Source organism: Canis lupus, chromosome X, assembly GCF_011100685.1.
Source record: "Canis lupus familiaris isolate Mischka breed German Shepherd chromosome X, alternate assembly UU_Cfam_GSD_1.0, whole genome shotgun sequence".
Lineage (NCBI taxonomy): Eukaryota > Metazoa > Chordata > Mammalia > Carnivora > Canidae > Canis > Canis lupus.
In genome coordinates, this window is record NC_049260.1 from 32,100,940 (window position 1) to 32,389,297 (window position 288,358).

Sequence of the window (288,358 nt, forward strand, 5' to 3'; positions counted from 1 at the left end):
CTTACTTCACTCAGCATAATACCCTCCAGTTCCATCCATGTCGAAGCAAATGGTGGGTATTTGTCGTTTCTAATGGCTGAGGAGTATCCCATTGTATACATAGACCACATCTTCTTTATCCATTCATCTTTCGATGGACACCGAGGCTCCTTTCACAGTGTGGCTATTGTGGACATTGCTGCTAGAAACATCGGGGTGCAGGTGTCCCGGTGTTTCATTGCATCTGTATCTTTGGGGTAAATCCCCAACAGTGCAATTGCTGGGTCGTAGGGCCCGTCTATTTTTAACTCTTTGAGGAACCTCCACACAGTTTTCCGGAGTGGCTGCACCATTTCACATTCCCACCAACAGTGTAAAAGGGTTCCCTTTTCTCTGCATCCTCTCCAACATTTGTGGTTTCCTGCCTTGTTAATTTTCCCCATTCTCACTGGTGTGAGGTGGTATCTCATTGTGATTTTGATTTGTATTTCCCTGATGGCAAGTGATGCAGAGCATTTTCTCATGTGCGTGTTGGCCATGTCTATGTCTTCCTCTGTGAAATTTCTCTTCATGTCTTTTGCTCATTTCATGATTGGATTGTTTGTTTCTTTGCTGTTGAGTTTAATAAGTTCTTTATAGATCTTGGAAACTAGGGCTCCACCCTCTTGACTTAATCACCTCCCAAAGGTCTTCTGCCCAAATACCATTATATTGAGGATTAGGTTTCAACATATAAATTTGGAGGTGACATAGCCTGTAGCATGAGGACATTCATTAACTTTTATATATTTTATAACCTCCACACTACTTTTAATTACTTTGGCTTAAAAGCTATATATATCACTCTTAAATATATTTTAACATCTAAAAATATTTACTCATTTAATAATCAATTTCATTATTGAAACTTCCTTTGTGTAGATCAATATATCTATTATATCATTTTCCTTCAGGAAGAAGAAAAGTATACTGTACTCTATGTCTGCTGGTGATGAAATTGTTCTTCTATGTTTGAATTTTTTCTTATTTTGCCTTGTTTTTTTTAAGATTTTTTTAAAGATTTGTATTTATTTATTCATGAGAGACACACACAGAGAAAGAGAGAGAGAGAGACAGAGACAGAGACACAGGCAGAGGGAGAAGCAGGCTCCATGCAGGAGCCTGACGTGGGACTCGATCCCGGGTCTCCAGGATCACACCCTGGGCTGCAGGTGGCGCTAAACCGCTGCACCACCAGGGCTGCCCTTTTTAAGATATTTTTAAAGATGTTTTCTCTGTGCATAGAACTCTAGGATGATAGGTTTTGTCTTTCATTACTTTAAAAAAGATGGCTCCAGGTGCCTGGGTGGCTCAGTTAGTTAAGCATCCAACTCTTGGATTTTCAGCTCAGGTCATAGTCTCGGGGTTGGGAGGTTGAACCCTGTATTGGGCTCTATTCTGGGTAGGAAATCTCATTAAGATTCTCTCTCTTCCTCTGCCCCTCCACCCCCAAAATAAATAAATAAATCTTTTTTAAAAAATGATGGCTCTGGGGTGCATAGGCTGCTCAGTTGTTTAAGCATCTGACTTCGGCTCAGGTCATGATCTCAGGGTCCTGGGATTGAGCCCCACATCAGGCTCCCTGCTCAGCAGGGAGTCTGCTTGTCCTTCTCCCTCTGCCCCTTCCACAGCTCATTCTCTCTCTCTCTCAAATAAATGAATAAAATCTTTATTAAAAAAAGGATGGTTCCATTGTTTTCTCATTTGCATTGTTTTGGAGGAGAGGTATAAAATCACTCTGGTTTTTTTTTTTAACATAATGTGTCCTTTTTTTCCCCTTTGACTGCATTTAAGATGTTCTCTTTATAATTGTTTTGGAGCAAATTGAGTATGATGTGCCATGTTTGTCATTTTTTGTTTCTTGTGGTTGAGGCTTGTTAAACATCCTGAATTTGTGTGTTTATAGTTTCCATCAAGTTTGGGGGGAAATTGCCATAATTTCTTCAGATGTCTTTTCTGCTCTGCATTTTTCTTCTCTTCTTCATAGACTCCAGTTATCCACATATTAGGTCACTTTGAAGTTTAATACAGCTGACTGATGCTATTCTCATTTTAAGTGTTTTTTTCCCCTTTTGTGATGTATTTCATGTCATTTCTCTTGCTAAATCTTAAAGTACAATAATCTTTTTTTCTGCAATATCTGATCTGTCATGAATGCCTTAAAATATAATTTTCACCTCACACTTTGAAATTCTCATCTCTAGAAGTTTGGTTTAGTTTATCTTCCCATATCTCTACTTAATTTTTTGAACATTTGGAATATAGACATTAAAACTGTTCTAATGTCTTCCCCTAATAATTTTAACATCTGTGTCAATTATGGATTAGTTTTGATTGATTGGTTCATCTCTTAATTATGAGAAGCATGTTACTTCCTCTTGCACCCTAGTAATTTATTTTTGGATGTCAGAAATAGTGAATTTTACCCAGGTGGGTACTGGGTAGTTTTGTAAGTATATAAATTTTTTTAAATCAATTTATTTATTTATTTATTTATTTATTTATTTATGAGAGAGAGAGAGCGCAAATGGAGGGGAAGTAGAGGCAGAGGGACAAGCAGACTCCATGCCAAGCACAGAGCCTGATTTGGGGCTCAATCCCATGACCCTGAGATTACAACCTGAACCAAAATCAAGAGTCAGATGCTTAACCAAATGAGCCACCCAGGCACCCCAATAATTATATAAATATTTTTGACACTTGTTTCTACATGCTGTTAAATTGCTTGGAAATGCTCTGATCCTTTTGGGTCCTTTTTAGGTTTGATAGACAGAAACAGAGCAGTGCTCAATCTATGGCAAATGATCCCTTACTATTGAGACAAGACTCTTCCATGTACACTAGCTAATGCCTGTGAATCTTGAGATTTTAAGTCTGGCTAGCGGGAACAATCACTTTTCTAGGCCTGGGATAAGTGCCAGGCACTGTTACTTATAATTTTTTTTAGGTAATTCATTTCTTGGGTAACTTCCTCACCAACACGAGCAGATCAATAATCAGTTGAACAATTGAGATGGGGGTAGGGTCTTAAAGTTTCTGAAGTTCTCTCTCTGCATAAAATTCTACTTTCTGGTCTTGAGAAGTCTACCTACCCATTTTATTCTCCAATGTATCTTACCTTCATCTCCTAAATTTAGAGTGAACATTGGTCTCTGCCTGGGTTCCCCCTCCCTGAGCCATGTCCTAGAAACTCATTAAGTAAGCTGGGGTGACCATAGGGCTCACCTCATTTGTTTTCTATCTCTCAGAGATCAATCTCTACTGCCTGATGTCCAGTGTCTTACAAACTATTGTTTTACATTGCTCCCCACCTCTTTTTTGTGTTGTTTTTGTTTTGAAGGATAAATCTGGACCCTTTCTCTCTATGTTGGCCAGAAGAGAAAATATAATTTACTTTTTGTTTCTTTGCTTTGTCTCTCATGAATTTGGGAAGCTGCTCTTCAAAAATTACCAAAGAATTCTTAACCATCAAATACCTTATGACATTCTTATCCCTGATCTTAATCATTAAAAACTGTGTATCGGGGCGCCTGGGTGGCCCAGTGGTTGAGTGGGTGCTCAGTAGTTGAGTATCTGCTTTTGGCTGGGATCATGATCCTGAGGTCCTGGAATTGAGTCCTACATCAGGCTCCCTACATGGAGACTGCTTCTCCCTCTACCTATGTCTCTGTCTCTCTCTTTGTGTCTCTCATGAATAAATAAATAAAATCTTTTTTAAAAATTGTGTATCATACCTACATTTTTGAAACTTACATTCTTCCTGAAATTTCATACTGTTCTATTTAAATTTTTCTGATGCTTATGATATACATCCCCTTTAAAATATACAATATGAAAAAATAAATATAAATAAATAAATAAAATATACAATATGAATACCAAACACCTCACCCTACTACAGTTATTTTATAATTCTGATCTAGCATAGCTTTTCTTTTGTCATCACCAAAATTCTCCAATACATAAATTACAGATTAGATATCATTCCTCAATTATGGCCTGATAATATGTCTGTTTAAATCTATTTGGTTTTTTATACTTATATTTATCATACATCTGTTAAGTTCTCATTTTATGCCAGACATTGTGCTGGATTCTCAAACTGTTGCAATTAAAAATATAACTACTGGGGCACCTGACTCGCAACTCTTAATCTCAGGGTGTGAGATTGGGTGTGGAGCCTACTTAAAATAAAATAAAATAAATATTTTTTAAAAAACAGAGGCAAATAGGGCAGCCCTGGTGGCGTAGCGGTTTAGCGCCGCCTGCACCCCAGGGCATGATCCTGGAGACCCTGGATGGAGTCCCACGTCAGGCTCCCTGCATGGAGCCTGCTTCTCCCTCTGCCTGTGTCTCTGCCTCTCTCTCTCTCTCTTCTTCTCTCTCTCTCTCTCTGTGTCTCTATGAATAAATAAATAAAATCTTTAAAAAAAGAGGTAAATAAATAAAAGTATAATTACCATGTTTTCCCAGTGATGAAATTCCCATTATTTCTTTGCCAATGAAATCAGCTTTTTTGGGCAGCCCAGGTGGCTCAGCGGTTTAGCGCCGCCTTCAGTCCAGGGCCTGATCCTGGAGACCTGAGATAAAGTCCCACATCAGGCTCCCTGCGTGGAGCCTGCTTCTCCCTCTGCCCGTGTCTCTGCCTCTCTCTGTGTGTGTCTCTCATAAATAAATAAATAAAATCTTAAAAAAAAAAGAAATCAGCTTTTTCATATTAATTATTTTAAAAGTTGTGTCCAACTTTCATCTTTGAGGAAAATCTTTTCTGAGTAAGTATGGAGTGTGGTGTAGGTTAAGATTGCCAGTTGTTGAAATGGAATTAAATGGATCAATACAACTAGGATGAACTAAGATTGGTGGCAGGAGCTAAAGTATGAAGCCAGGAAGTAAAAATGTAAATGAGCAAGAAAATAGGAATGTGGTCTAAGTCTAGAGATCATTGCTTGTTCTGTTTTGTTTGTTTGCTGCATTATGAATCACTGGCAGACAATCTCCACTTAAATACAAGGACAAAGTGATATTTTCAGATGAGGCAAGTAAGACGATTAGTAAGCTCACTAAAGATTATAGCCAGTAATAGGACAAATTCTGATATTCAGATATCTTCAAAAGTTTTATATGTTCCCACTTTGTCAGATGACATACAATTGACCCTTGAACAACTCCAGCCATCCCAGCCCTAAACAACCACTGAGCTACTTTCTGTCTCTTAGATTGCCTAATCTGGACATTTGATATGAATGAAATTGTAGAAGTGTGGTCATTTTTGATTGGCTTCTTTCATTTAGCATACTGTTTTCAATTTTCATCCATATTATAGCATATATTGGTACTTTGTTTCTTTCTATTGTCAAATAATCAATTGTGTGGATATACTAATTCATCAGTTGAACATTTGGGTTATTTCCTTTTTTTTATTATGAATAATGTTGCTTTAAAGATTTATGTACAGGCTTTTACTTTTCTATTTAGTCTTTTGAAATGTATTACTCTTATTTCTCCAGGTTTATTGAAGTATTCTTGATAATTTAAAGTTTTATATATTTAAGGTATACAACTTGATAATTTGCTATACATGTATATTGTAAAACAATCAGCATAGTCAAGCTAATTCACGTATCCAGCTCCTCACATAGTTACCATCTTCTTTTCTTGTGTGTGTTGAGAACACTTAAGATCTACCCTCCTAGCAAATTTCAAATATACTATATGGTGTTGTTGTTGTTGTTGTTGTTGTTTAAAGATTTTATTTATTTATTCATGAGAAACAGAGAGAGAGAGGCAGAGACGTAGGTAGAGGGAGAAGCAGGCTCCCTGCAGAGAGCCTGATGCGGGACTGGACTCAATCCCAGGACCCGGGGATCACGTCCGGAGCCAAAGGCAAATGCTCAACCACTGGGCCACCCAGGTGCCCTACAATATGGCATTGTTAACTGTATTCACAGTGTTGTACATTAGATCTCCTGAATTTATCTTAAATAACTGAAACTTTGTACTCCTTGACAAACAAGCTTCCCATTTCTCCCTTCCCCCCAGGCTCTGACAACCAGAACCACTAGTACTCTCTACTTCTAGGAGTTTGATTATTTTAGATTCTGAATGTAAGTGAAAACATGCAGTATTTGTTTTTCTGCCTCTATTTCACATAGCATAATGTTCTCCAGGTTCATCCATATTGTTGCAAAAGCCAAGATACTCTTTTTTAACTGAATAATATTCCTGTGTGTGTATGCATGTCTGTCTCACATTTTCTTTATCTATTCATCTGTGAGTGGACATTTAATTTGTTTCCATATCTCGGCTATTGTGAATAATGCTGCAGTAAGCCTGGGAGTAAATATATTTCAATATCCCTGTGATTTCATTTCTATTGGATATACATCCCAAAGTAAGATTGCTGGATCATAAGGTGGTTCTATTTCTAATATTTTGAGGAACTTCTGTACTGTTTTCCATAGTGACTATACCAATTTACATTCCTACCAACAGTGCATAAGGGTTTCCTTTTCTCCACATCCTTGCCAACACTTGTTAACTTTTATCTTTCTGATGATAGTGATTCTAGCAGGTATGAGCTCATAACTCATTGTGGTTTTCTGATCTGCATGTCCCTGATGATTAGTGAAGTTGAGCACCCTTTCATATCTGTTGGCCATTTGTATGTCTTCTTTGCAGAAATTCAAGTCTTTTGCCCATTTTTTAATTGAGAGGGGTTTTTTTGTTTTGTTTTGGTATTGAGTTGTATGAATTATATATTTTCGATATTAATCTTTATCAGATATATGGTTTGAAAATATTTTCTCTCATTCTGAAGGTTGCCTTTTCACTATGTTGTTTCTTTCACTTTGCAGAAGCTTTTTTGTTTGATACAACCTCACTTGTCTATTTTTGCTTTTGTTGCCTGTGCTTTGCTGACATACCCAGACTAATGTCAATAACCTCTCCTCTGTGCTTTCTTCTAGTAGTTTTATAGTCTCAGGTCTTACGTTTAAGTCTTAATCCATTTTTAGTTGATTCTTTTTAATATGGTATGAGATAATTTCATTCTTCTGCATGTATGTATCTAATTTTCTCAGCACCATTTATTGAAGAGACTCTCTTTTCCCCCTTGTGAATTCTTGGCACCCTTGTCGAAGATCAGTTGATAATAGATGTATTGATTTATTTCTACGCTCGCTATTCTGTTCCTTTGGTCTATATGTCTGTTTTTATGCTAGTACCATACTACTTTGATTACTATAGTTTTGTAGTATATTTTGAAATTGGGAATTGTGATGGTTCCAGCTTTGTTCTTTCTCAAGATTACTTTGGCTATTTGGGGTCTTAAATTCATTACCACTTGTTTTGTGATCTAATATGTAATCTATACTGGAGAATGTTTTGTGTGCACTTAAGAAGAATGTGTATTCTTCTACTCTTGGATGGTAACTATTCTATATGTCTGTTATGTCTATTTGGTCTATAGTGTTATCAAATCAGCTGTTTATTGGTTTTCTGTTTGGATGTTCTATCCAGTATTATAAGTGGGGCATCAAAGTCCCCTACTATTATTTTATTGCTATCAATTTCTGCCTTTATACCTATCAATATTTGCTTTATGTATTTAAGTTCTCTGAAGTTGATTGCCTATATATTTATAATTATTATATTGTCCTGTTGAATTGACCCTTTTATCATCATGCAATGATTTTCTTTGTATCCAGGGAGTTTTAGACTTAAAGTCTATTTTTTCTGATATGAGTATAGTCACTCCAGAGAGTTTTAGACTTAAAGTATTTTGCCTGATATGAGTATAGTCTCCATAGAGTTTTAGACTTAAAGTATTTTGTCTGATATGAATATAGTCACCCTTGCCACCCTTGATATGAAGAGGGGCAAGCCAGACTGGACAAAGTGAGCAGGACAGCATCCTTTTGAGGTCTACCCTGCAGCCCTGCCTTTTAAAATTATGGTGCTACTCTCCAAGGTCAAGGACAGGAGACTAATGCTCTCCATACTCCCACCACATTCCACCTGGCACCAGCATGCCATTAAAAAAAAAAAAAAATCCATTACATAGAATTAACTACCTTTTTTTCTCCTGTAGCAACATAAATATATGTCCAGTAAATATATATCCATATCAACTAACTCTTAGGAGAGCAGTAAGTTGAAATGACCAAAACATATTACATGAGTTTCATGCTAACAAGGTTTGAGAAGCTGATAGGCTTTTCTGTTTTTTTCATTTTGTTAGTTTAATCACACATTGACTTGCATTTATTAGTTGATGCAGCTCATGTATGTCACAAAATCTAATGGTAAAAAGAACATGCAATGCAAAAATAAATAAATGAACAGAGAAAGGGGAACAGGGACCATCAGAGGAAATATGAGCATGTATTTATCACAGCAATTTGAGATATTCACTTATATCTTCCTGTGGCTGTCATTAGATCAGCACAGAATTCAGTTCAAGATTTGATACCTGGGCATTGTCCTATGTAGTCCTTGCTTCCTCAAATATCAGAAGCTTCTAGTACTCTCAAACTAGAAGTTTTGGAGATCCAAAAGATTTCTCAGATCAGCTTGTATTTACTGATGGGAAATGACCTTTGTCTTCCCTTTTTAAGCATACACATTTTTAAAATAATAGACAATCTAGAGCTATTTCCTTTACCTTTTTGTACCTTTTCTCATATGTAAAATGAAGTGGTTGAAGCAGATTATCTGGCTTTGTAGACCAAAATAATTTAAATCAGGAAGATTGTTTCATAAATGTCTGAAAAATCTCTGTTTAGGGAGAATTTTAAAGCATCTGGTATCTAAGCAGAAACAAAGACCTTTATCCTTCCTTTAAGAACAGAATGAAGATCTTTTATTTTGGAAGTAAACAGACTTTTTAGGAGCTTGGATCAATGCGTTTAGAAAATAATTTCCTCCTCTGTATTAAAGAATTCTTAGTTTCCAGGAAAAGTTGCAGCTGCCTTCCAAAATATAACCCTTTTGCCCCATTATCTCCCAAGAATAGTGCTCTGAGGAATGAGTTATTTGGTCTCCTTTTAAATAGTCACATGAATGTTTCTGATGTGAAAAACAAAGGCAAAAAAATAAAAAACCTTCCTTATACCTTGCAGCCCATTGAGAAGTAATTGAGACAGAGTGATCTTCCTCTGGGAACTCAACTTCCTCAATGTTATTTTTTTTAAGATTTTATTTATTTATTCATAGGCACAGAGAAAGAGAGGCAGAGACACAGACAGAGGGAGAAGCAGGCTCCATGCAGGGAGCCCGACGTGGGACTCAGTCCTGGGTCCCCAGGTTCACACCCCAGGCTGCAGGCTGCGCCGAACTGCTGCGCCACCAGGGCTGCCTAACTTCCTCAATGTTAATACTTAGCTAGAGGCAAAAGGCAACCTTAGCTTGACATTAGCCCAATCTCCATGCACTGTAAGCCTTTTTTTTTTTTTTAATTTTTATGTATTTATGATAGTCACACAGAGAAAGGGGGTGGGGCAGAGACACAGGCAGAGGGAGAAGCAGGCTCCATGCACCGGGAGCCCGACGTGGGATTCGATCCCGGGTCTCCAGGATCGCGCCCTGGGCCAAAGGCAGGCGCCAAACCGCTGCGCTACCCAGGGATCCCCCTGTAAGCCTTTAATATATAAAAATGCCTTTGAAAATTTTCTTTACCTGTACCCTCCCCCCACCAAGATACATGTTAGCAGTCATCCTCCAAGCACATGGCCCGCTGATATACATCTGAAGGGTCTCATGACTAAAGTTTTACTAGACAGTAGTAAATGACCTTATCCTAATAGCAGCTAGCCTAAGGTGCTGGGATCCTTGCTTCCAAATTCCTTAGATACTTCTCCCCTCCCAACTTGAAAGTTTATAATTAGTCACTCCTCACAACCCCAGTGCAGCTCTTTCTGCCCACAGGTACTGTCCCCAGGCTTTAATAAAACCACCTTTTTTTGCACTGAAGACGCCTCAAGAATTCTTTCTTGACCATGTCCTTGCAGACCCCAACATTTCACATCAGTTTCTTTTCAATTTTTGTTTTGTTTTTCTAGCCAAACAGTAATTGAATGAGGTAGTCATTTATCTGCAGTTCAGTATCTCCCCCACCCCCTGTCCAGCCTTGTACTCCTGCCCAGATCTTGATTTCCTTAGAGAGTGAGGGAAGAGGGGAGCTAAAGAGAATCCTAATATGCACTGAAGAAGAAAACAAGTGAATCTTCTTTTTGATTTTGTCATTGATATACAGAGTGCATGCATTAACATGCATATGTAGATATATATGTAGATATATATAGCACGTCTTCTTTATCCATTTATCTGTCAATGGACATTTAGGTTGCTTCTATATCTTGGCTTTTGTAAATAATGCTGCAGTAATGCCCCAGTACATGGGGATGCATGTATATCTTTAAATTAGTGTTTTTGTGTTCTTTGGGTAAATATTCAGTAGTAGATTACTGGATCATATGGTATTTCTATTTTTAATTTTTTGAGGAACCTCCATACTGTTTTCCACAGTGGCTACACCAAATGACATTTCCACCAAAAGTGCAAGAGGGTTCCTTTTTCTCCACATCCTCACCAACACTTGTTATTTCTTATCTTTTTCATATTAGCCATTCTAACACTGGTCAGAATAAGTAAGTAAGGTGATACCTTATTGTGGTTTTGATTTGCATTTCCCTGATGATTGAGTGATTTTGAGCATCTTTTCATGTGTCTGTTGGCCATGTGTATGTCATCTTTGGAAAATGTCTATTCAGGTCCTCTGCCCACTTTTTTAAGTGGAGTATTTGTTTTTTGATGTTGAGTTGGAAAGGTGTTTTGTATGTTTTGGATATTAACCCCTTATCAGGTCTATCATTTGCAAATATTTTCTCCCATTCAGTAGGTTGCCATTTTGTTTTGTTGATAATTTCCTTTGCTGTACAAAAGCTTTTGTTTTGGTGTAGTCTCAGTTTATTTTTGCTTTTGTTAACCTTTGCCTGAGACATAGATCTTGAAGAATATTGCTATGGCTGATGTCCAAGAAATTACTGCTTATGTTCTCTTGTAGGAATTTTCTAGTTTCGGGTCTCACATTTAGTTCTTCAATCCATTTTGAGTTTATTTTTGTGTTTAGTATAAGAAAGTAGTCCAGTTTCATTATTTTGCATTTAGCTATCCAGTTTTCCCAACAACATTTATTTTAAAAACTCTTTTCCCATTATATATGCTTGCCTCCTTTGCCATAGATTAATTGACCATATAAGTATGGGTTTGTTTCTGGGCTTTGTGTTTTGTTCTTTTGATCTAGGTGTCTAGTTTTGTGCCAGTACCATACTGTTCTGATTACTATAGCTTAGTAGTATATCTTGAAGTCCGGAATTATGATAACCTCCAGCTTTGATCTTCTTTCTTAAGATTCTTTGCTATTTGGAGTCTTCTGTGGTTCCATACAAATTTTAGAATCATTTGTTCTAGTATTGTGAAAAATACTGTTGTTATTTTGATAAAGATCACAATTGAATCTGTAAATTGCTTTGTTTAGTATGGACATTTTAACAATATTAATTCAGACTCTTATTTCTGAGAATGGAGTTTAAATAAACAGAACAAGTCATTTCATTTTATGGTTATGTGATTTTTACTTGAGTTTGGACATTTAAGTATCTCAAGGCATTTTTTTTAAAAAGATTTATTTATTTATTTATTTATTTATTTATTTATTTATTTAGAGAGAGGCAGAGACACAGGCAGAGGGAGAAGCAGGCTCCACACAGGAAGCCTGACATGGGACTTGATCCCAGGGCTCCAGGATCACACCCCAAGCTGCAGGCAACACTAAACCACTGTGCCACCAGGGCTGCCCATCTCAAGGCATTTTAAAAAGTAGGTACGTTGGCTTAAACGTATTTGGGGAACAAATTAGTGCCAATTCTAATTGTCAACCATCATGTGCAAAAGATATTCATGCAAAAATAGCAGAAAGTCTAGAAATTAAAAGGCTAAAGAAAATTCACAATGACTGCAGAGAGTTCCCAGATGTCAAAATCTGGGCTTCTGTGTAGTCAGGATAATGCAAATCATTGAAGTTTCACTTTTGTATTACATCTATTATATCACGGGTCCCTTGGTTAAGAAAACGTTTGCACATGATCACTTCTAACTCAGTGTGCCTTCTGTAGATGTTTACCACCAGGCAAGTCTTTATGGGAGCAACTGCACAAATTTGTTACACTTAAGCACTCTCATCTCTTCAGTCTAGCCCAAGGCCCTTAACCTAAGCAACACAGTGTACCTGAAACCAGTGCTGTCAAGGAATATGTCAAGATAAAGAAGCAAACTGCTGTTAATCTGTTGCTTTCTGGGGCAGCCCAGGTGGCTCCGCAGTTTAGCTCCGCCTTCTGCCCAGGGCCTGATCCTAGAGACCCAGGTGGAGTCCCGCATCGGGCTCCCTGCATGGAGCCTGCTTCTCTCTCTGCCTGTATCTCTGCCTCTTTGTCTCTGTGTGTCTCTCATGAATAAATAAAATCTTAAAAAAAAAAAAAATCTGTTGTTTTCTGATTCCACTGCCCTCCTAGTTCTTAAAATCCCTGACCTATGGCCATGCTTCTTATCTGGTTTACTTCCCTTTAGTCTCTTTCTTACCCCTCCAATAAATCCTTCATACTGACTTGAGTGGTAGTACATCTTTCCAGAACCAAGACTCATGACATTCTTTCTTCTTTGGATTTCTGCATCTAGAAAAAAATCTAGCTTCTGAGCTGGGCATTCAAAATCTTCCACATCTTCTCTTGACCTGCATTTCAACTTCATCTTTTTCATTCCCTGTGTTCTGGCCTTGCTGTTATAGTAACTATCTCTGAAAATGTCCTGTTTTCACCTTCTTTCTGGGTCGAGTTCAATTTGCTTCTCAGCCTAACTGCTAACCTGCATCCCTTCATTGCCATATCTGATGAAAGAGTCCTACCCATCCTTCATGACCTTGCTGAAAATAATTTTTCTCACAAAAGCCTCCTAGATCCCTGAAGTTGGAAATAAACTATTTTTGACTATATTTTCAGAAACTTTGTACCTTTTTTGGTGAACTCCTTAAGAGCTGACGTTTTGATGTTATTACTAGCACCTCCCTCTCACTAGATGATGAATGTCTTAGAGTTTTAAACTGTGCCTTAATTATCATTGTGTCCCCCAAAGTACTTAGTACAGTGGCAGATATTCAGGAAACATTTGGTGAAAGCATAATGTAAGATTACAGCAAGAATATTACACAAGTAACATCCAGGACATAATATTGAACATTTTGTTAGTTTTAACAATGACATTATATCTGGCCATATTTGTGAGACTATTTGGCACTAAAGACCATGGTAGATAAAACATCTATATCCACTTTACTGAAAATAGCCATTATTTATAATAAATATTTAATGAGATGGTCAAATGGTGGGGGGGAGGGAGCCAACATTGGCATCGAATGTAGAATTTGACATTACCCAGATATAAAATTAATTTGTTGTACATGATTATTGAAAGTCAGTATTTCTACCATTGTGTAACATATTTTTAGCTCATTGGTCAAGAGTTCTGCCTTGTTCATTTTTGGAATACTCTCCCTCCATACCATAGCAAATAAGCCAGAAAGAGTTAGTAAAGTGCACTGATAACTATGCCCTGGTGGCTCAGCGGTTTAGCGCCGCCTTCAGCCCTGGGCATGATCCTGGAGACCCCAGATCGAGTCCCATGTTGGGCTCCCTGCGTGGAGCTTGCTTCTCCCTCTACCTGTGTCTCTGCCTCTCTCTCTCTCTCTCTCTCTGTGTGTCTCTCATGAATAAATAAAATATTTTTTAAAAACTGTAATTTATTTATCATTTTATCATATTCAGAGCACCTTAACATATTTTAGGTCATTTAATATTTCTAAAATCTCTGCAAAGAAGAACTTGTCTCCTTTCTATAAATGAGGAATCTCAAGCTGAGACAGTTTAAAATGTCTCAGATCTAAAAGTCAGCAAGTGGTAGAATCAGGTTCAATCCAGATTTTCTGGCTCAAAATAGCTAAGCCTACCTTGGATAAGAGAATGTAGGTGAGTCATTCTATAGATATATCATTTGTGGTCCATCCCTAGACCCAATCAAAATCTTGGCATATTCCTGAAATATGTCTAACTTTGAAAAAGTAGTTGCAATGACTAGATTTTTCTGTATAAACCAATTTATTTATTTGTGTTTTAAAACACATATATTACCCTGAAAAATATCTATGAACATTTTCCAAGATTAGTGTAGTCTATTCTCTGAAAGAAAAAAAAATTATATCAGAGCTTGTTGGAAGTCCAAAATGAGGGATTTGAAGTCAATGTAAGTCTTTTTATTAATTAACTTGACCTTCAAGAAAAGTTCAGGAGGGATCCCTGGGTGGCGCAGCGGTTTGGCGCCTGCCTTTGGCCCAGGGCGTGATCCTGGAGACCCGGGATCGAATCCCACATCAGGCTCCCGGTGCATGGAGCCTGCTTCTCCCTCTGCCTGTGTCTCTGCCTCTCTCTCTCTCTCTCTGTGACTATCATAAAAAATAAATAAATAAATATTAAAAAAAAAAAAAAAGAAAAGTTCAGGAAGAACTTTCTTTATTCTCCTCCCCTCCTCCCCACCCTTTTAAAAACATTTTCTCCTCTCTCTAAATACCAAAGAAAGGTTTCTTTTCTTTTCTTTTCTTTTCTTTTTTTAAGATTTTATTTATTTATTCATGAGAGACACAGAGAGAGAGAGGCAGAGACACAGGCAGAGGGAGAAGCAGGCTCCATGCAGGGAGCCCGATGCGGGACTTGATCCCAGGACTCAAGGATCACGCCCTGGGCTGAAGGCAGGCGCCAAACCGCTGAGCCACCCAGGGATCCCCAAAGAAATGTTTCTAAGGAGTTCCACCTTTGAAAACAGCCTGCCTGGGTCCTTTTGCTCTGTCTTGTCCCTTATGCAGAACCATCCATGTCTTTGTCTTCATGATCCTTTTTTTTTTAGTTTGTTTACTTAAGTAGTCTCTACTTAGGACTCAAGCTCACAACCCCTAGATCAAGAGTCAGCTGACTGAGCCAGCTAGGCTCCTGCCTTCATGATCCTTGTAGTCACTGTTTCTCAGGGAGTTTTCCATTTGCTGTCTTTTTGTCCTCCTGAAGGGACCTAGTGAGTCATTAAATGCCCTCTGTCTGTTTCTGCAAAGTTACCTGTATTTCCCAAGTCAAAATCTGTATATGTGGTTTGACAAATACAGACATACTCTTCAAAACAAGGGAAAGGATATTTAAATTGGGATTGTCCCAAATCCTTTGAATGTACAGACACCGTATCTATCTATATATATTTTGTGTTCTTTTATTCTGTAGCTCTGACTTACCTTCAGATGACAAGAGAGAAACACGGACAGCCTCATTCCTAACTAGATATGTTATTTAATTCTATTATTTATTCTTATTCATAATGCCTCTCTGAAAATCCTCTTGACAAATATAGATTGGCTAATTTCGAAGTGTCTCAGAAGTATGTTATCATTTTCTGTAGAATAATCTTTATCCCAAGTGTTGCACATAGCATTCAACAAATATTTGTTGACTGAATTAATAAACGACTTGAAACAAAGCTGAGTTTATTTTAACTGTGGCACAAACATACTCTTAGTGGCACACTCCAAAGCCCAGAGAATCGCCAACAGAGAATTGCTAATATTCTTCTGTTGACCATCGTCTGATACTTGATGTGTGCCATAAAGGTGAAGTAAAAGCTAAACCTGACTGAATTTTCCTGATACTGCCTCTGTTTCCATTCTGCATATCTTTTTCTAATTACCACAGATAATTCAGCCCCACTCTTATTTGGTAGAGACCACTTGGATATTGGGAATTTCCTACTATGTGCCTTTTAAAAAAAATTAAGTTATTTTTATTAAGTTATGAAAGCCTCTCAGTATCTGTATTTTCTCTTCAGAATGACTGGTTCTTTTTTTTTTTTTTAAGATTTTATTTATTTATTCATGAGAGACACAGAGAGAGAGACAGAGACAGGCAAAGGGAGAAGCAGGCTCCATGCAGGGAGCCTGATGTGGGACTCGGTCCCAGAACTCCAGGATCACACCTGGAGCGGAGGCAGACGCTCAACTGCTGAGCCACCCAGGCATCCCCTTGCTATGTATCTTTATCATTGTAAACATACAAAGACTCAAGGTGCTTTTGTTTTATAACTTAAATCTGTAATGTCCAAATGCTGACATATTTTTCTATGCACTGAGTGAACTAAAAGTTTACCTGAAATTCAAGATATGACCCTAGGAATGAAAAGATAGCCTTTATAAGAGACAGAAGCACATTCTCATCCTGTTACCTGCATAGAAGGTTGATCAGATTGTTTCCAAGCCTAAAAAGAGGGTAAATACTAACCTGGTTCACTGTGAAGTATAAAGTAAATTAAAACTGTCAGTAGATATTTTATGACAGCAGGGAACTCTGTGGATTCTTAGTACCTACTCTGTGGATTCCTAGTACTTTGTTGTTGGGCAACCAGACACTGTGCAGTCTAAATTTGAGTTTTTCCTTGCTCCTTTCATTCCTCTAGTAAGTATGCCAGATTATAAATGTTATAGTCACAGAAATTCTAGATTGGCTACCTACATTACAGGGTTGAGCTAGCTGGAAATCATGATCCTGTTGCTTTACCTTGTGAATGATGGGATGATGTTGGGCCTGGGACTGGCCATTTTCTGCATAATCTCCACGGTCTTGATTCCATGCTCCTTCCTTAGGCTTTTGCACGAGTCTTTAGTGATGGCAAGAAGGTAACCAAGATGAAGGGACACCAAAGGAGGTCAGGAGTGGGCCTTCCAAGCAGAGGGAGGAGCAGAAAATTTCAGGGGGAGGAACAGCAGAGAATGTTGGGGAAATTGTAAACAGTTATGTTACTTTTGTGACAAGACATGAAATGGGAGCAGATGAGGCCTGACACGTGGGCCAGGCAGGGCCTAGAAGGGCGTGGTGCCACCTCACCTAGGACAGGGAGCCACTCAGGCAGAAGCCCCGGATGGTACTATTAGATTTACACTTACCTGCATGGCTGGGGCAGCTGTGTGGAGGGTGACCTTGAAAAGAACTATACTAGAAGAAGGAATTGAAATTTGGAGGTGGCATGGAAACCCACAAAAAGAGATCACTGGAGCCTAAAGGAAGGTAACAGAAATGGGGAGGACAGGCTGAATTTGAGCGGTATTTCTGGGCAGGGGCAGAGCTGCTTGATGTGGAAGTTCCACAGATCTGAGGAGGAAAGAAACAGTTCCTTCCACAGGTTCCACAGTTGTGGAGGGCATGTGTGGCAAAATGATGGTTGTTTGCATCTTGGACTGACAATTCAGGAAGAGGAGAAGTAGGTCCCTTCTTTATCTGTATTTTTAAAACAAACATAAATTTACAGTATTTATAGACATCCTTCCTCAAGGGTCGAGTAGCTGGAAGCCGGTGAATGGGGTGTGGGAGAAGTTGGGTCCAAGGCCTGGTGAAACACCCACTGGTAAATATCTGACAGTCAGAAGTAGAACTGTGGAGCTTCCAGAAATACTAGACCTAGGAGCTACCAGCTCCCAAGTAGTAGTCGAAACTGTGAGAGTGAATTTACCTACCCAGGCAGTGTGTGACAACAGGAGAGCATGGGGCTTGGTAGAAGTTTAATAAGTTTAATAATGTCTATGTCTCTATCCAGGGTCTCCAGGATCACGCCCTAGGCTGCAGGCGGCGCTAAACTAGCGCCTGCCTTTGACCCAGGGCATGATCCTGGAGTCCCGGGGTCAAGTCCCACATCAGGCTCCCTGCATGGAGCCTGGTTCACCCTCTGCCTGTGTCTGTGCCTCTCTCTCTCTCTCTCTCTTTCTGTCTTTCATGAGTAAATAAATAAAATCTTTAAAAAAAAAGTGCAGCAGAGAGAAGAGAGGAGTGAGCAATAGAAAGAAATACAGGGACACAAAGGTTGTATAAACCCCAAGAGAAGAGAAAGGGCATGACATTATTATGTTCAAGAAATCAAATTATTGGGAGAAAAAAGAAAACACTTAAAGTTGTTTTTTATTTCGAACAGGGATGGGGAGGAAGGAAGACGCTATGCTATAAAGGAACACACAGGCTTTTAGAAGACATAGACAGGCATTCCAAAGACATACGTTCTCTACTTGTTTAATTTGCTCAGTGCTGGGGCACCTGGGCAGCTCAGTGGTTGAGCATCTGCCTTTGGCTCAGGGTGTGGTCCCGGGGTCCTGGGATCGAGTCCCACAGGGAGCCTGCTTCTCCCTCTGCCTATATCTCTGCCTCCCTCCCTATGTCTCTCATGAATAAATAAATTAAATCTTTAAAAAATAATAATTTGCTCAGGGTTGCCTTTTGGGGAAGTCTTGGGAGGACTTAAACACCACAGGCATGTCAGTGGTACACATTGAAATGACATATCTTTTCTCCTAAAAACATTCTAGCATCATTTTCCTCACTTGGAATGATCATTTCCTCCTCGTTCTCTGTCAAGTGCGAAGCAGCACGCTCCAGCTGGGAAGGTTGTTGACAGCGGCTTGCTGGCCTCTAGTGGCCAGGAAAGAACCTCCCAGCTCCTGATTCTGTGCAGCTTCACTGTGACTCCAGGGAGCAGGAGGGAGACAGCAGTAGATGCTAGGTGTTCTTGCAGCCAACCATGTGAAGGGTTTCTTGGGAATATTAGATAAATCTGTTTCTTTACCCAAACCCGTTTACCTGGATAAGAAACTTTTGTTGGCCCAGAACAAATCATGGAGGCCTCATTTAGACCCAAACTCAAGTCCCTTGTTTCTGGGATGTGGATAACATTCTATGGATAAGGCTTTCCAGTTTCTCTGATGAAAGGTGCAAAAATAGATGGTGGGCAAGATATGTTTAGAGCAGACTCTCACAAGCCTGTGAGGAGGAAGATCAAGTGGAAATAACTTATGGCAAAGAAGTTTGTAAACTCTAAAGAAGTACATACATATCCAACATTATTTTTGGAAAAAAATTAGCAATTATGTAGTCTCCATAATAGTCCCTTGGACATTTACAATTTCTCCAAACTTCAGTTTGCTCATCTGGGAATAATAGTACATCCCACAGGCATGTACTGCTAAAATTACATGAGTCACTAGATAAAAGTTTACCTTTGGCTGTGCGGGACTGACAGTTATTAAAGATTAATAACTTCAGCTGTTGTTAGTATTTTTAAGTAGTAGTATTCTCTAGAAGATACAGTCACATGCTCAGATGAATGACAGGATGTACTCGAAAGCCATCTCAGGCCTACAGTTCCACATCACATGGCTCTATGACCCACATTATTGCCTGCAATTTTATGAGCACAGGAAAACAGCAAAAGACACCAGAGACACATCGTAGTACTAGCCCTGGGTCAGCCCTGTGCCACACTCTGGAGGGGAACTCCATCCTTTCATCCCCAAAGACAGGCACTCTGATTGCTCCCAGCCACACAGGGATGCTCTCAGAATGACACACAGGCTGCCAATGATGGCAATTTCCCTCCCAGTGCCATGCACCAAGAATGCTTTCCAAGTGGCATCAAGCTCAAGTAGATCAAAATAGTAAGACGTTGCAGGATGGCTAGAAAAATGAAACAGACCTAAATAAAACACTGATCGTAAACACTGGCAAGGATGATTTAGATGTCAGTCTTATTTTTACTTGTTATAAATACTATCAATCTTTAGAATTTTAGCAGAAAGTAATACAAGTAATATCACATAATTTGTCCATTCTATCTGGCAGCAATAGAGTTAATAGAACCCTGTGATTGGTGTGCATAGGAAGAAACATATATGCTTTTATTGGGACATAGAACCTACATATACTTAATTCTTCTTTATGGAGGGGTAGAATAACAAGTTGGTGAATTAACTGCAGTAAATAATAATAATAGACTATAAATTCCTTAGAAGAATCCATCACTATAAATCAGCAAACATTTCAACAGAGCAGACATTAAGTTTGGAATTACAAGGCAAAAAGTTAATATCAAAATGGCTCATATTATTGACCATTTACTGAACCCCAGATGCTGTGCAAAGTGCCTTTCATGCATTATTGCATTTAATCCTTGAAACATACAGCATATTATCACCTTTTACAGTTGTTGACACTGAGGTTCTTTATAGAATTTTTTCCTTTCTCTTCATATAACTTACTACAAATCATAAATATATATTAGTTTGGGTATTTGATATCAAAAATTAAAATTGCAGTGTAAATGAAGCCTTTTCTTATGAGAAAGGTAGCTGGGTCCATTTTCCTGGTTGGTGAGGTAGGAGAGGCAGCACACGGTCTGCACCAAGTTTGATCCCAGCTCAGAACAACTGTAGCCTGTCTCTGCCTTCTGCCGACTGAGGACTGTCTACCCCTCTTGGCTCCCTGAGTGCTGGCTCTGAATCCTGACTGCACTGGAGTCTAATGGCCTTTCCCTGGGGAGGGAAAAAGATGAGTTTCCTCTTCAGCAGCCATTACTCTAATACATTTAAGTGAAAGAAGAACCTCCCTGAAGGAGTTCATTAGTACGAACACTTAAAACATGCAGAAGCGCTCTGGGAAGAGAGACTACTAGAGGAGCAATCATGTTGTCAGAGGAGAAAGACCTCATCCAACGGATGACAGTTAGCACTGTAGATTTCTTCAACCAGGTCAGAACTCTGCACTGAAGCAAGCTGTCTAGTCACAACTGCAGGTCCCAGATCCGAATATCGTTGGGAAGATGCTATTAATTTTAAGGCCCAGTCAAAGGTTCTACTCCAAAATACATCAACTGTTTGATGACTTGAGTTCAGGATTAATTGGTCATGAAACCCTTTTTCCTTCTTAAGATTGGTGTCCCATTTTCCCAAAACTTTTTATCTGTGGTAAGGACTATTCTAAAGCATTCGTTTAAGGTTTATGCCCATATTTCTTGACAGCACTTTGATTCTGTGATGCAAGAACAAGAAAAGGCCTGCCACAACACATCCTTTAAGTATTTTATTTGTTCTAAAGTTCGATTTCATTGATAGATGAGGGTTAGCCCCACTACAGGAATTCATTGAGAAGCTTAGGTTGAAAGATTTCTGTAACACAGTTGCCCTCTTGTTTCATCTACTGCTAGAGTTATCTCGTTGCCAGTCTGTTACAGACTGAGTTTTAAGTTGAATTATGTCTTCTCCAAAAAGTATATGTTGAAAAGTCCTAACTCCCAATACCTCAGAATGTGATTTGGAGATAGTGTCCTTGCAAATGTAATTAAGATGAGGTTAATCTTCATTACATCCAGTATGTCTAGTGTCATAAAAGGAAAATTTGGACACAGAGACATGCACACAGGGAGAGTGCCATGTGAACATGAAGGCAAGGATCAGAGTGAGTTTCAAAAAGGCCTAGAATGGATCCTCCGCCCCCCCCCCCCCCCAGTTCTTAGAAGGAGCCAACCCTGCCAATGCCTCATTTTGAACTTCTAGCCTCTAGAATTGTGAGATAATGTATTTCTTGTTTTTTTTTTTTTTAAAGATTTTATTTATTTATTCATGAGAGACACACAGAGAGAGGCAGAGACAGTCAGAGGGAGAAGCAGGCTTCCCGCAGGGAGCCCAATGCAGGACTCAATCCCAGGACTGCAGGACCACACCCTGAGCCAAAGGTAGATGTTCAAACACTGAGCCACCCAGGCGTCCCTATTTCTGTTTTTCTAAGCCACCTAGTTTGTGGTACTTTGTTATACTGGCAGCCCTAGCAAACTAATGTAACTGCTGATACAAACTGAGAAAATAGGATGCAAAAACACCCATTATCTGTGTCTAGTGATAAAATTGTTCCAATGGTAGACTGGCTTTAAAGCAAGATCTTACGAGCATACCTAACTTTGACATACTCTAAGATCTGTTGTTTTCACAAAGTCACACTTAATTGTAATATATGGTGACTAAGCTGCACTTTATTAGTTTAGCCATTGTTTCTTTTTTTAATATTTAATTTATTCATGAGAGACAGAGAGAGAGAGAGAGAGAGGCAGAGACACAGGCAGAGGGAGAAGCAGGCTCCATGCAGGGAGCCCGACGTGGAACTCGATCCCGGGACTCCGGGATCAAGCCCTGGGCTGAAGGTGGCGCTAAACCGCTCAGCCACCTGGGCTGCCCTAGCCATTGTTTCTTTGCTGAAGAAATTGACTGAGTCTATTTCAGGTGACAACCTAATAGATAATGAGAATATCTGTCAATAATTTATTAGCAAGCTTCTAAACCAAATTTCATAGCAACACAATCACATAATCAGAGAAGTTTCATTCCATTTGAATTTAGAAATTTAAGAAAAGACATTTTTAGGTGTTCTTAATATTTAGAACATTTGTATCATTTTATATTCTATTTTTTTAAGGTCCCATTTATTTATTCATGAGAGACACAGAGACAGAGACACAGGCAGAGGGAGAAGCAGGCTCCATACAGGGAGCCCAATGCGGGCCTCGATACTGGGACTCCAGGATCACACCCTGGGCCGAAGGCAAGCGCTAAACCGCTAAGCCACCCAGGGATCCCCTTGTATTCTATTTTATAGTCTATATGGCAGTGCTTTTATAGATTAAAATCTTGGGACGCCTGGGTGGCTCAATGGTTGAGCATCTGCCTTTGGCTCAGGACGTGATCCAGGAGTTCCGGGATCGAGGCAGGCATCAGCCTCCCTGCTTCTCCTCGCTCTGCCTATGTTTCTGCCCCTCTGTGTCTCTAATGAATAAATTAATAAAATATTTTTAAAAAATCTTTCTGTTTATGTGTCAATATTTTAAAAAACATGATTTTTATTTTAATCAATAATGGCATATGTGGTATAGGAGCAACCAAATTTTCTTTTCTAAAATTCCTTTTCATCTTTTAATCTTTGTTTGACATTTTGTCAGCATATAAATCTATCTAAATTGTTAGGAGAGTGTATGTGTATATATCAGAAATAATATCTTTTAAGGCTTCTACAGATAATCTTACAGATTTTTTTTAAGTTTATTTTTTTTAATCATCTCTACACCCAACATGGGGCTTGAACTCAGACCTGGAAGTCAAGAGTCACATGCTCTTCTGACTGTGCCAGTCAGGTGCCCATATAGATTTTTATTGTGAAATGCATTACTCAAATTAATTTTAACATGTGAAGATTTTGGTTAAAAAAAATATATTCGAAAATATTATCACAAACATAGCTCTCAAAGCCACTATTTTTATTCATGTTGTAGCATGGGAGTCCACCAACTTTATCCCAATAAAAGTAAGTTAAGGGAAACCACAGTGAAAACCATGAAGGTATACAAAATTTATAGAACAGCTAAACGTACAATGGGCTACCTATTCTTTAATATATGTATTTATAAAATGCGAATGAGTAAAATATCTTCCTTCATGTTGCTGATATTAAAGAACTAGATTGAGCCCTCAGAGAAGTGTTCTTCAGTTTGACAATTCTTGTATCAATGCTCAAACTTATTTTATTTCTGTTGGTATGAAAAGGATCTTCCCCATTAATAAGAAAAAAACATTTTTCATTTGGGTCCTAGGACTTAGTAAACTCCAGCTGACTGTTTTGACTGTAGTAAGGCACAAGGGCAGCCCCGGTGGCGCAGCGGTTTAGCGCCACCTGCAGCCGAGAACGTGATCCTGGAGACCCGGGATCGAGTCCCACATCGAGTCCCACATCGGGCTCCCTGCATGGTGCCTGCTTCTCCCTCTGCCTGTGTCTCAGCCTCTCTCTCTAGCTGTATCTCTATGAATAAATAAATTTTAAAAAAACTTTAAAAAAAAAAAGTAAGGCACAACAAATATACTGGAAGATTTGCCAGACAGAAAAAGCTTTACATTCACCTACGTTCTATATTTTAGAGCTATGATTTTTATAGTCACTTGCTGACTTCCTTGATAAAGGGTGATTTTGATAAAGATGAGATTTGATAGTATTTTTTCATTTATTTTTATTACCCACTACACTATAAAAATATTCAATTTTAATAAATTCTTTTAAAATTTTAAATAAATTCTTAAATACATATGGGCTTTAAAAAAATCATCTAACTGAGGCTGAAAACATCTATCATTATTTGTAAATTTAAAGAGCGGGATATGGGAGCACTGGGTAGCTCAGTGATTGAGTGCCTTCTTCTCAGGTCGTGATCCCAGGGTCCTGGGATCAAGTCCTGCAAAGGGCTCCCCATAGGGAGTATGCTTCTCCCTCTGCCTGTGTCTCTGCTTCTCTCTGTGTCTCTCATGAATAAATAAATAAAATCTTTAAAAAAATAAAAATAAAAAATATAGAGTGGGATATGTACTTGTGAAAAAAGAGAAAAGCCCAACATGAAACATTCCACAATTAATGTTTAAGCTAATCCAAAATTCTATGTCAGCCAGTCTGTGGAGTTACAATGAGCATTTGTAAACAAGAAAGCTGGTTTTTAAATACTGCCTAGAAGGTTACCACCTCTCAGCTTTATCTGTTTCTTTTTTTAAAAATTAGTAAAGTTTGGTATAATTTTTCTTTTTTTATTAAGTTCCAATTTTTATTATAAATTTTATTATTTGTTAATTATTTTTAAGTTTTTACTTATTTTTTTAAAGAGTTTACTTTTAAGTAATCTCTACATCTAACATGGAGCTCGAACTCACAACCCTGATATTAAGAGTCATAGTCTCCACTCACTGAGCCCGCGAGGTGCCCCTAAGTTTTTATTCAAATTCTAGTTAGTTGGGGTGCCTGGGTGACACAGTTGATTAAGGATCTGACTCTTGGTTTTGGCTCAGGTTGTGATCTCAGGGTTATGAGATTGAGCCCAGCAACGAGCCTCATGTCAAGCCCTGCGTTGGGCTCTGGGCTGAGTGTGGAGTCTGCTTGGGATTTGCTCTTCTCCCTCTGCTCGTCCCACTCATGCTTGCTCTCCATCTCTCTCTTTCAAACAAACAACAAATAAATAAATCTTTTTTTTTTTTTAAATAAATCTTTTTAAAAAAAATTCCATGGGCAGCCCAGGTGGCTCAGCGGTTTAGCATCACCTTCAGCCCAGGGTGTGATCCTGGAGACACAGGATCAAGTCCCACGTTGGGCTCCCTGCATGGAGCCTGCTTCTCCCTCTGCCTGCGTCTGTGCCTCTCATGAATAAATAAAATCTATAAATAAATAAATAAATAAATATTTTAAAAAATTCCAGTTAGTGTTATAGTAGTGCCTCTCAACTTTAAATTAAATTTAAATTAAGTTAAATTAAACCTTGTTAGATTTTTTTTAATTTCAGAAGGAATTAACTTCCATTATTCAACTATGTTTCATTTTCATCTTCATTTCTAATATTTCTAGTATCCTCAAACAAAAGGGTCTTCACTTTTCTCTATTCATTTTCAGCAGTAGAAATCCTCCCTTTCCTCATGACTAGGCTTTAAATCAAATATCATCATACCCCAAAGACAGATTACTAATTAGACACAAATCACAAGTTTGTTGGTAACTTGAAACACATAATGTGGCCTTTAATTTTTAAAAAGTACTTTATCACTAGGTGCACCTAAACATTAATGTTAACATTACTTATTGACATTCAAGGCCCGGGAGAATGGGAGGGGATGAGAATGGAAGAGGATGGCATCTTGACATAGCCAAAGAGCCAATCTTGATGAGTCAGAAGAAATCAGTCTGTCATGGGCAACTTGTTCCAAAAGCCACCCTCCCCTTCTGCCTCCAAATCAGAAATCCTAAGTTCTCAATGTCTGTGATCTTTCCTCCTTATACCTGATCACAGTCAAGGGGTGTGCTTGCTTTTTTGTGCAGTTAAACATGGTACCTTCATCTTCAGTCCTTTAAAAAAAAAAAAAAAGGAAACAACTTTTGGACAATGACTCTATTATAAATGTTTATCTAAATATTACCAAAAAAATGTTTATCCAAATATTTAAAATTTTGTGTGCTACAGAGTTTATATTGGTAGCCAGATGTAACTTCTTCTTCAGATTGTGAATAAATCTGATGATTTTACAGGGCTGCTAGTTAACAGAGTGTTTCCTCTTAGGCTTGTAGAGTCCTAGCTCCAGTAGTTGCTTGTTACTTTACAAATGTTCATCTATGCTCACCATGACTTTGGTGACAACAAAAGGAAAGTTTTTCTAGTATTGCAGAGGCCACAAGAACAATTCTAGTGGTGATTTTTCAGTTTGCCATACTTTGTCAAGTTTTCCTTATTATTCTGTTGGCCTGAGTGGTGAGGTTAAAGCAGAAGTGGACCTTCTTTAAACATAACATCACTACCTCATGAGCAGAAAAAAATCAGGCCCAAAGAGTAGTAAGTCCTAGAAATTTGTTTCTAAGTAGATTCAGTCATGGTACTGGTGCCCCTGCCTAGAACCCTAGCCACCTGAGAAGCACTGGTCTTGACACTGCTAAATTAATTAAATGAGGTGGCTTTCATGTTGTAGCGGCCTATATAAGCAAATTAATCTAAGCATGCAAATGCCTCAAGATTATGAAATCAAAACCTAAGGACAGCCAAGCACAAATAGCCAACACAGCCTTAAGCCAGTCAAATAATTTCTTTGCTTCTGCACTTTTCTCTATGCAGTCTTTCTCCTGGCGCCTATTGCAGAATACTCCTAGCCACTTTTCATTTGGCACTGCTAGATGCAAATTGATTTTTTGCTCAAATAAACTCTGATAATTTGTAATGTGCATCATCTTCTCTTTTAACAACACCAAACACTGAGCGCCTTCAGACAGTGGCATTATTTCCACCCTGAACATTCAATTCAATGAGTGGGTGTGATTTTTGCTACTGTAGAATTCTGGCAAAAGGGAAAATAATAATCTTACATTCTCAATCTTACTGTGTTTTGCATTAGATTTTGTATTTTGTTCTTTTTTAAAAAAGATTTTATTTGTTTATTCATGGGAGACACAGAGAGAGGTAGAGACACAGGCAGAGGGGAGAAGCTGGCTCCCTGTGGGGAGGCCAATGTGGGACTTGATCCCAGGACCCTGGGATCACGACCTGAGCCAAAGGCAGATGCTCAACCACTGAGCCACCCAGGTGCCCCTGCGTTCGATTTTGATGTAACAGGCTGTGGTAGTGATAATTTTATTGAAACACCTGCACTGAAATTCACTTAGATTTATTTCTCATCAGATTCTATTCCAAATAAGAATTCTGCAAATCCAAGTGGATTACCAGTGTGTTACACAATTGTTATAGAATAACATTACACTGGGGATCTCTGGGTGGCTCAGAGGTTTGGCACCTGCCTTCAGCCCAGGGTGTGATCCTGGAGTCCCAGGATTGAGTCCCACATCGGGCTCCTTGCATGGGGCCTGCTTCTCCCTCTGCCTGTGTCTCTGCCTCTCTTTTTCTCTGGGTCTCTCATGAATAAATAAATAAAATATTTTTAAAAATAGAATAACATTACATATTTGGTCTACATCAAAAATAGTAAGCCTTGTTTGCCATCTAAAATATTTTAAAATGTTCTTTACATTAAAAATTTATGTTTTATTTGTAAACCTTTAGAAGCTTTGTCTATTTTTCTAAGTTAAGTGCACTTTAAAAAGTGGTATGTACTTGTGTAACTTCATCAGAATAAAATACATTATAAGAAAAAAATTTAAAAAAAAAAGAAAAGAAAAAGATTTGCAATATAGGATTGTTGAGAACAGGGCTATTACTGTTTTGCTAATGTGTGTGCTCCCCACATAATAATAAACATTTGCTGAAAAAAAGGAGTGAGTCTCTCTCAGATAATTTAGTGACTTGCAAAAAAAAAAAAATTAGTAACTTACTGTTGGCCACTGAAGGGAAACAGAATTTACCACCTCAAAAATATGCTTCTTTGGCATAAGGATTATTTGGGGCTGATTAATTTTGAAAAACTTCGGACACAAGAAAAACTGAAAACAGTAGAAGTTACCTTTTTGTGAGGGAAACTTCCTTTTATAAGGAGAATCTCCATTTTTTTTTAATAGTTTAATGTATTTTTTTTTAATTTTTTTTTTTTATTCATGATAGTCACACATAGAGATCGAGAGAGAGAGAGGCAGAGACACAGGCGGAGGGAGAAGCAGGCTCCATGCACCGGGAGCCCAACGTGGGATTCGATCCCAGGTCTCCAGGATCACGCCCTGGGCCAAAGGCAGGCGCCAAACCGCTGTGCCACCCAGGGATCCCTAGTTTAATGTATTTTAATAGCAAACTTACAGGAACAGCACAGAAGACAGACAACATTAAAAACATGTACTTGCATGTAGGACAACTCAGAAAAGTATAGTGAATGGATGAAATCTACTATATGATAAAAATGCTACAAACACCATTTAGTTGCCATCAATAAGAAATTTACATCTTGGGCAGCCCCAGTGGCGCAGCGGTTTGGCGCCGCCTGCAGCCCGGGGTGTGATCCTGGCGGCCCCGGGATCGAGTCCCACATCGGGCTCCCTGCATGGAGCCTGCTTCTCCCTCTGCCTGTGTCTCTGCCTCTCAGTCTCTCTCACTTTCTCTGAATTAAATCTTAAAAAGAAAAGAAAAGAAAAGAAGAAAAAGAAAGAAAGAAATTTACTTGTTTTAAAAAAATCCAAATGCTGGCATTGTCCAGAAAAATTTAACAGGTTTATTTATAATTGTTATGAAGTTGAACTGCTGAAACGGGTTCACTGAAACATTTTGACTTGCATTAATGCTTTATGTCCCCGCATTTATATTAAAAATTCACGCACAAATGAAAATGGAAAAACTGCCAATACCTGATGTCTGTCCCCTATTTTTCCACTTGCAATCATATACTTAGGTACCTTTTGATCCCATGGGGGGAAAAAAATCTAACGTTCGGAGAACTACCAATAACAGGAAGAAGAGAAAAAAAATTTTTTTTTTTTTTTAAGAATGAAATATTTTCCATCATAGTGAATTCTTAAGCATGTTCTCCACCTATGCGGCGTGATGGCTGGATGTCTTTTGGCATAATTGTGACACGTTTGGCATGGATAGCACATAGGCTGTTTTCTTCAAAGAGGCCCACCGGATAGGCCTCACTTGCCTCCATTTTACCTGCAAAGCATCGATAGCTGCACTCTGGAAGCGCAGATCTGTTTTGAAGTCCTGAGCAATTTCTCGCACCAGACGCTGGAAAGGAAGCTTGCAGATCAGTTCAGTGGACTTCTGATAACGTCTAATTTCACGGAGTGCCACAGTACCAGGCCTGTAACGATGAGGTTTCTTCACCCCTCCAGTAGAGGGCGCACTCTTGCGAGCGGCTTTTGTAGCCAGTTGCTTCCTCTGTGCTTTACCACCTGTCGATTTGCGGGCACTTTGCTTTGTAGGAGCCATGGTACAGAGACCCCCTTACTTACCCCCCTTCTCCTTCGGCTGGAGCTTGGCGAGCGACGGCGCTGTTGGCAAGTGACTGCGAACACAATTCGAATCTCCATTTGTTAAGGGTGTTCTCTTCTCTGTATTGCTAGAAGAGGATGACTCTGAATCTAGGAATCTGTCAGTGGAGAAGGCTAAGACCTATATCTGCATAACAATGTTACCTGTGTTTACTGTGCTTTTCCTGGTGACCTCCCTTAACTGGCTCCCCCATTCCCCAACATCTTTTGTCTTTAGCTGGAGATAGTATTTAAGGTGGTGGCTCTGGCCATTTCAGGGAGTTACTCAGTTTTCCTGGGTCTCTTCCAAGTATACAGGAGGTATACGTGTTACTAAACTTCTGTTTTTCTTCTATTGATCTTTTATTATGGGGGATCTCAGGCAAGAACAGAGGGAAAATTATTTTCCTTGACTGTATCACTCAGCTTTGGGAAATCTTGCTTTAAGAACCATTAACTTTTGGATACTCTTTTTTTTTAAGATTTTATTTAAGAGAGAGAGAGAGAGAGTGAGCACTTGAGCATGAGGGGGAAGTTAGAAGGGCAGAAGGGGAGGAGGTGGGAGAGGGACAAGCAGACTTAGCCCTGAGCACAGAGCCCGACTTGGGGCTTGATCTCACCACCCTGAAATCAAGACCTCAGCCAAAATCAAGAGTTGGATGTTGAATGGAGTGAGCCACCCAGGTGTCACTTGGATCCCCTGTTTATATATCACACTGGGTCTGCTAAATATATAGAGCTGGGTCAGCCATCTTATAAGGATTCAAAAAGGAGAAAAAAGGTCAAATCAGCACATACCAGTTCTGATATTGTCAAGTTTCTGAATCAAAGTCAGCAGGCACATATATATTCAGACTTTATGTTATGAGAGAAAAATAAACATCTTTAAGTCATTGTAAGATGGTTCACAGCACTCCCGATGGACTCTTTCCCACGTAAGAGCCACAGCCTTTGTTCAGCTGCTCAAAAGGATAGTAGGAGTCTAGAAAACTAGTTTTGAACAACCATACATACCAGAGGTTTTAGGTGGCCAGGAATATATTCTGTTTCACATGGCGGTTGAGGAACTCGAGGGCTTTTTGCTCTGTGCTTCTACGATCAGGAGGCAGAGAGGGGGAAGGCAGACACAGGGATATTTTAGAGCAGTGCAGTCATTGGGAAAATCATTTAATTTCACTTGCTGCCAACCTCAGATAAAAGGCATATATGCACAATCACCTAAGCCAGGAGTACTACTTAATATTTTTTTCTAACTTTAAATATTACCACTTATTATTATTGGTGGTGACCTCTGCATATTTGTATGAAAACACACAATGAAATATATTACTGGGATATTAAGTAACATTTTCTTATAAGGGACTTTAAATAAATTTAACATTTTAGTTTATCAATTATGTTATTTCTCTTCAGTTTTCAAGTATGATTAATCAAAACAATAATTTGTGATTTGTGATCATTATTTTTATTAATAGCAAAATTCTTAAAGTATTGAGAAAAATGATTTCCCACAAAATAAATTTATTTAACTAATTTAAATGATTTCCCATGTTATATTAGGAAAAATAAAAAGAGGTAGAAAATAACTGAGGTTTTTAACATGAGCAACTCAGAGGATGAGTTCATATAATTAGAACTACCATAATAATTATGGAATATTATTGACAAAAAGGACTGCAATGATTTCCTCCCACTGTCCATGCCTTTGAGCATTTCCCTCTCACAGTATTTTTGTGCTTGCCTATGTGACTTGCCTTGGTTAATAGGACTATAGCAAATATGACATAAACAGAGACTTGAAAATTGCTTGTTCTCTTTTGCTGCTCTTGGGAACCCTATAATCACCACCATTGAACAAGCCCAAGTGTTCCTGGGGCTAGCTGGATGATGAGAGGCACATGGCCAACTCATCCCCTGCCTCACCTGATGTAAAGCCAACAACCAGACAAATGAATGAGACCTTCTAGTACTAACCAGAGAAAGTAAAGTTTAAGCTAAATCTGAGGAATGATAGCAGTAGCCTGCAGTTTCTTTGTGTCATGCAGTACCCAGTATCAAGCCAGGGCCTGTCAAAATGTGTATGCTGTGTCAGGCAACTAGTAGAGACCTTTCCTCAGGAAGATAATAGTTATAATTCCTGTACTACAAGGTTCTGGATCAGTCAGTTGAGCATCTGACCCTTGATTTCTGCAAGTCATGGTCTCGGGGCCCTGAGATTGAGCCCCACATCCAGCTTCTCACTCTGTGTTTGGCTGGGAGTTAGCTTGGAATTCTCTCTTTGCTCCTCCCCCCCCCCCCCCCCCGTAAAATAAATAAATAAATCGTTTAAAAATAAATAAATAAAAGGTTCTGGGTAGATAACCTTTGGTCAAGTGGTCAGCTGGCACACAAAGTAATGTGTGCCATACTCCTGTGATAAACTGTATTTGGGTTTTGAATCTGTAGTAAGATGATAGTCCAAAATTAACTTAAAATTGAGGTATTATATTTATTCTTTAATAATAACATGGGCCCATGCTATAAAGAGTTAAACTTTAATTATGTGTGAATCTGAACAATTCTTTTTTCACAAACAATGAGCATGCAAAGGTCTATAAGTCAGGAGCACTCTTAAAATTAATAGCTTCAGATAATAGCTCCAGATAATAGCTTCAGTGTTGTCAATTAGGTGGTTCCAAGTTTCTCTTAACTTTTAAAATCTTGGGAAAAAAAGCCCCAAGTGAAGGAGTCCTATAATTGGCAATATCTTAACACCTTTATTTATATCTCAAGATACCGAGTTGATACTGCAGATGTGAATAATTCCAAACAATACATGATTAACCTAACTTCCATACCTGTAAACTGGGAAAGGGAAGAGAAACTGATGTGGGATCATCATAACGTCATCAACTATTGAGTCTTTTAATAAACGTTACAAATGGCAGGCAGCCCCTGTGGCGCAGCGGTTTAGTGCCACCTGCAGTCTGGGGTGTGATCCTGGAGGCCCCGGATCGAGTCCCACGTCAGGGTTCCCTGCATGGAGCCTGCTTCTCCCTCTGCCTGGGTCTCTGCCTCTCTCTCTCTCTCTCTCTCTCTGTGTGTGTCTCTATGAATAAATAAATAAAAATCTTAAAAAAAAAAGAAGTTACAAATGGCTTGAAATATATGTGTGATACAAGAACACTAAGAAAAATACTGTCATCTCACTCCACTTCATCATCACATGCTTAACAAATCCCCTTTTTGTTTTTACATGGCCTTATTTATTCTAAATAGCCTCTTCTATGTTATCAAAAGTTTTTTTGTTGGTTTGTTTTTACTTTTGTCCTTTTTGCAAACCTTTCTGCTATTTCCCGCCATATGTGACTAGTTGGACTATAATTTCTAGGAGGTCATCAGTAATAACTCCTTGGTATAATTTTCACATTCATCTGTGAATTCAACCATAACAAGTATTTTTAACTTTTATTTAATAAAATCACCACTTGACTTTCCTATCTTGTACCTCCTTTTTATTTTATTTTTCCCCTACTCCCTCACCCCCTTTTTAATCTTCACTCCATTTTAAATCCTTGCTGTTAGCTCCATGGTTGAGACATGCCAGATTAATAACTTTATAATCTTATTGGAAGGGATTGTGATTAATTTTGGTAGTTTGTATAATGGAGTTCCACCATTTTTATTTCCTCTTCTCTACATTTAATTTAGTTAGAGCATAAAGCTGTTGAAGGATTTTTCTTTCTTTCTCTCTTCCTTTGCCTCTGCAGCACTTAATACAATAATATGACTCCAGTAGGGGCTTAATAAATAGCTGTTGAGTAGTCAGATTTACTTCTTAATCCTAGTGATGTGTCTGGGCGCCTGAGTGACTCTATTGGTTAAGCATCTGACTTCAGCTCAGATCGATCTCCAGATCCTGGGATGGAGACCATGTCGGGGCTCTGCACTCAACAGGGACTCTGTTTCTACCTCTCCTTCTGCCCCCCATCCCCTGCTCATGTTCTCTTTCTTTCTCAAATAAATAAATAAAATCTTTTCAAAAATCTTACTGATGTGTCCACATCCCTTCTTTTCCCTGACTTCTCAGTTCTCAATAAGTGTGGGTGACGAATATGACTGTATATATATATTCATAATCTGCAAGGAGATTTGTATAGGGGTGCTTTAGTTTCTATGTATTTTGTATCTATATATTACTGGCTGTAATTCCACAACTAGCAGATACTCCCTTAGAGATCCAGGCAGTATACCTTCCTCTTGCCATTTCTCATGCTCTTTCTGTGAATCCCCATCCCCTCCAGGGATGACTAACTGACTAACATGTGTAGTCTTATCTGAGTCCATTTTACAAATGGTAAGAGATTTGTTGCTTTAGTGATGTGTGTAAATCAGTTCAGAACACATTCAAAACTGTGCCCAGGGGGTCCCTGGGTGGCTCAGTCAGTTAAGTGTTCAACTCTTGATTTTGACTCAGGTCATAATCTCAGGGTCCTGACATTGAGCCCCACATCAGGCTCTGTGCTGAGCTTGGAGCCTGCTTGAGATTCTCTCTCTCTCTCTCTCTTTCTCTCTTTCTCTCTCCCTCTCTGCCCCTACCCCTGCTTATACTCTGTCTTTCTCTCTCTTTCTCTCAAACAAACAAAAAACAAAAAACCCAAAACTGTGCCCAAATAATCAATGGAAAGGGTTAGCAAGGAAGAAAGCAAGCCTAGAAGGCATGAAATGCTTTTTTTTATTTTCTTCATTCCTTTTATAAATATATTTTTAAAATTTCACTTGAGACTTCTGTTTCCCTGATTTATTTGGAAGTGTGGTATTTAAATTTCCAAATGTAGGGCACCCCAGGTGGCTCAGCGGTTTAGCGCCTGCCTGCCTTCAGCCCCAGGGCGTGATCCTGGAGGCCCAGGATCGGTCCTGCATCAGGCTCCCTGCGTGAAGCCTGCTTCGCCCTCTGCCTGTGTCTCTGCCTCTCTCTTTCTCTCTCTCTCTCTCTCTCTCTCTCTGTGTGTCTCTCATGAATAAATAAAATCTTTAAAAAATTTTTTTTAATTCCAAATGTAATAAATAAATAAATAAATAAATAAATAAATAAATTTCCAAATGTTTGGAGATTTTCCTGTTAACTTCCTCTTAATAATTTCTTCTTTTAAAAGATTTTATTTATTTATTCATGAGACACACACACACACACACACACACACACACACACAGAGAGGCTGAGACACAGGCAGAGGGAGAAGCAGGCTCCATGCAGGAGCCCGATGCAGGACTCAATCCTGGGTCTCCAGGATCGTGCTCTGGGCTGAAGGCAGGTGCTAAACCACTGAGCCACCCAGGGATCCCCTCTCTTAATAATTTCTAGTTTAATTCCATTACAGAGATTTCAGGTGTTTTAAATGTGCTAATGTCTTATTTATGACCCAAGATATGATCTATCTTAGTGAATATTCCTTGTGTACCTGAAGAGAATGTATATTCTGTTGCTGTTGGATAGAATGTTTTATAGATGTCAGGTGGATCTCACTGGTTGTTGATGATATTCAATCTTTCATATACTTGCTGATTCTTTATCTAGTGGTTTATCAATTACTGAAAGAGAGGTGTTGAAATCCTCAACTATAATTGTGATTTTTCTCGGGATCCCTGGGTGGCACAGCGGTTTGGTGCCTGCCTTTGGCCCAGGGCACGATCCTGGAGACCCGGGATCGAATCCCACGTTGGGCTCCCTGGTGCATGGAGCCTGCTTCTCCCTCTGCCTGTGTCTCTGCCTCTCTCTCTCTCTGTGACCATCGTAAATAAATAAAAATTTAAAAAAAAATTTATAATTGTGATTTTTCTCTATTTCTCTTGCAGTTATATCAGTTTTTATGTATTTTATAGCCCTGGTGTTTGGTGTATACATATATGTAGGATTGCTACATTTGTGGTAGACTGATCCTTTTATCATTATATGATATCCTACTTCATCCCTGGTGATTTTCTTTCCTCTGAAGTCTACTTTATCTGGCATTAGTATAGTCAGTCCTGCTTTCTTTTGATTAGTGTTTGTATGATATATCATTTTCCACCTTTCTAGTTTAACTGATTTATATGATTATATTTGAAGTGAATTTCTTGTAGACAGTGTATATTTAGGTTTCTGAGAGTTTTAATTATTGTTCTTTATTCTATTCATATTTCCTGTTCATAATCTCTCACACTCCTATTTTTGCATTATACGTTTTGTCCAATGATATAGCAGTTATCATACATTGTCTTATGTGTTTGAATTTGATTAGAGAGACAGACTCTTACATCTTTGAATCCCCTGTATACAAGAGAGGTAAATTTTGGTGATTTGAATTCAGTTTAGTACATTTTTCAATGAGCTACTGTCTATTACCTTTTAATGGTAAACTTCAAGTTTAAACTCCATTAAGGAAATGAGATTTTACATTTTAAATAGTCTCATCCTTAGTTTACTTGAAGAAGGCATATTGATATTTGGTTGCTATATGTAAAAATGTTTATGTAATAGATTTATTTATTTATTTTTAATGTAATAGATTTAGAATTTAATTCTGTCAAAAGATATCTTCTATCAGAGGCATATTCTGGAAATCTAGAACCTGGGGATTTAAATTTAAAAAAATACAACTAGAATATATCTGACATGAGAACTACTTGGGTGGATTAATGTAAGATATTAGATGACAAAGAAGTGTGGTTGGAGGGGTGCACCTGGGTGGCTCAGTCAATTAAGTGCCTGCCTTCAGCTCAGGTCATGATCTGGGGTCCTGGGATCAAGCCTTGTGTTGGGCTCCCTGCTCAGCAGGGAATCTACTTGTCCCTCTGTCTCTTGCCCTGCCTGCCCTCAACACTCTTGCTTGCTCACTCTCTCTTGTACTCTTTCTCTCAAATAAATAAATAAAATCTTAAAAAAGAAAAAGAAAAAAGAAGTGTGGTTGGAGAGATGGGAAGAAAGCAAGCGAAAACTACTTTCATGCCCATCCTCTGTAACATCGAATATTGTTATTCCCTAGTTTAATGTTAATGGTAACATTGCCCCTCACATATAAGTAGCAAAATATAGGGATTTCTGGTGTCATGCAAACAAAACAATATAATAGCCTCACTGATCAGAATTAATAATAATAATTTTCATGAATTATTATGTGGTAAAGTAGCAAGTGCCTGCCTCATATAACGGCATTCTATTTAAAACATTTAAAAAATATTATGAAGGACATTCAAAACAAGCTAAGCCTTGTAGGACCTCCAGTTTAGTTACTTAACCTGGGAAAGAACATTAGTGTGTCTTTATCATGTTCAAGTTTCCTTTTAGCTCACATTTAACTTTCACATTTTGAAGTCATATGGAATCCCTGTATATCAAGTCATCACACAGGAGGATCCTCTAATAAACAGTGACTATAAAACATGATGGTCTGCCTCAGGGATTTTTGACCACTGGAATATTTAAATCTATAGGCAGATTAAAAAGGAGAGGGCAGCCCAGGTGGCTCAGGGGTTTAGTGCTGCCTTTGGCCCAGGGCGTGATCCTGGGGACCTGGGATCGAGTCCCACATCGGGGTCCCTGCATGGAGCCTGCTTCTCCCTCTGCCTGTGTCTCTGCCCCGCCCCACCCCCTGTGTCTCTCATGAATAAATAAATAAAATCTTAAAAAAAAAGAAAAGATGCTTGAAGTGGCATGAAGAGAGAGAGTTGCATGAGAAAAATATGAAAGATGAGACTTGAAATGAGAGAACATTTCACAGGTTTTCCCATGGCTGCTTTTGTTCCCCAATGTGTCCTTTCTCATTATCTTTCAAAGTTGATTTATTGGCAAAAAAAAATAATAATAATGCAGAGTGCATCTATTCTGCTACTCTCATAGTAGGCGGGGTTTTGTGTCTACTGACCTAAGGAACCTGTACTTAGCCAGTTTGTAAGTTAAACTATAAAGAATTGAACCAAAAAAAAAAAAAATAAAGAATTGAACCATGAGACCAAAGGGATAAAGGATTGTCATATGAAATTGCTCAGAAAGAAAGCTTACTACACATACCTTTATGAAGAATCTTAAATAATTATTCAAGCCTTCTTTATAGCACTTTGACACAATATTTAAAAACACTCCAGGGGCACCTGGGTAGCTCAGTCACTTGGGTGTCAACTCTTGGTTTCCACTCAGGTCATGATCTTAGGGTCATGAGATTGAACCCCATGATGGGCTCTGCGCTCAGCAGTGAGTCTGCTTGGAGATTCTCTCCCTCTGCCCCTCATCCCACATGCATGTACTCGTTCTCTCTCGTGCGCTCTCTCTAAAATAAATAAATAAATAAATAAATAAATAAATAAATAAATAAATCTTTAAAAAAAAAACACACTAGAACAACATTCACAAATACCACCACATTGGGCAGTAATTACTTACCATAATTTGATTGTTAAAGAAGATTACCTTTTCTTTTCTTTTTTTTTAAGATTATTTATTTATTTATTCCTGAGAGACATAGAGAGAAGCAGAGACACAGGCAGAGGGAGAAACAGGCTCCATGCTGGGAGCCTGAATGTGGGACTCGATCCCAGGACTCCAGGATCACACCCTGGGCCAAAGGCAGGCGCCAAACCACTGAGCCACCCAGGGATCCCCAAGATTACCTTTTCTAAGCTCTAAAACATATTTAACACTGTTTGAGAAGTTAGATAATTCCTCAAGATGTCAAAGTAGTTTCGTCTCAGAAAGATTTCAGTGTTTAACAGACCCAGGAGCCTATATATTTCCTAGTTCAAAAGAGGTCTAAGCATACCCAGATGTTTTCTCCTCTTCCTAAGACTATAAATGTTTTAGGCATGGTCAGAGACTTCAACTAAGGTGAATATTGAAAACCCCTCTAGTAAGAATAAAAGAAGAACAGAAAAAAATAAAATGAAAAGCATGTTACATCTGGTAAAAAGGAAAGGGAGAGTCAGGGAAGATATCATATTCACTAAACTTGGGAGTAAATGTCAAACTGATAGGAAGTTTTTTTTTTTTTTTTAAGATTTTATTCATTTAATCATGGGAAACACAGAGAGAGAGGCAGTGACGTAGGCAGAGGGAAAAGCGGGCTCCCTGTGGGGAGCCCAATGTGGGACTCAATCTCAGGACCCTGGGCTCATGATCTGAGCTGAAGGCAGATACTCAACCACTGAGCCACCCAGGCACCCCTGATAGGAAGTTTTAAAGTGAAGAAACTAAAAGAGGTTCTCCAATTTTTCTCTGCACCTCTGTCACCTGGAGGGATTTTTGAAGCACAAATTACTAGACCTAACCCCCAGTGTCTCTGATTCAGAAGGTCTGAGGTGAGGCCTGGAATCTGCATTTTAGCACGTTTCCAGGTAATGCTGATGCTACAGCTCTGGGGACCACACTGCAAGAACTACTGGACTAGAGCAGTGCTACTTGACTGCTTTTCAGAGCAACTCTTCCCAACAGCAAAGGAGAAGAGACAACCACTGCCTGCATGTGAATCCTGTCTTGACTACTTTGCCAACTGTGAGAACTTAGCCAAGGTACTTGACTGTTCCCTGAAATTTTCATTTGACTCTATAATCTATCCCTGTTTGTTTTCATATAAAAGTGATGCCCCTTTTTGCCCCAGACAAAAAGCAAACTGTACTCCCAAAGTAATCATTACCTCTTAAGAGGAAGAGGCTTGGAGTATTTCAATAAAGAGGCATACAGAAGGGCAGCCCGGGTGGCTTAGCAGCTTGGTGCTGCCTTCAGCCCAGGGCATGATCCTGGAGACCTGGGATCGAGTCCCATATTGGCCTCCCTGCATGGAGCCTGCTTCTCCTTCTGCCTGTGTCTCTGCCTCTCTTTCTGTGTGTCTCATGAATAAAAAAAAAAAAAAAAAAAAGTTAAAAAAAAAAAAGAGGCAAACAGAAAAAAGCTTCTGCCACACAAATATTTCATTTCCTTTAAAAAAGGGAAGTGGAGGGACGCCTGGGTGGCTCAGTGGTTGATTATCTGCCTTCAACTCAGGGACTGATCCCAGGATCCTGGGATTGAGTACTGCATCTGGCTCCCCATGGGGAGCCTGCTTCTCCCTCTGCCTATATCTCTACCTTTCTGTGTGTCTCCCATGAATAAATAAATAAAATCTTTAAAAAATAAAATAAAGGAACTGGAGTGAAACATCTAGGTGGGAGTTAGATGGGTCATTTTTCTATTAGCTACATTTCTTTTTTTTTTTTTTTCCTTTTTTAAAAGTAAGCTTTATGCACAAGATTGGGCTTGAACTCACAACCTCTAGATGAAGAGTCCCATGCTCTACCCACTGAGCCAACCAGGCATCCCTTTATTTCTTTTGTGTATTTGAGAGTCATAAAAAGGAAAGACAAGAGGCCCCTGGGTGGCTCAGTGGTTGCTTGGTGGTTGAGCATCTGCCTTTGGCTCAGGTCGTGGTCTTGGGGTCCTGGGATCAAGTCCTGTGTCGGGCTCCCCACAGGGAGTCTGCTTCTCCCTCTGCCTGTGTCTCTGTCTCTCTCTCTGTCTCTCATGATTAAATAAATAAAATCTTAAGAAAAAAGAAAGAAAGAAAAGAGAAACTATATCTTCTTTGCTTAAGAAGTGTGTCAGAACAACATGAAAGACTCGTAACTCTGGGAAATGAACAAGGGGTAGGGGTAGTGGAAGGGGAGGTGGGTGGGGGGATGGGGTGACTAGGTGATGGGCACTGAGGGGGGCACTTGACAGGATGAGCACATACTATATGTTGGCAAATCGAACTCCAATAAAAAAATATACAAAAAAAAAAAGAAGTGTGTCAGTGATGCACCCTGCTATGGAATGCTGAGAAGCTCTAGGGAGAGACTATTGTATTGAAAATTCCCCAAAATACTTGACATTGGGGCTCAAGAAAAGAAATACTGCTTTATTGAATGGTAGACACCATTATCAAACATTCAGTGTCATTACTTGTCACCCCAAACAAGTGAAGACACAGTCTTAAGCTTATAAAAGTTGTTCTGTCAAAAAAAAAAAAAAAAAAAGTTGTTCTGTCATAGTCATCCTTAAGCTCCTGCCCATGTTTGTTAGATCAAATCAGGCAACTTGGATCTGCAGGTAGTTCAAAGTCAGGTGGTGTATCAGGGATCCTCAATACCACACCTGCTTTCAGAGATTCACTGCAAGGACTCATGGAAAAAGACTCTTAGTTATCAGCATATGGTTATACTCAAGACTAAGATTTATCACAGCAGTGCAGTCAGGATACAGGGCCAGAACTGAAAAGGAAAAGACACAGGTAGAGGAATCCATTTGCAGGCCTTGTTATGCTCTCTGCCTCCCAGGAGGGCTTACACAGAGCATCCTCTTCCCCCAGTAATGAACATGTGGCAACATGTGTGCAATGTGTCTGCCCACGGAAGCCCTTTGAGACTCATTTTAAAGTTTTTACTGGAGGCTGGTAATAAAGGCACCCTCTGCCTATCAAGTAGCAAAAGTCCAGACTTTCAAAAACAGGGCAGGTCCCCTGGATAAAACACACTGTACAAATAATCTAAGCATGATAGACACCCTTATAATGAGGGAGTGTTAAGAACCTTCCAAGTTCCCAGACACCAGCCAAGGGCCAAGTTTGCAAGAAGGCCTTTCTAAGGCTACCACTCTTAGACCTGTTAACTCTTTTCTGCAGAGGACAGTTGGCAGAGACCTCAGATCATGCAATCAGAAGTATTATAGAACCCTATGGGATAGGACGATGAGGTGAAACCAACAAGGCAAAGCCTATTAAGGGAACACAAGAGCTTTGCATTAAAGTCCAAAAGATCGATTACTGGTACTAGGTAGGGGAGACCCAGTCTGACAGCAATTAATGTGAAAAACACTCAGGGGGGTTTGTTGCTCAATATCAATTAACAGTGTTAACTGAGCCATTGGAAAAACTTAATGGAATCTTATTCTAAATTAATGGGAGTGTCATGTCCAGATTAATGGACAGAGAACTCCCATGGTATTCTGAAAGGATCAGAGATCACTTGTAAAATGTGTGCATTTCTAGGGCTCTTATTCTAACATAGGTGTGAATAAGTAAGAGAAGTACAGTAGGTAGTGTGGGTCACTAGGGTGACATTGATATGTGAGAAGTCTGAACTTTTTTTAAAGATTTATTTAGGGATGTCTGAGTAGCTCAATGGTTGAGCATCTAACTTCGGCCCAGGGCGTGATCCTGGAGTCCCAGGATCGAGTCCCACATTGGGCTCCCTGCATGGAGCCTGCTTCTCTCTCTGCCTATGTCTCTGCCTCTGTGTCTTTCACGAATAAATAAAATAAAATAAAATAAAATAAAATAAAATAAAATAAAATAAAAAAGAGATTTTATTTATTTATTTATTTATTTATTTATTTGAGAGAGAGACTATGTGTATGCATGTGAGAGTAGGGGTGGGGGCAGAGGGAAAGAGTCTCAGGCAGACTCCCCACTGAACATGGAGCCCAACAAGGGACTCTATCTCACAACCCATGAGATCATGACCTGAGCTGAAACCAAGAGCCAGACGCTCAGCCAACTGAGCCACCCAGGTGCCCCAGTCTTAACATTTTTGAAATGAGGTTTTGAAAATTTTTAAATGACTTGTAGTTATTTTCTCTTTTGCCATTTGGCATAATTAAGACCAATGGTGGCAGCCTTAGGGAGACAGATGCAGAAGTAATATAAAAAGGAATTAGCCCAACTCTGGAATTAACTGACTTGGACCAGAATGTGTTTCCCAATAATGGAAGTATTTGCACAGCTGGATGAAATTGATCTCTAGACTAGATAAGACATTAAACTGCAAGACCTATAGGGTCTCATTCTACTCTAAAATTCTATGGTTTTATTAATTTAGACATTTTCCATTGTGCTCATGGCCTAGATGCTGCTGCATTGAAAACCCAAGAAAAAGCAAAAGTGATCTTTGCCCAGTGTTTCTGAGTTTGCCTCTATTACAGCAGGAACCATGGGTACACTCGCAAGCACTGAGGACTCATTTCATGACGTTTCCTCATACAGGCAGGTGTTTGATTTGGAGACAAAATACTTTCATCAAAAATATTCTTGTTTGAAATTTCCACCTATAGAATTAATCTTTAGGGATTCTGTGACAAAACTCAAGACACCACCTTGGTGGGAGATTCTCTTCAATTTTATTTATTTATTTATTTATTTATTTATTTATTTATTTATTTATAAATGTTTTATATATTTATTCATGAGAGAGAGAGAGAGAGAGGCAGAGGCACAGGCAGAGGGAGAAGCAGGCTCCATGCAGGGAGCCTGACGTGGGACTCGATCCCAGGTCTCCAAGATCCCGCGCTGGGCTGAAGGCAACACTAAACTGCTAAGCCACCCAGGCTGCCCTTTCTTCAATTTTAGATGTGATTTCAGTGAATACTAGTAGGTTTCTTAGTCCCCACCGACCAGAACTCCTAAGATAATACTACTAAAAAGTCATTTTTTTAAGATTTATTTATTTATTCATGAGAGACACAGAGGGAGAGACAGAAAGAGAGAGAGAGAGAGAGAGAGGCAGAAACATAGGCAGAGGGAGAAGCAGGCTCCCTGCAGGGAACCCTGTGTGGGACTTGATCCAGATTCCTGGATCACACCCTAAGCCCAAGGCAGACCCTCAACTGCTGAGCCACCCAGGCATCCCTAAAAAGTCATTTTTGGATGACTTGGAAATATGCTGACTTTCACAAAACCCCTATTAAAAACAAATATCCCTGGGGGAAGTAATACCTTAGGTAATATCACGTAAACCAGGGGTCTCTAAACTTTTTGTGTCATGTACCCAATCAGTTAAAAAAAATTGAGTTGTGAATTTGTGAATGGGTGACGGGCACTGAGGGGGCCACTTGACGGTATGAGCACTGGGTGTTATTCTGTATGATGGCAAATTGAACACCAATAAAAAATAAATTTATTATTTAAAAAAATTGAGTTGTATCCCCATCTTGTATATATGCATATATTTACTTATATCCTTGACTAGTTTGTCTCATTCAAACTTAGAAACTTAAAACAACTATAATTTTAGTCACATCCAGTTCTGTGCCTGTTCTGCAGCTGTGCCCTACTAGTGCATTTGGCTGAAGTCAAACCCATAACCATGCAGATGGGTCTCTCTTTAAATTGATGCCCCATACCTCATGTGGGCCCTTAATGCAGCTGGGCCATCAGACTGTTCTTCCTTTATCTAGTCACTCTCCCTAAAGTGTACCTCAAGCTTTAGTGTACTGTAAATCACCTGGGGATCTTGATAAACAGTTTCTGACGTCACCATGGAATATGAGAATCTGTATTTTGAACTAGCTTCCAGGTGATGCTGACACTTCTGGCCCTTGAGTAGCAAGGCCCTAGATGACTCTTTTACACATTCATATCTCTCTTCAAACCTTTAACTCCTCCTCTCCAACCCCTACTCCCAGCTAGTAACCTGCTTCCTACTGCACTGAGAAAGTCATAGCGATCAGAAGAGGACTTCACAGATTCTACTACCTCATCTACCCACCTGCCAGTGATGGACCCATACATTTTGCCTTCACGGGCTAGTAGACATATCAAATGTAACTTTCCTGTAAGTGAACTCTGATGTCCCACAGTCTTTTCTACCAAGTTCCATGCACTCTCTTCTGATGGCATTGTTATTTCTCCATATGCTCAAATCAAAAGCCTTGAATTATTCCTTCTTATGTTTCTTTCTTTTTGTCTTTTTTTAAAGATTTTATTTATTTATTCATGAGAGACACAGAGAGAGAGAGAGGCAGAGACACAGGCAGAGGGAGAGGCAGGCTCCATGCATGGAGCCTGACATAGGACTCGATCCCCGGTCTCCAGGATCACGCCCTGGGCTAAAGGCAGCACTAAACTGCTGAGCCACCCAGGCTGCCCTCATGTTTCTTTCCTTCCCAACCTATATCCAATTCTATTTGCTTTACCTTCAAAATATACCCATTATCCAGCCATTTCTTACCACCTGTACTGTTACCATCCTCTCCAAGATCACCATAATTATCTGGTAAATGACCTCCCTGCTTCAATCCTTGCCCTCTTAGGGTCTTTTTAGAACCAAGTAGTTACAATGATCTTATTAAACTTACCATATTACTGAATCTAAAATACCATTAATTGTCATAAGCAGTCTTTATTTATAAATGACATTGCCTTGAACTAAGAACTATGAGGCATTGCCTTAATAATAATCTTGTGCAGGGGCAGCCTGGGTGGCTCAGTGGTTTAGCATCGCCTTCAGCCCAGTGCCTGATCCTGGAGACCTGGGATCGAGTCCCACATTGGGCTCCCTACATGGAGCCTGCTTCTCCCTCTGCCTGTGTCTCTGCCTCTCTCTCTCTCTCTCTCTCTCTCTCTCTGTCTTTCATGAATAAATAAATAAAAAATCTTAAAAAAATAATAATCTTGTGCAAAACATCACAGTCTTGGGGCACCTGGGTGGCTCAGTTGGTTAGGCATCTGACTCTTGGTTGCAGCTTGGGTCATGATCTCAGGGTCGTTGGTTTGAGCCCCATGTCAGGCTCTGTGCTCAGCAGGGAGTCTGCTTGAGATTTTTTTCTCTCCTTCTCCCTCTCCCAACTCTCTTTCTCTCTCTCAATACCTACCTCTAAAATAAAGAAGTCTAAAACAAAACAAAGCAAAAATCACATAGTCTCACCAAAATCTGTCTGGCTTGAAGATGCTTTCACAATTCCAGGATATGTGGCACTTTTTACTGCATCCAGATGCATTGTCTAATGTAACAATAGGCAATCCTTTCGGAAGCATGTCATGAACAAAGGAAAACCCAAGTCCATCTACTCATTGATGTATTTTCATTGGTCCTTTAAAGTACTTACTCGGTCATTGTAAGAAATTCCAGACTTTCAGTCATTGCTCCAATGATGAATGCTCATTTCACTAGTATCAAAGTTTTACCTTGCTGCTGTGTTTCCCTAACTTTATCTTGCACTTCAACTTTTTGTTTCAATACTAAATCATACGATCATTTGGAAGGCTTTTTAAGAACCAATTAAACCCAACATGTATAGCACTGATAATGCACAGGATTTGACTGATAAGAAAATAAGAATTTTCCTGAACAAGTTTTATGCAAGCAGCAATGACTATGTCTCAACTGCTACATGACACATGACTATGGTAACACAATTTCTATGAAGGTTATCCCAATAAACCCAATTTAAGACATGACAAAATATAGGGATGCCTGGGTGGCTCAGTGGCTGAGCATCTGCCTTTGGCTCAGAGTGTGATCCCAGTCCGGGGATTGAGTCCCACTCCCTACGAGGAGCCTGCTTCTCCCTCTGCCTGTGTCTCTGCCCTCTCTGTGTGTCTCTCATGAATAAATAAATAAAATCTTTAAAAAAATACATGACAAAATATAGAGAAAATTGTGTCTTGGAATAAATAAAATTCAGTAAGTCAGATTATGTAGTTCATTTACTATGAATCACTTACTTAGGTAATGTTGTGCCCAAGATTGCGAATCCGAGAAACCACCAAGGAGCCGACACCGATGCAAACACACGAGGGTTGATTTACAAGCTCGAGCTTGGGTCCAAGTGTACCCGACACAGCGGAGCAGGGACTTGGACCCCGAGGTGGGGGTCAGCTTAGTTTTTTATAGGCTGGTCTAGGGGACCTCCAGAAGGGGAGGAGGAATTTCTCAAGTTCTGTTCTCATTCTGATATGGGGCTTCCTGCCACTGGCTTGGGCTCTGTTCTCATTCTAATATAGGGCTTTCTAGGGCATTAAGCTGCAAGCTGTTTTCTTCCTGTAACTGAAGTAAGGTAAAGTTCAGCTCTTATTCACAGGGACCTGGGATGGTTGTACTGGTGCTAACGCTGAACTTAAAGTGGAATGGCCTTAATTTTCTCGGCCTCCACAATTTTGGCTCAAGTCATGATCTCACTTTGTGAGATGGGGCCCTGCATCAGGTTCACACTGAGTGTGGAACCTGTTTGAGATTTTCTTCTCTCTTTGCCCTTCCCCCCCCTTAAAAAAAAGCAGGGAAATACAGGTTTTAGTTGTAGTCAGGGGTTGCAGATTCTTTAGTTTTGCTTTCGATTGTGTGAAGATTTTTTTTAAGATTTTATTTTTAGAGCAGTTTTAGGTTCATAGAAAAATTGAGGGGAAGGTACAGAAGTTTCCCATAAACCCCTGTCCACTGGTTGCAGGTTCTTACTACAGAAAAATGACAGGACACTTTTTATAGTTGAATGACTACATGACAAAAGACAGAAGCTGCCTTTGAAATAAAGCTTCTCGTAGGCATAGTTTTCAGTTCAGGAAACCAGAGTGTTCTATTGTAGTCATTATTTAGAACAATGAGGAAAATGAGTACAGCAGAAAATGTTGAATGCTGTGAGCATTTGACACAGGCCAAACATTTGAAGTGATTGTTTATTAACTTCTTTCCTGCCTGAATTTGTTTAGGCTTGTTTTTTGAGTTTTGTTTTTTTTCCTCCTGATCAAGACGTGAGGATCATTTTCTATATCTACATGATACAATAGCATCAAGGACTACATTTCCTTTTTTTTTTTTTAAAGATTTATTTATTTATTCGGGGGGGGGGGTGGTGGTGGCAGAGACACAGGCAGAGGGAGAAGCAGGCTCCATGCAGGGAGCCCGAAGTGGAACTCGATCCCGGGTCCCCAGGATCACGCCCTAGGCTGCAGGCAGCGCTAAACTGCCGCACCACCAGGGCTGCCCAAGATTTTATTTATTTATTCATGAGAGACAGAGAAACACAGAGACATAGGCAGAGGGAAAAACAGGCTCCATACAGGGAGCCCGATGTGGGACTCAATACCAGGACCCCAGGATCACGCCCTGGGCAGAAGACAGAAGCTCAACCACTGAGCCACCTAGTCGTCCCAAGGGCTACATTTCCATCTTAGTGCAGGAGGGGATAGTAGCTGGATCCTCACAGATGTTAATTTGTTAATGTTTCAGAACTTCACACTCTAGGGAAAATCTTCCTTGTTTTCTTGAGCAAAGTAAATTACAGTTAATATCTATCTCTCTTGTGTTTTTACCTGGCTGTGGGCTGCCTCAAGCAACTTCTGCTATGGTGCAAAAGACTAGATAGAAGTCATGTTTCTCCTTTTTGCTGAAGCAAAAGAGAGATTGAGGCATAGCGCTTTCTATTTGGCCTAGCAAGTATACTGGAAACACATATTTTGTATAGATGTTCTGTGAAAATATTAATTTCAAGAGCAGTATCCACTGTAAGGATCAGTTGTGGTACAAAATGTTGTCAGAGTGGTAAATTATTTTTGCTCTTTCTTATATTATTAACAGGTATTTATAGCTTTAATTCATGTCTCATCCTGACCCTTGACCCCTTAGTGACTTGTAGCTGTCTTCATAGCATGGTGGACTGGCAGGAGGAGCCTCCAAAGGTGCATGTTTGTGAGGCTTCCTGGCCTGTGGGCAGAGAAAAGGGCTACATGTACCAGAGCCCGTGAGGCTAGTCCGATGAGATTTGTTCCTTTGATGATCCAAGTGAACAGAACTCTAGTTTCACTGCCTCTGGTCTGGCCCCATAGTCTACCTTCAACACAGGATTGAAACTGGAATCAGATCATGTCACTTCACTGCTTCATACATTTTCCTTAGGTTCTCATTTCATTCAGAGTAAAGGCGAAGTCTTCACAATGTCCTGAAATGCCCTCCTTGATCAGACTTCATTTTACCTCTCCAACCTCTTCCCTTCCTTTTTTTTTTTTTTTTTTTTTTTGGTCTTTTCTTCTTCTTCATTTTTTCATTAACCTTTTCTCTTCTTACCCTCCACTTCCCTCACTGCAATTGGACTACACTGGCCTTCTTGCTGGTCCTAGAATGCATCAAGCGCATGCCCTTCTCCAGTCCTTTCCATCTGATGTTCCCTTTGCCTGGAATTCCCTTCCCTTAGATTTCCCTATGGTGGGGTAGCCCCAGTGGCTCAGCGGTTTAGCGCCGCCTTCAGCATGGGGTGTGATCCTGGAGACCTGGGATCAACCTGGGATCGAGTCCCACGCCGGGCTCCCTGCATGGAGCCTGCTTCTCCCTCTGCCTGTGTCTCTGCCTCTTTCTCTCTCTCTCTGTCTTGAATAAATAAATAAAATCTTAAAAAAAATAAGATTTCCCTATGGTGCTCTCCTTTATCCTCTATAAGTGTCTGCTCAGAAGTCACATTCTCTCTCTTTTTTTTTTTTTTTAAGATTTTATTTGTTCATAGAGACAGAGAGAGAGAGACAGGCAGAGGGAGAATCAGGCTCCACACAGGGAGCCCGACGTGGGACTGGATTCGGGGTCTCCAGGATCACACCCCGGGCTGCAGGCGGCACCAAACCACTGTGCCACTGGGGCTACCCAGAAGTCACATTCTCACTGAAGCTTATCCTGACCACCACATTTTATGATTCAATCTGAGAGTCTACATTTCTTTCTGTTTTTTTAAAGTAATCTCTATGCCCAATGTGGGGCTTGAACTCACAACCCTGGGTTTAAGAGTCACATGCTCTCCTGACTAAGCCAGCTAGGCTCCTCCTGACCACCACATTTTAATTAATATTCCTTTGTGTGCTCACACACACACACACACACACGCATTCTCTCTTCCCTGTTTTATTTTTCCCATAGCCCTTTATCATTATTTAACATTCTAGATCATTTTCCTTAATTATTATATTGTTTCACTTCCCTACGAGAATAGGCACTGATTTTTACCTTCTCTACATGTTAGCTGCTGTAATCCAAGCCCCTGGAATAGCACTTAGAATACAGCCAGGTTGAGCATCTAACTGGTTTGCTAGGACAATCCCAGTTATGCCTTTTGTCCTGGCATGCGTATTAACTGTACTGCCTTCATTGTGCAGTGCTGGATGATTAGATTTCTGTTTACTGTATACAGGAGAGATGCTCAGTAAATATATTTTAATCAAGAAAGTGGTCTCTCAGGGGCAGAGTTTCTACAGTTGGCAGTTCAGGCAAATAGTACAAAGAAAAAAAAAAGCAGAACACCAACCAATATGAAGCACCTGAGGCTCAGAAATGGTGGTAGACAACAGCAGTTGGCATCTGGAATGTGAGTCTTTGGACTGTGGTCCATTGGTCTTTGATATTCATGAGCAGAGTTCCAGTTTTCAACAAAATGCAGTGGAGTTGCTGTTCCTGCACCAAGACTTAGGGACTAGAAAGTTGACCAGAGCTGAAATGCAGATCAGCATTGTCAGAGCAGAGGAATTTCCTCTGCCTTTCAAGCCACACTAAGAATCAAATTGACATGAGACAGATTAACAGGAGAAATCAAATGTAATTTTGAAAACGCATACAAGGAGTCCACACAGACATGGAAATTCCAAAGACAGTAGGCAAAATGAGGTATATATGTCCTCCTGAACTAAAAAGAAGCAGGTAGGGGTCTGGGACTTCAAAGAGAAAGAATACAATTCTCAGGAAGATGAAAAAGAGCAAATGTTTGGTAAACAAATGTTTGCTGGGCCACTCTGAAACAATGGGACACAGAGAGCTTTGACCAAACAGGCCTTGCAAGCTTCTTCCCTGTCCACCATATCTAGTTCATATCATCTGTGGTGATAGCTCTCTTCCTGGAGCAGGTCCTCTGTCTGAATACTTTTGAGGCAGTTGGCCAGGTGGTAAAGAGTTTTTCCTGAGTCTGCTCGGTTGTAATTGCTTTTTTTTTAATATTTTATTCATTTATTCATGAGAGACAGAGAGAGAGAGAGAGAGAGAGGCAGAGGCACAGGCAGAGGGAGAAGCAGGCTCCATGCAGGGAGCCTAACGTGGGACTTGATCCTGGGTCTCCAGGATCAGGCCCTGGGCTGAAGGTGGCGCTAAACCACTGAGCCACCCGGGCTGCCCTGTGATTGCTTTTTAACTCAAAATCATCTTCATGCCAGAGTGGTCCATCTTGGGGCGGCTTGCCCTTGGCCCCTACAGCGTCTGAAACAGAAATCTAGCATAATTTTTAAAAATATATTTTTTTAAGATTTTTAAATTTATTTATTCATGAGACACACACACACACACACACACACACACACACACACACAGAGGCAGAGACACAGGCAGAGGGAGAAGCCGGCTCCATGCAGGGAGTCCGATGTGGGACTTGATCCCAGGTCTCCAGGATCACGCCCTGGGCTGAAGGCAGATGCTCAACCGCTGAGCCACCCAGGCTGCCCAAGATTTTATTTATTTATTTCAGACACAGAAAGAGAGAGACAGAGAGAGAGTGAGCACGAGTGGTGGGGGAGGGACAGAGGGAGAAGTAGGCTCCTTGATGTGCAGGGAACCCACCACAAAGCTCCATCCCAGGACCCTGGGATCATGACCTGAGACAAAGGCAGACACTTAACCAGCCACCGAGGTGCCTTGAAATCTAGCTTTATAAACTGGGGCTGAAGAGGGTGGCAGCCAAGTCATCACAAGTACAGTTACAAAGTCAACTAACCAAAAGAATCCTGGATGCTTTACTCTTGAACAAGCACTTTGAATCCTTTTTTAAAAAAACTTTTTTGTTGTTTTTACTATGTACTATATTAACATAGTGTATAACCTTCTAGAAGGTATAGATGAGCATAACTGAGTTATTTTTCATCCATCAGGAAAAGGCTTCCTTTCTTTGACACATAGTAATGATTAACTCCAGAGATGGGCCTATCTCTTTCCATCAAATTCCACTGATAAGGATAATAGGCAACCCTTTCTCCCTTGCCCCTGTTACTGAACCTGTGGATGTGTGCAGTGGCTATGCCAGGGATGACCAAGCACATGGCCATGATGCCAATCCTGGGTAGAATCTCAAACCACATCATATTGCCATTGCTAGGGCCAAACCCTTCCCTTCCCTCCTGGCCCCTTAAAGGTGACCCAGCCCTCACCTGAACTCTTTTCATATATTCAAAGTCATTATTTTTTTAATGAAGACTGTGGCTCCTCTTCTATTTACCTTGTTATCTGTGACTTTCCCTTTTTTCCAAATATATACTTGGATATCTTTTTAAATGTGTATTTCACTGACTTTTGTTGTTCTCTTTATTAGTTTTCTATTGCTGACAGAGGAGACTGCCACAAATTTAGCAGCTTAAAACAATACAAATTTACTATTTCACAGTTCTGTAAGGTCAAAAGTATGGGTTGAATCAGCAGATTTCTCCACTCTAGGCCCACAAGGTTGAAATCAAGGTATTGGCTGACTTAGGCATTTATCTAGAGGCTCTGAGAGATATTCCCCTTCTAGGCATATTTAGGTTTTTAGCAGAATTCATCTCCATTCTGTTTTGGTACTGAAGTCTTGTTGTCTTTATGGCTGTTATCTAGAAGTTGTTCTCAGCTTCTGGAGGGTGCCCACATTCCCCATGTAGGGGCCAAGGGCAGGCTGCCTCAAAATGGGCCACTTTGGCATAAAGATGATTTTGAGTTAAAAAGCAATCACAACCGGGCAGCCTGGGTGACTCAGCAGTTTAGTGCCGCCTTCAGCCCAGGGTGTGATCCCCGAGACCTGGGATCCAGTCCCACATCAGGCTCCCTGCATGGAGCCTGCTTCTCCTTCTGCCTGTGTCTCTGCCTCTCTCTCTCTCTCTCATGAATAAATAAATAAATAAAATCTTAAAAAAAAAAAAAAGAAGGTGGCATTAAAAAAAAAATCACAACTCAACAGACTCAGGAAAAACTCTTTACCACCTGGCCAACTGCCTCAAAAGTATTCAGACAGAGGACCTGCTCCAGGAAGAGAGCTATCACCACAGATAACTACATTATGATATGAACTAGATATGGTGGACAGGGAAGAAGCTTGCAAGGCCTGTTTGGTCAAAGCTCTCTGTGTCCCATTGTTTCAGAGTGGCCCAGCAAACATTTGTTTACCAAACATTTGCTCTTTTTCATCTTCCTGAGAATTGTATTCTTTCTCTTTGAAGTCCCAGACCCCTACCTGCTTCTTTTTAGTTCAGGAGGATATATATACCTCATTTTTGCCTACTGTCTTTGGAATTTCCATGTCTGTGTGGACTCCTTATATGCATTTTCAAAATTACATTTGATTTCTCCTATTAATCTGTCTCATGTCAATTTGATTCTTTTTTTTTTTTAAGATTTTTATTTATTTATTCATGAGAGACAGAGAGAAAGAGAGGCAGAGACATAGGCAGAGGGAGAGGGAGAAGCAGGCTCCATGCAGGGAGCCTGACATGGGACTTGATCCTGGGACTCTAGGATCACACCCTGGGCCCAAGGCGTTAAACCGCTGAGCCACCCAGGCTGCCCTGTCAATTTGATTCTTAGTGTGGCTAGAAGGACTTGGAAGGGCAGAGGAACTTCTTCCTCCCTGACACCTGGGTTGTGGTACCCTTTATCTTCAAAACCAGCTACACTTGTGTACTCAAGTTGAGTACTTTTCACACATTGAATATCTCTGTCCTGCCCTTCTATAGCATCTCTCCTCTAGAGCTCCCCTTTTGCTTCATCTCTCTGACTTTTCTGCCTTCCTCTTTTGCTCTCTGGATTCATTTGATTGTAGTAGGCCTACATAGACAATCCAGAATATTCTCTGTATTTTAGTGCTGATTAATAACTGCTAACCAGTTATTAATATGCTAATAATTATAACATACTATAATAACTCTAATAAACTAATTAATCACATCTGCAAAGTCCCTTGACAGCAGTACCTACATTAGTCTTTGAATAACCAGGAAAAGGGAACCTTGGGGGAATCATCTTTAGAATTCTGCTTAACCCATTCCCTCAGTTTTTAGAAAATGTAAACTGGAATTCTTTTACAAAGTGTTTATTACCAGTTCACTTGACATTTCTTTACTTGTGAGTATGAGAAACCCCCTGCTTTGCAGCTCCCATAATTTTGCCTTGCAAAGGTGGTGAAATGAGTAGCAGAATCTTGGGCTGTGCTTAAAGAAGAAACTCATCTGATGAGAACTGCTGTGTGAGAGTCTCCAGCTTCTGGCTGATATTCAATCCTTTCATTTTTTCCTACTAGCACAGTGTTTAATAAGTAGTAAAATCATACAGCAAAAATAAATCTCCAGGTCTCTTATTTCCAAGGCAGGGTAAATGGATAGGAGGATGTGTGTAGTGGTCAGAAAGCTCCAGCACAGAAGCATAGTTATCAAAATAGTGCACTTGGGAAATGGAGGTGGTAGGATTCCACAAAACCAAGCCCCACTAGATGTGAATTGTGACGAGGTGGGAAGGGTGATGGTTCTGAAACTTCTGCAGTAACACCTGCCTGGAGCTGGGAGATGTCCAGGTAATGGTTCTCCAAGTGTGGTCCTGGATGGCAGCATCAGCATTACCTGAGAAGGCGTGTTAGAATTGTAAATTTAGGGCCGCACCTTAGACCTATTGAATCAGAAACCTTGGGGATGGGGCCCAGCTATGGATATTTTAATATACTCTCCAGGTGATTCTGAAGCAGGCTAACAGGATATCAAAAGTGATTTCAAAGGGATACCAATGTGGTTCCCTTTCTAAAGAAGGTTGTTCTCAAGATAATGGCAGGAAAGGAAATACAAGTTTGCTGTCTGGTGGCACGCCCTTTTATTAGGCTACCGCATTACAGAATAAACTGGAAGAGACACATAAACTGAAGCAGGTAAGGATATAATGTAAAAACATTCTCAATAATCTTGAGATTCTCAAGATTCTTCTATGCATAACACTGTGTTAGTGATTTTCCAAGGAAATGTGGGCACAGATTTATTAACTCTAGAAGTTTATAAATAAGACACAGTTTCCTAACATCAAATTTGAACATTTCCTCTAGAACAGGAGTTTTCATTGCCTGGAATTTCTGGGGACATTTTCAAACTATGACAATCTAGGGTTATGAGTACTTAGTGCTCTGGGGCAGTAATATTTTAAATTTTGAAAAATACTAAGAAATTCTGATGGATTTCATCATTTCTTTCTTCCTGGTGAAAGGCACTAAGGAAAGAGTGTTAACATTAGCATTCCACCCAAATTTCCAACCTGAGTCGAATATATTCCTTAATGCTTCCACTGAAGCCGTTCAGTTCTATCCTTGTTTTACTAGTGACCCAAGGTGTGGAGGGCAGTGTTACTAATATGGCTGCTAATTGGCTAGTGCTAGATAAAAATAAGGGCCTAAATAGCAACATTGAGCCCTGTCTCTCTACACAGTGAGCTCTTCCTTTGGTTGAACTTGGATGTGAGGTTGCCAAGCTGCCCAGCCCATCAGGGAATGAACAAATTTACTGTGAGTGAATGTGAGAGGCAAAGGGAGTGGAAAAGGTTGAGGGCATGGCTGAACTCATCAATCTGCCTGGCTTCTAAAAAAGAGAAGTGGACTGTTCTTTAAAGAAATTGAGACTTTGTCCTCTTTATCTTCCCTTGCTAAATATGAGACTATATGCTTTTCACTGAGACTATATATGCTTTGTTTTCACCACCACCCCCCTTTTTTTGGTTTATCTGGAAGCTCTAAGACCAAAAGTAATGGCTTTTTTTTAAATGTCTTTACCTGCAGATTTTGACATACCCAATTAGCAGCTCCTGATACATGTTCCTTGAGAGCTGCTTGTACCCCAGCTCTCCCATTTCCAAAAACTCTGTAAGCTTGGACAAATCACTTAGCATCTCAGTGCCTCATCTGTAAAATGCAAATTTAATAATTCTTACCTCATTGGGTAATTTTCAAGATTAAATGAGTTCATAAATGTCACACACTTACAGTGTGTGCCCTGCATAGGATAGGCACACAACAAATGGAATTTATTATTGCTATTGTGGTGATTGTTTTCCTTGCTCTGGATCTTTGACCTCTCACACTTTCCTTTCCACATCTGATATATACCACATGCCTGGTGAGCATAAATAGGGAAGAATACAGAGGCTTTTGATTGGAGGTGAAATAAACATTGAGATTCACCAAAATGCCACACCCCATCTGCACATACACTACCCCCAGTCTTTTCTCACTGACCATGGGTTCATTAATGAAATGGCAGGAAAGTGAAAGAATAACAAAGAATTACTTTAATGACCTGGAAATATATAACCTTTTAGCATTTAAATATGCAAAAAAATAGAAACTATTTTATTTAGTTATTTTTAAAAGATTTTATTTATTTATTCATGAGAGACACAGAGAGAGAGGCAGAGACACAGGCAGAGGGATAAGTAGGCTCCCCATGGGGAGCCTGATGCAGGACTCTATCCCAGGATCCGGGGATCACAGCGGAAGCTCAACCACTGAGCCACCAAGGTGCCCCTAGAAGCTATTGTAAAAACAAGTTTTAAATCATGCCAACATAGGGCAGCCCCGGTGGCACAGCGGTTTAGAGCTGCCTGGAGCCCGGGGTGTGATCCTGGAGACCCGGGATCAAGTCCCACGTTGGGCTCCCTGCATGGATCCTGCTTCTCCCTCTGCCTGTGACACTGTCTCTCTCTCTCTCTATGAATAAATAAATAAAATCTTTAAAAATAAATAAATAAATAAATAAATAAATAAATAAATAAATAAATAAATAAATCATGCCAACATAACATACAGACTGTATCCATCAGGATAGATTAAATGTTGGGCAGTAACAAAGGTGCCCGGCATTGTAACAATGTATAACAGCAAGAGTATTTCTTGTTCAGGTAACCTGTCTGTCATGGGGACGCTGGGTCTCTATTCCATAGCTCTCTTCTCTGGCTGAGTTAGACTGATGCTCTACTATCACTATCACCATGGCACATAAAAGGGGAGGAGGCAAATAGTGTACTGGCTATTAAAGTTGTAGCCCAGAAATGAGTCACTTCTGCTCACATTCTTTTGGCTAAAACAAGTTGGATATCTATGCTTACTTTCAACAGGGTGCATGAAATCTTTGAAGACATAGTCTAAAAACCATAAACATTATAAACTGTTGCTTCAAAAGAAATGACTAAAATATTTAATATCTCAAAGTATAAAAATACAAATCAACCTGAAATAATCTCAACCTTTTAACTCCAATTATACAAATTCTATTTTTTTCAGTCTTTAAAATCTCATAATTAGCATACTTTTCTAAAACCATAATCACAAACACAATCCCCATTCTATGTAATTTTCAAACATTTCAGTTGTCTGAGAAAAAACTGCATAAAAAGATCAGTCTCATTCCCACTTTAGGATAATGGAGAGAAGTGGAGTTTTCCCCTGAGTGGTTTGTATTATCTTAAATTCATAGATATTTAATTCCTAAGGTACATTTTTCTGTAATGTCTTTTGTTCCTGGTGTTCAGTGTGTGCATATCATTATTCAAATTGCTTTAATCCAGAGTAATACCTTTGAAATGTACTTTGACTAGGAAGTATATTCTCTATATAATTTATCTATATATAACATATCTATATATAACCTGTCAAGTTTACCAGATTGTAAGCATGGACTATATGTGTTTTTTAAGTTAACATTGGTAATACCAGCTATACAATTCAGTGTTTGCCTTTTTTTTTTTTTAAGATTTTATTTATTTATTCATGAGAGAGAGAGAGGCAGAGACACAGGCAGAGGGAGAAGCAGGCCCCATGCAAGGAGCCCGATGCGGGACTCGATCCCTGGTCCCCAGGATCAGGCCCGGGGCTGAAGGCAGCGCTAAACCACTGAGCCACCCAGGCTGCCCTAGTGTTTGCATTTTTTTAAAAATATTTTATTTATTTATTTGACAGAGGGAGTGAACGCACAAGTAGGCAAAGTGGCAGGCAGATGTAAAGGGAGAAGAAGACTCCCTGCTGTCAGGGCTCCGTCCCAGGACCCCAGGATCATGACCTGAGTTGAAGGCAGACACTTAACTGACTGAGCCACCCATGTGCTCCTCAGTGTTTGCATTAAAGCCAAATATGAATTATCCATAGTCATGGAATCATTATCACCATCATAATCATCAAAACAATATCTTAACTGGATAGAATGAGTACTGGGTGTTATATGCAACTGATGAATCACTAAATTCTACTTCTGAAACTAATAATATACTATATGTTAACTAAATTGAATTAAAATAGAAATTAAAACATTTTTTAAAAGACAAAAAAAAACTCCAACAAAAAAAAGTATCTTAATTCACTAAGTTTTATGTACTGATCTAATCCTTTCAATGCTCAGAAGGAGGAGCTACTATTTCCCCTCCATTTTACAAATTTGGGGATTAAGGAGAGATTAGGGGATTTAACAGGGGTCACACAGTAAGTAGCAGAGAAAGCGCTAGTCCCAGTCTCCCTGGCACCAGAGTGGATGCTCCTAAATACTACTTATGCTCAGTCTGACCAAACCCCAGAAAGTGAAATAGGACAGTTTTCATTATTCAACTGAACTTACCTACTTGGCATCCTGAATAAATAAATTTTTAAAGAAAGGTTACTGAAGGCCAGACAAAATATCCCAATGAGCTAAGAGTAGGAATAACAGGACGCCTGGGTGGCTCAGCGGTTGAGTGTCTGATTTGGCTCAGGGCATGATCCTGGGGTCCCGGGGATCGAGTCCCACATCGGGCTCCCTGCATGGAGCCTGCTTCTCCCTCTACCTATGTCTCTGCTTTTCTCTGTGTCTCTCATGAATAAATAAATAAAATCTTAAAAAAAAAAGAAAAAAACAGTTGTGCTTAATGATAAACAGCTGAATTCTAATGTTAAAGAAAAAAACTATAAAAAATAATTGAGTTAAACTGAAAGGTATGTCAAAAGCTTCTTTATTAAATATAGAGATAAGCAATGAATGTGCAGTAGTTTCAACTCACCTATTAAAAAGTGAAACTCAAAAACAAAATATATATATATATAAAATAAAAAGTGAACCTCCAGGCATGCCACGGGACTTACAGTATAGCCAGAGTATCATATTAGGTTTTTAGTTTTCAATAGGATCAGAGATGAATTACATTTTAACCCATATTAATGCCAACATCCTGTTAACTGAATACCTTGACAAGCCGGTTAATGAGACCATTGACAGAAGACTGTAAGATCAATTGTTTTTTAATGTGGCTTTTCAGTTTACATTCCCTTCATAAAGAAAAGCTGATAAATTACATTGGAAAATCAATTTGCAATCAGAAAAAAGATTGCTATTTCAATAACATTGCTGAGGTGGGTAGCCTACAGTATAAAGGGCATTTATTTATAGGTGAATTGCTAGTGTTCAAGAATTTTCTATTTGCAAAGCTAGCTTGGCTAGCCACTGTGCAAAACAAAGTTGAGATACCACGCTTGAGACTGCTATCCTAAGAACAGTCTGCTTGTGAGGTTGGATCCTGGCTGGCATTTGGGAACTTGGATTTCAGAAGAGCTCCCACCATTCCCAGAACTGATAAGAGTGGCTTACTGTGTCTAAATTATTCATGCAAATGATGTGGTTTATGCTGAACTCCCGCTTCCCTTCTGGGAATCTGGAAATTTGATATATGATTGGCAGAGGGTACCTACGTGAACAGCCCCCAATAAAAACCCCAGATACTGGGTCTCTAATGGGCTTCCCAGGGCAGAAACATCATGCACACGTTGCTCCATTTTCGTTGCTGGGGGAAGGTGTGCTCTGAGTGACTCCTCATGGGAGAAAGGGAGCAAAAGGAAGCCTGCACATGGATTCTTCCAGATTCTCCCTGTGTCTTTTCCCTCATGATCTGGCTGTGTATCCTACTACATCACTGGAATAAATCTTAGTCATGTGTACAACTATATGCCGAGTCCCATGAATCCTCTTAGTGAATCTCTGGCTATTGGGGTGGTCTTGGAGATGTTTGGCATAGCCACTTTCTGCAGGCATTTTACCTCCACAGGCTTTAATTTCAAGAGCAGTGCTGCATTAATATGTTTTATCAGAAAGTTGTGGAATCACTTGGCATTTCACTCCTGTTCTTACAAGATAAACAAAACTCCAAATATATTTGCAATCTGTGATTTCAGTACATCAGCTTGTAACAAACATTTTACACAGTAAGAAATTCTGGAAGGGAATCAGGAAGGCAGGGGAATGTACACAGCAGAAACAATAGTGCACTTCTAAAGAAAAATAAGCAGAAGTGTCATTGTTCCTTTAGCCTTGAAGCACAATTATTCTTTGTTCTGAAAATTGTGAGGGGAAAAAAAATCTAAGAAGCCACAGGAAGATCTCCTGTGGACTTCCAAAAACAGCAGCCATGGGAGAAAGTGAGCAGAGAGCAAGGGATCATGTTATTAATGAATGTCATCTTTTAAAATTATAGTAACATTACCTTTACTACAACATCAGTCTGTGTTTTGTCTAGGCTTCTTTTTAGGTGCTGGAGTGCTGTTAAATATTTGTGAACAAAGGAAGGAAAAATATTCACCCAGTATGTTCTGAAATTGAATTGAAAACAAAAGAACAAAGCAGTGTTCATTGAGATCATCACATTAAAAGAAAAGATGCCTGACATCAGATAGAATTAAAATGCCAATGCCTGACATCAGATAGAATGAAAATGCCAATTCCATAATAAATATGTCATGAAGAGCTACTGTAATACAATATAAAATGTTGGAAAACAATAATGCAATGTATATCTTCTCAACATCACTGTTAACTTTTTCTCATTCTTTAAAGCAATGTGATTTTTCGGAATGTATAAAATGCAATGTTATGACAGTGTGTAACACATTTTATATAGCTTCACAGGGCATACTTAGAGAATGAGTAATAACTTAAGGAAGAGATTTCACCTATTGAGAGTATGGCTCGAGACTTTTCCTCGAAGAGTCCTGTGACATTTATACATCTTTAGCATCTGCCCCCACCCCCCCCCATCTTTCCCCTTGCCACTCACTACTAGATGATTTATTTTTTTCATTTGAACTAAATGGTTTCTTAATGGAAGGGAAATCAAAAGACTGGCCTTAAGGGGAAATGGGGTTTGAGAGAATGTTGTGTTGGGAACCAAGAATTTCCTGTTCCCTTCAAGGTCCTTCTAGACAAAGAATGAGATAGATTACCGGAAGAAAATCAAATTTAACAGTGTATGTACAGGAATCCACACAGACATGGAAATTCCAAAGACAGTAGGCAAAAATGAGATATATATGTCCTCCTGAACTAAGGAGAAGCAGGTAGGGGTCTGGGCCTTCAAAGAGAAAGAATACAATTCCCAGGAAGATGAAAAAGAACAAATGTTTGGTAAACAAATGTTTGCTGGGCCACTCTGAAACAATGGGACACAGAGAGCTTTGACCAAACAGGCCTTGCAAGGTTCCTCCCTCTCCAGCATACCTAGTTCATATCATAATGTAGTTGTCTTGTGGTGATAGCTCTCTTCCTGGAGCAGGTCCTTTGTCTGAGTTTTTTTGAGGCAGTTGGGGGTGGGAGCAGAGTTTTTCCTGAGTCTGCTGGGTTGTGATTGCTTTTTAACTCAAAATAATCTTCATGCCAAAGTGGACCATCTTGGGGTGGCCTGCCCTTGGTCTCTCCAGTTGGGAGAGGATAGGATTAAAAGAAGAAAGGCAGTGAGAGTGATGAATAGTTTGAGGACTGTGTATAGGTTTTTATCACTAGCAAAGAGTTACTCTAATTGTAATGTTGTAAACCTATTGAATGACCTGTCATCGAAATGGAAATGACATTACAAATAACTATGTCTATCAGAGAATTTCAATATTGTCACAAAAAAGATTATTTTCCCATTCTCTCAATCCATGTAAATCATTTATAACAAAGACATTTTTATTTTTGTCATATTTCTCACGATAAAGGTGAGTGGATTTACCTTCACAATTTTTTTCCCCCAAGACTTTAAACTCCATTAAGGAAGGGAAGTAAATCCATTATATTTTACTTACCTTTTTTCTCCCCACACACTCAGACTCTTCTCAGTGCTTACTCCAGAATAGGGATTTGGAGGAAAGGGTAGGGGGTGACGGAGAGTACCTTCCTCCTTCTGTTGCTATGTTATGAAAATTTAATTTTACTTTGTAATTCATAATTGAGAGTTAGACTACAACTCCATATGATTTCAGTTCTAGAATTTCCACTGTTTTTTTTTTTTTTTTTTTTTAATAGTTCCTATTTCTTTGCTGAGATTCCTTGTCTTCATGTTCATTGTCAGGGTATTTTTATTCACTTCCTTGAGTACAGTTAAAATAGCTCAGGGGCACCCGAGTGGCTCAGTGGTTGAGTGTCTGCCTTTGGCTCAGGTAGTGATCCTGGGTCCTGGGATCAAGTCCTGCATCTGGCTCCCCATAGGGAGCCTGCTTCTCCCTCTGCCTATGTCTCTGCCTCTCTGTGTGTCTCTCATAAATAAATAAATAAAATCTTTAAAAAATAAAATAGCTCATTTAATACCCTTCCCTAATAATTTAGACTATTATGGCATCTTAGTATTGATCTTTGTTGATTGTCTTTCTCTTAAAAATTGGGCCACGTTTTTTCTGCTTTGTCTTCTGCTTTGTTCTAATCTTGAATTTTACCCTGGATATTGTGAATGTTTTGTCATGGAGACTCTAGATACTGTTATAGTCTCCTGAAGAGTTGATTTTGATATTTTTATTGTTTTTATTTTATTTTTTATTTTTATTTATTTATTTTTTAAAAGATTTTATTTATTTATTCATGAGAGATACAGAGAAAGGCAGAGACATAGGCAGAGGGAGAAGCAGGCTCCATGCAGGGAGCCCGATGTGGGACTCGATCTGGGGACTCCAGGGCACACCCTGGGCCCAAGGCAGGTGCTAAACCCCTGAGCCACCAAAGGATCCCCGATTTTGATTGTTTTTTTTTTAATTTTTATTTATTTATGAGAGTCACAGAAAGAGAGAGAGAGAGGCAGAGACACAGGCAGAGGGAGAAGCAGGCTCCATGCACCGGGAGCCCAATGTGGGATTCGATCCCGGGTCTCCGGGATCGCGCCCTGGGCCAAAGGCAGGCGCCAAACCGCTGTGCCACCCAGGGATCCCTTGATTGTTTTTAAATCAGGTACATCATTTGGTTGGTTTTAGGCTGCATGGTTTGAATCTCCTGAAGTGGCAACATGACAAATTTCAGGGATTTTTTTCTTTGTTTGTTTTTTATTTTTTTAGATTTAGCTTTGTTAATTGGAGCCTACCCCAGCACATGTATGGTTCAGGGGTCAGCCACAGAATTGAGCAAAAATTTATAGGGAGAAATTGGTGCACTCCCCCTCTGTCTCCTTTTCAGTGTCACCCCCTTGCTACCCAGGAGCTGTGATTGCTCTGGACTCTGTCCTCTGGTTCTTCAGGCCAGAAATACTGCAGATTTTCTTTCTTTCTTTTTCTTTTTTTTTTTTTTATAAGATTTTATTTATTTATTCATCAGAGAGAGAGAGAGGCAGGGACACAGGCAGAGGGAGAAACAGGCTCCATGCAGGGAGCCCGATGTGGGACTCGATCCCGGATCTCCAGGATCACACCCTGGACTGAAGGCGGCGCCAAACCACTGAGCCACCAGGGCTGCCTACTGCAGATTTTTTTTTTCTACTGCAGATTTTCTTTTTTTTTTTTTTTTTAATTTTTTATTTATTTATTTATGATAGTCACAGAGAGAGAGAGAGAGAGAGAGGCAGAGACACAGGCAGAGGGAGAAGCAGGCTCCATGCACCGGGAGCCCGACGTGGGATTCGATCCCAGGTCTCCAGGATCGCGCCCTGGGCCAAAGGCAGGCGCTAAACCGCTGCGCCACCCAGGGATCCCCCTACTGCAGATTTTCTATCAGAGTTTTAGCCACTTCATGTAGAGATATCATTGTTCCATCCTTAGGCTAAAGGATGGGAAACTGGCACTGTGCCCTATTTCTTCTTCCAAGTTTCAAATCTGCTTCAGGATCTACCTATTTTGGTTTATTCTCTTATGCCTCTCAGTCACTGTTCTATATTATTATTATTATTTTTAAAGATTTTATTTATTCATGATAGACACAGAGAGAGAGAGAGAGAAGCAGAGACAGAGGCAGAGGGAGAAGCAGGCTCCATGCAGGGAGCCTGATGTGGGACTCGATCCCAGGACTCCAGCATCATGCCCTGGGCAGAAGGCAGGCGCTAAACTGCTGAGCCACCCAGAGATCCTCCTGTATTATTTTTTAATATCTTTCTGGAGTTTTTCCTTGTTTCCTGTAGTAGGGTTGGATCTAGTAGAGCTACTAAGCTATACTAATAGCAAAACCTTATAGTTCTATGTGATTTCAGATAGTAAAAATGTCAAATAAATTTTATGACTGTAAAAGTTTCTATGGTGTTTTTGCTAATGGGATATTATAATAAAAATAATCTTATTTTAAAGATTCATTTATTTATTCATGAGAGACACACACAGAGAGAGAGGCAGAGACACAGGCAGAGGGAGAAGCAGGCTCCCCGCAGGGAGCCTGATGTGGGACCCCATCCCAGATTCCATGATCATGCCCTGAACTGAAGGCAGATGCTCAACCGCTGAGCCACCCAGGTGTCCCTATAATAAAAAAAATCTAGCTGATAAGGTGAGCCTACCAAAGATAATTGTTCTATATGCTATTTAAATATAGAAAAAAAATAGAATTTCTCAGAAGGCTGTAAAATAAAACTCATAAGTAAATAGAAAGATAATTACTTGGGAATTCCTATTATACTTTAAGAACATTTGGAGGAAGAATAAGTGGCATTACAGAAGACATAAGGTAAGAAGTAAATACAAACACTGTGACCTTGATTCTGAGTCATTATATATAAAAATATTGGACCTTGGTATGCCTTTTCTCCCTCAAAGTCTGATGTGTGTTGGCAGGGGCTCTCTTCCATCTAGTGGACTCAGAGATCTAGTTGCCCACCATATTGTGATGTTGCCAGGTAAACGTACAGCTTGCATATCTGCTACAGGTTAAGAAAGTCAGAGAGTTGCTTACACACAGGCTTTTTATACTCAGACCTGGAAATGACATGCACTTCTACCTATAGCCCATTGGCTAGAACTAAGTGAAATGGTTTCTTTCTTTCCTTTTTTTTTTTTTTAATTTTTATTTATTTATGATAGTCACACAGAGAGAGAGAGAGAGAAAGGCAGAGACACAGGCAGAGGGAGAAGCAGGCTCCATGCACCGGGAGCCTGACGTGGGATTCGATCCCGGGTCTCCAGGATCGCGCCCTGGGCCAAAGGCAGGCGCTAAACCGCTGCGCCACCCAGGGATCCCTTTTTTTTTTTTTTTTTTTTTTTTTAGTGAAATGGTTTCAATCCATCTGCAAGGGAGGTTGGAAATGTTCTTTCTATATATCCAGGAAAAGAAGAATGTATGGTGAACATTGCATTGCCACATTATCCTTTTAATCAAAGCTATTTAGGGATCCCTAGAGGCAGAGGCAGAGAGAGAGGAAGAGGGAGAGGGAGAAGCAGGCTCCCCGCTGAGCAGAGCCTGATGCAGGGCTCCCTCACAGGACTCTGGGATCATGACCTGAGCAAAGACAGACACTCAACCAACCGAGCCACTCAGGTGCCCCAGGAAATACTTTTAAACGGAGAATCATAAATGAGTGGAGAACCTTTTAGGCTTTGGGATTTTTGAAGGGACTACATGTAGGCCTCTCCCACAAATTAGGGCAGATAGCCCCCCAGAGAGAAAGGTCAAAGCCCAGCTTTCTAGACTCCCTGAGGATAAAGGGCAATCGGCATGAAGGCAGCGCCAGCTGCACTAACCCGCAGTGGCAGGTTCCCAGGGCTCCTATACTCCATCTAGGCTGTGGAGTACCCTCCTGTATATAAAAACTACATATAATATATCTCTTATTGTACACCAACCACACAGTCTATATTGTCCTTGTCTATAAAGGAGGCTGCTAAGAAAGCAGAAATAACATCTAAAATACCAGAAATCCCCCAAATATCACTCTGTCTGTAAATAAAGATATTATTCCTCATGGTAAGTCAGCCCTTTTGCTCGTTTTATTTATTTTTTATTTTTTTTATTTTTATTTTATTTTATTTTTTGCTCGTTTTAGATCAACTACATAAATACTTTTCCGAGGTGATCTTGGTCCTTTCAGTATTATTGTAGTAAGTGATAAATAACAATGTGGAAAGTAGTATCTCTCTCTTATTAAGAAGAGAAATGTTGGGCAGCCCTGGTGGCTCAGCGGTTTAGTGCCTCCTTCAGCCCAGGGCATGATCCTGGAGACCTAGGATCGAGTCCCATGTCAGGCTCCCTGCATGGAGCCTGCTTCTCCCTCTGCCTCTCTTTCTCTCTCTCTCTTTCTGTCTCTCATGAATAAATAAATAAAATCTTTTAAAAAAAGAGAGAGAAATGTGGAGTAAAAATCAAATCTCTCAAAAAATCATATCTCTCTTTTTAAATAGCTTTTTTTTTTATAAACATAGTACACAGTTTTTAATTGAGGGATCAGGGCTATTTATTTATTTATAATTTTTATTTATTCATGATAGTCACACAGAGAGAGAGAGAGAGAGAGGGGCAGAGACACAGGCAGAGGGAGAAGCAGGCTCCATGCACCGGGAGCCTGACGTGGGACTTGATCCTGCTCCACTGCCTGTGCTCTCTCTGTCAAATAAATAACTAAATAACTAGCTAACTAAATAAATCTTAAAACCAACCAACAAACAAATGCATAAGGTATTTCCTACCTTGGATACTGGACTTATGCACAGATTGTTTCATTGTTATAGTTGGGTTTTAATTTTTTTTAACTTAGAATATCTTAGTTAATCTTTCATAGTTTATCGGTGGATTTCTTTATATTTTTGCTAACTATCTAACTTTAACTACTTCTAACTTCTAACTAACTTTATCTACTTCTTTTTTCAAGTTTACTAAATGTTTAGCATACTTAGTTTTATATTTTTTTTAGCTCCTTTCATACATATGTACGGAGAGGGAGAAGAGAGAGACTAAAAGATACAAGAATAGACTGGACTTTGGTATACGATACAGAATGTTTTTGTGCAGAAATCATCAAAAACTATTGTCTGAAAGAACCAATATCTCTATCACCAGAGATAATTTTAGCAAAAAAACTATTATTTTAATATGATATATAGTATTTTATAGAATGACATACATTATATATAAAATTATAATATGAATTGACTTATCAAATAATTCATTTATACTATATTAATGTGTATTATTATATTAATATATTATATTACATATGGTATTTCTAGAGTATATACAATATAAAGTACATGAAAAATAACCCAAAGAGTCAAAAAAAATTCACTCAGTCCTGTTATTCAACGACTGTTTACAATTTTAAAGACTTTTACACTGAAAACTTAATGATGTTTATTTTATCTTTATATATCTATTTATTCATGAGAGACACAAAGAGAGAAAGAGGCAGAGAGACACAGGCAGAGGGAGAAGCAGGCCCTATGCAGGGAGCCCGACGTGGGACTCGATCCCAGGCCTCCAGTATCATGCCCTGGGTAGAAGGTGGTGCTAAACCGCTGAGCCACCCGAGCTACTCTAATGATGTTTATAAGTACATAGAGAGCAATCCACTACAAAATCATGAACAGCTGGTTAGCTGAGGAGGCTGTCTGTAGAAATGGATGATTTGAGACATTGACATTAGAAGAGCATAAAGTAACTAAATGGAATAAAAATATTAAAAAGGTATAGTTTTAAGTTTTAAGGGGAAAGAAAGGAGGTGATAAGCCACAAACAAAATCTCTTAGATCAAGAAAAATCCCTAATGCTATTTTCTTGATATGAAAAACCTAGAGATAGCTCATAAGCCCCCGGCATAGAAAAACTGATGTCACCCCAAAGGCTAATAACATTAGCCCTAAGAGTCCTGTGGGACTTCACAGTAGCCAAAGTGCTTCAGAGTGTTCTTCCTGAGGGAAATAAACAGCATGAGGTAAAACTAATTAATCTAATTTTATAGTTCAAGTTGGGAAAGAGCAATCTGGCAATATCCTCACTAGACACAAAAACAAACAAACAAACAAATAAATAATTCTGTTTATATTTATTTTGGCTATATATTTTATATGTAACCTTAGCACTTTTTTTTTTTCCAAATAAGCACTGCGCTTCCATTTAGGGTTTATAACAAAAAATGCATATTAAAGCTGGAGGTTTATTTATTATTGAGTTCCAAATTGAATAAGAAATGACTATAAAAGCTCAAGAACTTACATAGAACCATTAAATAATTTATGCAAGAGCATAAGTGAGAGAAGGAAGGCCAGAAGACTGGAAAGAGGCTAAGAGCTAAGGAGAGGAAGAGGGACGGCAGGTGGGAGGGAGGATTTTTCCTTAAGTCTTCAATAGCTTTTGTTTTTGAAAGAAATGAGCCATGTATGCTACAAATTCCCAAATTCAATCTAAAAATCTCCATTACCAAAGTTCTTAAATTGCTTTGAAAAGTTAAATTGCTGTTTAATTTCTCATAGTTTAGGCATTCTAGACATTCCTGTTTGAAACATTGACCTGATTAGTTTTTCAGTTTACTTTTGGAAATTAGTTCATTAGTCTCTAATTAAACCAAGTATGGTAGGCTGAATAATGACCCCCAAAGATATCCATATCCAAATCTCTGGAACCTGTGAATATATTATCTAATAGGGTAAGAGGTTCTTTGCAAATGGGATTAAGGATCTTGGATGGGGAGCTTAGACTGCATTATAGAAGTGGTTCTTAAATGTAACCATAAGTGTTAATGTAAAAGGGAGGCAGGGGGAGACTTGGCAACACAAGAGGAACTGTGACAATGGAAGCAGAGGTTGGAGAGAAGCAAGAGATTGGAGCAATATAAGGAAGATGAAAGGAGCCACTAGCCAGACAATACAGGTGACCTCCAAAAGACTGAAAGGCAATAACAAATCCTCCCCTCCAGTCTCCAGAAAACACAATTCTGACAACACTTTGATTTTAGACTTTTAAAAATTTTTTGACGGTTCTGAAATCTAGAACTGCAGGAAAATATATATTGTGTCAAGTCAAGTCAGTAAATTTGTGGTTGTTACACCAACAATAGGAAACCTGTATAGTGAGCCAGTTTATTTTTTTTAAGATTTTATTTATTTATTCATGAGAGACACACAGAGAGAGGCAGAGACCTAAGCAGAGAGAGAAACAGGCTCCCCATAGGGAGCCCAATGTGGGACTCAGTCCCAGGACCCTGGGATCACGACCTGAGCCAGAGGTAGTTGCTCAACCACTGAGCTACCCAAGTGTCCCTAGTGAGCCAGTTTAAATAGATCTGAAAGCTAAAGAAAAGGCTCTCTATAATATGTGTGTATATATATATATATATATATATATATATATATATATATGAATATATGTAAAAGAGCTATTGATATATGTATGTAAAAGGCTATACATATATATATGAAATAAAATATCTAACATGTTAGGCTTTTAATAAAAACAGAAAATACAACACATTCTTCTGGAAGCATATGAAGGTACTGTTAAGATACATAACATAAGGGGTGCCTGGGTGGTTCAATCGGTTAAGCATCTTACTTGGTTTCAGCTTGGGTCATTATCTCAGGGTCCTGGAATTGAGTGCCACATCAGGCTCTGCATTGGATGAGGAGCCTGCTTAAGATTCTCTCTCTCTCCATGGGCAGCCCAGGTGGCTCAGCAGTTTAGTGCCACCTTCAGCCCAGGGCCTGATCCTGGAGACCTGGGATTGAGTCCCATGTCAGGCTCCCTGCATGGAGCCTGCTTCTCCCTCTGCCTGTGTCTCTGCCTCTCTCTGTGTGTGTCTCTCATGAATAAATAATAAAATCTTAAAAAAAAAAAAGAATCTCCCTCTCCCTCTGCCCCTCCCTTGCTTTCTCTCTCTCTAAAATAAATCTTTGAAAAAAAAATATGTAACATCATTATATTACTTGTACTACACTCAGTCTTAGCTGAAAAGCTATTACTATATCACCTGTGATTGTCCTAAAACATAGATGAAATTTAAATATGGCAGAAACTCTTAACTGATCTCCTGAAGGAGTTATGGATTAATTGATGATCTCCATTTCAATTGTATAAGATCCTAACTGATATCCACGGCATAATGAATATTCTTTGGCAATAATACTCATGCCTACTTCTGATCCCACCAGTTAAGTTGTCTGCTCTAAAAATAGTTTTGCTTTTTCCCAAACTGATTTATTTCAATAAATTATTTCAATAAGTAATATATATCCATAATTTGATCACAAAGATTGTTAATTCTTGTTTGTTTTTAAAGATTTTTTTAAGATTTTATTTATTTATTCATGAGAGACACAGAAAGAGAGGCAGAGACATAGGCAGAGGGAGAAGCAGGCTCCTCGCAGGAAGCCTGATGTGGGACTCTATCTCAGGATTCCAGGATCATGGCCTAAGCTAAAGGGAGACACTCAACCACTGAGCCACCCAGGTTCCCCAAAGATTTTATTTTCAAGTAATCTCTACACCCAGTGTGGGGCTTGAACTCACAACCCTGAGATCAAGAGTCGCATGTTCTACCAACTGAGCCAGCCAGATGCCCCATAAAGATTGTGATTTTATATGTACAGTTTTGTTTTGTTTTGTTTTGTTTTAGTGAGCTTTATGCCCAGTGTGGGGCTCAAACTCACATGACCTCAAGATCATGAGTCACATGCTCTACCAACTGAACCAGCCAGGCACCTCTTTATGTACAGTCCACATTTGGACTGAATGTTTCATAAATTGATGAAATATATATATATATTGAAAGATTTAATACAAGTGAATAGCTAATTAAAGAATTACTGTTAAAGTATGTATGGGGGAGATAAAAGTTTTGAAAAAAATATAAAAATGTGGAAGGATTCTTATATTGCTTCATAATGTCTTCAGTTTCTTAAAGCTCTTCCCTAAGGACACTCAGAAATGGAGATTAGAGATGATGTGCTGGTTAATAATGTAAACTTGGGAGCCAGATAACCTGTGTTTTAACCTTATCTCTACCATTTACTGACTCTGTCTCCTTAGGCAAGTTTCTTAACCTCATATATAAAATGAGAATGATAATAATTGTTACCTCAAAGAGATACTGGGAAGATTAAAAGTGCCTGACACATAGTAAGTGCTCAACTATTACTATTAATACTATTACTACTGCGGTATATGTGATTTATTCAAGAATGACTATCTGGACCATCTATTGGTGGAACCATACTCAAAGAAGAGTCCTGGGCTTTATGTTAAAAGACTAATGACTAAGTATGATCATGTAATTTTATGTTAAAATAAATTTTTCAGTTCTCTACTTTAGCCAACTTTGCCAACTAACAAACCAATTCCAATCCTAATCGCTTCTGATAAGGGATTCTCCTATAGGTTACTTTCTTTTTCTATAAATTATTATTTTAAAAACACACATATAAGACCCAAATTCTATGAAAATTAAAAGTGCCTATGATGTACAAATATTCCTTGACTCGATCTTTTATTCATATACATTTTATTAAGATTAAGTCTAAAACAAGACAATCTGCCTGTGGCCCATGGCATCCTGTATCACTCTGGCTTTGCTATTCTGTCTCCATGTACCATTCATCTTGTGATAATAAGGGCCAGGGTCCTTTTTTTTTTCTTTTTAAAGATTTTATTTATTTATTCATGAGAGACATAGGCAGAGCAAGAAGCAGGCTCCCTCTGGGAAGCCTGATGCAGGACTGGATCCCAGGACCCCAGGATCATAACCTGAGCCAAAGGCAGATGCTCAACTGCTGAGCCACCAACGTGCCCAGGCCAGGGTCCTTTCAAGCTGAGGTTGCCTTCTGTACCTGGTACAGAAGGATCTATTAGCATCCGCTTTGAAACATTTCAGTGTTGTTGCATCTCTGTGGTTACCTTATGAATCGTATTGAAGTAGATGGTATGAGAATTCTCCTGAGACCTAGCCCACTATATTGCCCTGGGTCACCCAGAGGGGCCTACCCACCAGAAATGAGAGAAGTAAATCACTGCCTCTGACAAAATAAACAGAATTTCCTTTCTCTTTCTTCTCCTTCTCCTTCTCCTTCTCCTTCTCCTTCTCCTTCTCCTTCTCCTTCTCCTCCTCCTCCTCCTCCTCCTCCTCCTCCTCCTCCTCCTCCTCCTTCTTCTTCTTCTTCTTCTTCTTCTTCTCTTTTTTTAAGATTATCTATTTAAGAGAGAGAGAATGTGAGGAGGGGCAGTGGGAGAGAGAGAGAATCCTTTTTTTAAAATTTTTTTTTATTGGAGTTCAATTTGCCAACATATAGCATAACACCCAGTGCTCATCCCATCAAGTGCCCCCCTCAGTGCCCATCACCCAGTCACCCCCACCCCTCGCCCACCTCCCTTTCTACCACCCCTTGTTCGTTTCCCAGAGTTAGGAGTCTCTCATGTTCTGTCTCCCTCTCTGATATTTCCCACTCATTTTCTCTCCTTTCCCCTTTATTCCCTTTCACTATTTTTTATATTCTCCAAATGAATGAGACCATATAATGTTTGTCCTTCTCCGATTGACTTATTTCACTCAGCATAATACCCTCCAGTTCCATCCAAGTCGAAGCAAATGGTGGGTATTTATCGTTTCTAATGGCTGAGGAATGTTCCATTGTATACATAGACCACAGCTTCTTTATCCATTCATCTTTCAATGGACACCGAGGCTCCTTCCACAGTTTGGCTATTGTGGACATTGCTGCTAGAAACATTGGGGTGCAGGTGTCCCGGCGTTTCACTGCATCTGTATCTTTGGGGTAAATCCCCAGCAGTGCAATTGCTGAGTCGTAGGGAAGATCTATTTTTAACTCTTTGAAGAACCTCCATGCAGTTTTCCAGAGTGGCTGCACCAGTTCACATTCCCACCAACAGTGCAAGAGGGTTCCCCTTTCTCCACATCCTCTCCAACATTTGTTGTTTCCTGCCTTGTTAATTTTCCCCATTCTCACTGGTGTGAGGTGGTATCTCATTGTGGTTTTGATTTTTATTTCCCTGATGGCCAGTGATGCAGAGCATTTTCTCATGTGCTTCTTGGCCATGTCTATGCCTCTTTGGTGAGATTTCTGTTCATGTCTTTTGCCCATTTCATGATTGGATTGTTTGTTTCTTTTCTGTTGAGTTTAATAAGTTCTTTATAGATCTTCAATACTAGCCCTTTATCTGATAGGTCATTTGCAAATATCTGAGAGAGAGAATCCTGAAGCAGTCTCCCTGCTGAGCATAGAGCCTGACAAAGACTCCATCCCAGGACCCTGAGATCATGGCCTGAGCTGAAATCAAGTCAGCTGCTTAACCAACTGAGCCACCCAGGCACCTCAGAATTTCCTTTTTCTTATTTGGGATCATAATAACTTAATAACTACTTCCAGTTAGACAAAGGGCTGAAGTGAAGAGAGTGGTGGAATCTCAGATTGCTTCTGATAGAATCATGTCAATGTTTTAGTAATTAGGAATTGGGCTTTTCTCAAATGTCTTACATTAGAAATTTGTAATCATATGGGGACAAAACATTTCCCACTTTTTGGATCAGATTGGGGGGAAACACTCCCAAATCTACAGCTGTTGCTCAGAAGGGAAGACTAAATAGGAAGGAAACAAGTATGACCCAAGAACATTTATTGGGCTTCTTCCCAGGAAATCAAGGGGACTTGGTCCCTCTTCTCCCAGAGACAATGAATAGACTTAGGAAAATCAACTCAGATTGTGATGAAACTAAAGGTACATTTGAGCTGAAGACAAAATGGCCAATAAATATTCAGACTAAAGAGAGAGCAAATAGAAAATTATTAAATGTTTCCTTGATTTTTCTATCTGAAAGTTGGATGTTTGTTTGACTAAAAGAATTCAGGAAAAAAAAATAAAAGAATTCAGTCAACCATCTTAGATGAAGAATCAAAACTGTTAGCATTAATAAGGGATACTTAAAGGAAAGAGCACAAAATGAGGTGTTCAAAGACCTGGATTCTAATCCCAACCCCACTAAATATTAAGGTAAAAATATGTAACCTCCTCAGAGATGAGTGAACTGGAATCAAACACTTACTGACCCTGGCCTTTATCAGCTGTGACTTTGAGCACAATGTTTAACCTTCCTGAACCTTGGATTTGCTATTTGTAAAACAGAACCAAACTCCCATGGATAAAAGTAATAATTACATGGAATAACATGTAAAGAGCATAGCACTGTGTCTGGCATACAAGTGCTCAACAAATATTAGCTGTGATTTTACTTATTCATTTGTTAGGGAGGACATTAGGGACACTGGCAGGAAGGAATGAGTGTCAGAATTGGTGTCATTAGCTCGAAAGGGAGCTGTTTTTAAGAATTATTATTTATTATATTTCAGCTTCTAAAGAAATGTTGATACTCTAAGGTAAGACCCTGAGTGACCATACCGTAATCAATCAAATCTTGCATCATATATCTTGCTCTTTTATATGAAGGTCCAGGGTCTGTGAGTATTTTTTTGTGTGTAATTACCATTCTATCAAATCATAAACAATTAGCCTTGGAAATAATATGCAGAAATGCAATTTATATTTACAGCAGTTATTTTAGCTTTTATTATACTATTAGCAATACTGATTAATATTGATTATACCTTCCCAACAATTAAGAACTGTTTAGCCACCAAAAAAATTATCCAAATTCAATGAGGTTAGGACTTAGAGAAAGTACCTGTTTGGGTGCTCCAGGGAGCCAACTCTAAGATAATCAGGATTACAGGAGGTTTGAGGGAAGAATGGAAAGGTAACGTCTGTGAAAGGTAGATGGGTAAATGTAAAGGTGAAAGGCTTGGGCAGAGAAAAATCTTGAGCCTGAGATGCTGATTTGACACTTTTGAAAGGCAAGTGGGGGACAAGCAGGTCAGAGAAAACCTCAGATCAAAATGCAGGTCAATAAAGTCTTAGCCAACCCAAGAGGGAGCTCCAGAGCAAGGATTGCTTCTTAAAGGAATCCTGCACTGGGTAGGAATGGCCAGGTGTCTCTCATGAATGAATAAATAAAATCTTTAAAAAACAATTCAGGAGGATAATAGTCTATGCTTTTGAACTATTCTGTAATCAAAACAAGCCATGGACATTAGAAATGTAAAGCCAGGGGCACCTGGGTGGCTCAGTGGTTGAGCATCTGCCTTCTGCTTGGGTCTTGATCCCACGGTCCCAAGATCAAGTCCCCCACAGGGCTCCCCATGGGGAGCCTTCTTCTCCCTCTGCCTATGTCTCTGTCTCTGTGTGTGTGTTTCATGAATAAATAAATAAAATGTTTTTAAAAAATGTAAAGCCATACTCAATTCATCATGACAGCAAACCAGAGGATATTCTCTCTCATGTATTTATACAGAGATATATGGATAGGAAGGTTGAATCTTATAGATATATACTGGAATTTCAAATTCACTTTAAGATTTGAATATTGGTTCCCTTCATAATTTCCATATAATGACAGTCATAGTTATTATGTAACTAACTTTGGTATTCTGTAGCCAAAAGACATTCCCTGTATTCTGATGAGACCCAGTAAATATGCATAGCAAAAAAAAAAAAAAAAAAAAGAGTTCATTTATTTAACATCCCTAAGTATGCTTACTTTATTCAGTATTTTTCCAACATTTTACTATACATTTTTCAAATGTACAGAAAAGTGGGAAGAATTGTACTATGAACACTTATACCTCGATGAACAAAAGTTCACTGGAAAAGGACAAGTAGCCAGAGCAGTGCCATGGTGGTCGGCAAGAACAAGCGCCTTACGAAAGGCGGCAGAAAGGGAGCCAAGAAGAAAGTGGTTGATCCATTTTCTAAGAAAGATTGGTATGATGTGAAAGCGCCAGCTATGTTCAATATAAGAAATATTGGAAAAACACTAGTCACAAGAACTCAAGGAACCAAAATTGCATCTGATGGTCTCAAGGGTCGCGTTTTTGAAGTTAGCCTTGCTGATCTGCAGAATGATGAAGTTGCATTTAGGAAATTCAAGCTAATCACTGAGGATGTGCAGGGCAAAAACTGCCTGACTAATTTCCATGACGTGGATCTTACCCGTGACAAAATGTGCTCCATGGTCAAAAAATGGCAGACCATGATTGAAGCTCATGTTGATGTAAAGACTACCGATGGTTATTTGCTTCATCTATTTTGTGTTGGTTTTACTAAAAAACGCAATAATCAGATTCGGAAGACCTCTTACGCTCAGCACCAACAGGTCCGCCAAATCCGGAAAAAGATGATGGAAATCATGACCCGAGAGGTGCAAACAAATGACTTGAAAGAAGTGGTCAATAAATTGATTCCAGACAGCATTGGAAAAGATATAGAAAAAGCTTGTCAGTCTATTTATCCACTCCATGATGTTTTTGTTAGAAAAGTAAAAATGCTGAAGAAGCCCAAGTTTGAATTGGGAAAACTCATGGAGCTTCATGGTGAAGGTAGCAGTTCTGGAAAAGCTATGGGGGATGAGACTGGTGCTAAAGTTGAACGAGCTGATGGATATAAACCACCAGTCCAAGAATCTGTTTAAAATTCAGACATTTAATGGTGACAAATAAAAACATATTTGTGATGTTTAAAAAAAGAAAAGAAAAGAACAAGTATTTCAGATTGTGGTGGTTTCTCTTGGGTGCAAGCAGTGCTTAGTGAACGGTTGCTGAAACAGGGAGGGATTTCCTTCTTTTTCTATTTTTTTTTTTTGTGTGTGTATTTTTTTATTGGAGTTCGATTTGCCAACATATAGCATAACACCCAGTGCTCATTCCATCAAGGGCCCCCCGCTCAGTGCCAGTCACCTAGTCACCCCAACCCCCCCCACCTCCCCTTCCACTACCCCTTGTTTGTTTCTCAGAGTTAGGTGTCTCTCATGTTCTGTCACCCTCACTGGTATTTTCCACTCATTTTCTCTCCTTTCCCCTTTATTCCCTTTCACTATTTTTTATATTCTCCAAATGAATGAGACCATATAATGTTTGTCCTTCTCCGATTGACTTATTTCACTCAGCATAATACCTTCCTCCATCCACGTCGAAGCAAATGGTGGGTATTTATCGTTTCTAATGGCTGAGGAATATTCCATTGTATACATAAACCACATCTTCTTTATCCATTCATCTTTCGATGGACACTGAGGCTCCTTCCACAGTTTGGCTATTGTGGACATTGCTGCTAGAAACATTGGGGTGCAGGTGTTCCGGCGTTTCACTGCATCTGTATCTTTGGGGTAAATCTACAGCAGTGCAATTGCTGAGTCGTAGGGCAGGTCTATTTTTAACTCTTTGAGGAACCTCCACACAGTTTTCCAGAGTGGCTGCACCAGTTCACATTCCCACCAACAGTGCAAGAGGGTTCCCCTTTCTCCACATCCTCTCCAACATTTGTTGTTTCCTGTCTTGTTAATTTTCCCCATTCTCACTGGTGTGAGGTGGTATCTCATTGTGGTTTGGATTTGTATTTCCCTGATGGCAAGTGATGCGGAGCATTTTCTCATGTGCTTCTTGGCCATGTCTATGCCTCTTTGGTGAAATTTCTGTTCATGTCTTTTGCCTATTTCAGGATTGGATTGTTTGTTTCTTTGCTGTTGAGTTTAATAAGTTCTCTATAGATCTTGAATACTAGCCCTTTATCTGATAGGTTATTTGCAAATATCTTCTCCCATTCAGTAGGTTGTCTTTGAGTTTTGTTGACTGTATCTTTTGCTGTGCAGAAGCTTTTTATCTTGATGAAGTCCCAATAGTTCATTTTTGCTTTTGTTTCCCTTGCCTTCATAGATGTATCTTGCAGAAGTTGCTGTGGCCAAGTTCAAAAAGGGTGTTGCCTGTGTTCTCCTCTAGGATTTTGATGGATTCTTGTCTCACATTTAGATCTTTCATCCATTTTGAGTTTATCTTTTACCACCTAGATTCTACAAATAACATTTAACTTCACTGGTTTTGGGGCACCTAGGCGGCTCAGTGATTGAACATCTGCCTTCGGCTCAGGTCGTGATCCTGGAGTCCTGGGATCAAGTCCCACATCAGGCTCCCCACAGGGAGCCTGCTTCTCCCTCTGCCTCTTTCTCTGCCTCTCCCTCTGTGTCTCATGAATAAATAAATAAATAATTTTTTAAAAACTTCACTGGTTTTATCACATTTATCAGTCTATCCATTTCTCTATCCTTGTATCAGTCCAAATAAGTTTTACTGTATTTGTTTTTTTTTAATTTTTTATTTTTACTGTATTTTAAAGTAAATTATACACATCATCATATTTCCCCAAAACACACTAGATATAATTAGAGTTTAATATTTGGTTGTATTTTTTTGATGTAAAATTTCTATACAATGTGATGCAAATGTCTTGAGTGTTACCATTCAAGGAGTTTCCATAAATGCACAAAAATGTGCAATCAGAATACAGAATGCTAATATCACCTTATAAAGTTATCTCTTGTCCCCTTATTTCTTCCTAGTCTTCCAACACTACAGAAGAAAATACCGTTCTCTTTTTTTCCTACCACAGATGAGTTTTAATTGTTCTAGAAATTCATGTAAATACATTCTCTTTCATGTAAGGCTTTCTTCACTTGGGATATTTTTTTCTTCGAGTTCATCCACATTTTTACATTTTTTCAATAGCTCTTTCTTTTTTGTTGCTGAGTAATATCTCATTATGTGAAGATACCTCAGTTTATTTATTGTCCTACTGATGGTTGCCTGTGTTTCCAATTTCAGGCTGCTGTGAACCTTCTTATACTAGCCATTTTTGTATATATTTGTTTTCATTTCTCTTGATGTGGGGACTTGTTGGAGTAGGCATATGTCTAGTTTTACTTATTTATTTATTTATTTATTTATTTATTCATTTATTTATTTATTTTAAAGATTCTATTCATCCATCCATGAGAGACACACAGAGAGAGGCAGAGACACAGGCAGAGGGAGAAGCAGGCTCCACGCAGACAGCCTGACATGGGACTCGATCCCGGGACTCCAGGATCATGACCTGAGCCCAAGGCAGATGCTCAACTGCTGAGCCACCCAGGCGTCCCTATATGTCTAGTTTTAGAAGAAATTGCAGGATCTTTCTCCATAGTAGTTGTCTAGTATTACCTCCACCAACCATGTATGAGTCTTCCAATGGCTCCATATCTTCACTAACATTCAGTGGTGTTAGTCTTTACAATTTTGATCAAACTTGTGGGTATGTTTTGTTAGCTGACTCGTTTTATTGTGCATTTCCCTGATGATTAATGATGTTGAACTCATTGTCACATGCTCATTGAACATTCTTGTCTCTTTCTTTGTGAGGGTTCTACTCAACATTTTTTTTAAGATTTTATTTATTTATTCATGAGATGCACAGAGAGAGAGAGAGACAGAGACACAGGCAGAGGGAGAAGCAGGCGCCATGCAGGGAGCCTGACGTGGGACTCGATTCTGGATCTCCAGGATCACACCCTGGGCTGAAGGCGGCACTAAACCGCTGAGCCACTGGGGCTGCTCACTACTCAACATTTTTGTTCATTTTCTTTGTATTTAATTTTTAAAATTATTTTTTGAGGATTTTATTTATTTATTTGAGAGAGCACAAGTGAGGGGAGGAGCAAAGAGGGAGGGTGAGGAATAAGCAGACTGCACTGAATGTTAAGCCAACATGGGGCTTGATCCCACAACCCTCAGATCATGACCTGAGCTGAAAACAAGGGTCATATGCACAACCACCCCTTTTGAACCACCCAGGCACCCCTTTTGTTCATTTTCAAAGTGTTTCTTTTTATTGTTTCCAGAATTCTGCATGCATATTGATACCACTATTTATTTTTTAAGATTTTATTTATTCATGAGCGACAGAGAGAGAGAGAGAGAGAGAGAGAGAGACAGAGACACAGGCAGAGGGAGAAACAGGCCCCATGCAGGGAGCCCGACATGACACAATCCCGTCTCCAGGATCACACCCTGGGCTGCAGGCGGCGCTAAACTGCTGCACCACTGGGGCTGCCCAACCTTTTTTTTAATGTACATATTTTTTCCTTACATTTTATTTTATTTTATTTTTAAAGATTTTATTTATTTATTCATGAGAGACACACACACACACACACACACACACACACACACAGAGGCAGAGACACAGGCAGAGGGAGAAGCAGGCTCCATGCAGGGAGCCTGACGTGGGACTTGATCCCAGGACTCCAGCATCATGCCCTGGGCGGAAGGCAGGCGCTAAACTGCTGAGCCACCCGGGCTGCCCTATTTTATTTTCTTTATTTTATTTTATTTTTAATTTATGATAGTCATACAGAGAGAGAGAGAGAGAGAGAGAGAGGCAGAGACACAGGCAGAGGGAGAAGCAGGCTCCATGCACCGGGAGCCTGACGTGGGACTCGATCCCGGGTCTCCAGGATCACGCCCTGGGCCAAAGGCAGGCACCAAACCGCTGCGCCACCCAGGGATCCCCCTATTTTATTTTCTAAAAGTAATTTCTACACCCAATGTGGGGCTTAAACTCACAACTCTGAGATCAAGAGTTGCATGTTTTACTGACTAAGCTAGCCAGTAATCCACAAATTTTTTTTGATAAATAAAGGACAGTACTGTAAATGTACTTTTCCTTCCTTATGATCTTCTTAATAACTTTCTTTCCTTCAGCTTGCTTTATTGTAAGAATACAGTATATAATACATATAATATGCAAAACGTGTTCATTGACCATTTATGATATTGGTAAGGCTGCTGGTTAACAGTAGGCTATTAGTAGTTTAAGTTTTTGGGGAGTCAGAAATTATTTTTTTAAAGATTTATTTATTTATTTATTCATGATAGAGAGAGAGAGGCAGAGACACAGGAGGAGAGAGAAGCAGGCTCCATGCAAGGAGCCCGAGGCGGGACTTGATCCTGGGACTCCAGGATTGCGTCCTGGGCCAAAGGCAGGAGCTAAACTTCTGAGCCACCTAGGGATCCCTGGGGAGTCAGAAATTACATGTGGATTTTCAACTATGCAATAGCAGGGGGTGGTCAGTGCCCCAACCCTCTGTGTTGTTGAAGGGTCAACTATATGTGAATTTTGTCTGGCTATCATATTGTATTTATTGCTAATTTCCTTGTAGTCAGAGGACATGCTCTGTATGATTTCAATATTTTTAAGTTTATTGATGCTGGTTTTATAGCTTATCATATAATCTATCATGTTACCTCTATGTTTACCAAGATTTTCAAGAAGATATAAAAGAAATACAAAAATTAAACCCTTTCTTACAGTTTACTTAGGAGTCAAAAATGTAAACACATGGAACAATATGACAAAGACAGGATAAATTAAAATTGTATTATAGCATGGATTAAGCACATAAGGGATGAAAAGTTCTAAAGAAGAGGATTTGTCAGAATAGGGACTCAATCAGGGTATATACCCCTCCACTCTTTGTAGACATGAGTGTTTGAGCCAATTCTTGAAACAGGTGTCAGGCATAAACTATTGGATTGTAAATTGGAGAACTAATATATGAAATGACTCTTTTTTCCACAATAAATTTTTTCTAATCTAGTGTATGTTGGGCTTTGTGATTAAAGTCAGACCTATGCTGTCCTTCCTCTCAAAGAGGCCTCAGTAAAGAGGGAGATTCAGGCATAAGTGTATTAAGGCATAAACCTTAAGAATAAAGGGGGGGAGGTTATGTGCAAGTACTATGATAGCACGGCAAGTGGGATAACTAATTTGCTTTGCACAGTGTGGCACTAGGAAGAAGTTACATAGTGGGTGTCTTTTGAGCTGGGTCTTTAAGAATATGCCTGCCATAGAGAGAGAACAGAAAAGTCCTAGTAGCATGAAAATGTAAGGTAAATATAGAGAGTAGCTTATCATGTATATATGATGGTTATTGGGGAGGGGGCTGAGTTTGCAAAGATGCAGTGGAGCCAAATAATTAGAAAATTTGATTGTGCTTAAGGAGTTTGTATTTTATGTTAAAGTAGGAAAGAGTCATGAAATGTTTTTAAGAAGTACAGTGGCTTAATCTTATTTGTGTTTATAAAGCTATCTGGTGCAATACAGAGGGGTGGATTAGATTCAGAAGAAACTAAAGCCAGGGAAACTAGTTGGGAGACTGTGTTGTAGGTCAGGCAATTGATAATGAATCTGAAATGAGGCAGGAGAGATTAATATGTGAGACATGCACGAGGAAGACTGAATCAACAACTGAGGATAGAAAAAAAGCGGTCATGGGTGACTTCACTATTTCTTATGTGTGTGATGGTGGTTTCATTAAGAAGGTGGTTTCATTAAGTAGGAAAGAAAATGCAGAAGGAAAGGCAGAGTTTGTAAGAAAAATTGAGTTTTGTGTCTTATAAATTAAAGAGTCAGGATCCGTTCATCAGCTGTAAATATAGATCTGAAGATGAGGAAAAGGCTGAGGGTTAGAGATTTAATTTGCAAGTCATTAAGATTTACTTGACATTAGTTAAACTGAGAACTGGATCTATACCCATCTGGTGTGTCTTAGGGAGACTGGACTATCAAGTGAGGATTAGGCTGAGATAATTTGTGAGGCCCCTCTGGGCCTTTGAGTAAATATTAAGAGGAAAGGGGAGTTGAAGAATATGGGATAACCAGGAAATGGTGCTGGTGAAGTAGACGGATCTAGAATACCAACTCTGACAATTTGGTTCTTAAACTTGCCTTTAAAAAAAAAAAAAAAGATTTTATTTATTTGACAGACAAGCAGGGGAAGTAGCAGGCAGATGGAGAGGGAGAAGCCCAATGATGCTGGGCTCCATCCCAGACCCAAGGGATCATGATCTGAGCCGAAGACAGATGCTTAACTGACTGAGCCACCCAGGCACTCCAAACTAACTAACTTTCTTTCTTTCTTTCTTTCTTTCTTTCTTTCTTTCTTTCTTTCTTTCTTTCTTTCTTTCCTTTCTTTCTTTTCTTTCCTTCTTTTCTTTTTTTTTTTTTTTTAAGATTTTGTTTATTTATTCATGAGAGACACAAAGAGAGAGAGAGGCAGAGACACAGGCAGAGGGAGAAGCAGGCTCCATGCAGGGAGCCCGATGTGGGACTCCATCCCGGGTCTCTGGGATCAGGCCCTGGGCTGAAAGCTGTGCTAAACCGCTGAGCCACCCGGGCTGCCCAACCTTATTTATTTCTTAAACAAGAGGCATATTATTTAAAAAAATTAGTAGAGGAAAATTAAGCTCACATCATGTATTAATTAGAACATTTTGGGGTTATGCAAGAAAACAATTTGAACTAGCTTCAGTTAAATGAGACTTTCTTACGAGAATGCAGTGGACCTTGTAAAAGCCATGGGTCAGAATGCTACTGTAATCAGGAAGCAGACAGCCATCGAGGATCTAGGGTCAGCTCCACTCTGTCTACTTCTTTTCTCTTTCTGTCTCTTCCCGTTCTTTTATCCCCTCCAGACTTGTTTTTTTTTCCTATGTGTCCTCATGGCATAGCCCCTAAATAGTTGTTAAAACTCCAGACACCTAGTCCTACCAATTCCTTCTCCCCATTCTAAATCCCCTGGGAAGTTCTCTGCCCCCACATAGTTGAGATACTCCCTCCTGATCCACTCTGATCCAGCCAACTGTGTGTGTATTTAGAGGGCTCATGGACTCCAGTCCAATGAGATCATAATATATGAGGGTAGTATCTAGCATCAGGTACCCCAGTTTGGGAACCAATGACTTAGGCTCTGTTGTTTTTATGAAAATAAAGACTGTGGCAGGGAGTATAATGCTCCCCCATCCAACGCCAGTGTACTAATATCCAGAATATGTGGAAATATTGTGTACACAACAGAGGGGAATTAAGATTATAGATGGAATTGAGGTTGCTAATCAACTGACCTTAAAATAAGATTGTTTGGGATTATCAGGATTGGCCCAATATAGTCACAAGGGTACTTAAATGTGGAAGAGGTAGACATAATTGTCACTGTGTCAGAGTAATGTCATTGCTGGTTTTGAAGATGGCAGGGGGCCATAAACCGAGGAGGTAGAATGTGGAAAAGTCAATAAAAAGGATTCTACCTGGAACCTCCATAAAGGAATTCAACTTTGCTGACAGCTTGATTTTAGCCCAGTGTGACCCTTTCCAGACTGACTTCTAGAGCTGTAATAAATTTGTGTTGTGTTAAGCCACTATATTTGTGTTTTTTTAAATAGCAGCCACAGAAAACTATTATTAAGAAGAATGGTTAATACTTGAATAAGAAAGGTAAAAGATAATTCCAAGGCTGTATTCCTTAAGTATATTTGTTCCATGGTGAACTTTTTTTTTACTCTGTCCAGCATTTTTCTCTTGTTCTGAAAATAGCATTTCCCCCTACTCTTTTTTTTTTTTCATTTTTCCCTCCAACTAAGTGGTTCTACTGGGGGTACCCTTCTTAGGTCACACATGCACTTTTTCTCCAAGAATGATTATGTTACTTGATCTTATCCAATCATGCTCTTTATCTGGTGTTCTAAAAACTGGAACTGAGGGACGAGAGGTTCATTCTGTCTGGTAACAATTTGATAGGTATGAGCCCACAATTTTTCAGAGACCATGGTTCTAAGCCTACAGAATATGCCTTTCAGATGTTCTGAGTATGACCGTAAGAGAGGCTGGGTTGAGAGCCTAATCTGGAATTTGAAGCATTCCCGTTACTTGTTCCATTTATTCCTAAAGCCAATCATAAACTTACCCTTTCACAGCTTGGGTTACACAATAACTTCCTCTTTTTGCCTAAGCTACTTCATTGTACTTTTAGTCACTTCAGTCAAAACATCCTGACAAACTCAGACACAAAAATAAGAAAATAAACCCAGTAATCAAATGAAAGTTCATGAACATATATACACATCTATTAAGATGCAAAAATTACCTATATTAACTGAGTGGGGTTTTTTAAAGCACCTTCTGTATGCAAAACATTTTACTAGTGAAATGAATAGGACTAAGTCCTATTTCCAGGCACTTACAAGATTTATTCATCCTATAGTCTGTATTTACATTTACCAGTATACATACACTCTTACAATATGTCCTCACTACAATCTCCCTATACTTATTTGACAGATGCAAAACAGAAATGAGTTCAAGAAAGTCTGGTTTGTAAAATACACAAATGGAAGAACCACAAAGGTTAATGGGAAGAATTGCAGGATATTCAGATCTCTAAGGGCAATGACCAGACTTTCCCCAAAAATGCTGCCATCACATTCAAAACAGTTGCTGTGCAGGACTAGGGATGTGGCCCTGTGGCAATTCCTTTATTCTTAATAAGCCAAATGTTTCTCAATTCCATCATAACTAAAGTAAAAAGAAGAAAGGAAAAGTAATTTGGAATAAATCACTTTAGGCTCACAGGCCAATTCATGTCGTATTCACTCAGGTGTGTTTAGCTTAATAGCTGATCCAAAGGCACGTGAGATACGACAGCTGCCCAGATTTTAAACAGAAAAGCATAGAATTTAAAACTAAGCACGCATGCAGCATGGAATAATAATCAAGTTAGGCTTCTTAAAATGCTAAATGCCAGAAAACCTGAAACCATTAGGGCAAAGTCCACACAACACAGGCCAAATATTTTGTTTCTCAGAGGGGCTTTTAGAAGGCTCAAGTTCTAAGGTGGCTACCTAAAAAGCGGGGTCAAAGGCGTGTCTTCTTTGACAACCCGTGTTCTTCTTCCCAAGATACTCGGGTAGGCATATTCAAGACTGTTTTTAAGAAAAAAAAAAGCAGATTCTTGTCACCAAAGTGCAGAAAGAGCAGCAATAGAGTTTGTCCTTAGGAAAAGGGTTGAGCTAACAGCTATCTCTAGTCACCCACTACGTTCTGGGCTCACACCCAGCAGACACGTTAACCAGGCGGTTTGTGGGTGAGAAATCTCCAAGCCCCTCACCTCTGGAGGGCTGAGGACTGCGCGCGCGAGGGGGAGAAATGCGCAGAGGGTAGGGGTAGGGAAATGATATGTGGGGAGATAGGCGTGCAAAAGAATAAAAGGCTAGCTAGGGTGGATCCAGGGTGGCTTCAGGGTGGCTTCAGGGTGGCCCCGGGAACTGGCTAGCTGGGCGCCGCGCGAAGCGGGCTTTCTCGAGGATGAATGTGGGGGTGCACCGAGGGGACCAGACAACTTCTCTGCCAGTGTTAAACAGTGTTATAAACAGACCTCAAGAGTGGAAAACTCCAGCCCCCCCCCCCCCCACTAAGAAAAAACAAACAACTCCAGCCGGGTGCCCTAAGCACTAGGTTTTCCGGACCAAGGCGGCGGAGGCTCCGCCCCTTCGCTATCCCACCCCGCTGGCCACGCCCCTCCGCCCTAACCCCGCCCGGACCCCGCCCGGACCCCGCCCACTTCAGCTTCCCACCACCCTTCCCATCCGCCTGCCGCTCCAGGCTCCTAGTAGGTTCGGCGGCTGCGGGAGCGCGCAGGCGCAGCTGGCGACTCGCAGAGCCCGGAGTAGCGGAGCTGAGCGCGCGGTGAGTGAGGTAGTGGCGCGGAGCTTGTGGCTGGGCAACCTGGTTTGCGCCGAACATCCCGGTTGGGTTCGGGGAGCGTGCGGGTGAGTGCCCGGGGAATCTTCGGTCCCTGGTAGAGAAACTGGCCGGACGTGAGGTAGGGGAGTTGGCCGCACTGCCTAAGTGTCCAGCCGGCCGCGTGCGGAGCGGAGTGCGTGGTGGCAGGAGTGGGTGAGGGTTTCTGTGAGGAGGAAAATAGAAGGATTCCGGAGACTGGAAGTCCTTACTCAGGCTTGGCAGGACCGGGAGGCTCGCCAAGGGCGCTGGAGGGTGTCCCAGCTTCAAGTTCAGTATCCCCCGCTGGGTGCCCCTCAGCAGCGTCCCGGGCCCTTCCCTTCCCCCGCGCAGTCGCCTCAGAGCGCACAGTTGCCAGGAACGTTCCTTGTCGTGGGTGAGAGGATTCGGGGGGAAGGTGGGCGCTCACCCCAGGCTAGTGCCAAGGAGGGCGTGGCGTTCGTGTGACTTTCCTCTACCCCGCCCCCGGGAATGTGTCTGTCTTCTGGTACATTGTGCTCATGGACATTTTAACAAAGGCTGTGACTGTTTTCTAGGCAGTGGCGGGTGACAGCGGGGGCGGGTCGGTGAAGCGGGGAGCTTACGAGGTCGCGGTGTGGCCCTGGGGGACGGGGGCGGGGGCAGGCATGGAGGGAGTGGAAGGAAGGGAACAACCTTCCTGCCTCAGCTTTTTCCTTCTTCCTGGTCCACTGATTTTGATCAGTGGTAGGAACAGCCTCAAGAGGGATATGATTGCAAATCCAGAGTGTGTGTGTATTCGCACTCTGGCTGCATCCATAGTTTTGTAATTGTGCTCTTGGTATGTTTCCTAAGTGTCCCTTCAGTAGAAAAGCGAAACGAATAAAATTGAAGAGTAAGTAATTAAACGAAAGGGTGAGGAGGTGGGGTGTCAAAACTTACAGCTAAATTAATGCCTTAAAATTTTTTTTTGTTTATTTGACACGCACACACACACCGACAGAGAGTACGAGTACAAGTAGGGGGAGCGGCAGGCGGAGGGAGAGGGAGAAGCAGACTCCCCGCTGAGCAGGGAGCTGGATGTGGGGCCCCATCCCAGGACTCTAGGATCATGATCTGCGCGGAAGGCAGACACTTAACGGACTGAGCCACTCAGGTTCCCCAAATTAATGCCTTCTGATAGTGGTAGTATAAATAAAGCCAGATTTTGAAGGATGTGAAGGTGTGCAAATCGAGGTAAGTGAAAAGTTGATTAAGGTGCTGTTGATCGCTTCAGTCAAGAGGGGATTACTGCATGTGTGTGGAGGTGCTGCTAAGTTCTTGAGTAGACTCACTTTAGAACCCTTAACAATGATATTGGGAATAAAAAACACTAGGAATTGTAATATTAGGTAAGGTTCCAAGGCTTTCATTTGCAAAATTAGGATCTTTATGAAAAGTGGTATATGTGTTTTCAAGCATAAATGTCCATTTCTTTACTCATCTGTTTAACTGAATACAACAAACAACTTCTTCCTCCTCCACCCCTTTCCCTTGATTGTAAATCCTGTTTTATAAACAGCTTTCAGATCTGAAGTGTGTTTAAAGGCACAACCTTCCCCCCCCCCATGAAGTGAACAGGATTTCTTCTTGTGTTGTCATTTTACTCTTTCATTTCCTGTTATTTTAAATTAAATGCCATGAACATTAACAATTTTGGGGAGGAAGGTGCTAGTGATACCTTTTCTCTTTTCCAGAGCCTAATGAACCCCTACTCATCCTTTCAGACTCAGCTCAAATTTTTCTTAGAAAATTTTGACATTTCCCTCAGAATGAATTAATCACCCTCTTTTCTGTTAAACTGATTCCACTGGTCTTATTTCTATCTTGGAACTAGAAACTCAGTCTTCTGTGTTATCCCAGTACCTAAGGCTGCTGCGTATGTACTAAATGCCTAATAAATGTACTTACAAGTAAATGTTAATAAATGCTGGCATTGTGTAAAGTTCATGGGATAATAGAAAAGATTCAGAATGCTGAAATTATATCTCATATTTGAACATTATTTGGAATGTAAGTAAGAAAAGTATGGAAATAAGTTCCCATGTATTAAGTCTGTGGTTTACCTTTCTAAAAGAGGTACAAAAGCTTTGCAGATATAGACAAAGCGGGCATGAGGAAAGACCAAATTTTAAAACAGGTCAACTTCTGGGATCCCTGGGTGGCTCAGCGGTTTAGCGCCTGCCTTTGGCCCGGGGCGTGATCTTGGAGTCCCAGGATAGAGTCCCATATGGGGCTCCCTGCGTGGAGCCTGCATCTCCCTCTGCCTGTGTCTCTGCCCCTCTCTCTCTGTGTCTCTCATGAATAAATAAATAAAATCTTAAAAAAAAATAGATCAACTTCTTATACTGAAACTAGTGAAAAGTCAACATGACACAGAAGATTAAACATTTGTAGAAGGACACTAACAGGGCACTGCTGGAATATAGGAATTGACAAGAGAATCATGCTGGCCACATGGTATCCTTAGAAGGCTAATATAACTAAAGAAACTGTAACCTATTAGACCAATTAGAGAGACTAATCAGTTGTATTATACTCCTAAGTCTTAAGGTGGTTTGAGCAGTTGGCTGATGGGACTCTTCATGTTATAGTGCCCTATTTCTGCAGCCTATTTTTTTTTAAGATTTTATTTATTCATGAGAGAGAGAAGAGAGAGGCAGAGACACAGGCAGAGGGAGAAGCAGGCTCCACGTGGGGAACCCGATGCAGGACTCAATCCCGGGACTCTAGGATCACGCCCTGGGCCGAAGGCAGGTGCTAAACCGCTGAGCTACCCAGGGATCCCCCTATTTTTGACATTTGTCTTAACTCTACCAGCATCATTGGCTTTAGTCACCTTTGGCTCATGAAAGCAATTATCTTCTCTTTGCTCCTTACCACTCAAGCTCATCATCCCCACACCTAGCTTTCATCTCAGTAGATTTACCAACTGGAGAAAATATGAGCAAATGATCACTTGATTTATTAGTGAGTAGAATTGATACTTTTAGTCTAAAAATGAGTCAGGATTGGTTGGTCCAAGTCTCTGTGCCAGCAAAGCAAACAATCTATTCTGGCTGTTAGTAACTTCTATTTTTCTCTTCTCATTTTAACCTCTCTCCACCTAAATGTAAAAGCACTTTTTCTCCATGTCACTTAAAAAAAAAATAGCTTTAATCACTGTTCACCCCAAAACACTTCAAGTTAGTGCCTGGTTGTTATGAGAAAAGCTTGGGTCTCAGAGAGGGTGAGTAGAGTCTATAAAACTTCTTTTTAAAGAAGTTCTACATAACAGCCTCTGTGGTCTTTAGACTCACTAAAAAAGATATTTCAGACAAGTGTAGTTAAGACTACCTTTTTAAACTTTCCTCACCTAGACTTCCTCTCCATATTTCTGATTTTTGTCCTAATTCTTTGACAGGTCAACCCCAGCCACTTCCACTGAGTCACTTTTTGAGGGTTCTATCCAAGACTCTCTTAACCACTCCATGTAGACCAATAATATGGTGGTCAAGGGCATGGGATTTGCAGGCATTTGTTAAATTTCTTTCTCTAGGCATCCAGTTCTTCATTAATAAAAATAATGGGTATAATATTTACCTCTTAAGTGAGATCAGATAGATTACAGCTTATCATAATATTTAGCACATACTGGGGTGCCTGGGTGGCTCGGTTGAGCATCTGCCTTCAGCTTGGCTCATGGTCCTGGGGTTCTGGGATCGAGCCCCACATCAGGCTCTGTGCTCGGCAAGGCGCCTGCTTCTCCCTCTCCTTCTGTTGCTCCCCTGCTCGCTCTCTCTCTCTCAAATAAATAAAATCTCAAAAAAAATATTTAGCATATGCTAATTGCCCCCAAAATGGTAGCTCTTGTTATTTATAATTGCCATTTCTTATGAGGAATGTAATTTCAGTAGCAGTTCATTTCAAAAGGGGAATGTATTGACATCTCCTATTCTCTTCAAACTCTAGTTCTGTATTTGTAGATTCCTCCTATATAGCTAAAACAGGTGGTTTAGCACAGTGGTTCTCACACATTAGCTTGCACAATAATCACAAGAATGTTCACTTAATTGGAAGGAGAATTAGCAGGGAAATACGACAGAGGATGAGTCCAGGATGATGCCAAGGATTTTGCTCTGAGCAACTGAAAGGATGGAGTAGCTATTTAGTGAGATATGGAAGATTGCAGGAGGATCAAGAATTCAGTACTAAGCATGCTGAGTTCAAGAGGACTTTGTGGGGTTTTGTGTGTGTGTGTGTGTGTGTGTGTGTGTGTTTTTAAAGATTTTATTTATTTATTCATGAGAGACACAGAAAGAGGCAGAGACAGAGGCAGAGGGAGAAGCAGGCTCCTCAGGGATCCGGATGTGGGACTCAATCCTGATCCCAGGACTCCAGGATCACACCCTGAGCTGAAGGCAGATGTGCAACCACTGAGCCACCCAGGTGCTCCTCAAGATGACTTTTACATGTGAGTGAAGTTCAGGAGAGAGGTATGAGTGGACAGGAAGCTCTGGGAATGGATCAAATCATTACAAGGGAAGAGAAAAAGTCACTCCTTTGCATTAAAAAATATTAATGAACTATTTTTAGAGGATTTTAGTTTCATAGCAAAATTGAGATGTACAGAGTTCCCATATGCTGTCTGCAGACCCAACCTCCCCCACTATCAACATCCTGCAACACAGTAGTACATTTGTTACAACTCATGAACTTACATTGGCACATTTTTATCACCTGAAGTCTGTAGTTTAAATTGAAGTTCCCTCTTGGTGTTGTACACTCTGTGAGTTTGTACAAACATTTAATGACCTGTATCTTAACAGAATAGTTTCATTGCCCCAAAATCCTGTGTCCTGAGGAACCTAGGTGGCTCAGTCTGTTAAACGTCTGCCTTTAGTTCAGGTCATGATCTTCAGGTCCTGGGATGGAGCCCTCCATCTGGCTCCCTGCTCAGCGGAGGAGAGTGTCTTTCTCCTTCTCCCTCTTCCCTTCCCTCTCCCTCCTTCCCTTGCTTGTGTGTACTCCTGTGTGCATGTGTTTTCTCTCAAATAAATAGAATCTTTAAAAAAAAAATTCCTCAATTTGATTTATCTACCTCTCTACCCCCTGGCCCCAACCCCCACAACCACTAATCTTTTTACTGTCTGTATAGATTTGCCTTTTCCATAATGTCATATTATTGGAATCGTAGTATGTAGCCTTTTCAGATTGGCTTCTTTCACTTAATAATATGCATCGAAAGTTCCTCCATGTCTTTGCATGGCTTGATAGCTCATTTCTTTTTAGCACTGATTCATTCACATTCCATTGTCTGGATGTAGCACTATTTATTTATACATTAACCTACTGAAAGACATCTTGGTTGCTTCCAAGTTTTGACACTGTGACTAAAGATGCTATAAACATCTAAGTGCAGGTTTGTTTGTTTTTTTATGTGCAGGTTTTTGTGTGGACATGAGTATTTAACTGCTTTGGGTAAATACTAAGGCACACAATTGCTAGATCCTATGGTAAGAGTATGTTTGATTTTGTAACAAACAGGCAGACTGTTTTTCAAAGTGGCTGTATCATTTTGCATTCTCACTCATAGGGATAATTCCTGTTGCTCCACATCTCCATCAGCATTTAGTTTTGTCAGTGTTTTGGATTTTGGCCATTCAAATAGGTGTGTAGTGATAGCTTGTTTTAGTTTAGAATTCATGAACATCTTTTCATGTGTTTACTTGCTATCTGTATATCTTCTTTGATGAGATGTCTTTTCAGGTTCTTTGCCCATTTTTAAATCAGGTTCATTTTCATATTTTAGGAGTTTTTTTTTGTATATTTTGGATAATACTCTATGTCTGTTTTTCTCTCATTCCTTGGCTTGTCCTTTGATTCTTCTGACGTTGCCTCTCACAGAGTAGTTTTTTTTTTTTAAGATTTTATTTATTTATTTATTTATTTATTATTCATGAGAGACACACACACACACAGAGACAGAGGCAGAAACACAGGCAGAGGGAGAAGCAGGCTCCATGCAGGGAGCCCGATGTGGGACTTGATCCCAGGTCTCCAGGATCACACCCTGGGCTGAAGGCGGCACTAAACCGCTGAGCCACTGGGGATGCCCCAGAGTAGAAGTTTTTAATTTTTGAAAAAGATTTTATTTATTTATTCATGAGAGAGACAGAGAGAGAGAGGCAGAGACACAGGCAGAGGGAGAAGCAGGCCTCCCGCAGGGAGCCCAATGTGGGACTTCATCCCCGGACTCCGAGATCACGCCCTGAGCCTGAAGGCAGATGCTCAACCACTGAGCCACCCAGGCATCCCAGAAGTTTTTAATTTTAATGAAATCTAGCTTATCAATTATTTCTTCCACAGATCATGCCTTTAGTGTTGTATCTTAAGAGTCATCGCCATACCTAAGGTCAATTAGATTTTCTCCTGTGTTATATTCCAAGAGTTTTATAGTTTTGCACTTTACATGTAGTCTATGATCCATTTTGAGTTATGTGAAGGGTGTAAAGTCTGTGTTTAGATTCTTTTTTGTGTGTAATTTGTTCCAGTACATTTGGTGAAAGGACTGTCTTTGCTCCATTGTATTGCCTTTGCTCCTTTGTCAACAATCAGTTGACTGTATTTATGTGGGTCTATTTCTGGGCTCTTTATTTTGTTCCACTGATGTCTTAATAATCTTTACCAATATGACACTCTCTTGATTACCTTTATAATAAATCTATGAATGGGGTAGTGTCAGTCTTCTGACTTCTTCACTATTGAGTTGGTTGTTCTAGGGCTTTTCCTTTCTTTATAAATATTTGAGTCAGTCTTGTCAATATTCACAAAATAACTTGCTTGATTTTGATTGGGATTGTGTTGAATCTGTGGGTTAACTTGAGAAGAGCTAACATTATGACAATATTGAATCCTTTCTATTCATGAACATGGAATATTTCCCCATTTTTAAAAGTTCTTTGATATCTTTCATCATAATTTTGTAGTTTTCCTCAAATATTTTATACATATTCTGTTAGATTTATATCTAATTCATTTTGGGGGTGTTAATGTAATGGAAATATATTTTTAATTTGAAATTCCACTGATTTATTGATGGTATATTCCAATAAATAGGAAATTAATTAATTTCAAATATTAATGTTATACAACATTGCTATAATTGCTCATTAGCCCCAGGAGTTTTTTTTGTTGATTCTTTTGGATTTTCTACGTTTTCTTTCCTTTTTTTTTTTTTAAATATTGTATTCATTTATTCATGAGAGACAGAGAGGCAGAGACACAGGTAGAGAGAAGCAGGCTCCATACAGGGAGCCTGATGCGGGACTCGATCCCGGGTCTTTAGGATCATGCCCTGGGCTAAAGGCAGACACTCAACCGCTGAGCCACCCAGGTATCCCTCTACATTTTCTTTTTAGATTTTCTATGTTTTCTACATTCATGATAATGTCATCTGGGAACAAAGTTTGGTTTATTTCCCAATCTGTATAACTTTTATTTACTTTTCCTGTCTTATTGCATTAGCTAGGACTTCCAATATAATGTCAAAGAGGAGTGGTGAGGGGATGTTGTTGTCTTGTGGGCAAATTTTGAGTTTCTCACTGTTAAGTATGATGTTAGCTGTAGGTTTTTTGTAGATGTTCTTAACAAGTTGACAACTTCTCTATTCCTAATTTGCTGACAGACTTTTTTTTTTCCCCCCATGAGGAGTCTTGAATTTTTTCAATCTTTTTCTGGCATTTATTGATATAATCATGATTTTTCTTTTTTCATGAATTTTCTTTTTTAGCCTGTCGATGCGATGGATTACATTAATTGGTCTTCAACTGTTTTTTTTTTTTTTTTTAAAGAATTTATTTATTCATGAGAGACAGAGAGAGAGGCAGAGAGGCAGAGGGAGAAGCAGGCTCCATGCAGGGAGCCCGATGCAGGACTTGATTCCAGGTCTCCAGGATCAGGCCCTGGACTGAAGGCGGTGCTAAACCACTGAGCCACCTGACTGCCCTGGTCTTCAACTGTTGAAACAACCTGGCATATCTGAGATAAATCTCACTTGGTTATTATGTATAATTCTTTTTATACATTATTGGATTTCATTTACTAATATTTTGTTGAGGATTTTTGCATGTTTTGTTCATGAGTGGTATTGGTCTGTAGTTTTCTTGTAATGTCTTTGTCTGGTTTGGTGTTACAGTAATTCTGGCCTCACTAGTTAGGAAGTATTCCCTGGGTTTCTGTCTTCTGGAAGAGATTGTAGAAAATTGGTATAATCTTTCCATAAGTGTTTGATAGAATTCACAGGTAAGCCCATCTGGGCCTATTGCTGTAATTATGATTAGTAACTAGAAATTGATTCTACTTCTTTAATAGATATAGACTTATTCATATTGTCTATTTTTTTTCTTGTGTGAGCTTTTGCAGATTGTATCTTTCAAGGAATTGCTTCATCGAGGTTATCAAATTTGTAGGCATAGATTTGTTCATAATCCTTTATTAACTCTTTAATGTCCATGTGATCTATAGTGATGCCTCTTCTTTCATTTTTGATACTGTAATTCGTTTCTTCTCTTAGCCTGGCTAGTGGTTTATCAATTTTATAGATCTTTCCAAAGAATCAGGTTTTGGTTTTATTTATTTTCTTTATTAATTTATTGTTTTCAGTTTCATTGATAGCTGCTCTAATTTTTGTTTGCTTTTAATTTGCTCTTTTTCTAGTTTTTTTTTTTTTTTTTAAAGATTTTGTTCATTTGAGAGAGAGAGCACATACAAGCAGGGGGAGGGGCAGAGGGAGAAGCAGGCTCCTAGCTGAGCAGGGAGCCTATCATGGAGTTTTGTTTTGTTTTTTTCTTTTGTTTTTCTTGAAGTTTGATTTGCCAGCATATAGTATAACACCCAGTGCTCATCCCATCAAGTACCCTCCTCAGTGCCCATCATGTTACCCCAACCATCTGCCCACCTCCCCTTCTGCAACCCTTTGTTCGTTTCCCAGAGTTAGAAGTCTCTAGTGGTTTTGTCTCCCTCTCTAATTCTTCCTACTCAGTTCCCCTCCTTTCCCTTATACTCCCTTTCACTATTTCTTATATTCCCTGTATGAGTGAAACCATATAATGATTGTCCTTCTTTGACTCACTTCACTCAGCATAATACCCTTCAGTTCCATCCACGTTGAAGCAAATGGTGGGTATTCATCCTTTCTGATGGCTGAGTAATATTCCATTGTGTGTGTGTGTGTGTATCTATCTATCTATCTATCTATCTATCTATCTATCTATCTATATCTTTATCCACTCATCTGTCGAAGGATATCGTGGCTCCTTCCACAGTGTGGCTATTGTGGACGTTGCTGCTATGAACATTGGGGTGCAGGTGTTCTGGTGTTTCGTTACATCTGTATCTTTGGGGTAAGTACCCAGTAGTGCAGTTGCTGAGTTGTAGGGTAGCTCTATTTTCAACTTCTTGAGGAACCTCCACTGTTTTCCAGAGTGACTGTACCAGCTTGCGGTCCCACCAGCAGTGCAAGAGGGTCCCCCCTTGTCCACATTCTCTCCAACATTTGTTGTTTCCTGTCTTGTTAATTTTCACCATTCTCACTGGTGTGAGGTGATATTTCATTGTGGTTTTAATTTGTATTTCCCTGATGGCAAGTGATGCAAAGCATTTTCTCATGTGCTTGTTGGCCATGTGTATGTTGTCTTTGGTGAAATTTCTGTTCCTGTCTTCTTCATGGAATTTTGATCCCAGGACTCTGGGACCATGCCCTGAGCTGAAGGCAGATGCTCAACCACTGAGCCACCCAGGCCACTCTCTCCTTCCTTTTTTTTAAATTAAATTTTATTTATTTATTCATGAGAGACACAGAGATAGGCAGAGACATAGGCAGAGGGAGGAGAAGCAGGATCGATGCAGGGAGCCCGATATGGGACTCGATCCCGGGTTTCCAGGGTCACACCCTGGGCTGAAGGTGGTGCTAAACCGCTAAGCCATCCGGGCTGCCCTCCTTCTAATTTCTTTTAATATTTTTTATCTTTGATTTTCTGCAGTTTGACTTATGATTGCCTACTTGTAGTTGATTTTGTGTGTGTGTGTGTGTGTGTGTGTGTGTGTGTGTGTGTGTGTTTTCAATTTATCCTGTTTGGTGTTCTCTGAGCTTCCCGAATCTATGATTTGGTATCTGACATTTATTGGGGAAATTCTGTCATTATTTCTTCAGATACTGCTTTTATTCCTTTCTCTGTTCTTCTTTTTGGTATTTTCATTATGCTTTATGTTACCTTGTTGTACTTGTCCCACGGTTCTTGAATATTTTGAGGGTTTTTTTTCCAGCCTCTCTTTCATTTCAGTTTTGGAAATTTCTACTCCCCTGTTTTCAAGCTTAGAGACTCTTTCCTCAGTCATGTCCAGTCTACTAATGATCCATCAAAGATATTCTTTCTTTCTGTTAGAGCATTTTTAATTGGTAGTATTTTAAAAAATTGTTTCTTAGAATTTCCATTGCTCTGCTTGTATTATGTCTATTCTTACATGTTGCCTATTTTTTCCATTAAAGCCCATAGCATATTAATCCTAATATTTTTAAATACCTTGTCTGATAAATCCAACATTCTTGCCATATCTGACTCTGTTTCTGGTGTTCAGTCTCTTCAAATGTGATTTTTGCCTCTTCATATGCCTTGTAATTTTTAGTTGAATAGTAAACATGATGTACTGGGTAAAAGGAACTGCAGTAAATAGGCCTTTAGTAATGTTGTAGTATGGTGTGGGGGTAGGAGAAATGTTCTGTAGTCTTGTATTTGGCCTCAAATGTTTGGTGAGCCAGTAATGCCTGGACCATGAACTTCACCAGTACTTCTCAGTTTTTATTCCCCCTTAGGTGGTGGTATAGCTAGATGGGGCTGGAGTTGTGTGTTTCTCTTCTCCTGAGTAGGTTGGCTCTAGTTAGGCTCTGGTAAAATTGGTCCTTCTGAAGGAAATCCTTGTTATGAAGAACAGAGTGCTCTGGTATATTTCAAAGACTCCTTTCCTCCTCCCTGCACTGGAAGCATGAGGGAATTTCTTTCCTCTATTTAATGTGAAGAACCAGTTCTAGCTCCTGAAGGTAAGTCTCATGGAAGTGCTGGGGGGGTGGGGGGGGCATGATTGAATCCACCTGAAAGGTTTAATTCTCGTACTTGTCTATACTGCATCTCCAGCAGTTCATCACAGTTCAGGTTGTCCTACCTTGGCACTGGTTCTCTCTGAGGCTTCTGCTCTTGGGTTTCTGCTTGGTTAAGTTGTAATTCTCTGTATCTGCTTGTCTTTCTGGTTTGGGGGCAGTGGTTTGTCCTATGATCTTACTTCTCTTGTGGATTTAAGAAAAGCTGTATTTGCACTTTGATCAACTTTATACTTGAGAGAATTGTGATTTCTGAGTTCCTTGTGTGCCAGCCTGGAAGCTGGAAACCCCCCGTGCTTTTCTTGAGACTTTTACCACCTAATTGTCTTTAAATATTTAGTATTTTTTGCTTCTTTTGACCTTTATATAAATTGGATCATCTACATATACATCTTTTTGCTCATTATTACATTTGTGGGATAAATTCATTAGTTGGCTACTTCTTAAGCTTTGGTGTGAATGTGCATCTTGGAAATTTTGTTAAAATGTAGATTCTGATTTAGAAGGTCTGGAACATATCCTGAGATTTTGCCTTTTTAACAAGCTTTCATGTGATGCTGATGTTGCTCTTCTATAGATAATATTTGTAGTAATAATAAGGCTCTAGTGCATCTCATTTCAACTGCTTCATATGCTTTGAATACCTCATAATTTGCTGCATAGATTTTCTTCTGAAATAGGAAATATGGGAAACTGTCCTTTGCCAAGTATCATTTTCCAGAATTGGGGGCTTGGAGGAAACAAGTTATTTCATATTTAAAATGGATATTTTCATCAATATAATGTAAATTGAAGATAGTATTGGGACAAAATATCAGCAAAATAGTCCTGTAAAATTTCTCACATTGCATTTCTAGTTGTAGGTGAGGTTTTGTTGATGTTATTTTTGTATAGGTAATTTTTAGGTAAGGCAGAATTGAAAAGGACAAATTGGTGCACATGTGTGCATATATGTGTGCTCACTTCGATATGTATGGAAGTAATAGACAAGGTAAAAAAATTTTTTTGAGCCTTTGAACAGGAAGTAATTTCTCAGATGTTTTGATCCCCCCCACCCCACATATTCACAGGGCTTAGAAGATAACCTCTTGGTATTACACCTTTCTCACAATGACAAAGTATCCTGAAAATGTTGGGAGCCATAGGAATAATACTATCAGTGCAAGTAGAATTTTAGAGTCTCCTAAGGAAATGGCTTTATACAACATAAGTCAAACTTTAATTCAGCATTTACTGAACACCTTTGCTATGTAAAGAGTGTGTTCTAGCTTTACCCTTTGTAAAAGAGAAACTTAAGTACTTCTCAATTTTTTTTTTAAAGATTCTATGTATTTATTCATGAGAGACACAAAGGCAGAGACACAGGCAGAGGGACAAGCAGGCTCCATGCAGGGAGCCCAATGTGGGACTCAATCCTGGGACTCCAGGATCACGCCCTGGGCCAAAGGGAGGCACTCAACCACTGAGCCCTCTAGATTTTTTTTTTAATTAAAAGAAATTTTTTTAAGGATTTATTTATTGATTTTAGAGTGAGAGAAGGTGCCTGCACTCAACCTGGGGTAAGGACAGAGGGAGAGAGAGAATTTCAAGCAGACTCCCCCTTGAGCATGGAGCCCAAGGCAGAACTTGATCTCACAACCCTGAGATCATGACCTTAGCTGAAATTAAGAGTTGAATGCTTAGCTGATTGAACCCCCCAGGTGTCCCTCTCAAGAATGTTATTGAGAACTGAGTGATGGGCACTGAGGAGGGCACTTGATGGAATGAGCACTGGGTGTTATATGTTGGTAAATCGAACTTCAATAAAAACAAAACAAAACTAGAAAAAAAGAATGTTATTGAGAAAGAAAAAAAAAGTGTTATTGAGCATAATGCAGTGAGAATCAAAGGGCCACAAGAAGGATAATCAGAGCTCTTAAAAATGCTCAGTGAGGGGCACCTGGGTAGCTCAGTCAGTTGGGCATCTGCCTTCTGCTCAGGTCATGATCCTGGGGTCAAGCCCTGCATCAGACTCTGCCCAGCTTCTCCCTCTCCCGCTACCTCTCCCTCTGCGTGCATGTGTGTGCACCCACTCGTGCTCTCTCTCTCAAATAAATAAGTAACTTTAAAAAAATGCTCAATGGTTGCTTTGCTTTCTCTGTTATTGGGTGGTAATAACTGGTATACTTATTTTCAAGCTCTTTCAGTTACTAATGATGAATTTTTGATAGTACTCATTATCTTCTTGAAAGACTTGGCAGTTAAATGGGTCATAATTTAAATAACAGTTTAAACTTCTAAGGTTCAGTGCCTCAGAATTTAGAGTCCAGTATTTCTTTAGGAAAGTGTATTATATTTTATGTTCCTGACTTGGAGTAAGTTCCTTGAGTTTTATTTTTTTCCCTTCTTTCAAAACTGTCTTAGAAGATATGTGTTATTCCGGACTCCTAGGTAATCAATCCCTTCCTTTTTGAGTGGCGAAGTCTTGTTATTCAAAGCACTCTGTTCTGTGTATCTGCTCCAATCTGTCTCCAGTATGCCTGTTCTTTGTGGTTTTGCTTCTAATGTTATGCATTCCGGTTTTGTAAAAAAAAAAAAAAAAAAAAAAAAAAAATCCATATGACTAACTTGCCACAGTAATCCTCTCTGACATGTTTGCTTCAGGGAGAAAGCTGGCAAAGTTAGAAACATATGCCTAGTTTTAAAATATGCTGTCACTGCAAAAAAAAAAAAAAAAAGTTAATGGAATATATTCTAGTTCCTTTCTCTGTGTTAGTCTTACTCATGGGACCAGAATAATGATTTTGGCAAGGGTATATTTATTTTCCCATGTAATTTTATCATGCTTCAGTATCTGACTCATTTTTCTTTAGGATTTATCAAGAAAATATTATTACATAGAGAAGTAAAAAATATTTCTTTTTCTTTTTTTAAGATTTTATTTACTTATTCATGAGAGACACAGAGAAAGGCGGAGAGAGAGGCAGAGACAGGAGAAGCAGGCTCCATGGAAGGAGCCTGATATGGGACTCGATCTGGGACTCCGGGATCATGCCCTGAGCCAAAGGCAGATGCTCAACCACTGAGTCCCATAAAAAATATTTCTTTAGGCTCATAAGCAATCTTTATTTTTTTTAAAGATTTATTTATTTATGTTTTAAGATTTTATTTATTTATTCATGAGAGACACACAGAGGGGCAGAGACATAGGCAGAGGGAGAAGCAGGCTCCATGGAAGGAGCCTGATATGGGACTTGATCTGGGACTCTGGGATCATGCCCTGAGCCAAAGGCAGATGTTCAACCACTGAGCCACACAGGTGTCCCAAGATTGATTTATTTATTTGAGAGAGGGAGATTGCCCATGTGTCGGGAGAGTGAAGGGGACAGAGAGAGAGAGAGAACCTCAAGCAGACCGCCCCCACCCCCCAACCCTGCTAAGCCTGCTGACATGGGGTTCCATCCCATGACCCTGAGATCATGACCTGAGCCAAAATCACTCAGGCACCCCCAAAAGCAGTCTTTAAATGTTAGTGTTCCGATGTTTTTGTTGCATTAGTATTTTTTTAAAGGATTTTTTTTAAGATTTTTATTTATTTATTCATGAGAGACACACACAGAGAGAGAGGCAGAGACACAGGTAGAGGGAGAAGCAGGCTCCATGTAGGGAGCCCGACGTGGGACTCGATCCCGGGTCTCCAGGATCACGCCCTGGGCTGAAGGCTGCGCTAAACCGCTGAGCCACCCAGGCTGCCCGCATTAGTATTATATTACAAAATCAATGTGTTCTTTGAATTTAAAATTTTCTTTAAAATGTAAGTGGTAGATGTTAATATTTATTATTAGCATTTTATTTATATTCTTTTAAACTGTGAATGTTCACTCAGTTTACAGAACTGACCTTAGCAAAGTTCACTTGTCCATTCCCACTGCTATTGTCCTAGTTCAGAGTTTATTATCTTTCCTAACATTGTAATCATATCCGTTTTACTGGTCTACCCAGTCATTAATACCAGTCCCTAACTCAAATCTGCCCATCTACAGATACTCAAAACCTCCAATTTATGGGCCCCGTGCTTCACAATGCTTTTAGAAAGCCCTGTCCACCATTATGGACCCATTAGTCACTTTCTCAAAGATTATATACACCTAACCTTTCTGAGTTGGCTTCTCCTTTTTCTGTTTAGGTTCCTTGGTTGCATTTCAGTTCTTAATCGTTTACCTGGGGCTGTTTTTGCACCAGAATCTCAGCCTTAGAGCCAAGGGTCAGAGTATCTATATTGTCTTTATCTACATGATCTCTGCCTGGTTCCCAACACCAAAAGTCAGGATGATGAATATTCCTGGACTTCTTGCATTTATATTGGGTATTTTTTAGTCTGCTTCAACAGGGCTGGTGTCAGGCCCTCAGAAGACCAGGAAGGGGACTAGGGCAAATTCTGTGTAGAGTAGGATTTTGTGTTTTCTCCAGAACCCAAACCCATTCTTGACAGTTCAGTTATTCATAGGAGTATACTGAGTTTATTATTCAGAAGATTGTCTGAACTATTTTTTCTTCTCTCAAGCAGCTCTTGGCCACATGGGTTATGTTCTTTAATAGTAATAAGCAACTCCTGGCCACATGGATTATCTGTCTCGATAGTAATAACAACAGGAACAGTAAAAGCAATGACAGTAACCCTTCAATGTTGTACCAGATATGTCACTTTCATTATTTTTATTATCCTGTATGGTATATGATATTTATCTGTGTTTTATAGTGAGGACATTGCAGTTCAGAGGTGAAGTGCCCCAGGTCACTTTGGGTTATATGGTAGAGCTGGAATTCTAATCTAAGTCTCCCTGACACTGAATCTTAGAGTTTTCAGGAGGTCCCATTTCATGAAGCATGCTTTTGAGCCTCCTCTTCCATTCTGTTTCACAGAGTAAGCACACAGTGAAACTGTTTAGAAAGAAAAAGTATATATCAAATGCTTACTATGTATGCATTTTAAGCATTAACCATCATGGTCTAACAAGCATTAAGTGCTTAATGAATGTTGAATGAATGAAAGGATACTATGTAAATTGGTCAGAGTAATCTCCCTGTTCTTAACACCAGGGCAGGCATGCAGTAGGTACTCAAAAAATATTTTTTGAACTGGTAAGATTATCCATTCAAATATTGCTGACTTAATTAGATTACCCACTGTACTATTCTGTTAAAACAGATGATGAATATAAGTATTAAGTCATAGATTTAGTTTTCTGATGAAGTAAAAGATGTGGGGTTTTTTGTTTGTTTGCTTGTTGGTCTTTAATTTATTGGAGAGAGAGTGAGAAAGAGAGCAGGAGCAAGGGAAGGGGCAGAAGGTGAGGTAGAAGCAGGCTCCCTGCCGATGCAGGGCTCAATCCTCCAACCCTCAGATGTCCTGAGCCAAAGGCAGGTGCTTAACCAACTGAGCCACCCAGGTGCCCTTAAAGATGTATTTTAATGGATGCTTTTTCCTTTGGATCCCTCAGGAAGTTACTGATATCATATGATGAACTCTACTTCCAGAAAGCTTTGTTTACCTACTGCATCTTACTGGATCTCTTACTTACTCAGTCCCTAAAACTCCTTCCTTGACTTCTGCCCTTTCCCTGGATAATGCCACTCATGTCCATGACTTGAGCTTCATTCTGCACACTGACAGTTCCCACAGCTATATCCAGTCAGAATTTTTCCTTGAAGATATCATGTAAATGACAGGGTACCTTAAACTGAAATGTCTTATTTATTTTATTTTATTTTATTTTTAAATTTTATTCATTTATCCATGAGAGACACAGAGAAAGAGAGAGAGAGAGAGAGAGAGAGAGAGAGAGGCAGAGACACAGGCAGATGGAGAAGCAGGCTCCATGCAAGGAGCCTGATGTGGGACTCGATCCAGGGTCTCCAGGATCACACCCTGGGCTGCAGGCGGCGCTAAACCGCTGTGCCACCGGGGCCGCCCCAACTGAAATGTCTTAAATAAAACTTCTTCCCTTGCCCACTGATGTGCTGGTGGGAATCTGGGAAGGAACAGTCAAGAAAGAATTCTTGAGACCTTTTCAGTGCAAAAAGGTGGTTTTATTAAAGCCGGGGAACAGGACTGATGAGCTGGAAGAGCTGTACTGGGATTGTGAGGAGCCATTGATTATATACTTTTAAGTTGGGAGGGGCAGGATAAAGGAAGTTTCCAAAAGGATTTTCATGTGTTAAAGAAGACTTAGTGACCCGGGAGGTCTGGCTATTGTCAATCTAAGGACACTTTTTGCCTCTAGCAAAGCATTAATGTTTACACAGCTGTGAGTTCCTGGAGGAGTGTTATACTCTACTTATATCAAGTATTTGTCAATGGGTTTCAAGTTGTAAGGAAATTTAATTTTATCTACGTTTCTTTTGCCTTTGTTCTCCAAGTCACCTACTACCACACATGTATCCACTACTTTGTTGTGAAGGGGTGGGGGGGGGAGGGGAGAAGAGGTGGGGATGGTGGGGGTGGGTGGGAAGGAAGCACTGTAGTATTCTCTGGGTAAGAAGCAACCTGAGTATAGGCATGAATGTGACACATGGGGCTCCCTTGGCCATTCCTTTGGAGAAATCGCACTGTTGGTCCTAGCCTAAGGGCCTCTAAATTAAGGGGCTAACAGTAATCTGTATCACCCTCTTCAGAGAAGTTTTTGTCTTTTGGTGCTTTTCCATGCCCTTTTGACCTCCTCCTCCTTGCTAATGCAAGCAGGGATGGTAGAAAAGGGGCCTCTTTCTCATTACCTCCTTTTTTCAAGCATAATGTGTGAGAGAATGTATTCTGATTACCATTTATAACAAGGCTCATTCCAAATTTTATCCAAAATACAAGTCTTGGCATTAAATTCTTATTTTTCATCTAATACTTAATTGACTACAGTAGTCATGTGACTTGGTAAATTACTTTGAGAGTTTATACTGCATTATAGGTTAGCTTATCCCAGTGTCTATCCGTAGCCCTTAATTAGTGAGGACAGTTATATCAACTTGAATTTTCATTGTGGTTTCACATCACAGAACTCTCACAAGGTTTGTGTGGATTTTCTTCCATCTGTCTGTTTCTTTCTTAGCTGGGTAATAGACCATAGATTGTTTTGTGGGTTATTTTTCCTTCCAGTCCTCATAGAGGGCCTGCCCAGTGACATTGTACCATTACCTGCTTCTCTAGGCCTATCCATGGTTTCTCTTTCTTGTGCTACAGTTACTGGACTTCAACTGATAGTGTTATTTTTTTCCTATTACATTACTACAATGGCATGTGGTTTCGCTTCTTTTTTCTCCATCACACGCTGGCTGGGACCTGTTTTCTAAAACAGTATATGAATTGTCTTCAAACAGCTTTAATTAAATTAAATGTTGTCTCTGTATAATGTTGCCAAAGAAATCTTAAACATTCCCTTCCTACATTTAAATATTTAAAGATAAATTTATAATGAGTATTTCATTCTTTTTATTCCAAAAATGTTTGAGTCCTCATGTAGTATTGATGGGAGCTCTGGATTCTTTTAAAATGATCAAAAGTTAATGTACTTCTAACCTTCATTTTGGCATAGGTAAATCTTAGTTGCTGTTCATATCTGTATTTAAAGAACTGTAATTCAAACTCATTTTGTTGTAGGTTCCCCAGTTAGCCAGGACTAAGGCATGCTGTCTCAGAGAGGTCTGATTCAAGTTTGTTTACAGCCTAAGGTTCTAGCACTTTCTGGAGTAGATGTTTCTGATTAGAGTGCACTAGTTGTTTCAGAACCATAATCTTTGACCGTACTCTATTTAACCAGCATTTAAGCAGCATTAATTCCAGAGAGTATTACCAGACCTAAAGAATATCCTGTAGGACCTAGAGTGAGTGGTTAGGGAAGTCATACAGCTGGTACAGTGCTTCCTTCTTTGTGTACTACACATACCTCCCACAAATAGGACCCCTGCTTCAAGGGTGCTTGTATATGGAGTGGTTAACTCCATTAGCCTGTAGAGATAGATGACAGGATATTCTGTTAAAACCTTCACACTCATCCTACTTTTAACTAATTTAGGCCCCCGCTGAAATACTCTGTCACCTCTTAGTAAGTACTTCAGAAATCTTGGCATTGAACATCATTATTGTACTTCTGGTTTACAGAGAAGCAGATAAGTTCAGCATATTGTAAAAAAGCTTCTCTGTGCAGCACCTTGGCAGCTTTGTATGTCTTCATTCAGGCCATGGGGGCAATGTTCGACCATAATCTGACTTAAGTCTTGGCAAAATGCCCTGTGACGCCTCCCAGAGCAAGGGGGAGATAAGCAGCTGGTGAGGAGCTGCCATGAAGCAGCTTCTCATAATGTATCTTGTGGGAAACTGCCATCAGGACATTTCTCACCCATCTCCTGGTTTCAGCTGAGTGCAGGACTTTCCACCTTATACCCTGTGGGCTACAACTTCAGATGTCTCTGTAAGTTGATAAAACTGCTTGGGTTCAGTTTTATAACTTGACAGCATTATGACACATTTGCTTGGACTGTCATCTGGCCTCTCCTGTTTGATGTCATCATGTGGGAACTAGGGAAATTGACACCATGCTGGTTTTGATTGTGCTGTGTAAGCAATACATTGTCTGAATTCATTTGAGCTCATTGTCTCTTTACCTGCTGAATCCATGGAAGTGTGGCAAGGCAGTCTAATAGCTGTTACTTGTGGCCCCATCAGCCATGGTGTTGTTCTTTTGGGAATATTTGACTATGTGACACAATAGGACTCTCACTGGCCAGCTACTCAGCTGCTTATGTACCATGACATGCTCATTGAGCCTTATACTTGTCTCTGGGCAGAATGGGGTCCCCAGTTTGCAGGTGGACAGAAGCCAGGGCTTTCTAATGGAATTACCCTTTTCTCACATTGCAAGGCCAAGGAAAATATCAAGACCTGCTCATTAGAAAGTCTTTTTTAAAACATTTTATTTATTTATTCATGAGAGACACACAGAGAGAGAGGCAGAGACAGAGGCAGAGGGAGAAGCAGACTCCATCCAGGGAGCCCGTCGCGGGACTCAATCCCGGGTCTCCAGGATCACGCCCTGAGCTGAAGGTGGCACTGAGCCACCCGGGCTGCCCTCATTAGAAAGTCTTATTTATACAACTGGAAAGACTACACAGATTCTGAAGCTGCCCCTTCTCTACCCCCACCACTCACTCCTCAGTGGAGTAGAAAACAAAGCATAATCATAGTGTTTGGGCCTACTCAGAATGGTGTGCTTTATTTTTATTTTTTTAAGATTTTACCTATTTATTCACGAGAGACACAGAGAGAGAGGGGCAGAGACAGGCAGAGGGAGAAGCAGGCTCCATGCAGGGAGCCCAACGTGGGACTCGATCCCATGTCTCCAGGATCACACCCTGGGCCGAAGGTGGCGCTTAACCCACTGAGCCACCTGGGCTGCCCAGAATGGTGTGCTTTAAATGGTGCATTCCTACTGAGGAGGTGGTTGCCTCCTGCTTACAGATCCTATGGCCTCTTCAGTCTATAGTATTTTGGTTTACAAAAAAACCAAATGTTTTACCATACAAGCATCTTTTTTTTTTAAGGTTTTATTTCTTTATTCATGAGATTATTCATGAGAGATACACAGAGAGAAGCACAGACACAGCAGAGGGAGAAGCAGGCTCCTTACAGGGAGCCTGATGTGGGACTCGATCCCCAGACCCTGGGATCATTCCCTGAGCTGAAGGCAGAAGTTCAACTGCTGAGCCACCCAGGCATCCCCCATTCAAGCATCTTATCTGGAAAAAATAGAAGATACCATGGAGGGTAATTTCTATTCATATATATCTGGAAAATTTTTGGTAATACTTTTTGGCCTTGCATTGTTTTTTTTGTTTTTTTGTTTTTTTAAGATTTTATGTATTTATTCATGAGAGACACAGAGAGAGGCAGAGACATAGGTAGAGGGAGAAGCAGGCTCCCTCCAGGGAGCCGGATGTAGGACTCGATCCTGGCACCCTGGGGTCAGGCCCTGAGCCAAAGGCAGCTGCTCAACTACTGAGCCACCCAGGCGTCCCATGTATTGTTGTTTTTAATGTAGACATTTAAGGGTATAAATTTCCCTCTAAGTAGTACTTTAACTGCATTTCACAGATTTTGATGTTGTTTTCATTACCACTTAGTTAAAAATATTGTCCAATTTTGCTTGTATCTTATTTCTTGATCCAATGATTATTTTGAGTTTTATTGTTTACTTTCAAAATATATAGGATTTAGGGGATCCCTGGGTGGCGCAGCGGTTTGGCGCCTGCCTTTGGCCCAGGGCGCGATCCTGGAGACCCGGGATCGAATCCCACGTCAGGCTCCCGGTGCATGAAGCCTGCTTCTCCCTCTGCCTGTGTCTCTGCCTCTCTCTCTCTGTGACTATCATAAATAAATAAAAAATTAAAAAAAAAAACAAAATATATAGGATTTACCTGGTTTTCATATTGGTATTTGTGAGGAAAATGTTAACGCAATGGGTCTGATTGCTAATTCCATGTCTCTGAAGGAACCTGGAACCATGGTTGACTCTTGGTCAGCCCCGGGGAATGTGGCGCTTTGAATGTTTTTATTTTAATGGTTGATTTTGTTTTGTACATCAGGAGCAGTAGACCATGCCGTACCTATTTGAATTGCTTTGTGCAGACATGCAGATTGATCAATCATGTGTGCCTGGTTTCATTACTGGGGTCCCAAGTTTCAGTTACCATGGCTGGTTGCATAGCAGGATATACTTACATGACTAGCTCTCTGTAGAATCTGGGAATGCTGAAATTCAAATGCTCTTTCTGCCCTTCCCTGGGCAGAGATATTTTGCATATGTCATGGTATTTTGCTTCTAGAGAAAAAGCATATATAAAAGTCTATGTCTGGCCTTTCTGAGTTCTACCCAATGTATATCTTTTTCCTGATGCTTTTACTTTGTACCCTTTGGTGTCATAAATCTTAGCTATGAGTATAACCTACTGTTGAGTCCTGGTGACTCACAAACTTGAGAGTGGTCCTGTGCCCTAAAACTGTACTCTAATTTTATTGTGGTCAGAGAACATATTCCATATGATTTCATTTTTTTTTAATTGATGCTGGTTTTATAACCTAGATTATGATCTCTCCTGGTAAGTGTACCATGTAAACCTGAAAAGAATGTGTACTCTGCCATTATTGAATATATTGTTCTATAAATATCAAGTAGGTTAAAGTCTGGTAATGTTGTTTAGTTCTATGCCTTTGTTGATTTTTTTCCCCCTAGTTCAATCCATTGCTGAGACAAGAGTTAAAGTCTCCAACTATGATTGGGGAATTATCTGGTTCTCAATTAAAAAAAAAAGATTTATTTATTTATTTTAAAGAGAGAGAAAGTGTGCACACAAGTGTGGGGAGGGGCAGAGGCAGAGGGAGAGGGAGAAAAAGTCTTAAGCCCCAACATGGGGCTCTGTCTCAGGACCCTGAGTTCATGACCTGAGGTGAAAACCAAGAGTCAGATGCTCAACTGACTAAGCCATCCATGTGCCACTATTTTTCTCTTTAATTCTGTTGGTTCATAATTTATATATTTGAAATGCTGTTATAAGATGCATGCATATTTGGGATGATGCCTTCCTATTGAATTGACCCTTTTATCATTGAAGAGTCTTTTATCGCTGCTAATTCATTTGGTTTTGGAATTTGTCTTGTGATATTAATGGTCATTCCAACCTTTGGCTTACTGTTTCCAAGGTATATATTTTTATCTATTCACTTTTAACCTATCTATGTATTTATATTTAAAATGAATGTCTTGTAAGCAGTACTGTATATATTTTGTGATTTGTTTTACTTTGGCCTTTTGACAGTCACTGGAACATTCAATTTGGTAATCTTTAAGTAATCATTGACATGTTGGTCTTAGGCTTAGTATTTTATTTTGTATTTTCTACACATCTCTGTTTATCTTTCCTGCTTGTTTTTAGAGTATTTGAATATGTTTTTAGGATTCTCTTTTATTTTTTCTGTTGATATTTTAGCTATTCTTTTTTTATTGTACTGTTTGTACCTTTTTTTTTTAAATAGTAGCTGCCCTAGAGATTATAATGTACAAACATAGCTTTTCACAGTCTACTTAATTAATGTACTTTTTAGTACATTAGTTAATAATATACTACGAGTAAAACATGGAAATCTTACAAAGTTACAGGCCCACATCCCTGTCCTTTCTGTTATGGTTGTTCCACACACACAGCAATGTTTTAGTTTTAAAGAGTTATTTGGTTTATAAAGAAAAGTAGAGGAAAAAAGCAAAAAATAGTCTTTTTGCATTTACTCATTTACTCAGCCATTTACCATTTTGGATGCTCTTTATTCATTTCTGAGTATCTCAATTCCATCTGGTATTATTTCCTTTCTCTATAAATAACTTAAGCATTTCTTACAGTGCAAGTCTGCTGCCAACAAATGAACTTCTTATAGAGTCAATCTACTAGTGACAAATGCTTTTAGTCACTTTTATCTGTAAATATCTGTATTTCGTTTTCACTCTATAGTTCTATCTTTGCTGGGTATAGAATTCTGGGATAACATTTGTTCCCCACCGCACCCGACCCCCTACCCACGCCAAGACTTTAAATATGGTGTTCCAGTCTTTCTTCCATGGTTTCTAATAAGTTAACCATCAATTGGATCATTGTTCTCTTGACTGTGATGTGTCATTTTTCCCATGCTGCCTTCAAGGTTTGCTCTTTTTTTTTTAATAATAAATTTATTTTTTATTGGTGTTCAATTTGCCAACATACAGAATAACACCCAGTGCTCATAACGTCAAGTGCCCCACCCCCCCAAGGTTTGCTCTTTATCTTTGGCTTACAGTGGTTTATTATGTACTTCGGGCTTCTCTGTGTTTTTCTGTTTTGTGTTCATTTAGTATCTTATATCTATGAATTTCTATCTTTTGTCAATTTTGGGAAGTTTTTATTATTCAAATATTTTTTCTCCTCTTCATCTGGTATTCTAATTACACTTATTTATGACTGTTTAGTCATCTAATAGGTCTCTGAGCTTCTGTTTATTTTTCCTCCCTATTTGCTTTCTGTAAATTTTTTTAAAGAGGGAGAAAGACAATCTTAAGCAGGCTCTATGCTGGGTGTGGAGCCCAATGTGCAGCCTGACATGAGGATCGATCTCACAACCCTGAGCATGACCTGAGCCAAATTAAAGAGTCAGATGCTTAAGTGACTTAGCCACCAAGGTGCCCCTTGATCTGTCTTTATGTTCCCTTACTCCTCTGTCATGTCCATTTGGCTATAAATTCAATCTATAGTTTTTTTTCAGAAATTATTTTTGGGGGACTGCTGGGTGGCTTAATGATTGAGCATCTGCCTTTGGCTCAGTTTGTGATCCTGGGGTCCTGGGATTGAGTCCTGCATCGGGCTCCCCACGGGGAGCCTGCTCCTCCTTCTGCCTATGTCTCTGCCTCTCTCTGTCTCCCATGAATAAATAAATAAAATCTTTAAAAAAAAAGAAATTTTTTTATTGTTCTAAAATTTCTTTCTTAATTACTTCTCTCTACTGGGGTTTTCATGAATTGGTCTTCCAGCATCTCTGTCAGAATTAAGTAGGGTTCTGATACTTTCTCTGTCTCCTCAAACTGGTTTTGTTTTGTTTTTGTTTGGTTGGTTTTATTATAACTTGTAGGTTTTTTTTTTTTTTTTTAAAGCTAGACATGATGTATTGATTGGGTAAAAAGGCTTTTAGTGTGAAATTTGATGTTTATCTGGCTAAAGGTCAGGCTGTGTTTGTTTGCTGTAGCTATAGGTATCAGAGGATAAATTTCTCCTGTTTACTTTGTTTTTGACTCCTCTGTTTTCTTTGGGTTCTCCTGGGGACTTGTTCTTAAATAAAGTCTGAGATGTGTCATTCTTACAATTGTATTCCCCTGTCATTATACAGGAGTCATACTGATGTGGTGGCAATGTATGGGAAGAGAGGAAGTATTCCATAATCCTACAGTTGGGTCTCAGTCTTTTTTTTTTTTTATTTTTTTTGGGTCTCAGTCTTTTAATGAGTCTGTGCCCCTGGGTTTTGACCTTCACAAGTGCTTCTCCCCCTTCAGTGAGACAGAGGCTACAATTGGGTATCTCCCTTTCCTCATGTGGAAGGCTAGAGGGGGTTAGAGCCAGGTGGGTATTTTGGTATTTTGAGCCAATTTGAGTGTTTTACTTCCCCAAGGTTGGTTAAGGTCTGGTAAATAGTTCTCTTGAGGGCAGGTCTTGTTAAGAAAAGAATGCTCTGGTCATGTTAAAAAAAAAAAAAGGCTACTTTTCTCCTCTCCCTGCTTGGAAACCTGAGTGATTTTTTTCTCTTATCTTCACTGTGAGAACCTGGTAGGGCTCCTGGAGGTAAAACTCACAAAAGTGTGAACATCCTCCAAGATGGGGCCTCCCTGGAGTTTTTAATTCTCACACTATTCACACTGAGCCTCCAGCAATCAGCAATGCTGGTATTGGTTCTGGACTTTTCTGTTTCTGGGTTTCTGATTTAGTGATTTGGATTTTCTGTATCTGCCTGTTTGTACAATTTTGGGAGCAGTGGTTTGCCTTGTGACCTTAGTCGTCTGATGATTCTATGAAGAGTTGTTGATTTTCCATTTGTTCACCTTTTTTCTTGTTGTAAGAATGGGAGTGATGATTTCCAAGGTCTTCATATACCAGACCAGAAACTGGAAATCAAGTTTATATGAATTAAAAACTCCTCCTTGTATTTCATTGAGGATAGCCACTTTAACATTCTCTTCTTTTAATTCCAACATCTGGTTCATCTTTGAGTTGGACAAGAATGACTTTCTCCTGATAGTGTTATATTTTCCTGATTCTTTGTATACTGAGTACTTTGGGATTATATCTTGGACATTGTAAATGTTAAAGTGAGGAGATTCTAGACTGTGTTTTTTCCCCCCAATAAGTATTATTTCCTTTGTTTTAGCAGCACATTTTTTTTTTGGCTGGGCTTGAACAGCTGACTTTTTCTTGTGCAGTAGATCTTGTCTTTGTTCATATCTGTTGTTTTGGGATAGGCTGCTAAGAGTCTAGTCTGTGCAAGCATTGTTCAGGGTTTAGTCAGAGATATGGGTAATCAGGGCTTAGGGATCTACTCTTTGGCTCTTTCTTTTCAATGCTCATGATTTCCCGGATTCTTTTTATCTGGTTATCTAGGCCTGAATGACTGGGTTTTTTAATATGTGCTCACTTCTGCTGTGGACTGTACCCGGTTCCAGACTAAAAGGCATGCCATCTCCCCTCTTCCAAGTGAGCACAGTCTGCCAGTGCCTGTCTGCTTCTTTTCACTCACTGGCACCTTTTGAGTGGCAGCTATCGTCTTGGTTCAGAATTTGTTCTTTTGCTTTGCGTTTGTTTCACACCAGTGTGGTCCAGGATTCAGTTAAAAATATGGATAGACAGAATTCCTTCTCTAGCTCTCTTCCTTCTGGGATTCTCCCACTTCCTTCAGCATTTTCCCAACTCTGCTCTTCTGGTTCGGTAGACCTGAATAATGCCTCCTCCCCCCACCCCCATGTGTGCCCTCTGTAACTGCTATTCACCACAAGTGCTGCACTTAGCCCCAGGCTAAAAGCCGTGGTGATGAAAATTTATTTGTTTAGCTCCCTGTCTCTATTCCTTCCAGCAACTATAAGTCCCCTGTGAGAGCCTGTATGCTTTTGTTCACCGTCTAATATCTTAAGATTGTTTCTCTTTATACTAAAACCAGGTTCTGTAGTTGTTTTCTGTGTGTATATGTGCAGGGGATGGAGAGAGTCCTATAGGTTCTGTGTTTATCATACCTGTCATTTCCTTGAGAACAAAAAATTTTTTTACTGGATAACCTCTTAGAAACCAAGACCATGTGTTCCTTTAGTGACTGTAAGACTGAATCTTGTGTTGTCCTAGCCTCTTTGTTTTCCATACAAAAGGGGGTAGGATATATATAGAAAACCTGAAAGGGTCCACCAAAAGGCTGCTAGAACTGAAAAACGAATTCAGTGAAGTCGCAGGATACAAAATCAATGTACAGAAATCTGTTGCATTTCTATACACCAATAACAAAGCAACAGAAAGAAATTAAGGAATCACTCCCATTTACAATTGTACCAAAGACAGTAAGATACCTAGGATTAAACCTAACCAAAGAGGTAGAAGACCTGTACTCTGAAAACTGTAAAACACTGATGAAAGAAATTGATGAGGACACAAAGAAATGGAATGATATTCCATGCTCATAGATTAGAAGAACAAATATTGTTACAATGTCTATACTACCCAAAGCAGTCTACCGTTTTGTTTTGTTTTTTAAGATTTTATTTTTATTTATTCATGAGAGACAGAGAGAGAGAGAGAGAGGTAGAGACACAGGCAGAGGGAGAAGCAGGCTCCATGCAGGGAGCCCAACATGGAACTCGATCCTGGGTCTCCAGGATCACACCCCTGGCTGAAGGCGGCGCTAAACCGCTGAGCCACCCAGGGATCCCTAGTCTACCGGCTTGATGCATTCTCTATCAAAATACTAACAGCATTGTTCACAGAGCTAGAACAAATAGTCCTAAAATTTGTATGGAACCACAAAAGACCCCAAATGGTTAAAGCAACCTTGAAAAAGAAAAGCACCCTTAGAGGCTTCATAATTCTGGGCTTCAAGTTATATTACAAAGCTGTTGTAATCAAAACAGTATGGTACCAGCACAAAAATAGACACATAGATCCATGGAACGGAGTAGAAAACCCAGAAAGGAACCCATAACTATATGGTCAATTAATCTTAAAGCAGGAAAGAATATCCAATGGGAAAAAGACTGTCTCTTCAACAAATGATGTTGGGAAACCTGGACAGCTAAAAGAATGCAAAAGAATGAAACATGCAAAAGAATGAAACTGGATTTCGTATTTATTTATTTATTTTTTAAGTTTATTTTTTATTTTTTATTTTTTTTATTTTTTATTTATTTTATTTTTATTTATTTATGATAGTCACAGAGAGAGAAAGAGAGAGAGGCAGAGACACAGGCAGAGGGAGAAGCAGGCTCCATGCACCGGGAGCCCGATGTGGGATCCGATCCCGGGTCTCCAGGATCGCGCCCTGGGCCAAAGGCAGGCGCCAAACCGCTGCGCCACCCAGGGATCCCCAAGTTTATTTTTTAAAAAAAGATTTTATTTATTCATGAGAGACACAGAGAGGCAGAGACACAGGCAGAGGGAGAAGCAGGCTCCATGCAGGGAGCCCGATGTGGGACTCGATCCTGGTCTCCAGGATTATGCCCTGGACTGAAGGCGGTGCCAAATTGCTGAGCCATCCAGGGTGCCCATGGATTCCCTTTTTTAAAATTATAATAGAAAACTAAATTAAAAAAATAAAAATAAAATTTTTAAAAAAGGAAAGAAGACTAAATTCAAAATGGATGAAAGATCTAAGTATGAGACCTGAGACCGTAAAAATCCTAGAAGAGAACACAGGCAGTAACTTATTTGACGTTGTTCATAGCAGCTTCTTTCTAGATATATATCCTGAGGTAAGGGTAACAAAAGCAAAAACAAACTGTTAGGACTGTAGTAAAATAAAAAGCTTCTGCACAGTAAGAGAAACAATGAACAAAACTAAAAGGCAGCTATAGAATGAGAAAAGATATTTGCAAAGGACATAGCCAATAAAGGGTTAGTATCCAGAAATCTATAAAGAACTTAAAAAGCCCAACACCCAAAAATAATCCAATTTTTAAAAATGGGCTGAAAACATTGAAAAGACATGTTTCCAAAGAATATGTGTAGATGGCCAACAGACACATGAAAGACACTCAGTATTATTGATCATCAAGGAAATGCAAAGCAAAACAACAATGAGATATAACCTCATACCTGTCAGGTGGCTAAGGTCAACACAAACAAGTGTTAGTGAGGATTTAGATAAAGGGAACCCTCTTGCACTGTTGGTGGGAATGCAAAGTGGTACAACCACTGTAGAAAACAGTGTCAGGTTCCTCAAAAAGTTAAAAATAGAACTATCCTATGATTCAGCAATTTCCCTACTAGGTATTTACCCAAAGGATACAAAAATACAGATTCAAAAGAGTACATGCACCCCAATATTTATATCAACATTATCTACAGTAGCCAAATTGTGGAAACAGCCCAAGTGTCCATTGACTGATGAATGGGTAAAGAAGTGATACACACACAAACACACACACACACACACACACACACACACACACACACTGGAATATTACTCAACCATGAAAAGGAACAAAATCTTGTCATTTGAAATGACACAGATGGAGTTAAAGAGTATTATGCTAAGTGAAATAAATCAGATAAAGACAAATATCCTATGATTTCATTCAAATGTGGAATTTAAAAAAGAAAACAGGCTGCCTGGGTGGCTCAGCAGTTGAGTGTTTGCCTTCTGCTCAGGGTGTGAACCTGGAGTCCCAGGATCCACATCAGGCTCCCTGCATGGAGCCTGCTTCTCCCTCTGTCTATGTTTCTGCCTCTCTCTCTCTCTCTCTCTCTCTTTCTCTCTTTCTGTGTGTGTGTGTGTGTGTGTCTCATGAATAAATAAACATAAAAAGAAATAAAAAGAAATGAACAAAGGGGGAAAAAAGAGAGTGAGAGGCAAACCAAGAAATAGAGTCTTAACTATAGAGAACAAACTGATGGTTCCCAGAAGAGAAATGGGTTGGGGAATGGGTGAAATAGGTGATGGGGATTAAGGAGTGCACTTGTAATGAGCACTGGATTTTGTGTGGAAGTATTGAATCACTGTATTGTACACCTGAAATTAATATTACATTGTATGTTAACTAACTGGAATTTAAATAAAAACTTAAGAAAAGGGATCCCTGGGTGGCGCAGTGGTTGGGCACCTGCCTTTGGCCCAGGGCGCGATCCTGGAGACCCGGGATCAAATCCCACATCGGGCTCCCGGTACATGGAGCCTGCTTCTCCCTCTGCCTGTGTTTCTGCGCCTCTCTCTCTCTCTCTCTCTCTGTGACTATCATAAATAAATAAAAATTAAAAAAAAAGAAAAATAACAAATGAACAGAAAAAAATTAAATGCTTGTATCTAATGACAAAGAGTAGGAGAAGGAGACATTTTAGACTTAAGCAGAATTCTTTGGGGACTGTGAGCAACCTATGTGAGCCCACCTTACTAAGTTGTTTTGAAAATAGAATAACTTTTCATAAAGCCTGGAAAGTTTTTAAAACTTATATGGCTTATTTATTTATTTTTATACGGCTCTTTTAAACTAAATACGAGGTTCTGCTTTGCTTAGTACAGTCCCTACTGTAGATATTCAGTAAATGTTATCTGAACCATTAATTATGGATTCACCATAACAAATCACTCACCGTTAATAAATTGGCTGAGAGCATTTTGATTATCTCAAAAATAAGATGACTAAAGAAATATATTTGTGTGTATGTATTTATGTGTATGTGTGTGTGTGTATATATATATATATATATATATATATATATATAGAGAGAGAGAGAGAGAGAGAGAGAGAGAACACTGGCAAGGAAAGGGCAGAGGTAGAAGAAGAGAGAATCCCAAGCAGGCTCCTTTCCCAGTGTGGAGCCCAATGCGGGGCTCCATCCCATGACCCTGAGATCATGACCTGAGCTGAAATCAAAAGTTGGACACTCAACCAACTGAGCCACCCAGGCACCCCTGTGTATGTTTCTTCTTGTACTCATGTAGATACATGGCCAATAATATTTCAAGCCATTTAAAAGATTAATATGTCAATGATATACTTTGTTATATAGTGATATAATACTATATAGTGATATGCAGATTGTTTGGAAAAATCCATGTAATGGTTATTTCTTACTTGTAACTCATTTGCTGAAGGATTGTAGGGAGTAGTGAGCTAACTAATTAAATAAAGTTCATTTTATAGTTTCTACTTGATATGACAACCATGGTAAATGAGATTATTAACTTGAACACCTTAAGGATGCATATAGCAAGTAAGTTTATAGAAATCATCAAGGAATTCTGGTTATAGGATAGCTAAGGATTAAAGTTTCTCTAATATTGGGGTTAAAGTGTTCTGAAGCATATGTCTACATACATACAAAGTATAGAATTCATCAAAATACAACTTGCAATCCTTTGGCTCAATACCTTGTTAATTTATATGTAAGAAATTATGTAGGGTCTTGATATCATTATGGTTAATCTCAGGCTGTACTCTAGGTGCTACTCACTATTTAATGGGAAGGAGATCAAAGCAGCCACATTGGTCCGTCATTAATATTAGAGGTTGGTATTGACCTGTTAGTGTGATTAATGTATAAGAGAGGTAGTAGATGGGCCGCCCGGGTGGCTTAGCAATTTAGCGCTGCCTTCAGCCTAGGGCCTGATCCTGGAGACCTGGGATTGAGTCCCACGTCAGGCTTCCTGCATGGAGCCTGCTTCTCCCTTTGCCGGTATCTCTGCCTCCCTCCCTCTCTCTCTCTCTCTCTCTCTCTCTCTCTCTGTGTGTGTGTCTCTCATGAATAAATAAATAATCTTAAAAAAAAAAAAAGAGGTAGTAGGAACTATTTCCTGAGATTAATCCAAGTATTCAGGATCCTAAGTCAGAAAGGCCCTTTAGTTCTCTGCCCTAGGTTTCTATTTACGCAGTGCTGTAGGCAAACTGGTGAGTCCTGAGAAGGCTTGGGACTTCTAAGGGGCTGTGGTAGCTGTTTTGCTTTTGGCTCAAGTGGCCAATAACTACAGATCCCCCTGGTTGCAGCCTCTTTGTTCCTCACATAACCTGGGGTGAAATCCGGTGTCCCCAAGCTGCTTTGAGGCCTTAATTGCATGAGTGAGCAGTAAAAATGTGAAAATTATCATAGATCAGAATAACAGGGTAAGTAAGGGCAAAGAATATTTTTTCTTTTTTCTTTTTTTTTTGGGGGGGGGGCAAAGAATATTTTTATGGATACTCTGTTGCCAACAGGATTCAATTTTTTCCAAATGATTTTCAGAGATCATTTATTTTTATTTATGTTTTTAATTTTTATTTACTTATTCATGAGAGACACAGAGAGGCAGAGACACAGGCAGAGGGAGAAGCAGGCTCCATGCAGAGAGCCCAAAGTGGGACTCGATCCCAGGTCTCAAGGATCACACCCTGGGCTGAAGGCATCACTAAACCACTGAGCCATCCAGGCTGCCCCACTTATTTATATATTTTTTTTCTCATTTATTTTTTTAAAAGGATTTTAAAAATATATTTATTTATTCATGAAGGACACACAGAGAGGCAGAGACATAGGTAGAGGGAGAAGCAGGCTCCCTGTGGGGAGCCTGATGCGTGACTCAATCCTAGAACTCTGGGATCATGCCCTGAGCTGAAGGCAGGTACTCAACCACTGAGCCACCCAGGTATCCCTAAAAGGATTTTTTCTTAAAGATTTTATTTATTTGAGAATGAGAGAGACAGCAGGAGCTGGGGCAGAGGGAGAAGGAGAAGCAGACTTCCCACCAAGCAGGGAGCCCAATGCAGGACCCTGGGATCATGACCTGAGCTGAAGGCAGACTGTTAACTGACTGAGCCACCCAGGCACCCTTTAGAGATCATTTATAATTTACTGAATTTATGTTTGATTCTTTTGAACATCCCGTTGCATTTTTGTTAGTTCTGTACCAGACCACATTCATTACTACCCCTCATCTTACTCTCACATCTCTGAGGTAGATGAATACTTCAGTTGAGTGGGATATAAGGAGGTGTAATTTCTTTCTTTTTTAAAAGGTTTTATTTATTCATGAGAGAGAGAGAGAGACATAGGCAGAGAGAGAAGTAGGCTCCCTGCCCGATGCAGGACTCAATCTCAGGACACTGGGATCATGACCTGAGACAAAGGCAGATGCTCAACCATTGAGCCACCCAGGTGCCCCCAAGGAAGTGTATTTTCTAGAAAATATTCCTCATGTTTCATGATGTCTGGGAGACAGTCTGTTTTAGAATAAGCTGTGTGAGGTATCAGAATTCTATAATGCTTATATGAAATTTAGTGAAATGCTTTCCAAAGAGAATTTTCAAATTAATAACTAAGATGGTTTATGGAAGGAACTTTCCCTAAGATTGACTTTCCTTGGTAGCTAAAATTGTAGCTAGACATTTCAGAAGCAGCTTCCAAGGAGGTGGATAGATAGTAAGGTAGTTTTCTTAAGTACTTGGATCCAGGTTGCCTCCAGAGGCCTTGAATCCATGAGTTGCAAAATAGACTGATCTGATCTCCTTGGATTTTTGCCAGGTTAGTAATTGCACTGAGATTTTTAATACTCACAAATGACAACATGGTGCTCTTCCTTTAACTTTAAGAGAGGTAATTCCTAGGTGATAAGGAAACAAGAGTAAGTTTTAGTTTGGAAGACTTGGAAGATCAGACTCCTTATAGGCCAAACACAACAGTATATTTAAGCTATAGTTATATAGCCACTGAGTTGTCACTATTTGTTTTATTGAGATAGCCTTGAGAATTTCCATTAGACTGTGAGCAACATGAGGGTAGGTTTTATGTCATTTTGGTAATCATTGAGTACCAGCACAGTGCTTGGCTGTGGTAGTAAAGAATGAGAAGTATACTATATTGCAATGTCCTGAATTTCTTTACTTGTTTTAGCATAGGAAAAGAGGTAGCAGTGTTGGGCAGAAGGCAAGGTGTAGGATATTCTGTCTCTTATGCTCCTAGCAAACAAGTCTTCATATTTCAAGTCTCAAATGTTGCCTTGTCTGTGAAGCCTTCATATCTTTTCTGGATACAATGGACCAGACTACTTTTCCCTTAACGTATCCTTTGCTTCTTTTGCAGCATTGATGACATTTTTATTGCATTTTTGGTATGTATTTGTCTCTTTTTAAAAAATTTTTATTTATTTATGATAGTCACACAGAGAGAGAGAGAGAGAGACAGAGACATAGGCAGAGGGAGAAGCTGGCTCCATGCACCGGGAGCCCAACATGGGATTCGATCCCGGGTCTCCAGGATCGCACCCTGGGCCAAAGGCAGGCGCCAAACCGCTGCGCCACCCAGGGATCCCTATTTGTCTATCATAGTGGAGAACTCAATTACTATTTATCTATTCCTAGCATATTAATAGGAATGAATTTGGCTGCAATTAGCAGGAAATGCAGTTAGTAGAAGTTTAGATAAGGGTATATTTATCCTATAAAATAAGTTTTTGGAGGTAGACAGTTCAAGGGTGGTGTCTTCAAGGGCACATATCTTTCTGTTTTTCTAGCCCACCAGGCTTAGCATATGGTTCTCATTCTCATGTTCGTACAATGGCTATGCTCCACATCTCATGTCTGTATCCCAAGCAAAAGAAAGAGGGCAAATGGCAGAAGGGTTTGCCAGAAGTATGTCCACTTGAAGAAAAGACTTTCCTCTTACATCGTATTAGCTAGATCTGAGTTACATGGCCACACGTAGTTCAAGGGAGTCTGAGAGCTTTTCTAGTACTTATATTGGAGAAAGTCAGGGGGCAAAGGTGTTGTGGATAACCTTTATGTAGGTTAGTCTACAATGCCATACTCAGGATTGGAATCTTTCTCAAAGATGTTTTGGTACATGTCCAATCAATTACGTCACATATTGAACATAATTCAGCAGTAAGCTTACCATCTTAAATATCAAGGAGAAAATCTGTTACTTGCTCTTTCTTCAGACTCTTTGTTATCTATTTTAAAAGTATGGCCTGGCTTGTGGTTTCAAGTTAAACTTACTTTGACCAGTTCCAAAGTGAAGGATATGGTCAGGAAGGGGAATAAACAGTAGTACAAGAGAATGTAGTTCCAGGAACTTGGCCCCAGCAGCGTGGAAACCATTTAATTCTGTGAGTGATGGACTCCATAATCTGCTTCCTAGGATTCTGTAATTTTCTTCTTTTTAGTTGTCCTTCAACTCTCAATTTCTTCCTCCTTCTGTGAATTGCATTTGATAGAGGGAGAGGCTGCAGCCTTTGTTGTGTCCTTTTATTTAGTGAGTTTATGTAATTTCCTTATCAGCAGTCTCTGGGTGTCCTCTTAAGCTTTAAGAATGAAGTTGAGGGCAGCTGGGAACTGTTAGAACTCTAATCCTTCCTGCTTCCCCCTGCTGTTGTTCTCTGCTGCCTTCTTAGGGTCCTCCTTCCCTTTGAATCATGAATTTACACGTGTGTCCCTTATTGTGTTCTCTAGATAGTTGTGAATTTTAATGTATCTTGATCCATATACAGAACATTTGTTTTCAGCCATAAATTCTCTTCCTACCACAGCAATAGGAAAGCCCTACAGTCATATATATTACACAGATCCCTTTCCTCAGAGACCAGGCTTTCCTTCTACGTAATTGTTCTAGGAAAGCCAGGAGCTTTTCTGCGGGTTTCTGTATTTTTTAGTTACATCTAGGAAATTTATGCCCAATTTGGTAGTAGAGAATTTTTTTTCCTTTCAGAGCCACAAATATAAAGAGATCAAATAAAGACCACACACGTAAAGATCCTACTTCTAAGTTAGTTCTTTTGGTTAGAAGCTTAATTTTTGAAAGAAGATGTTCCTCATGCATGCTTTTGAAATTAAAAACAGAGAGTGCACACACCTATCAGGATAGAGAGCACAAAATTTTCTTATTAAGTAAACTCTATTAAATAAACTTCAGGCTCTACATGGAGCTTGAACTCGCAACCCCCAGATCAAGAGTAGCATGCTCTACTGACTGAGCCAGCCAGGGGCCCCAGAGGGCATAAAATTTTAACTAAAAGCTACAGGTTCATAGAAGGATGGATAGATAGATAGATATAGATAGATGGATAGATGGATGTGTACATACATACACATATATTCAACCTGACTGATGATCAAGGAATTGTAAACTAAAGCAATGAAATACCATTTGTAATTCACGGAATTCACAGATCTGAAAAAAATGTTCATACTCATTGTTGACAAGTAGGGAATAGTATTTAAAAGTTTTGTTGTAATTAAGAAAATTAAACATAAAAAAGAGCAACATAATAAAAACTTATATGTCTACCATTATTCTTTTCAAATCTTTAAAAAAAAGACCTAACCCTCCCTAATCTGATTCTTTCTCTTTACTTCACTGTCATTCTCCCTGAAGGCAACATCAGGCAACCACTCTCTGTAAATGAGCACCCTCGGACATTGGTGGTGAAAATGAAACTGCTTCAAACTTTCTGGAAAGCCAATGAGCAATACATATTACCCTAAGAATTTAATTTCAGAAAACAATAAGAGATATGTATACAAATATAGGTAGGTACATTTATCAGCATTATTTACGATAAAGAAATGGAACTATCCTAAATAAACATCAATAGAGGACTAATTAAATCAATGAAAAAAATATATGATAGATTACAAAGCAGCAATGACAATTTATATATGTTCCAAGTTGTTTGCTTTAAGTATACTTCAGTTTGGTGAATAGAAAATATGCTCCATATATGTCATACAGGAATCTGTCATCAATCCAGTGTTAAAAAAGCGTGTAATTCGGCTTCATGTTATGGACAGTTAAAATTAAAAAAGAAAGGTAAAAGTGAAATTGGGAAATTAAGACTGAGTTTATAGTGAAAGGTAGTGAAGTAGGCAGCTGTTGTTTTTAGACTGTTCAGGGGACTCGCTCTTTTAGCCATCAGTTATTGAGTGTTTTCTCTGTGTCAGCTGAGTGCTAGATACTATCATCACTGTAGAAAGGCCAAGTGATGGCCTCATTCCCTCAAGCAGCTTACAATCCGGGAAGAGATAATACACACGTAGAAAACTGGTGAGTAAACAAGGAAGAGTAATATTTGGCAAATGAGTACTACACATTGTCCTCTATAGAAATTTAGAGGAGAGATTGTATCCTCTTAAACTGATAGAGCTATATTTCTAAGGAGGTTGGAATATACTGTCATTAATAATGGCTTTAGGGTAAAAATAAGCCAAAAGGAAGGGACATCATATTTTATTTATTTATTCGTTTATTTATGTTTAATCTCTCTACCCAGCACGGGGCTTGAACTCACCACCAGATATTAAGTGTTCCATGCTCCTCCAGTTGAACCAGCTAGGTTCCTCGTGGGGACGTTATATTTAATATAAGGAGAATGGTATGAACAAAGGCTTGGAAGTGGGAAAGTATATACTATGCATAGAGAGCTAATTTGACTTGTTTTGTAGGACTCTTGTTGGAGTGAAAAAGCAAATAAAAGAGACTACAACTCAACCTAAGATGTCATCCTTGTTTGTCATAGGACCTCTCATTCAGGTTTGCATGCAGTTGTATTTGTGTTTTTTTTTTTAATTTTATTTATTTATTCATGAGAGAGAGAGAGAGAGAGAGAGAGAGGCAGAGACATAGGCTGAGGGAGAAGCAAGCTCCTCAAAGGGAGTCCAATGTGGGACTCTATCCCAGGACCCCAGGGTCACACCCTGAGCCAAAGGCAGACACTCAACTGCTGAGCCATCCAGGCATCTTGTATTTGTTGCTTTTAATTATAAGTTGCATAAACAGCCATTTTAGTATTATAAAGGACTTATAAAATTAAGCTGGTAACTGCAAATTTTACATTCTTGGTTCATTAGGGAAAGTATTAGAGTGAGAATCAGACCTGGAATGTGCTATGGGTTCTACCAAATAATGACAATGTAACCAAACCAAGGCTTGATTTCCTCATCTTTAAGACAGGTATGATATTATTCATCTTACTGGACTCACAGGGTTCCTAATATGCAGATTGAGTAAAATGGCATGAAGATGATTCTTGTTGTAATGCTGGCAGAGCAAAAAAAAAAAAAAAAAAGTTCAGATAAAGCCCCCTCTGTACCCCCTGCTCCATCATCTCAACTCTGATTAAAAGGTGTGTAACTAGGGGAAATAAATGAATGACAGAGGAATTCAAACCCACCTGAAAATTGAGTACTAAAGCAACTGTAATCCAGAAAAGTGACCTCCCTCCCTCCCCCTACTGTACCAGAATATTTACTGTATTGTCTCCAGACAGTTGGACTCTGGTATAAGGATTTAGGGTTACTTTTCAACCATTACTGTAATATAACAAACATCTTTTGTTTGGGCTGCTTGATTACTTATTTGGTAAACCAAGTTGGCAAGCTTTCCATAATATCCTTACAGGGTGTAATTATTAGGGACCCAAGGCTACCCACAGATGAACTGCAGTCCTTCACCCTTAATTATTTAAAATAAAATGATATTCTGAATTCTCTTGGCCCCTGAGGTTGCTTATAAGCATTTCTTTTAGGGCTGCTGCTGTGTTTTGGAGAAGGACCAGCACAGTGAGTCAGATTATGTAGATTTTGTGTATAGAGTGGCCATCATGATGTTTGTCTGGATCAGCTAGATGCAATTTCCTTTGACATAGACATCCCAACTGGACCTGCCTGGTGTGTTTTCAGTTGTATCTAGGCAGTTTTAGGAAGCCATCTGACTGGGTCAGTTTCTAAATATATTATACAAATGTAGGGTACACTGTTTTGGTGCTATCTTGTCATTAGCCTATTTATAACAAAGAAGCTACAAGAAATTGCGCTATAAAAAACCTTATTGTATTTACAATGTGGATGTTGAAGATATTCATTATGTTTCTTCTTTGGAAGATGTTAGGAATAATTTTTCTCTTTAATATCAAAATCGTAAGTAATGAGGCTTCTGGGCAACTGCTTTACTGCTTTGTTTTTATCTTAGGGATACTGTGGCTCATGTAATTTTGTTTTTCTTTTGGCCTTGACTCCTAGGAGGTTTATCTCTTTAACAAAGATTCAACCTAAAAAAAAGATTCAACCTTTCAGCAAGGTTTTTATATACAAAATTGACTCCTTTTTCTCTGAATCTCTTCTTGATTTTTTCCTTTGTTGCATTTTCCTCAAATTCTTTTTTTTTTTTAAAGATTTTATTTATTCATGAGAGACACAGAGAGAGAGGCAGCGAGATAGAGAGAAGCAGGCTCCATGCAGGGAGCCCGATGTGGGACTCAATCCCAGGACTCCAGAACCACGCCCTGGGCCAAAGGCAGATGCTTAACCGCTGAGCCATCCAGGGATCCCCTCCTCAAATCCTTTTTATTTTTATTTTTTATTTTTTTTAATAATTTTTTTTAAATTTATTTATGATAGGCACACAGTGAGAGAGAGAGAGGCAGAGACACAGGCAGAGGGAGAAGCAGGCTCCATGCACCGGGAGCCCGACGTGGGATTCGATCCCGGGTCTCCAGGATCGTGCCCTGGGCCAAAGGCAGGCGCCAAACCGCTGCGCCACCCAGGGATCCCCTCAAATCCTTTTTAAACTTAAATTTTATTTTATCTTCTATGACATTTTATATAAATCACCTTTAATTCTTCCAGAACTGGGTAGGGTACGAGTAAATAAAATGAATTTGATACTGAAATGTTAAGTTTAATATATTGAATTGGTATCTGTTTTGCTTCTTTTGTTTATCATGATTTGAACATGACCTTGGGTGCCAAATTAAGTGATGTCCAAAAGTATATAACAATTAAACCTTTAGATAACCTAGCATGAGAGGCAAAGCAAGAAGTGATCATATGCCTACAATAATCCCTGCAAATACCTCAAGGTGTGCCCAAGTTATATCTTGACCCTTTCCTCTTTTTTTTTTTTTTTTTTTTTTAAGATTTATTTATTTATTCATGAGAGACACACAGAGAGGCAGAGAGCCCAAAGCGGGACTCGACTCGATCCTGGATCCCTGGATCATGCCCTGAGCTGAAGGCAGATGCTCAACCACTGAGCTACTCAGGCATCTCTTGGCCCTTTCCTCTGAAGCTTCTCCAAGTCTCAGTTCATTTCTCTGGGAAGCCTTTTATGGGAGAGTAAACAAAGTCCCAGAAATGTCTCACAGCTGATTAACAGAACAAAAATTAAGTCCAGTGCATAATCCCTGGTCAGGATCAATTCTCCCATCCAACTCTTTCACTGCCAGACTTTCTCTACCATAGGAAAACTCCAGTTCTTGTACTCTATTTCAGCTAGATATTAAGAAGTAAGCTGATTAAATTAATTTACATATGTGTAAAAAGCTGATAGCTTCCTCTGATTTTCCCAGTAATATATACTTCTTTGCCCCAAAGGCTAAGATAGCTCCATCTCTAGAAGGGTAAATCCAGGTTCTCCCACTTTCTGTCCCAAGGAAATATAAAAAATGAAAATAAGAGTTTATATTTAAATAATACACTACTATATGACAACAAATAATAGAATAAATTCTTAATGGATGCATAATTTTTTATTGGTTGGAAAAAAGTTTATTTCTGAATGATAGTATATTTAGGAAATGGTTAAATTATGAAACATGAATATAATGAAGTTATTAAGAATCATGTTCATGAAGCATTTAATTTTATAGAGATTATTATAATATATGAATAAAACAACTTTGAGATAAAATGGAATATCATATGTGCTTGACTTGTTAAAATACAATATTTTGTTTATTCAATAAATTTTGCATGTCTAGTATGTGTCAAATGTAGTGATGAGTATGGGAATATAGCATCAAACAAGATATACATGATCCTGCCCAGCATTAAACAAAATAGGACATTATTATCAAAGTAAATCTCCCATTGAGGATTGGTGATTTCTAGTCAAATGTGATTAAGCTCATTTTCTAGTTTGTGGACTTTGCAGGACCTTAGTTTCATTTCTCTTCTGCTTTTTGTCTGAGAATTCAGAGCTCTCCAGTTCAATTAGATTGAGCAGTGGAGTTTAAAAGCAGTAGCAACAGACAGTTCAAGCCTAGCATTCCCCATCATCTTTAGATTTTTTTCTCCCCACCTATGTGGTCACTGTTGCCCAAGATCATCCGTGTAATAGCTTCTCATAGGAATCCATTCTTGAGATTTTTGTCTGGGCTGCTCCTATAGGAGAAGATACTAAGTAATAAAGGAAAGAAAAGCATTTCTGTATGGACCTTTTTTTTTTTTTTTTTAACCTTAAAACAAACCCATACTGATGCTTTTATAGAATGTAATTCTATTATTGTGTAGCATTATCAACTTAATTTTGTTCTTGAGACAAATTTCCTTTTAACAATTGAATGATACTTATAGGAAATGGATCTTTACTCAGGAATAGTTTTAATTGAAGAAAGCTATAAATCTAGTAGTTTACTTAACTTCATCCTACAAAATATACCTTCTTTAGAGTTGAGGTTAATGTTTTGTCTGTGTTAAACCATCAAATTTTGGTTCCCTCATATAATATCCTTGAACATAGTCACTACAGTGATGTGTTTTGTTAGTGATACAGCAGTATTACATGTTCTAGGAAGAACTCTTTTTCTAAAGCCTCAGAGCTATACCAGATTTGTTCTATATGCTATTTATGATTATTTTTCAGTGCCATTTTTTGTGAGATGCATACACAATAGGACAGTGAGATTATTAAAAATGTGAGAACCTATATTTTTTTGGTTGAATTGTAAATATTGAGCTCTTGAAGTTATTTGATATATCTGATCTCATTTATTTAAAAAAAAAACTGGAATAGTGGAGCTTCTTAGGTGATCACATTTAAAGCACCAGTTTGTTACATTAGAGGCTAAGAGGGGATCCCTGGGTGGCGCAGCAGTTTGGCGCCTGCCTTTGGCCCAGGGCGCGATCCTGGAGACCCGGGATCGAATCCCACATCGGGCTCCCGGTGCATAGAGCCTGCTTCTCCCTCTGCCTGTGTCTCTGCCTCTCTCTCTCTCACTGTGTGCCTATCATAAATTTTAAAAAAAAAATCACATTAAAAAAAAAAACATTAGGGGCTAAGATTCTGTGCTGTGGTATGCCTAAGATAATACAACCAAAGCCACATTGTTTATTCTATTTTTTCACTCACACATAGTGTCCATTATGCATTGATCTTGTCCAGCAATATTAACTTTAACTGATTGTTCTGCTATCTGAAGAATCTTATTAAAATTTAATCAGTAAACTAAAAATAAGCAGCTTATGCCATAGTGCATTCTGGTAACTCATAAAGGAAAAAAAAAAAAGTGAAGCCTAATGTAGCTTGTGAGGTTAAAGGAAGGTGAGTGTATATTTTATTGGCTATTTAGGTTATATATAAATTACCATTTTTCCTCTCTAGAAGTATGATGTAATGGGACCACATTTATAGATGATATACATTTTCATTTGCAGAATATTTACTGTTTTCCCCACACTAGCATTGAACTGCCCTGAATTATATGGCACTATGTAATAGGGTTAAAGTGCATCTGTGCCCCTTGTTTTCCTCAAAAAAAGGTTTTGTAGATAGTGATTATGGCTAGCATGATTTTTTTTTTTTGAAGATTTTGTTTATTTATTCATGGAAGACAGAAAGAGAGAGAGGCAGAGACACAGGCAGAGGGAGAAGCAGGCTCCATGCAGGAGCCCGACGTGGGACTCGATCCTGGGACTCCAGGATCACCCCCTTAGCTGAAGGCAGGCGCTCAACCACCGAGTCACCCAGGCGTCTCTTTTCAATGACTTTTTACAGCTCAAAAGTACTTGCTTTCACAATAATACAAATACCTCATTATTTTAGAAAGCTATCATGGCATTTGCTAATCTTAAAAGCATGTTCAACTTCAGTCATTAGGAAAATGTACAATGCAATACCATTACTACTTAGAATAGCAAAGATGAAAAAGACAATACCAAGAGTTCGTAAGAATGTGGAGCAACTAGAACTCCACTATACTGCTGTAGGGAATGTATACTGGTACAACATTGGGAAAGTGTTTCTCAAGTAATGAATAGAGCTGAATATAGGCATCCCTATGACCCAATAATTCCACTTCCAGGAATATGTACAACAGAAATAGGGATATAGGTTCATAAAAAGACAAGTACAGGAATGTTCACAGCATTGTTTCTAATAAACCTAAACCTACGACCACCCAAGTGTCCATCAAATGATAAAATACATTGTGATGCCGGGTGGCTTAGCGGTTGAGCATCTGCCTTTGGCTCAACACATGATCCTGGGGTCCAGGGATTGTGTCCTATATCAGGCTTCCTGTGGGGTGCCTGTTTCTCCCTCTGCCTATGTCTCTGCCTCTCTCTCTCTGTGTCTCTCATGAATAAATAAATAAAATCTTTTTTAAAAAAATAAAATACATTAATGAGGATATATACCTAATATGGAATCAGTAGTGAGAATGAATGAACTGTAACTATATGCAGCAATTTGGATGAATCTTACTGTTGAGCAAAAGAAACCAGATCCAAGAACATACACTATGATTCCATTCATATGAAGTTCACAAACATGCAAACCTCATTTTATTTATTTATTTGTTTGTTTGTTTATTTAAAAGACCTATTTTAGAGAGAGAAAAAAGCACAAGCAGGAGGGGCAGAAGGAGAGGGAGAGAGAATCTTAAGCAGACTGCACTCAGTGTGGAGCCTGACACAGGACTCGACCCCTGATCCTGAGGTAATGACCTGACCTGAAACCAAGAGTTGGAGGCTTAACCAACTGCTCCACCCAGATACCCCAAACCTTATTTATGATATAAGAAATCAGGCTAGTGGGTACCCTTTTTGGGAGATAGTGACCAGACAGGGAGCACAAGGGGGTCTTTTTTGGAGTGCTGGTAATTTTCTGCTTTGTGTCCTGATGTGGGTACTAGTTACATGGGCATGCTTACTTTATGAAAATTCAATAAGGAATATACTTATGACTTGTGCACTTTTCTGTATGTATGCCATATTTTATTTTTTAAAGATTTTATTTATTCATGAGAGACACAAAGAAAGGCAGAGACATAGGCAGAGGGAGAAGCAAGCTCCCTGTGGGAGCCTGATGTGGGACTTGATCCCATGACCCCAGGATCATGACCTGAGCCAAATGAAGATACTCAACCACGAGCTACCCAGGTACCCCTGTATGCTATATTTTAATAATATTTTATATAAAAGTGACAAATACTATGTTAATTATCTACTGCTACATGACAAATTATACCTAAACCTAGCAGCTTAAAATTATGAACATTTATTATCTTAACATACTTTCTCAGAGTCAGCAGTAGAGGAGCAGATAAGCTGGGTGGTTTTGGGTCAGAGTCTCTTATGAAGTTGCTATTAAGATGGCCTGCAGGCCTGCAGTCATGTGAAGGCTTGAATGGGCCTGGAGGATCTCTTTCAAGGTGGCTCTGTAACCTTTCTGTTGACAGAAGCCTCAGTGAAAGCTCCTTCTAGTACCTTCTTACTCTGTTACCACAGAGTAAGAAAACTCACGGGTAACAGTGTGTATATGTGTATATAAAATGTTTTTATATGTGTTTATATTTAGCAAGTTATATCATGAACACATAATTTTTTTTCTCCACTCACTATATTATGGGCACCTTTTTTTTAAATGATTGGTTCATCTGTAGTTCTATTTCATCCGTTTTGCATATAGCTTTATTGAGGTATAATTAACATGTGAAGTTGACATACATGCACATATTTAAAGTGTACAATTGGATAAGTTTTTGCATATGTATACACTCATGAAATTGTCATCATAGTCAAGGTAATGAGTAATCTATCACTCTAAAAAATTTCCTCATGTCCCTTTATAATAATTCCCCCTTCACCCCTTTTAATGGCTGAAAAGCTTTATTTACATGTGTAAAGTGTCTTTAAAAATCCATACTCACAGAATGGGGAAAATTAACAAGGCAGGAAACCACAAATGTTGGAGAGGATGCGGAGAAAAGGGAACCCTCCTGCACTGTTGGTGGGAATGTGAACTGGTGCAACCACTCTGGAAAACTGTGTGGAGGTTCCTCAAAGAGTTAAAAATAGATCTGCCCTATGACCCAGCAATTGCACTGCTGGGGATTTACCCCAAAGATACAGATGCAGTGAAACGCTGGGACACCAGCACCCCAATGTTTCTAGCAGCAATGTCCACAATAGCCACACTGTGGAAGGAGCCTCGGTGTCCATCGAAAGATGAATGGATAAAGAAGATGTGGTTTATGTATACAATGGAATATTACTCAGCCATTAGAAACGACAAATAGCCACCATTTGCTTCGACGTGGATGGAACTGGAGGGTATTCTGCTGAGTGAAATAAGTCAATCGGAGAACGACAAACATTGTATGGTCTCATTCATTTGGGGAATATAAATAATAGTGAAAGGGAATAAATGGGAAAGGAGAAAAAATGAGTGGGAAATATCAGAAAGGGAGACAGAACATGGAAGATTCCTAACTCTGGGAAACGAACTAGGGGTGGTAGAAGGGGAGGAGGGCGGGGGGTGGGGGTGACTGGGTGGTGGGCACTGAGGTGGGCACTTGATGGGATGAGCACTGGGTGTTATTCCGTATGTGGCAAATTGAACACCAATAAAAAATAAATTTATTATAAAAAAAATAAAAAAAATCCATACTCACATATTTCTCACATATAGATCTAAGTTTTTGTTTGTTTTTTATTTTAAAAAAATTTTTTTAAATTTATTTATTCATGAGAGAACGAGGGAGAGAGAGAGAGAGAGGCAGAGACACAGGAGGAGGGAGAAGCAGGTTCCATGCCGGGAGCCCGACATGGGACTCAATCCCGGGAATCCAGGATCGCACCCTGGGCCAAAGGCAGGCGCCAAACGGCTGAGCCACCCAGGGATCCCCTAAGTTTTTGTTTAGATTGTAAAACTCTCACCCCATTTGGAGGAAGAAATCTCGCCTTCCTCAGTTAAGAACATGCAAGCCAGATTGCCTGGATTAGAATCTTAGCTCTACTACTTTACAAACCGCATGACTTTGAGCAAATTGCTTAACTACTCTGCATCAAATTTTTTATCTGTACCTCTAGTACTAATGATAGTACCATGCTCAACTCATAAGATTGCAAAGATTAAAGGAATTAATGTACATGCTGATCTGATAACCAGTCACTGTGTTTTGTATGCTGTTGTTATTCTCATGGGTGGTTATTGCTAAAAGCCTAGGTGGTCAAGTTTCTCCTGATAAATATTAAAGCTATGAGTTGTTAGGGCCCTGCGTTCTAATATTCTACCAGCATTTACCTCTTCCTTTTGCTCCTACTTCTGTATCACATCTCTGTGAGCTCCTTACTAAAGGTGAGCAGAGGTATGTACTTAATGTTAGGATCTTTTCGTATTTAGGTAATATCTTTGGGACTTCTTTTTCTATTTTATTTTATTATTTTTTAAATAAATTTATTTTTTATTGGTGTTCAATTTGCCAACATATAGAATAACACCCAGTGCTCATCCCATCAAGTGCCCCCCTCAGTGCCCGTCACCCAGTCACACACACCCCGCCCACCTCCCTCTTTGGGACATTTTGTATGCTGAGAAATACCTGAAATATGATGCACTGAAAAAAATCCCAAGACTTTATAAGATGTCAAAAATGCCACTTACATGTCTATGTTGAAAGCCATCAGTGATCACTTAGATTGTAGTGCTTACACATGTCTAATAGCTGTTCCTTTTATACATACTAAGTATATATTTTATGAAAGATTCAGAGAATTAAGCTATTTCCTGTCCTTGGGAAGCTTACTATCAACTTGAAGAAATATGATTAGATTTTGTAGTGGTGAGTGGGGAAAGACTGGGATCAGGTAATAGAGATACAACAAAGGAAGACTGAGTAGGTCTTACTGATTGGTTATATTAGATTGAACTAAGGATAGTGCTACTCTTGTAAACCCATGTAATAGGGGCGCGTGTTACTACTTTTCCTAAACTGGAATACAATGCAAATGTCCATCAGTGGTAGAATGAATAAATAAATAGCATATATATCTAATAAGAATAAATATATTACCACATGCCATGATATAAATTGTTTACAAACATGAAGTTGAGAGAAACTAGCTCCAAAAGAGTATACATTATGATTCCATTTATCTGAAGATCAAAAAACCAAAACAAAACATGCAGAACTTACCTATAGTGTAAGAAATCAGGCCAGTGGTTACTAGTGCCTACCCTATCCCACCCCACCCTTTTCTTCACCATTACCACCATCACCACCATCACCATTGTGGAGTGTCCAAGGCTCTGTTCTTCTTCAAGGCCTATGGTCCAGGAACGTTATCAAAAGGGCTACATATGTGGGGCAAATTGGATGGGGAATGAATAAAATCTCAGGCATGGATAGGCATTCTTCTAGCAGGGAGATCATCAGTAAGGGGAGGACTAATGTCCAAGAGAAGCCTTCACCATATACCATCAGGAACGATCCTGTTCCTATGGTCTGTTGATGCTAAATCCACTCCCAAGGGACTCCAGGGCATTTAAGCAATGCCCCTCACTAAAAATGGCCCGTTGTTTTGATTCTGTTTAGTAGCTTCAGCTATGATTTATCCTAGGCCCCACTGATTTCTCTCCTCCCTTTAACCCAGGGGAACCTTTCTAGACTGGGAGAAGGAAATGCGTAAATGGGATTGAAGGGGGAACCCCTGCTCTCATTGTTTTCCTCAATCATTTTCCTCCAAGTACCTTGGAACACGTTAGGAAAACTTACTTTTTGCTTTCTTTTCTGATCCAAGCTTGTCTTTCATTTCAAACAATGAGAACAGAATGGCTTATCTACTTGTGGGGGAGGTGATAGGTAAGAAGTTAAAAACAAAAAAAGGAAAAAAATGAACTCTTGAGAGAAAACTTTAATCTTAAAAATATCCTCTCACAACACTTGAGTTGAATGAGATAATGAAAATAGAATTAGTATAATTATAGAAATTCAGAGGGGAAAGTACTTTATATTTGTGGTAGAGAAAATATTTGGTTTTAGATCCATGATGTTTCAGGTGGTGGCATGATATCAGGGGTAGATTTCTCTGGGGCATTTGGAATTGTGGCAGTTAGGAGAAAGGTCAAGGTGAAGCATTGTATTTTATTCAGATGGAAGTGATAATTGAAATATCACTGTGGATGAAATAAACTTTCTGTTAGGAAATATAGATGACTTTATCAAGTGACTTACAGGGTATCTAGATTATTTGAGGTAGTTTGTAATGACTTTTTTTTCTTTTTTAGCGTGCATGTATAAATGGGGAGAGGGAGGGATAGGAGAAAGAATCAAATATAAGTCCCACTGTAAATATAAAATTAGTATCTCTAATTTAAAAGTTATTAAGGCATTTTCTAACTTGTTATTGATAGCACTGGGTCTTTATGTTCAATAATATTTATCCTGGTCTTATATTTCTTTTGACTTATTGATTTATGAAAATTTTGTAAGCCATTTCATTGTATATTCCAGGAGTTGACAAATAAGGGCTTGCTGCCTGTTTTTGTATGGCCCATGAACTGAGAATAGTTTTCACATTTTTAAATGATTGAAAAATTTTAAAAGAAAATTTCATGACACATGAAAATTATATAAAAATCCAATTTCAGTATCCATAAATAAAGTTTTATTAGAATATAGCCACACACAAATTTGTTTCTGTGGCTGTTGACCTCTGGTATATGTCAACAGCCATGTCATTGATAAACTACTAAGAGACCATTATTTAAAAAGTGCTTGTCTTACATAGACCATCACCTTTAAGTGATTTCTGCCCTCCTTTCCTTTTTTTTTTTCTCATCTAGATCGTAACTTTCATGAGAGCAGGGATTTTTTTTTTTAAGATTTTATTTATTTATTCATGAGAGAGAGAGGCAGACACAGGCAGAGGGAGGAGAAGCAGGCTCCATGCAGGAAGCCCGATGTGGGACTTGATCCCGGGACTTGGGGATCACGCCCTGAGCCAAAGGCAGACGCTCAACTGCTGAGCAACCCAGGTATCCCTAGAGAGCATGTATTGATTTAAAGATTATTTTATATATTATGATTTTATAATTTATTAATTTTATCATATATTAGTACATATTACTTATATGTTTCTCAAGCCTTTATGTCAGTTATTATACATTGAGGTTAATGGACCTAGCAAAGTGAATAGCACATAGTAATACCTAAGGGTTAGGGTAATTGAAGAATTAAGCAGACTTTTTGGGAATAGGTTTATTTATGAAGGCAGAGGTTTATTTAGTGGTTTCCCACTACATTTAGAGTAAAATCCAAACTTTTCCCTTAGTAAAGCTTTGTATAATTTGACCTTTTGTCTCTGACTCCCAACTAGCTGTGCTAGTTGGTGCGCTTGCTAGCCTTGCTAAAGCCTTAATGAACTTCTTTCAATTCCTCTAATACCTTATGTTCCTTTATGTATAATTTAAAAAATTATTATGTCTTCCCCTGAGCCTCTAAGCTTTATTAGGGCAGGGATCACATCTGTTTTATCTACCGTCAAATCCCCAGTGCTTAGCAAAAGTACTGAAATGTAGTAAGCAGTAAGTAAATATGTGTAGAATGACTACATATCTGATTGGAAGAGCACTGGACTTGGTGTCAGAAACTCTAGATTAAAATCCTGGGGGCACCTGGGTGACTCAGCGCTTGAGCATCTACCTTTGGCTCAGGTTGGGATCCTGGAATCAAGTCCCACATCGGGCTCCCTGCAGGGAGCCTGCTTCTCCTTCTGCCTGTGTCTCTGCCTCTCTCTCTCTCTGTGTCTCATGAATAAATAAATCAAATCTTTAAAAAATATAAATAAATAAAATCCTGGAATGTGTTCTAAGTCTTGATCTAGATGCCAGTTACATGGATGTCTTTGTGAAGTCACTGAGATATACAGTTATAATGTAAGCGCTTTTAATATATGTTAATAAGTTAAAGACAACAGTTCTGGGGTACCCCTACTTACTAATTTTGTGAACATGAGTGAGTCAATTCCTTTGAAATTTAGTTTTATCATTTTTCATTAGATATTATTATACCTACCTCATAAGGTTGTTGCAAGCACTGATAAGATGACATATGTGAAACTGCCTTATGGTTTTGAATAATTAATAGATGCCAGTTGAATCATTATTATTTGAAGTGGAGAAGTTGCAGAAGGGATGCACTCAGAAACCTAGTAGAACCATCTCTTACAGAAGAGCCCTTAGGCAGCTGACCAGAGCTGGGGCTTTAAAAGCCACCATAAGGAAAGAATGGACTCCATATCATCTCTAGAGTATGCAACAGGACCCTTAAGGTCCTCTTAGCCTTAAAAATAAGAAGGGGCTTTGGGACTTAGGAAAGAGCAGGAGACCAGGACTGGCAAAGCCTTTAGTAGATTGGCCAGAAATTAAAGTAATGGTGTATCTGAGTACCAGGGAGGACAGTAAAGTGATTGACCTACCTAACCAGTCATGAGAGAGCCATGTGGCTGAAAAATAAAGCCAGCATTGAAGTGCTTCTCTGCAAATTAAAATGTAGCTTGTAGTGTTTCAAAATTAATAAAGAGCTAGATATAATTGAATCTCAGATGATTACTGAAAGAAGAATTACTACCAGGGTTAGGAGTTTCTAGACTATGATTGTCACTGGAAGGCTGGGAAAAGAGGGGCAAGTGCATATAAGGGACATAAAAAATGAGAAGGCAAACTCTTAAAGAACTGACGGTATATGTTCCAGATTTAAATAGTACATGCAGCTGAAGCTGCAACTTTAAAATCAAATTTTATTTTTAAAAATTCAGCTCATAAAATTACATTATTCTACCCTCTATCTTAAGTAGTTATAGTTATACTTGGTGTATTGAACCATATTGATCAACTAGAAAATAAACCACCAGAACTAGACTGAACCAAGACATTTTGGGAGAAGAAAATCATCATTATCATTCTCGTAAGTCCTGCTGAATGTGCATTTTTTGTTGTCAACAACTATTAGCATTTAATGTTCTTTCAAAGCCTATGAAATTATGACTACCATTAATAACCCCATTAGGGATGAAGAAACTGAGGCTTAAAGAAGTTAAGTAACTTGCCCAAGATCAGATAGTAATTGGCAGGGCAGACCTCAAACCCTGGTATGTATGGTGGCAAAGCCCATACTCTGACCTGTTTGGAACTCATGTCAGGATGTGTATTACCTACCATTATTTAAGAGGCCATGATACTAGAAATCAGCGTAGTGCCAGCATGCCTTCCATATAAAAGAAATACAGAGAAGAAAATCCTGTAAATTGTAGACTTCGGAATCTTACTTGAATATACTGGAAGAGAGTATCATCTGTAACACTCTCTTACTGGATTGTAAATTCCAGAAAAGCAGAAAATTTGTCTCTTTACTTTGTCATTGTTTCTCTAAAGCCAGGTTCCTCACTCTTGATGCTACTGACATTTCGGACAACTTTGTTGTGGGAAGGCTATCCTGTGTATTGTAGGCTATTTAGCAGTATCCCTGGCTTCAGCCCGCTAGATGCTGGTAGCACTCCTCCCCAGTTGCGACAAACTAAAATATTTCTAGACATTGCCAAATGTCCTTTGGGGAGAAAATTGCTCTTAGTTGAGAAAAACTGTCCTAAAGAATAGAGCAATGACTGGTAAGTAAAAGACACTAAATATTTTTAAATTGACGACAGGAATGAACATTGTTCTACAAAGTGTACTGCTTGTGATATGCAAAATAACTGGAGGAAATCCTGGAAAAGTTTGAAAATTTTAATAGTTACACATATTACATGCGTTACAAAAAAATTGAACGTTTTCCTATACTAGTTTATAGGACAGGGCTAAAGTGGATACAGGAAGGAAGGATGCATAGATTATAAATGCATCTAGCAACAGTTATGAAATTGATTAAGGTGATATATAAATGACTGTAATTTGATGCAGTGATCTATACTAAGGGAAACTAGGCAAACATGATGTGTCCTAAATATGTTTGATATGAGAGCTTCTCCTAAGTCTGGTTTATGTAGGCTACTAGAACCCTCATTAGACAAGATGTAGAAAACAACTTGCTTACTCTCTGAGAATTGGACTGAGAGATACTGTAATGTATGCACATCTGTATGAGATAGTACCTGAATTCCATATTGTATGAGAGTTTAAAGGAGAAAGAGATTACTTCCTGTTCAGCTAATGAGGAAAGGCTTCACCAATATTGAAGGATGAATGGAATTTTGGTAGGTAGAAAAAGCAGAAGAAAAAGCAGAGGCATAGAGTTGGAGCAGTTTAAAGTATATTTAAGGGATGAGTAGAGGCCAATTTGGCCAGAGTGTGGTGTAACTGTTAAGAAAGGTAGAACCTGGTTATAGAGTGTGTTCAATGCCAGGCTGGGTAAATCCATGGAACAGTGATTTTTATTTTTTTAATTAATTTTTTTTGACATTTTATTTATTTCCTCATGAGAGACACAGGGAGAGAGAGAGGCAGAGACATAGGCAGGGGGAGAAGCAGACTCTATGCAGAGAGCCCAATGTGGGACTCGATCCAGGCATTTTGGGATCATACCCTGAGCCGAAGGCAGATGCTCAACTGCTGAGCCACCCAGGCATCCCAGGAACAGTGATTTTTATTTTCTAAAATCTGGCTAATAGCGCTGTGCTGTTGTTCTTGTTTCTTTCTTTTCTTTTTTTTTAAAAAATGTGTTGCCATTACTCTAGAAGTAATGTTTAGTTTGGGATGGGGATGTGAGAATCAAGATTGACAAATACTCATGCTTAGAGAGGTATAAAAACTAGAACACACACATACATACAGAGACAGCTGAAAAAAGAGAATAGTGTAACAGTAGATCAGAGTGGAAGGACCAGGCTACACCCTGGCATCAGAGGAAGCATGGTGGTAACCTGCGACCGGAGGAGTTCAGGGTCTGGGAGTAATGTAGACAGTAAGCCTTGAACCTCAAATCTCTCTAAGGAAGTTGCATTCTTTAAAACAAGATTCTGATCTTTGGAAGTTTACTACTGGAACACTAGGTGAGTCAGCTGACCGGTAATACTGATTTTTGTCTCCTTAGTTTCATCTTGCCCTGGGAGAGAGCTGCTTCTGGTGCCTGTTCTCTCCACTGTGTTGACCTCTAAAGAGGCAAATCCTCTTTGAAAGTCCTGGCCCATGCTTGACAACCCTTTCCTTTGTGGTTACTCTGACACAAATGCAAGGGGCTTGATTCTCTTCAAAGGGGCCTTATTAAATATGAAAGAAGAAAGAAAAAGTAAAATACAAGAAGTCCTGCCAGATTTACCTAGCATCTCTGATATCACTGTACTCTTTACCAGTCAGATCTCCTTTTCCTACTGCTATTACAGACATCTTCTTAAAATCGAAAGTTAGCCCATATGACTCCTCTGCTTAATTCTATTATGATTTCTCATACATGATCTCTCATGATTTCTCATACAGGAATTTCATTTTAGTACATTAACTTTCATATGGTTTTTCCTGGAGTGATAATGGTTTTATAGTTCTCTTTACATAATACTTATTTATCTGACTTGGAGGGATTATACTGAAAATTAAGATGATACTTGGGGTGGATAAAGGACTTTCCTATGAACATGTATGAGAGTTCTAGCTCTTTCCAAGAGCCTTCCCCTGAATAGCTGTATCTGTATCTGAAGGGTCAGGAGGTCACTAGATTTCAGACTCTGCTTCCTGTGGTGCTGGCTTTCTGATGGGGTATATCTATGGTATCTCAAGGAGAAATCCCAGTAGGTGGGAGTACAGCTGTCCACCTCAAGTCAATCTGAAGAGTTTAGCCCTAACCTGTTTTGTATATTGGTGTCCTGCATAAGATTTTTTGAGAGTGGTTTTCAGCTTTATTATTTATTTATTTATTTATTTTATTTATTTTTTTTTAAAGTTCTGGCTTCTTTTTTTTTTTTTTTTTTTTTATTTATGAATGATAGTCACACACACAGAGAGAGAGAGAGACAGAGACACAGGCAGAGGGAGAAGCAGGCTCCATGCACCGGGAGCCCGACGTGGGATTCGATCCCGGGTCTCCAGGATCGCGCCCTGGGCCAAAGGCAGGCGCCAAACCGCTGCGCCACCCAGGGATCCCACAGCTTTATTATTTATTTATTTACTCATTCATTCATTCATTCATTCATTCGAGACAGACGGGGCGGGGCGGGGGAGGGTGCACAGACACAGGCAGAGGGAGAAGCAGGCTCCATGCAGGGAGCCTGGGCATGGGACTCAACCCCGGGGTCTCCAGGATCATGCCCTGGGCTGAAGGCGGCGCTAAACCTCTGAGCCACTCGGGCTGCCGGTTTGCAGCTTTAAATAAAAGATGGGGGGTGGGTAATGAGAAACCATTAGATGATTTCTAAACTTCCTTTTGGTTCCAGAATTCTCTGAGAATCTAGTCCCCCTGATTTCCTTCTTAATTCACTTTATGTTAATTTTGTTCCACATAATTAATACCTTGTCAGAAAATAATGAAATTACAGGGCTGCAAGACGCTTTAGTAGTTACCTTATTAGGTTTCCCAAACTGAGCTCTAAAGAATAGGAGTCCTGGGCAGCCCTGGTGGCTCAGCGGTTTAGCACTGCCTTCAGGCCAGGGCATGATCCTGTCGACCCGGGATCGAGTCCCACGTCGGGCTCCCTGCATGGAGCCTGCTTCTCCCTCTGCCTGTGTCTCCGTCTCTCTGTGTCTCTCATGAATAAATAAATAAAATCTATAAAAAAAATAAAGGAGTCCTGAGAAATATTGATTACTTACAAAAAGGATTATGTAGCCAAATACAATGAGAGACTATACTTTGATCACATTACTAATTAGCATTTTTTAAGGCTCTGAGAAGTCTTATAAACCTATTTAACTTTAAGACAGCATTTCTTACATTTATTTGATTAGAGCCATGTTTTTGAATAATGTATTTTTAACATCCTGTGGAGGTCAATTTGGGAAACACATGTAGTTCAGTGCCTTTACTTTGTAAGGAATTTGAGATAGAAAATTATTTTCTAGTGTCACACAACTGGTTATCAGGTCTCAGTTTCATATATAGTCTCTCTGTTTCATATATGCTTAGCTTCTTTTTTTTTCCACTATTTTTTTGAGATATAATTGACATATAGCATTGTGTAAGTTTAAGGTATATGATGTATTGATTTGGTACATGTATATACTGTGAAATGATTACCACAGAAGGTTAACAGATCACATAGTTTTATTTTGTGTGTATATGACAAGAACTTTAATATCTACTTACTTAATGTCTTTCAAATATATAGTATCAATGACTATAGTTACTGTGCTATACTTTAAACCCCAGAATGTATTCATCTTAAAACTGGAAGTTGGTACCTTTTGATCACCTTTCCCCTTGCCCCTGGCAACTACCAGTCTACTGTCTGTTTTTAGGAGTTTTTTTTTAAGCTTCAACATATGAGTGAGATCACATAATATTTGATTTTCAATGTCTGACTTATTTCACTCAGCATAGTGCCTTCAAGGTTCATCCATGTTGTTGCAAATGGCAGAATTTCCTTTTTTTTGTGGCTGAATGATATTCATTGTGTGGGTATGTGTATATATATTATATTTTCTTTATCCATTCATCTGTCAGTGGATATTGGTCTGTGTCTTGACTATTGTAAATAATGCTGCAGTTGCAGTGAACATGGTAGTATAGAAATCTCTTCCAGATACTGATTTCATTTCCTTCAGATATATACCCCAAAGTGAAACTGATGGATCATATAGCAGTTCTATTTTTTTAATTTCTTGAGCAACTTTCATACTGTTTTCTTTTTAAAAAAATTTTTACTTTAAAGATTTTATTTATTTGAGTATGAGAGAATATGAGCTAGGGGAGAGGCAGATGGAGAGGAAGAGGCAGACTCCCCACTGAGCAGGGAGCCTGATGTGGGGCTCCATTCCAGGACCCTGAGATCATGACCTGAGCCAAAGGCAGATGCTTAACTGACTGAGCCATCTAGGTGCCCCTTCATACTGTTTTCTATAGTGGCTGTAACCAAGTTGCATTACCACCAGGGGGTACAAGGGTTCCCTTTCTTCACATCCTTGCTAACATTTGTTATCTTTTGTCTTTTTGATAATAGACATCCGAACAGGTGTGATATGATACACCATTGTGGTTTTGATTTGCATGTCCCTGATGATTAGTGATGTTAAGCACCTTTTCATGTGCCTGTTAGCCATTTGTATGTCTTCTTTTGAAAAATGTGTACTTGGGTTTATTGCCCATGTTTAAATTTGGTTGTTTTTTTTGCTATTGAGTTACATGAGTTCAATCTATATTTTGGATGTTAACCCCTTATCAGATGGGTGGTCTGTAAATATACTCTCCCATTCCCTAGGTTGTTTTTTCATTTTGTTGATCATTTATTTTGTTGTGCCGAAGCTTTTTAGTTTGGTATAATCTTACTTGTTTGTACTTTTGTTGCTTGTGTTTTTGGTTGTCATGTCCAAAAAATTATTGCCAAGACCAATTTCAAGGAGCCTTTTTTCCCTTTGTTCTTCCAGGAGTTTTAGGGTTAATTTTTGTCAGTGGTATGACAGAGGTCCTGTTTCATTCTTTAACATGTGACTATCTAGTTTTCTCAGAACCATTTATTGAAGAGACTGTCTTTTCCCCCATTGAGTTTTCTCGGCTCCTTTGTCAAGTAAATATTAGTTGAATTTATATGCATGGGTTTATTTCTGTATTTGAGATTCTGTTCTTTGGTCTGTTTGTGTTTTTATGCCAGTATCATACTGTTTTAATCATTATAGCTTTGTAATACAGTTTGCAGTCAGGAAGTGTGATGTTTCTAGCTTTGTTTTTTTCTCAGGATTGCTTTGGCTGTGCAGTTCCATGAAAATTTTAGGGTTGTTTTTTCTATTTCTGTAAAAATCACCATTGGAATCTTTTTTTTTTTTAAAGATTTAATTTATTTATTCATGAGAGACACAGAGAGGCAGAGACACAGGCAGAGGGAGAAGCAGGCTCCATGCAGGGAGCCCGTCGTGGGACTCCATCCCGGGTCTTCAGGATCACGCCCTGGGCTGAAGGTGACGCTAAACTGCTGAGCCACCCGGGCTGCCCACCATTGGAATCTTGATAGAGATTGTGTTGAATCTATAAATGGCTTTGGGTAGTATGGACATTTTAACAATATTCTTCTAATCCATGAACATGGAATATTTTTCCATTTGTTTCCTTTTCTATTTCTTTCATGAACATCTTATACAGTTTTCAGTGCATAGATTGTTCACTTGGTTAAATTTATTCCTAGTATTTTTTTCTTTTTGATGCTATTATAAATGGGGATTATTCTTTATTTTTCAGACAGTTTATTGTTAGATTCTGGAAACAACTTATTTTTGTATGCTGATTTTTTTTTTATCCTGCAATTTTACTGATTTCTTTTATTCTGACAGGGTTTTATTTCTATAGTATCTTTAGGATTTTCTGTATATAAGATTATATTACCTGTACACAAGATCTTACTTATTCCTTTCTGAGCTAAATGCCTTTCTTTTTTTTTTTTTTTTTAAGTTTTTATTATTTATTCCTGAGAGACAGAGAGAGAGAGAGGCAGAGACACAGGCAGAGGGAGAAGCAAGCCCGACGTGGGACTTGATCCCAGGTCTTCAGGATCAGGCCCTGGGCTGAAGGCGGCGCTAAACCACTGAGCCACCCGGGCTGACCTCTTTTTCTTTTTTCTTGCCTAATTGCTCTGACTAGGACTTCAGTTACATGTTGAGGAGTGGTGAATGTGGGTATCCTTGGGAGTCTAAGACCATTCCTGGTCTTAAAGGAAAAGCATTCAATCTTTCATTGTTAAGTATGATGTGGGTTTCTCTTATGTGGCCTTTACTATGTTGAGGTATATTCCTTCTGTACCTAATTCATTGAGACTTGTGTTTTTTGTTTTGTTTTTGGATCATGAATGGATATTGAATATTATTAATGCCTTTTCTGCATCTATTGAGATAATTATATGATTTTTTTTTTTTTTTTTTTTTTTTTTAGAAGAGGCTGAGCAAGACAGGCATTAATTCTTCTTTAAGTATTTGGTAGAATCCACCAGGGAAACCATGTAGTCCAGGCCTTTTCTTTATTGGGAGGTTTTTTATTATGTCTCCTTATTTATTATTCTGTCCCCTTATTCTGGTTCTGTCTCCTTATTTATAATTTATCTGTTTAGAGTTTCTATTTCTTCATGATTTAGCCCTGATGGGTTATATGTTTCTAGGAATGTATTAATGTTTTTGAGGTTGTTCAATTTGTTGGTGTATAACTGTCTCATTTTCCTTTGTATTTTTGATATTACTTGTAATGTGTCCTCTTTCATTTCTGATCTTATTTTTTCTTGGTCTAGCTAAAGATTTTTCATTTTGTTCTTTTTAATGAACCAGATCTTAGTTTTGTTAATTTTTTCTATTTTCCTATTCTGTTCTAATATTTAGTATTTATGTCTTCTAACTTTGGGATTATTTTTTTCTTGAAAGTTTATTGCTATAAATTTCCCTCTTAGAACTGCTTTTTCTGCATCCCATAGTTTTTCTTACATTGTATTTTCTATTTTCTATGTCTCAAGATTTTTTTTTTTGTTTTTTTTTTATTTTTTTATGATAGTCGCACAGAGAGAGAGAGAGAGAGGCAGAGACACAGGCAGAGGGAGAAGCAGGCTCCATGCACCGGGAGCCCGATGTGGGATTCGATCCTGGTCTCCAGGATCGCACCCTGGGCCAAAGGCAGGCGCTAAACCGCTGCGCCACCCAGGGATCCCCCTCTATGTCTGAAGATTTTTTAAACATTTCCCTTTTGCTTTCTTCTTTGGTCCATTGGTTGGTCAGGAATATGTTGTTTAACTCCTATGTATTTGAGGATTTTCCAGCTTTCCTCCCATTTACTCTTTTCTTGTTTCATACCCCTGTGGTTGTAAAAGATAGTTTATATAATTTGTCTTCTTGAATTTGTTGAGACTTGTGGCCTGCTATATAATCTATCATAGAAAACATTTCATGTGTACATGAAAAGAATGTGTATTCTACTGTTTGATGGAATGTTCTGTTTATGTGTGCTTGATCCCTTTGGTCTATAGTATTGTTTAAATTTGCTGTTTCCTCATTGATTCTGTCTATATTATCTGTCTGTCACTGAGAGTGGATATTAAAGTCTCCAACTGGGCAGCCTGGGTAGCTCAGCGGTTTAGTGCCACCTTCAGTCCAGGGCGTGGTCCTGGAGACCCAGGATCAAATCCCACTTCAGGCTCCCTGCATGGAGCCTGCTTCTCCCTCTGCCTGTGTCTCTGCCGTTCTCTCTCTGTGTGTCTCTATGAATAAATAAAAAATCCTAAAAAAAAAAAAATAAAGTCTCCAACTAATATTGTATTGCTGCTTATTTTTCCTTTTAGTTGTGTTAGCATTTGCTTTATATATTTAAGTGTTCCAGTGTTCAAGCAGGATCAATGGGTAACCATCTCCTTCTTTGGGTGGAGCTATTGATTGTGTTCCACAGATGGGGCCACTAGCTGGGTTCTACAATCACCTATGGTTGGTCAAAGTCTCAGGCTGTGTTCCTTGGAGGGTGGTGCCGCTGGTTGAACTCCTTGATTGGACAGAGCTTTAGGCTAGTCTCTCCAATCACCCCTGGTTATGTATGGGTTCTCAGATTGTGCTCCATAACCAGATGATACCACTGACTGAGCTCTGTGTTTATACAGGGCCCATAGTTTGTGCCCCTGAAGTTGAGTGGGACCTGCATGCTTATCTTCAAGGCTATGCTCCTTGATTGAGTGGGGTTATCAGCTTGGTTTCCTGCCTGGGCAAGGCTACAGGCTATGTTCAGCAATTGGGCTGTAGTTTGGGCCAGTAGTTTGGGCTCCTCTGCTTATCGGGGTTGTAGGCTGAGCTCCATGAATGGATAGGATTATAAGCTGGGCTGTGTCTCACAGTACAGTATGCTATGTCCCCACGTTTCCCAGGCCACTGTTCAGGCTCCTTGGTTATGTGGGGCCAGAGGCTATGCTGAACAGTTGGGCATGGCTGCTGGCTTGACTCTGACTGAGCAGGGCTATAGGATGAACTCTGTAGCTGTTCTCGTTCTCTGACTGGGCCTCCTAGATGGGCAAAGCTAAAGGCTTTGGTCAGCACTACAGTAGAGCTGGGAATTTGCTTCCCTTCTTGGGCAGGGTGGTAGAAGAGGCTCCCTGGCCAGTTTGGACAATTGACTGGGGATCCAAATCAGGGAATATTGCCAACCAAGTTCCCTAGCCAGACGTGGCCACTGGCTTAGCTCTGCAGATGGCCAGAGCTACTGGCTAGGATCTCTGCTCAGCAGTGTTGCTACAAGCAGGAATGCCATTTGCCAAGTCCTGGGCACTGTTTGCTATAAGCCCCACCTCCTTCTCCATCTCTAGCTGATCCCCAGTGGTCAAGCCCTGCAGATCCTTCCCATGATCCTTGGGAAGTGAGACATGAGTGGGCTTCCTGGGAAGGGTCCCATCTGCTGGGGAAGCTATATGTCTGCCTTGGGCTTTCTTTTCCCACTGTAGAAACCATAGGTCCTGGGCGGGGGCAGGGAGCTCTCAATGTGGCACTGTGCCACTGTAGGGGAAGGGTGATGGAGTCAGTGTGTCCAGTCCTCTTACCTTACTAATGTGGGATTTTCACATTGATGTTTTTTTCTAGTTGCCAGTTGGTCTTCTTGTGAGAGGGACTATAGTTGGGAATGACCTAAATGGCCGTCTTGATGATATCATTCTCCCCTATATGCTTAACTTCAAGTAGGTTATACATTCCTTAATGGACAGATAGATTATGTCTTATAATTTTGCCTCTCTGGTGCTTAGCTCCATCTTGGGAATGTGGTAGGTGAATAATAAATGTGTGGTAAAGGGGATCCCTGGGTGGCTCAGAGGTTTAGTGCCTGCCTTCAGCCCAGGGCGTGATCCTGGGGTCCCGGGATTGAGTCCCACGTCGGGCTCCCTGCATGGAGCCTGCTTCTCCCTCTGCCTGTGTCTCTGCCTCTCTCTCTCTCTCTCATGAATGAAAAAATAAAATCTTTAAAAAAAAATAAATGTGTGGTAATTCTATGTTTGAACCCTGTAAGAAAATGAAGCATACTATGAATTAGCTTCTGTGTATGTATTTTCATCTTTTAAAAACAGAATTGCTGTTTTTCCATGTATACCTGCTTTTGGATAATGTGGAGTTTTATCCTCCAAAATTTCATTTGTCAGTAGTTCATGGTTATTGATTCATACTGTTTATTGGTAATAGCTCTGTGGAGTGCTTTGCTTCAGGGATAATTTAATTAGGGGCACTGCTGTTTGACACCATTCAGGAAAATGTTACAACTGTAAAGAGTATTTGATTGGGATCCCTGGGTGGCGCAGCGGTTTGGCGCCTGCCTTTGGCCCAGGGTGCGATCCTGGAGACCCGGGATCGAATCCCACGTCGAGCTCCCGGTGCATGGAGCCTGCTTCTCCCTCTGCCTATGTCTCTGCCTCTCTCTCTCTCTCTCTCTCTGTGTGACTATCATAAATAAATAAAAATTAAAAAAAAAAAGTATTCGATTGGTCACTGAATGACACCTAATAGAAGCCAGGGATAGGCAAATAATATGCCAACTTGGTTATTAAAATTGGGTCTTTTGGCATTTTTGTCCAACACTTTTTGTTTATATCATTGCCGTCCTAAGAAATAAGCATGTGACCAATTTGATGACTTTTATTTGGCAAGGGCAGAAACTAATGCCAGATAAATAAGGATATTGTAAGTTGATACAGATGGAGTCCATGCTTTCAGAATGCTGTGTTTCTGTTCTCTGAAGTTAGATATCTATTTGTGATGAAGAATACATTTGTGTAAGGGGGCAAGATTGGCATGCACTAAAATGAAATCCTCATGTTGACTACATCAGCTTTAATGGAACTTATTTGATATAGTGACTCAGCCTCTATGAATCTGACTATGTGTATGTGCTGTGTTTTTATACAGGGAATCATAATCCAAGGGCCTGCCAGAGACCACAAGAAAACATGGGGAGGAGTAAGTTTCTCTTTGCTTTTTAATAATTCATACTTTCTCCATATTAATCTATCTAGGAAATTAAATTTGCAATTCAGAAGTTTTTTTGTGGACATCTAAATTGTATTTCTGATTAGTGTTAGAAAGTTTTTGTCTGAAGCAGGGCAGTTCAGAGAAAGACCAACAGACCACATACTGCTCATTGGCAAGGGTCTTGTTTTTTCCCCTCCTTTCTTCTGCTCTTTTCTTAACATATCCCAGTACAGGGAGAGAAGGCTCAAACTTGTTATATATAGACCTACCCTAATCCCAGCTTCTTTACAACTCTTAGTACAGTTACCCATGTGCTTACAATGGTTTCTAAGCCTTGTTGATAATGACATAAACAAACAAACAAAAAAAAGTGATTCTGTTGTGCAGCCAATGACACTATTAAAAAAATTAGTCTGTGAGGTTGAATTATTAGATGGTTTTGATTTCCCCTAAAATGTTAAAGCCTGGCATTAAGAACCATTGGATGAATTTCTTTGTTTTTTTTTCTTTCTCATAAAGCTATTTATGGGCAGTAGACAATAGACAAATTCAAGGTCATTTTGTTGTTAATATTAACCAGCCACCAGTGACTTCATAAATAATCCTAATCAAAATAGACAGTAAAGGGATCCCTGGGTGGCGCAGCGGTTTGGCGCCTGCCTTTGGCCCAGGGCACGATCCTGGAGACCCGGGATCGAATCCCACGTCGGGCTCCCGGTGCATGGAGCCTGCTTCTCCCTCTGCCTGTGTCTCTGCGCCTCTCTCTCTCTCTCTGTGACTATCATAAATAAATAAAAATTTAAAAAGAAAATTAAAAAAAAAATAGACAGTAAAACCAGATGCATAAAGGACCTCAGAAGGGGACTTAGTGTAGTATAGTGGACATAGTCAGAGGCCTGAATTCAAATTCTACTTCTACAACCTTGATCAAATCCTAGAGTTCCCCTACATTTGCTTGTCCATCTCTCAAGTGCACTTGTCTCTGCACTTGTAGCCTCGGGGAATTATGGTTGGCATAATGTAATGATATATATAAAAGTATGTTGAGGACTCTAAAGTATGTAGAAGAGAGTAGTAGAATTTGCTCATTGCTGTCCTTATTGAAGAAGTTTATTCTCACTCATTCTTTTTTTAAAAAAAAAAAAAAGCTTTACTGATTTGAGAGAGAGAGACAGCATCCATGTACAAGCAGGACGAAGGGCAGAGGGAAAAGGAGAGAGAGAATCCTAAGTAGACTCTGTACTGAGTCCAGAGCCTGATGTGGGGTTCAGTCTATGACCCTGAAATCAGACCTGAGCCAAGAGTCAGCTGCTTAGCTGATTGAGCCACCCTGGCGTCCCCATTGGTTCTTTTAACAGTTAAAATGAAGATATTTGATCAGATGTTTCTGTAGGCCACAGGGCTGGGACTAGGGTTGTGCAAGTGACAAAGAGTTGCCTCTTTATGTTTCATGCTCTAGGTACTTTGCTTGCCGCACCTTAGTATGGTCCCTGGTAGGCAGCACCAAGGATTATGGATCAATCATGGAAAATTTCTTCCTGAATCTTGTTGAGTCAAACTTTGCTTGTTTTTTCCAGTGATTTCCTTGGGGATTGATTAGCCCCAGGGATTCTGGTTCTTTCCCAACATCCACAAAATACACCAATCTCCTGATAGTTTAGAAATGTAAAAAAAAAAAAAAAAAGTAAATTTGAAAACAACTGGTGAACGTTCTGGGACTAATCCATTCCAAGTCCTAACCAAAGCAACTGTAAACAGAAGTTTCCAGAGCAACACTCTGTGGCTTGGTCCTCACCTAAACTCAAGCTTCAGGTGGATTTGGAGAATGTTTGGATTGTTGGATTTCATCATGACCACACCTAGAAGCTGCATGGAGAGCAATACATTCCTTATTGTTTCCTCTCTTCCTTTTCAGAATGATCATCAGGTCATTAGCAAGGAGATCATTAGGAGCTTACTTTAAAAGGTGCTTCACCGTGCTCGCTTTGGCAGCACATATACTAAAAGGTGCTTCAGCAAGTCTTTGTTTAAATGGTCAATTTGGCCCAGGTCGTGATCCCAGGGTCCTGGGATAGAGTCCCGCATTGGGCTCCCCACAGGGAGCCTGCTTCTCCCTCTGTCTATGTCTCTGCCTCTCTCTCTGTGTGTCTCATGCATGAATAAATCTTAAAAAAAAAAAAATGGTTAGGCAAATAATCGGAGTTCTTGTTACAGGATAGGGCATGGTAATGTTATCTGTGAGGATGGGCATATTTCCAATCCAGAGATGTGATAAGGAAATTACTCCAGGGATCCCTGGGTGGCGCAGCGGTTTGGCGCCTGCCTTTGGCCCAGGGCGCGATCCTGGAGACCCGGGATCAAATCCCACATCGGGCTCCCAGTGCATGGAGCCTGCTTCTCCCTCTGCCTGTGTCTCTGCCTCTCTCTCTCTTTCTCTCTGTGTGACTATCATAAATAAATAAAAATTTAAAAAAAAAAGGAAATTACTCCAAAAAATGCTACTTTACAAACACATGGAAGCTTATAATAGCATTTTGACTCTTTGTGTTGACCACTTTAAAAGCATCCTTAACATCCTGAATCTCAAAGACTCTATCTTTTACTCTCTCTGCTTTACTTAGCTTGCTTGATTTCACTTGCTAATTGCTATCACTGTTAGTAGGGAAAAAAAGATGTTACTATGCAGTAATTTTTTTCTCTTCTGGCATCGTACAATGAAGTTTTTACTGGATTTGGCAAAGATTCTCACAAACATAGCTCAATGTGTCATACAAAGGGACAGCAGAGGAAAATATCACAAAGACATGGCATTAGCCTCATTAATGAGGAGGCATGAAAACAAAACACAGCTGGAAAACCATGCAGTGTAAGTAAAAAGTTAAAATTAATATTGGTGTGAATTTCTTTTAGTATATTCTTTGATACTGGATGAAGAAATTATTTATTAATATGTATTAGATGAATCATTCTTTTATGTGACATGAAAAAATTATAAGCCAAGTCTTAAAAATGTTGGTGAGAGGATGAGAACACACTTGTGTATCTTTTTCACACTTGTGTATTTAATTTTTTATTAGACCACCATCAGTGTTCATTTTATGTATCATTGAAATCTCACTTACTACATATATTTGAGTTCTGAGCTACAGCTTTCTATTTAGGACTTTTAAGAATATATAATTATATGGGCACTGAGGAGGGCACTTGATGGGATGAGTACTGGGTGTTATTCTATATGTTGGCAAATTGAACACCAATAAAAAATCAATTTATATAAAAATATATAATTATTTTGATATCAACGATTATCTGTGGAATACTTCATAACTTAGACCTTTCTCATACATTATCTTATTTGAGTTATAAGAGAACCCTATGATGTAAATAGAGATATTATCTTCATTCTGTATATTATAAAACTGAGGGTCATGAGAGAATTTCTTTCTTTCTTTTTTTTTTTTTAAAGATTTATTTATTTATTTATGATAGACATAGAGAGAGAGAGGGGCAGAGACACAGGCAGAAGGAGAAGCAGGCTCCATGCTGGGAGCCCGACGTGGGACTCGATCCCAGGACTCCAGGATCACGCCCTGGGCCGAAGGCAGGTGCCAAACTGCTGAGCCACCCAGGGATCCCCTCATGAGAGAATTTCTTATCTAAACTCCATAGCCTATAAAATGGAGAACCATAATGCAAACCTAGGTTTCCTTATGTCCTATGCAGTTTTTTCCTTTCTTCCAACAGATCGTGTTCTGATTTCCCAAGTCATTAGTAGTGTATAAAGTCAATTAAAAGCTTAGGAGCTATCTGTTGATTTGATAGGTATGGAAGAAAATACTTTCTAAGACTTACAATGATGTTCATATACTTCTTGCAACATGGGGGACTGGACAGTCCCCCATGGACAAAAGGAATTGGCTCACTGTTAATCACCATTTATGTTAACAGCTAAAACACATGTATCAGATATGGAATGCCTCAAATATGTCTTCTGAGCAGTGGGAGACACAACCCACAGTGCAGGGTACCTAAAGTAAGGGGTCTAAAACACCACTTACTGATTGATAGGTTTTTGTCTTTGTGGTTTTTCTTAACAGGAAGAATGGAATGCATTATTGAACACCAGTATAGTAGGAGACAACAGGGGAGATGCTATTAAAAAAAGGAACAGCATGTAGAAATAAAATCATGTATAAGATTTTAGTGGAGAATTAATATTTTTACACAGAAGAGAATGTTATTTTATAAATGTGTATATATATATATATATATATATAGGCTCACAAAATATTATAAACATAATACTAGAGTATTTATCACCTTCAGATGGAAATTACAACTTTATTCTATCTTTTCATCCCCCCACCCTCTGAGCAACTGGTATATTCATGACAAAATGACAAAAGTCTCAATACTCCACAAAGCAATTTCTTGGGATTTTTCTTGCTGAAGATTTTGGGAGTTACTGTTTTGTTACAATGTTTTTTTTTTTTCTTTTAAGATTTATTTTAGAGAGAGAGTGAGTGAGAAGAGTGTGGGGTGGGGAGGGGCAGAGGGAGAAGGAAGAGAGAGAATCCAAGCAGACTTTCCCCTGAGCACAGACCCCAATGCAGGGCTCAATCTCGCAACCCGGAGATCATGACCCAAGCCGAAACCAAGAAAGAGTTGGTCACCCAACCAATTTAGCCACTCAGGTGCCCCTGTTTTGTTACAAAGTTTGAGTAGGATTTGATTTTTAGGTTGTACCTGTTTTCCACGTGAATTTTTTTATATCAGAACACACTGCATGTTCTAAGTGCTAGAGCAGCAATTCATGATATTTATTAGCCAAATATATAGTTATTGATTGCTAATTTCACTGTCTTTACCTTAAGAACAGAGCTCCTGGAGGAAATTTATTGTGTTGTCTCAATAATAGCTATCCACAAGATGCTCCTACACCTGTTTTACAAAATGGGAATAATATTTAGCCATGAATCTTCAAAAGGATTAATTTTGCAGGACGCCTGGGTGGTTCAGTGTTTGAGCGTCTGCCTTTGTCTTAGGGCATGATCCTGGGGTCCCGGGATCGAGTCCCACATCGGGCTCCTTGCATGGAGCCTGCTTCTCCCTCTGCCTATGTCTCTGCCTCTCTCTCTCTGTCTCTCATGAATAAATAAAATCTTTTTAAAAAATGATTAATTTTGCTTCATTGTATAGAAAACAATATTGGGAATAGATGAATGATGGCAAGTAGACAGGTCTTTATTTGTGGAGAATAATTCAAATAATGTAGCTTAGCATATTTTGTTTCTCCTCTTCCAGTATTTAGTCTTTGGAAATATCTTTTACCTAGCCTAGAAGAAAACCTGGGTTTCTTAAGATCTGAATCTGAAAAGTGAGTTTCCATCTTCGTTTTGTAATACCTAATGAAATGTCCTTGATGTTCTGGTAGCCACGAAAATATTGTTGTGCTTTAAAAAAACAGCAACATTGTGCCAGCATAATTTCTTTGAGTCCCTGGATATACTTGGCTCCTTTATCCCGAGAAACACAAACATGTTCCCCCACTTATCAAGACTTAGTGGAAGGAACGATGGTTTAGAGCTACCACAGTAAATCTCTAAGCTCTTTGATTCACTGCTGAACTACTGCTCAGTTGAGGCCAATCCTAAACTTTAACTTTGAGCATACAGCTCTATATTTTCAAACAGGGAATGAACATTCAAACTGACAAGCCTTGTAAAGTGACTGTCTCTTAATGTAGTGTCTAATTTTATTAGACAGCTCCCTGGTTTATAGTTCAAGTAAAGGCACACATTTAAAGCCAATTAATTATTTCATTTTTTGGCCTGTATTAAATTTCAGAGTCTCTTTATTACAGTAGCATATTCATGCCTCTGCAGTTTAGATGATGTCACCAATTTATCGTAAACCTTCATCTTCATAATTTTATAACAGTAATACAAATCTGCTTGGGGTTGACAGCAGCCATTATTTTTTCCTGGCAAGTCTTTTCCACTAGGAAAATGAGGTAACTTTTTAAGGGTCAAGCTACTTTAAAAAAAAAAAAAAAAAAACCCTCATTATAGTGCTTGATGCTTTTTGTCTTTGATATAATCCTCTCTGCCTTTTTTTTTTTAATTTTTTTTTTTTAATTTATGATAGTCACAGAGAGAGAGAGAGAGAGAGAGAGGCAGAGACACAGGCAGAGGGAGAAGCAGGCTCCATGCACCGGGAGCCCGATGTGGGATTCGATCCCGGGTCTCCGGGATCGCGCCCTGGGCCAAAGGCAGGCACCAAACCGCTGCGCCACCCAGGGATCCCAATCCTCTCTGCCTTTTATCTATTTAACAAGAAAATAACCTTTGGTACATAAATTAGGTTTGCACCGTTGACATTTTTTTCATTTGAGGCAAAATTCCCATAACATAGAATTCACCATTTTAAAGTGTACAACTCAGTGACAGTACATTGACAATTTTATGCAACTATCTATTTCCAAAAATTTTCATCACCTCCAGAGGAGACCCCAGACTTATGAAGCAGTCGGTCTCCATTCCTCCCTCTCCCTTTCTCTATGGATTTACCTATTCTGGATATTTCATACCAAGGGACTAATACAGTATATGACCTTTTGTGTCTGGCTTTTTTCATTTTTTTAAGGCTTATCCATGTTGTACTAGTATTAGTACCTTATCCCTTTTATGGCTGAATAATATTCCACTGTATAAATATACCACATTTTGATGATCTGTTCATCAGTTAATGGACATTTGGGTCGTTTCCGCCCTTTGGTAAGTAATGCTGCTGTGAACATTTTTATACTAGTTTTTGTTTGAATATCTGTCTTCAGTTCTTTGAGATGTGTATCTAGGAGTGACAGTTAACGTTTTGGACTGAATAATTCTCTGTATGTGTGTGGGGGTGCTGTCCTGTGTGTTCTAAGATGTTTAGCAACATCATTGTCTTCTCCACACTAGATGCTAGTAGTTCCTTCCTTTCCAAGTTGTGACAACCAAAAACATATCCAAACATTGCTAATATGTTTCCTAGGGGCGCAAAATTGCCCTGGGGCTGAGAACCACTGATTTAAAATAAAGGAAAGTAAATCTTTAGAGACAATCCATAATTCACCTATTATGATGTTTTGCGTAGAAGTAATTTGAGTCTAAAGGAGAGCATGATATAATTCTGGAAACCAAGGTATAGCCCTGGTTCTTTTTTTTTTTTCTTTTTTAAAAAAATATTTATTTATTCATGAGAGACAGAGAGAGGAGAAAGAGAGAGAGGCAGAGACATAGGCAGAGGGAGAAGCAGGCTCCATGTAGGGAGCCCGATGCGGGACTCTATCCCAGGACCCCGGGATCATGACATAAGCCAAAAGCAGACACTCAACCACTGAGCCACCCAGGTGCCCTGAAAAGTCATTTCTGAAGTCCATGTGCTAATTAACAAAGGCACAGATTTGTCAGAGAGACTCCATTTCTTTTCTTTCTTTTTTTTTTTTTTTAAGATTTATTTATTTATTTATGATAGACATAGAGAGAGAGAGAGAGGCAGAGACATAGGAGGAGGGAGAAGCAGGCTCCATGTCGGGAGCCCGACGTGGGACTCGATCCCGGGACTCCAGGATCATGCCCTTGGCCAAAGGCAAGCGCTAAACCCCTGAGCCACCCAGGGATCCCCGAGACTCCATTTCTTAAACCTGTTATGCTCTGCTCTTGGTGGCAGGAAAAAAAGGTAGCCAAGTGCTCTCTTTGAATACTATCTGAATAGCCACCTCTGGAATGTAGCTTTTTTATTAACTGTAGAACATGTTCTATTAGGACAATTATCTACTCCTAGAGTCTAGATTACAGCTAACTATCACATAGGTAATATCATACTATCTATGTTGACAAGTCATAAAGCATTCACTATAACATAGAGTTAGGTATTTTTTTTTTGAGTTAGGTATTTAAAACCATATTTCATATTTTTTTTTTAAATTTTTATTTATTTATGATAGTCACAGAGAGAGAGGCGCGCAGAGACACAGGCAGAGGGAGAAGCAGGCTCCACGCACCGGGAGCCTGACGTGGGATTCGATCCCGGGTCTCCAGGATCGCGCCCTGGGCCAGAGGCAGGCGCCAAACCGCTGCGCCACCCAAGGATCCCCATATTTCATATTTGCTGAGTTCTGCAACTCAGCATCAACTGGCTATTTTTTTTCCCCATCAAATGGCCATTATCAGTTATAGTTATTTCCATATTCTTCCATATGGGACAGAACTATAATCAGTGTAGATAGGGTCCATAAACTAAAATGAAACTGTTATGGTTCTAAGAATTATAAACACTAAGACACATGATACTCTCGCTGATATGATCGAGGCACTAATGACAGGAGAAATACTGTTTTGGAATTCTTTTGTTTTGATGATTCTACCTGATTGTGTGCTTAATTTTGTATATGTTAGACCATTTGCTAATTCTGTATTTCCTGTGGGTAAGGTGTACCCCCCTCATCCATAAATACCATGTATTAGAGTGTCATATCTTTAAATCAAGTCTTATGCTCACTAGTAACTTGATTGCTGCCACCTACCATTTCATGAAAGAGTCTTTAATAAGAAGGAGCTATAAATTGTAAAATTTCCTTCAAAGAAAATTTGGCCGCCTTTTTTTTTTTTTTTGAGACCATCTATTAGACCTCCATTATCTATTAGATATCTTTTTCTTTGTATCTCATTATTTCTTATTAGGCATAAAATCATTGGACAAGGGACATCTGAATATATGTTATTAAATTTGGCTTTAAAGAAAACCATATTGAGTTAGTAAGACTCACTCTGATAGACCCATGTTTGTTTTGTTTTTAAAGAATATTGACTTTCTAGACCTTCATTATCTCTGTTGTTTTCTCAGAAATCCGTTTCTGGCATTTGTTCCACACTTATTCCTGGAAACCTGTTATCATCTGGCATTTTGTCACATACCTCTAGAAGCACAAAGATTTTTTAAGTGTTAGGTAATGATCATAACCACCACATTGTCCTTAAGCAGCAGCTCAAGGATAGTAAAGATATTAATAATAATTTCTTCTCTCAAACCCTGAGACTACCCACTCTCACTAGTTTAGTCCTGTAATTTCAAATTAATTTTTTAAATATAGGAGTTCTCAAATGGGCTTCAGCTCCCTAATTCCCATGAAAACATATATATACTACATGCCATTCTAGCTAAGTTGTACATTTGTGACATCTTGGTTGGGTACATGAATACCACTATACAACAAATTCTGAATTATAAAACCTACCCCCTATGAAAAAATTAACCTTTAAGTTCTACATACAGGTTACAGTGGTGAAATACAATTGGGAAATACTTTATTTTTTTCCCACCTTATCAAGAAATAGGAAGATTGTCCAAATGGCATCTTTTTAGTTTGCACAATTTTTTTGTTTTTTTTAAATATTTATTTATTTATTCACGAGTGATATGAGAGAGAGAGGCAGAGACATAGGCAGACGAAGAAGCAGACTCTTCCCAGGAGCCCGTGTCCCGCATCCCGGGATCACTACCCGAGCGGAAGGCAGCCACCCAACCGCTTTTCCCGCTTTTGGACTTCCTGATCAGTGAGAGCCTGCTTCGCCGTCTCCCTCTGCCTGCCACTCCCCATGCTTGTGCTCTCACTTTCTTGCTGTAAAATAAATAAAATCTTAAAAAAAAAACTTTTTAAAAAGTATATTTATAGAAACAGTTCTAAAACAGATATCATCTACTTCCTTCCTAAACAATATCCTGAACATCATATGGTCCTTTCTTTGTGACAGGTTCATCATTATAAACATAATCACTGATGCCTACAGCTTTGGGAGTTGTTAGTAGGGGGAAGGGGGAACTTAAAGCGTATTCCAGATAACCCTCAAAGGGCCTTCTGTCTCTCTTCCTTTGCCTTCAGATTAATCAGCTTTCACTTCTTGTTTTCTCAGTATGTTGATGTAATTCAGCCCACCCCTGCCCCTTCTACTTTTCAGTTGTAATGTGCAGTGAGGCATTCAAGTTTCATAGCCAGGCTCGTGGATGAGGGGTGCATGAGTTGATCCTTGATGTGTCTAAGGGAGCTGGGGCTTCCTGTAGGTAAAGCGTAAGATAAATTGTAATTCAAGACCTTGGTCATCTCTTGTTTCTAAGTTTATGAGATTTGAGTATTTTCTGCATAAATGATATGTTGCTATTAATATCCGTAATGATCAGTTAAAATATTGAATAGCTACCTGAACTATCAGATAACCTAAAAATGAATAGAAAATAATTATTCAGTATCTTTGCATAATTAATCCAGCAATTATGCAAAGAATAGTGAATCAGTATTCAGTATTCTTGTACCTACTCTTGATTCTCTTTATATATATATATATCTCTGTATATATATACACACACACATATATATATATATATATCGTGTATAATTTTCATTTCTTATTCTAGCCTTCCTAAGATCTTTTTTTGTGGTCTATTGTTAAAATTCTAATGATAATAGGCTGTCAGAATACAGAATATTTGATCAAGCTTTAAGTTAATAACAGTAAGCATATAAGTTATTGGATGCTTCCTTATGATTTTGTTACAAATATCAGATCCTTATAAGGACCAGAAATAGACCTTAATTTACATTTTATTTATTTTTTAAAAAAAGATTTTATTTATTTATTCATGAGAGAGAGAGAGGCAGAGACACAGGCAGAAGGAGAAGCAGGCTCCATGCAGGGAGCCTGACGTGGGACTCGATCCCGTGTCTCCAGGATCACACCCTGGGCTGAAGGTGGTGCTAAACCACTGAGCCACCTGGGCTGCCCCTTAATTTACAGTTTAAAGAATTTCTGAAATCTTAAAATCTCTTATCTCCCAAATATTTATTAATCATCAAAGTATATTGTGGCTGCTCCCCAGCATTAGATAATTAAAAGAACCTATGAAATTCTCATAAGGCTTTAATAGTGGCTAAAGGTATGGTGCAGCAGGACAAAAATGGCTAAGGCAATTTTTAGTTGCACAGGACACACTTTGTCTTCTAATTATGACCCACCGAGATATGTCTAAGATAACCTTGTTTCCAGGGGAGCCAAGGCACAAGTTCACTGAGAATCTTTGATATTCTACTGGTCATATAGCTGAAAATAGACTGCATAATCAATTAAGTCAGACGCAAACCATCAATCTATACATTTTCAATAAACAATCTAAACTAGTACAGAGTGCCTCCAGGGGAGTTTCAGATTTAATACAGCACCTTATAAAGCTAGTATATTTCATCCTAAACTTCAGCAAGGAGACCAAACTCCCAGGCATCCCTAGAATTGAACACACAGACTCACTGCAAGTTAACCTGATCCTTATTCGTTCTGTATTTTCTGAGGATATTTTTATTATCAGTTTGGCAGATCTCGTTTTTCCTTTTATGTAATAACTGCCATCATGATGATGACAAGTCACACTACTATTTATTGAGTATTCATTCTTTGCCAAGCCCTGAGTAAAGTACATAATGTATATTAACTCATTTAAAACTATGAGATTGGTGCTATTATTCCAGTCTTATAGATGGAAGAAAGCAAGCTTAGGGTTTTTGCTTTTCTCACATAGATGTTTGCTCTAACAACTTTTTCTTACTTTCTAAATGTGGAACTGATGTGCACCACTGACCTTGGGATACCAGTGAGATCACATTTGTTTCTCAAACAACCACAGTCCCTGGTAATACAAGAATGTCTTTCTTCCTTCCCTGACCAACCCTGTTCCCATGGGTAATTCAAGAACTGTAGGAATGCATATTAGGTATAGAAGAGTAGGTCTTGACTCTTGCACTGAAGAAAAGATAACAGAATGCTGGATTAATTATGCAAAGTTCCCATTATGTTACTCTTGATATTCTTGCTACTGTTCCTAGTACATAGTCTTATATCAAAACCAGGGCACCTAAAGCGGGCATTTTGGTACCCAGAACAGTTCCAAGTACACTAAAGAAATCACTACCGTAATTAAATAAGTTGCCTAGCTGGGCTGGTAGTAATTTCCATCAGTTCTGGGAAAAGAAAAGGGCACCTTTCTATTTAGCATTTCCCTTACCTCTGCCCACTGCATAATACAGTAGGCCTGATTTCCCAGTGTTTCAACTACTTAATGACCTTGTTGTTTCAGTTTTTATACTCCTGGTCTCTTCTACAGGCAAGCTTATAGAACCAGAGTGGCTAATTAAGGAAGAGCTAACTTAGTATAATCTACACCTGAGTGATGTGACTAGGAGAACTACATAGTATTCTTTTCTTGCTACCTATAACTCTTATGAGGGCTACAGTAACCCATATGACAGGTTTCTGTAACTTTGAACCTTCAAAAGGATCTTGATTTCCTTCCTCAGAGAAGGAACTTCCCAGCCCATTTAAGCTTGAAGTGCCAAATAGATTTGGGAGAGCAGTGGCAAGATTCCATCTCTCTGCAGAACCTGTGGGCAGGCGTCTCCTACTTTCTGAGTTTATGGTACTCTTAAGTGTCCCCGTGATTTTTTTCATAGCAGCCATAGGCCAAAAGAAGTACCTAATAATTCTATTTATTAAGTAATTAGGTCCAAATAACTTAATAAGTATTTATATCCTGATAGCTTAGTAGCCATTTGAAAATATAATATACTTAAATTGAAAGAAAGAAATATTTTTATTTCAATCTTAAATAGCTGTGCATAGGATATAGGTGCCTGTTGGGCACTACACAACTTCTCAAACCTTGAAATCAGATTGGATACTGCCACCTCCATTTCTTGTTCCATATTGATTTTTCACACAGCATAATTTTTAAATCACAGCTGAAAATTCAGCTTCACAAAGGAAATGAGTATAGAAATATGTAGTAATAAAACTATTAACTACTTTAAGTTGGTAATTTGTGTGGTCAACAGATGTTGAATATCCATGCATTTCCTTCAGAAATATAAAATATTGGCACATTCTCCATGAATTTGCTGCAGCACCCAGGGGCCCTCGGTACACACTTTGGATACCAATGTGCTAGTGCCTTGCCAAGCCAAAAAGTACCTGGCTATGCCCTCTTCCCAAAAACAGTATGTGTCTAACTACTCCACTTCTATATAACTATTAGGGGAAATTAGATGGTTCTTTCAGAACAAAAAATGTTACTCCAAAAGGGAGCACAGATAGAAGTTTTCTACACATTTCAAAAGATAGTTTCTCTTGCTAGAAAGGATATTTAAGTGCTGTCTTATTAGAAACTTTGCTGTGAATGTATTTATTTCACAATTATATATTGTGTTTGTGGTGCTATTTCATAATTCAAGGCACAGTCCATGGTTTCCCAGCTTCTAGTCAGTTAGTCTTCAAGTTCCTCCCATTCTGCCTTTTTATTGATTCCACACTTACTGAATCCTATTCTTACCAAGTTCTTTACCAAGACAGACTGGATCAAAATAATAATAATAATATATGGACCTCTTTAGGTAGGCATACCAAAAATTATAATACAGTTTAATTAATTGCTGTAATTGAGGAATGCTGAAATACTGGAAGTCTATAGCACCTCTGTCTAATGAAGTGGGTAGTAGAATGTGGGGGATGTTTTTAGAGGCTGTCACATCCAGATGGAATAGGAGTTCACTAGGCAGAGGAAATATTAGGTACAGAATTAGAGCGGCATCAAAGAAATGGTGAACAGTAAGATTTGGTTTGAGGGATAAGGTGCATGGTGGGTGTAGTGGCCAAAGAAATCACCCAATAGCCATATCTTTCCCCTTCTTTCCAATCCTCTTGCCACCATTCAAATGTATGACCTCATTCTTTCTTTTCTTTTTAAGATTTTATTTATTTATTCATGAGAGAGAGACAGACAGAGACAGAGGAAGAAGCAGGCTCCATGCAGGGACTCCATCCCGGGTTGACAGGATCATGCCCCAGGCTGAAGGTGGTGCTAAACCACTAAGCCGGGCTGCCCATTATTTCTTAATCCGGTTTCTTGCAAGTGGCTTTTTTACCTGGCCCTTATCCCTCCGTTTTCTCTTCAGCCTACACACAATTCTGTTGTATTTATACATTTTTCTAGGTAATGAAGTAGTGGTCCAAAATCTTGAATGTTACCAAATAGTTTGAATATTTTAACAGTAAGTGCCTCCATGGCATGGCTATTGGTCCCCATTTCCAGTTTCATTTTCCACTCCTCCTATTTTGAATCTTATACTCTGACCCTATTGACCAAGCTCACTGTACCTTATTTATGTCCCTTGCTTTACTCAATTTGAAGCCCTCACTCAATGTTTTGTTTTTCTAAGATGTCTTTCCTCACCATCTTTGCCTGTCCAGCTCCTAACAATCCTTAAAAGGCCAACCCAAAAATTTTCAGAGGTTCTCCGCCAGGTTACTTTCCCACCCCCAAATATATCTACCCAGTAGAGTTATGCCTGCCTTCTGACCTCAAAGAGCATCTGCCATGGACATTTTTGCATTAGACTTCTTGTCATGATCTCCTTGTACATTGTCTGTATTCAGTAAGTAGGTCTTAAGAAAAAGAATTGTGTTTACTTAAAAGAAAAATGTAAATATTGGCAACATTAAATAGTGGCTCCTTCAGTGAAATCAGACACATGTGAGAGAACTGATTAGATAATTGGAGTAGACATTTTTCGAAGGTGATCCTTAATTTGCAGGCCTTATTGTCTGCTGTTTTTCAGCAAATTTTTGTACATGATTACACTTTAAAGATTTTTGGCATTGAAACATCAATTTTAGTATCCTACGATACATTAAGAAGTATATTCTACAACTACATATTTTGCTTAAGGCTGTAATTTAGTTACTTGAGCCATTCTCATTTACTTTTATTCTTTTATTTGAAGAGAAGGCATAGGTGAGAGCTATTTATATTGAAGTTATGAAAAAGTAGTTCACATTTTTAAATAAATATATAGTAGTCATGTATGTATCAGTCTTAGATTTTAAATATTTCCTTAATAAGGATGTTTTCTTTCTTTTTTTCTTTTAAAGATCTTATTTATTTATTCATGAGAGACACAGAGAAAGAGAGACAGAGATATAGGCAGGAGAAGCAGGCTCCATGCAGGGAGCCCGATGTGGGACTCAATCCCAGGACTCCGGGATCACACCCTGAGCCGAAGGCAGATGTTCAACCTCTGAGCCACCCGGGTGTCCCAGTAAGGATGTTTTCTAACTGTATCTAAAGAAAACAGTTTAGGTTTTCCTTTATTTCATCTAACGAGAAAAGTACATGTTTGAATAACACCTCAGTGTTGTATTCTACAAATAAATTTATGTTCTGTATATTTGTCATATCATTTACTCTCTGATGCAGGCATACAAATGATTCCAGATAGCTGTGGACTGACTCACCCTTGGATGAGAAGGAGGCAGAGGAAAATGATCAACTCTAGTTATAAACATCAGTGCCTTACTTCTTGAAGTCCAAATATAAGACCTTGCATCATGGGAAATACCCAGTGTTTTAGGAAAAGATAGTCTGATCTTATCCTATAGGTCTAAGCTGCTACCTTCCCCTTTATTTTATTTTCACATTGAAAAACTCCTAAGTCTGGTATCATCCATTAGATTTCCAAATTGCTTTGATGAGGACCTGCCACAACTTCCTATTCCCTAATATATGACAGACATAACTATCTATATCTTTCCTGCTGGTCAGATTCTTACTCTGGGTGGTATCTTCTTTCACTTTTTAAAATTAGTTAGTTATTTGTTAGTTTGTTTATAACATAAATTCAAGTTAGTTAACATATAGTGTAGTATTGGTTCCATGAGTAGGATTTAGTGATTCATCAACTACATATAACACCCAGTGCTCATCCCAACAAATGCTCTCCTCAATGCCCATCACCCAGTTACCCTATCCCCCAACCCTTTTCCCTCCAGCATCCCTCAGTTTGTTCTTTGTAGTTAAGAGTCTCTTATGGTTTGCCACCCTCTCTTTTTATCTTAATTTCATTTTCCTTCTTTTCCATTATGTTCATCTATTTTCTTTCTTAAATTCCGCATATGAGTGAAATCATATGGTATTTGTCTTTCTCTGACTTATTTCATTTAGCATAATACCCTATAGTTCCATCCACATCATTGTAAATAGCAAGATTTCACTCTTGGATGGCTGAGTAATATTCCAATATCAATACACACACACATACCCCACCTCTTCTTTATCCATTCATCTGTTGATGGATTATCTGGGCTCTTTCATAGTTTGGCTATTGTGGGCATTGCAACTATAAACATTGGAGTTTATGTGCCCCTTTGAATCACTATGTTTGTATCCTTTGGATAAATACTGAGCTGTGCTATTGCAGGATCATAGGGTAGCTCTATACTTAAATTTTTGAGGAACTTCTACCATTTTCCAGAGCAGTTGTACCAGTTTGCATTCCCACCAACAGTGTAAGAGGGTTCCCTTTCTCCACATTCTCACCAGCATCTGTCCTTTCCTGAGTTGTTCATTTTAGGCATTCTGACTGGTGTGAGGTGGTATGTCATTGTGGTTTTGATTTGTGTTTTCCTGATGCCAAGTGATGTTGAACATTTTTTCATGTGACTGTTGGCCATTTGTATGGTTTTGTTGGAGAAATGTCTGTTCATGTCTTCTATTTCTTGACTGGATTTGTTGTTTTTTTGGGTGTTGAGTTTGATAAGCTCTCTCTAGATTTTGGATACTAGCACTTTATTTCATAAGACATTGCAAATATCTTCTCCCATCCTGTAGGTTGTCTTTTAGTTTTGTCAACTGCTTCCTTTGCTGTACAAAAGCTTTTTATCTTGATGAAGTCCTAATAGTTCATTTTTGCTTTTGTTTCCCTTCCTTTGAAGACTTGTCTAGCAAGAAGTTGCTGCAGCAGAGGTTAGAGAGGTTGCTGCCTGTGTTCTCCTCTAAGATTTTGATGGTTTCCTGTCATACATTTAGGTCTTTCATCCATTTTGAATTTATCTTTGTGTATGGTGTTAGAAATCAGTCTAGTTTCATTCTTCTGCATGTGGCTATCCAGTTTCTCTAACGCCATTTGTTGAAGAAACTGTCTTTTTTTCTGTTGAATATTCTTTTCTGCTTTGTGAAAGATTAGTTGACCATAGAGTTGAGGGTCCATTTCTGGGTTCTCTATTCTGTTGCATTGATTTATATGTCTGTTTTTGTGCCAGTACCATGTTCTTTTGATGATTACAGCCTTGTAATATAGCTTGAAGTCCAGGATTGTGACGCCTCCTGCTTTGCTTTTCAACATTCCTTTGGCTATTCAGGGTCTTTTCTGGTTCCATACAAATTTTAGGATTATTTGTTCTAGCTTTGTGAGAAATGCTGGTCTTATTTTTATAGGGATTGAGTTAAACGTGTAGATTGCTTTGGATAGTATAGACATTTTTTTAAACGATTTTATTTATTTATTCATGAGAGACAGAGAGAGAGAGAGGCAGAGACATAGGCAGAGGGAGAAGCAAGCTCCACGCAGGAAGCCCGATGTGGGACTCATCCCAGGACTCCAAGATCACGCCCTGAGCCAAAGGCAGACGCCCAACCACTGAGCCACCCAGGCATCCCAAGGTAGTATAGACAGTTATAACAATATTTATTCTTCCAATCCAGGAGCATGGAATATTTTTCCATTTCTTGTGTCTTCTTCAATTTCTTTAGTAAATATTCCATAGTTTTCATCCTTTTTACCTTTTTTACCTTTTTGGTTAGGTTTACTCCTAGGTCTCTTTGATTTCTCTTTCTGCTGCTTCCCTATTGGTGAATAGAAATGCAAAAGATTTCTGTACGTTGATGTTATATCCTGTGACATTGCTGAATTCATGCATCAGTTCTAGTAATTTTTTGGAAGAGTCTTCGGGGTTTTCTACATAGAATATTGTATCTTTTGTGAAGAGTGAAATTTTGACTCTTCCTTGCCATTTTGGATGCCTTTTATTTCTTTTTGTTGTCTAATCATTAAGGTTAGGACTTCTCTTACTATGTTGAACAACAGTGGTGAAAATGTACATTCTTGTTGTGTTCCTGATCGTAGGAGAAAAGCTCTCAGTTTTTCCCCACTGAAGATATTTAGTTGTGGGTCTTTCATATATGGCCTTTATGATGTTGAGGTATGTCCCTTCTATCTCTACTTTCTTGAGGGCTTTTATCAAGAAAGGATGCTGTATTTTGTCAAATGCTTTTTCTGCATCTATTGAGAGGATCATATGGTTCTTACCCTTTCTTTTATTAATGTGGTATATCACGTTGATTGATTTGCAAATGTTGAACCGCCCTTGCAGCCCAGGAGTAAATCTCACTTGATCATGGTGAATAATCTTTTTAATGTACTGTTGGATTTGATTAGCTAAGTATCTTGTTAAGAATTTTTGTATCCATGTTTATCAGGGATTTTGGTCTATAATTCTCCTTTTTAGTAGGGTCTTTGTCTGGTTTTGGATTCATAGTAATGCTGGCCTCATAGAATGAGTTTGGAAGTTTTCCTTCCATTTCTGTTTTTTGGAACAGCTTCAGAAGAATGAGTATTAATTCTTCTTTAAATGTTTGGTAGAATTCCCCTGGGAAGCCACCCAGCCCTGGACTCTTGTTTGTTGGGAGGTTTTAAATTACTGATTCAATTTCCTTGCTAGTTATGGGTCTGTTCAGATTTTCTATTTCTTCCTGTTTCAGTTTTGGTAGTTTATATATTTCTAGGAATTTACCCATTTCTTCCAGCCTGCCCCATTTGTTGGCATATAATTGCTCATAATAATCTCTTACACTTGTTTGCATTTCTTTGGTGTTGGTTTTGATCTCTTCTCTTTCATGATTTTATTCTCTCTCTCTCCATTTTGATAAGTCTGGCTAGGAGTTCATCAATTTTATTAGTTTGAAGAACCAGCTCTTAGTTTCATTAATCTGTTCTGGTTTTTTTTTTTTTTCCCTGTATCACTGATTTTTTTTCTCTGATCTGTATTATTTCCCTTTTCCTGCCGGTTTTGGGCTTTATTTGCTGTTCTTTTTCCATCTTTAGGTGAAAGGTTGTGTATTTGAGACTCTTTTTGCTTGCCGAGGTAGGCTTAGATTGCTTGCTATATACTTCCTCTTATACTATACCTATTACCTTTGCTGCATCCTAAAGGTTTTGGATTATCATGTTTTTATTTTCATTTGCTTCCATGTATTTATTTATTCTTTAATTTCCTGCTTAACCCATTCATTTTTTTAGTAGAATGTACTTTAACCTCCAGGTATTTGTGGTCTTTCCACATTTTTTCTTCTGTTTGACTTCAGGTTTCATAGCATTGTGGTCTGAAAATATGTCTGGTATGATCTCAGTCTTTTTGTACTGGTTGAGGCCTGATTTGTGACCCAGTATGTGATCTGTTCTGGAGAATGTTCCATGTGTATTCAAAAAGAATGTGTATTCTGCTGCTTTAGGATCAAACGCTCTGCATATATCTGTGAAATCCATCGGGTTCAGTGTGTCATTCAAAGACCTTGTTTCCTTGTTGATCTGCTGTTTAGATGATCTGCACTTTGCTTTGAGTAACGTGTTAAAGTCCCCTACTATTATTATATTATTATCAATGAGTTTCTTTACTTTTGTTATTAACTGATTTATATATTTGGCTGCTCCCAAGTTGGGGGCATAAATACTTATAATTGTTAGATCTTCTTGTTGGATAGACCTCTTTATTATGATATAGTCCCCTCCTTCATTACTTATTACAGTCTTTGGTTTAAAATCTAGTTTGTCGGGACACCTGGGTGGCTCAGTGGTTGAGCATCTGCCTTTGGCTCGGGGTGTGATCTTGGGATCCGGGATCGAGTCCCACATTGGGTTCCTTGTGTGGAGCCTGCTTCTTCCTCTGCCTGTGTCTCTGCCTCTCTCTCTGTCTCTCGTGAATAAATAATTTTTTTTAAAAAAAGTGGTGTATCCATACAATGGAATTTTAAAAAATCTAGTTTGTCTGATAAAAGGATGGCTAGCTACTCCAGCTTCCTTTTGATGTCCATTAGCATGATAGATGGTTCTCCACCCCCTTACTTTCAATCTAGAGGTGTCTTTGGTTCTAAAATGAATCTCTTGTAAGCAGTGTATCTATGGGTCTTGTTTTTTGTTGTTGTTGTTGTTTTTATTCATTCTCATGTCCTATGTCTCTTGACTGGAAGATTGAAATCCCTCTACATCCAGAATAATTATTGATAAATACGAATTTAATGCCACTGTATTACCTGCAAAGCCACTGTTTCTATTGATAGTTCCTTTCTAGTCTTTGTTTCTTTTGGTCTCTCTGTCCCACTCAAAATGTCCCCTTTAAATGTTTCTTGCAGAGCTGGTTTAGTGTTCACAAACTCCTTCGGTTTTTGCTTGTTTTGGAAATGCTTTCTCTCCTTTTTTTTTTTTTTTTTTTAAAGATTTTATTTATTCATGAGAGACACAGGGAGACTGAGACATAGGCAGAGGGAGAAGCAGGCTCCCTGCAGGGGAGCTGGGAGCCTGATGTGGGACTTGATCCCAGGACCCAGGACTCAACCGCTGAGCCACTCAGGCGTCCCTTTCTCTCCTTTTCTGAATGACAGCCTTGTTGGCTCTAGTATTCTTGGCTGCGTGTTTTCCCCATTCAGCCTATTATATATATCATACTACTGTTTTTTGGCCTGCCAAGTTTCTGGTCTGCTATTAACTTTGTGTGTCTACCCCTGTATGTTAAGGACCTTTTGTCCCTAGCTGCTTTTGGAATTCTCTCTTTAATTTTGTTTATTTTTCAAGTTTCACTATGATATGTCTTGGTGTTGACCTATTTTTATTGATTTTGAGAGGAGTTCTCTGTGCCTTTTGGACTTGAGTGCCTGTTTCCTTCTCCTGTTTAGGGAAGTTCTCAGCTATAATTTGTTCAAATAAACCTTCTGCCCCCTTCTCCTCTTCTTTTTCTGGAACTTCTATGATATGGATATTGTTGTGATTTGTAGAATCATTGAGTTCCTTGTCTGTATTTGTGATCTAATAGTTTTCTTTCCCTCTTCTTTTCAGCTTCATTATTTTCCATAACTGTATCTTCTGTATCATCTATTTATTCCTCTGCTACTTCCATCCTCATTGTGATTACATCCAGTTAGTTTTGCATCTCAGTTACAGCATTTTTTATTTCGGCCTGACTAGGTTTTAGGTCTTTTCTCAATGCATCAAGAGTTTCTCTGTTATCTTCTATGCTTCTTCAAGTCCAGCTAGTACTCTTTTTTAAAAAATTATATTTTTATTTTTATTTATTTATTTTTGTTTTTCAGGAAAAAAAGCTTTACTCAACCAAAATAGGCACTGTTAGCAGTAACTGCTTTCCCCAAATGATAAATTTCCCCAATTATTATAGACTTATAATATTCAGCATTTTTAAAAAGATTTTATTTATCCATACATGAGAGAGACGGGGGGGGGGGGAGGAGAGAGAGAGAGAGGCAGAAACACAGGCAGAGGGAGAAGGAGGCCCTACGCAGGGAGCCTGACGTGGGACTCGATCCTGGGTCTCCAGGATCAGGCCCTGGGCCAAAGGCGGCGCTAAACTGCTGAGCCACCTGGGCTGCCCAATTCAGCATTGTTAAAATTTATTCAGATCCTTCAGTTACTGTTCTCTATTAGAGAATGTTCTGTTTCTTAGAGTTCTGAATGATGAAAGAGGTGGTAATCTGTTGACAAAAGGTCAGGTGAGTGTGATGGATATGGCAAAAGTTCTTGGCCCAATTCATTTATTCCCTATGGTGGTCTGGGATTTCACCACCTATGGTGGTCAGATGTTGTCATGGAAAAGTATAGGTCCATCTATGTCTGCTAACCGATGCAGAGTGCTTTTAGATCCATTTTTGATACATAATTTGAACTTCTTGATGATAAGATAGTTTTGCCTGAGTTCAAAGTAATGAAATACTCTCTTTACAAACCACCTCATATAGTTACCAGAACCTTCTTTTTGGTTGCAGTGATGGTTTTAACACGTTTGGGAACTTCGTCAACATCCAACCATTGTGCAAGACCACTTTCATTTTTTTGTCAAAGCTTATGATCCTCTCCAAAATAGGTCTCTGCTCTTTCAAATCTTAAGGTATGAGCACATCTCTAATCATCTCCTTTTGTGATCATCTGTCAGTTGGTATGTTACCTACCTACTTGCCCAACTTTTTTTTACCTTTCCTGTTGTAGCTAGGTGTTGAGAAATTATTGTAGCAGAAATTCCTAAGTCTGCTTCAAGACCTCAGATTGCTGTTTTGAGGTTATCTTCTACCATGGCTCTCAACTGATCCTTATCCCCAGATTTGGGTCTCCCTCAAGGCTCATTTTTCAGACTTAAGATTCCCAGAACAAAATTTTTCAAACCCTCACCATATAGTCCTTTCACTAACAGCACCTTCTCTGAAGACAGAACTGATGTTTCTACTTGCTGTGGCTGCACTGTGCCCTAGTTTAAATTCATATAAAAACAATATTCGCAAAGCTTTCAAAGATATGGTACTGTTCACTTCTGTAAAAGTTGGTGATTTCTCTGAGTGTTTTACTTTTAGAAGTTTCCTTCTAATACATAACCACAGGGACAAGATTTAATGTGCAATAGGAAGCTGTTGGCACATGAGGGGCATGATTTGGTGGCCACCTTCTCTTTCTTGGCATGAGTTGAAGACGTGCCCCTCTCTAGCAGTGGCAGCGGTACCAACTGTGGTGGCAGCAGTGGCAGATTGGGCTCCTCCAAGCCCAGCTAGTATTCTTCTTCTTTTTTTTTTTTTTTTTTTTAAAGATTTTATTTATTTATTCATGAGAGGCACAGAAAAGCAGAGACATAGAGGGAGAAGCAGGCTCCTCACAGGGAGCCTGATATGGGACTCTATCCTAGGACCTGGGATCATGCACTGGGCCGAAGGCAGACACTCAACCACTGAGCCACTTGGGCATCCCCAGCTAGTATTTTTCTTTTAAAGATTTTATTTATTTATTCATGAGAGACACAGAGAGAGAGGCAGAGACATAGGCAGAGAGAGTAGCAGGCTCCTCTCAGGGAGCCCGATGCAGGACATGATCCCCGGACCTGGGATCACGCCCTGAGCCAAAGGCAGATGCTCAGCCACTGAGGCACCCAGGCATTCCCCCCAGCTACTATTTTTATGACTTCTTCTTCAGACACATTGCTCATATCTGTTTGGGGCAAATCCCTGCCTGTGATTTCTTTTTGATCTTTCTTTTGGGGAGATTTCTTCCATCTTGTCATTATGTCTCGATTTCTGTCTTGCATGTTATGAAAGCTTGTTATATTTCCTGCTCCTTTTCTCTTTTCTTGGATCATTTTTCTTCTTTTTTTTAAAATCAGGCTTATCTTAAACAAATCAAAGCATACCTAGTTAATGGTCCAAACACTCCCCACTGCAAGCAAGGAGGAACTCTGCAGAGGACTGGCCTGTGGGAAATAGCAGCCAAAACACAAGAGGAGAGTGCACAGAACATACACTAGAAACACTTCCTGAAGCACCAGGCTCTATACAGTGTATGCCCTCTTTGCACACCTCTGTCCCTTGCTGTTTAATGGCCGCTCAATTGTGCCCAGTGGGCCCTTTGTTCTTGGAGAGGCAATATACACTTCCAAATGTACTCCAGGAAGAGGAGTGTTCTCCCTCAGTGTGACCCATGGATCCCCACACCATGATGTCTTGTAGGATTCCTACACGTTCATCATTCTCCCTCTCTCCCTAACTTGACTCCAGGAAAAGGGCTCCCTCTACTCTGAAGCACCACGGCTTTTCTCTCTACCTTGCATCTGCCATGTTCTCTTCCTCCAGTTGTGCAGATTGTTTTCTTAATCCTCAGATCAATTTCCTGGCTGTTCAAAAGGATTTGATATTGATTCTAGCTATCTTCAAGGAACGAGGCAAGCTCAGGGTCACCCTGGTACTCCACCATCTTAACTCTCTGAGTGGTATCTTCTAATTGACCAGATTTGTTTGGCAAACAGGATAAAATCTACTTGCAAGCCTATTTCTACCTAGAGTTCTCAGTATTATATTACTTTGCTTCCCAGTACAAGAAATACAAATGTGTTTGTGGAATGCTCTTGGTAATTTGATTAGGCTAGGATTAGAGGAGTTGTGTCCTGCTATACTTTATCTTAGAGTTGCTTAACTTTCTGAATTAGCCAGCTCTCTGGTTATAAGAGCTGTTTTCCTTGACCCCCTTTTCCATGTTAGATAGCATATAAGAAATTTTTTTCTGAGAATTTAGTTTTTTCTCTCAAAACCTTTTTTTTTTTAAGATTTTATTTATCTGAGAGAAAATGCGAGAGTGCAAACACAGGGGGAGAGAGAAGCAGACCCCTTGCTGAACAGGGAGCCCTATCTGGGGCTTGATCCCAGGATGCTAGGATCATGATCTGAGCCAAAGGCAGACACATAACCAACTGAGGCACACCAGCGCCCTTCTCTTAAAATCTTAAGATACGTTGTTGTTGATTGTTTGGTTTGTTTTCAAGAAAACTGTCCCCAAATCTAGGGATATATTAGACTGTATTAATATCTCTATTGTGTTTAAAAACAAGGAAGCAGATAGTCCCAAGCAGTTTTATACTTGTCAGACCACACATAGCATATTGGACTGAGTGTAGGACACTGTATTTTATGAGATAAAAATGGGGCAGAGACTCCTATCCATTTTACAGGGCCAACAGTTGAAGAAACTAGACATGCTTAGCCTGGAAAAAATAAGCCTTGGGGCAAATGACTTACTGTCTTCATGTATCAGGTGGCCTGTTATATGGAAGATAATTTTATGTCCTTTCAGAGGCCATAAATAAGACCAATGACTAGGAAGTTGTTAATTCAGTGAAATGTCCTTTGATAAAGGGCTTCCTAATCAAATAAGTATGATAAACGTATGTGACCTATTTCTTTTCTGGAGGTGTGCAGATGTAGATTAAATATACGTTAAGGTCCCTAAAAAGTCCTGCAGTAAAAGATCTTGTTACATTTGTTAATGCCAACATTCCATGAACTCCTTCAGAACTAGTTTTCTAAGGAGCTCACATTTAGGTAGTGCTTCTTAAACTGTGGTAGTTAGACGAAGACCAGCAGCACCAGCATTACCTGGGAACTTATTAGAAATGCATTTTTTTACTCCACCTCAGATCTGTGGAATCAGAAACTCTGGGAGCTGAGCCCAGTAATCTCAGTGATAATAAGTCCTCCAGGGGATTCTGAGGCTACAGCTCTGAGAAGTACTACTAGCAAATTTCACGGTTTTTCTCCAACTCAGCAGTACCCTTTTTGTTTGTTTTTTAGCACTTGCCACAATTTTTATTCTTTACAATTTCTTTTAATGATATTCTTTGACTCTGTAATTAATTTTTTTCTGTAATTAATTTTTATAAATGGTTATCCTTCTGAGGTATAGAAGGAAGGAAACTCTTATGAAAGGCCTGCCATAGTTTTTAACATAGTATAGGTGTCATCCAGCTGGTATCGATATGGATACTTCATTTTTATTTTTTTATTTTATTTTTTATTTTAAAGATTTTACTTATTCATTCATGAGAGACACACAGAGAGAGAGAGAGAGGCAGAGGGAGAAGCAGTCACCGTGCAAGGAGCCCGATGTGGGACTCGATCCCGGGACTCCAGGATCACACCCTGGGCTGCAGGCGGCGCTAAACCGCTGCGCCACCGGGGCTGCCCCAATATGGATACTTTAAAGGATCCTAAGTAATGAATCCATATCTTCTGTGAAGTGAAATACGCATTTCTATAATGAGGTAACAAATTCATTGCTATTGTTACCATTTTTAAAAAGAACACTTACTGTTTTTCATTTACTTTAAAATATTCTTTGTAAAATGTAGACTTTAACATTTTAAAAAGATCTGTAATGTGCCCTTTCTTATGTTAGAAGTCATTAAGATTAGAAACTTATGATTTTTTTTGCATTAACAGAGATTAAAATCTTGTAGCATCATATTTACATATACAAAGAAATATGAATGACACTTTAAAAATTAAATAATTTAAAATGAATATGTAAAATTAAAGATAATTTCTCTTGACTGTGCCCTATAACTAGTGCCTCATTTATTTTACTGGATATCATAAATGTGCATTTTGAGTATTTATATGAAATACCTCTATAAGTCGTGGAAGAACTTTCTGGAGGACTGTGAAACTGGTTTGATATATTTAAATATCACAATGTTTAACTTAAGTATATTTAGAGCAAAATTATTAGTGTTCCTAGGAATGAATTATGGCCAAATTCATCTTAACTTCTTGATACTGTTTTGCCAGCTCTTCCTTTTTTTTTTTTTTTTTTTTCAGCTCTTCTTTTCATATAAGTAAGGTTTCTCTGGGTCTGTATTACTAGGTTTATTTATTTTTATTTAGGGGAACAAAGACTGTTGGTCTGGAGACTGGATTTTGACTTGGTTGCCAGTGCCCAACAGCAGAATGCCTGGGGGCATCCACTTACAACAAAGAGTATAAGTAGTGGAATCACTATTACTATATTTAAATACCAATGGCTGACAGGAATGTGCTAAAGTCTGAATCTAACTGTGAATTATGTCACTGTCCCTACCCAGGGCAAGTGCTACTCAAAGGGCATGCTCACAGGAGGAGGAAGACAGCAGAGGTGGCGATTTGGAGCTATACGTACTTTCGTACTTTCGTTGCTGACTCAGGGGAAGAGGTTTAGGATGCTGGTTGTGTTTTCTAAAGAGCACCTAGCAGTTTCCACCTTGTATGCGAAGCTTCCACATGTTTTTCAAATGATAATTTTATGCTTTTGATTTTCTCTCTTCTTAGTTTTCCTCACAGGAGAAAAAGCCAATTCAGTATTGAAACGCTACCCAAGAGCTAATGGACTTTTTGAAGAAATAAGACAGGGCAACATTGATCGTGAATGCAAAGAAGAAATCTGCACGTTTGAAGAAGCAAGAGAAGCTTTTGAAAATACTGAGAAAACTGTAAGTGTATTGGCAATTTGTAAGAAACGTTCACAGTTTTGCCTACCTTTGGATGTACGTTTGCAGTCTGCATTCCCGAATTGTGTGCATCGCTCTCAGTTACAAATTGATCACAAATTACCTTTGTGAGGAACTCTGCAAGTGGCATCTAAGAATACACCTGGCTAGGAGAGCCAGGTTCGCTTCCCCATGTGTGGGTCTGTGTGGGTCGGGCTTTGAGGGCTCTGTTCCCACAGGACTCTGCTGAGCGGAGATTGATCATCCTAGCAAGGGGGAAGTGCTTGTTTCACACGAGGCTCTGATGGGGAAAGTTACCAATATCATCACCTCACTTTGCCTAATCAGTGAGGAAGTGTGAAGGAACCTAAGAGATATTGACACTGTTTTAAAATCTTTGACTTCTTGTACAAAAAAAACAAAAACAAAAACAAAAAAACCTATCTATCTTTGAACTCCTCTCCCCACTCTAAGAATACTCCTCCTTACCTCTCTTTACTGTAGATGGCATGCTATTCAAGGACAGCAGGGGTGGGAAAGCCAAAGGCAGTGGTCTAAATTCTGTGGAACTGCTCTGGAGTTGGAAATGACAATACCCGACATAGCCATTATATAAAGATCCATTCTTGGGCACTGACCATGAAAATAACACTGGTTGCTAAACAAGTGATGTCAGATGTGCTAAAAGGTGATATTAGGTATGTCTCAGAAACAACAGATATAGAAGTTTTTTTTTTTTTTTTAAGATTTTATTTAGGGGATCCCTGGGTGGCGCAGCGGTTTGGCGTCTGCCTTTGGCCCAGGGTGCAATCCTGGAGACCCGGGATCGAATCCCACATCGGGCTTCTGGTGCATGGAGCCTGCTTCTCCCTCTGCCTGTGTCTCTGCCTCTCTCTCTCTCTCTGTGACTATCATAAATAAATGAATAAAAAATAAAAAATTAAAGATTTTATTTAGAGAGAGCATGCACACGAGCAGGGGAGAAGGGCAGAAGGGGAAAGAGAATCTCAAGCAAACTACCTGCTGAGCACAGAGCCCGATGGAAGGCTTAATCCCAGGATCTCAAGATCATGATCTGAGCCAAGACCAAATGTTGGACATTTAACCAACTGAGCTATCCAGGTGCTTGTGTTACAGAAGTTTTTGTTTGTTTGTTTGTTTGTTTGTTTTTTAAAGATTTTATTCACTTATTTGAGAGAGTGAGGGAGGGAGAGTGAGCACGAACAGGGGGAAAGGGTGAGGGAGAAGTGGGCTCCCCCCTGAGGAGGGAGCCCTATGCAGAGCTCAATCCCAGGACTCTGTGATCATGACCTGAGCTGAAGGCAGATGCTCAACTGACTGAGCCACCCAGATGGCCCCAGAAGTTTTAAAGAAAGGGATTTGTTTGTTTATTTTAGAGAGAACTCACAAGAGTGAGTGGGGGAAGGGGCAGAGAGAGAGAGAGAGAGAGAAAATCTCAAGCAGACTCCCCATGAGCATGAGCCTGACCCTGAGCTCAATCCTAAAACCCATGAGATCTTGACATGAGCCGAAATCACAAGTTGGATGCTTAACCCACTGAGCCACCCAGGTGCCCCAGAGAAAGGGGTATTGAACTTTTGTTAGGTTAGAAAAGAGGAAGGAACTCAAGGAGAGACAATCAGGGAAGCATCATCGCTGGAGTCTAGTGTTCATAGTAAAAGCAAAGTCAGTGTATAAATTGATAAGCTATAAGATTATTTTTTATATTTTTTATTGAAGTAATTATACTTCAATTGTATGTCAATTATGACATACAATACTATATTTCAGGTGTGCAACATATTGATTGGACAACTACATAGATTACTTAATAGTCACCACCATGAGTGTAGTCCTCTTCTGTCACCATATAGTGTTGTTATGATATTATTGGCTATAGTCTTTTTGCTGTACTTTTCATCATTGTAACATTTATTTTATAACTGAGGGTTTGTACCTCTTAATCCCCTTGATATATTTTGCCCATCTCTGACCCACCTCCCTTCTGGCAACCTCCAGTTTATTATCTGTATTTAAGGATCTGTTGGTTTTTTAGATTCCACATGTAAGTGAAATCATGTAGTATTTGTCTTTCTCAGCATCATTTATTATTTCACTTAGCTTAATAGTCTTCTAGGTTCGTCCATGTTGTTGCAAATGACAAGATCTCATTCTTTTTATGGCTGAGTAGTATTCCTGTGTGTGTGTCTCTCTCTGTGTACCACATCTTTATCTGTTTGCCTACCATTGGACATTTAGGTTGCTTCTGTATCTTGACTGTTGTAAATAATGCTGAAGTAAACAGCATTATAAACATCAGCATGCATTTATCTTTTCAAATTAATGTCTTTGTGTTCTTTAGATAAATACCCTAAAGTGAAATTACTGGATCATATAATATTTTTATTTTTAATTTGTTTTAAAGATTTTATTTATTTATCTGAGAGAGAGCACAAGGGGGGAGGTCTGGAGAAGAGGGAGACAGAGAAGCAGATTCCCTGCTGAGCAGGGAGCCCCATGTGGGGCTTGTGACTATGACCTGAGCTAACGGCAGATGCTTAACGGACTGAGCCACCTAGGAGCCCCTTATTTTTAATTTTTTGAAGAACATCTATACTGTTTTCCATTGTGGTTGTACCAGTTTACATCCCCAACAGTGCAACAGTGCTACCTTCTCTCCACATCCTTGTGAACACATTATTTCTTGTCTTTTTGTTACTAGCCAATCTCACAGGTGTGAGGTGCTATCTCATTGTGGTTATGATTTGAATTTCCTTCATGATGAGTGGTTGAACACCTTTTCACGTGTCTCTTGGCTACCTGTAGGTCTTCTTTGGCAAAATGTCTTTTCAGGTTCTCTGCCCATTTTAAAAATTTGATTGTTTAAAGTGATTTTTATTTTTTAAAATTTATTTATTTATTTTTATTTTAGAGACACAAAGAGCTTGAGTAGGGGGACGCTCAGAGGGAGAAGGAGAGAATATCAAGCAGACTGAGCACAGAGCCTGATGCAGGGCTAGATCACATGATTCTGAGATCTTGATCTGAGCTGAAATCAAGAGTTGGACACCTAACCAACTGTACCACCCAAGATCCCCTAATGTTTTGTTTTGTTTTTAAAGATCTTGGGGATCCCTGGGTGGCTCAGTGGTTTAGCACATGCCTTCAGCCCAGAGTGTGATCCTGGAGTCCCGGGATTGAGTCCCACATCGGGCTCCCTGCGTGGAGCCTGCTTCTCCCTCTGCCTATGTCTCTGCCTCTCTCTCTCTGTCTCTCATGAATAAATAAATAAAATATTTTTTAAAAAATCTTACTTAAATCTCACATTTTAAAATGAAAAAATAATCATCCATAAGCTCATCATGCAGTCACAAAGCACTTTGGGCCTTTTAGTTTCTTTCCAGCTGTTATTCCTTGTTTCTGCTTAGTCCTTATTTATTTTACACATTTATATTTCTCATCTTATGAAATTAATATATATTCATTGTAAAGATATTGAAACTATAGTAACATGAAATGAATAAAATCTTTTAAATTTTTAGCACTATCAGTTTTCTGATTTTGGTATGTATTGTCTATTTTTAATGCATACATAATTTTAATTTTTATGAATTTTTTTGCATGATAATTTTTAAATAGCAGTAGGATTGTAGTGTAAATAATGCTCTATACCTTGCAGCTTTTAATTAAAACCAGTTTATGTTTTAAAAACAAAGCTTAGTTTTTGATGTTATCTTTCTTCAAAAAACACAAATTTTAGATATTTTATCCTTTTCATAAAGCTAATGGCATTTCATCCTGCTTTATCATTCTCCTTTAATGGAAAGGTGCTTACCTTATCTTAGTGAAAAGATATTTTGAAACTATGTTAATCTTTTATTCTTCATCAGACTATTACCCACTAGTTTTAACATATGCTATTGATGATTCTTGACTAAATCAATTAAATTATAATTGCTTAATGGTGATTTCTAACTCCATCATATATACATTTTTTGGTTGGCATTCCAGTATGGGCAGGAACTTTCCCATTATCTGTCTGTCTCTCTTTTAGCACAGACTCAAAGATTACTTTATTCAGTGAGCTATAATCCCTTAAATTTTCCCAAATTTGGCTAATGGAAGTTTCTTCAAACAGGCTTCTCTGTCTTTTTGACATTATCATTTTATGTATTTAGTTAAAGAGAGTACAAAAGCGAGGCAAGGGACAGAGGGAGAGGGAGAGAGAATCTTATTAAGGAGCCTGACTCCGGGCTCAATCTTACAACCTTGAAATCGTGATCTGAGCCAAAATCAGGAGTCAGACGCTTACCCCACTAAGCCACTTGGCCACCTCTGCTTTGTTGGTTTTTTTAATGCAGTGTGTGTGTGTGTGTGTGTGTGTGTGTTTAAGTAGGCTTCATGCCCAATGTGGGGTTTGAGATTCTGACCCTGTGATCAAGAGTTGGATGCTGTCTGAATGAGCCACCCAGGTGCCCCTGCAGTTGTTTTTTTTTTCCCCCATTTTCATTGTAACCATCAATTAAACACATTTTATTGAATCTGAACTTTTGATCATAGTGAAAAAACCTTCCTCTAGACCCTGGTCCTAGAGGAATCCCAGTTTCTTATAATATACTTGAGTTTTTATATCTTTAGATCTCTGACTTATTCACAGTTTATTCTTGAATGTATGGTGTGAGTTATGGATACAACTTTTTTTACATAGCTGTTCAGTTGTCCAAAGACCATTTCTTATAAATTCCCTCTTTGCTTCAGTGATTTTAGTTATCCTTTGTCATATAGCTCATTACAATATATACTTAATTGATTTCCAGGTTTTATACTCTAATTCATTGGTCCATCATTCTCAAATGCCAATACCATACTTTTTTATTATTGAGAATTTTCAGTGTATTTTAGTATAAATTAGAGCTAGTTATTAGTATAAATTTGTCTAACTCCAGAAAAAATAATTTGTCAATATTTTTATTGGGATTTCTTTCAGTCTGTAACTTAAGGATAACTAACATCTTGAAGATACTAAATCACCTTCTCCAAGAAGAGATCTTTCTCTTTGTTGAAATCAACATTTCTATCTTTAAGGAATGTTTTATAGTTTTCATCATACAAGTTTTGCACATTTCTTAGGTGGGTTCCTAAGCATTACTGTGTTGCTATTTTAAATGCCGTACTCTTTTCCATGATACATTCTAACCGGTTATTATTTGTGTATGTGTGCACTATTGACTTTTTAAACCTTGCTGAGTTACAATTGACATATTTAAAGTGTACAATTTGATAGATTTTAACATATCCACACCCCTGTGAAACCATAGCAATCCTAGTAAACAAATTCATCATTCTCAAAAGTTCCTTCTTGCCTCATAATAATTCCTCCTTCTATATCTCCCCACAATCACCACCTCCCCAGGCAATGATTTATCTGATTTCTGTCACTGTAGCTTAAATTTTCTAGCGTTTTCTATAAATGAAATCATGCATTGACTTCTTTCACTCAACATTAATTATGTTCAGATGCATCCATATTGCACATATCAATAGTTCCTTTGTTTTTATTGCTGAGTAGTGTATTATTGTATGTAAATGGACATTTGGGTTTCCATTTGGGGCTGTTACAGCTAAAGCTATGAACACTCATGCCCTAAGCTATTGACTTTTTTAAATTAATGAACCACATACTTATTTTGATGTGAGTTCTAAGAAATCTCATGGTCAAAGTTACACTTTCAGATGCATTCTTTTTTTAAACTTTTTATTTTGAGCTAATTAAAGATTCACCAAAGATTGCAAAGATAATAGGTCCCATTGTAGCGTTTACCCAGTTTTCTTTAGTGGTTATGTCTCATAGAAGTGTCCTACAATATCAAAACTAGGAAACTGACATTGGTACAATCTGTATGTATAATTTTTTGCCAATTTATCACTTGTGTAAATTCTTGTAACCACTACTACAGTTAAAATTCAGAATTGGGATCCCTGGGTGGCGCAGCGGTTTGGTGCGGGCCTTTGGCCCAGGGCGCGATCCTGGAGACCCGGGATCGAATCCCACGTCGGGCTCCCGGTGCATGGAGCCTGCTTCTCCCTCTGCCTGTGTCTCTGCCTCTCTCTCTCTCTCTCTCTCTGTGACTATCATAAATAAATAAATAAAATTTAAAAAAAAATTCAGAATTATTTCATTACCACAAAATCTGCCCTTAATAGTCACATACCCCCTCCCCCACCACCATGCCTAACCTTTATTAATCACTAATCTGTTCCCACCACTGTAATTCTGTCATTGCAAGAATGTTATATAAATGAAATTATATAATATGGAACCTTTTGATATTTGCTTTTTATACTCAGCATAATCCTTTTGAGATTCATCCCAGATGTTGTATGTATCAATAGTTCACTCCTTTTTATTACTAATATTCCATAGTATGGATGTACCATAGTTTATTGAACCATTCATTCATTGAAGGATATCTGGGTTGTTTGCAGTATTGGCTATTAGTTATAAAGCTGCTGTGAATTTTTTTTTAAGATTTTATTCATTTATTCATGAGAGACACAGAGAGAGAGGCAGAGACATAGGCAGAGGGAAAAGCAGGCTCCACGCTGAGAGCCTGATGTGGGACTCATTCCTGGGACTCCGGGATCACGCCCTGGGCTGAAGGCTGACGGCCACCCACTGAGCCACCCAGGCGTCCCACTGCTGTGAATTTTTGTTTGCAGGGTTTTTTTTGGACATAGGTTTGTATTTCTCTGGGGTAAATCCCCAGAAGTACAGTTGGGTTGTATGGTAAGTATATGTGTAGCTCTTAAAGACACTGACAAACTAATTTGTCATTGTATAAATGACCATTTTACATTTCCACCAGCAATATTTGAGTGATCCAGTTCCTCTGCATACTCACCAGTACTGGGTATTGTTAGTGTTTTTTTATTTTATTTTAGTCATTCTGATGGGTGTATAGTGATATCACATTGTGGTTTTAATTTCCATTTCTTTAATGGCTAATGATGTTGAACGTTTCTTCATGTGTTTATTTTCAGTTTAAATATTCTCTTTTGTAAAATCTTCCTTCATGTCTTTTGCTCATTTTCTTACTGGATTGTTTTCCTTCATTAATGAGTTTTGAGAGTTGTTTATGTATTCTTGATATAAATCCATTGTCCTATATGTGTTTAGTAGGCTATTGCTTTTCTTTCTTTTTTTTTTTAGGATTTTATTTATTTATTCATGAGACACACACATACACACACAGAGAGAGAGAGAGAGAGAGAGAGAGAGAGAGAGAGAGAGGCAGAGACATAGGCAGTGGGAGAAGGAGGCACCATGCAGGAAGCCTAATGTGGGACTTGATCCTGGGACTCCAGGATCATGCCCTGAGCCAAAGGCAGATGCTCAATGGCTGAGCCACTCAGGCATCCTAGGGTATTGCTTTTTAATGTGTTAATTGTATATCTTACTACCTTACCCCTCTGATTCCTTTTCTTTCTTTCAAGATTAACAGTGATTTTAATGCTTACCTCTCTGCCCCTTATGCATCTCAGTGCTTCTCTGTATCCTTTCCTGCCCACAGAGATAGGAAGCTGCATTTCAACAGTCTTTGAATCAAATAGAAGATGAAACCCCTTCAACAATTGCTCAAGCAGTTCTCTGCAAGCTTCAGCAATCACCTTTCTTCCTTCTCTATAGATTCATTATAAGTAGTCTACATACCTTAAAAAAAAAGAAAACAACTCTTCACCTCTCATCCTGCTTCAGCAACTACTTCATATCTTGAGACTGGTATGTCTGTACTCACTCCCTTGGTGAGGTTTCTTAGTGTCATGGTTTGAAATGCTAATGATTCCCAAATTTATATCCTGAAGGGCTACCGTGAACTGCAGAATTATGTGACTAACTGCTTACTCAGTATCTCCTCTTGGAATTCTTTTTTTTTTTTAAGATTTTATTTATTCATGAGACACACACACACACACACACACACACACACACACAGAGGCAGAGACACAGGCAGAGGGAGAAGCAGGCTCCAGGGAGCCCGACGTGGGACTCCATCCCCGAACTCCAGGATCATGCCTTGCCTTGGGCCCAAGGCAGGTGCTCAACAGCTGAGCCACCCAGGGATCCCTCCTCTTGGAATTCAATGAGATTCTTACTTCCAACATAAAAAATTCATGTCCCTTCCCCCAAAATCTGCTTCTACCACAGCGCTTCTGATTTCAGTAAGTGATAACTCTGTCCATCCACTCTTTGCTAAGCCCCCAAACCTTGTTGTTACCCCTGACTTTACTCTCTGTTTCATATAAACATTCCATCTGCTGATAGTTTTGGTTCTAACATGAAAATATATTCAGAATCTTACCACTTTTCACCTCTCTCTACTTGTTACACTTTCCATCCGAGCCATCATCACTCTCTTATCTGAATGTTTTCTTGGCCCCCTCCTCATTAGTTGATTCCCAAAACAGCAGGCTAGAGTGATCCTTTAAAGTGTCTTCTCTGTAATGATGTTCCATCTAACTCAGTAAACATCAGAGTGCTCTGAGTCACCCACAAGGCACTATACAGGCAGTCCCCATCCCTCTCCACTGCACACCTTCACTATGGCTGTGGTTATTACTTTACCACATCTCCTATGACACTCCTCCCCTCATTCACTTTGCTATGGCTTTCCTTTGGCTCTTTACACATACACAGTGCATGTCCTGCCTCATGACTTTGGCACTTGTGCTTTCCTCTTTCAGATATGTATGTGTGAGCTCCCTCACCACTCTCAGGTCAAGTTTACTTTCTCAGCAAGGACGTATCATACCTTAAATTACAACCTCTTGCCCCTTCAGTGAATTATTTTTCTTTCCAGCACTTACCATCATCTGACATCTGTTGATTTTATTGTTGCTCTCCCTCAAGAACTGTTCGCTCTATGATAACTGCATTTCTTTTCTGTTTTGATCATAGATGTGGTCCTTAGCATATAAAACAGTACTGGCACATAATAGGAATTATTTAAATACTTGATGAATGAATGAAGAATAAATGGATTAGAATATTATGAGTTACATTAATTTCATAGGAGGTAGTGATTTAACACTTGCTCACAAATTAGCTGATAGATGTGGACTTAATTTTAAAGTCCTTGTCATCTAAGTTAGTTTATACCATTAAAACCATACCATTCACAATAAAGTGTGCCCAAAGTGTTTTGGTTTAATAAGTGTAATAGAAGTAGCATTCCGATCCTTGATCTGTTTCAGAATAGTGTTTGTTATATGTTAAGGATCTGCTCTGTGTTAAGAAGTACTTAACAACACAGTTTCATTTTTGAGATTCATGATTGATTAATTCTGGCAGTGAAGAAAATGACTGACTTTTGGAATTTGCTTCTACACTTAGACTACATATTAACTATCTTTTTGTTTATTAAAATTGATCACTCAGGTTTATTGGTAGATTATTTTCATCACTGCCAAATCTGACTTGTGTTAATTTAGAAGTATTCTTTCAGTAAGATGGGGTGGGAGTTTTGGCAGTAATTTTTTACCTAATTGGAACACAAGTCTAATTATAACATAATAGTGGAAGAAAATGTATTGTTCTTCACAGTTCTCATTCTACATTTCTTCCATGTAGAAATTTGGTCACATTTAATCAGATTTATCTACGGAGTACCTGCTATATAACAGACATAGGACATTAAACAGTGAATAAGCTGACCTTCCATTGTGGCATTTGATATCTGATAGAGACAGCATACATAACACACAGAATCTCACATAGGCAGTAGTCCTCAGAATTCGCTGCCACAATCCTCTGCCTTGAGAATGACGTGGACTTGATGTCTCAACTCTGCCACCTACCGACTATATTGCTTTGTGCAAACATTTTACCTTTCTAGGCATTAATTTCTGTATCTTCTAAAAAGTAAAAATTATACCTACAGCATTAGATTTGAGGCTGTGCATCTAGCTTAATGGTTGGCACAGAGAATGCTCTCAGAAAATAAATTTTGTTCTAGCTTTTAGGTCTTCAATTACAGTCACTTTATTTAGGAATCATTATTTCATCTCTTCTATTTTTTTTCCTCTCTCTTGGCCCATCAGAGTGCTTGGCATGTTAGAACGTTAAATTTTGAACTAACATGAATAAAATACAAGTAATTCTTTAAAACAACGGTTTCAGAACTTTTCTTCATGTATTCTAGTTTATTTGTGCTTGACTTTTCAAAATAGTTTTCCTCAAACTTTACTAGATTGCATAAAAATCAAGTTGGCAACTTGTCAGAATTGCATAGTTCTACTTAGCACCCAGATCTGGGTTTCTAATACTATTCCACAGTAAAAGAAACCATGACTCCTTAGAGAAATGGCCTGGGCTGGGGCAGAGAGAATATAAGATGAATTGGAGCATACTGTAGTACTAAAAAGTAAGGAAGTGCTAAAAACAAACAAGTATGGTAGCATGTCAAAGGGACACAGGAGCCAACCTAAAGGAGGTCTCAGTGGTCAAAGTTGGAACACTTAAGTCACAGAATAAATAATGTAGTATTAGATTATAACCCAAAGCATGCAGTAAATACATAGGAGCCCACAATGATATGAATGAATGAAAAGATAAATAGGTGAGAAAAATATATAGTACACAAGAATTCCAAATTATATATGCAAATATTCCCCTCTCTAGGAGGCAGAGCTTAATTCTCTGCCATTCTTGTGTGGTTTGGACTTAATGATCTGCTCCCAAAGAATAGAGTATAGGAAGTCCTGGGAAATAACTTTACCATGGAGAAACCTGGTGAATACTACCTTGACCATGTGATCAAGGTTAGCATCATCAGTGATAAGTCATGTATATTATGTGATGAGAACAGACTTCACTTCTATGATATTTTCCCCAAAAAACCATAACCCCTGTGGGATCATGAGAAAATTATCATAGACATCCAAATTGAGGGACATTCTACAAAATATCAGAGTCCTCAAAACTGTCATCATAAAAAAGACTGAGAAACTGTCACAGACCGGAGGAGACTACATAGACATGATGATTAAATGCAATGTGGATCAAAAGGTCATTAATGAGAAAATTAGTGAAATCCAAATCTGTTGTTAATAGTAACAGACTAGTAGTATTGGTTCACTATTTCTAACACATATACTATTCCAATGTAAATTGATAATGTTAGTGGATACTGGCTGAGGAGTATAGGAGAATGTTTTATACTATCTTTGCAACTTTGCTATCAATCTAAAATTACTGCAAAATAAAAACGTTTACTTTTAAAATTCACAGTTCAGGGTCCACAGGTCTCCATGAGGCCAGGGAATTTGCTTTTGCTTTAAGGAGCATGGTTGGTTGGTTGGTTGGTTTTTTTATCATGAATGGCATTGAATTTTGTCAAATCCTTCTACATCTATTGCAATGATCATATAATTTTTTTTTCAATTTATTTATTTATTTATTTTTTTTTAATTGGTGTTCAATTTACTAACATACAGAATAACCCCCAGTGCCCGTCACCCATTCACTCCCACCCCCCGCCCTCCTCCCCTTCCAACACCCCTAGTTCGTTTCCCAGAGTTAGCAGTCTTTACGTTCTGTCTCCCTTTCTGATATTTCCCACACATTTCTTCCCCCTTCCCTTATATTCCCTTTCACTATTATTTATATTCCCCAAATGAATGAGAACATATAATGTTTGTCCTTCTCCGACTGGCTTACTTCACTCAGCATAATACCCTCCAGTTCCATCCACGTTGAAGCAAATGGTGGGTATTTGTCATTTCTAATAGCTGAGTAATATTCCATTGTATACATAAACCACATCTTCTTTATCCATTCATCTTTCGTTGGACACCGAGGTTCCTTCCACAGTTTGGCTATCGTGGCCATTGCTGCTATAAACATTGGGGTGCAGGTGTCCCGGCGTTTCACTGCATCTGTATCTTTGGGGTAAATCCCCAGCAGTGCAATTGCTGGGTCGTAGGGGATCATATAATTTTTTAAAAGATTTTAAGAACAAATATTAAAATGTGCTACTTAGAGCAAGCTATACATTCAATGCAACCCCTATCAAAACACCATCAACTTATTTCACAGACTTGGAACAAATAATCCTAAAATTTTTATGGAACCAGAAAAGACCCCTAGTAGCCAAAGGAGTGTTGAAAAAGAAAACCAAAACTGGTGACATCACAATTCTGGACTTCAAGCTCTATTACAAAGTTGTAATTATCCAGACAATATGGTACTGGCACAAAAAATAGACATATAAATCAATGGAACAGAACAGGGAACCCAGAAATGGACCCTCAACTCTATGCTCATTGTGTGTATCTGTATATATAGATACACACGTACACACAACTCTACTAAGCCATCAAAAATGTGAAATCTTGCCATTTGCAATGATGTGGATGGAACTAGAAGGTATTATGCTAAGTGAAATAAGTCAGAGAAATACAATTATATGATCTCACACATATGTGAAATTTAAGAAACAAAACAGAGGATCATAGGGGAAGAGAAGAAAAAATAAAACAAGATGAAATCAAAGAGGGAGATAAACCATAAGAGACTCTTAACCATAGGAAACAAACTGAGTGTTGCTGGAGTGGAGGGGGGTGGGGGAATGGGGTAACTGGGTGATGAACATTAAGGAGGGCATGTGATGTAATGAACACTGTTATAGAAGACTGATGAATCACTGACCTCTACCTCTGAAACCAATAATCCATTGTTAATTAACTGAATTTAAATAACAATTTTAAAAAGATTTAATTTTTTGAGGGAGAAAGAAAGCACATATAGGGGAAGAGGCAGAGGGAGTGGGAAAAGCAGACTCCCTGCGGACCATAGAACCCGATGTGGGGCTCAATGCCAAGACCCTGGATGCCCCAGGTGCCCCAAGATGGTCATATACTTTATATCCTTTGTTTTATTAATGTGGTATATCAGTTGATTTGCAAATATTGAACCATCCTTATATCCCTGGAATAAATCCCACTTGATCGTGGTGAATGATCCTTTTAATGTATTGTTGATTTCAGTGTGCCAATATTAATATTTTGTTTAGGATTTTTGTATCTATGTTCATCAGGGATATTGGCCTGTAGTTTTCTTTTTCTTTCTTCTTTCTTTTCTTTTCTTTTTTTTTTTTTTTTTTAGTGTCTTTGTCTGGTTTTCATATCGGAGTAATGTTGGCCTCAAAGAATGAATTTGGAAGTGTTACTTCCTCTTCAATTTTTGGAATAGTCTGAGGAGAATAAGGATTAACTTTTCTTGAAATGTTTGGTAAAATTCACTTGTGAAGCCATTTGGTCTTGAACTTTTGTTGTTGGGAGTGTTTTGACTACAAAATTCGATTTCCTCATGAGTAATCAGTCTCTTCAGATTTTCTCTTTCTTATTCACTTTTATAAGTTTATAGATTTTTAGATATTTATGCATTCAGTTGGTTGGCATATGATTTTTCATAGGAGTCTATTATAATCAATTGTATTTCTGTGGTGTCAGTTGTTACTTCTCTTTCACTTCTGATCTTATTTCTGTCCTTTTTTTCCCATGAAGAATCTGGCTATTGGTTTATCACTTTTGTTTATTTTTTTAAAGAACTAGCTCTTGGTTTCATTGATCTTTTCTTTTTTCAGTATCTACATCATGTAATTCTACTCTGATTTTATTTCCTTTATTCTACTAACTTTGGGCTTTATTCATTTTCTAGTTCCTTTAGGTGTAAGGTTATATTGAGATTTTTCTTACTTCTTGAGATAGACCTATATCACTTAAACTTTTCTCTTAGAAATGCTTTTACTGTGTCTCAAATATTTTTGGACTGTTGTGTGGGGTTTTTTTGAAGATTTCATTGACTTATTGAAAGAGAGAGACAGGAGGGGCAAAGGGAGAGAAAGAACCTCAAGAGGACTCTGCACTGAGCACAGAGCCCGATGTGAGGCTTGATCTCATGATCTGGAGGTCATGATCTGAGCTGAAATCAAGAGTCAAATACTTAACCGACTGAACCACACATTCCCAAGGGAATGTTTTAGTGTATCTTACATTTCATTTACTTTATACTTCAGTGGATTTAAACTTTTTTATATTTTCTGTCTCTTTGTTGCAGTTCTTACTGAGTTCATACATTCTTCTCTAGCCTGGTGGGCATCTTTATGACCATTACTGTGAGCTTTTTATCAGGTAGATGGCTTATCTGTTTCATTTCACTCTTGTTCTGAAGTTTTGTCTCATTCTTTCACTTGGAGCTTATTTCTCTGTCTCCTCATTTTGTTTGACTTTGTGTGTTTGTGTCTGAATTAGGCAGAATATCTACCTACAAACTTGAATGGCCTTCTGTAGCAACATCCCCCTGTGTAGACTGCGTGCTCCTGGCAGCTTTGGCTGAGTGGCTGGAGTTTCAACAGTCATGTGTTGCGAGTCCCAGGGCACTCCAGGCTGGGCCACCCTGCTCTGGACAGCTGGAACTGAAGTGAGCACAGGCTGGGGGGTCCTGGGGCTCTCTGGGCAGAGGTCACCCTGGCAGTATAGGGGGAGCTATAACAGGTGTGGTCTGGAAGATCCTAGGGCACTCTAATAGGGGGTACCCTGGAAAGTCTTCTGGAGCTGAAGTGGGTGCAAGGCTAGGGTGTCCTGGGATGCTTGGTACCTGTGTTGCCTTGGTAAGATGACTAGAGCTATGGTGGACACTGTCCAGTAGTGCATGTGATGCTAGGGCCGCTTTAGCAGGAAGGCTGGTGCTGGTGTGGGCTAGAGGCTCAGGACTCACTACGCAGCCTGTTGGCTAGGGGGTAAGATCCTGCTCCCATCTGTGCAGTATAGGTGGAGAGGGAATGTAAACAGTTGCACTCACCAGCTGCTTCAACCAAAACAGCAGGGAAACTTCCCTGTTTGGCAGAGTTCTAGGCCTAGTTCCTTTATATTCTAGTTGCTTGTTTAAACTGTGCCTTCTTTTCTGTGCCCGAGGGCAGACAAATCTTGTTTCTGATCCCTCAGTACTATTCCTCCCTACACAGTGTAGGAGGTGGGAGTTCTGGATTTTTTTTTTTTTTCTCTCCTGCTGTTTTATATGTGGTCCCTCCATCCTTTGTTGTGCAGAAGCTATTCAGGCAGTCCTCAGTTCTTCTTCAGGAGGAATTGCTTTATATGTAGGTGTAGATTTGGTGTGTCCATGGAGGAGTGAGTTTCAGGGTCTACCCATGTCACCATCTTGGACCCTTTGAAAAAACTTATATGACCATTTAAAGTTTTTATTCATTAAATTGCTGATACTGTTTTTAAAATTACTGGTGTCTTATTCTCTGGCATTTGAGCCCTTTTGTAGATTATAAATCCTTTGTAGTCTTAGTTATTTTTTTCAGGTTATGATTAGAACTTAATTTGGAGGGTTTCACACTGTGTATTACCAAGGAGTGGATTCATTCCAGTGTGGGTCTCTCTTACCCATGCCAGCAGTCTGTTAACCTTGACCTGAAGTAACCTCAGCAGGTTTCCTGTCCCACTGCCAATTACTGGTTTTCAGACCTGCCCTCATAGACTGGGTACTGGTGAGAGTAATGCTCCCCCCCCCCCCCCCGCTTTTTTTTTTGGTTATTTGTACAGTCATTTGCACCATAGATTTAATGTAACTCTGCATATTGTGGGCAACAATATCTAGCTAGTGATACCCTTTTTAACCTCCATATATACTGTTTACCTATGATTACACTAAAAATACATAATTTCAGAACTCATCAGTGCTTCTTATTACAATTAATTTGCCAGAAGATGTTCTTCTAAGAGATGTGGTGAAAATCCAAGGATTCCATGGAAGTATTGCACCAGATTTTGAGGTCCCATAAAATGATGAGGTGTCTAAAAAGACCCTGCTCTGTTTAACCACTCTAGTTTGAAAGTCTAAACTCCTGTTCCTTGATGTTAGGCAGATCTCCCGGCACTTTTGGGCATAAAAACTCGTATACATTTTCTTCCATTTAAAACTTCACTGTTGGGATCCCTGGGTGGCACAGCGGTTTGGCGCCTGCCTTTGGCCCAGGGCGCGATCCCGGAGACCCGGGATCGAATCCCACATCGGGCTCCCGGTGCATGGAGCCTGCTTCTCCCTCTGCCTGTGTCTCTGCCCCCCCGACCTCTGTGACTATCATAAATAAATAAAAAAAATAATAAAATAAATAAATAAATAAAACTTCACTGTTGGATTTCCTTTATGCCCACTTTTTTTCTCCTTTGCTCCTTCAGCTCCTACTAGACCTTAAGATCATGGAATGAGGAGAGGAGCATGATCTGCTCTTTAACTCTTACCCCTTCACATCTCTCTCCTTAAGTATTTTGAGGGGAAGGAAGGGGAAAGGGGACAGATGTCTCTAACTTAACTACTATTGCTCTCCTTTTTGGCTGTCACTAATTCTTTGGTGAACCTAATTTTAAGTTCAGTGGGAGGTGCACGATGTTCTTCAAGAGGTCCCTAAAAGAAACCTCTGCACAACACAGTTCTAGGAATAGGAGTTACAACTCGGTGTTGGACTCTTCTAGCCCCTTCCCCAGCTGGCTTCTATCCTGTGCATGCCTCACATCTTGTTGTTGGGGCCTTTTGCCTGGCAAACAGCCCTCTGGGACAAAGTAGCTGCAACATGGGTCAAGTTTCCACAGGATCTACCTAAATGGTGGGAAATTCTTACACCCTTGTTTTAATCTTCAGAAAAGGTCTGTTCTCTACCTTGCTTTTCCTCCAGTCCACAGGGAGCAGGAGTGAGGTACATCAGCCATTCCACTGCTTAAGCAGATGTCTACTCGGAATGAAATGTCAGTGTTCTCTTCATATACCTAATCCAAACAACTGGATTTTTTAGAGCTCTCCCCAGTAGTTCAAAGCCTTAGGGTCTAAAGAGTAACTGTCACTGTGAAACGTGACACGCTAACCTAGCATGTGCAGTAGCTATCCGGGTGACCCTATCAGCTACCTTGCTACTATTTTAGGATGCGTAATTGCTTGATAGGTGGTACTGTCCTTGTTAGAAATGGCTCCCATTGGGCAGCCCGGGTGGCTCAGTGGTTTAGCGCCGCCTTCAGCCCAGGGCCTGATCCTGGATACCCGGGATTGAATCCCACGTCAGGCTCCCTGCATGGAGCCTGGTTCTCCCTCTGCCTGTGTCTCTGCGTCTCTTTCTCTCTGTGTCTCTTATGAATAAATAAATAAAACCTTAAAAAAAAAGAGAAAAGGCTCCCATTATCTAACAGTGAGCTGCAATCAGTCACTGGAATTGATGAGAATGAAACTTTCACATTCAAATTGGGATTTGGGTAGAAACCTAGATCAGCAACTTTGCTTGTTAAATCGTTATGCATCTACTAATTTTATTTGAAAATAAAATGGGTTATGCCTCCCATAGCATGCTAGAAGGAGGTTAGCTATGAATTTAGAGAACAGGGTTTTACCTATTTCCCAAGGAATACTCTAAACCTCTCCTTCCACAAAAGGAAAGGAAAAAAGTCAGAAACTGTCCATTCTAGGATGAGACTGAAATGTAAACTGACACAATATCCAACAGACAATGTGAATTTTTTCTTTATTAATGTTTTCTGTCTTTGTACATAAAACTGCTGTAGGCTATTAGGGCCAAAAAATAAGTTACCAAGAAGTATAAACAATTATGAATATTTTAAAAAGTAGCTACTTTGATAAATGTATTCAGACAAGTGGATGAAAACATATCACCATATTTCATTGATCACCTATTCACACTTTATATTGATGTGCAGCTTATAATCAATAACATGTCATGGATTAATTGAAAGCATTTTTTTCTTTTCTAATACATAAAAAATAGTATGCTTTTCAATTCACAGTATATTTGATAATGTAATACAGGAACGAATCACCTGCCCACTCAAAGATTCCCATCTGGGTGCAGCCACCACTGTAAATCAGTTTCAGTTATAGTAAGTAGCTGCTGATTCCTTTAATATTTGGGGATGTCACTGTTTCCCCTTATCCCCCCAGTGTTAGGGCATAGTCTCCCCTAAGATGAGGCTGATAGTGGTTCTCATTAGTTGGAATATCAGTAACTGTAGAAATAAGATTTCACTTAGCCAGTTCCAAGGTACAATAAAATCAGTGGCAAAGGGAATTGGAACTTTGTGATAGCCCTATATTGTTAGCCTTAGGTCTTAGGGTGTACCCTCAAGCTGAAACAGATGATTTATTCCCCCACTGCATATAAAACAACCAAGGAGCAAAAAGAGGGCTCTGCCTTTTCTTCAAGTGTATGCTTTAAAGACTTGCACTAATGCCATAATGTAAAACAGCATTATTATTTGAATGTTAAGGTATTTTCCATTCCCAAAGATAATATTTGATACTAGTCACTGCTTGTCATGAATAGACTAAAGGCTGATTTTTCCCTCCATTCCATGGCTAAAGAAAGATTTCATGGAATAGGTTCCAATAATATTTATAATTGATAGTCTATGAAAACCAAATCGGTCAAACTCTTCATTTTTCAAATAATAGCCTTACAGAGGCCCATTTACTCCTTTTTCCATAGCAGGATACTGATTGGTACAGCCCAAAATAGGATCCAGGTCTCCTAATTCAGTGTCTTCCTCTCTCCCCTTCCCTCACTTTGCATTGAACACAGTTCTCTCCTGATTTGATTGGTGATAATTTTACCAGGGGTTTTACCAAGAAACAAATTACCTCTAGGTTTCTTATCCTGATTCCCATTAGGCCATTAAGACACATCACAATATACTTATTCAAGTTCAGATATGACTGAAATGGAAACATTGGTGGCTGGTACTTAGCTGGATTTTTAATTTTGCATTTTAAAAGGCTTGAGAACAATACCGTTTGGGACAGGCAAATTAGGTAATATTCTTCCCATCTCTGGACCAATATTGTGAATGCCAAAAAGACTAATGATACATGTAACTTCTGACTGTAATTGGAACTTGTGGCTTTTGATTACTAACCTCCTACTCATAAGCATCATACCATGTAGCTGATACACTTGGAGCACAAAACAGGATGTCTTGAAGAGGAGTAAACCTAATAAAACTTGCAATATAATAGGACCAGTTAGGAATGAATATAGAGGTAGGCTGAGATTTCCTGTTATTATCTGAGAAGTGGCAACCTGAACTTTTAGATAATTCTGAATTTGTTTTGTTTGATAGTAAGATAATTTTCAAAGGAGCTGTCTTTAAGCTAAATAAACTGATGAGGTTTCATTATAATTCCAGATTAATGTCTGAAGATGTAGAAGAGATGATAAAGAATTATTTCTATTTATAAAGTTAATGAAATTTTTCAATTCTACAGAGATTCATTTTTATTACTTTGAAATACATTGTTATAAAGATTCAGGTGCATACTAATAACTAAAATGAGATAAATTAGTAAAAATAATAATTCCCCATTAACTTAGAATTTATATTAGCTTTTCATTCAAACTATTCCATTCCAGGGGTGCCTGGGTGGCTCTATTGGTTGGTATCCGATTCGATTTCAGCTCACGTCATGATCTTGGGGTACTGGGATCAAGCCCCACATGAGGCTTCATGCTCTGTGTAGAGTCTGCTTGAGAGTCTCTCTCTCCTTCTCCTTGTACCCACCCTTTCTCAAATCTAAAAAAAAAAAAAAAGAAAAGAAAGAAATTCTAATTTGTTGTTTTCCATTTTAAATATTTATGTATTTTAGAGAGCATAAGCACATAAGCAGTTAAGGGGTGGGGGCAGAAGGACAGAGGTAGCCCCTGATGTGGGGCTCAATCTTACAACCCTGAGATTATAACCAGAGGTGAAATTAAGAGTCGGATGCTTAACCAACCAAGTCACACAGGTACCCCTATTGTTTTCTATTTTAAAATACTAAAACTTAGGGCAAACTCTAGACAAAACGGAGATAAATAATTATGTACTAGGGATTTTAATATCTCTTCACTTTATCATAAAAAAGCTATTTTATTCCAGTATACAACATTCTTTTTGCCTCTCTACCAGCTCCTGTATTATTCACTTCTATTATCCTAGGAATCCTGTGCAGGTTGATTATGGACTGCCCTCCCATCAACATTCTTGGAGAGGAAAGAAAGTAATTGCCTGAATTAATGGATTCTAAGTTACTAATGAATAGAAATGAGACTGAAACTGTTGATTACTGATCTAAAAACTACTTCACCCCCTTATTCCTTACTAAAAGAACCCCAATTTAGGAGAGTAATAACGTATCTAGATAAATCATAATTAGCCTAAGTCAGGCATAGCAGTATTGTTCCTTTTTTATGACCTGTAATCTCTTCTCTCATTCTTGATATTGCTAATTTATGTCTCCTCTCTTTTTTCCTGATCAGTCTTCTAGACATTTATCTTTTTTTAATTTCAATCCATTTAGTTTTACGTAGTCGACATATTTTTCTTTTGTTCCACTGAATTTTTTGCTCTGTTATCATTTCCTGCCTTCTGTCTGCTTTGCGTATAGATCATTCTTCTTTTTCTAGTTGTTAAGGTAGATTTCTTTATTTAAGATATTTCTCTTATAATCTTGTATGATTTGAATCATTTGAAATGTATTGAGACTTAGTATGGCCTAGAATACGAATTTTCTTGGCAAATAATCCATGTGTATTTGAGAAGAAGGTGCTTCTAAAGAGAAATTAAGTAGTCAATCCCATTAACAATTGCACCCAAAAGCATAAGATACCTAGGAATAAAACTAACCAAAGAGGTAAAGAATCTATACCCTAAAAACTAAAACTACAGAACACTTCTGAAAGAAAGTGAGGAAGACACAAAGAGATGGAAAAATATTCCATGCTCATGGATTGGCAGAATGAACACTGTGAAAATGTCAATGCTACCCAGGGCAATTTACACATTTAATGCAATCCCTATCAAAACACCATGGACTTTCTTCAGAGAGTTGTAACAAATCATCTTAAGATTTCTGTGGAATCAGAAAAGACCCCGAATAGCCAGGGGAATATTGGAAAAGAAAACCAGAGCCGGGGGCATCACAATGCCGGATTTCAAGTTGTACTACAAAGCTGTGATCATGAAGACAGTGTAATACTGGCACAAAAACAGAAACATAGATCAATGGAACAGAATAGAGAACCCAGAAATGGGCCCTCAACTCTATGGTCAACTGATATTCGACAAAGCAGGAAAGACTATCCACTGGAAAAAGGACAGTCTCCTCAATAAATGCTGCTGGGAAAATTGGACAGCCATGTGCAGAAGAATGAAACTAAACCATTCTCTTACAGCAGACACAAAGATAAACTCAAAATGGATGAAAGATCTAAATGTAAGACAAGAATCCATCAAAATCCTAGAGGAGAACACAGGCAACACCCTTTTTGAACTCGGCCACAGCAACTTCTTCCAAGATACATCCATGAAGGCAACGGAAACAAGCAAAAATGAACTATTGGGACTTCATCAAGATAAAAAGCATCTGCACAGCAAAAGAAAAAGCCAACAAAACTCAAAGACAACCTACAGAATAGGAGAAGATATTTGCAAGTGACATATCAGACAAAGGGCTAGTATCCAAGATCTATAAAGAACTTATTAAACTCAACAGCAAAGAAACAAACAATCCAATCATGAAATGGGCAAAAGACATGAACAGAAATTTCACCAAAGAAGACATAGACATGGCCAACAAGCACATGAGAAAATGCTCCACATCCCTTGCCATCAGGGAAATACAAATCAAAACCAAATGAGATACCACCTCACACCAGTGAGAATGGGGAAAATTAACAAGAGAGGAAACAACAAATGTTGGAGAGGATGTGGAGAAAGGGGGGACCCTCTTGCACTGTTGGTGGGAATATGAACTGGTGCAGCCACTCTGGAAAACTGTGTGGAGGTCCCTCAAAGAGTTAAAAATAGAGCTACCCTCTGACCCAGCAATTGCACTCCAGGGGATTCACCCCAAAGATACAGATGCACTGAAATGCCAGGACACCCTGCATCCCGATGCTTATAGCAGTAATGTCCACAATAGCCAAACTGGGGAAGGAGCCTCGGTGTCCATTGAAAGATGAATGGATAAAGAAGATGTGGTCTATGTATACAATGGAATATTACTCAGCCATTAGAAACAACAAATACCCATCATTTGCTTCAATATGGATGGAACTGGAGGGTATTATGCTGAGTTGAGTAAGTCAATCAGAGAAGGACAAACATTATATGGTCTTAGTGAAAGGGAATAAAGGGGAAAGGAGAGAAAATGAGTGGGAAATATCAGAGAAGGGGACAGAACATGAGAGACACCTAACTCTGAGAAACAAACAAGGGGTAGTGGAAGGGGAGGTGGATGGGGGGATGGGGTGACTGGGTGACGGGCACTGAGGGGGGGCACTTGATAGGATGAGAACTTGACAGGATGAGCACTGGATGATATGCTACATGTTGGCAAATCGAACTCCAATAAAAAAAAATACAAAAAAAAGTGCTTCTAAAATGTATTTCAGACTTTCCTCTGTTTTGAATATTATTTCTTCCTTTTTCTCTTCTTTTTCCTCCTAATTGTAACAAGTAATACCACACTGGTCACCTGCAGAGAAGAGAGCTGTGTGGCTTTGACCCCTGAGAATGTATTACCTATTCAGAAAATTATTTTAAGTTTTAGAAATAAACAATGATAACTGAATTATAGTCGTGGCTAAAAATATACACAAAACCTACACACACACACACACACACACACACACACACACACAGAAGGATTCTCAGTAGTAGACCAGAAATGATGAGGAATTCTTGGAAGATAGGTAAAGCAAGATGTTATCAGATTAGTTAATTCAGGTAAGTCAATACATCTGCATGGAAAACCAATCACATGCAGAGAAATCTCAAGAATAGTTTTACTGCAGCCGGTCCCAGGTCAACCATGAGATTAAAGAGCTACTCTGAACAGATGTTTTATCTGCCCTGCTCTGAGACGTCCCCAAACCCTACTTATATTGTAAGTAAGCAGTTATAGTATTTGACCTTTCAGCTCCCAAAACTACACAGCAAAGACATTGAGTGAGGTTGAGACAAATGCAGACCAACATAGCAGAAGGGAAACAACTGAGGCACATCTATCTAGAAAGAAGGGGAAAACACTACTCTTTCATCATCAGAATTGCCATCTTTGTTTTGGCAAGAGGGAGGGTCCCTATCTTACCTGCAAGTATCCTGCCATGTATCCCCAAGGAGGAGACTGCTCCCTTATTGACATATTGTGCCTTCCTGTTCCAAGGAAAAGTCTGTTAGTGAAATGGACATCATAACTGTGGATTGCATACATGCTAATTACCTAGGCTAATCAAATGTGCCTTTTTTTTCCTAAATATGGACAAAGGTTTGTAAAATAATTCTGGAAAGTGAAAAAGAAGGTCATGATCAAAAAATGGAACAATATCTGAAGTTAAAAAAAAAACTACAGGAAACAGGAGAAAACTTCAAAAAATTTGAATTTACACTCAGAATTTTAAGAATATGAATTTGAATTGAATGAGACTGAATTTGAATAAGAGTCTGAATTTGAATTTGAATAAGATCAGCCTGTGATAGGCTCAGAGAACAAAATAAAGTACTTGGGTAGACACACTATCGCAAAATTTAATAAGCGCCAGGTGCTCAGCACAGGGTCACTCTGCCTCACTCAGGCTCCAACAGAACCTAGAACACAGCCTTTGCGGCCCTCGCTGAGCCGGAAGTGCGCCCCCTTCCCTGGACGACATTTCCGGTCCCCTCCCAGAGCTGTCTCCCATCTCAACCGCCACTTCCCTCAGATCAACCGCCACTGATTCGGGCTCCGGCCTCCCTCACCGCTCACGCTGGGCAATCTCCGAGGCCACCACCGAAGTCGGCCCCGCCGTTGCCCACTCCGTGGCTCTCGTTTCCGCGACGTGTTCGCCCTCGTCCCGGTGCCCGGGCCGCCAGCCATGGCCGCCGCGCCCATCTCCCAGGTTCGCCAGAACTAGCACCCCGACTGCGAGGCCGCCGTCGACAGCCGGATCAGCCTGGAGCTGTCCGCCTCCTACGTCTACCAGTCCATGGCCTTCTCCTTCGAGCGCGACGACGGGGCCCTGAGGAACTTGGCCCGCTTCTTCCAGCGCCAGGCCCGCGAGGAGACCCAGCACGCCGAGATGCTCGTGGAGCTGCAGAACCGGCGCGGGGGCCGCATCCGTCTGCGCGACGTCAAGAAGCCCGACCGCGACGCCTGGGAGAGCGGCCCGAGGGCCACGGAGTGCGCCCTGCACCTGGAGAAGCGCGTGAACCAGAGCCTGCCTGCTCGACCTGACCTGCACCGGCTGGCCACCGACCAGAACGACGCCCAGCTCTGCGACTTCCTGGAGGCCCGCTCCCTCCGTGAGCGAGCGAGCGAGCGAGCGAGCGAGGCAAGGCCATCCAAGAGCTCTGGGAGGCTACGGCACCAGCCTGCGCAGCGTGGGGGCCCCGGAAGCCGGCCCGGCTGAGTACCCGTTCGACAGGCTCACCCTGCGCCACAGCCACAAAGAGAACTGACCTGGCACGGACACCTCCCCCGGGCAGGGCCCAGGGCGACTTCCCCTGGGCGCCCCGCCGAGCGTGCATGTTGCAGTATTGCCTTGGCAGAACCTTCAGGTTTTTTTCTTCCAGTTCTGCCATAAATTATAAATAAATAAATAAATAAATAAATAAATAAATAAATAAATAAATAAATAATGAATGAATGAATGAATGAATGAATGAATAAATAATAAAGTTGTTTGGTTTCAATAAAGTTATTTGGTTCAAAACTTTAAAAAGGTCTCTGGTTGATTCCCGTGCAAACCCTTCACCTTTTAAGTTTTACAACAGGTATTCAGGAGTGTCTCTACCCACCAAACCCCATCTACCTCAAATTAAACACTTATAGACTGTGTGTGGGGCGGTGGCCTCAGGCCCTGATAAATGTGGGACCCTGTGCATAGTAAAAGTATAAAAATATTGCCTGAAAATTATGATTAGGGTTCATCTGGGGAAAGAGTGACAGAAATGGGGGTGGCAGAGATTCAAGTAAAGGAGGTCTTCAACTTTACCTGAAAACTTAGTTTGTTACAATATGTAGATACTAATATGTTTGTTGATTCTAGATAGCAAGAAAGGGACCCCAGAAGCCATCATGGCAGAGTACCTCTTTGATAAGCTCACCACGGGCAACAGTGATAAGAGAAACTGAACCTTAGGCTGGCTTTCTCCAAGGTATGAGAGTAGTTGCCTTTGGTCCCCGGTGCAGGACATGCATATTGTCATTAGAAAACTTCCACTTCCTTATAGTGTGCTTATGTGGGATGGGGTGAGATGGGTGATTTGGAGCCCTGGTTCCTGAAGATGCATGTGTATGACAAAAGTATAGAAGAAACATGATCTAGCATTCATAATAGCTTCTGAGAAAGAAGTGAAAAATGGGATTGGGCAGGGATTAAAATAAATGGAGTATTCAACTTTATCTGAATCTTTTTTATTTAGCTCATTATGTCATGCAAGTGTTAATGTTTATTAATTCTCTTTAACAACTTGGGGGCCCTGGAAACTGGCATAGTGGATTACCTGCTTGGCAGGTTCACCCTTGTTGTCAGTGACTATGGGACTGTGTTTTAGGCTTCTCTAGAGACACAGGTATGATTTCAAATAGACATCAGTGCGAGGAATGCATGCTGCCATGACAAAACCTCTGGTTATTAGTTTTTATGCATACTTTCTAATGATTTAGTATAAAGAAAACCCTACTCAGTATAAGCATTGAAAACAAAGATGCTGGGATCCCTGGGTGGCGCAGCGGTTTGGCGCCTGCCTTTGGCCCAGGGCGCGATCCTGGATCGAATCCCACGTCGGGCTCCTGGTGCATGGAGCCTGCTTCTCCCTCTACCTATGTCTCTGCCTCTCTCTCTCTGTGACTATCATAAATAAATAAAAATTAAAAAAAAAAGAAAACAAAGATGCTGAACATCAAATATTTGATAATATGAAGTAGACTGAATCCCCAAGAAAGAAATAATTCATGACATTAATAATTCATAATCATAGAAGACATTGTACAATAATAACCACTCAGTAGAAATTCCAGAAGGAGAAAACAAGAGGTTGTGTAGAGGGTACAGACAATAATCAAATAATTTTTTACAACCACTAAACTCTGGGGCACCTGGGTGGCTCAGTGGTTGAGCTTCTGCCATCGGCTCAGGTCGTGATCCCGCGTCTGGGGATCAAGTCCCAAATAGGGCTCCCTGCAAGGAGCCGGCTTCTCCCTCTGTCTGTCTCTGCCTCACTGTCTATGTCTCTCATGAATAAATAAATAAAATCCTAAAAAAAATAAATTCCAAATACTATTATCATATGTATTTTCTCCTTTAATCTACTAATGTTCTGAATTACTTTAATAGATTTTCCTGTGTGCAGTTATTTTTTTTTTTATTCCTGGAATGAAGCTTGATCATTGTTGATTTGCTTTATTACAATGTTTTGAGATATAATTTAGAGATGTAACTGTATAATTTTAAGGTATACAATGATACACTTACATGTTGATTTGATACACTTACATGTTGGGATTTGATTGCCACCATAGCCTTAGCAAAAGCCTCCAACACTTCATATGACTATCGTTTCTATTTGGTGGTGAGATTGCTTAAGGTTTATTCTCTTAGCAATATTCAAGGATATAATACCATTAATTATAATGATCATACTATACATTAGATCTCCAAAGTTGGTACCATTTGATCAACATCTCCCCGTTTGCTTCAACCCCCAGCTTATGATAACAACCATTCTACTCTCTGAGTTGGGCTTTTTAAGTTTTATATATAATTGACAGAATACAGCATTTGTCTTTCTGACTTATTTCATATAATGTCAAGTTTCATCCAAGTTGTTGAAAATGGCATCTTCTTTATCCATCTATCCACTGATCAATATTTAGGTTCTTTCTATATGTGGCCTAGTGTGAGTAATGTTGCATTAAACATTGGGAAGCAGATGTATCTTTGAGATCCTGTTTTAATTTCTTTGGGATAAAAACCAGAAAAGAAATTGCTGGATCATGTAGCAGTTCTATTTTTAATTTTTTGAAGAGTGTCCACTGATGTCCATACCAGCAGTATTGGTTTATAGTTCCACCAACAGTGCACAAGGGTTTCCCTTTTTCCACGTCCTTGCCATTACTCAATATTTCTTGTCTTTTTTTTTAAGATTTTATTTATTTATTCATGAGACACACACAGAGATTGAGAGAGATGCAGAGACACAGGCAGAGGGAGAAGCAGGCTCTATGCAGGGAGCCCGACGTGGGACCCAATCTCTGGTCTCCAGGATCATGCCCTGAGCTGAAGGCAGCGCTAAACTGCTGAGCGACCCAGACTGCCCCTATTTCTTGTCTTTTTAATGATAGCCATTCTAACACAAGTGAAGTGATATCTCATTGTGGCTTTGATTTGCATTTCCCTAATTGACTAATGATGTTGAGCACTGTTTCATAGACTTGTTAGCCATCTGTACCTCTTTGGAAAAATGTTTATTCAGGTTCTCTACCCACGTTATAATTGAGTTGTATAAGTTCTTTATATATTTTGCATATTAACTCCTTATCAGATATATGCTTTCCAGATACTGTCTTCTATTCCAGAGTTTGCCTTATTGATTTACGGTTTCTTTTGCTATGCAGAAGTTTTTTAGATTAATGCAGTCCCCCCCCCCTTTTTTTTTTTGCTTTTGTTGCTTGTGCTTTTTGTTTTATATCCAAAACCATTATCAAAAAACTTTTTTTCCTGTGTGATCTTCAAGGAGTTTTATGGCTTCAGGTCTTAGGTTTAAGCCTTTAATCCTTTTTGAGTTAATTTTTGGGAATGTTATAAGATAGGGGTCCAGTTTCATTCTTCTGCATGTGGTTTCTCAATTTTCCCACCACAATGTATCAAAGACACTGTCCTTTCCCCACTGACTATTCTTTGCTCCCTTGTCAATTATTAATTGAACATTTATGCAAGAGTTTATTTCTGAGTTTTTGATTATGTTCCATTGGACTATGTGTCTGTTTTCATGCCAGTGCCATATTATTTTGATTGTTTAATTCAGGAGGTACAATGTGTCCAGCTATGTTCTTTCTTCAGATTGCTTTGGATATTCTGGGTCTTTTGTTGCTCCATAGGAATTTTCATAAGGTTTACAGTGAATCTATAGATGACTTTCGGTAGTATGGACATTTTAACCATATCAGTTCTTCTGATCTATGAACACAGGATATTTTTCTATATATCTGTCATCTTCAATTTCATGAAATTCTAAAGTTTTCAGTATACAGAGCTTTCACCTCCTTGGTTAAATTTATCCTTAAGTATTCTATTGGTTTTGATGCTAATGTAAATGGAATTGTATTCTTTATTTCTTGTTTTTAGTGTATAGAATGGAACTGTTTGTGTTGATTTTGTATCCTGTAACTTTTCTGAATTCATTATTTCTAACAGGTTTTTGGTGGAGTCTTTAAGACTTTCTAGATATAAAAGTATATCATCTGCAAAGACAATTTGACTTTTTCCTTTCTAATATGGATGCTTTTTGTATTTCTTGCCTGCATGCTCTGGCGAGGACTTCCAGTAGTATAATGAATATGAGTGGTGAGAGCGGGCACCTTTGTCTCAATCCTGATCTCAGAGGAAAAGCTTTTACCATTGTGGGTGATGTCATAGCTTGTTCTTTGTGACCATTATTATGCTGAGGTATCTTTGTATACTCAATTTGTTGAGAGATTTTTTTACAGATTTTACTTATTTATTCATGAGAGACACAGACAAAGGGAGAAGCAGGCTCGATGAGGGGAGCCTGATGTGGGACTTGATCCCAGCACCCGGGATCACGCCCTGAGCTGAAGGCAGATGCTCAACCACTGAGCCACCCAGGTGTCCCTGTTTAGGGTTTTTAATCTTAAATAGATGTTGAATTTTGCCAGATTCCTTTTTTCTGCATCTATTGAAATGATACGATTTTTAACCTTCATTTTGTTAAAGTGGTATATTGCATTGATTGATTTGTGTCTGGTGAACCAACCTTGCATCCCTGGAGTAAATGCCCCTTGATAATGGTACATAATCCTATTAAAGTATTATTTAATTTGGTTTACTAATACTTTGTTGAGTTTAATATTTATGTTCACCAGAGATATTGACTTCTAATTTTCTTGTGATATCCTTGTCTGGTTTTAGTATCAAAATGTTGCCCTTGTAAAATGAATTTGGAAATGTTCTGCAAATTTTTTTGGAGTAGTTTGATAAGAATTTGTATTCTTTTTTAAATGTCTGGCAGAATCCTACAGTAAAACTGTCTAATCCTGGACTTTTCTTTGTTGGGCAGTTTTTGATTACTGATTCAGTCTCATTACTACTAATTGGTCTATTCATATTTTCTATTTCGTCATGATTCTGTTTTGGTAGGTTGTAGGTTTCTCAGAAATTATCCATTTTTTCTAGTTTTTCCAGTTTGTTGTTACATATAGTTGAACAACATGGGAGTTAGGTGCACCAACCCCCGGGCAGTCAGAAATATGAGAATAACTTTTGACTCCCCAGAAACTTTACTACTAACAGCCTACTATTAACCAGAAGCCTTACCAATAATACAAATAGCTAGTCAACACATATTTTATATGTGTTATAATACTGTATTCTTACAATAAAGCTAGATAAAATGAAATGTTACTAAGAAAATCATTAAAGAAAATACACTTATGGTACTGTAAAAAGTCCACATGTAAGTGGACTTCTGCAGTTCGAATTCTAAGTCAACTGTAATTGTAGTAGTCTCTTTAAGTTCATTTGTATTTCTGTTGTAATTGTCTCCTCTTTTATTTTTTTTAAGATTTTATTTATTTACTCATGAAAGACTCAGAGAGAGAGGCAGAGACATAGGCAGATGGAAAAGCAGGTTCCATGCAGGAAGCCCAATGTGGGACTCAATCCTGGAACTCTGGGATCATGGCCTGAGCCAAAGGCTCAACCACGGAGACACCCAGGCGTCCTTCCTCTTTTATTTCTGATTTTGTCTGAATCTTCTCTTTTTTTCCTTACTCTAGTTCATTGTTTTTTAAAATTTTTTTTCATTTTATCAACATTCTATAATGTAATATCTACATTTATAAATTTTTAAAAATCTTCAAAATCATTCCAAAATAAACAAGTAATATTCCATATGTTCTGCAATTTTTTTTGACTTTCAAAATACTAGCAGTATCTTGGGAGTGTCCTGCCAAGTAATTATTGGAGGACAAAGTTCATATTGATCTATAGGTACTGATTCAAATGTGGAAATGGGTCTCGTGATCCTAGGTATGTCTGGGTATTGCATCAACAAAACCGATTTCCTGAACCCGGGACCAGTCTTCCCTATTTCCATAGAAAATGCCTCTGTCAGAAGGTGCCCAACTGAAGCCAGCTACAGGAGTATTAGCAGGGACTCAGAGTGTTGCCACTGACTCCAAGCAATGGGTAGAGTTGTTCTTGCTTGAAGATCTCCTGACAGAAGAGATGAACATTTTTACCCCAAAGGCTTGAGAACAGAAAGGATAATTGAATGAATGAATGAACGAACAAGTGAATTTCGAGAAAATCAAAGGTGGTTTAAGAATTCCAGAGAGGTTTTCTGATCATTTGATTTCATTTATCCTTTCAAAAATTAGCTGTTAATTTTCTTGGTCTTTTTATTTTATTATAATAATAAATTTATTTTTTATTGGTGTTCAATTTGCCAACATACAGAATAACACCCAGTGCTCATCCCATCAAGTGCCCCCCTCAGTGCCCATAGCCCAGTCACCCCTAACCCCCGCCCTCCTCCCCTTCCACCACCCCTAGTTCATTTCCCAGAGTTAGGAGTCTACATGTTCTGTCTCCCTTTCTGATATTTCCTACACATTTCTTCCCCGTTCCCTTCTATTCCCATTCACTATTATTTATATTCCCCAAATGAATGAGACCATATAATGTTTGTCCTTCTCCGACTGACTTATTTCACTCAGCATAATACCCTCCAGTTCCATCCACGTTGAAGCAAATGGTGGGTATTTGTCGTTTCTAATGGCTGAGTAATATTCCATTGTATACATAAACCACATCTTCTTTATCCATTCACCTTTTGATGAGAACTGAGGCTCCTTCCCCAGTTTGGCTATTGTGGACATTGCTGCTAGAAACATCGGGGTGCAGGTGTCCCAGCGTTTCACTGCATCTACATCTTTGGGGTAAATCCCCAGCAGTGCAATTGCTGGGTCGTAGGGCAGGTCTATTTTTAACTCTTTGAGGAATCTCCACACAGTTTTCCAGAGTGGCTGCACCAGTTCACATTCGCACCAACAGGGTAAGAGGGTTCTCTTTTTTCCGCATCCTCTCCAACATTTGTGGTTTCCTGCCTTGTTAATTTTCCCCATTCTCACTGGTGTGAGGTGGGATCTCATTGTGGTTTGGATTTGTATTTCCCTGATGGCAAGTGATGCGGAGCATTTTCTCATGAGTGTGTTGGCCATGTCTATGTCTTCCTCTATGACATTTCTGTTCATGTCTTTTGCCCATTTCATAATTGGATTGTTTGTTTCTTTGGTGTTGAGTTTAATAAGTTCTTTATAGATCTTGGACACTAGCCCTTTATCTGATATGTCATTTGCAAATATCTTCTCCCACTCTGTAGGTTGTCTTTTAGTTTTTGTTGACTGTATCTTTTGCTGTGCAAAAGCTTCTTATCTTGATGAAGTCCCAATAGTTCATTTTTGCTTTTGTTTCTTTTGACTTCATGGATGTATCTTGCAAGAAGTTACTGTGGCCGAGTTCAAAAACGGTGTTGCCTGTGTTCTCCTCTAAGATTTTGATGGAATCTTGTCTCACATTTAGACTGTTTTTCTTCCAGTGGATAGTCTTTCCTCCTTCATCGAATATCAGTTGACCATACAGTTGAGAGTCCACTTCTATGTTCTCTATTCTGTTCCATTTATCTATGTGTCTGTTTTTGTGCCAGTACCACACTGTCTTGATGACCACTGCTTTGTAGTACAACCTGAAATCTGGCATTGTGATGCCCCCAGATATGGTTTTGTTTTTTAAATATCCCCTGGCTATTCGGGATCTTTTCTGATTCCACACAAATCTTAAAATATTTGTTCTAACTCTCTGAAGAAAGTCCATGGTATTTTGATAGGGATTGCATTAAACGGGTAAATTGCCCTGGGTAACATTGACATTTTCACAATATTAATTCTGCCAATCCAAGAGCATGGAATATTTTTCCATCTCTTTGTGTCTTCCTCAATTTCTTTCAGAAGTGTTCTATAGTTTTTAGGGTATACATCCTTTGCCTCTTTGGTTAGGTTTATTCCTAGGTCTCTTATGCTTTTGGGTGCAATTGTAAATGGGATTGACTCCTTAATTTCTCTTTCTTCAGTCTCATTGTTAGTGTATAGAAATGCCACTGACTTCTAGGCATTGATTTTGTATCCTGCCACACTGCCAAATTGCTATATGAGTTCTAGCAATCTTGGGGTGGAGTCTCTTGGGTTTTCTATGTAGAGTATCATGTCATCGGCAAAGAGGGAGAGTTTGACTTCTTTGCCAATTTGAATGCCTTTAATGTCTTTTTGTTGTCTGGTTGCTGAGGCTAGGACTTCTAGTACTATGTTGAATAGCAGTGGTGAGAGTGGACATCCCTGTCTTGTTCCTGATCTTAGGGGAAAGGCTCCCAGTGCTTCCCCATTGAGATTTATATTTCGTGTGGGTTTTTCATAGATGGCTTTTAAGATGTTGAGGAATGTTCCCTCTATCCCTACATTCTGAAGAGTTTTGATCAGGAATGGATCTGTATTTTGTCAAATGCTTTCTCTGCATCTATTGAGAGGATCATAGGGTTCTTGGTTTTTCTCTTGCTGATATGATGAATCACATTGATTGTTTTACCAGCCTTACCAGAGTGTTGAACCAGCCTTGTGTCCCGGGAATAAATCCTACTTGGTCATGGTGAATAATTTTCTTAATGTACTGTTGTATCCTATTGGCTAGTATCTTGTTGAGAATTTTTGCATCCATGTTCATCAGGGATATTGGTCTATAATTCTCCTTTTTGGTGGGATCTTTGTCTGGTTTTGGAATTAAGGTAATGCTGGCCTCACAGAATGAATTTCGAAGTACTCCATCTCTTTCTATCTTTCCAAACAGCTTTAGTAGAATATGTATGGTTTCTTCTTTAAATATTTGATAGAATTCCCCAGGGCAGCCATCTGGCCCTGGACTTTTGTGTCTTGGGAGGTTTTTGATGACTGCTTCAATTTCCTCCCTGGTTATTGGCCTCTTCAGGTTTTCTATTTCTTCCTGATCCAGTTTTGGTAATTTGTGGCTTTCCGGAAATGCGTCCATTTCTTCTAGATTGCCTAATTTATTGGCGTATAGCTGTTCATAATGTGTTTTTAAAATCGTTTGTATTTCCTTGGTGTTGGTAGTGATCTCTCCTTTCTCACTTATGATTTTATTAATTTGAGTCTTTTCTCTCTTCTTTTTAATAAGGCTGGCTAATGGTTTATCTATCTTATTAATTCTTTCAAAGAACCAACTCCTGGTTTTGTTGATCTGTTCCACAGTTCTTCTGGTCTCGATTTCATTGAGTTCTGCTCGAATCTTTATTAACTCTCTTCTTCTGCTGGGTGTAGGATCTATTTGCTGTTTTTTCTCTAGCTCCTTTAGGTGTAAGGTTAGCTTTTGTATTTGAGTTCTTTCAGTTTTTTGAGGGATGCTTGTATTGCGATGTATTTCCCCCTCAGGACTGCTTTTGCTGTATCCTTAATTTTCTGGTTGACCCTTTCATCTTTTAGCAGGATGGTCCTTAACCTCCATGTGTTTGACGTCCTTCCAAACTTCTTGTTGTGATTTAGTTCTAATTTCAAGGCATTATGGTCTGAGAATATGCAGGGGATGATCCCAATCTTTTGGTATCAGTTAAGACCTGATTTGTGACCCAGTATGTGGTCTATTCTGGAGAAAGTTGCATGTGCACTTGAGAAGAATGTGTATTCAGTTGAGTTTGGATGTAAAGTTCTGTAGATATCTGTGAAATCCATCTGGTCCAGTGTATCATTTAAAGCTCTCGTTTCTTTGGAGATGTTGTGCTTAGAAGACCTATCGAGTGTAGAAAGTGCTAGATTGAAGTCACCAAGTATAAGTGTATTATTATCTAAGTATGTCTTAATTTTGGTTATTAATTGATTGATATATTTGGCCGCTCCCACATTCGGGGCATAAATATTGAGGATTGTTAAGTCCTCTTGTTGGATAGATCCTTTAAGTATGATATAGTGTCCCTCTTCATCTCTCACCACAGTCTTCGGGGTAAATTTTAGTTTATCTGATATAAGGATGGCTACCCCTGCTTTCTTTTGAGGACCATTTGAATGGTAAATGGTTCTCCAACCTTTTATTTTCAGGCTGTAGGTGTCCTTCTGTCTAAAATGAGTCTCTTGTAGACAGCAAATAGATGGGTCCTGCTTTTTTATCCAGTCTGACACCCTGCGCCTTTTGATGAAGTCATTAAGCCCGTTCACATTCAGAGTTACTATTGAAAGATTTGAGTTTAGTGTCATCATGATATCTATTCAGTCTCTGTTTTTGTGGATTGTTCCATTGGACTTCTCCTTAAAGGGAAATTTTGAGAGTCCCCCTTAAAATTTCTTGCAGAGCTGGTTTGGAGGTCACATATTCTTTCAGTTCGTGCCTGTCTTGGAAGCTCTTTATCTCTCCTTCCGTTTTGAATGAGAGCCTTGCTGGATAAAGGATTCTTGGTTGCATGTTCTTCTCATTTAGGACCCTGAATATATCCTGCCAGCCCTTTCTGGCCTGCCAGGTCTCTGTGGAGAGGTCTGCTGTTACCCTAATACTCCTCTCCATAAAAGGGATTTCTTGTCTCTTGCTGCTTTAAGGATCTTCTCTTTATTTTTGGAATTTGCAAACTTCACTATTAAATGTCGAGGTGTTGAACGGTTTTTATTGATTTTAGGGGGGGATCTCTCTATTTCCTGGATGTGAATGCCTGTTTCCCTTCCCAGATTAGGAAAGTTTTCAGCTAGAATTTGTTCAAATACATATTCTGGCCCTCTGTCCCTTTCTTCGCCCTCGGGAACACCAATTAAACGTAGGTTTTTCTTCCTCAGGCTGTCGTTTATTTCCCTTAATCTATCTTCATGGTCTTTTAATTGTTTGTCTCTTTTTTCCTCAGTTTCCCTCTTTGCTATCAACTTGTCTTCTATGTCACTCACTCGTTCTTCCACCTTGTTAACCCTCGTCGTTAGGACTTCTAGTTTGGATTGCATCTCATTCAATTGATTTTTAATTTCTGCCTGATTAGCTCTAAATTCTGCAGTCATGAAGTCTCTTGAGTCCTTTATGCTTTTTTCTAGAGCCACCAGTAGCTGTATAATAGTGCTTCTGAATTGGCTTTCTGACATTGAATTGTAATCCAGATTTTGTAACTCTGTGGGAGAGAGGACTGTTTCTGATTCTTTCTTTTGAGGTGAGGTTTTCCTTCTAGTCATTTTGTTCAATGCAGAGTGGCCAAAAACAAGTTGTATTAGGAAAAGGAGGAAAAGAGAGGAGAGAAAAAAGGGAGGAAAAGAGAAAAAGAAAGGAAAAAAAGGGTGGGGGAAGCAAACAGAAATCAAAAAGAAAAAGAAAAAAAAACACAGGGGAGTATCCTCTGATTCTGTATACTGTAAGTCCCTTGACTTCCCTTGGAACTTTCCAGTGCTGCTTGGTCAATAATTTGTTTTTCCCGTCCCTCTAGCTGGTCTTCTCCGGGAGGGGGCTGCTTTGCTGATTTTCAGGTATTAGCACTTGGGGGAGCTGCTCTGGCCCCTGCCTGGTTTAGGGCTCAGTGAGTAATGTTTATCCTGTTTATCCGGTGAGGCCCCTGTGAGGCTCAGTGGGGGTTGTTTACCCTGTGAGGCCCCAGGAGGAGCAACCACAGTGGCGGTGGCCAGCTCTGGAGCCCTGGATTCAGCTCCCGCAGTAACTACAGAGCTCTCAGTCTGCAGGCGTGTGGATGCTCCGGGGGGCGGGGGGCCGCTTATCTGCTCAGCTCGGGGCAGGAGCGTCCTTTCTGTCCTGTGCCCTCCTGGCCTCTGCCTGTCCGGGCGGGGTGGGGGCAGGCTGGATCCTGGGCTGTGTCCCCCGCGCTCTGTGCTCTCCGGGCCTGCACTGTTGGAATCGCGCTCCCGGGCCGTGCAGCCCCCTCTCCATGGAGCCGCCAGAGCCTCTCTGTGGAGCTGCCCGAGCCCCTCCGAGCTGCTCCCGGGTCAAGACGTGTGCACTCGTTGCAGCCCTTTAGGGAGCTCTGCCGTGGGGCGTGGCGCACTCTCCCCAGGGCGCAGGTGTCTGTTAGTGTCCCAGGGAGCCTGAGGGCATCCCCGCCCTCCTGGGGTCCTGCTCGAACTCCCTGCGGGCGCCTTTCCACCCAGGAAGATTGGTTCAGCTCCTGCTTCTCCAGGAAGGGGCTTTCCTGTCCTGGGGGCACTCGCCCCGGCCTCAGCCCGGCTCCTTGCGGGGCCCCTCCCCCTTGGAGGCCTTTTGTTTCTTTATTTCTCCCCCCCCCCCCCCCCCCGTCTTCCTACCTTGATAGAAGCCCGAACTCTTCTCACTGTAGCATTCCAGCTGTTCTCTCTTTAAATCTCGGGCCGAATTCGTAGATTTTCAGTATGATTTGAAGGTTATTATCTAGGTAAGTTGGTGGGGACAGGTGACTTGGGGACCCTACTCTTCAGCCATCTTGCCCCGCCTCCCTCTTCTTTTTAAAACAAATGTTCTGGTCTCCATTTCATGTATTTCTCATGTGATTTTTTTAAATAGTTCCTTCCTTGTGCTAACTTTGGGCTTAGTTTGTTCTTTTTCTAGTTCCTTGGCATGTAAAGTTAAGTTGTTTAAGATCTTTTTATCTTGATCTTTTTTTTTCTTGTAGACATTCATCAATATATACTTCCCTCTTAGAACTGCTTTTCCTGCATCTCATTTTTTTTTTGTATGTTGTGTTTACCTTTTTTGTTTAATTCAAGATATTATTCTGATCCCCTTTTGAATTCTTTGACCCATTGGTTGCTCAGGAGTGTGTTCTTTTGTTGTTTTTAAGTTTTTATTTTTAAGTAACCCCCAATGTGGGGCTTGAACTTACGACCCTGTGATTAAGTCTTGAACACTCAGTGTGTGTGCCAGCCAGGCACCCCTATACTAAGTCTCTTATATAGGCAGCATTATCATTGGACCTTGTTTTTTGTTTCATTTTTATCCACTTAGCCATTCTGTCTTTTGACTGGAGAATTTAATCCTTTTAAATTTAAAATACCTATTGCTAGGTAAGGACTTCTATTGACATCTTGTTCATTGTTTTCTGTTTTTTCTGTTGATATCTTCCTTTGTGACTTGAGGACTATTTGTAGTGGTATCCTTTGACTTTTACCATATATATATATATATATATATAATTTTTTTTTTTGGTATCTAATACAGTCCTCCTGTGTCTTTGGGGTCAGTTACTGGAAGATTATTGTCATCGTTTGGTTGTGTCATGTTTCCTTGATTTTTTTTCATGTTCCTTGAAGTTTTGCATTGTTTTGTTTTCATTTGAAGTACCAGTCTTCTTTTACAATCTTTACTAATTGCCTTCAGGAGAGAAATACTTGCCATTAGCCCAGGTAGTCATTCTGAGACTTTGTCAGACTTTGGATACAGCTGCTCTGCACTTCTTACTCCCTCTCGTGGCAGAATTCTTCAGCTTTCTCTTATGCCATCTCTCCATCCTTTAATGCATCAGGCCAGGTATTGACAGTCTCACTTTTGTTTTCCAAAGAGTAGTACTAAAGCTTAAGTTTGTGGTAACTAGCCATTTGCCAAGTCACTTTTGCCACTGCTGACATAAATGTGCTAATGAGGATGCATAGAAAACCACTGAAATCTGCAAGTCAGAAACCACAAATTTGAGCTGTAGTGAGCTTTGGGAAGACAAAGGTGAGAGGAGTGCATGCAGGGAGCTGACCACAGTGTTGCAAAAGCGTATGGTGGAGGCATTCTGAGTGCTAGAGGTAGGCATGGACCAGTTGAGGTCATCTGTGGGCAGGTTTCTTGATGAAGTGTAAGACACAGTTGGTGGATTCATGTCCCCTTAATACCCTGAGAATCTTAGCTGCTGGCTCTCCCAGCCTCTTCCTGATTCCCAATCATGTAGCTGAAGATTGAGTACTTCTCTCCAGTGTCCCAGATTTGTATTTTCTACCAACAGTGTACAGAAGTTCTCTGGAAACCTGAACTTCTACAAAGGCTCTCTAATCTGTGGATGCTTGTGTAAATCATTGTTTTCCAAGGGCTCCTGAACTGTAGCCCCAAGTTGGACTGGAACCAGTTCACAGGCCACTATAGGGTCCATAGCTGGGAACAAAGTCTGTATGCCTTTACCCAATGCACCAGGTGGTTGAGACTCCTGAGTCATTTGGCATATGGAGCTAGATCATTTCATAGAGCCCACAAAGGCACTTCTGTCTATGGATGGATGCCAAATGATGTTGGGGTGGGAGGATACAAAAGCAAGAGATGTCTTATTACACCATGATGCTGACATCACTCCTGCTAATATTTCTATTTAAGATTTTGCATCTTTCTACCTTAACATGTAGTTTTCTTTCCAGGTGTGTGAGTGTCATCTTTGTCCTGTTTTGGTATTATTTCTAGCCCTGTAAAATGAAAAAATTTTTTTCATTTGTATATTCTCTGGAGTAGTTTTCATATTATAGTGGTTTTTTTGTTCTAAGAAGATTTAATAGAATTCACATTAAAATTATCTGGGTTTCCTCTCTTTTTAAAGAGATTCCTTTATTTCTGTAAAAAATGGCATTGGGATTTTGATAGGGATAATATTGAATCTATAGGGGTTTTGGGTAGCACAGGTATTTTAAAAGTATCAAGTCTTCTATTCCATTAACATGATCTGTCTTTACACGTACTTGTTTCTTTAATTTTTTCAGCCAAGTTTTATATCACATTGATTATCATATGTTCAACTATCCTCATGCCCCAAGGATAAATCCCACTTGTTGAGGTCTGTTGCATCTATATACATCAGAAATACTGGCATGTAGCTTTCTTTTATCATACTGTTATTTTCTCACTTTGGAATCAAAATAAATACTGCCCTCGTAGAATGAGTCTTGGAAGGGTCCTCTCCAGTTTCTTGGAAGACTTTGAGAAGGATTCGTATTAACTCCTCTTAAAATTTGTCTAGAACCACAAAGGATACCGATAGCCAAACAATCTTGAGAAAGAACAATACTGAGGCCTCACACTTCCTGAATTAAAAACATATTACAAATTTACAGTAATAAAAACAGCATGGTACTGGCATAAAGACAGACATATAGACCAATAGAGCTGATTAGAGTCCAGAAAATAAACCCACAGATACTCGCTCAAATGATCTTCAACAGGGTGCCAAAATACACAATGGAGAATGTGGATATCCACATGCATAAGAATGAAAATAGAATTCTGTATTACAGCAAACACAAAAATCAACTCAAAATGGATTAAGGAAGATTGGGCAGGAGACAAAGGGGATCACATTAGAGCTACTGATAAAATTATAACTAAAACTGATCATAATGCACTTTGCCATTGAGATTCCCAAGCTTTGTTACACATTAGAATTACCACTCGACCAGTTACATCAGCTCTGGGGGCAGGACATAGGCATTCCAGGCAGGTATCTCAGTGTGAGCACTTTGTTCCTCCAAGTGGTAAGCAGCAGCAACCTCACCTGAGAGCCTGTTACAAATGGAAAATCCCAAGCCCCATCTCAGACCTACAGTATCAGAATCTACATTTTAATAAGACCCTAGATAATGAACATGCACCTTGATGTTTTTGAAGCACTGCTTTATCATCCTGCTTTTCGACTATGGCAATATATTGGGATAACCTGGGATGCTGGAAAATAATACTTATGCTCAGACTTATCCAGTTATATCCATATGAACATACTGGAAGAAACACTAAAAACTTACTACAACTTCAGCAACTGTCATTGAATTGGCAAATATTTAAAAAGACTAGAAAACCTTATCTAATTTCCATTCATGTTGGATATGTGTACACACTTTAATTTTTTTTTTAATTCCAGTATACTTAACATACAATGTTACATTATTTTCAGGTGTATAATCAACAATTTCATACATTACTCACTGTTCATCTCAAGTATACTCTTACTCCCCCTTTACCTATTTCACCCATCCAACCCCCTTCCTTCTGGTAACCATCTATTCTCTATAGTTAAGAGTCTAGTTCTTGGTCTCTTTTGTTGTTGTTCATTTGTTTCTTAAATTCCAAGTATGAGCGAAGTCATATGGTATTTGTCTTTCTCTGATAACCTCTTTCACTTAGTATTATACTTTCTAGATCCATCCATGTTACAAATGGCAAAATTTCATTCCATTTTTAAGAGGTTCATTCATTCATTCATTTTTGAGAGATAGAAAGAGCTAAAGCACATGAGCGGGGGTGGGGGGTGAAGGGCAGAAGGAGAGAGGGAGAAGGTGAGAAGCAGACTCCCCACTGAGCATGGAGCCCGATACGGGGCTTGATCTCATGTGACCCTGAGATTATGACCTGAGCTGAAATCAAGAATTGGACACTGAACTGACAGCCACTCAGGTACCCCAAGATTACATTCTCTTTTATGGCTGAGTAATATTATATATGTACCACATCTTTATCCATTCATCTATCAGTGAACACGTGGGTTTTTTCCATATGCTGGCTATTGTAAATGATACTGCAGTAAAATAAGGGTGCATGTCTCTGAATTAATGTTTTTGGTTTTTTGGGTAAATACCCAATAGTGGAGTTACTGGATCATATGGTAATTCTATTTTTATTTCTGAAGACCCTCCATACTGTTTTCTACAGTGGCTGCAATAGTTTGCATTCCCAACAGTGCATGAGAGTTCCTGTTTCTGCACATCCTTGCCAACACTTGTATCTTATACTTTTAATTTTAGTCATATTGACAGGTGTGAGGTAATATTTCATTGTATTTTTGATTTTCATTTCCATGGTTAATTAGTGATGCACATCTTTTCATGTCTCTGCTGGCTATCTGGATATCTTCTTTGGAGAAATGTCTCTTCATGTCTTAATAGGATTATTTGGTTTTCTGGTGTTGAGTTGTAGGAATTCTTCATATATTTTGGATGGTCCTCCTTTATCGAATATGTCACTTGTGAATATCTTCTCCCATTCAGTAGGTTGTCTTTTAATTTTGTTGGTTATTTCCTTTGTTGTGCAAAAGCTTTTTATTTTGATGTAGTCCCAGTAGTTTATTCTTAGTTTAATTTCCTGTGCCCTAGGAGACACATCTAGAAAGATGTTGTTATGGCTGATGTCAGAAAAATAATAGCCTATGCCCTCTTTTAGGATTTTTGTGAATTCAGATCTCACATCTAGGCCCTTAATCCATTTTTAGTTCATTTTGCATATGGTGAAAGAAAGTGGTCAGTTTTCCTAGCACCATTTGTTGAAGAGCTGTCTTTTTCCCATTGCATACTCTTGCATCCTTTGTCGAAGTTTACTTGACCATAACATAATGGGTTTATTTCTGGGCTTTGTATTCATTGATCTATGCATCTGTTGTCATGCCAGTACCATAATGTTAAGATTACTAAAGCTATGTAATATAACTTCAAATCTGTAGTTGTGATACCTCCAGTTTTGTTCTTCCTTTTTGAGATTATTTTGGCTATTTGGGGTCTTTTGTGGTTCCATACTAATTTTAGGATTGTTCTAGTTCTGTGAAAAATACTGTTGGCATTTTAATAGGGATTACATTACATACGAACATTGCTTTTGGTAATGTGGACTTTTTAAGAATATTTGTTCTTTCAACCAATGAGCATGGAATGTCCTGTTTGTGTCATCTTCAATTCCTTTCATAAATATTTTATATTTTTCAGAGTACAAGTCTTTTTAAGTTTACCTCTAGGTATTTTATTTTTGGTGCAATTTAAGTGGGATAGTTTTTCTTAATTTCTCTTTGTGCTGTTTAATATCATTATTAATGTATAAAGATGCAATGGATTTCTGTACATTGGTTATTTTTGTATCCTGCAACCTTCGTGAATTCATTTGTCTGTTCTAGTAGTATTTTGGTGGAGTTTTTAGAGTTTTCTGTATATAGTATGTCATCTGCAGATAGTGAAAGCTTTACTTCTTCCTTACCAATTTGGATGCATTCTATTCCTTTTTTCTTGTCTTTTTCCTGTGGCTAGGACTTCCAGTACAGTGTTGAATAAAAGTGGTGAGAGTGGACATCCCTGTCATATTCCTGACCTTAGGGAAAAGCTCTCAGTTTTCCCTATTAAGGATGGTATTCACTGTGGGTTTTTCGTATATGGCTTTTATGAAATTGAGGTATGTTCCTTCTCTTCCTACACTGTAGAGTTATTATCAAGAAAAAGGATGCTGTATTTTTTCAGATGCTTTTTTTCCATCTGTTGAGAAGATCATATTGTTCTTGGCCTTTCTTTTATTAATGTGGTGTATCACATTGATTGATTTACAGATGTTGGAACCACCCTTGCAGCCCAGGAATAAATCCCACTTGGTCGTGGTGAATAATCCTTTTAATGTACTGTTCGATCGTATTAGCTAGCATCTTCATAAGTATTTTTGTAGCCATGTTCATCAGGGATACTGTTCTGTAATTCTCCCTTTTAGTAGGGTCTTTGGTTTTCCGATCAAGGTAATGCTGCCCTCATAGAATGAGTTTGGAAGTTTACTTTCCCTCATAGAATGAGGTTGGAAGTTTTATCCATTTCTATTTTTTGAAACCGTTTCAGAAGAACACTTATGAAGTCTTCTTTAAATATTTAGTAGAATTCCCCTGAGAGGCCATCCAACCCTGGACTCTGGTTTGCTGGAAGATTTTTGATTACTGATTCAATTTCTTTGCTGGTTTTGGGTCTGTTCAGGTTTTCTATTTCTTCCTGTTTGTTGTGGTAGTTTATATGTTTCTAGGAATGCATTCATTCCTCCCAGATTGCATAATTTGGTGGCATACAGTTGCTCATAACATGTTCTTAAAATTGTTTGTATTTCATCAGTGTTGGTTGTGATCTCTTTCATTCATGATTTTATTTATTTGGGTCATTTTTCTTTTCTCTTTTGATAAGTCTCTTTAGGGGTTGATCAATTTTAATTCTTTCAAAGAACCGGCTCCTAGTTTCATTGATCTGTTCTGCTGATGTTTTGTGTGTGTGTGTTTTTCTTTTATTTCTGCATCATTGATTTCTTCTGCTGGATTTAGGCTTCTTTTGCTGTTCATTTTCCAGCTGCTTTAGGTATAAGGTTGGGTTGTGTATTTGGGACTTTTCTCGTTTCTGAGTAAGGCCCATATTGCTATCCACTTCCCTCTTAGGACCACCTTTGCTGCATCCCAAAGGTCTGAACTGTCGTGTTTTCATTTTCATTTGCTTCCATGTGTTTTTGAACTCTTCTTTAATTTCCTGGTTAACCCATTCATTCTTTAATAGGATCTTCTTTAACCTCCATGTATTTGTGTTCCTTCCAAGTTTTCTCCTGTAATTCAAGTTTTAAAGCATTGCAGTCTGAAAATATGCATGGCATAATCTCAGTCTTTCTGCACATATTTTGTGGCACCCCAAAACAAGTATAATAGTGCTATCAAAGATCACTGATTACCAGAACAAATATAATAATGATGAAGTTTGAAATATTCTAAGAATTACCAAAATGTTAAAGACACACAATTGCTGTTGGAAAAATGTTACCGATAGTTAACAGGGTGCAGGGTTGCCACAAACCTTCAATTTGTAAAATCACAGTATCTATGAAGCATAATAAAGCAATATGCTTTACAACAAGGTATTGTCTGTACTTGTTCCGGAAGGGAAGAAGCCATGTGAGTGCTGTGTATAAATGCTGCTGGGTCCTTTTCTTCAGCAATACAAACCTACTGAGAACATCACCCACTTCTAGACTTCAGTATGTATGTTTTACCCTGATTAATCAGATTATAAAACAGGTTTATCTCTCTTCCTGCCAATTATGAGTAGAGTTCTTCAGGTCTTGAGTCACCATCTGAGTGACTTGAATAGAATTTGTTCAAAAATGGAAGTGAGAAAATCACAACAGAAAAGCACACATTTTATAAGAGAACAAATACTGCTTGATAGAATCTTGTACATATTGAATTTTGATCTGAAACCTACCTGTGATGAAACATTTACCTTGGGGATCCTCCCTCTGAAATGGTTCAGACCTCTCTGGCAGCTTCAGATTACTTTCATTATTTATATAATTGTAACCTTATCTAAAACTACTGAGACCCTTTAATGATTATTTCCTCTAAAAGCACTACTTTACCAAGTCTTGAAATCATATGCTCTTTCTGAAATCTTTTGGCTGCTTTCAGTTAGATAAAAGGACTACTTAAATAGTTTACAGAGATCTAAGCTTGGAGGGTTTTTTTGTTTGAATAACAATTATTAGTCTTATTTCATGTGAATTTTCTTCTGATTCACTAAGTACAAAATAAGTCTAGTTCCCAAAGAAAAAGTGATAATTACCTTTTGATTCAGATGTTACTCTGTAAAATGAGCCCACCTGCTTTTGACTACACATTTAATATGATGGAAAGAGTGAATTTTCTAGGAAAATGGCCACGCAGATTCAAAATATCTTCTAGATGAAGGCAGATTGCTTTTTGGCTTCCTCTGATGCCTTGCCTGTTCTGTTCAAGTCCCAGTTTCAACATTTATGTTTTAAATGACCTTTGTTTTATTATTTTTTAAAGAGGATTTTATTTATTCATTAATTCATTCATTTATGAGCACACCAGGAAGGGGAGGGGCAGAGGGAGAATCTCATCAAGAGTTGGATGCTTAAGTGAGCCACCCAGGCACCCCACCTTGGGCTTATTATTAGGTAACCTCTCTGTGCCTTCATTTTCTCATCTTCAAGTGGGGATAATAATTATGCCTTTATTATTGAGTGTCATTGATTGAGTTACTATACATAAAGTAAAAATCTGATTTTATAGGGGCACCTGAATGGTTCAGTTGGTTAAGCATTGGACTCTTAATCTCATTCAGGTCATGATCTCAGAATTGTGAGATTGAGGCCTGGGTTGGTCTCTATGCTGGGTGTGGAGCCTGCTTAAGATTCTCTCTCTGGGCAGCCCTGGTACTCAGCAGTTTAGCACCACCTTCAGCCCAGGGCCTGATCCTGGAGACTGGGGATCAAGTCCCACGTCAGGCTCCCTGCATGGAGCCTGCCTCTCCCTCTGCTTGTGTCTCTGCCTCTCTCTCTCTCTGTCTTCTCATGAATAAATAAATAAAATATTTTTTAAAAAAGATTTTCTCTCTCCCTCTGCCCCTCCCTGCTCACACACCCTCTCTCAAAAAAAATATATGATTTTATATTTTCATTTCTTAGACTGTAGATTATTTCCCAATATGCCAAATAAACCAGAAAAATATAATTATACAAGCCAAGCATGAAAAAAAAGGTCATTTTCATGTGCATTATTGATGCTTAATTATCTCAAAGTAATAGGACAATATAAAAAAGCCACTTTTTATTGTATTTATCTAAGGCTAGCATTATATAATTATTTGAAATCACCATCTCCCCCATATAATATTCTTTACAAAAAGCAAATACATGTGATTTGAAAGATTAGGAGGAAATTGTCATCTGCAGATAAAATTGACTACAAATCAGATATTTGATAGGTCTCCATAAATCCATGATGACTAACTTAGAATAAAATTTTTCGTTTAAGGATTCTGCTGTAAGGTGACAAATGTAAATGTAAAACATTTTTAAGCTATATAAAACAACTTTCAGAGTGATTATATTCTTTTTTAACCAGAAAGAAAGTTGGCCATCCTAAGTGACAATTTCATACAAAATGTTAATAGTGTATACATTTAGAAGTACATTTACATTTTTCTAAATGTCATTAGTTTGATTAAAATTTTATTAGTGAAACAAATGAATCACTTGACAATTTAAAGTTTTTGGTATTGTCCTACTTTTGGCTTATTTTAATATTGAACCTTGCATATTTTCATCTGTATATAGTCTTGAGGAGATCATACAATATTATAACGTGCAAATTTATCTTAGAATCACAGACTGTTGGAGTAATAATTTAGAAGATCTAGTTCAGAGGTGGAACATAGGTCATTTTTATGCCCTTTGTGGGAGGGGGTGCTCAGAACCCACTTCCTCCCATGGATACCACAAATTTACAAAAAAAAATATATTCCGTATGTAACTATAAAGAACCTGAGAACTAGATGAACTGCACCTTCACAACGAAAGACAGAAAAGATGCATCAAGAAGGGGAGGTGAGGCAGAGATATGGCCTCACTTGGGAACCCACCCCAGATGCAGTAACCCCACAATCAGAACACCCTCTGGAGTGAAGGGATTGTGCCACCCTGAGGGCCAGCACTGGAGATATGACCCCCAAAACGTCAGTTTTGAGAAAATGGTGATTAAGACCTGGAGAATCATAGAACTATGGGGAATGGTGATTCTGCTCTTAAATCCACTTACCCTGATAATCAGCATCAAAGCAACAGGTTGAAAAGTACCTAGACCATAAGTGAAGGAAGCTGAAGTGAAGTGGCTGCAGGAGAAGCAGGAATCTGCAGGGACTTTGTGTGAGGATGTAAGTGCTGGCAGACATTATCTCTGCAATTTCATCCTAACTTGCTGATGATGGAGCTGACAGTCAACATATTTTGTACTTTTCCTTTAGCTTGCTAGCATTGGAGGCTGTGCTTTGCCCACCTCATGTGACAACCAAGCCAAAACTGGGACAGACAAATGTCTTCAACTCCACTCTCCCTGTGCAGTGGCTGAGCTGCAGCCAGGACTGGTGAATACCCCAAGTTCTGCAGCTGCAGCCCATATAAAGGATGCCCATAGAGTACCTGACTGTGGTTGCCAGGGAAGACAGAACTTCTGGGCCACAGAATACAGTTCCTACATAAAGCCACTCCTTAATGGCTGAGGGAGACAGCCATTTTGCCTAATATATATAGACAAACACAGAGTCAGGAATGTGTCCAAACCAACGAACAAGGCAAAACCCGAGAAAAAGGTCATAATAAAATGGAGATAAGCAACCTATCTGCTAGAGTTCAAAATAACGGCCATAAAGATACAGAGCTTCAATGAAGAACGGATGTGCACAGCAAGCACTTCAATAATAGAAAATATAAGAAAGGACTAAATAAGTGAGGATACCTTAAGGGATCTCTGAAACACCATCAAGTGGAAGAACATTTGCATTATAGGGGTTCCAGAAGAAGAAGAGAGCAAAACCTAATCCAGAGAAGGAAACGGACATCTACATGCAGAAAGTCCAGAGAGTTCCACATAACATGAACCATAGAGAAACACACCATGACACATAATAATTAAAACGGCAAAGGTTAAGGATAAAGAAAGAATCTCAAAAGGAGCAACAGAAAAAGCAACATATTATATACAAGGAAAACCCCCATAAGGCTATGAGATTTTTCAGCAGAAACTTCAGAGGCCAGAAGGGAAAGGCACGACATATTCCAGCTGCTGAAAGGAAAAAAAAAGTGCCAAGAATTCTCTACGCAACAATGTTATTACTCAGAATTGAAGGAGAGCTTAAACGAGTTTTTCAGATAAGCAAAAGCTAAAGGAGTTTGTCACTACTAAACCAGCCTTACAAGAAATTTTAAAGGGAGTACTCTAAGCTAAAAAGTAAAGGAACTAATAATAATAAAATACACAAAAGTAAAAATATCACTTGGAAAGGTAAAGACAAAACGTAGTATGTCAACTACTTGTATGAAGAATAGAAGACAAAAGTACAGTTTATTAAAAATACAGCAATTAAGGGATACATAAAATTAAAGTTTATCATCATAGCTATAAAGCTTTGGAATGTGTTCAAAATTAAAGAGACTGTTAGAACATCTTATATATTTATGTGAGCCTTATGGTAACTACAAAGAAAAAATGTACAGTAAATACACAAAAGAAAAAGAAATCTAAACATAACCCTAGAGAATACATTAAGCCACAAGGGAAAAGAGAAGGAAAGGAACAACAAAAAGCAGTAAGTACCTACCTATTAATCATTACTTTAAATGGACTAAATTCTTCAATCAAAACACAGAGTGGGATGCCTGGGTGGCTCAGTGGTTAAGTGCATCTGCCCTTGGCTCAGGGTGTGATCCTGGAGTACCAGAATCAAGTCCCACATCGGGTTCCCTGCATGGAGCCTGCTTCTCCCTCTGCCTATGTCTCTGCCTCTCTCTTTCTGTGTCTCTCATGAATAAATAAATAAAATCTTTTAAAAAGGTTGTCTGAATAAAAAAAAAAAAACAAGATCCTTCTATATGCTGGCTATAAGAAACTCACTTCAAACCTCTTGATCAAGAACAAGACAAGGATACCCACTGTCAACACTTTTTATTCAATATGGTATTGGAAGTCCTAGCCACACCAATAAGACAAGAAATAAAAGGTATCTAAATTAGAATGCAGTAAAGCTTTCACTATTTGCAGTTGACATATACTATATATAGAAAATCTTAAAAACTCCACCAAAAACTTACTAGAATAAATGAATTCAGTAAAGTTGCAGGACACAAAATTAATATACAGAAGTCTGTTGGATTTCTATACACTAAGAACAAAATAGCAGAAAGAGTAAATTAAGAAAACAATCCCATTATAACTGCATCAAAAATAATAAAATACCTATGGATAAATTTAATCCAGGTAGTAAAAGACCTATACTCTGAAAACTTTAAGACACTGAAAGAAATTGAAGACAACATAAATAAATGGAAAGCTATACTATGCTCATGAAGTGGAAGAATATTGTTAAAAGGTCTATACTAGCCACAGCAAAATGCCAATGGCATTTTTCATGAAACTAGGACAAATAATCCTCTAAAATTTGTATGGAACCACAAAAGACCCCAAATAGCCAAAGCAATCTTAAGAAAGAAGAACAAATCTGGAGTATCATGATCTCTTATTTCAAACTATACTATAAAGCTATAGTAATCAAAACAGTATGGTATTGGCACAAAGACATATAGATCAACAGAATAGATAGCCTAGAAATAAACCCATGCTTACATGGTCAATTAACCTATGACAAAGAAGGCAAGATCATACAATGGCAAAAAGACAGTCTTTAATAACTAGTGTTGTGGACATTGGACAGGTACATGCAAAAGAAAGAAACTAGACCACATTCTTATACCATATGCAAAAATCAACTCAAAGCAATGTAGGGTATCTGGGTGGCTCAGTCTGTTGGGTGTCTAATTTTGGATCACTGCTCAGGCCTTGATGTCAAGGTTCTGGGTTTGGGCCCTGTGTTGGGGTCCACACTGAGCATGGAGCTTATTGGATTAGAAGAAGAAGAGGGGCTCCTGGGTGGCTTAGTGGTTGAACATCTGCCTGTGGCTCAGGTCATGATCCCAGGGTCCTAGGATCAAGTCCCACATTAGGCTCCCCACAGGGAGCCTGCTTCTCCCTCTGCCTATGTCTCTGCCTCTCTCTGTGGCTCTCATGAATAAATAAAATCTTAAAAAAAAAAAAAAAAAAGAATGTAAGACCTGAAACCATAAAACTACAAGAAAACATAAATAGTAAGCTCTAAGATGTCAGTCTTAGCAATTTTTTCTGGTGGGGGTGGGGGTGGAATATGTCTCCTCTGGCAAGGGCAACAAAAGCAAAAATAAATAAATGGGACTACATCAAGCTAAAAAGCTTTCCCACAGCAAAGGAAACCATTAACAAAAGAAAAACACAACCTACCGAATGGGAGAAGATACTTGGAAATGATATATCTGTTAAGGGATTGATATCTAAAATATATAAAGAACTCATACAATTTAGTAATGGCAAAGAAAAACCAACCCAATTAAAAAATGGGCACATGACCTGTATAGACATTTTTCCAAAGATGATCTACAGATGGCCAACAAACACATGAAAAGATGTTCAACAACATTCATCATCAGGGAAATGCAAATCAAAACTACAAATGAGATACCACTTCACACCTGCCAGAATGGCTAGTCTCAAAAAGATAAGAGATAACAAGTATTGGTGAGAATGTGTGAAAAAGGAAACCTTGTGTGCTTTTGGTGGGAATGTAATTTGATGCAGCTACTATGGAAACCAATGTGGAGGTTTCTCAAAAAAATTACAAATAGAACTACCATATGATCCAACAATTCCACTTCTGGGTATTTATCTGAAGAAAATGAGAATACTAATTCAAAAACATATATGGATCTCTGTGTTCATTGCAACATTATTTATAGTAGCCAGGATATGAAAGCACCATAAGTGCCCATCCATAGATGAATGGATAAAGATGTATGTGTATATATATATATACACACACACACACAATGGACTTTTACCCATATAAAAGAATGAAATCTTACATTCGTGACAACATGGATGGACCTAGATGATATTATGCTAAGTCAAACAGAGAATGACAAATACCATAAGATTCACTTACATGTGGAATCAAGGAAAGAAAAAACAAACATTCACAGAACAAACTGGTGGTTGCCAGAGGGGAATGGGATGAATAGAATAAGTGAAAGGGATTAAGATACAACTTCCAGTTATAAAGTAAATCATGGGGATGTGTAGTGTACAGTAGAGGGAATATAGTCAATAATAACTTGGGATTCCTGGGTGGTTCAGCAGTTGAGCGTCTGCCTTTTGCTCAGGGCATGATCCCGGGGTCTGGGACTGAGTCCCCTATCAGGTTCCTTGCAGGGAGCCTGCTTCTCCCTCTGCCTGCCTCTCTCTCTCTCTCATGAATAAATAAAATCTTTTAAAAACTTTGTATGGTGACAGATGGTACCTAGACCTATTTGATCATTTTGTAAGATATAAAAATAATTATGGTACACCTGAAACTAACACAATGTATGTCAATTATAATCTAATAAAAAGAGTAATAGAAATCAAAAGGCCTCAGCCAAGTAAAAAGAAGTCAGGGATAAAAATAAAATCTCACAAATAAGAAACAATAAAGTCCAGGAACAAGTATCGGATTTCTTACCTGCATATTAGAAGCTGCAGTACCATGGAATACTACCTAGACCTCTGAGGGGGAAAAAAAAAAAACCTATACCCTAAGAGTCTGAAATATCATTATGATAACATTTATCAGCCAGGGTGAAGGAAAATTATTCATAGAGCTGAAAAAATTTAGAGACTATTTCCCATGAGTATCCTCTATGGAAAATTCTTCAAAAAGGACCATTCAACTGCAAAATAAGTCAGAACAGCAACTTCAAAATCAGGGAAGATGAAGAGAACAAATAGTATTGAGCAATGGTTCATGCAATGTATGTATAATTAAGTCTGAATGGATAATGATATAGTGACTAGGAATTGCTAATGTTGTAAATGCTAAATATTCTTTCTTGAAAAAAAAAAGCCAGTGTGACTAATTAAATATGACTATAAAACAACCACCTTTAGTGCCCAGAGTCTTTAACCATATTCATAGATTTATGTTAATGCCATGCTATCATGGGATATCTGGCATTACAATCCCTAGTCCAACTCCCTCTATTTGCCCATTTGGATAATGACCTGGTTCCCTTCCTTGATGCCAGATATTTACTGTCAGTGACGTGTAGTGCCTGCAAATAAATAGGATTGTGAGAAAAGCACTTACTGTTTAGGTTTAAACATTGAAAAAAGAATCAGTAGCATTGGGATTGGAGGTGGTCTTTGTGCCAAGGTATGAGATAGATTAATCAGTGAATTTGAGGCAGTGACTTACATTATACAAAAATTATAATAACTATTATTTGAGTGTTTATATGCTAAGGACTTAGACATGTTATATATGTTATTTCATATAATGCTCAGGCAGCCAATAAAGACAGATCAGTATTATCCTGTATTTCAGGTGAGGAAGCTAAAACTCAAGAGTAACTTGTCCAGGTCCCATAACTAGTAATTGGGTCAGGTAACCTTTTTATGTTTTCGGTATTTCCCCCCATACAAATATTAAAAGACTTGAACTACTGGGTCTTATATCTTCTGGGATTCTATGTTTGGTAATAACCTAACACAATTTCTTTACTAGCCTGAGCTTCCTAATAGGGACATAGTGTAATTATGACATTCAGTGAACATCTGTGTACTAAACTTTGGGGGTGGAGTGTTTGACTACCGAAAGTCTACAACAGACTAAAATAGCACATAACCAGTGATAATGATGGGGATCAGGGATAAGAAACTTCATAGTTGGATGTGGAAAATGATATTTGACATTTTTAAGGGAATATTATTTGGTTTAATTGGGAAACAGGAAATTGCTCATGCTTTGTTTTTCCACAGTGTCATAGGTGAAAATATAAATAACTCCCAAGTCTTGAAAGACTCCTGGAGTCCCACTGACCATTTTAGGGAGGATCCAGAGTAAATACCATAACATGATTTATTTGTAATTTCTTGTCATGGAAAATATAAGTAGTAAGTCATTTGAACCAACAAATCTGGTTTGAGGTTTTGGTTCATTATGTTAATAGTGCTCATTTGGTATTTCCTATCCTTCGATCATACTGATTTTTAATTTGTCTTTTATTTTCAGAAGGAGTTTTGGACCACCTACACAAAAGCACAACAAGGAGAGAGTAACAGAGGAAGTGACTGGTTTCAGTTTTACCTTACCTTTCCATTAATCTTTGGCCTTTTCATTATCCTTCTTGTCATTTTTCTAATTTGGAGATGCTTCCTCAGAAACAAAACTCGCAGACAGACAGTAACTGAAGGCCACATTCCTTTCCCACAGCATCTTAATATTATCACTCCACCTCCCCCACCAGACGAAGTGTTTGATAGCAGTGGATTGTCACCAGGCTTTCTGGAATATGTAGTTGGGCGCTCAGATTCCGTCTCCACTCGCCTATCCAACTGTGATCCCCCACCTACCTATGAGGAAGCCACTGGCCAGGCGAACCTCCAGAGGAGTGAAACAGAACCTCATTTAGACCCACCCCCAGAGTATGAGGACATCATCAATTCCAACTCAGCCAGTGCCATTGCTATGGTGCCTGTGGTCACCACTATCAAATGAAATTGCAACCTTTTTACTATAATCATTTTTAAAATACTAATGAAAGAACTTTCTAGCACTTTACCACTACATAAATGTGCATTGACTTATTTTATTGGACTCTGACAGCATACCACTTCACATTTTCTGATTTGATTTTCATTAATTTTATTTCCTACTATAAAATCATTATCCATGCTCATTTTCTCTAATATATGAAGAGGGAAAAACTTATTAGTGGAGGTCTTCATGTGATGAGATATATGTATGTGTATAGATATGTATTTATATATGCATACATATGTGTGTGTACATCAGCCCAGTATATGTGCAAGTGTCTTAAAAAGCCATTAACTTCTGTTTAAATCACCTATAAAGAAAACATTACTCACCAAAATTGGGAGTAGGGGAGACACCAACAATTTGTATAATAGATAGCCAGCCACATGCTGTTGAATTTTGAAAGTAAGATGAACTTAGTATGTTTTCTAATTCCTACTGGCTTTTGTTAACATCGTTTTTCTTCAACTACCTTAGGAAAAAATGCATGTAGTCAATCTTGATTTTAGGAACATCTCAGAGAAATGGAAGGCACAATAAAAACTTGCTTATAGTGTATAGCAAAAATATCATTGGTCATCAGTGGCATTTGGCTAGTATTGGAGGAAGGATTTTGCTGTTTACTGCTTTCCCTGCCCCCCAATTAAATAGTGTTTGCTTAGTGCCTTTGAATGTCTGATGCTATTTGTATTAACATCTTGGTATAGAGGATTTTCTGGCAACAGAATAGTTTCTAAAGTAGTTGTATGTATTAATGACAGGGAATAGATACAGATTTCTCCTTTGCTCATTTGTGACAATAATTGTTTTCTTTTTTGTTGTTTTATCGCCTTTTACTCTGTTGTCTACTCCCTCTCCTACCACCACAGAATCTGTAAGAACCTAAGAATTTAGTTAAAATTCTTGAAATTTTCTTAGTTTTTGTATAGACTGAAGTCTTTGCCTCAAGATGATTAGGAGGCAATTTTCCATTAAATTAAGAACTGTGATTTTATATTGCTCTCCAGTTGGTGGAGGAAAACTGCAAAGTCTGTGTTGTGCCAGGTGCACAATAAATCTGTTATAGTTTCACATAGATCTCATTATTGTTGCTATTTCATTTTATATTTTCGTCAATTTTTTTTTAAGTGCAGGATTTTTACTTTTCCCTTGGAGTAGAGGAACAGGCTATGAATGAACTGCCAACATAAACTGGCTCAGAAAAAAAAAGTCATTTCATATAAAGTTCCATTATGTATGTACTGATGGAAAATTCATTATACTGGTCAAGGAAATATCTATGCCACTCCCAAGCCTCCTTAGTGTTGGATAAAATGGTTAATGGAGGCAGAAGGAATGTAGATTCCGGAAGTGTCAGCCATATCCTGCTGCCTCCATCTCCATCACCACAGACCCTTCCCCTAATCCTGCCCCGGAACCCAAAGAAGTGCTGGGGAAAACCCTGAACTAGAAGTCAGGTGACCTGAATTCTAATCCTGTTCTATAAAAAAGGTACTTGCCATGGTACCCCGAGAAAGCCTGGATCTGCACCTCCAATTCCTTAACTCTGAAACAGATAATGTAATTTGTCCTGCTCTTCTCCAGGGACTTTAAAAGTATCTAATAAGATGGTGTGTATGAAAGTAATTTGTAAGATGTGAAGAGCTATCTAAGTGTGAGGTCATAGTATTGTTCTCATTGTGCTTAAGGGAGAATTTTCTCCCTCTTCCCCTAAAATGTATCAGAGCTTTCTTTCACATAGTGAGAAACAGAGTAGGCTGCTCCATTAATGGCTAACCTGCTCCTGATCTGAGTATCTGGGCTATTAAACTCCTGTCACTCTCTGGTCTATACCACTGCTGTGCCAATTTTTTTTTTTTTAAAGATTGCTATGCCAATTTAAGAGATGACAGCCAGTTTAGTATAAACAGGATTAAGCAGATGTTGGAAAGGGAACAAAGATGTATGTGTTTAGTTAATAGATTTTGTAGCTTTCATGAACTAAAATTAGTAAATCTTGACCTTGGTCTGAGTAGAAATGACAATATTATTTTGAATTTGGCTGTGAACATGCATTGACTTTTGGCTACTAGTTACAGCTAAAAGTGGGAATGTTTGATCCAGTGACTTGTGTGTGTATATATGGCTATTTTGGTTTATTTTTAAAGGAAAATTAAGGTTCCTTTTGTGTGGACTTTTTTTTTTTTTTTTTTTTTTTTTTGGTCATTAATATTAGGCGTTAGATTTAAAAAACCAGCAGTTTTTAAAGAGTGGCTGGCCCATGAACTCTTGGGAGTCCTTGAGAGCCTTTCAGGGCATCTGTGAGATCAAAACTATTTTCATAATAATACAAAGGCATTAGTTTAAGTTGTCTTTTCACTCTGTGTCTCAAAAAGTAGTTGAAAATGTAAAATGATGCCATTTCCCACAAATCTTTTTTCCGTTTTTGGAAATACAGCTATTAAAAAATATTTATGTTAACATGTAATAAAATTTTTTCAGTTTTTTTATAAAGATTTTATTTTTATTTATTCATGAGAGACACACAGAGAGAGAGGCAGACACACAGGCAGAGGGAGAAGCAGGCTCCATGCAGGGAGCCCAATGTGGGACTCGATTCCAGGACTCCAGGATCACACCCTGGGCTGAAGGCAGCGCTAAACCGCTGAGCCACCCAGGCGTCCCTCAGTTATATTTTCTAATATGGCAAATACTGATGGATATAAACTACATAAACAAAAGCTCTTTGACATCCAGGTCTCGAATTTAAAAGAGTATAAAAGGGTCTGGAGACTACATGTTTTAGAATTACAGGATTAGAAAAAGGAGCGAGCAGGATATTCTATTACTATGTATATATTCTTGCAACTTTATATTTTAAAGTCTTGATATTGGATTTAATGCTGCCTCTTAAGGATACCTGAATTATAGTGTAAAATAGATGTTGGTTCTTGAAGCAAAAGCCAAATGCTTAATCTAACCAATGGCTACAGCTTTTGGCCTGTTGGTCAAAGAAAACGGACCATTCTGTAGTGATAACACTAGCCACAGATCTCATGGCAGCATTTATGGGATAATGACAGGATAAACAAAATACCACTCTCTTCAAGAAACATTCTCTTAGGTTTGTTTTCTTTGATTTTCATATAGGTTTTACATTTTTCAAAAACCCTTTTGCTACCCCATCTGGTTTTATAAACTAAGTTTCTTAACATTTGGCATAAATAAAGGGGCTTGTCTGGAGTAATACGTATTTTTTATGCTTTTGCATTTCTTACATGATTAATATTGCATTCACCTTTGGTCATTTTAACAAAGGTTTGTTTTTGCAGATATATGTAGTACCTTTCTTAAGCAGTAACTAAATTGAATCAACCAGATGATTTAAATGAGAGAATGGGCTTAATGGTCTTCCAGTGGAATGATTTCCAGACTTCCACATGCAGTGGTTGTGTCTGGAATCCTAGAACTGGTACTTTCTGCCTTACTGCTTGGAATATCACAGTGAATTATATCCATTTAAAGTGAATTAAAGGATTCCTTTTTTTTAATTTACCAGTACAAATACAAATACTGTATTTGATTGTTAATGATGACTTCAAGATTGATAATCTGATACAATAACTGTTGAAGTAGTTTTAACTTGGTTCTGTGTAAATAGCATGTATTTTATTATAATTCACATTTTTAAACACTTGGTTTACATTAAATTATGGTATTTAACTATTTTTATGTTTATACTAGGTAAGGTTTTTCTTATGTTTCTGTGTTTTTGGTATGCTAAATAAAGCTATTTTTAAACCCAAGAGATTTTTTTCTGCCATGTATTAATTATATTATGGTTGGGTAACAAACATGCTTTCTTTGTAAGCGTTTGTTAATTATGGTTTTTTTAACAAGGAAAAATTGTTCCTTTTTTTCTTATGAATTTAAGAAATTTTGCTCAGTAAAAAAAAATTATCTGGTGAAAACTTCAGGGTGTTCTCAGTATAAGAAAGAATTTATTTACTAAACTTTTGAATGATGCTGGCATGATACAAAATGGGAACACTTATTTGGTAGCATCCTCTCTGCTATATTGTCGTTTGTCAAGTGTTGGGTGTAGTATTGTCTGCAGATACCAAGGAGTTGGTTTTTTCCCCCCTCCTTAACAGCTTGCATTTGACATTTTAGAAGATGAAAGCATAAGATGGAAACATTTATGACCACAGGGCATCTTGCTAAGCACAGTTACCAAGAAGACTAAAAAGTGATGTGACATGTCATTGACCAAGCAAATGTAAATATGACTTGATCTTTATGGCATAAAAATTAAAATTATAATCTATCCTTAACTTTGTTCCTTGACTATAGGTCTGAGTATCCATTTTGTTAGCATAAATCCCAGAGAATTGTCTAAAACATCATAAAAGGGTAATTTTTAGAACTATATAGCAATTTCTTTTTTTTTAAGTTTTTATTTATTTATTCATGAGAGACACAGACAGGCAGAGACACAGGCAGAGGGAGAAGCAGGCTCCATACAGGGAGCCCCGTGTGGGACTTGATCCCGGGACTCCAGGATCATGCCCTGGGCTGAAGGCAGGTGCTAAACCGCTGAGCCACCCAGGGATCCCCCATATAGCAATTTCTAAAAATTCTATAACTTCTAGATTAATACATCCATAAAACCCAACACCTAGATCAAGATATTTCTAGTACCATGGAACACTCCCTCATATAACTCTCCCGAAAGATAGCACTATTCCTCACATCGATCATAAGACATCAAGTTTTTAAATTGCATATTTGGCTGTAACCATAAGCCAAAAGACTTAAGAATTTAAAAAAGGAAAAGAGTTATTTCAGAAAACTTCAAGGTAGACATTCTCAAGCTGCTCTTCCATCTCTTGGCTCTCCTTGAACCTACTCCTTCTAAGCCTTTTCTACATACATGAAGCTCTTTGAGGGCAAGAATTATGTTTAATCCTTTTAATTGCCTTCCCCCAAATACATCAAATACCTAAAAGTGAGGGCTTTTTTAAGCCTATGCATTGACCAAAATATCAGTAGTTTACTGTATTAATGCTTATGTTTCTGCTGTAATTCTTATCACCTATCATTTCCTTAAACTTCGTATAATATTTTGTTCTCAGGGATTTATTTTTTTTAGACTTCAAAATCCACTATAATCTGGTCCCACAGGCTTAGCTAACCTTATTTCCTTACATAGCTCAGGTAATAGATATTTATAAGGTACCTACTTTGTGTGAAACTAAGGTGATAAGAAAATAATGGTGCCTATAGACGTCATCCCTGGGGATTTTGCAATCAGGTTAAGACCGGGATAAGTTTATAAGCTAATTTAGTGTAACCCTAATTCCATTCCACCTCACAGATTCTTTTTGCCTAAAGTCCCATAGGTATTTATAATCAGGCATATTTATCATGCAGTCCTATATATCAGTCTATTTGTGGGAAGCTTGGAACCTCACCATCTGTGACCTTTCTTGTCAATCCCCCTTGCTTCAACATAGTCCAAGTCCGAAAACACTAGAACCTCATGAACATAGGCACTGGAATAGAACATCTATTGATGTCCAACTTCATAGCTCCTTTTCTTTACACACACACACACACACACACACACACACACTCTACAGAATCTCCTCCACTGACAGGCTGCTTAGGGTTCAAAAAGCTCTTTTTATTCCAGTTGTTCCTAATTCATAAGTCTATGGCACTGGCCACTAATATACACTATAAAAATGAAGTTTGAAGAAAGAGCCATGGGATGTTAATAGTTCTGATTCTTTGTTTATATCATTTCCACATCATCTTCTTGCTATATTTTCAATACTCAGTCCCTTTGCATTTGTGGTTAATGATGAAACCGTTTTAATATGTTAAAAAATCATACCTAAAAATAAGCATATAGTTATGTCAATGAACACAGTATGGAGTAGGGAATTCCAAAAGCATGTTCTTCCACAAAAGCAGTAAATAAACTGGCAAAAACTATCGCCATCAACCTCGTCAGAACTCTAGAAATCAATTACCATTTACAGCAACCAGGAAAGAGAAAAAAAAGCCTTTAACAGCCTGGCCGTATCCCCTGCTTCCCTTCTCAGTGGCATCTTGGAAGACAATAGCCCACATTCTATGTATAGGATCCTAGTACAAGAAGGAGGAAAATGGAGCTTTTTATCAGAGAACTGAGGTTGATTGTTTAGTCCTGGATTTTGGCTTCCTGAAGTACCAGCTCTAAGACTTGCCTCTATTTTGTCTTACCCAAAACTCTCCCAAATTGGAGTCAACTACCGGGCGGGGGGGGGGGGGGGGGGGGGGGGGGGGGGGGGGGGGTCAAAAACACTTAAAGTAAATGCATTAGCTGCTACCACCTGGACAAGGGGTAACATTTGGGATAAACAAACGAAAAGCTTGGGAAGAAAGGCTGGGGAATAAAGACAATAAGGACTACTTTCATATAGGGATCTAGATGACTAAACACACATAAACAGATCAGTGAATGCTCTAAAAAAAAATCTGAGAGGCTCTAAACCCTCAACTTTGACCTTCAGATTCTCTATAAGCAGAAAGTAAAGGTTATGTTAGAGTTGTATATTGCCTGGCTGAAAGTTGAAGGTTTTCCCCAATACACACAGCCCATCTACTAAATATAGGATACTTTGGGGGAGAGGAGACACCAGGTGTTTAACAGACTTTCTCAAGTCACTAGCTGACCACTACAGTAACACAAACAAGATGACAGTGGTCATATGTGACAACACAGACTTTACAAAATGAGTTAAAAACATCACTAAACCAACTAGAACAGGCAGAGAAACAAACCCAGAAGACAGGAAAATCCAATTTCCAGAGTTACCATTCTGTAATAGTAATTCATAGCCCCACGCACTGCTAAGGATAGTACCCAGCCCTGAACATCTAGGAAACCTGACCAGAGAACCTACGAAACCACAGAGCCTAGCCTATAGCCTTGCTTAGGAAGGAAATCAAGGCAGTAATCCAATCTCAGCTAGCGGCATCCCCAACCCACAGGCCAACCTCAGAGCTTGGGCACTGGCCTCACCCAAAAACAGATCCTGACAGCAAGCCTCACCTACCCAAGGATGTTACTAGCAGATATGTCCAGAAACCCAAACTAAGCTAACTAGTGAATTGTCTGTCAAAGTGAACCTAAGTCTGGAAGAGGAGAATACTTACTCACACATACAGACACCAACGTCAGGAATCAAGGATCATAAAAGTAAGATAAATAGGGCACCATCAAAGGGAACTTATAAAGCCCCAATAAATAACTAAAGAAATGGAGATCTATGATCTATCAAAGAATTGAGAATAATGCTTTTAAAGTTTAGTGAAAAATATACACAGCCAACTCAGTGAAATGAGGAAAAGAGAACATGAAAAGAGAAGCCCAAAGAAATAGGAACTATCAAAAACAAAATAAAAACAAATTCTACATCTAAAAAATACAATGAGTGAAACTAATAATCCAATAAAGACCTTCAAAACCAAACTCAACCAAGAAGAAAAACAATGACCTAGAAGTCAAGACATTTGAAATCATCAACTCATTAGAACAAAAATAAAGAATGAAGAAAGTCTATGGAACCTATGGAACACAATCACAAGAAACAGTATCTGCATTATGGGAATTCAAGAAGTAGAAGAGAAAGGAAGAGACAAGATATTTAAAGCAATAGTGGCTACAAACTTCCCAAACCTGGAGAGAGAAATAGACATACAGATCCATGAGGCCCAAAATACCCCCAAGTAGATTCAATATGAATAGGGCCACATGACGACAGATTATAATTGTCAAAAGTTGAAGACAAAGAATTTCGAAAGTGGCAAAGGAGACAAGTTACATACAAGGGACTCCTCCATAAGACTACAGGTGGATTTTTCAACAGAAACATCTTAGGTCAGAAAAAATGGGAGAATATATTCAAAACATGTGAAAGAAAAAAAAAAATTTTCAACTAAGTTATCTATACCCAAAGTTGTCCTTCAGAAATGAAGGAGAGATAAAGATTTTTCCAAATAAAAGCTGAGAGAGTTAGTTCATTAACATTAGACCTGCCTCACAAGAAATGTTAAAGAAAATCTTTTGCGTCAAAATAAAAGGATGATGATAAAGTCATAAAAACATAAGTAGGCAGCTTAAAACTTAATGCTTATGATAAATATACAACCAATGGTACACTATGTAATATGGTAATCATGATACATAATTCACTTAAAACTCTAGTATAGGTCCAAAATGGTGACATAAGGAGACCCTGAACTCACCTCCACAGAACACACCAAAGTCCACCTAATAATAGAATAATTCCTCCTGAAGAAAAAATGAGGGCTGACTGAACAGCTTCTGAACAACCAAAGAAAGAATGGCAAGAGAACAGCAAAAGAGATGGACCAGATGGACATATAACATATAAAGAACATTCCTGGAACATTGTTCACAACAGATCACATATTAGGCCAAAAACAAGCCTCAGCAAATTTAGGAATACTGAAATCACACCATACACCTTTCCTGATCACAACGGTATAAAACTAGAAATAAATCACAAGAAAAAGAAAACTGGAAAAACTCTCAAACACATGGAGGTGAATATGATACTAAACAACCAGTTTGGTACAACTAAAACAATCAATTTTTGTTGTTTTAGTACAACAACAAAACAATCAAATAAAAAATGAAAAATACATAGAGACAGTTGAAAATTAAAACACAATAGTCCAAAATTTTTGGAACACAGCAAGAGCAGTTATAAGAATGAAGTATGTAGCAATACAGCCCTACCTCAAAAAATAAGAAAAGCTGAAACAATCTAACCTTATACCTAAAGGAACTAGAAAAACAAGAACAAACCAAGCCCAAGGTAAATAGAAGAAAAAAATAATAAAGATGACAGAGAAACAAAGAAGGAAAGAGAAAAGAAAGAAAAGAAAAGAAAAGAAAGAAAAGAAAAGAAAAGAAAAGAAAAGAAAAGAAAAGAAAAGAAAAGAAAAGATCCAAGAAACCAAAAGCTGGTTCTTTGAAAAGACACACAAAGTTGGCACCCCTGGCCAGACTCATTAGGAAAAAAAGAAAAAGGACCCAAATCAAAAAAATCAGAAATGAGAGCAATAACAACTGACACCACAGAAATTGATAACAGAATACTACAAAAAATTATATGCCAACAAATTGTACACCTAGTGGTGCCTGGGTGGCTCAGTCAATTGAATGCCTGACTCTCGATTTCAGCTCAGGTCATGATCTCCAGGTCCTGGGATTGAGCCCTGTGGGCTCTGCACACAGCAGGGAGATTGCTTGAGGATTCTCACTCTCCCTCTCCCCCTCTCCACACTCACACTCTTGCTCTCTCTCTCAAAAAAGCCAAACCAAAACAAAACACCAACCCTGGACAACCTAGAAGAAATAGATACATTCCTAGAAACAGAGTCTTCCAAAATTGAACCAGGAACAAATAGAAAATCTCAACAAACTGATTACAAGTATCAAAATTGAATTGGTAATCAAAAACTACTGAAAAATAAAAGCCCAGGACCAGATGGATTCCCAGGTGAATTGTAAAAGACATTTATAGAAGAGTTAATACAAATTCTATTCAAACTATTACAGAATGTAGAAGAGGAACAAAAACTTCCAAATTCATTCTATGATGCAAGCATTACCCTGATACCAAAACTAGACAAAGACATAAAAAAAAAAAAAAAAGGAAGAAAACTACGGGCCAATATCTCCAATGAACATAGATTTAAAAATCTTCAACAAGATAGTAGCAAACCACATACAACAATACATTTAAAAGACCTACTGCCACAATCAGGTGGGGTTTATTCTAGGGATGCAAGGATGGTTCCACATTGACCCATCAATGTCATACACCACATCAACAAAATGAAGAATAAAAATCATATGATCATCTCAATAGATGCAGAAAAAGTATTTGACAAAGTACAACATCTATTCATTATGAAAATTTTAAACAAAGTGAGTTTAGAGGAAATATACCTCAACATAATAAAAACCATATAAGAAAAACCCATAGCTAGCATAATACTCAATGATAAAAAACAGATAATTTTCTTTCCAAGATCAGGAACAAGACAAAATGTCCACTCTTGCCACTTTTACTTAACATAGTTAAGTTCTAGGGATCCCTGGGTGGCGCAGCGGTTTGGCGCCTGCCTTTGGCCCAGGGCGCGATCCTGGAGACCCGGGATCGAATCCCACGTCGGGCTCCCGGTGCATGGAGCCTGCTTCCCCCTCTGCCTATGTCTCTGCCTCTCTCTCTCTGTGTGTGACTATCATAAATAAATAAAAATTAAAAAAAAAAAAAAACATAGTTAAGTTCTAGCCACAGCAATCGGACAAGAAAACTAAGAGCCGTATTGGCAAATAAATAACAAACAAACAAATAAATAGAAGTTAAACTGTCACTATTTGCAGACAACATGATTCTATACCTAGAAATCCAAAAAAACCCACCAAAAACCTAGAAGTAATAAATTCAGTAAAGTGGGCAGCCCGGGTGGCTCAGCGGTTGAGTGACTGCCTTTGACCCAGGGCCTGATCCTGGAGACCCGGGATCGAGTCCCACGTCAGGCTCTCTGCATGGGGCCTGTTCCTCCCTCTGCCTGTGTCTCTGCCTCTCTCTGCCTCTCTCTGTCTCTGTGTCTCTCATGAATAAATAAATAAAATCTTTAAAAAAATAAATAAATAAATAAATAAATTCAGTAAAGTCACAGGATATAAAATTAATACCCACAATCAGTAGCTTTTCTATACACTAATAACAGTGAAATTTAAAAATATAACACAATTTACAGATGCATAAAAAATATCTAGGAACAAACTTAACCAAAGAAGTTAAAGGCCTCATTCAAAAAACTACAAAATGCTGAAGAAAGAAATTGAAAATGACTCAAACAAATGGAAACATAGCTCATGCTCATGGATTGGAAGAATTTATATTCTTAACATCTTCATATTAAAAAAATGTTCAGGCCCGGGCGCCAGAAGTGGTTGGTACTGCTCGGCTGCACTGGAAGTTGTGCGCGCCCGACAGCTCCGCGGGCGCGGTGTGGTGGTTACTGAGCTGTGAGTCTGGCGGGTGTGCGCCGAGTCCTGACTCGGCCTCTGCGTGCCACCCCCCCCCCCCCCCGCCTCTCTCCAGACTTCGCACCCCTGACGCTGCGCGGGTGCTGAGCCCGCCTGGCCGGGACGATGGTGAAGTATTTCCTGGGCCAGAGCATGCTCTGGAGTTCCTGGGACCAAGTGTTCACTACCTTCTGGCAGTGATACCCAAATCCCTATAGCAAACGTGTCTTGACGGAAGACATTGTGCACCGGGAGGTGAACCCTGACCAGAAACTCCTGTCCCGGCGTCTCCTGACCAAGACCATCAGGATGCCTCGCTGGGCTGCGTGACTATTTCCTGCCAATGTTGCTCACTCAGGGTACATCCTGGAGGATTCTACTGTGGACCACAGAACCAGACCATGACCACCTTCACCTGGAACATCAACTGATGGCTGATGGTGGTGGAGGAACGATGTGTTTACTGTGTGAATTCTGCTAACAGTGGCTGGACCGAAATCTGCCAGGAAGCCTGGGTCTCCTCTAGGTTATTTGGTGTCTCCAGAGCTGTCCAGAAATTTGGTCTTGCCTGGTTCAAAAGCAACGTGACCAAGACAATGAAGGGCTTTGAACATATCTTGGCCAAGCTGCAAGGTGAGGCCCCTTCCAAAACCTTTGTTGAGACAGCCAAGGAAGCCAAGGAGAAGGCAAAGGAGATGGCACTGGCAGCTACAGAGAAGGCCAAGGACCTTGCCAGCAAGGCCACCACCAAGCAGCAACACCAACAGCAGCAACAGCAGCACTTTGTATAGCTAGCCCGGGCCCTGGTGTGGTAGGACACCTGACCACCCAGCCCAATGCTCTCTGCCTTTTTCCCCTTGTACTTTATTATTAAAAGTCAACTTCCAGCCCTTTCTACTGTCTGAGTGGTGGGTTGGGAGCGGGTGTCCTGTTTGGCCTTCATGGTGTAGCAGGCACACTGTCCCCCTGAGCCGGGCCGGCCTGTTCCCACGTCAAGCAGCCAAGAGCAGGCATAGAGTGGTGGCCTCCTCAGGGTCACAGACTACATGCAGGTGTGGGGATGACAAATGCTAAACTATAAGCTCCGTGAGGGCAGGGCCCTTGGTCATGTTCTCTGCTATGTCCCAAGTACCTGGAACATTATCTAGCACATAACAGGCACTCAGTATTTTTTGGATTAAAAAAAAAATGTTCATATTATCCAAAGCAATCTACAGATTCAGTATAATCACTATCAAATGCAACAGCATTTTTCACAAAACTAGAATACTACTAAAATTTGTATAAATCCACAAAAGACCCTTAAAAACCAATGTAATACTGAGAAAGAACAACAAAGCTGGAGGTATTACAATCCCAGATTCGATAATTCAAGTTCTATTACAAAGCTGTACTAAGCACAGCAATATGGTATTGGCACAAAAGTAGACACATAGAGGGACACCTGGGTGGCTCAGCGGTTTAGTGCCTGCCTTCAACCCAGGTGTGATCCTCAAGTCCAAGGATCGAGTCCCACGTCGGGCTCCCTGCATGGAGCCTGCTTCTGCCTCTGCCTATGTCTCTGCCTCTTTTTCTGTGTGTCTCTCATGAATAAATAAACAAAATCTTTTTTAAAAAAAAGTAGACACATAGATCAATGGAACAGTAATAGAGACCACAGTAAAGAAAAAAAAAAAAAACATGGTTATCTGATCAATTAATCTATGTCAAAGAAGGCAAAATTACACAAAAGGAAAAAAACAGTCTTTTCAATAAACAGTGCAGGGAAACTGGACAGATTCATGTAAAAGAATGAAACTGGACCACTTTCAAACACCATACACAAAAATAAACTCAAAATGGATTAAAGAAAAAAAAAGAGAAAAAAAATGGATTAAAGACCTAAATGTGAAATCTGAAACCATAAAAATCCTTGAACAGTAAGTTGTCTGACAGCAGCCTTAGCAAGATCTTTATGGATATGTCTCCTACAGCAAGGGAAACAAATGCAAAAATAAAATATTAAGACTATATCCAAAAAAGCTTCTGCATAGGAAAGGAAACCAAATTAACAAAGCAAAAAGGCAACCTAATGTACTAAATGGAAGAAGATATTTACTAAAACTATATCTGATAAGGGGTCAATATCCAAAATATGTTAAGAATTTGTACAATTCAACACCAAGAAAACAAGCAATCCAATTAAAAAATGAACAGAACACCTGAATAGACACTTTTCCAAAGACAACATAGAAATGACCAATAGGCACATGAAAAGATGCCCAACATCACTAATTAGGGAAGTGCGAATAAAAATCACAATGAAGTATCATGTTACTCCAGTTACAATGGCTAAATCAGAGATGCCTGAGTGGCTCAGTGGTTGAGCGTCTGCCTTCAGCTCTGGGTGTGATCCCAGAGTCCTGGGATCGAGTCCCGCATCAGGCACCCTGCAGAGAGCCTGCTACTCCCTCTGCCTGTGTCTCTGGCTATCTCTGTGTGTCTCTCATGAATAAATAAATAAAATCTTTTTTAAAAATGGCTAAAATCAAAATGACAAGTGTTGACTACGATGCAGGTAAGGGAATCCTCGTGCACTGTTAGTGGGAATGTAAATTGGTGAAGCCACTGAGGAAAACAGTATAGAAATTCCTCAAAAATTTTAAAAACTACCATGTGATCCAATAAATCCACTATTGGTTATTTGCCACCCAAGAAACTAAAACAGTAATTCAAAAGAAATATATGCACTCCTGTGCTTATTGCAGCTATATAATAGGAAAGTTATGGAAGCAACCTAAGCACCCACCAATAGATGAGTCGTTAAGGAAAATGTGATATATATACAATAGATTATGTAATCATAAAAAGGATGAGATCATGTCATTTGCGATAACATGGATGGGCCTAGAAGGTATTATCCTAAGTGAAATGTCAGACTGAGAAAGATAAATGCCATATAATTCTACTCATAAGTGGAACAAAAAAATAAATGAGTAAACAAACAAAAAGCAGAATCAGACCTATAATTACAGAAAACAAACTGACAGTGTCCAGGGGAAGGAGTGGAGTTTAGGCAAAATGGGTGAAGGGGAGAGGAAGATACATGCTTCCAGTTATGAAATGAACAAGTCATGGGAATAAAAGCACAGCATAAGGAATATAGTAAATGATATTTTAAGAGTGATACAATGGGACAGACAGCGACATTTGTGGTGAACATAATGTATATACTTGTCAAATTACTATGGTGTATACCTGAAATTAACATTGTGTCATCTATACAATAAATAAATGTTATAGTGCCTATTTTTGTGAGGTTTTATTTATTTATTTAGAGTGTCCAAGTAAGCAGAGGGAAGGACAGAAAAAGGGAGCAGGGAGAGAGAGAGAATTTCAAGTAGGCTCCATGCTTAGGACAGAGCCTGACACAGGGCTCCGTCTCATGACCTGAGATCATGACCTGAGCTGAAATCAAGAGTCAGATGCTTAACTGACTAAGCCTCCCAGAGACCCCTGTAGTGCCTATTCTTTTTTGTCCCCCCCTCATTAAACGTTTGTTTTAGTGGGTCTCAAAATTCTGTGACATATTTTTGGTCGTTTCCATTAAAAAAGTACTGATTTTAAAAACTAGTAACATGGAGGAGGGGGCAAGACGGCAGAAGAGTAGGGTAAGTCACCTGTCCCCACCAACTTACCTAGATAACTTTCAAATCATCCTGAAAACCTACGAATTCGGCCCGAGATTTAAAGAGAGAACAGCCGGAATGCTACAGTGAGAAGAGTTCGAGCTTCTATCAAGGTAGGAAGATGGAAAAAAAAAACAAAGAAATAAAAAGCATCCAAGGAGGAGGGGCCCCGCGAGGAATGGGCTAAGGCTGCGGGCAAGTGCCCCCAGGACAGGAAAGCCCCGACCCGGAGAAGCAGGAGCTGCACCAATCTTCCCAAACGGCAAGGCGGAAAGGTGCTCGCAGGGGATTGGAGCCGGATCCCAGGAGGGGCGGGGATGGCCTCAGGCTCTCAGGGGCACTAACAGAGCACCCGGGCCCCGGAGAGAGCCCGCCACAACCCCCGGCCGAGCTCCCTAAAGGGCTGCAGCACGCACCGCTGGACCCGGGAGCAGCTAGGAGGGGCTCGGGCAGAGGCTCCGTGAGGAGGGGGCTGTGCGGCCGGGGAGTGCGATTCCAGAGTCACAGGCCCGGAGCCCAGGGTGCTGGGGGACACAGCCCAGGACCCGGCGCTCTCCCCGGGACAGGCAGAAGCCAGGAGGGCACAGGGCAGCCAAGACGCCTCTGCCACTGGGCAGCCCCAAGCTGTGCAGATTGGCGGCCCCGCCCCTGGAGCATCCAGGCCCCTGAGGACTGGGAGCTGCAGGAGTTACTGCTGGAGCTGACTCGAGGGCTGGAGAGCTGGCCGCTGCCACTGTTGTTATTCCTGGGGGCCTCACAGGATAAACAACCCCCACTGAACTTCACAGTGGCCTCACCGGATAAACAGGAAAAACAACTCCCACTGAGCCATGCACCAGGCAGAGGGCTAAGCAGCTTCCCCAAGTGCTGACAACTGAGAATCAGCACAGCAGGCCCCTCCCCCAGAAGACCAGCTAGACGGACAGGGGAAAAGCAAGTGATTGACCAAGCAGCACTGGAAAGTTCCAGGGGAAGTCGAGGGATTTACAGTATATAGAATCAGAGGATACTCCCAATTGTTTTTTATTTTCTGTTTGCTTCCCCCCCCCCTTTTTTTCTCTTCTTTTTTCTTGTCTTTTTTCTCTTCTCTCTTTTTCTCCTTTTCCCAGTACAACTTGTTTTTGGCCACTCACTGAGCAAAATGACTAGAAGGAAAAACTCACCTCAAAAGAAAGAATCAGAAACAGTCCTCTCCCACAGAATTAGAGAATTTGGATTACAATTCGATGTCAGAAAGCCAATTCAGAAGCACAATTATAAAGCTACTGGTGGCTCTAGAAAAAAGCATAAAGGATTCAAGAGACTTCATGACTGCAGAATTTAGATCTAATCAGGCAGAAATTAAAAATCAATTAAATGAGATGCAATCCAAACTGGAGGTCCTAACGACAAGAGTACACAAGGTAGAAGAAAGAGTGAGTGACATAGAAGACAAGTTGATGGCAAGGAGGGAAGTTGAGGAAGAAAGAGAAAAACAATTAAAAGATCATGAGGATAGGTTAAGGGAAATAAATGACAGCCTCAGAAGGAAAAATCTACGTTTAATTGAGGTTTCTGAGGGCACCGAGAGGAGCAGAAAGCATATTTGAACAAATCATAGCTGAAAACTTCCCTAACTTGGGGAAGGAAACAGGCATTCAGATCCAGGAGAAAGAGAGATCCCCCACTAAAATAAATAAAAACCGTTCAACACCTCGACATTTAATAGTGAAACTTGCAAATTCCAAAGATAAAGAGAAGATCCTTAAAGCAGCAAGAGACAAGAAATCTCTAACTTTTACGGGGAGAAATAGTAGATTAACAGCAGACCTCTCCACAAAGACCTGGCAGGCCAGAAAGGGCTGGCAGGATATATTCAGGGTCCTAAATGAGAAGAGCCTGCAGCCAAGAATACTTTATCCAGCAAGGCTCTCATTCAGAATAGAAGGAGAGATAAAGAACTTCCAAGATAGGCAGAAACTGAAAGAATATGTGACCACCAAGCCAGCTCTGCAAGAAATACTAAGGAGGACTCTGTAATAGAAAGAGGAAGTCCAAGGGAACAATCCAGAAAAAACAGGGACTGAATAGGTATCATGATGACACTAAATTCATATCTTTCAATAGTAACTCTGAACATGAATGGGCTTAATGATCCCATCAAAAGATGCAGGGTTTCAGACTGGACAAAAAGCAGACCCATCTATTTGCTGTTTACAAGAGACTCATTTTAGACATAAGGACACCTACAGCCTGAAAATAAAAGGTTGGAGAACCATTTACCATTCAAATGATCCTCAAAAGAAAGCAGGGGTAGCCATCCTCATATCAGATAAAGTTTATCCCAAAGACTGTAGTAAGAGATGAAGAGGGACACTATATCATACTTAAAGGATCTATCCAACAAGAGGACCTAACAATCATCAATATTTATGCCCCGAATGTGGGAGCGGCCAAGTATATCATTCAATTAATAACCAAAGTTAAGATATACTTAGATAATTATACACTTATACTTGGTGACTTGAATGTAGCGCTTTCTATAATCAACATATCTTCTAAGCACACCATCATAAAAGAAACAAGAGTTTTAAATGATACACTGGACCAGATGGAATTCACAGATATTTACAAAACTTTACATCCAAACACAACTGAATACACATTCTTCTCAAGTGCACATGCAACTTTCTCCAGAATAGACCACATACTGGGTCACAAATCAGGTCTTAACTGATACCAAAAGATTGGGATCGTCCCCTACATATTTTCAGACCATAATGCTTTGAAATTAGAACTAAATCACAAGAAGTTTGGAAGGATTTCAAACACATGGAGGTTAAGGACCATCCTGCTAAAAGATGAAAGGGTCAAACCAGGAAATTGGAGAAGAATTTTAAAAATTCATGTAAACTAATGAGAATGAAGATACAACCGTTCAAAATCTTTGGGATGCAGCAAAAGCAGTCTGGAGGGGGAAATACATCACAGTACAAGCATTCCCTCAAAAAACTGGAAAGAACTCAAATACAAAAGCTAACCTTTCACCTAAAGGAGCTGGAGAAAAAATAAAAAGTAGATCTTACACCCAGCAGAAGAGAGTTAATAAAGATTTGAGCAGAACTCAATGAAATAGAGACTAGAAGAACTGTGGAACAGATTAACAAAACCAGGAGTTGGTTCCTTGAAAGATTTAATAAGATAGATAAACCATTAGCCAGCCTTATTAAAAACAAAAGAGAAAAGACTCAAATTAATAAAATCATGAATGAGAAAGGAGAGATCACCACCAACGCCAAGGAAATACAAACGATTTTAAAAACATATTATGAGCAGCTATACACCAATAAATTAGGCAATCTAGAAGAAATGGACGCATTTCTGGAAAACCACAAACTACCAAAACTGGAACAGGAAGAAATAGAAAACCTGGACAGGCCGATAACCAGGGAGGTAATTGAAGCAGTCCTCAAAAACCTCCCAAAACACAAAAGTCCAGGGCCACATGGCTTCCCTGGGGAATTCTATCAAACGTTTAAAGAAGAAACCATATATATTCTACTAAAGCTGTTCGGAAAGATAGAAAGAGATGGAATACTTCCAAACTTGTTCTATGAGGCCAGCATCACCTTAATTCCAAAACCAGACAAAGACCCCACCAAAAAGGAGAATTATAGACCAATATCCCTGATGAACAGGATATGAGTGGGAAGTATAAGAGAGGGAGACAGAACATGAGAGACTCCTAACTCTGGGAAATGAACAAGGGATGGTGGAAAGGGAGGTGGGCAGGGGGTGGGGGTGACTGGGTGATGGGCACTGAGGGGGGCACTTGATGGGATGAGCACTGGGTGTTATGCTATATGTTGGCAAATTGAACTCCAATAAAGAGAAATTTAAAAATAAATAAATTTAAAAAATAAAATAAAAAAACAAAACCCAAAAACATAGGAAAGAAAACAAAATTACTAGGATTCATACAAATAGTCTAAGTAATATTAGCTTCTACAATTTGAAAATATGATTTAACAGTGCATGTTATGCTGTTTTGTTAACATCCAAATATTTGAAACCAGGAAGCCTTTGTATAGAGCTTCATATGGTTATGAATCAAAAAAAGATAGTTCTTCAGGAGAAGTCCATCTTTCAGAAAAGTAACACATTTTTTTAAAAGAACACATTTTTAACAAAAGCCTAATGAAACAGGAAAATGAATTGAAATGGACAGATCAATGATAATGTAGATATAAATATAGATGTTGATTGACCTTCCTTAAAATTAATGTAAGTTTTATTGGAGTTTGATTTGCCAACATATAGTATGCAAAGTGCATCCTGTAGAAAGTCACCTGTGTAGCTTAAATTATAGCGTTAAAAAAAAACTAATAACTTAAAACTGCCACACACACACACACACAAAAAAACAAATGGTCCACAAAACATTCTCCTTTCCTTCTGAAGGTTTTACGATGCATTGTTATCATTAACCAGTCTTTTACTATTAAACTTAAATGGCCAATTGACACAAACAGTTCTGAGACTGTTCTTCCACCACTGATTAAGACTGGGGCGGCAGGTATGGGGGATAATATTCAGTTAGCCTTCTGAGCTTTCTGGGGAGACTTGGTGACTTTGCCAGCTCCAGCTGCCTTCTTGTCCACTGCTTTGATGACACTCACAGCAACCGTCTGTCTCATGCCATGTACAGCAAAACCACCCAGAGGAGGATAGTCAGAGAAGCTCTCAACACACATAGGTTTGCCAGGAATCATATCAACAATGGCAGCATCCCCAGATTTCAAGAACTTGGGACCATCTTCCAGCTTTCTTCCAGAATGACGATCTCTCTTCTCCTTCAGCTCAGCAAACTTGCAAGCAATGTGAGCTGTGTGACAATCCAGCACAGGTGCATATCCAGCACTGATTTGGCCTGGATGGTTCAGGATAATCACCTGAGCCGCGAAGCCAGCTGCTTCCATTGGTGGGTCATTTTTGCTGTCACCAGCCACGTTGCCACGACGAACATCTTTGACAGATACTTCTTGACATTGAAGCCAACATTGTTCCCAGGAAGAGCCTCACTCAACAGACTTTACTTCAGTTGTAACATTGACTGGAGCAAAGGTGACCACCATGCCAGGCTTGAGAACACCAGTCTCCACTCGACCCACTGGGCAGTACCAATACCACCAATTTTGTAGATGTCCTGGAGAGGCATATGCAAGGGCATATCAGTTGGATGAGTTGGTGGCAGAATGCAAGCCAGAGCTTCAAGCAGTGTGGTCCCGCTGGCTTTCCCATCTTTACGGGTGACTTTCCATCCCTTGAACCAAGGCATGTTAGCACTTGGCTCCAGCATGTTGTCACCATTCTAACCAGAAATTGGCCCAAATGCTACTGTGTCGGGGTTGTAGCCAATTTTCTTAATGTAGGTGCTGACTTCCTTAACGATTCCCTCGAATCTCTTCTGGCTGTAGGGTGGTTCAGTGGAATCCATTTTGTTAACACCAACAATTAGTTGTTTTACACCCAGTGTGTAAGCCAGAAGGGCATGCTCATGGGTCTGCCCATTCTTGGAGATACCTGCTTCAAATTCACCAACACCAGCAGCAACAATCAGGACAGTCAGCCTGAGATGTGCCTGTAATCATGTTTTTGATAAAGTCTCTGTGTCCTGCGGCATCAGTGATGGTCACATAATACTTGCTGGTCTCGAATTTCCACAGGGAGGTATCAATGATGATCCCACGTTCACGTTCAGCTTTCAGTTTATCCAAGACCCAGGCATACCTGAAGGAGCCTTTTCCCATCTCAGCAGCCTCCTTCTCAAATTTTCCAATAGTTCTTTTGTCGATCCCACCACATTTGTAGATCAGATGGCCAGTAGTGGTAGACTTGCCCGAATCTACATGTCCAATGACGACGATGTTGATGTGAGTCTTTTCCTTTCCCATTTTGGTTTAGGTTTAGCGGTGGTTTTCACGACAGCTGTGTTCTGGCGGCAAACCCATTGTGAAAAAGCTGTAGTGCCTATTCTTAAGGAGCTTATAAGCCCTGCCCCAAACAATTTGAATAGTTTTATGAAGGTATTAAAACTATTTGTAATCTAAAAAATCAACAACAACAAAAACCTCTAGCTTGAGAGTTATAAACCAAATATAAAAGTAACCATAACTACCATAATCTGTTATTAGTTACCTAATATAAAATTAAGCAAACTATAATATCAATAACGTAAAATGTGAGGGAAAACAAATAAAAATGTAAATAAGAATTCAAGTGAAGTTACCAGAATTCAAGTGAAGTTACCAGTTATAATGTTAAGATGCTTTGTTTAAGCCTCATGATAAACACATAGTACACAGAAGAGCATTATTTTTTTAAGTTAAAACATACTGATACTGGGCAGCCTGGGTAGCTCAGCGGTTTAGCGCTACCTTTCCCAGGGAATGAACCTGGAGACCCGGGATCGAGTCCCACATCAGGCTCCGGGCATGGAGCCTGCTTCTCCCTCTGCCTGTGTCGATGCCGCGCTCTCTCTCATTAATAAATAAATACATCTTTAAAAAAAAAAAAACACATACTGATACCTAAAGAAATCAAACATGAGCAAAAAGGCAACAGGGTAAGAAACAAGGAACAGTGATGCCTGGATGGCTCAGTGGTTGAGCGTCTGCGTTTGGCTCAGCACATGATCCTGAGATCCAGGATCGAGTCCCACATCAGGCTCCTTGTGGGGAGCCTGCTTCTCCCTCTTCCTGTGTGTGTCTGCCTCTCTCTGTGTCTCTCATGAATAAATAAATAAATCTTTAAAAAAAAGGAATAATTGATCTACAAAAGACAAAACAATTAACAAAATAATAAGTCCTTACAATAAAAATTTAAAAAACAGTTTACATTTCCATATTATCTAGCCATAAAAAAGAATGAAATCTTGCCATTTGCAATGACATGGATAGAACTAGAGAGTATTTCACTAACTGAAGAAAGTCACAGAAAGACACATACCATATGACTTCATTCATATGCAAAATTTTAGAAACAAACAGATGAACACAGGGGAAATTAAAAAGAAATGCAAACCAAAAACACAGACTCTTAACTATAGACAACAATCTGAGGATTGCTAGAGGGGAGGGGAACAAGAAGATGGGTTAAATGCATAATGAGTAGTAAGGAAGGCACTTGTATGAGCACTGGGTGTTGTATCTAAGTGCTGAATCACTATATTCTACACCTGAAACTAATATTACACTGTATGTAAACTAACTAGAATTTAAAAAACTTTAAAAAGGAAAAAAATGGCAAAATGCTTTAAATTTACAATCAAAAGAGAATGGCTGAATTGATTAAAAATAAAATCAACAATATGCTGCCTATAAGTGCTACATTAGCTTTAAAGACACATAGAGAGTGAAGGGATTAAAAAAAAAAAAAAACTTTCCATGAATTAGTAACACCAAAAAAGCAGGTATAGCTACTTTTATCAGACAAAGTAGACATTAAATGAAGATGGAAAAAAGACACAACGTCATTATATAATGATAAAGAGGTCAACCCATCAGGAAGACAAAAGGGTTGTAAATATTTGTGCACCTAACACTGGAGCACCTAAATATATAAAAGAAAAATTAACAGAGCTAAAAGAAGATATAAATACCAATAGAATAGGTTGGGGACTTTAATACTCTTTCTCAACAATGGGTAGACTATGCAATCAATAAGGAAATAACTAATTTGAACACTACAGAACAAATGGACCTAACAGAAATATATATACACCATTCTATCTGAAAACAGGAGAGTACACCTTCTTCCAAATTCCACATAAAACATTTTCTAGGATAGGTTATATGATAGGCCACAAAACAAGTATTAGAAAATTGAGTAAGTTGAAATGATACCAAGTATCTTATCTGATCACAATTATATGAAAGAAAAATCAATAACATGAAGAAAACTGGAAAACGCATGAATACATAGAAATTAACAATATTCTGGATGACCAATGGATCAAAGAATAAGAGGGGAAACAAAAAAGTATCTTGAGACTAATAAAAATGGAAACACAACATATCAAAACTGATTGCTGTGAACTTCCCTTTTTAAAACTGCTCTCAGTGCAACCAATAAATGGCTACCTCAAGGAACAAGAAAATTCTCAAACAACTTGACACCTCAAGGAATTAGAAAAAGAACAAAGCATAAGATTAGTAGAGGGAAGGAAATAAAGATCAGGGTAGAAATAAACAGAATAAAAAGGCAATAGAGAAGGACAATGAAACTAAGAACTGGTTCTCTGAATAAACAAAATTGACAAACCCTGGGATACACTCACTAAGAAAAAAAGAGAGAGGGCTCAAATAAAATCAGAAATGAAAGAGGCGGCAATACAACTGATAACTCAGAAATGCAAAGGAAAAGAGATTATAAAAATTTACACACCAACAAATTGGACAACCTAGAAAAGGTGGATAAGTTCAACAAAATATACTTTTCAAGACTGCATCATGAAGAAATAGAAAATATGAATAGTAAGGAGATTGAATTAGTGATAAAAGAAAGAAATCTCCAAATTAAAAAAAAAAAAAAATCCTGGACCAGATTGGTTCACTGGTGAATTCTACCAAACATTTAAAGAAGGGTTAATACCTTTCCTTCCAAAACCCAGAAGATGACAGGACACTTAAAATTTATGTCACAAGGTTAGCATTACCTTGATACTAAAACCAGACAAAGACATGACAAAAAAAGAAAATTACATGCCGATATCTCTGACGGACATAGATGCAAAAATCCTCACCAAAATATAAGCAAACTGAGTTCAACAAAACACTAAAAGGATCATTTACAATGATCAAGTGTTATTTATTCCAGGGATGCAGAATGGCTCAACATCCACAAATCAATGTGATATGCCATATTAACAAAACAAAGAATTTAAAAAAAAAAGAATAAAAGTCATATGACTGTCACACTAGATGCAGAAAAGCATCTGAGAATATTTAACAACCATTTATGGAAAAAAAAACACCTCTCAACACACATGAGTATAGAGGGCATGTATTTGACAAGCCCAAACCTAACAACACACCCAGTGGTGAAAAGTGGGAAGTTTTTCCTCTAAGATTAGGAATAAGACAAGGAGGCCCACTCTCACCACTTTTATTCAACGTACTATTCAATGTCCAAACTACAGCAATCAAGAAAAAAAGAAAAAGTCATCCAAATTGGAAGGAAGAACTCAAGCTTGCATTATTTTCAGATGACATGATACTATATATAGAAATTCTAACTACTCCACCAAAATATTACTGGAATAAATTACTGAAGGTACAGAATACAAAATTAACATACAAAAATCTGTCGTGTTTCTACACACTGAGCCAGGCCAGGGGCGTGCTCACCCAGCTCTAAGCGGAGCTGCGTGTGCCCTTATCAAAACCGTCTAGAAGCCTGTGACCCGGGGGCTCCCCAGCTCCCCGACACCCCCACCCCTATCTAGCCTGACACACACTTTCAGGGGCCCACGTTTTTACACTCACATCCACTTTGGCCTTTTTTTTTTTTTTTTTTTTTTTTGGTGCCTCCTGGTGGGGTTTTAGTGCGCCTCTCGGGGACCCCTGGGGAAGAGGAGGGTGGAGGAGGGGAAGCAAAAAAAAAAAAAAAAAAAAAGGCAGCAGACAGATAAATTAATAAAAAATCCCTTTCACAATTGCATCAAAAAAGAATACTTACAAATAAATATAATCAAGGAGGTAAAATACCTATACTCTGAAAATTTTAAGGCATTAATGAAAGAAACTGAAGGTACCACAAACAAATGGCAAGATATACCATGTCCATCAATTGGAAGAATTAACATTGTTAAAATGTCCATACTACACAAAGAAATCTACAGATTCAATGCAATTCCTATCAAAATACTAATAGCATTTTACTCAGAATCAGAATGAATAATATTAAAATTTGTTTGGAACCACAAGACTTTTTTTTTTTGGGGGGGGGGGTTCCCCCTTCTTTAATGAGTCTAGCTAGAAGATTATCACTTTACCACAAAAGACTTTGAATAGCCAAGGACATCTTGAGAAAAAACAGAGATGGAGGTATCACACTCCCAGATATCACACTATACTGCAAGGCTATAGTAATCAAAACAGTATGGTACTGGCACAAAAATAGTCATACAGATCAATGGAAAAGATTAGAGATTCCAGAAATAACCCCATGCTAATATGGTCAATTAATCTCCAACAAAGTGGGAAAGAATATACTATGGGGAAAAGACAGTCTTGTAAATAAATTGTGTTGGAAAAGCTGGACAATTACTGCAAAATAAAACTGAATCACTTTCTTATATCGTACATAAATATTAATTCAAAACAGACTAAGGGCAGCCCACGTGGCTCAGTGGCTTAGTGCCGCCTTTGGCCCAGGGCCTGATCCTGGAGACCTGGGATTGAGTCCCATGTGAGGCTCCCTGCATAGAGCCTGCTTCTCCCTCTGCCTGTGTCTCTGCCTTTATCTCTCTCTCTCTCTCTCTCTGTCACTCATGAATAAATAAATTCTTTAAAAAAAAAAAAAAAAGACTAAAGACCTAAATGTAAAACCTGAAACCATAAAACTTCTAGATTGCCTAACTTATTGGTGTATAGCTGCTCATAATGTTTTTAAAACCGTTTGTTTTTCCTTAGTATTGGTTGTGATGTCTTTTTCTTTCGTGATTAATTAGGGTCTTTTGTTTTTAATAAGGCTGGCTAATGGTTTATCTTATTAATTCTTTCAAAGAACCAACTCCTAGTTTTGTTGATCTGTTCTACAGTTCTTCTGGTCTTTATTGAGTTCTGCTTGAATCTTTATTAATGCTCTTCTTCTGCTGGGTGTAGGTTTTTTTTTTTTCTTTTTTTAAGATTTTATTTTTTTAATTTTTATTTATTTATGATAGTCACAGAGAGAGAGAGAGAGGCAGAGACATAGGCAGAGGGAGAAGCAGGCTCCATGCACCGGGAGCCCGATGTGGGATTCGATCCCGGGTCTCCAGGATCGCGCCCTGGACCAAACGCAGGCGCCAAACCGCTGCGCCACCCAGGGATCCCCTGGTGTAGGTTTTATTTGCTGTTCTTTCTCCAGTTCCTTTAGGTGTGAGGTTAGCTTGTGTATTTGAGGGGTTTTTTTCCAATTTTTTGAGGGATGCTTGTATTGCGATGTATTTCCCCCTCAGGACTGCTTTTGCTGTATCCCAAAGATTTTGAATTTTTTTTTTTTTTAATTTTTATTTATTTATGATAGTCACACAGAGAGAGAGAGAGAGAGAGGCAGAGACATAGGCAGAGGGAGAAGCAGGCTCCATGCACCGGGAGCCCGACGTGGGATTCGATCCCGGGTCTCCAGGATCGCGCCCTGGGCCAAAGGCAGGCACCAAACCGCTGCGCCACCCAGGGATCCCTATCCCAAAGATTTTGAATGGTTGTATCTTCATTCTCATTAGTTTCCATGAATCTTTTCAATTCTTCTCTAATTTCCTAGTTGACCCTTTCATCTTTAAGCAGGATGCTCATTAACCTCCATGCGTTTGAGTTTCTTCCCAATTTCTTCTTGTGATTGAGTTCAAGTTTCAAAGCATTATGGTCTGAAAATATGTAGGGGACAATCCCAATCTTTTGGTATCGGTTGAGACCTGATTTGTGACCCATTATGTGGTCTAATCTGGAGAAAGTTCTATGTGCCCTTGGGAAGAATGTGTATTCCATTGTGTGTGGATGTAAAGTTCTGTGAACTCCATCTGGTCCAGTGTATCATTGAAAGCTCTTGTTTCTTTGGAGATGTTGTGCTTAGAAGATCTGTCATTTACAGAAAGCACCGTGTTGAAGTCTCCCAGTATTAGTATATTATTATCTAAGTATGCCTTAACTTTGTTATTAATTGATTGAAATATTTGGCAGCTCCCACATTCGGGGCATAAATATTGATGATTGTTAGGTCCTCCTGTTGGATAGATCCTTTAAGTATGATATAGTGTCCCTCTTCATCTCTTACTACAGTCTTTGGGATAAACTTTATCTGATATGAGGATGGCTACCCCTGCTTTCTTTTGAGGATCATTTGAATGGTAAATGGTTCTCCAACCTTTTCAGGCTGTAGGTGTCCTTATGTCTAAAATGAGTCTCTTGTAAACAGCAAATTGATGGGTCTTGCTTTTTTATCCAGTCTGAAACCCTGTGTCTTTTGATGGGATCATTAAGCCCATTCATGTTCAGAGTTACTATTGAAAGATATGAATTTAGTGTCATCATGATACCTCTTCAGCCCGTTTTTGTGGATTATTTCTTTGGACTTCCTCTTTCTTTTACAGGGTCCCCCTTAATATTTCTTGCAGAGCTGGTTTGGTGGTCACATATTCTTTCAGTTTCTGCCCATCTTAGAAGTTCTTTATCTCTCCTTCTATTCTGAATGAGAGCCTTGCTGGATAGAGTATTCTTGGCTGCAGGTTCTTCTCATTTAGGATCCTGAATATATCCTGCCAGCCCTTTCTGGCCTGCCAGGTCTCTGTGGAGAGGTCTGCTGTTAACCTAATACTTCTCCCCATAAAGGTTCTGGATCTCTTGTCTCTTGCTGCTTTAAGGATTTTCTCTTTAGGGGCAGCCCGGGTGGCTCAGCGGTTTAGTGCTGCCTTCAGCCCAGGGCGGTGATCCTGGAGACCCGGGATCGAGTCCCGCGTCCGGCTCCCTGCATGGAGCCTGCTTCTCCTTCTGCCTGTGTCTCTGCCTCTCTCTCTCTCTCGTGAATAAATAAGTAAAATCGTATTTTTTTTTAAAGATTTATTTATTCATTATAGACATAGAGAGAGACCTGGAGGCTCCACTGTCCCTCGTGGGATCCTGCCCAAGTTCTCTGCTGAGCGCCTTTCCCTCCGGGAAGAATCCGGGGCTATTGTTAAAGTTCCTGCTTCTCCCGGGCTGGGCTCCCCTGTCCCGGAGGCTCCTCCGCAGGCCTCAGCCAGGGGCCCCTCCCCCACTGGATTCTTTTGTATTTTTTTTTCTGCCTTCCTACCTTGTTAGAAAAGAAAACCCTTCGGGATCCCTAGGTGGCGCAGTGGTTTGGCGCTTGCCTTTGGCCTAGGGCGCGATCCTGGAGACCCAGGATCGAATCCCACGTCGGGCTCCCGGTGCATGGAGCCTGCTTCTCCTTCTGCCTATGTCTCTGCCTCTCTCTCTCTCTCTCTGTGACTATCATAAATAAATAAAATTTAAAAAAAAAAAAAGAAAAAAAGAAAACCCTTCTCTCAGTAGCGTTCTGGCTATTCTCTCTTTAAATCTCAGGTCGAATTTGTAGGTGTTCAGGATGATTTGAAAGTTATCAAGGTAAGTTGGGGGGGGTCAGGTGACTTGGGGACCCTACTCCTCTGCCATCTTGCCCTGCCCCCTTGAAACCATAAAACTAAAAGAAAACATAGGCAATACACTCTTGGACATTGATCTTAGCAATAATTTTTGGATCTGTCTCCACAGGGAAAAGCAACAAAATAAAAAATAACTGAGATTACATAAAACTAAAAATCTTTAATACAGTGAATGAAGCTATCAAAAAAATGAAAAGGCAACCTACTGAATGTGAGAAGATGTTTACAAATGATACACCTCATAAGAGGTTAATATCCAAAATATGTAGAGCTTATGCAACTAACTCAACACCAAAAAAAAATTAAAAATTGGCAGAAAATATGAATACATAATTTTCCAAAAGGACATACAAATACACAATAGGTACGTGAAAATATGTCACACCATTAATCAGGGAAATGCAAATGAAAACCAAAGTGAGATATCACCTCATTCCTGTTAGAATGACTATTATTAAAAATACAGGAAATAAGGGCAACTGGGTGGTTCGGATGGTTAAGCTTCTACCTTTGGCTCAGATCATGACCCCAGAGTCCTGGGATCTGGCCCCATATTGGGCTTCCTGCTCAGCAGGGTAGTAGATGACATAATTTTGTATGTAGAATAAAGATTCCTCCAAAAACTTAGATATAATCAATAAATTAAGTCAAGATACAGTTAATATACAAAAAATCAGTAGCAGTTCTATACACTATCAACAAATTATCTCAAAAAGAAATGAAGAAAACAATCCCATTTTCAAAGAGCATCAAAAACGATACTTAGGAAGAAATTTACCTAAGGAAGTAAAAGAGCTCGACACTGAAAACTACAAGACAATGATAAAACAAATTGAAGAAACAAATAAATGGAAAGATATCCCTTGTTTATAGACTGGAAGAATTAATATTTTTAAAGTGTCAATACTATCAAAAGCCATCTATCGATTCCATGCAATCTCTATCAAGATTCTGATGGCAATTTTTTACAGAAGTAGTAAAAGCAATCCAAAATTTAAATGGAATTATAAAAAATCCCAAATAGCTAAAGCAATCCTAAAAGAGAACAAAGTAGAAGGCATCACACTTCCTGATTTCAAGCTATACTATAAAACTATAGTAATCAAAACTGCATGATACTGGCATAAAACAGATATACAGACCAATGGAACAGAATAAAAGCACAGAAACATATTCAAAACATATATGGTCACCAAATATTTGGCAAGAGAGGCAAGAATACTGAAGAAAAGACAGTCTCATCAATAAATAGTATTAGGAAAAGTGAACCTTCGTATTAAAAAATGAAACTAGGCCCCTATTCTTACACCACTCACAATAAGTAACATAAAATGGATTAAAGACTGGGGTGCCTGGGTGACTCAGTTGGTTAAGCATCTGCCTTTGGCTCAGGTCATGATCTTAGTTAGGGTCATGGTCCTGGGATTAAGCCCCACATCAGGCTCCTTGCTCAGGGCGAGTCTGCTTCTCCCACTCCCTCTGCCTCACCCTCCTGCTTGTACTCTTTCTCTGTCTCAAATAAGTAAAATCTTAAAAAAAAAAAAAATAATAGATGAAAGACTTAAATGTAAGACCTGAAACCATAAAACTCCTAAAAGAAAACATGAAAAGAAAGCTCCTTGATGTGGGTCCTGGTAATGATTTTTGGATATGACACCTAAAGCGCAAGCAATAAAATAAAAAAAATTAACAAGTGGGACTATATCAAACCAAAAGCTTCTGCACAGCGAAAGAAACAATCAACAAAATGAAAATAAAACATGGAATGGGAAAAAATTTGCAAGCCACATATCTGAAAAGGGGTTATTATCCAAAATTTACAGGGAATTCATACAACAGCAAAAAAAAGTAATAATAATAATCTAATTAAAAATGGGCAAAGGGGATCCCTGGGTGGCGCAGCGGTTTGGCGCCTGCCTTTGGCCCAGGGCGCGATCCTGGAGACCCGGGATCGAATCCCACATCGGGCTCCCGGTGCATGGAGCCTGCTTCTCCCTCTGCCTGTGTCTCTGCCTCTCTCTCTCTCTCTCTCTGTGACTATCATAAATAAGTAAAAATTAAAAAAAAAAAAAATGGGCAAAGGACCTGAAGAGACATTTTTTTTGAAGAGACATTTAAAAAAAAAAAAAAAAAAGATACACAAATGGCCATAAAGTAGATGAAGATTTGCTCAACATCATTCATCATTAGGGAAATGGAAAATGCAAATCAAAACCACAATGAGGGCAGCCCGGGGGGATCAGTGGTTTGGCGCCTGCCTTCAGCCCAGGTCCTGATCTTGGAGACCCGGCATCGAGTCACACATCAGGCTCCCTATGTGGAGCCTGCTTCTCCTTCTGCCTGTGTCTCTGCCTCTCTCTTTCTCTGCGTCTCTCATGAATAAATAAATAAAATCTTTAAAACACACACACACACACACACAATGAGATATCATCTCACACCAGTTACAATGGCTAGCATCAAAAAGAAATAACAAATGCTAATAAGGATGTGGAGAAAAGAGGACCCTGGTGCACTATTGATGAGACTGTAAATTGGTACAACCAGTAGGAAAAAACAGTATGGAATTTCCTCAAAAAATTAACAATAGAGGGATCCCTGGGTGGCTCAGCGGTTTAGCACCTGCCTTTGGCCCAGGACATGATCCTGGAGTCCCAGGATTGAGTCCCGCATTGGGCTCCCTGCATGGAGCCTGCTTCTCCCTCTGCCTGTGTCTCTGTTCCTCTCTGTGTGTCTCTCTCATGAATAAGTAAATTTTAAAAATCTTCAAAAAAAATTAACAATAGAAATACCATATGATTCACCAATTTCATTGCTGGCTATTATTTCAAAGGAAATAAAAACACTATGTCAAAGGGACTTCTGCCCCCCACCCACCATGTTCATAGCAGCATTATTTATAATAGCAAAGACATGAAAACAAACTAAGTGCCCACTGCTGGACAAATGGATAAAGAAGTTGTGGTGTATGTATACAATGGACTGTTATTCAGCCATAAAAAATGAGGAAATCCTGTCACTTGCCACACAAGGAAGGACCTTGATGGTATTATGTTGAATGAAGTAAGTCAGAGAAAGACAAATATACTGTATGTTCTCACTTATATGTGGAATCTAAAAAAAAAAAACTTTAAAAGCTCATAGTAAACAATATATGTGGTTATCAGAGGTGGGTGATGGAGGAAAGGGGAATTGGATGAATATGCTCATTAGGCACAAACTTCAGTTATAAAATAAATAAGTACTAGGGATGTAATGGGAAATATGAGGGCTACAGTTAACTTTTCTATATTATACAGCAGTGTTAAGAGAATAAATGCTAAGTGTTTTCATCACAAGAAAAAAAATTTTTGCATATATGAGATGATGGATGTTAACTTATTGTGGTAATCATTTCACAATATATTTAAGTCAAATCATTATACTATACACCCTAAACTTATATGGGTCTGTATGTCAATGCTATATACAATGAAAAGGGGGGGGGGCTGAATTTCCTCAAAAAACCCCTCCACTTTCCAACAAAATATGATGTATGCCAAAACCAGAAGTATGGCCTATATACAGAAAAGAAAAAATTAATAGAAAATGTTCCTGATGAATCCCATGTCATTGGACTAGGTAAAGACTTTAAATAAAACATTTTAAATTCAATTAAAGAGTTAAAGGACATCATGTACAAGGAGCTAAAAGAAATCACAAGAATGATAGCTCACCAAATCATATCAATATTTAAAAAGGTACAAAACAGAATTCGAATTGGAAAATATTTAACTGAAATGAAAGGGAGGGTGTCAACAGCAGATATAAGTAGGCATTAGAAATAATTACTGATGTCAATGCTAAGTCAGTTGAGATTACTCAGTTTGCAGGGCAAAAAGAACAAGAACTGGAGGGGCAGCCTGGGTGGCTCAGCGCTTTAGCACCGCCTGCAGTCTAGGGCCTGATCCGGGATCGAGTCCCTCCTCGGGCTCCCTGCATGGAGCCTGCTTCTCCCTTTGCCTGTGTCTCTGCTCCTCTGTGTCTCTCATGAATAAATAAATAAATCTTAAAAAAAAAAAAAGAACAGGAACTGGAAAAAATGAGCAGAGCTTGAGAGACTTGTAGAAATCAAAAGTGTACCAACATACACATAAAGAGAGTTCCAGACAGATAAAAGAAAGGTGCAGGAAGAGTATCTGAGGAAATAACAACCAAAATCTTCCCAAATTTAATGTAAGACATGAATATGCACATCCTAGGATCTCAATAATGCCCAAGTAGGATGCCCAAACTCAAAAAGATCTACATCAAGACACATTACAATCAAACTGTCATAAGACAGAGAGGGAATCCTGAGAGCAGCGAGAGAGAAGCAACACTGAGCTCAATTGCATTAACAGCTGATATGTCATCAGAAACCATGAAGGTCACAGGTAGTGGAATGGCATAAAGCGCTGAAAGAAAAATACTATTTAATAGTGAAGTGAAGAATTCTATATAAGAAAAGTATCCTTCGAAGTGATGGAGAAATAAGACATTCCAATAAGCAAAATCTAATAAAGTTATTTACTAGTAGATCTGCTATAGAGAAATACTAAAGGTAATACTTCCCGCTGAAAAAGAGAAAAATAAGAATTCTACATGGTACAAACATATCCACATATTTTATATAGAAGATATATGTCAAATACTTAAACATAATAATTAGTGTTGCCAATTTATTTCCATAAGGTATGCTATAAGATAACCATTTCAAGAAACACAAAGAGAGCTCAGTTCTTTATAGTACCTTTTCCCACACATCTGTTATGAATCACTCCTTAATATATGTCCTGTGTTCTTGGTCCAGAAATAGGACATTCTTAAGAACCACTCTTCCTGTGATAGGTTTATGGCTGAACCAGTTTCACAAGATGCCTTCTTAATATTTACAAAGGGGATCTACAATTTTTTTCCCCTTAACACAACAAACATAAAAGGAACTTGAGAGAAAGTCCTTTAGTAACTACATGTTGTATTTTTCCAGTCAAGGAAGGGGAGCATAACTCAGTCTTTTGCTGACTGCAGCACATTGCTCTTTAGAGATGCATCTTATATAACTGACAATTTACATACAATATTTTCTTGGCAACAATTAGTTACTCAGGAGACACACATAATTTTCCTGACAGCAAAGTTTTCATCTTTGAGAGTGATCAATATTGCCTTTATAATGACAAATCCATAACATTTAAATACACTGTTTACTTGTGATTTTTATATGAAAAGTATTTTCACTCTTAGGAACATATGAAAATTTTTATACATAAATTGATACAATGTCTTGGATTTTCTTCAAAATAATATATCAAGGGGAAACAGAGATAGATCGCCATGAGTTAATAATTGTTAAAGCTGAGAGATGAGAACTGGAATTTATGATATTATTACATCTACATGCATATTTGAAATTATTCATAATTAAGAGACAATTCACCTCTCAAAATGAAATTTAGGTAGAACACAGCAAATACTTTCATACCTAGTTTCATCAAACAAGTATTTTTTTTTTAAGATTTTGTTTATTCATGAGACACACACACACAGAGAGAGAGAGAGAGAGAGAGAGAGAGAGGGAGGGAGGGAGAGAGGCAGAGACACACACAGGCAGAGGGAGAAGCAGGCTCCATGCAGGAAGCCCGAGATGGGACTTGATTCCAGGTATCTAGGATCATGCCCTGGGCTGAAGGCGGCACTAAACCGCTGAGCTACCTGGGCTGCCCACATCAAACAAGTATTATAAAAACAATAGCTTTAGTGATTTTACATTTATTTTTGAGATTAGTATGTAGCACTATGTTAAATAAGTCATATTTGTACTAATAACTAAATAGAGAATAAATTCTAGTTAATTCTCCCTTGCACTCATAAGCTTTATGGGTTTCTCTGATTTATACTATTTTCAAGTTGATTCTAAAATGTTCTATGATAACTTTTCTTTTCCTAATATTTAAATATCACCATTGTTGGAAAACAATCTTAATAGTTTCCAGTCCTGATTATAACAATAAACCATGAATATGCCATTACACACCAACTCTGCTACCATAGAGATTCAAGGAAACTAACAGAGTGTGTAGATTTGTTTTACATATTGGAAACATATGGTTTTCCTAATTTTATAGTTGTTGATTGACAATACAAAAATGATTTAAATTTAACATACAAAATTAACTTTATTCACAACCATTGCTTTTGGCAATAAAGACTTCAAAAACAGATGAGAAGCAATGATTTGATATTCCACTTACCAAAAAAATTTAGCTCTACATGCTTTTTCATCAATCTACTATGCAGTTCAAGGCCACTTAATCCATTGCCTTGTTCTACGAAGCAACAATTTTACTCAGCATTAATGACTAAAATAATATAATTAGAAGTTTATGTGAAACATGGAAAAATCTAGAAAATATGTTTCTGAACTATAAACATAAATTTTTTTTAAGACAGAGAGAGGGGCAAGAGGGAAGTCGGACAGAGGGAGAAGGAGAGAGAGAATCTTAAGCAGGCTCCATCCCCAGCACAGAGCTGGATAAAGTTCAGAGGTACTTGGGTGACTCAGTTGGTTAAGTGTCCAACTCTTGATTTCAGCTCAGGTCATCATCTCAAGATTGTGAGATTGAGCCCCACAGTGGGCTCCACACAGAGCATGGAGCCTGAACGTTATCCAACTGATAAAAGATGGGTCACTTCTTTATACCCTAAAAAGATTTTCTCCCATGTGAAGATCTCCACCTGAGACAACATTGCTCAGGGCCCTCAAACACCACCAACAACCATTTACTCCTTCCCTTCTTCTCCCCTCACATGGGACATTTTCTGTGTAATCCCCAGACTAGAAGTTGAATTCTACGGCACAGTTGTTTGGTGATTATTGAAGAGTATGCAGGCACTTGATATGTGAGGTTTGATATGTTGATCAATAATGTGACTCACTTCTACCATATGGGCCCAAACACATACCTACTTTCATACATGCCCTTAGTTAGCTCATGCATCACACACTGTTTATCAGTTTCTAAAAGTTATGTATTTTTAATCATTTTCATAAGAACACAGCAACAAAGCATATGAAATACCATACAATATTCAATTGGGTTGCAGGTGGGCAACTGAGGCTCTATCCCCTTGGGGATTTTCAGAGAGGCTGTGAAGTATGCACCTCAGAACTGTCTTTTGTATGACAAACAGAGTATTTATGTACCAGCTACTGTTCCTCCTTGTTTGAGGGTGGTTCCTGTGGGCATTAACTCCAGGACTTCTGACCTGATATCCATGAACTAATCTCACTCCTGGGGACAGAACAAAGTCTCCGGCAGAGAGCACAGGAACTTAAGATACTCTCTCTCCCTCTCCCTCTGTCCCTGCCGCTGCTAGCACTCACTCAGAAAAAAAAAAAAAAAGTAACAAAATCTTGCCATTTGCAACAGCATGGATGGAGCTAGAGAATATATGTTAAGTGAAATAAGCCAGTAAGAGAAAGATAAATACCATATGATTCCAGCTCATATTGGAATTTAAGAAACAAAACAAATGAGCAAGGGGGAGAGAAGAGAGAGAGACAAACCATGAAAAAGATTCTTTTTTTTTTTTAAGATTTTATTTATTTATTCATGAGAGAGAGAGAGAGAGAGAGAGAGAGGCAGAAACACAGGCAGAGGGAGAAGCAGGCTCCATGCAGGGAGCCCAACGTGGGTCTTGATCCCGGGTCTCCAGGATCACGCCCTGGGCTGAAGGCAGGCACCAAACTGCTGAACCACCCAGGGATCCCCCATGAAAAAAATTCTTCAGTATAGAGAACTGATGGTCACCGAAGGGGAGGTAGGCTAAATATGCAATGGGGATTAAGGAATACACTTATTTTGGTAAGTACTGGATGATATAAGGAAGTGTTGAATCATTATACTGTACACCTGAAACTAATATGACACTGTATGTTAACTAACTGGAATTTAAAAGTTAAAAAAAAAATCAAACAGCAGGAGTGACATCACCAAGATGGTGACATAGGTCAGTCCTGACTTCAGTCACCCTCACAAGAAGAACAACTAACAGTTATTCATGGATGAGACTCCACTGAGAGATTTCTAGAACATGAGGGTAAAGCTGAAGCATTTCTGTGCATGAAAGAGGCCAACACAGATCGTTTAGAAAAGTAAGAGGAATAGTCATATGCTGATCACATTGGTCCTCACCCTAGGTGGCATAGCACTAGGATGGATGGTTTGCCTGAGCTTCCAGTTCCTCTAGTGGGACAAGATAGCCCAGGTTAGACATCTGGATAATCCAGCAGTGTACGTCATTTCTTGGGAGCCCCCACTCCAGTCTTGCCCCACAGGGATTAGAGGACAGTCTGTGGGGCTTACACTTAGGAATCTGACAGAGAAGGGGGTAGGGGTTTTTAACAAGCAGCACTTGGATTTTGGCAGACCAAGTTCCAACCTGCAGCACCCAAGTAGTAATCTTAACAAATGGATCTGCCCATCTGCAGAATCAAGTTGATCATGCGATCAGAGAACTTGGCAGGGTGCAGGTCCTGCCTTACTTGGGTTCTCAAAGATATTTGCCAGCCCCAGAACATGCTATATCCCTGCTCAGGCAGGGAAACTGAATCATATGATTTTTTTTTTTAAGTTTTTGTTTTAATTCCAGTTAGTTAACATACAGGGTTATATTAGTTTTGGGTATACAGTATAGTGATTCAACAATTCCTTATATCATCCAGTGCTTATCATAAGTGCACTCCTTAATCCCCACTGCCTATTTAGCTATTGCCAAGTGAAGCTCCCTACCCAACCAGAAAGGCTGACAAGAACACTGGGAAGGGCAGCCCTGGTGGCTCAGTGGTTTAGCACCGCCTTCAGCCCAGGGCCTGATCCTAGAGACCCAGGATCGAGTCCCACATCGGGCTCCCTGCATGGAGCCTGCTTCTCCCTCTGCCTGTGTCTCTGCCCCTCTCTCTCTCTATGTCTATCATGAATAAATAAAATCTTTAAAAAAAAAAAAAAAAAAAAGAACACTGGGAAGATGCATAGCCCAGCAACACCCAAGCAAAGAGTCTGACAGGCAGAGCAAAGCTAGTGACCCCATTTAGCTAGGGAACTTTGGGTGCAGGTTGGCTTGAGTCAAGACCACAAAGAGCCTACCAGTCTTGGAGCTGGTTCTCCTGCTGTGTCCAGGCAGGAAAACTAATTCATATCCATGCTCCTTGCTGAGTATAGCTTTCAGTCTGCCTAATAATGGGACCCAACTACAGCACATGGAAGGCTACATACACCATATAGCAGCTCTGCCTACAGCAGCACATGAATAGAGAGCACAATCCATTGGTTCTCCCCATCTGCACAGCAAAACCAGTGGTCCCATCAAGCCAGGGAATTTGGTGAATTGTTTTGCTTGATCAAGACCCCAGACAATGAGGTATAAAGACCCTGGGGCCTATCCTGCTGCCCTACCAGCACAGAGAAACTAACTGATAGCCCTATCGACTGCAGAGTATAAAACCCAGTCCCAACTGTCTAGTAAGCCTAACCAGAGAACCCAGGGAACTGCAGAACCCATACCCATCCTACTGCCTCACTTGTGCAGGAAACTATGCCAACAGTCATATTTAACTGTCCTCACCCAGTGGCATGCCCCCATGACCTCAGAACTTGGGCAGTGGCTCTTCCAAAAACAGACCCTGATAACAACCCAACATTCCCAAGGACATAACCAGCAGACATGTCCAGAAACTGAGACTGAGTGGACTAGTAAAGAACTGCCTACCAAAGCAAACCTGTGAACTCTGGATGAGGAGATCACTTACTCAAAGGAAGAGACACCAATGTAAAAAACAAGAATCACAAAAAAGTCTGGTAAACATGACACCACCAAAGGAAACTAATAATGCTCCAAAAACTAACCCTCAAGAAACGGAAATCTATGAACTGCAAAAAGAATTCAGAATAATTATGTTAAAGTAGTTTAGTGAGCCAAAAGAACAGACAACTAAATGAAATAAGGAAAATAATGCATGAACAAAATGACAATTTCAACAAAGAAATAGAAACCATAAAATAAAATAGAAATCCTAGAACTGAAATCTGGCAAGTGAACTGAAGAATTCAATAGAGAACTTCAAAAGTAGACTCAACTATGCAGAAGAAGAAAGAAAAAAAAAAATCAGTGACCTAGAAGCAGGACAATTCAAATTATCCAGTCAGAGCAGAAAAATGAAAAAAGGGGGAAAAAAAAGGGCTTAAGCAGGCTGACAGATCCTATGGGGACACAATCATAAGAAGCAATGTCTGCTTTATGGAAATTTTAGGAGAAGAGAAAAACAAAGAGAAAGTAAATTTATTTTAAAGCAACAATAGGGATCCCTGGGTGGCGCAGCGGTTTAGCGCCTGCCTTTGGCCCAGGGCGCGATCCTGGAGACCCGGGGTCGAGTCCCACATCAGGCTCCCGGTGCATGGAGCCTGCTTCTCCCTCTGCCTGTGTCTCTGCCTCTCTCTCTCTCTCTCTCTCTCTCTCTCCCTGTGACTATCATAAATAAATAAAAAAAAAAAAAAAATAAATAAAGCAACAATAGCTCAAACTTCCCAAATCAGGAGAGATAAATGGACATCCAGATATGTGAGACCCAAAGGTTCCCAAATAGGTTAAACCCAAACAGGGCTAAACTGAGACACACTATAATGAAATAGTCAAAAGTCAGAGACAGAATTTTGAAAGCAGTAAAAGAATTCTAAACAAATAAAACCCATAGGGACGCCCAGGTGGCTCAGCAGTTTAGCGTCTGCCTTTGGCCCAGAGTGAGATCCTGGGGTCCCCGGATCGGGTCCCGTATCAGTCTCCCTGCATGGAGCCTGCTTCTCCCTCTGCCTGTGTCTCCGCCTCTCTCTGTGTCTCTCACAAATAAAGAAATAAAATCTTTAAAAAAATGAACCCCATGAAACTATCAGTAGAAAGTCTTGTATTGAAACTATTCCTCAACAGAAACATTTTAAGTCAGGAGAAAATGGGACGATATATTGAAAATATTGAAAGACAAACACTATCAACTAAGAATTCTATTCCCGGGGAATTTACCCTGGGGATTTACCCCAAAGATACAGATGCAGTGAAAAGCCGGAACACCTGCACCCCATTGTTATAGCAGCAATGTCCACAATAGCCAAACTGTGGAAGGAGCCTCAGTGTCCACTGAAATATCAGTGGATAAAGATGTGGTCTATGTATACAATGGAATATTACTCAGTCATTAGAAATGACGAATACCCACCATTTGCTTCGACGTGGATGGAACTGGAGGGTATCATGCTGAGTGAAGTGAGTCAATCGGAGAAAGACAAACATTATATGGTCTCATTCATTTGGGGAATATAAAAAATAGTGAAAGGGAATAAAGGGGAAAGGAGAGAAAATGAGTGGGAAATATCAGAGAGGGTGACAGAACATGAGAGACTCCTAACTCTGGGAAACAAACAAGGGGTAGTGGAAGGGGAGGTGGGCGGGGGGATGGGGTGACTGGGTGACGGGCACTGAGGGGGGCACTGGACAGGATGAGCACTGGTTGATATGCTATATGTTGGCAAATTGAACTCCAATAAAAAAAGTAATAAAAAAAAAAGGACTTGCCTTAAAGAAATGCTAAAGGGAGTTCTTTGGAAGTAAAAGGATGCTAATTGACATCATAAAAACATAAGAAGGTAGAGTTAAAATTCACAGGTAATGGTCAATATACAGTCAAAATCAAATTTTGTCACATGGTAATGGTGACACATAGTTCACTTATAACTCTAATTTAAAAGGGTGTTTTTTAAAAATTTTATTTATTAATTCATGAGAGACGCAGAGAGAGAGGCAGAGACACAGGCAGAGGGAGAAGCAGGCTCCCTGTGGGGAGCCCGATGGGGGACTCGATCCCAGGACCCTGGGATCACGCCCTGAGCCAAAGGCAGATGGCTCAACTGCTGAGCCACCCAAGTGTCCCTCTAGTATAAAAGTTAAAAAACAAATATAACCAAAAAAAACCCCACCCCACTATAATGAGTTATTAGTTACACAACATAAAAATATGTATAATCTGTAATATCAATAACCTAAAATATGAGGGGGAAGAGAAATAAAAGTGTAAGTTTATGAACTCTATTAAAGTTATTAGCAGTTTAAAATAGGATATTATAATTTTAACATATTTTATATAAGCCTCATGGTTACACAAGGGAAAAACCTGTAGTAATTACATAAAAGAATATTATAAAAAAGTAAAATTATACTGAAGTCAAAAGACATCAAAACACACACATGCACAAAAGATGGCAGGTTATGAAAAAAGGAACACTGGAGCTACAAAACAGCTAGAAGACAATTTAGAAATGATAATAGTGAATACATACTAATCAATAATTACTTTAAATGTAAATGGAATATATGCTCCAATCAAAAGACATACAATGGCCAAATGGATTAAAAAACAAGATCCAATGAGATGTTGCTTACAGGATACTCACATTAGCCTTAAAGACACACATATTGAGAGTGAGAGAAGGAAAAAGAACTTAAAGGTGAAATCAACAGCAATACAGTAATAGTTGGGGGATTTTGTACCCCACTCTCAACCATGCATCAGACAGAGAGTCAATAAGGAAAAAGCAGATTTGAGTAACAACATATACAAAGTGGACTTAACAGATATATACCAAACATTTTATCTGACAATAGCAGAATACACATTCTCCTCAAGCAAGCATGAAACATTCTAGGATACACCATATGGTAGGCGACGTAACAAATGTTAGCAAATTCAAAAAGACTGACATCATATCAAGTATCTTCTCTGACCACAGTGGTATGAAACTAGAAATAAGTAACAGGAGGAAAGTTGGAAAATTCACAAACACATGGAAGTTAAAAACTACTCTCTTGAACAACAAGTAGATCAAAGGAGAATTAAATGAAAAAGAAAAATGTACCTTGAGACAAAAGAAATTGGAAACATAACATACCAAAACTTATAGGATGCATCAAAAGCAGTTATAGCAATAAACATGTACATTAAGAAACAAGAATATCAAATAAACAACCTAACTCTATACCTTAAGGAATGAAAGAAGAAAATACTGAGCCCAGAGTACACAGAAAGAATGAAATAATAAAGATTAGAGTAGAAATAAATGAAATTAAGAAAAACAATACATATCATTAACCAAACTAAGAGTTGTGTCTTTGAAAAGAAAAAATTGGCAAATCTTTAGCTAGACTAACCAAGTAAAAAAGAGAGAGAACCCAAATCAACAAAACATTATAAATAAAAAGCACACATTATAATTTATACCACAGAAATAAAAAGTATTATGAGAGGCTACTTTGAACTAGTATACACCAATTAACTGGACAACACAGAAGAAATGGAAAAATTATTTCAAACATACAGCCTAGCAATGACTGAATCAGTAAGTAAAAGAAAATCTGGACAGACCAATTACAGGTAAAAATACTGGATCAGTAATCAAAAATCTCCCAAAGGAAAAAAAAACCCAGGACCATACAGCTTCACATTTGAATTTTATCAGACATTCAAAGAAGAAATAATGCTAATATCTCCCAAACTCTTCCCAAAAAAATTGAAGAGGGAACATTCCCAAACTTACTTTATGAGGCCACTATTATTCTAATACCAGAACCAGAAAAGAACACTACCAGAGAATTACAGTCCAATATTCCTAATAAATACAGATGTGAAATTCTCAGTAAAATACTAGCAAACCAAATTCAGCAGAATATTAAAAAGATCATTCACCATGATCAAGTGGAATTCATCCCTGGTATGCAGGGATGGTTCAACATACAATCATCAGGCTTCCGCAGTATGGCCGGCGACATTAGCTAGCGCTCGCTCTACTCTAACGGGGAAACAGCGGACTACAAAAAAACTGAACTGTATCTGCCTCTATTTCCAACAGACTCACGTTCAACTTTCGCGCGCACACACACACACACACACACACAAAGAAAAAGCCGGGAAAATTTTATTAATCCTTTTTTTTTTAAAGAAAAAAAAAAGTTAATATAAAATTATAGAAAAAAAAAAGGAACCTGAACTTTAGTAACACAGCTGGAACAATCGGCAGCGGCGGTGGCGGCGGGAGAAGAAATTTATTTTTTTTTTATTTTTTTTTTTATTTATTTATGATAGTCAGAGAGAGAGAGAGAGAGAGAGAGAGAGAGGCAGAGACACAGGCAGAGGGAGAAGCAGGCTCCATGCACCGGGAGCCCGACGTGGGATTCGATCCCGGGTCTCCAGGATCGTGCCCTGGGCCAAAGGCAGGCGCCAAACCGCTGCGCCACCCAGGGATCCCGGGAGAAGAAATTTAATTTTAGTTGATTTTCTGTAGTTGTTGGTTGTTGGATAGTCTCATGGTGATGGAAGCTGCACATTTTTTTCGAAGGGACCAAGAAGCTGTTGGAGGTGTGGTTCTCCAGGCAGCAGCCTTATGCCAACCAAGGATCTGGAGACCTTCACACCATCCCCAGATCTGAGTGGGACATACTTCTGAAGGATGTGCAATGTTCAATCATAAGTGTGATAAAAACTGACAAGCAGGAAGCTTATGTACTCAGTGAGAGTAGCATGTTGGTCTCCAAGAGACGTTTCATTTTGAAGACATGTGGTACCACCCTCTTGCTGAAAGCACTGGTTCCCCTGTTGAAACTTGCTAGGGATTACAGTGGGTTTGACTCAATTCAAAGCTTCTTTTATTCTCGTAAGATTTTCATGAAGCCTTCTCACCAAGGGTACCCACACCGGAATTTCCAGGAAGAAATAGAATTTCTTAATGCAATTTTCCCCAAATGGAGCAGCATATTGTATGGGACATATGAATTCTGACTGTTGGTACTTGTATACTTTGTATTTCCCAGAGACTCGGGTAATCAGTCAGCCAGATCAAACCCTGGAAATTCTGATGAATGAGCTTGACCCAGCAGTTATGGACCAGTTCTACATGAAAGATGGTGTTACTGCAAAGGATGTCACTCGTGAGAGTGGAATTCGTGACCTGATACCAGGTTCTGTCATTGATGCCACACTGTTCAATCCTTGTGGGTATTCGATGAATGGAATGAAATCGAATGGAACTTATTGGACTATTCAAATCACTCCAGAATCAGAATTTTCTTATGTTAGCTTTGAAACAAACTTAAGTCAGACCTCCTATGATGACCTGATCAGGAAAGTTGTTGAAGTCTTCAAGCCAGGAAAATTTGTAACCACCCTGTTTGTAAATCAGAGTTCTAAATGTCGCACAGTGCTTTCTTCACCCCAGAAGATTGAAGGCTTTAAACGTCTGGATTGCCAGAGCGCTATGTTCAATGATTACAATTTTGTTTTTACCAGTTTTGCTAAGAAGCAGCAACAACAGCAGAGTTGATTAATAAAAATGAAGAAGAAAAAATGCAAAAAGAGAACACACATAGAAGGAGGTGGTGGCTGCTTTTTAGATATTGATATCGGGGGCCATGCTTTCCATAACCATCACCTTGTAGCTGCAGAAAGCCCTAGATGTACTGATAGTGTAATCATTTTGAATTGTATGCATTATTATATCAAGGAGTTAGATATCTTGCATGAATGCTCTCTTCTGTGTTTAGGTATCCTATGCCACTCTTGCTGTGAAATTGAAGTGCATGTAGAAAAAAACTTTTACTATATGAAACTTTACAACAATTGTGAAAACAATTCAATTTGGTTTATGCACAGTGTAATATTTCTCCAGGTATCATCCAAAATTCCCCAGACAGGGCTTTCGTCCTCATTAGGTGTTGGCCTCAGCCTAATCATCTGGGACTGTTCTATTAAATTGCTGCCAGGATTTTACATCCAGTTACCTCCACTTTCTAGAACATATTCTCTACTAATATTACTGAAACCAGTTTCTACTTCATACAGATGTTTTTTGCAACAGCAATTAAAGTTTATCTTCCACAAGTCAAGTCCTCTTAAGAAAATGATTGCAGTTATCCATTTTGTGTATTACTATTTTAACATTATTGCTTCCTGTACTTGTACTTCCTTTATTTGATTTTGTTCCTCACCATGGTGTCTTGCCTCCCAACCCCCCCTCAATAAAGCAATACACTGTTAAAAAAAAAAACATACAATCAATCAGTGTGATACAGAATGAAAAAAATTATGTGAACTTATTGGACTATTCAAATCACTCATGTTTTGCTAACATGCAAAATGAACAACTGACAAAATGCAACATCTGTTCATGATGAAACTCCTAAATTGGGTACAGAAGGAATTTACCTCAACATAATAAAGGATATATATGACAAACCAAGAGCTAACATCATACTAAATGCTAAAATGTTTAAAGCTTTCCTCTAAGATCATAAATAAGACAAGAGTGCCAACTCACCATTCCTATTCAACAAAGTACTGGAAGTTTTAGCCAGTGCAATCAGGCAGGAAATAAAATCATGAGACTTTGAAATGGAAAAGTAAAACCATCTCTATTTGCAGATGATAAAATTTTTACCCGTACAAAAATCCTAAAGACTCACCCTAAAACTGCTTAATATAATCAACAAAGTTGCAGGATACAAACACTTAACACATAAAAACAGTAGTGTTTCCATATGCTAACAACCAATTATCTGAAAAACAAAGAGAAGATCATGTTTACAATAGCATCAAATCAATCAAATATGTAAGAATAAATTTAAGCAGACAAAAGATCTCTACACTGAAGGCCGCAAGACGTTGATGAAACAGTAGGAGGCTGGGAAGATGGTGGAGTAGAAGGACCCTAAGGTTGCTTCATCCCACAAAAACAACTAGATAACACTCACATAAGCATAAATAACTCATAAAACTCAAAGACTGGCAGAACAAACTCCACAATAAAAGATAGAGAAGCAGCCACATTGAAGAAGGTAGGAAGAATGAAGATGCAGTTTGGGAGTAAAAAGGACCATGGCTGTCCATGATGGGGATGGAGCCAGTTGCAGAGAGAAGAGTAATAAACAAACTATGACACCAGGGAGCCTGCATGGGGAGGATGAATCCCCCTTAACATTTGGCTTTGAAGGCCAGAGGGACTGAATCTGTGAGTTCTTACAACCAGAAGGGCTTAAAGCCCTGAATTTTAAAAATCTGTAGGTTCAGCTCTGGGAGAGCCTGAAGGATATTAGAAAGCAGAGTTACTGCCCTTAAAGAGTAGCACAACAGCTAACAGAGATACAGCATGGAAGAAGAACTTTGAAAAATGCCTGGGGCACAAGGGAGGGAGAGTGATTTGCTTACCTCAGGGCAGGTCTCAGGCAAGGATCACAGGGAGACTCCTCTAGGAACAAAGGAAATGACACATGCATTTCCGTCCCCCACAACTCAGTATAAATCCACAAGCCACCTGTGGGAACCAGCACTGTGCTAACACTCACTACCTAACTTGCTTACTCCAAGTCCCCCCACCAAAGCTTTGGCACATCCACCCTTCCCACTGACACTTGTCTCAGTCTCAGTGCTACAGGTGTCCTCCTCCAGAAGACTAGCACAAACCCCACTAAAACCTCATCTTCCAACCTGCACATTTTGCGGGACATCAGTACTGGCAACAAAAGTGGCTGCAGGTCTCATTTTGCAAGCAGACCAGTGCACACCTTGTTAAAATGCACCCCACCAGGCTGAGGACCAAACCCTGCCCACAACAGGAAAAGAGAGCCTCTGCAGACAAGTGGACTGAAGGAAAAAGTGGTCAGTACTCAACAGCAGGGCACACCCAACAAACATAGGAGACAACCCTTGAAGCAGCAGGTCCTGGGGAGCAGGGGACACTGCATTGCAGAACATTACAGGACCTCTTCTTCATAAGGCTATCGCCATCAAGAGCAGGGAAAGTAGCTGACTTTACTAACACAGAGAAACAGACACAGAGAGTTAGATAAAATGAAGAGACAGAAATGTCAAAAATGAAAGAACGGCACAAAAACCACAGCAAGAGACCTATGTGAAACAGACACAAGTAATAAACCTGATAGAGAATTTAAAGTAATAAAGATACTGACTGGAATTGAGAAAAGGTGGAAGACATCAGTGATACCCTTAACAAAGAAAAAAAAGAACCAATTAGAGATGAAGAACACAACAAATGAAATTAAAAATACACTCGATTAAATAAATAGCAGGGTAGAGGAAGCAGAGGAATGAATTCCTGACCTGAAAGACAGAGTAATGGAGAAACGGAGTAATCAAGTGGAGCAAATGAGAGGAAAAAAGAGAATTATGCAAAAATGACAATAGACTTAAGGAACTCAATGACTCCATCAAGTGTAATAATATTTGCATTGTAGGGATCCCAGAAGAAGAAGAGAGAAAAGAAAGCAGAAAATTTATTTGAAGAAACAATAGCAGAAAGCTTCCTTAATCTGGGAAGGAAGCAACTATACTAATATAGATCTCTGAGGCACGGAGATCCCCCAACAAAATCAATCCAAGGAGGTCCATACCAAGACATATAGTAATTAAAATGGCAAAAAGTAGTAATAAAGAAATCAACTTGAAACCAGCAAGAGAAAAGAAGACAGTTACATATAAGGAAAACCCCACATGGATATCAGCAGATTTTTCAGCAGGAACTTTGCAGGCCAGAAGAAAGTGGCATGATGTATTCAAAGTGCCAAAAGGGGGATCCCTGGGTGGCGCAGTGGTTTAGCGCCTGCCTTTGGCCCAGGGTGCGATCCTGGAGACCCGGGATCGAATCCCACGTCGGGCTCCCGGTGCATGGAGCCTGTTTCTCCCTCTGCCTATGTCTCTGCCTCTCTCTCTCTCTCTCTCTCTCTCTCTCTATCATAAATAAATTAATTAATTTAAAAAAAAAAGTGCCAAAAGGGAAACATTTGCAGCCAAGAATACTCTATCCGGCAGGGCTCTAATTCAGAATAGGAGAGAGAGAGTTTCTCAGACTAAAATAAACTAAAGGAGTTCATGACTACTAAACCAGCCCTGCAAGAAAGAAACATTACAGGGGACTCCTTCAGTGGAAAAGAAGACAATAAGTTAGAGTATGAAAAGTAAAAAACACAAAAGAAGTAAAAATATTTATGTAAAAATCAGTCAAGGGAGTCATAAAATAAAAAGATGTAAAATATGATACCACATACCTAAGATGTGGAGAGGAAAGGAGTAAAGCATAGGTTTAAATTTAAGTGACCAATAACTTAATATAGGCTGCTATATGCAGATGTTACATATAAACCTAATGATAAACACAAATCAAAATCCACTAATACATATACAAAGAATAAAGAGAAAGGAATTCAAGTATATCTCTAAAGAAAGCCAACAAAGCATGAAAGAGAGTAGAAGAAATGATCAGAGAAAAACTACAGGGACACCTGGGTGGCTCAGCAGTTTAGCACCTGCCTTTGGTTCAGGGCATGATCCTGGAGTCTAATGATCGAGTTTCACATGGGGCTCCCTGCATGGAGCTTGCTTCTCCCTCTGCCTATGTCTCTGTCTCTGTCTCTGTCTCTCTCATGAATAAATAAAATCTTTTTTAAAAAAGAAAAACTACAAAAACCACCACAAGTAATGAAATGGCAATAAGTACATATATATCAATAATTACTTTCAATGTAAATGGGCTAACACTCCAATCAAAAGACATGGGCACCTAAAGATAGTTGCAGATTAAAAGTGAGGGTGAGAAGAAACATTTATCATGCAAATGGATATCAAAAAGAAAGCCAGACTAGCAATACTTCTATCACACAAAATAGACTTTAAAACAAAAACTGGGGATGCCTGGGTAGCCTAGTGGTTAAGCACCTGTCTTCTGCCCAGGGTATGATCCTGCCGCCCCAGAATCGAGTCCCACATCGGGCTTCCTGCATGGAGCCTGCTTCTCCCTCTGCCTGTGTCTCTGCCCACCCCCCCACCCCCACCCCGCTTTCTCTGTGTTTTCATGAATAAATAAATAAAATCTTTTTAAAAAATAAAAAAAAAAATAGGGCAGCCTGGGTGGCTCAGCGGTTTGGCACCACCTTCAGCCCAGGGCCTGATCCTGGAGACCCGGGATCAAGTCCCACGTCAGGCTCCTGCATGGAGCCTATTTCTCCCTCTACCCGTGTCTCTGCCTCTCTCTCTGTGTCTCTCATGAATAAATAAATAAAATCTTAAAAAATAAATAAAAGGATAAAACAAAAACTAACAAGAGACAAAGAAGGACAATATATGATAATAAAGGGTACGATCCAACAAGAAGGTATAAGGTAAACTGTAAATATTCATGCACCCAATATGGGAGCACCCAAATACATAATAATACAATAATAGTAGGGGACTTCAACACCCCACTTATATCAATGGACAGACCATCCAAACAGAAAATCAACAAGGAAACATGGCTTGGAAGGACACACCAAACGAGATGGATTTAACAGATATATTCATAACATCCATCCTAAAACAGTAAAATACACATTCTCTTCAAGTACACATGGAACATTCTCCAGAACAGACCACATATTAGGTCACAAAAAAAGTCTCAACAAATTCAAAAAGACCAAAGTCATACCATGCATCTTTTCTGACCATAATGCTATGAAACCAGAAATCAACCGCAAGGAAGAGTCAGGAAAGAGCACAAATACATGGAGATTAAATAATATGCTACTAGACAATGTATGGGTCAACCAAGAAACCAAAAAGTACATGGAAACAAATGAAAATGAAAAAATAATGATCCAAAATCTTTGGGATGCAGCAAAAGTGGTTCTAAGAGGGAAGTTCATAGCAATACAAGCCTACCTCAAGAAGCAAGAAAAATCTCAAACAGCCTAATCTTATACTGAAAGGAGCTAGAAAAAGAATAAAGCCCCAAACCATCAGAAGGAAGGGATAATAAGTATTAGAGCAAAGATAAATGATATAGAACCTAAAAAAACAATAGAACAGATCAATAAAACCAAGACCCAGTTCTTTGAAAAGATAAACAAAATTGACAGATCTCTAGCCAGATTCATCAAAGGAGAGAGAGAGAAGGAGAGGAAGAGGGAGAGGGGAAGGAGGGAGGGAGGGAAAGGGAGAACTCAAACAAAATCAGAAATGAAAGAGGAGAAATAACAACCAACACCACAGAAATAGAAAAGATTGTGAGAGTATTATGAAAAATTATATGCCAAAAATTGGACAACCTAGAAGAAATGGATAAATTCCTAGAAAAATATAACCTCCCAAAATTGAAACAAGAAGAAATAGAAAATTTGAATAGACCAATTACCAGCAATGAAGTTGAATCAGTAATCAAAAATCCCAACAAACCAAAGTCCAGGGCCAGATGGTTTCACAGATGAATTACACCAAACATTTAAAGAGTTAATATGTATTCCCCTCAAAATACTCCAAAATAACAGAAAAGGAAAGAAAACTTCTCACTTCATTCTATGAGGCTAGTATTACCCTGATACTAAATGCAGATAAAATACTACAAAAGAGAGAGAAGCATAGGCCCATATCTCTGATGAACACAGATGCAAAAATCCTCAACAAAAAAGAAACAAAAAAGGAAATGTAACTGACACTACAGAAATACAAAGGATTATAAAAGAATACTATGAAAAATTATATGCCAAAAAAGTGGACAACCCAGAAGAAATAAATAATATTTTAGGATCATACAACCTTAAAAAATTAGATCAGGATGACATAGAAAATCTGAAGAGACCAATTACTAGTAATGAAATTGAACTGATAATCAAAAATCTACCCAAAAAAGTCCAGAATCAGATGACTTCACAGGTGAATTCTGCCAAACATCTAAAAATTAGTTAGTATCTGCATTTCTCAAAATATTTCAAAAACAGAAAAGGAGGGAAAGCTTCCAACTAAATTATTTTTTTAAAGATTTTATTTATTCATGAGAGATAATGAGAGAGGCAGAGGGAGAAGGGCGCTCCCTGCAGGGAGCCCAATATGGGACTCAATCCCGGGACTCCAGGATCCTGCTCCGGGCTGAAGGTGGCGCTAAACCACTGAGCCACCCGGGCTGCCCCCAGCCAAATTCTATAGGAGCATCATTACCCTGATAACAAAAGCAAAGACACCACAAAAAAAGAAACTTACAGGTCAATATTCATGATGAACACAGATGCAAAAATTCTCAGCAAAATATTAGTAAACTGTATTCGACAATATAAGGATCATTCACCAAAAAAATAAAATAAAATAAATAAGGATCATTCACCACAGTCAAGTGGGATTTACTCCAGGGATATAAGGATGGTTTCATATTCACAAATCCATGAATATGATAAACCACATTAACAAAACAAAGAATAACAATCATATAGTACTCTCAAGAGATGCAGAAAAGACACATGACAGAATTATCTGTTAATGATAAAAACTTCAAACCAAGTGAGTTTAGAGGGAACATACCTCAACATAATAAAAGCCATATATGAAAAACCCACAGCTAACAGCATACACAATGGTGAAAAACAGATTTTTTCCTGTAAGATCAGGAACAAGACAAGGAGGTCCACCCTTGCCACTTTTATTCCACGTAGTCCTGGCGGTCCTAGCCACAGCAATGAAGCAAGAAAAAGAAATAAAAGCCATTTATACTGGAAAGGAAGAAATTAAACTGTCCCTATTTGCAGATGACATACCATACACAGAAAAACCTAGACTCCATTCAAAAACGGTAAGAATAAATTTGTTCAGTAAAGTACAGAATATAAAACTAACACTGAGAAATCAATTGCATTTCTATATACTAATGACAAAGTTTCAGGAAGAGAAATTGAGAAAATAATTCCATTTACAATTGCACCAAAAAGAATAAAATACCTAGGAATAAACTTAATCAAAGAGATGCAAGATCTGTACTCTAATGACTATAAAATACTGATTAAAGAAATTGAAGACAACACAAATAAATGGGAAGGTATACTGTGCTCATGGACTGGAAGAATTAACATTGTTAAAATGTCCATAGTACCCAAAGGAATCTATAGATTCAATGCAATCCCTATCAAAATACCAACAGCATTTTTTACAGAACTAGAATAATATACAATTTATATGAAACTGCAGAAGACCCTAAATAACCAAAGCAATCCTCAGCAAGAATAAACGTTGATGCATCACGATCCCAGATTTCAAGATACACTACCAAGCTGTAATACTCAAAAAGGCATGGTTCTGGCACAAAAATGGACACACAGATCAATAGAACAGGATAGAGAAACAATCCCACAGGCATATGGTCAATTAATCTATGACAAAGAAGGCAAGAACATACAATGGCAAAAAGACACTCTCTTCAATAAACGGAGCCTGGAAAACTAGGAAGTTACACACAAAAGAATGAAACTGGACCACTTTCTGACACCATATACAAAAATAAATGCAAAATGAATTAGCAACCTAAATGTCAGACCTAAAACCATAAAACTCTTAGAAGAGTAAAACACTAATTTCTTTGACATCGAAGCATTTTTCTACATAGGTTTATTAAGGCAAGGGAAACATGATATTTCGTTCCACACAGCAAAGGACACCACCATCAACAAAACAAAAGAGCAACCTACTGAATGAGAGAAGATATTCTCAAATAATATATCCAATAAGGGGTTAATACCCAAAATCTATAAAGAACATATACAAATCAATGCCAAATTATTTATTTTATTTTTTTAAATATTTTATTTATTTATTCATGGGAGACACAGAGAGAGAGGCAGAGACATAGGCAGAGGGAGCAGGGAGCCTGATGCCTGACTTAATCCCAGGACCCCAGGATCACGACCTGAGCCAGACAGACACTCAACCACTGAGCCACCCAGGCGTCCCTCAACACCAAATTAAATAATTAATTTAAAAATGAGCAGAGGGGGTGCCTGGGTGGCTCAGTTGGTTAAGTCTCTGCCTTCGGCTCATGTGATGATCCCAGAGTCCTGGGATTGAACCCCACATTGGGCTTTCTGCTCAGCGGGAAGCCTGCTTCTCCCTCTCCTTTTCTTCTGCTTGTGCTCTGTCAAATGGATTTTTTTTTTTAATGAGCAGAGGATCTGAAGAGACTTTTTTTCAAAGAAGACATATGGATGGCCAACAAACAAATGAAAAAAATGCTCAACATCACTAATGATCAGGGAAATGCAAATCAAAATCACAATGAGATATCACCTCATACCTGTCAGACTGGCTAGAATTAAAAAGACAAGGATGAGGAGAAAAGAGAACCCTCATGCACTCTTGGTGGCAATGTAAACTGGTATAGCCACTGTGGAAAACGTTATGGAGGTTCCTCAAAAAACTAAAAATCAAAATATCGTAAGATCCAATCATTCCACTATTGGGTACTTACCCAAAGGAAATGAACACATTAATTTGAAAAAATATCTGCACCCCTATGATTACTGTTGCATTGTTTACAATAGCCAAGATACAGAAGCAGGTGTTCATTGATAGATGAATGGATAAAAAAGAAGTGGTATATACACACAATGGAATATTGCTCAGCCTTGAAAAAGGATGAGATATTGCCATTTGCAACAACACAGATGGACCTAAGAGGTATTATCTAAGTGAAATAAGTCAGACTAAAAAAAGACAAATAACAATATGATTCCACTTATAGGTGGAATCTAAAAAACAAATGAATAGACAAGTAGCAGAATTAGACCTATAAATACAGAGCACAAATTGATGGTTGCCAGAGGGGAGAGGGGTAGGGAAATGAGCAACATGGATGAAGTGGAGAGAGTGATACAGGATTCCAGTTATGAAATGAATAAATCACAGGAATAAAAGGCACAGCATAGGGAATATAGTCAATAGTAATTGTAATAGTGTTATATGGTGACAGATGGTAGCTACACTTGTGGTGAGCACAGCATCATGTATAGAGTTATCAAATCACTAGGTTGTACACCTGAAACTAATGTAACAACGTGTGACAACTATACTTTTAAAAAGAATGAAATTAGACTCTTATTTTATACCACTCACAAAAATTAACGAGAAATAGATTAAACACTTAAATGTAAGCCCAGAATCTAGAAGCAAACATAGGAAAAAGTTCCTTAACATGGGCCTTAGTAATAACTTTTTGTATAGAACACCTAAAACATAATCAAAGCAAAAAATAAACAAGTGAGACTATATCAAACTAAAAAGCTTCTGCACAGAAATACTAAGAAATCAACAAAATGAGCAGAAAATGTGTAGAATGGGAAAAAATATGTGCAAACCATATACCTGATAAGGGGTTATATATATCCAAAATATATAAATAACTCATACAACCTAACAGTACACAAGACAAAACATGGTCTAACTTAAAAATTAGGAAAGGACCTAAATAGGTCCTTTTAGACATTTTCCCAAAAAAGATATATGAATGACCAGCAGTTACATAAAGAGATGTTCATCATCACTAATCATTAGGAAAATGCAAATCAAATCCACAGCAAAATATCATCTCATCCCTGTTAGAATGGCTAGCATCAAAAAGAGAAAAGTTAACCAAGATAACAAATGCGGGCAATAATGTATAGAGAAGGGAATCCTTCTTCTCTGTTGGTAGGATGTAAATTGGTACAACCAGTGTGGAATATAGTATGGAAGTTCCTCAAAAAACTAAAAATAAAACTACAATATGATTAGCAATTCCACTTCTGAGAATATAGCTGAAGGAAATGAAAATACTATTTTGAAGAGATATCTAAACCCAAGTTCATGGCATCATTATTTATAATAGCTAAAATATGGAAAAATCCTAAATGTCTATTTATGGATGAATGGATAAAGAAAACTTGGTATAAATACACAATATTATTCAGTCATAAAAACGGGAAATCCTAAAAAAAATAAATAAAAATATATTTTTTTAATTTTTAAAAAAGGGAAATCCTGTCATTTGTGACAACAGGGATGGACTTTGGGAACATTTATGCTAAATAATCTAAGTCAGAGAAAAACAAATACTATATGATCTCATTTATATGTGGAATCTAAAACCAAACTCCTAAAAAAAAGATATCAGATTTGTGGTTGCCAGAGGCAGGGGGACAGGGGAGTGGGGATTGTATAAAGGAGGTCAAAAGGTATAAACTTCCAGTTCTAAGATAAGAAAGTACTAGGGATGTAATGTACAACATGATGACTATAGCTAACACTGCTATAGGATATATAAGAAAGCTGTTGAGAAGAGTGAATCCTAAGTGTTCTCATTGCAAGGAGAAAAATGTTTTTCCTTTTTTTTTTTTTTTTTTTTGCAGTTATAGGAGATGATGGATGTTAACTAAACTCGTAGTGGTATCATTTTAGGATATATATGTAAGTCAAATCTTGCTGTATACCTTAAACTTATACAATGCCATATGTGAATTATATCTAAGTAAAACTGGGGGAAATATACAGCATTTATGCACTTGAAGGACACCTTTGTTCCCTCAACCATTTTTGTGACCAATCACTGCCTTAGAGGACGTAAAGATGTGGCACTTTTATATAGATATAAGGGAGTTTTGTTTATTATAATACACATGCCTCACATCAAGCTTTTGATTGCTGAGGCATCCACTTCAAAGACAGCTATCTTGACTGAACACATTGCCAGCCACAATGCTCAAGAGCCATGCCACCTACCCCTGAAGTTTCCTTTGTTTTAGAGATCTCTGGTTGACTTAGATAACTGTCCATTTGACACTTGTTTGTTCCTTCCCACATTTTAATTGCTGCTCTTACCTTTTAAATTTGCCAATAGCGAGCCTGCAAAACTCTAGGCACCCCACCCTAAACCCCGATAAAAGTGGAACCCCAGATGTTCATATGTGCATGCTCCCATGTGCTCTCTCTCTACTGCAACCCCACTGTGCGGTCCCAGGCATACCATGTAGTCTCCAGAATTTGTGAGTAAATAACCTGTGTTATTTTTCCAAGTTCCCTGATGGCTGTTGCCTAGGTTGGTCTTATAATCATAGGAAGGACCACAAGGGCTGGTCTAGCTACAACTTTGGCTCTGAAAGGGGAAAGGTCTGTGAGGGTTCATCTCAGGCCCAGGTGAGTGCCCCCAGGCATTTCATTACATCACTACTGATAGGTTGTGACTGGTACAGAATAATTGGGGTAGGTGATAGAACTGCATGATTGTTGTGGCAATTACCAGAAAGGAATGTGCTTTAGCTACAACTGGCTTACTAAGTGACTAATAACCCAGGTGGGAAACACCATCTGTGAAAGGAGCATTGCTTATTAGACGCCTTTTCACACTACTGTGTGCTTTTGCATATTGCTCTGCCATGTGTTGCCTGTGGTATCCATCCTAAAATGTCACTGCTGCTATACTAATTCAATAATCTCCCCAGAGCAGCCTGATCAAGGCCATATGGTCTAATGGGACAATGAGACCACAATTAGACCACAATTAGACCATAAAGGCCTTCATTGACTATTAATGTATGTGAGGGTCATTCAGGCCTCAAGGCCAAGGGGAGCTGAGGAGGATGGACTGAAATCTCAAGGCTATTGTCACTGTCCCAGGAAAGGCTCTTGGCTAAAGGCACAATGTAAGGATGTTCCCCTAGGGAGGGATGTTGGGAGACCCCACCAGGGACCACTGTGTCAATGGGTTGTGCCTAGACTAGGAGTCTTAACCCAGAAGAGTGAAGAGTGGAAAAAACCTTGTGACTGAACACCAATGGCACCGTGAAAAGGAAAATAGCACAGAGGCCTCATGTCTGTGTCATCACTTCACTCACTGCTGTCACTTTTTATCCCGGACCTGATAGGATATCATGGGTCCAATCCCTGGTGCAATGTTGCTATAAAAAAAAAAAAAAAAAAAAAAAACATAATGGACAAATATAAGTGTCCTGAACAGCTGGTACCAGTGCCTGCTAAGAACCTCAAGGAGCTGCACCGCTGGAAGAAAAAATACAGAAAAAGAATATTTAAAAAAATACATAGAAGCAAATGAAAAATGAAAACATGACAATCCAAAACCTTTGGGATGCCAGAAAGGCAGTCCTAAGAGGGACATATATTGCAAGACAGGCCTACCTCAAGAAGAAAGAAAAGTCCCAAATACATGAACTTGGAGCTAGGAAAGGAAGAAAAAAATAAAGCCTTAAAGGAAGAAAAAATAAAGCCTAAAACCAGCAGAAGAAGGGAAATAATAAAGATTAGAGCAGAAATAAATAACAGACACAAATAAAAACCAGTAGAACAGACCAAGGAAAGTAAGATCTGGTGTTTTGAAAAAAAAAATTAATAAAATTGATAAATCCCTTTCCAAACTTACCAAAAGAAAAGATTGGAACCTCAAGGAGCTGCACCCATGGAAGATTCCTGGGTGTTGCTCGGTGCCACAGCATACTAACATGCCAAGGCTCTGGGATTATGCTCCAGAGGCCCAGGGGCTTTCCCACAGATGCTGTCAATAATGCACCAGTGTAGGCAGACCCCAAACCTGGGGGTGCTGATTAGAATAATCTGGGAAAGGAATGTGGCCACCTATGAAGAGGACACACCTATGAAGAGGACCCACAATTTTTGGGGGGTAAAAACATGTAAGATTGAGGTAACTGGAGAAAATCAGAAAGTAGAAACTGAGATCAGAAAGTATATCTGAAAAATTCAAACGTTTCTTAAAGATCTTGTGCAGCAGGAAGGAGAGAAGGGAGCTTACAGGCCATGTTGTGTTTTGGGAAGAGGCTCTGGATTGTTACTCATGGCTGTCAAAAGGCATTAACTGGCCAGTATCCCTAAAATCCATAATCTTGTAGAAGATCCATCTGGGCTATATGCTGATCTCCCCTGAGATACCACAGATTCCCGAGGCCTCTCAGCTTTCCCCTGAATGGGGCAGAACCAAGAAATGTGCTTCACGATGCATCCCTGCCACCAAGGGAAAAGCCGACAGGGTTATAGAGGCCTCTTGTGAGGAGAGAGGGATAAGGGAAGGCAAAGTCCTCTAGACCCATCAATATTTGTAGACGGGCCCTCCCTTTCCTCACTTGGATTATTTATTGCCTGGCACCATGCCCATCTTTCTATCATAGCAGTCACTGCTAAGTCTCACAGTAAATGGAAAACATTAGATGAGGTTCATCTCCTGTTGTACGAAATTGGCACAGTCCAACGGGTTTATCATTTCCATGATCATCATGACCCAAATCACCCCCTCCTTCATTTCTCACTCTGAAGAGGCCCCATTTGACCCAGAGTCCACAGAATTCTTTTTACAGGGCACCCCCCACAATTACAAGATGGCACTACTATATTTTATTGGGACTGCTGGCACTGGAAGGCACTGACATGACTGATAGACCTCAAGGAAGTACCCACCCAAATACTTCAGACTCATGTCCCTCTGTTCCTACTGCCCCAGAAAGATCTCACTCAAACAAATTTCCCTCAACAGAAAGGGTTGCCCACTCTTCCCCAATGAACTCTGATCTAATTTTGCACCTTATGGGAATACATAGACAAATTTCTACTGGGAGTTATAAAATCTCCCAGGTCCTGACACCTAATCTCTAGACAGCCAGTCTCTAAACTCTAGGCCCCCAAACTAGCATTTTTCCAACTACAGTCCCCTTCTGCCATCCATCCTCTTGCCACATAGCTGCTCTTTAATCCCTCTGGCCCTAACCCAGTCCCCATAATTCCCTCTGCCCTCTTCCCTAACCTCCAAGACTGTCAGCCATCTAAACCCTACCCTTGAAAATTGGTGGCTCCCCAGGGCTCATCCTATCTCCTGAGGATAAATGCCCCTATACCACTCTGAGGGTCCATTGAGACAAAAACACACAGTCCTTTGTGGCCCTATTAGATACCAGGGCCCAAGTCACTGTCACTACATGTGATGAAAGTCACTGCCAGTCCAGGCAATTTCTCTAAATTTCCAAAAGGGGAGCCCTTCTACCTACCGGGCCATTGTCAGTAAAATAATCAAAAGTGTTCAAATCCATTCAGATATAAGAATTGGGACCATTCACCTCAAAAGCCTTCCTCTGGCTGCGGCCCCCCTGGTTCTTTCTTTCCCTCTTATAGGCATGGATGTACTGACACAGTGCCATGCCACATGGAACAAGCCAGGTTCCTGGCCTTCCTGGTAGCACTTGCCAAATGGACACTGATAACTTTCCTTCCCCCAGTCAAGATGGTAAATACTCCCTAATACCAACTTAAACATGGCACTGAAGGCCTACACTTTGTCATTAAAGATATTCTTGACACAAGTCATTAAGCCCACAATCCTCTCTTTTAATAACCCCATCTGGACAGTAATTAAGCCAGCCACTAACGAATGGCACCTCACCATTGCCTAGCAGAACCTCGGTGCCCAGGTGCCCCAATTAAGGCTCTAATTCCTAATATTCTAGACTGATTGAGATCATACAATGGGCCCAAGGAGCATCCTTCACAGTCACTGACCTAGCTAATATGTTCAACTCTGTTCTTACCGTGGAGGAATCCCAGGCCCAATTTGCTTTCACTTTGGAAGGAGCTTAGTATACATTTATGAGATTCTCAATGGCATATTTATTTTTTTAAGATTTTATTCATGAGAGAGAGAGAGAGAGAGAGAGAGAGAGAGGCAGAGACACAGGCAGAGGGAGAAGCAGGCTCCATGCAGGGAGCCCGACGTGGGACTCGATCCCAGGTCTCCAGGATCACGCCCTGGGTAGAAGGCAGCGCTAAACCGCTGAGCCACCCAGGTTGCCCTCAATGGCATATTTAAACAGTCCCGCAATTGCACATAAACTCTGCCACTGGGATTTAAATACTGTATCATTGGAAAGGTCCAATTTTGGCATTCTGTTGTTAGCATTATGTAGAGGGGTCCCTCTGAGGAAAAAAGTATGGGCAGATTTTCAAACCCTCACACGCTACTTAAAATGCAACTGGGCAATCACCCCTCATAAGATCCAAGGCCCAGCCTCACTGTCAAGTTTCCGGGCATCATCTCATCCTCTAAAGGCCAATAAATTCCCACACAGTCAAACATCAATTAGTCACCATCAAGCCATCTACTACACTCAGGCACAACACAGACCAGGTCTCGTGTTCTGGAGGCAACACACCCTTCACCCCTAATTCTTCACCCTATATATGCAATCACATCACGTCTGCCACCTACCATTGGGGTGAGGCCTAATAGTATGCTTTGGAAGTTGCCTAGCAGGCAGTACAACAAGACTTACCTTTAGTCCTTTCTGGTTCCAAAGTTGAAGTCAGGTTCTCAGCCCAATCTGACTGCCTCCTGGAGTCTCTGAACCAAACATGGGTCTACCTGGCTTCCTGTGGGGTTTAGGACTAAGTGCTTATCCCTAGTGACAGCCCAATATGTTCCCCCTAGAGTGCCACCTTTTGGCATCCTACTGGCTCTTTTAGAAGCTGAGGCCCTAACTAGCCCCCACCCAGTAGAACTCTGCACACAAGGTCCTATAAGGTTAGAGATGTCTCCCAGCAGAACAGTCCAGCCATTGATGCCTCCTTGGTAATTTTTTTAAAGATTTTGTTTATTTATTCATGAGAGACACATAGAGAGAGACAGACAGAGACACAGGCAGAGGGAGAAGCAGGGTTCATGCAGGGAGCCCGACGTGGGACTCGATCCCAGGTCTCCAGGATCACACCCTGGGCTGAAGGCGTGCTTAACTGCTGGGCCATCGGGGCTGCCCGATGCCTCCTTGGTAAAACAGAAATGGTACCTTCAGGAAACTGCCAAACCAAAGGCCTTTCCAAATAGCAGGACCATGTGGCTTACCCCTTGCTGAGCCACTTACTTGAGATCCTAAAGAAGTAATAGTGGCACCTCCACTTCCCCCCCTCTGGCTACTTGGAAGCTCCTTGAGACTAAATATCTGAAATGGACAAGGAGTTGGTATTCTTCAAGGATGGCAGCACCACACCGTACGTGATGCAGCTCACCAGAGAGCCACAGCATTCCACCTGGCCTCAGGTACCTCTCTAATCAAGGAGGGCACTCCCAGTTCAACCCAACTGGCAGAACTTGGAGCTGTTCACCTAGTCCTTAAGGACACTATAAAATGGGGTCTTTTACAGATCCACATTATTAAAGATTTCTGGGCTGTTCCTAATGGTCTTGTGGTTTGGGCTGGTCAATGACTAAGGGACAGTTTTCTC

The 288,358-nt window shown here is 39.1% G+C and overlaps 3 protein-coding genes and 4 pseudogenes across 4 annotated transcripts; 6 read left to right on the forward strand and 1 right to left on the reverse strand.

Annotated features, from left to right (window-relative positions):
* The first annotated feature begins 20,516 nt into the window (after window positions 1–20,516).
* Window positions 20,517–21,203, forward strand: LOC100688107 (annotated as a pseudogene).
* Window positions 21,204–28,969: 7,766 nt separating this feature from the next.
* Window positions 28,970–29,422, reverse strand: LOC100688190 (annotated as a pseudogene).
* A 45,624-nt stretch (window positions 29,423–75,046) lies between these two features.
* On the forward strand, window positions 75,047–75,845 carry LOC608684 (40S ribosomal protein S3a-like). Its single transcript, XM_038586490.1, has one exon. The coding sequence runs from the start codon at window positions 75,051–75,053 to the stop codon at window positions 75,843–75,845; it is 795 nt and encodes a 264-aa protein (XP_038442418.1). The 5' UTR covers window positions 75,047–75,050.
* Window positions 75,846–85,630: 9,785 nt separating this feature from the next.
* Window positions 85,631–231,820, forward strand: PRRG1 (proline rich and Gla domain 1). Of its 2 annotated transcripts, none has more exons than XM_038587162.1 (4): window positions 85,631–85,762; window positions 147,726–147,776; window positions 174,597–174,757; window positions 227,511–231,820. In XM_038587162.1, exons 2-4 carry the CDS (start codon window positions 147,767–147,769, stop codon window positions 227,994–227,996), a joined length of 657 nt encoding a protein of 218 aa, XP_038443090.1. In that variant the 5' UTR covers window positions 85,631–85,762; window positions 147,726–147,766; the 3' UTR covers window positions 227,997–231,820. The 2 variants fall into 2 exon arrangements, with proteins under 2 accessions (XP_038443090.1, XP_038443091.1); XM_038587163.1 differs by having other exon boundaries at window positions 85,753–85,845.
* LOC119878061 lies at window positions 197,867–199,469 on the forward strand (annotated as a pseudogene).
* A 7,427-nt stretch (window positions 231,821–239,247) lies between the features above and the next one.
* Window positions 239,248–240,608, forward strand: LOC100688088 (annotated as a pseudogene).
* Window positions 240,609–270,612: 30,004 nt separating this feature from the next.
* Window positions 270,613–272,342, forward strand: LOC100688166 (S-adenosylmethionine decarboxylase proenzyme-like). Its single transcript, XM_038587161.1, is given in 3 exon segments — window positions 270,613–270,627; window positions 270,629–271,036; window positions 271,038–272,342. Coding segments are annotated over 3 exon segments (1,005 nt in total). The 3' UTR covers window positions 271,620–272,342.
* Window positions 272,343–288,358: the final 16,016 nt, after the last annotated feature.

Excerpts from the sequence above, each read along its gene's own strand:
- LOC608684 (XM_038586490.1), top strand. The coding sequence starts at position 75,051 with ATGGTGGTCGGCAAGAACAAGCGCCTTACGAAAGGCGGCAGAAAGGGA.
- PRRG1 (XM_038587162.1), top strand. Across the intron at positions 174,758-227,510 it reads TTGAAAATACTGAGAAAACT|AAGGAGTTTTGGACCACCTA; the intron begins GTAAGTGTATTG and ends TTTTATTTTCAG.